The sequence below is a fragment of the Nannobrachium achirus genome, assembly GCF_963921795.1.
Source record: "Nannobrachium achirus genome assembly, chromosome: 9".
Taxonomy (NCBI): Eukaryota; Metazoa; Chordata; class Actinopteri; order Myctophiformes; family Myctophidae; genus Nannobrachium; species Nannobrachium achirus.
This window is the reverse complement of record NC_137818.1, coordinates 19,774,676-20,052,243: the sequence shown is the minus strand read 5'-3', so window position 1 is coordinate 20,052,243 and position 277,568 is coordinate 19,774,676. Positions and strand designations below refer to the sequence as shown.

Below are 277,568 nucleotides of genomic sequence, written 5' to 3'. Positions count from 1 at the left end.
AAAAGCCCAGTAAAGCCCAGTACATGCTCCTTACAATGTCCGAACTTTTCTTCAGAAAGGGAGGTGATTTAACTACAAATTGACGTCATTCCGAAACCATGTCCTGACTCTCCAGACTTCTAAAAGCCAGTACAAACCGGAAGATGGAGAATGTACTGGCTTTAAGAGGACCATTGGCCATTGTAAAATCCATGGCAAAACAACAGCCTGTTGCGGCTTATTGCTTTATTCATTACTCTATAGAACTTTTTATTCACAATTTTATTTCAAACATTGCATACTTGGCACATAGAAGAATAATGAATTTGCTAACTTTTGCATAATGGGCATTTCTGGGCACCCCGCCAATACACGCTCTGTGATTGGGTGATTAGTGTGAGATTATGCTTCCCAGGGCTCTAATTGGACCCCTTGTTTTCCAAAGCAGAGAAGGAAGGAGACGGGGGTTCTCTCGTCCACGCGGAGCCCCCGGATTGGCTGCTCACGTAGCCTCGGGGAGAGGTTGCCCCCGGTGACCAGTTGAGGCTGTTAGCACTTCTCTCCAATGGACTGATGGGTTTCACAGTGGAGGCATGTGCATCCATTATGGTTGTTTGTCATGATAACAAACACATGGTAAAGCTATGAGGAGGTCCCACTGTTTCACTTGGTATGGGACTATTGGGAGGATAAGGCCCATGATGTCAGACATGGTACAGTAGCATTCACATACTGTACTGTAGTGTAGACCCCAAATGATTTTTTAAATTATTATTAGTATTAGTATTATTTTTATTTTATTTTTTGGGGGGGAGGGCGACAACCTAAGGACAGTGGAGACCTTTTTAACACCTAAAAAAATAAGAAAAAATAAATGAAATGAAATGGAAAAAAGACAATTACATCATCAAGAGCATTATCAATAAACTATACAGCAAATACTATATAAAATATATATTAATATACTATAGAACCTGGTGGGCAAGATTTGTCAAATAATGAAAGAACGAGCCTAAATTGTGAAAGCAGCCGATCTACAAGCTCACAATGTCTCACAAAGATTTGCTATTTTCACAATAAGTATCTGTGGAACCGAGTCAAACTAAACGTAGCGCCTCAGTTCCAAGTGCTTGTCAGGGTGGGGGGTCCCCAGTTCAAATATAATGTTTTGCGGAGGTCGCGGCCTGAAAAGGTTGAGAACCACTGCAGTCTCTACTACAATGTAAATACGTACTGCAGCCTTGGGAACTAATGGTTCCTGAGCCAAGTGGCCCATATAGGTTCAGGAGCGTATCTCCTGTTTCTGTAGCGTGAGACAGCTTGATGTACAAGTACACCCCCTGGACATGATGCTAGTGGACCGACCCCCAATCCAACCCTTGATGCTGAGAGGCAAATATTGGTGATCCATTGGGTACCATGTGTATGGTCTTTGGTATGACATCGACTGGGGGTTGAACCCCAACCAGCCAATCTCAGGGCAGATACACTCAACCACTGAGGCCACTGAGCTGGTTAAAGGAGTAGTTCACCCAAAAAGTGATTTTTTTTTTAGTCGCATTCCTAATCCAACCAGGAACCATGACCTGTTCAAAGAATTATTGGCTCAAATCTAGCAGATCTACAAGCTCAAAAGCATTGCATTTCGAGCTTGTGGATCTGCAACTTTTGATGCCTTTGTGTGATGCTGCAGCATGATCAAGTAAGACATTAACTTACACAAAAATAAATCAGATAATGTAGCGTGACCGCGAGGCAACAAACCGGGAGGCAAACCCGGCTGCTACTACCGTCGTCCCCTCTACGTGGAAGCGCGACCACAAGCCCGAAACCGGGGGGTTCGAGCGCGACTCAGGGGGCAATGTCTTTCGACTCCTTTCACGGCACTGCCCAGCGACCGTATAGAGACTACTGCCACCAATGTAGCGTGACCGGGAGGCAACAAACTGGGAAGCGAACGCGGGCCGCTACTATAACATGTATGTTACCAGTCAGCCAAAGAGCCAGGCTCGCTAGCGAGTGGCAACGAAGCACCCTAGGAGCTTACAATAAGAAGATTCTGCCCGACAGCAACGATTACAACACATTACTTTGTTGGCTATAGTACAGGGGTGCCCAAAAGGTAGATTGTGATCTACCAGTAGATCACAAAGGCTGTGCAGGTAGATCACATGACATGCCCTAAAAATATATAATTAAAATGTAAAGAAAAATATGTCACATCTGTCACTTGAATTAAGGTGACTGATTGATTGACATAAAAAAGGGGCCTGTCAGCTCCCTTCATGGCTTCTAAAGTAAGCAAACCACCCAATGCAATGCTTTGTTTTCAAGAGTCAGTAGCATTACAAATAACCCCAAAAACATACCACTCCCATACTGAATGGGATGACCTTTTTCCCCACTATTTCCCATTTCAAGTACGTTTGTCTTATATGTAACGCCAGTGCCGCTATTCCAAAGCCACCTCAGGTCCATGTTTATTGGGGTGGGTGGGTAGATCATGTCGAGCTGGTCATTTTAAAAGTAGCCCTCAAGTCAAAAAAGTGTGGGCACCCCTGCTATAGTATATCGCCGTCCTCACCTGATGTGGTTGCTGTCCAGCCGCAGGACCTGCAGCTTCTTAAACATGGGGATGCGCGGCGGCACCGTCCTCAGGCGGTTGTTGTCCAGCAGGAGCTCGCGCAGCGAGCGGTACAGGCCCACGAAAGAGAGTTGCTCGATGCCCTCGTCGCCCAGGTCGTTGTTGGACAGCCGCAGGGCCTCCAGGCCCGGCCGCAGGTGCTGGAGCACGCTGGCCGGCACGCGGCTGATGCTGTTGTGCTGGAGGCTGAGCTGGCGCAGCGGGCGTGGCAGGTACATGGGCACGGTGGTGAAGCGGTTGAAGGACAGGTCCAAGTCTTGCAGGCGCCTGTGTGTGTGTGGGGAGAAATAGGGGGTACAAACATGATGAATCACGTTTTAGATTAATTGCACGTCACTTACATACTGTATTGATTTATATATGTTGTTTATGCTGTTTTTAGTTTTAGGACCTTTTATGTTTCTTAGTGTTTTTTATGTTGCACTGCAAGTGACCGAGGGGGAACGATATTTCATTTTCTGTATGTATGTAAGTATATGGAGAAAGTGACAAATTAAGTAATTCTGAAACATATCGTCATTGTCAGATGGAAACCTTATATGTCCAAAACAATTTGTTTTGTATTTATCATTTTAAAAATTATTTAAACTAGTGAAAATGGACGATTTACAATTTTCACTACTTTTGTGCGACACTTTAGTATGATGAAGTAGGGCTTTACTTTACAAAAGAACTTACTGTTTGAAGCTTGGAGATACAAGTTTTCTACCCGAAAAGTGACAATGAGAGGGACATCAAGTCATGACTCACTGGGATGTTAAGCCATTAAAGGGATGTAATTCACCCCCAGGATAACTTTGTTTTTCTATCGATTATGCACCGCATAGAGACTTGAATTCATGGATATTTTTTGTTGTTATTTTTGTCGCATTCCTAAGCTAATAATTTGATTACCAGCAGTGATTCCCTGTGGAGACACAAAGTGTCTCCTCAAATTATTGGCTTAGGAATGCGACAAAAACCAAAAACTATCCATGAATTCAAGTCTCCATGGGGTGAGTAATCAATAGAAATTTTTCGGGTGAATTAAACAGAGTGAGTGAGAGAGAGAGAGAGAGAGAGAGAGAGAGAGAGAGAGAGAGAGAGAGAGAGAGAGATATTACTATTACGTTGTCAAATTTGGCTATTGTCATTCAAACAAAAGGCTGTTGTTTTTCCATGCCAATTGTGCCAAGAAAGCATATTGTTGAACTGGACTGATCTAAGAGAGAGAGAGAGAGGGGGGGACACATTTTAAGTGATTTAGATGAAAAATGTCATTTTGTCCAATTTTTGTCAAAGTTTTTAATTCAAAAGGTTGGCATTATTAGTAGTTCAATTGGCGTCAATAAGGCACACTGAATCAAAAACAGACTTGTGGCCATTCAGACCCACATACAGTCAGAGACACAGAACAGACACTGTTGAGAGAGACAGGGACTTGAACTCACACACTCCAGACCCAAAGACCTGTCCACTCGCAGAAGTGCTTTACGATGCACAGGCTTAGGGTTAGAGACAGGGCCTGCCACTTTCACTCTGCCTCCAGGGCATCTGACTGATGAGGGCCTCTCTGCTTTTATAGCGCTGCCTCTGCTGGAACCCTACAGCTGGAGCCGGCATTGTTCAGGGGTGTCACACCAAATTCTGGGCCCTGGGTACAAGGGTTAACTGCGGGCCCCCCATGAATGTTCTTCATAGGGGAGGGGGTTTAGCCCATTTAGACTGGGAACGCATTGTTACACGTTATTTTGTGCTTTAACTATTGAAAAATAGCAGATATACAAGCTCACAGCGTGGCACTCAGTGCCGCGTTGTGAGCTTGTATATCTGCTATTTTTCAATAGCTAAAGTATAAAATAACGAAGGCCCCTCCACCTTGGGCCCTAGTTACTGTTCCCCACTTTTCCCCCCCTTGTGACGCCCCTGTCTGCTGGAACCCCACAGCTGGAGCCGGCATTGGCCTTGTTGGCCTGTTGGGGTGCATGGGATTTCAGAGCGCTGGGAGGCTATATGCCGAAGGGGGGGGGGGGGGGGGATATGTTCCATAGTAGGAGTAGGGGAATAGAAATAATGAACCCTGGGGGGGATACAAAGTGAGGGAATATGAGGGTTTAGGGGGGTATGGGCTAATGGGGGTAGGAGTGTTTGGTTATGCGGGCGATGCTGTGAAGGGGGGGGGGGGGGGGGCTGTGATGGAACAGATTGTTCAGAACTCATGCAGAGGTGTTATGGGGAGAATTAGGAGTTCTAGGATAAGAATCCAGAGTTGTTTTGCATGTCTGAATGTTGTATGTTTATTTAAGTTGGCTGTTCGCTAAAGGAAGTTTTTGTTTTCGGAAAATTCATAGAGAGGAGTTGCGTTGGAGGGCGATCTATCCACAACACCAGCCTGGACTATCAATATGTTTATTTATTCTGTTAGTGGTGTATCTTGTATGTACATTTTGTAAGTGTCTTGTAAGCTCGTGAGGGCTGGGCATAATGTGGTGCAGGACACTATAATAAAAATCTATCCATCCATCCATCCATCTCAGTGGTTCTCAACCTTTTCGGGCCGCGACCCCCAAAATAATCATATTTTAACTGGGGACCCCCCACCCTGACGAGCACTAAGAGTTGAGGTATTAGGTCAACATTTTGTATGACACTGTTCTATTGTGAAAATAGCAGATCTACGTGAGTATGTAGATTGGCTATTTTCACAATTTCTGCCTCTAATATTTGACAATTTGGCCAATGTTTAATTTGTAATTTTAGAGGTATTAAAAAGTCCTTAAATTGTCACTAGAAATGTACAGATACCCTCTATACACTTAAACTTTATGTTGGTTTGTTTACTGTTGAGTGATAAAAACCATATTGCACATTAAGTTAAAGGACCAGGTCACCTCTGAGACAACCAGATCTTATTTTATTGTTGTGTGGGACACGATCAACACAATCCTGAGTTATTTTTTGTGTTCAATCTGTGTTTTTAGATATTTTAGTATTTCAGCCGATTTCAGCATGCTACAACTGGTCATATGATGCAAAATGCATCATATGACCAGCTGTAGCATGCTGAAATACTAACATATCTAAAAACACAGATTGAACACAAAAAATAATTCAGGATTGTGTTGATCGTGTCCCACACAACAATAAAATAAGATCTGGTTGTCCCAGAGGTGACCTGGTCCTTTAATCATCTGGGGACCCCCCAAAAATAATTTGGGGACCCCTCTGGTTGAGAACCACTGATCTATCTAACTATCTATGGCCACAGTGGAGCAAGTGAGAAAGAATCAAGATAGCCATCCATCCATCCATCCATCCAACTATCTTTAGCCACAGTGGAAGAATCGAGATAGAATTGAAGAATCTAGATCGAATTGATCATATTCTTATCATGGTTGTTTATATCTAACCTTCACTCATAGTATCTTATGTTGTTCATCGTCGTGCCCTAATGATATATGATATGATATTTAGTAACTTGTGGGAGCCGAGATGTCTCCGCTATTAGGCCTATTGTTTTGGTTACAGCCTGTCTTGTTATGGTTCAGCTTGTCCTTGTATAGCAGATAGAGTATAACTACGGTCTGCTTGTTGGCGGTAATAATATACCGCCGAACTGAGTGTTTTTCTCCCCATGATATCACGCGCATTAAAGCATAACCACTTCGCCACCTTTGTCTCCGACACCTCAATTTCAATTCAATTCAAAAGGAGCTTTATTGGCATGAGAAAACGTATGTTTACATTGCCAAAGCAAGTGTCAAGATATAATAAAAACAAATGGGGGAAAGTATATAGCCTGATTTCAGACTCAGCTCACGCAGTCCACTCTGAGAGTGGGCGGGGTCTATGGTCTGGAACCAGGCAAGAAAGTATATACAGTTGGAGGGAGCACAGCATTGTGTTAAACAGAGCTATTTCGAATCAAGTAATTATATACATTATATAGTTATATATCGTTGTTGTCAGGTGGAAACCTTGTATATCCAAAACATACATAAAATAGCTGATCTACAAGCACACAACACCTTGCGGTGCGAGTCGTGTGCTTGTAGATCTGCTATTTTGTGCAATAGTTTTATATTATGAGGCAGGGATTTACGAAAAAAACATGCAAATTTGAAACTTGGAGATCCAGGTTTCTGCCAGACACCTACAATATACAGGGCATAAAGCTTTTTGAAACATATAGCAGCAATCTTTTGCAGTCACTTTTGGGGCAACTGGCAGCATATTTTCCTCAGAATTATTTAAAATAGTGTACAAAATAGTGTAGTGAGGCAAACATCTTGCCTCATAAATTGCTGAGTCATACAGAAATCCTTGACACAAGGTGGTAACAATGGTGTATTTTTTAAAGGTTGTGGGGGGGGGGGGGGGGGGGTAACAGATCCAATGCAGCTGTTGTACATTTACAGGGGGCAGGCGTGCTCTCAACAGGACAGAAAGCTCATTTCCTGTTCCTGAGGCACCCACTTATTAGTTATTACAGACCATAAATCGTGGAACGACCAATGCAGATCGAACGGACGCCGTCTGATAACGGGCGGGCCGGGGGCCAATGGCTGCGGAGCACTGCCAGAGGGGGGACCAAAAAGGTGTCAGAGGTGGGAAAAGTACTCACATTTTGTCTGTAAGTAAAGTTATCAATTCTGCGATGTAGGAATACTCTGTCGCAAGTTAAAGTCCAGAATTGAAAATGTACTTGAGTAAAGGTGCGAAAGTATTGGTATGAATATGTACCAAAAGTAGAAAGTATGCAGAATGTCCCGTTTCTACAAGTTTTAAAAATGTACAAATTGTATAGAAGTCTGCTAGATCTAAAAATAGCAGATCTACAAGCTCACAATGCGTTGCATCAGTATGTGTATAGGGCGGAAGTGGTATAATGTATGTTTTGTAATGATAATCAAAATCTACAACGTAACTAGAGTTTTCAAATAATTGTAGTGGAGTAAGTACAATATTCGCCTCTGAGATGTACTGGAGTTAGAAGTAAAAGTACAGAAAATTGCAAATACTCCAGTAAAGTAAAGAAAGAAATACCTCAAAATTCTACATAAGCCCTCACAAGTAAATGTACTTGTGAGTGAGGAGAGAGAGGGTGGGGCATACGTGCGCGTGGACACCGTGGATGCTGACATAGACACATCACCAGCGAGCACTTCCCGGCACTCGTAAAACATGTCTGAATCAATCAACCGCGACCCCTCGATGTGCACAAAAGACCCCACGACTCTCCTCCGAATCGCTTTGAAGCTCATGGGAGCTCATAGATGAGTCACGTTTCTTTTTGTTGTGGGCTTCTTCATATAGACAGGACTTACAGGATGCACGTAAAGCGCCAAGGAGTTGTTAGTAGTGGTCCATATTCGATTAAAACCAACATCTGTGGTGAAATGGAAAACAGCAATCAAATCAGTTATTGGGTGCAGAGTGGGGCCCCGGAAAGGGTTCCATTTGTACACTCTCAGAGTTAAAATTTACATTCTGGACTTTAAAAGTGTTGATGTATGATTGAGCTGAACACGGAGTGCAGTTGACTGTAGGAATCCTGGCCTCGGTCATAACAGGCTTTTCTGTTTAACAAGGGTGTCATAAAACATCACATTAATATAACCATAAAGATTTTACAGAAACAGAGGTGGGGACATGCGGGGGGAATGAGAACACAATGACACGTTTTTAAATAAAAACACGCCGACGACATTGAGCAAGGCGCAAACACGCACGCACGCACATACAAACACAAAAAGACATACGAATAACATATGTACAGTACACGACGTATGGCTTATGCATCTGTATTTCACTGGTTCCTGGCCAAAGTTCAGTTCCTAGAAAATAACTCTACTGAACTGGTTCAGTGTGGCATGTGGATCAGCGCTCTGAATCCCTGCCAGTTCAGACCAGTTTGCAGTTGGTATCAGAAGTACTGGGCCTACTCCAATTGTGTTAATTAAAGGGGTACAGTACTGTCACCTAAAGGGGTACTGTCACTTTAAAAATCATCTTAAAATATGAGTTAATATTTTTACGATGTCATTGTGGGAGTGCGCAAATATAGGGGTGGCATAGCTCAGGGGTAGAGAAAACGACATTAGAGCACGAAGGGTTCCCGGAGCGAGGGGCAGATTACACTGTGACGATGAGTTTCAGACTATTTCAGACCGTTTTCAGCTGCCTTTAAGTAAAAGTAGCAGTACTACAACATAGAATATGAAGCTTTAGCGTTAGTTTATGCAGGACACAAGAGTCTCAGTCAGCTCCTTTCCTATTCCTCATTAAACAGATCTGCTGGTCATAAATACATCATGCTGTCATACTCCAATCAGAGCTCACGCTCAGTAAGGGAGGATCTATAAGCTCTGATCTGCTACTTTTGATTTCCACCCTAGGAGACACTGGGAGAACATGCAAACCCCACACAGAAAGGCCCTTTTGCCAACCCCACCCTAGGGTATGGACACTGATGACGCAGAGGAGAGAACACGCCCCCAGCGCCCACAGCGTCCCCAGTGGGAATCAAACCCGGGACCTTCTAGCTTTGAGGCGGCAGCGATATCGACTGCGCCACCGTACCAGTACCCCCATACCCCTGGTGCAGAAGACCGTGTCTTTTGCACTAGGCAAGATCATCATATAGGGTTCACATATAGGGTACACTCAAACATGTACAGGTATGAAGATAAACACATACAGACTCAGAGACAAAAGACTTCTTTCTCTGTGTGTCGCTCTCTGTCTCTCTAGGCCTATAGGGTTGCATGATTACTTCATTATTATTTCATTACTAAAAGGTTTTGAAAGCAACGCTCGCATTAACTGAGAGGAAAGCTATGTTTTCCGGGGGAATTGTGGTTTCGAGAAAAGTTCTCCGAAGGCTAGGGATGTTTCTCCCCCTTGTCAAGCAGTCGGGGTGTGTGTGTGTGTGTGTGTGTGTGTGTGTGTGTGTGGGTGTGCACTGTGCACGCACGCATGCAAGCAACACACGGCCAACTGTAATCAATCTGATGGTCCATTCCTCTTCGAGGAGCTGGAATCTATTAAGAGTCAGGAGAAGATTCCACACACACACACACACACACACACACACACACACACACACACACACACACACACACACACACACACACACACACACACACACACACACACACACACACACACACACACACACACACACACACACACACACACACACACAGACAGAGCCCCCCCCCCCCCCCCCGAGTTCCTCCGTGCCAGTGTTAACACAAGCATGCTTGCGCACGTTGGCGCACTAAGTGAGCACAGCCATGCCAGGCAGGCAGGCAGCCGGTGATGTGCCAAGCAGTGCCAGCCCAAGCGAGACCGGACCTAACCAACTGGCCAAATGACACGTCAACGTGATGGATGGCGCTCGCGACAGAAGGCACCAGCCATGCATATCCTGATTTATGCTTCGCCCGGCGGAGATAGCCGACCTACAAGCTCACAGCTCTTGACGGATGCGATGCGCTGTGAGCTTGTAGGTCGGCTATCTCCGTGGAACGGTTATCTCCGGGTACGGGACACTGTAGTATGGGCGAAGTATAAATCATAGGCTTGTGTCTGGATATTATTCTTCAGGATATTATAAACTGATTTGTCGTCGGCTGATATAAGGGAACATCACGGCCCATTTGTCAAGCTGATGGAGGGCGGCTAGGCACACCGCGCACACAAAATATGATTTTAATAATTTACTTGGGCAAGAGGAGGAGATCTGACTGAATGTTTGTGTGAACGTGTGTGTGTGTTTGTTTATATTATAGTGTTGGTGCGACTGTATGGCAACAGGTAGACCTATTGCTTGTCAGAAATCTTTACTTGTTGAGGTGAATAACAATGCATGTTGCAACAATTTGGGAATTAAACATTGGTCCCCATGTTATGGGGACCTTTTAAGGATTTTGCAAACACATTTGCACGCACGCACACAGGCACGCAGCTTCAGCTTGGGTGTGAAGATGATGAGAAACCTGTTTCCATGTGGCCAGTCTGAGTCCAGAGCTATAAAACACCTACGGTAGAAACATAAAATGTATGGACAGAAAACTGTCTCTCTCTCTCTCTCTCTTTCCCTCTTTGTTTCTCTCTCAGTCTCTCTCTCTCCCTCTCTGTCTCTCCCTCACCCCTCTTTCTTTTTGTCCACCCCAACCTCTCTGTCCATCACACGTTTCCCTTCAGGCAGAAAACTTTAATATCTCGTATTAAAACAAACTTTGGCAACAGTCATCAAGTTGTTGAAACATTTCCAACGTTGTGTTTATAACTGCTTTGCAGAACAGCACACAGTATCGTCCAAAATGTAAACAATTAGTCTGCAACAATTTTTCAGATAAAAATATATTTGCAAGCACGGCACATTTAAAAACATATTACCCATGGAACTCCCTCCCAATAAATGCAATTATTGTGCTTATGTAGATTTAAGTTGTTGGATGTAAACTAAGACACGCCGAGCTGTGTGCCAGTGGATGAATTGAATACATGAGACCACAATGAAAACAACGTCCCCAGGACTTTTTTTGTGTTATCCTTTTAGCCTGAATGTCTGAATGAACCTCATGCTCGTACGTCATTTATATTCTTGACTAATAAAGTATTCAATCAAAAAAGACATGCTACTCCTGGCTGCCGGTTCATCCGGGAAAGGATGATTTTTAGCCCTTTTTTCTTCCAATTTAGTTTTTCCTCCCCGCACATTTCGGTGTTGCCACCGATATATTGGTAGTTGGTTGGTACCCACTCCTTCCCATTGAACACTCCCCACTGCCAGGTGCCGCCCCAGCCCGTATAGGAGTAGGCCAATGTGCAGCGACAAATATCAGCCTCACCACCCGAGGCCCACCTGAGGATCTTACTATGTAGCGGAGTGCAGACGTGATCTGCATAAGTTATGACAGACGGTTGGTGGAGAGACGACATGGCGGAGAGGACGCAGCAAATTGGAATTGACGGGTTCATGCACTGCCAGGAGATGAAAGAAAATGTGTGTGTGTGTGTGTGTGTGTGTGTGTGTGTGTGTGTGTGTGTGTGTGTGTGTGTGTGTGTGTGTGTGTGTGTGTGTGTGTGTGTGTTTTTTAAAGGTAAAAGTAAGCAAGCAAGCTAGTCATGCCCCGAGGAAGAGCAGCTAATTTCACAGCTCTCAAGTACGCCGTGATTTATGCTCAGATAATTGTACAGTCTGGTTCTATGACACACACATATACTGTACCTGGACGGACACACACACACACACACACACACACACACACACACACACACACACACACACACACACACACACACACACACACACACACACACACACACACACACACACACACACACACACACACACACACACACACACACACACACACACACCCAATTGCTGAATTTGCGCGTATACTCTGCACATTTAAAGCGTACATAATCATATGCACACATTCACAGCCGACAGAGACGGGATAGGCCGCTCCTGTCCAAATACAGCAGCAGCCACCCAGACGTGTCTGAGGCAAGTCTGCAGAATGTGACGATTAAGCGTAATACAGCATATATCCTCTTTCTATCCCTTAAGCTCAGCCACGGCCGAATTAGAAAACTATTATTACCGCATAAACGTATGTGTGTACTGCACACACATACCGCTATGTCCTTATGAAAACATACAAATGAACAGACACATACACACACACACACACACACACACACACACACCCACACACCCACACACACACACACACACACACACACACACACACACACACACACACACTTGTGAGGACAGAGATTTCATGAATGCCATTTAACTTTAACACTAAAGTGGAAAATAGCCCATCTACAAGCTCCCAATTAAATCCTTCCCTCACAGCTTGGAGAGCTTGTAGATCTAACACATTTTTGTGGGGACATTTGGCCTTCACAAGTAGTAAACTATGATGATATCACTATATGAATAAAATGATTATTAGGAGGATGGCAGAGTCACAAATAGCAGAGGCCCGTTCATTCAGCCAGATATACAGGGCTCAGATCCGAGCTGTATTCCCCTGCTTACCTTTAACCAGTGGTGTAAAGTAACTAAGTACCTTTACCCAAGCACTGCACTCTGCTTTGCAAATATTGATACTTTTACATAAGTTTAACATGTGAGAACTTCTTCCGCCACTGCTTACCTTTAACCATCCACACCCCCTCCACCCCTCCACCCCAGCCCCTCACCCATCCACCCCTCACTTAGGGATGGGACGATATGAACATTTCATATCACCATTATTGTGACAAAAGAAATCGGGATTTACGATATTATTGCGATAATAAAAATCCATTATCCTGGGGCGGAACATTTGCCAATAGCAGTTGTGAGCTTGTAGATCAGCTATTTTTTGGCAAAGACATTTATAGAGTGAAAAAAAGACGTATATTATTAGTATACCTTTTACCAATTAAGGGTTTAAGCGGTACCAGATAACGGATATGCAGCTGGCAAATAAAAGGTGAATTGATCCCAGTGCATGACGAAGGACGATATCACGATAAATTAAATCTCCACGATACGATTTATCGTGAGTGTTTTTTATCACGATAGACGATATCGTCCCATCCCTACCCTCACTGTCCCCCCCAGCCCCCTCACCCCTCCACCCTCCCTCACTGTTCCCCCATCAGACCCTCACCCCCGTCCCCCCACCCCCCCACCCCCCCTCACCCCCCCCTGCCTGGCAGGAGGTTGCAACAACACTGGCTCTGTCTGTCAGATCCAAACCTCACTAACCAGAACCAGCATGCTCCGGTTCATTCTCATTTCTCTCCCTTTCTCTGCTGCTTAATGTCCTGTTTATTTAGGATCTCGGTCTCTGAGCCTGTCTGTCACAATTAAACACGCATGCACAATGTGTGGTAAGTAATGGGCCATGAGTGAATACTGTCAATAAATGAAGCCCATTCATTTGCATTCATGAATTTCAAATCTCTCTCTCTCCGTCTCTCACTCTCTCTTGCAGTCCCTGTCTGTCAATCTCTGGGAACACATGAAGAACAATATGCAGAACACATGGGCATGGTTTTCTCTGAATCCACAAGTGGTTCAACATGGCATGGATTATGTCTCGTCACACATTATACATTTCTGACATCTAATCTGTCTGTTTGGACGTCATTTATTTTTGTGTGCTTGTGTTTGTGCCACCCTTTATGGTGACACTTGCCCTATTTCGGTGCCAGCCACTGTGTTTCAAGTGCGATGGATTTAACCACTTGAACCCTAGTGAGGTCTTCTGACTTGAGGTCCCTGGACTGGACATCCCTCCCGGCAATAAGAGGAACTTCGATGATAGAGTTTTCAGTGTGGAAACCCCTGCCCTCTGGAACTCTTTCCCCATGGTGATTCGCCAGACCCCAACACTGGACTCTTTCAAGTCTGCACTGAAGAGACACTTGTTTACTCAGGCTTTTGTAAAACTTGACCTCAGGCTCTGTCCTTGGTCTGCTCTTTTTTGTCTATTTTTGGCAAATCATGGAGTTCCTTTCATACAAAGATTTTAACTCTGAGGACTCCCAGTTGAAGACCCATGGTTTAAGTCAGGGGTCTTCAACAGGATGTCCGGAACCCAAATCTTTGTATGATAGTTACATTTTATTACATTAACCACTTGAACCCTAGCATCCCGATTCTGAGTAGAACTATAGCCAAAGATAGCAAAGAGGTTTGGTGTAGAGCAGTGGTCCTCAACCTTTTCAGTCCTCGACCCCCAAAATAATCATGTTTTAGCTGGGGACCCCCCACCTTGCACAAGCACTTGGAATTGCAGGAGTTGGCATTACATTTAGTTTGACTCGATCTATTCGCGAGGCGTTGTGAGCATGTAGATCGGCTATTTTCACAATTCTGGCCTCTAATATTTGACCAGTGTTTGACCAGAGGTACTAAAATTGTCTTTAAAGTCCTTAAATTGTAACTTACCATGTATACACTGTAATACACTATTATACTGTACTAGAAGTTTGCGGCCCGAAGTTCAGGCCGCTGCGCGGCCTTCAGCGCCATGTTGCGGCAGTGTGGTGTGTGTAATGGCCAAATATGGGTAATTCTTTTTTTGAGAAAAAAAAGTTTTTTGAGGAAAAAAAAGTTTTTTGAGAAAAAAGTTTTTTGAGAAAAAAAAAGTTTTTTGAAAAAAAAAAGTTTTTTGAAAAAAAAAAGTTTAAAAAAAAAAGTTTCACACACACACACACACACACACACACACACACACACACACACACACACACACACACACACACACACACACACACACACACACACACACACACACACACACACACACACACACACACACACCCCCCCCTCTGTTGTAATTCGATACTCTACTCTGCTCAGCTCCTCTCCCCCCTCCCTCCCCCTCCCTCCCTCTGTAACTTGATACCCTGATGATCATTTTGAGGTTTCAGCACTGGCCAGAATGTTCAAAATACCATGTCAGGACTGGCTGCTCTGCGTGAGGCGAGATGTTGTTAAATTGAAATAAATGCGGTTCAAAGAGTGGCATGTTTAAAATGTGGACAGTTGTAAATTTTCACGTTTGTTCGACGTGGTGGCTATGTTTGTGAGAGGTGTTTGTGAGAATATGTAGCTAAACATTCTGGTTTAGGTTTGCCACCAATTGCTCCAGTATAGATGCTTGATGTTGGTCCGTTTACTGTTGAGTGTGAAAACAATGTTTTTGACTTTTAGCTACATTTAGCTAATCATCTGGGGACCCTTAAAAATAATTTGGAGACCCCCCACTGGGGGTCCCGACCCACAGGTTGAGAACCACTGGTGTAGAGAGGAAAATAGAGCACAGAGTGAAAGGTTAAGATTACTACTAAGTATTGACAATTTTATACAACACGTAGTGGGGGTCCCTGCTTCATCTCTCTCTCAGCTAAGGGGTCCCTGGGCTGAAGAAAATGTAAGAGCCATGCTTTAAGTGGTTAAACGTCTAGGCTGGTCTTAAGTTAAGGTTCAGTGATCTATGTTCCGTTCTCAAGACAGCTTTCTAAAATAGCGGACAGGCTAATGAGCAGCCCACTGCTCTAATGAGGCCATGGGTCAAGGGTCAAATGAGAAAGAGTCAAGGGTCAAAAGAGCGCACACTGCTGCCTGGCTTATGGGCTTTAAGGTTTTCATGAGGACTCCATTATGCCTGCGCTCTAAATTCTGGGTTCTACTTTTTTTACCAGCTGTTGTGGTTCCCTTTCTCCACGTTTGATCGATTATAGTCCTAATGTCTTCCTTCTTTGTTTTGTTTTATCTCTAGTGTGTCACTTTCAGACCTTCGTTCTTGCAAGTGCTGGCTTTTTCTAGAGAGAACAAAACAATCACTTCTTTTTTTGCATTTCTCTCTCTCTCTCTCTCTCTCTCTGTTTCCCTGAAGCTCCCACTGTGGTTCACAAGGAACCCAGGGAGCAAAGAGAAAAACCCACTGGAATTCACTATATTTAAACGACACACACACATGCACACACACAAACACACATGCGTGCGCGCAGCCGCGCACACACAGACACACACACACACACACACACACACACACACTCTCTCTCTCTCTCTCATTCTCAAACTCTCACGAACACTCATCAAAATGCTCAAGGTCAGCTGTCAAAACTTCCAAGATATGTGTCCATGCTTGCATGTGTGCACGCGCGCATGCATGCATGTCCATGCATGCGGCTGTTTGTTTCTTTGTTTGTGTGTCTGTCTGTGTCTCATATTTATTTATAGGCATATTGATGCATTGTATTTGTTTTTATTTATAATTTAACCTTTATTTAACCAGCTAGGCCATACAGGGCAAAGATCAAGAACAAAATGATTCTAATTTACGACTGCGGCATGGCAAAAGACAAGGCCTCTTGAGGGAGTGCAGGGAAATGAAGGACAGGCACGCGAAACAAGAAAGAGAACTAATCTCACATTGAATCTATTATCATAAATCTAGTTATTATCACTTAATCCACTGAGAACAGACGTCTTTGTGTAAATGTGTCTCTGTTTTAGCAGCGAGCAGTGGTGGGAAAAGTAGGCTATGTGCGTGTTTTACTTAAGTAAAAGTATCAATACTGCAATGTAGAAATACTGCAGTGGCAGTGGTTCTTAACCTCTGCAGGTCTGCGACCCCCAAAACAATCATATTTTAACTGGGGACCCCGACTAGCACTAAGGGTTGAGGCGTTACATTTTGTAGAACACGATGCTATCGTGAAAATAGCCGATCTACATGCTCACAACACCTCGCAACGCGAGGCATTGTGAGCATGCTATTTTCACAATTTCTGCCTCTAATTTCTGCCTCTAAATACATTTTATTATGTTTTATTTGTATTCAAAAGTAAAAAAAAAAGTTAAATTGTCACTATAAATGTGCACATACCCTCTATACACTTAAACTTTAGGTTTGGTTTCTTTACTGTTAAGGAAAAAAACAATGTTACACATTAAGTTAACTGTGTTAGGGTACGGTCACGCCAAAGTATGGCTGCCAGCTGATAAACTATTTTTGTGCGCCGCTGACTAAAAACGCAGAGAGAGCATTTTTGTCCCAAAGCCTGTGACGCACCTGTCACTCACTTCCAGGATCCTCCCAATCCCGTATCCAGCAAGGGGGAAACCAGCAACTATGTGGAGAATTCATCTGCTCCAGCATAAACGCAACGCAGAAAGCTGCACAAGACCATAAATCCATGCTATTCTCATTTAAATGCATTGGCAGAATCCACTCTCACAGGTAGAAATAATATTATTCCGGTGTGACCGTATAGCTTACAAGTGAAAGTTTGTTATTCAAAATGTAGTAGTAAAAGTACAAAAATATTGGCATCAAAATATACTGGAAAAGTAAAAGTACTCAAAGGATGTCCCAGTTCACAAGTTATGTCTAAATGTATGAAACATATTTTAAAATAGCTACAAGCGCACAACGTTGTGAGCTTGTGGTTATGTCTGTTTTGTAATAATAATCGAAATCTATCAAGTAACTATAGGTTTTCAAATAAATGTAGTGAAGTAAAAGTACAATATTTGTGGAGTAGAACATTTGTACTATTGAACATTGTAAACACCCAAGTAAAGTAAAAGAAAAACTCAACATTTTACTTTAAGTACAGTACTTGAGTAAATATACTAATTTACTTTATACTACTGGTTTAGGGCCAAAGGGGATAAAAAGAACGTCAAGGGCACCCTCTTGTGGTTGACAGGGAGGACTACAGCGTATTAGTTTTGTGTGGAGGAGGCATCTCCATTCTGACAACTATGAATGAGGGCCAGACCAATATGACCATTTCGATGGCATGTGGAAAATACAGTTTTATTGTGGCCGCAAGTGACGACCAGTCGACCACTGTTATGCCCTATAAGTTAAATGTTAAATAGAAACTTTAATTAAATCATTATAATATAATTAAATACGTTTTTCAAATTCAGAAAAGTTTTACTGAACATAGGTCAAACATCATTAAGTGGTGATCTATACTAGGACTCAGGGTTGGGCTCTAATATGAAAGGACAGATGAATAGATGGGTGAGTGGGGAGGGATGGGTGGGTGGCTTACGTGAGATGGCCCCAGGCCCCGGTAGCGAGGCTGTACTCATGTAGAACGTTGTGACTCAGGTCCAGCTGTCTCAGATGGACACACCTGCTCAGACTCTCTTCAGACAACGCCTCGATCCCATTGTTGTTCATCTTTAGCTCCTGCATGCATGCAGAAGACACACGCAAAGGGAAGTCACAAAAAGGAAATGTAGAAACAGCTTACTCAACTGAAGTCTTGTTCAGCAATCTGTATTGTTGTTGAGTAGATTTTAGGAGAGGAGGGCAAGCTTCCTTGTGTGTCACAGAAACGATAGTTTGGTAGGCCCTGTGTGATCATTGTAGGCCAATCAGAGGCAGGTGGGGCGGGTCTTTTCGTAAACCCAGGGTGCATTCCAATATGCTGGTCGTTCGTTTATTGGTCGTTCGTTTATTCGAATGCACCCTAGATTCTGACAAGTCCCGGAAAAGACGTACTGTGATTGGCCAGTAGTCACTTTGAGTGGCCTTCTGCACTTCCCGATGTCCGCCCTCCTGTTTTTTACAGGTTGATCCAATGAACTGCAGTGGCACATTTTATATCTACTAGTGCAGTGCCCGGGGGGTGTGCACAGTATATGAGGGATTGAATGTGGGAGTCTCAGAAGTAATGTTGGAGAACCCAGAATGGTGCCTGTTTAGGCATAGTTTCAGCATGTGGCTGTTACCATGGTGGAGACACTGTTTAGTATCAGTGATGTCAGCATGCAGACAGATGGCGGAGATCATCTCCAAATTTGGACATCGTTTCAGCCTGCGGCTGTTACCAACCATGGTGGAGACACTGTTTAGTATAGTGATGTTAGCATGCTCATCTCCAAATTTAGGCATTGTTTCAGCAAGCGGCTGTTTCCATGGTGGCGACACTGTGTAGTATCAGTGATGTCAGCATGCAGACAGACGGTCAGACGGCGGACGGACAGACAGACAGACAGACATTTGGTAAATTAATAGTTAGATGTAGCTCAGCGGTCTTCAAAGTTTTCAGGCCAAGGACCCCTTAGGTGAGAGGGAGATGAAGCAGGGACCCCCTCTACATGTTGTATAAAATTGTGTTGCAGATTTTCATCAAGTTCATAGATAGATTCTTAGACATGTTTTTTCAGACATTTAATCCCTTAAATTATCGATATTTTGTAAACTTGACCTTTCACAATGTAGGCCTACTTGGTCTGCTCTTTTTTACCTCTACACCAAACCTATTTGCCGAAAATAGCTGATCTACAAGTTGCGAGGCGTTGAGAGCTTGTAGATCGACTATTTTTGGCTAAAGTTCTCCTCAGAATTGGGATGCGAGGCCGGTTCAAGTTGTTCATTTTAAAATAATTATCGATTTGGTGGCCCCCCCTGTAGTAACTCTGAGGACCCCCTAGGGGTCCCGGACCCCCTGTTGAAGACCCCTGATGTAGCTGATCATCAAACTGACCTTTAAGGAAGAAGGAATGCTCTCGGGGAGGAAGCGGAAGCGGTTGTCACCCAGTCTCAAGTGCAGGAGTTTCTGCAGAGGTTTGAAGGTCAAGGGCGACACGAGGCCTTCATAGAGACCACTGTCCTCCAGCTCCAGAGTCAACAGGCTGGACAAACCTGCAAAAAAAAGTACTCATGTTTTTACTTAAGCAAAAGTATCAATACTGCAAGGTAGACAATGTACTCAGTCCGGAATTCACAATTACAAAGGTATTGGTAGCTAAATGTACTTAATGTACCAAAAGTAGAAGGTGCTCGTTATGCAGAAGGTCCCATTTCACAATTCAAATGCATAAAATGTATACAAATCTTTTGAAATTAGCTGATCTACTAGCTCACAATGCGTAAAAGTACAATATTTGCCTCTGGAGTGGAAGTAAAATTACTAAAAACCATGACAATACTCTGATGAAGTAAAAAACACCTTAACATTGTACAGTACTTGAGTAAATGTACTTAGTTACTAGTGATGGACAGACACATTGGTCATTCTGCCTCCCCCTCTCTGTCAAACACACGCATTGCATGCACTCTCGTGCGCGCACTCCTGCTATACTTGCGAGGACATGAAAATATTTTCAGTTCACAACACCTGTTTTCAACTAAGAATAAATCAACCATAACTCCAACCCTAACCACTAAAACCTAACCTCTAAATATCAAATTCTAACCCTAACCCTTTCCTAATTGTAAGTCTGCTAACTCTTAAAATACCATAAGAAAACAACAATTTATCTTGTGAGGACCAGGAAAATGGTCCTCACAATGTTTACTTCTCAAATTTTACTGTATCCACCTGTTTCTGTGGGAATTTACTGTCGAATTATGTGTGGGACACATCCGGTAAGCGTGTAGAAAACAGCTGAGAACAGTTGAGCTGACATACAAGCTCACGCCGCATCGCAGATGCGACCGTTGTGAGCTTGTAGATCACACTCGACTCGGCTCGGCGGCCGCGACGTCGGAACAGCTGCCCAACCTCTGTGCTTGGGTATGTGGTCAGGTTTAGGCTTGGCTCAGGGAAGAGGACGCCCCTATAGCTGCCTTGCATAGAACCAAATGTTTCTATGTACTACGTTTTTTTTTCTTTTTTCTATGGTATATACTGTAAATGTGTATTTAGTTATTTAATTGCGATCTTATTTTTGCTTGTCATTTTTAATTCCTGTATTACTGTACTGTGAAATTATTGTAATTTTGTAATTTGACGACAGGAAGATTAGTCACTGCTGATTCAGTGTCGAATAGGGATCTTAAATTAAAAAAAAAACAATAAACAATGCACGATGGGACGCTGTAAACTTGTGGATACTTACAAGTACACGCATGTCCACGCACGCACGCACGCACGCACGCGCACACACACACACACACACACACACACACACACACACACACACACACACACACACACACACACACACACACACACACACACACACACACACACACACACACACACACACACACACACACACCTGTGAAGCTTTGAGGGGTGAGTGTGAGTGAGAGCCTGTTCTTGTTCAGCTTGAGCTCCTGCAGAGAGGGGGGCAGCAGTGGGATCTTGTACAGCTGGTTGTTGTCCAAGTTCAACTTCTTCAGCCGCCTCAGAACCTACAACAACAGCACAGAGACCAGAGGCTCAGAACCTACAACAACAGCACAGAGACCAGAGGCTCAGAACCTACAACAACAGCACAGAGACCAGAGGCTCAGAACCTACAACAACAGCACAGAGAGCAGAGGCTGGTTGTGAGAGCAGGGGACACTTGGGACAGAGACAAACAATAGAAAGACTGAAAACCTGGTGCCGTGGCTGAGTCTCATCTGCCGAAATATCAAAGTTGAACACTAGAAGCGTTCCAAAATGAGCAGTTGGTGGACAAAGTACAGTATTCGACTACTTGAGTCAAAGTATAGATACTTCTGGTCATACATTACTCCACTACAATTGAAAGTTGGCCATGCATTGCTGTATTCAAATTTTGACACTTTCCTATACAAAATTCAAAGATTTTACAGACATTTTCTATCATAATTATAGTGAAAATTGCAGATGTACCATTTTGAAATAGGGCTTGTGAAATAATTATTCTCTTCATACATTTTCCCTTCATGTAGTTGAGCCAAAAGTATAATAATATATTTTGTCGGGTGCCCGCTGGTCCAGGGGCATACAGGCATTGCCACATGGATGCCTGGCGGCGTGGCCGGTTTGATTCCCGATCCGGACGACCTTTGCGGCTTTGGAGCATGTCACTCCCCATCTCTCCTCCCATTTCCAGTCAGTCTACTGTCCTATCCAATAAAGGCAAAAAGCCCAAAAAACAAATCTTTAAAGTGGAGTGACCTATCCAAAAATATAAATAGACTCAAGTACAGATACTCAACATTCTTCATTTAAGCCCGGTACTCAAGTAAATTGGACCTTAACTGTCCGCCACTGGCAGCCAGTCACAGAGCTGTGCTTGGAAATGAGAGAACAGTGTCTCCCGTCTGCCGTCCATCATGTACGTATTTTGGGTTTAAATGTTATTCTATGTGGCTCTTCATTGAGCGCTTGGCGTGGTTGTGTGTGTGTGTGTGTGTGTGTGTGTGTGTGTGTGTGTGTGTGTGTGTGTGTGTGTGTGTGTGTGTGTGTGTGTGTGAGTGCGCGCGTGCGCGCGCGAGCGAGTGTGTCTAGTGAAACAAGTGGACCGTGTCTTTCCCAGTGTCCCTCCAGTCAGTCCACCCATCCACCACCACTCTGTCATTACTGGGAAATGGAGAAAAAAAAAGAAAGAAGAATTTCTTCTTCTGAAAATAATTTCCTTTTCATCGTCCACGTCATTGGCTACAGCTGTTTCCCCACCCCCAAAAAATGGACGGACCTTTGGTGACTTGCGGCCTATTGGTCGTAATGTGGTACAGTGGTCTCTGTGTGGTCAAGCGTACGGATTTGGTCTGTGGTCAGCCAGTGACCAGAGACTATTCTCAGCTGGGATTAACTAATGTAGCTTCTGTGCTTCCCAGAATAAGGGAGTAAATCACGCATGGAATTATGATCACAGTACTCACAACACTGATTAAACACGTTTTGTTCTACCCATATACTACTGCCGTAAACTCCCGATCTCCATTGTTTATCCCCCAAAGTCACAAAGGCTAATTTGACCTTTGGGATACACAAATGTCCAAAAACATACATACTTTGGCTCTGTACATTTACTACAAGTTAACATTGAACCACTGGTGAACACTGAACAGGTCAGATACTTGCGAGTCCACTCAAGTGAAACCACCTGGATTTCAACCAGGGGCCGTCAATTATTGATGTCCCAGCAGAGGATGGCAAATGTCACCCCCTGGCATTCAATCCACATCCATTTTCCACATAATGTGTCACATAGGCTACACGTAGATGTTATAGACACATTTATTCGTCTTTGACCACACATTAATTAATAAGCAGTTCCAACCAGGCGTCTGGATTTTTCTGAAATGATGCCTCTGATTTGAACTTGGTTTAACTGTATGTGAAAATCAAGCATCTAGGTCCAGTCAAAGAGGAATAATCCCCCTAGTGGCAAAGAAAGGTTTAGGGTTTCTGGCAGTGCTGGAAAATACTAATAGTAATACTCCAGTCATTTTATTGGTATGAGTAGGCCCCTATGTTCAATTCTCATTACTTTTACTTCTACTCCACTACATCTCACAGGCGATCTCTATCTATACTGTACATTTCGGCCTTTTGAAAATAGACGATCTAGAAGCTCACAATGCGTCATGTCGCAACACATTGTGAGAATAGATTGATCAATTGATTTTATACAGAGCACTTTCCAACATGCAGTCAATGCATCACAGAGGATAATTATGGTCCTAAACCATAAATTACGGTCATCCAAACATGACTTTACCAAAACAAACAGCCTATCTCTAAACAACGTACAATCAACTTTGTTTTAATTTTATTCTTATACGGTAGGTGCAGCATCCACACAACCCACATTTAGCTAAAGTGCGAATTATGTCTGCACTGCCAATATACAATGAACAGTTCATTCACAGACTCACAGTTTCAAATACTTTGCCATATACAGTTTCAAATAGTGCATAAAAGGGATACATCAACCAAATAAACCATTTTGGTGACTAGTAGGAGAAGGGCAAGGGAATGGTTGTAAAGTGACCAAGAGAATACAAATAATTTGTAACTAGAAAGATGCAATTCTGGGAAATTGCAAGTATGGCTGCCGTTTTTGCATTTTCTCCTTTCAAGTCAATGGGGTTACTTTATAGAGTTACTTTTAGCCAATGAGGAAGCAGCAACAACTTTATAGAGTAACTTTTAGCCAGAGAGGAAGCAGCAAAAAAAGTTATGTGAAGCTTGACCAATCTTCTGGAGTTTATAGACTAACATTTAGCCAATGAGGAAGCAGTAAAAACTGCTTTTAGCTAATGAGGAAGCTGCATAAATTAAAATGTGACGTTATGAGAATGCTGCTTCCTCGTTGGCTAAATGTTACTCAATAAACTTGTTCCGAGAACAATAGTGTCGCCCTTCAGGTAACCACACTAATAATTTAAAAACTCACACGCCTGTGAAGTGAGGTGATGATGATGATGATGATGATGATGATAGACCCACATGACATCACATGTGAGGGGTCAAATATGTGGGGGGTCAAATGTGTATTGGTACAATGGAAAAACACTTGCACTGCAAAAGCTTAAAGGAGCTATAGTCAACTTTTTCATTGTAGGGCCGACACTTTGTTTACATCCTAGTCTATAGACTAGAATGTAAACAAAGTGTCGGTCTGACAATGGCCAAAATGATTATTTTATCATTATTTTACACTTTTTGTGGTCATTTTTGAATAGAAACACATATATGAAGCTTATTTTTTTATAAAATATTTTCGAAACATTATTTTTATTTTAGCATCCGTTTTTCAAGAAAAAGTTGACTATAGCTCCTTTAATTTTGCAGCCATCCTTTAAGGGCTGTTTTTGCTTAGAGAGGAACTTGTTTTTGTTTCCTTTGGCAAATAATTCCATTGCAATGTTGCTCTGTACCTGCATTTATTTTTACCCATGTTGCTGCTAAATCTATATAGAACAAGGTCTACTTCACTGCCCCGGGTGGAGTACCTGCATGTGAGTCTCACCCACCGCTTGGAAGTAGTCAACCAAGTACTCTTGGAACCATTTCTTAGACTATTTTGAATGTGAGCAGCATTTTCATATAAACCGCTCGCTTCTCTGCAGTTACTGTAACAAGTAACACCCTAAGGTCAAGTAGTGCATGACTATTTAGACTTACCTAAGATTAAAAAAAATGCAAAAAAGAAACAAGTAAACATATATATATATATATACATATGCATATGAGACATGGTGGGGGCGGACATTAATTGATGATAAATATTGCGTGCAGGTGAGCATAATTGCATGTAAACTTACAAGCGCCACCTTCAGGCCGATTTTTAAAACACATTTTTGGACACTGCTCCTACAGTTTTTGCCCTAAAATCACGCAACTCGCTACACAGTATGTCTACACTCATCCCATCAACATGAATCTGTCCCATATAGCGCCACCTTCAGGCCGATTTTTAAAAACACATTTTTGGACACTGCTCCTACAGATTTTGCCCTAAAATCACGAAAATCACTACACAGCATGTCTACACTCATGTCATCAACATGGATCAGGAAGATTTTGGAAAAACACATTTTTGCCCTATTTGTGGAGATAAGCGCTTATCTCCCGATTAGGGAGTCTTAGGGTCGTTTCATACCGTTATAAGGACCCTAACTAATTTCGGTTCGGGAGTGCTCCCCCACCCGAAATTATTTAGGTTCGGGGGGAGTTCATCCATACTTTCTTAACGGCTATAGTGCCGAAGTCGCTTAAATATTGGAGGTCCGTGGCATGACAACGTTTGTGGCCGATGAATGAGCATTGCAGGGCGGATACATATTTGACTTGCCCTGGCGCTGCTGCACGTTGAATGACTTGAAGTCCAGTGAGTAGCAGCAGGCAGCTCCAGCAGGCAGCAGCACCAGTGACGGGGACACGGGGTCTCTTCCATAGGTCTCTTTCTCTCTCTCACTCACTCTCACAAACGTCGAAAACATTTAATCTACAAGCTCACATTATAGACGTGCCGCGGCCGCCTCTCTTGCTGCATGCATATCATCACGCAGTCACAACTCGTCGTGGACAACACGGAACATTAGCAAAGTTGTGTCTATGCTTTTCTTTTCTCTTTAAAACGGTCGGCGAGTAGCACTAGCAAGACATGCACCAAAGCTGTGTGTGTGTGTGTGTGTGTGTGTGTGTGTGTGTGTGTGTGTGTGTGTGTGTGTGTGTCGCGCGCGCGCCTCCCAGTCCACCACTCGTCTCCAGAGCGAGAGGCAGCTGTATGTATCCGCTCTGCGATGCCCAACACACGGCCACACAAGCATTTGGAAGTCGGCGTGTCTCCCTCCCAAACGACCGCTGTTTCCTTGGATTTACAGCCGAGAATATGCACTTGAAGCCGGGCTGAATGAATTAGAAGACACCGCTGAGTACCGAAATTAAGTCGGGAGGTCACAACATTTCGTCAGCACCGTAGAGCCGAATTTAGTCGGTTGACGCCCCCCCGAACCGGGAGATGCGAACCATATTTGGGTTCGCCTAGTGCCGAACCGAACTTTGTTAGGCTCCTTATAACGGTATGGATCGACCCTTACTGGTATAATTGTGTTGCAGATGAAACATTTTCATAGCTTTCTTAGACAGCTTAGACTTGATTGACAGCACTATCATCAATGTATGTTGGATTAATGTGTATTTTCAGACGTTCAACCACTTGTCAACTGTCAAAAGTCTGCTCTTCTTTTCCCTCTACAAACATCTTTGCCAATAATAGCTGATCTACAAGCTCCACAACGCCTTGCGCTGCAAGGCGTTGTGGATCTGCTATTTTTTGGCTAACGTTCCATAGGAATAGGGATGCTAGGGTTCAAGTGGTTAATGTAAAAAACATGATCCTATCACACAAAGATTTGGTGGCCCCCTAGTAACTCTGAGGACCCCCTAGGGGTCCCGGAGCCCCTGAAGATCACTGGCCTGCCCTAGATGATGACTCGAATTAATTGTTTTTTTGAGAAGGGCGTAGAGTAGGGTGTCAACAAAACAAAAAGTTACAATAATGGAGAATGGAGATATGGGGTTTATTTTCCAAAGAGAGACATGGCGGGCTGCGAGCTCGTAGATCTGCTATTTTTGAATAGCCAACGTATTAATGGATAGTGGTTAAAATGATGGTGATGCTACATTAACAAATTCAGCTGGGGACCCCCTGGTCCCCGAAGCCCGCTTTGAGAACCAATAAAGGTCATTTTTTAGAATGTATACTATGTACACAAAACGGTGGTACTTACTGACAGGAGGTTTAGGCTCAGTGAATCGTCGTTCAGTTCGTTCTTGCTCAGATCCAACTCTTCCAAGTTGGGAAGACCAGAAAATGCCCTCTGGGCGATGCGGCTGATGTAGTTCTCTGAAAAACAATACCAAACACGTGTCATTTACAATTTTACAATGTAGGCATTTAATGTAAGCTCTTTATCCAGAGCGACTTACAGTACATCAAATGCAGAGGGACAGTGTAGTGTTTCAATAAACTAGGATCACAGGTAAACCAAGAACCTATAGCAGCATCAGTCTAAACAATATACAATCTATACCAGACAGATCTGGAAGCTTTCATACAAGTAGCGACCTACGGTCGCAATAATAATCTGTATGTTAGAAAAATAAGATAGGAGGTAGAAATTGCACCTAGCATCTGTCTAAATAACACACTGCCCCCAGAGCAGCAATTTAACATTGGTCTATGCATATCATTCATGCTGCTCTGGAAGCAGCATTGTCAAAGTGCCACCCAGTGGGGGCACAAATTGTGTGATCATTGTTTTCTTACATTAACCACTTGAACCCTATAGCATCTCTATTCTAAGGACAACTTAGCCTGAAATAGACGATCTACAAGCTCACAAAGCCTCGCAGTGCGAGGCCTTGTGATTGAAAGGTCAAGTTTACTAAGTATTGACGGTGGTTAAACACACACTAACACAAATCCAACGTCTACGAAACGCTTTAAAAATTGCAACACAATTTTATGCGATATATAGTGGGGGTCCCGGCTTCACCTCTCTCTCAGAGAGGGGGTCTTTGGGCTAAAATAGTTGAAGACCCTGCATTAGAGTTTACCACAGTCCCCTGGCGGTCCCCCCCACCCCACACACACACACGCATGGCACACGCACCTGCCAGGTCCAGCTTTGTGACCGTGGAATCTGGGGTGATGATTGGCAGGTGAGTCATGCCGACACTCCTGCAGCTGACGTGTGCGTGTTCCCTCCAGCACGTCTGGGGCAGCGACTCTGTGACGTCATCAGGGAGCAACTGACCGGTGGGGGGAGACGCTGTACCCTTCTCTTCTCCTCCTTCTGTTTCTTCTCCTCCTCCTGTTTCTGTTTCCTCTCCTCCTTCTGCCTCGGCTTCTTCACCTCCTTCTGCCTCTGCTTCTTCACCTCCTTCTCCTCCTTCTGTTTCTTCTTTCTCCTCCTCCTCTTTGCCGTTTTCTCCTTCTGCTCCGGCTTCTTCTTCCTCCTCTTCTTCCTCTTCTTCTCCCGCTTTTCCTCCTTCCTATCAAAGAACAGAATCACAAAACAAACGTACTGACCTGCTTGAAGCGCTTTGTGCTCCCACCAGCTCCCAGCATCCACCTGTTCTATACAATTATATGCCTACTATTTAATTCCCTGTAAGATCTATTTGGTACTGTAGATCAGAGGTTCTCAAATCGGGGTACATAACGTGTACCCTAGGGGTAGGCCTACGCAGAGGTACATGAGAGAAAGTGGAAAGGAAAAACAAGCTCAAAACGCAACACGTTTTGAGCTTGACACTGTTGAGGTTGACACTGTAGTATGGCAAAGAAGGGCATTAGTCTACCAAAAAAAAGGTAAAATATGGAGATATTTTAGGAAAAGGGGAAAAGGGGGTACTGAAGCCAAACAAGTGTGAGAACCACTAGCTGCTATAGATCATTAATTTCATGCTTACAGGGAACGAATGAAACAAGGTAGAAGACTCAATTGATCTCCTACGGAGCTGCCACAAGGTCATCGAATGATTGGCTTAGGAATACGACAAAAACTAAGAAATGGGGTGTGTAACTGAGACCATAATTAAGCCGAACCTTCTCTTCCTCTTCTTCTTCTTCTTCCTCCTCCTCCTCCTCCTCGTCGGTGTCTTCATCGGTATCATCATCCTCGTCTCCTGTGGTCTTCCATTTGATGTATTCGTCCATCAGCTGCAGTTTGTCAGCGTGCAGAGCTTTGAGGATGCTCCCCAGAAGGCCTTCAGCGACCTGTCTCCCCCAGCCTGGCAGAGGGCGCCCTAGCCCTGCCTATTAGGGAGACACACAAACAGTGTTGCCATGTCTGCTTATTATAAGTAAACTTGGGCTTGTTTCTTCTGTAAAGAAAGTCGTAAATTGTTGTTGTAAATATTGGTAGTCGACTTGTTTTTTGAAGTTTAGTTATTAGGGCTCACTTCCATTTTTTATTTGATTTTGATTTTTGATTATTGTTTAAACCGGTTTTCAAACATTTGCAAATCTTTGTGTGATAGGATCATTGTTTTCTTACATTAACCACTTGAACCCTATATCCCTATTCTAAGGACAACTTTGTCTGGAAATAGACGATCTACAAGCTCACAACACCTCGCAGCGGAAGGGCCTTGTGAGCTTGTAGAGCTGCTCACACAGACTTGAAAGGTCAAGTTTACTAAGTGTTGACGGTGGTTAAATGTCTAAAAATACATATTAACCTAAATCCAACATCTATGAAACGCTTTAATCTGCAACACAATTTTATGCGATATATATATATAGTGGGGGTCTGGGCTTCACCTCTTTCTCAGAGAGGGGTTCTCTGGGCTGAAAATCTTTTAAGACCCCTGCATTAGAGTTTAACTGCGGGCTTGTAGATCTGCTATTTTTGAAAAGTTGTGTGTTCTTTGATGTATTTTTAAGTGAACATTTGTAACTCATGTACATGCTGCATGTATCGAATCAAAACGGGCCGTGCGTGTGAGAGACGTGACATTGGTCAGAAAAGATACGGGACCGCGTGTACACGCGTCACCAGACCAATACTGGCTATGTTCAAATATAGGTTTAAATGCACATGTGGCCTGGTCGCTTCTTTCGGGCGTTTTTTCATAGACGTGGCTACTTATTTCTCTCACAAAAGCTGGCAAAAAATCACTAGAAATCTAGGGCGTCTACACGTGGACCAGTGTTGCCAAGTCCACTGATTATAAGCGACGTTGAGCTTGTTTTCCTGTAAAGTCGCTTGTTAAATGGTAGTTGCGGTTGCGGGTTATGTTATTTTGGGCTTGTCTCTAAAGTGCAGTTGCTTATTTTAGCTTTAATGCTGTTTAAACCTATGGTTCTCAAACATTTTCATGTCAAGGACTCCCCAAATGAATATGCAATTTTTCACATTCTTTTGGGCTTGATTTCGTGGACCCACCTGACCGCTTGTTTCTCTTGCAAAATCTGGCAACAATTGGACCCAATAGCTTTCAGCCCCTGAAATGGACTCAGAGCATGATAAATGTTCACATATATTATGTGAACACTCCAAAATAACTCTGAACTGAACTCAGGTGGTCTGAGTGAGTTCGGTTCACTTCAACGGGTCTGAGTTCTATTGGAGTGTTCACTTTAACCTGCATGTCGTTCTCTAGGTTCACTTTGCCCTTGCCCTTTTGCCATTGTAATTTAGCCCGGCCTCTAGGCTTGCCATAGACAGATGGCCTGCTGTGAAAGAGGACCATAAGAGCTGAAGTTGACCGGAAAGAGAATCGAGTTTCAAATTAACTTGTGCAATGTGCACAAAAAGAACCCTTTTCTGTGCTCCATTTCTTGTTCCACTTGAATATGACTCACCTGGTTGCTTTAAAAAGGACTATATGGAAAAGCCTGCTCTGGTGTAGGGTAAAACGTAGAAATAAAGCTTGTAGATCAACTATTTTTCTGCAAAGATATTTAGTGGTGAGTGACAACAGGAAAGGGCGTAGTATAGACCCCTGGGGGGACTCCGGTCACCAGAGTATATAGGGTTGGCAAGAAACACCTCAAGGAAACGCACACACAATTAGAGTTGCTAAATTCAGCTGTGTCTACCTCAAATGCTGTATATTTACAGACAAAAATAGATGGATCCAAACAACTTAAGAAAGAGTAATGCAGCGCAGGAGGGTATTACTCCTGAGTTGTAAGATTTAAGACTAGATATTTATGCATCTACACAGGACAGCAGATTATGTTGAGTGTAGAGCCCGACTGACCGGCCCGACTGACCGATGTCAGATCTTTGGACCATCAATTACCGTTTTATTACTGATATTTTGTAACAAAAAATAAAAAAGAAAAGAAAAAGCTATTTGAAAAAGTTAGCATTAAAGCGGCAATGTGTAACTTTTTTTATGAATACGTTTTCATTTTGTCCAATCTCTATGGTAGAGTATAGAGTATGTTAATTGTGACGGTAGGTCTGTAGGTCACAGACAGAACCGTCACAGCTTGTCCGTATACGTCTGTCCGGACGTGTACACTTTTGTAAGGTCTATGGGGTTGCCGCTCTGACATCATGCTCTGACGTCACTGTGATGTCAGGGGAACCACTCCAACAGAATGGGTTTGCCGCTCTGACATCATGCTCTGACGTCTCTGTGATGTCAGGGGAACCACTCTAACAGAATGGGTTTGCCGCTTTGACATCATGCTCTGACGTCTCTGTGATGTCAGGGGAACCACTCTAACAGAATGGGTTTGCTGCTCTGACATCATGCTCTGACTTCACCGTGATCTCAGGGGAACCACACTAACAGAATCGATATGGAGTTCCCTGATGTCATCAATATTAAGCCCATATCTAACAGGAATGGATATGGAGGCCACATCGGCCACATACCACACTAACAGAATCCATATATGGCCAAGACAGATGGCCAAGACAGCTCATACCTGTGTGGCTGGTTCTATCTACAGACATCTCCATGTATGGGCCTAAAAGGGATTGTATGTATGATGTCAGATGTAATAGACATCATAGGACTTTCACATAACAAATAACTGAGTAAGCATGTTTGGTTTCTCACAGGCTCACAGCATATATCTCCATATACAGTACATGGATCTCCATATATGGGTACCAGGGGTCTCCATATATGGGTAACTAGTCCGATATACATCACTGGCCAGATGGCCAAGACTAAAGGGTGAGGTAGTTTGTCGCCCTGAGGTGTCTTACCAGTACAATATAACTTATAGAGGAGGTTGTATTTTGTCTACCTGATTTTATTTTTTTTAAAGATTATTTTTTGGGGGTTTTATGCCTTTATTTGATAGGACAGTAGACCGACAGGAAATGGGGAGGGAGATGGGGAATTACATGTGGCAAAGGTCGTCCGGATCAGGAATCGAACCGGCGACGCCAGCAGGCATCACGGCCTAGTATGTGGCATGCACCCCGACCACCAGGCGCCCCTCTACCTGATTTTCTATTGAGACATTTAGATCCTGTGTGAGACATGACCTTTGACGAAATCCTGGGTGCGTCCACACAGTACAAGTTGTAAAGAGTGGAACTCTGCTGTGTACAGAATGATGCAATTCCTGCCGTAGCTTTGAACTTTGGCACTTGAGCGGCTAATGGGAGGGTCAACAAAGTGCCTTTCTTCCTATGTTTAGGTACGGGATGACAGTTCAGCACTGCTGAACCATGAACCTGTAGGCCTATTCATCCTTTGTGCACGCGACCCCACAGCGGCACAATGGCAAATCGGTCGTCGTCCTAACGCCACTTCCGGGTTATTCCCTTAACATGGGAGTGGATGGGGGTTATGCTGCTTAGCTCGTACTGTGTGGATGCACCCTTTCTGGAGGTGAACTATCCCTTTTCAGCCCTATACAAATGTGTCCAAAATAGCCAAGCTCACAATGACGTGTTTTGAGCTATTTTAGGAGATTTTACAAGGTTTTCAACATTTCCGCCTATGAAATGCCCAAATTAGGGACGTCGGGTTTAAACTGAGTAAAAATCAGGACACATGAGCAGCATAATTGCCGACACCGATTTCGTAAAAGAAGTTGTCAAATAATGGCAGATATATCGACCAAACCGATGTATCGGTCTAGCTCTAATTGCCAGGGGTCTTCAACAATTTCAGGCCAAGGACCCCTTAGTTGAGAGAGAGATGAAGCAGGGACCCCCACAACCTTATCATAGATTCCATATAGTTTCATCAGTGTATTTTTGATTCATGTCAATTTGTGTTTTCAGATTGAATCGTCAAAACTTAATAAACTTGACCTTTCACTCGGTACTTAGTCTGCTCTTTTCCCCCTCTACACCAAAGTTCTTTGCCAAAAATAGCCAATCTACAAGCTCACAAGCTTGTAGATCTGCTATTTTTGGCTAAAGTTCTCAGAATATGGATGCTAGGGTTCAAGTGGTTAATTTAAAAAAGGAGAAAAAAGTTTCTATCACTTTGGAGGACCCCCTGTAGTAACTCTGATGACCCCCTAGGGGTCCCGGACCCCCTGTTGAAGACCCCTGCTCTAATTGTGCGTTCATTCACCAGTCTGTAAGCGGTGGCCTCCACCGTTTCGGCATGTTTCCTCCTTCCTCCCCACGGACCCCACCATGCTGCTCTCCTCCCCCTGTGAGACGCCCGCTCCGTGACGCTTGTGTTCTGCAGTTCCAGCTCTTCCTCCAGGGGGGCGTCACTCTGTGGCCTGGCATCTTCACCCTTTTCTTCATCCAGAGAGGGAACGAGAATCAGGGAGTTAGTGAGGAAAACCTAAGTAAGCATGCCCAACACGAGGCCCAAAGGTCAGGAGCCTAACTGCCGTTTCCTTAACCTTGAGGCAGCTTGATGTACAAGTTGGACATGATGCTAGCTTGTCACATGATATAAAAGTTCACCTCTTGGACATGACGCTAGTATGTCACATGATATCGTCGCTGTCGGGCAGAAACCTTCTCCAAGTTTCAAATGTGTAAGTTATTTTGTGAAGTAAAGCCCTGCTTCATCATACAAGACTGTCGCACAAAACTAGTGAAAATAGCAGATCTACAAGCACACCACGCCTCATGCCGCGAGGCGTTGTGTGTGAGGCATTGTGTTCTTGTAGATCTGCTATTTTCACTAGTTTAAATCAGTCTTGAAATGATAAATACAAAACGAACGGTTTGTTTCCACCCGACAGTGACAATATACAAGTTCACCCCCTGGTCATGATGCTAGTATTTCACATGATCTACAAGTACATCCCTGTGGACATGATGCTATGTTGCAGGGACCTACCCCCCAATCCAACCCTTGATGGAGAGTGCAAGCAGGGAAACCAAAGGTGACGGTTATTTGAATCACTAAAATAACCTGTTACAATAACTCCTCATTTACTACTTAACCAAGTATACATCTGCCGTCACAAAGAGAGAGGACACAGATAACATTGTAAAGACATAAACTCACCAGCAAGAAGACGTGCTGCCGGTGCATCCGTCCTTGTCTTTGCCGTCTTTGCTATTCCGGTTCTTGGTACGCGAACGGCAGCTGATTCCAGCTCAGGTGTCCCAGCTGCCATGGTCATTGACTCTGCCAGTTTGTCTGGATCCATGGGTCCCTTCAGGCTTTGTCCTGGTAAAACCAGAGCACTCAGGCAAACGCACACAATCCATGTCCTGAGCACAGCTGGCATCGTAGCTGCAGAGAAGCGGGAGCTCGCTTGAAGCCTACGGTTAAATTATATGGCTGAATAATAGAGTATAAAGCCACTGGGAGGGAACCTCGAGGCCGAGGGCTGGTTCACTCCGGGAGAGGATGGGACAAGTCCACAAAAAGCTGACTTTACTGTACACACAAGATGCTGTCCAGATGTAGAATGCAAATCCAGTCCAACATGTGATGGTGTGCTGAAATCCGTAGAATGACCTGGGAAAAGACAGCAGGGCCACCCTATAGCAATAAATGAACAATAAGAAAAGATAGATTAGATATGGAGTAAGTAATATGGTGGCTCTACTTCAGTCTGCAGTGATACAGGACAGCACCTGCCTATGACTGAATGCTTGTGATGAGACTCGGAGCAGAGCAGAAAGAGGGAGAGGAATAGGGGAGGAGGCGGAGAGGTCAAAAAATATATCCTGGCATTAACAAAGGCCCTCGTTCACGGAGCAACAAAATACACAGACCGTCCCACTTCTTCCCCCCCACCCCACATGTCCTATTACTAATACTAACACCATGAATATGAGAGAGAGAGGGAGGGAGAGAGAGAGATGGAGGGAAAGAGAAAGGGAGTAGAATAAATGAGTAAATGAGAAACAGAGAAAATTTAGAAATTGTCTGGAACACAATAGTGAGTCAGCATTATCAGTGCATTTGACACGCAGGTGTGGGTGATCCACTGACCGGCAGCTCTGTGTGTCTCACCTGAGTGTGTGTGTGTGTGTGTGTGTGTGTGTGTGTGTGTGTGTGTGTGTGTGTGTGTGTGTGTGTGTGTGTGGACAGCGGGAGCCCGTCCTCGGTCTCTGCCAACCTTATAGAGTAGACAAAGGCTGGCAGACGGGAAGGGCTCGGGTTGGAGTCGCCCTCGCTTGGCCAGTCTCCACTGGCATCTACGTACGAACAGAAATAAGACGTGCCGCGAGCAATGAATGATGACACTGTCTATAGGTACAGTAGCCTACATGTACAGTACACACAGCCAGACACGTAGTACAGGTATGCCTAATGCTACTCATGTGTATGGGTGTACATATTGCACACACACACACACACACACACACACACACACACACACACACACACACGCACACACACTCTCTCAACAACATGGCCAAGCAGGTGCCACTGGCTGGTTATTGAGGCTACCTGGGATTCTCAATATAGGGTAAAACTTGCTGATGGCCCTCCTTTATTTGCACATAGCCATGCACACACACACACACACACACACACACACACACACACACACACACACACACACACACACACACACACACACACACACACACACAGTGATCATATAACATAGCAACCACGTCCACAATGGTTTACAGTTTCAAATTTGAGGTATTATTTATCACACAATTCCTTGTCAATATGCTAGCTTGGCGTGTGGTGGAGAATAGCCGGTGAGACACACAGACAGTGAGACATCGACCAGAAACCCAGACATGCTCCAAATGGTCCCACTTTAACAGTGTTTTACACTAAACACTGAAAGGGCTCGTCGTGTCCTGAACTCCTGATACGGCCGTCCAAGACAAACAGGGACCGCCCCAGGAGGACACAAGTCATTCAGGTCCAGGACAGTCGGGAACAACGAAGCAATCTGCCCTGACCACCTTAAACGCAGTCCAGCCGCCTGGATTAGAGAAGTCTGTTTCCACTGCAGCAGACATAGTGTGTGAGGTCCGGGATGCTTTCAAACATAAATATACCAGCCAACGCAAATTGCTGGGTGCCCTTCAAAATAGTATAGGCTAGGCCTGCTTTTAAATGCCATGCTCCCTTCCAGTTCCAGGTGAAATGAAGTACTCTCGAATTCAATATAGATTCTTTGAAGACATGGAAAAGCGGTTGGGAACTTGGCCTGTTGCGCACTCAACAAGTGGTTAAGGACATGAACCCTAGCGTCGTCCCTATTTTGGGGCTAACAAACATGCGGCAGATCTACAGTACAAGCTCGCAAAGGGTTTTTTGGCTCACATTGTGAGCTTGTACTGCAGATTGGCTATTTTGAGGAAAGAGGTTTAGTGTAGACCAAGGGTGGGTAACCATTTCCACGCTCACTCCAGGGGGTCACATTGAATATATACTGTAGAGCAGACGCTTCTTATCGTAATTTAACTTTCTTCACAATTAATGCCCTACTTCATTCCATGTCACACAAAAGTAGCTGCTCTACAAGCTCAAATGCATGAACTTCTAGATCTACTAATTTCGCCGTTTTTTCAATAGACTCTATGCATATACGCCATTTTGTTCTACTTCCGGGTGTCTTTCGACTTCCTTCACAGGTGTTACTGATGATACTAATGAAGGGTCTGTTTGATTTATTGTACAGTGCTTCTTTAATTTCAAGGACCCCCATAACTCTGTACAAATGGAATCAACAAATGGACCCTTGCGGGTCCATTTGCTTCCATTTGTACACTGTCAGAGTTACACACCTGTATGGGGACATTTGGAACCCACTCAAGGACACTTTGAGACTCACTGGTATAGCAGAGTGTTTCCAGTGAGCCAACATGCACAATATCAGCACCCTGACTCTGTTTGACCGGAATGGAACAGAACCTTCATTAGTATCATCGGTAACACCTGTGAAGGAAGTCGAAAGACACCCGGAAGTAGAACAAAATGGCGTATATGCATAGAGCCTATTGGAATCCTAAATATTTTATTTTTGAAATGGTGAAAGTTAAATTTGTATTTAATGTCAAATGTTAACTTTATGAACTTAAATACAAATACAGCGGACATACTATTTTAATACTAGTCATTAAGCTAATAATATAGACTGAAGTAAAGCAGGTCATGTTTGGAATTGTAACACCTGAAATCAATAATATATCAGTATTCTGATATTAACCTGCAGGCCACGTTAAGTGAAGGTGGGACCGGATGTGGCCCCCGGGCCGCCAGTTGCCCATGTATTGTGTACACAGTAGACTGAGGGAGAAAAAGGTGAGGACCAAATATAGACCTCTGGGGGACCCCGGTTGTACAGTCTAAAAAGTCAATTTGAAATAAAAATACATACAAGGATGCTTGACCATTCCTTCTTCCAGTCTTGGTTTTATTTTTTAACTCATCTTCTAGAGCAGTGGTTTCCACACGTTTTGGCTCAATACCAAAAAGAGAAATTGTGTTTGCCCAGGACCCAAACTAGTGAAAATAGATTGTAGATGGGCCATTTTCACTTCTTAAAAAAGTAAAATTTGTCATTTTAAATTGTTCACATTTTGTTCATGAAATTAAAGGAGCTATAGTCAACTTTTTCATTGTAGGGCCGACACTTTGTTTACATCCTAGTCTATAGATTAGAAAGTAAACAAAGTGTCGGTCTGACAATGGCCAAAATGATTATTTTATCATTATTTTACGCTTTTTGTGGTCATTTTTGAATAGAAACACATATATGAAGCTTATTTTTTTATAAAATATTTTCGAAACATTTTTATTTTAGCATCCGTTCTTCAAGAAAAAGTTGACTATAGCTCCTTTAAGGAAAAGATCTTACCATTTAATGTATTGAAAAAAATGTACTAAAGGTCCACAACCCAAAAATAGGTACTGCCCTGCTGTTTGGGAAACTGTTCTAGAGATCCCCCCCCCCCCCCCCCCCCTTTTAGTAATAAATATACTTGTGTTACTGTGTACACACACACCCTTCTACCCTCACCCTCCAGGGTGAATGTGGCTTTAGACAGTCTGACCACTGCCAGTCCTATAGGATGTAAGACACCTATGTGTAAATACCACTCACCAAGCAAACACTTCTACACAGCAGTGAGAACATAAAGTCCATTTCATGCTCCATCACATTGGCTTAACTCAAACAAATAAGGTCATAACGCTTTAAAAATGTAAAAAAAAAAAAAAAAATAGACCCAACACCGTGTTATATTAACACATGGTTCAAATTTAAATAAAACTCACAAGTCAGTTCAGTGTTGCAGGGTCACGTTTGTTGTTTTATTTCGGAACTCCACAGCAAAGCACATGGGGTCGATACAGGTTGACCAGGCAGCTCACTCACTACATCAGCATCAGTAACACTTGCAGACATCAGCACATTTTTCATCAACGCGCTGCTGGTTCAATTTCAAGTTAATGCAAAACAGACGCTTTAAACCACAGCTCTAGTGTTGAACAAAAAAGGCAATTTTTAGAGCGCCAAGAACAGTTTAACCACAATACTATCCTGATAGCCAGAACCAGTGTAACAGAGCTTTAAAAAAGGGAATGCAGGTGGCATTGGTCATGTAATGAGAACATGGGCTGAGATTTGGTGGAATGTATAGGAAGTGGTGGGCCCAAGCCGGACGGACTCACTGTTTGCGTCACAATACTAGGTTTAAACCAAATCACCGCTCCAACATGCCATTGATTTATACTAGGGTTGCGTACCATAAACAGACCCATTTTACAAGCTCACGACGCGTCGCACTGCAACGCGTTTGCGAGCTTGTAAATTATACGCTACTGGCAACGCAACAAAGTATAAATCACTTTAGATGACCAATATAACACGCCTTTGCTACATGGCTATCCCAGCTGACACCTTTAAAAATACATTACAATGGGAAACAAACTCGTTAAACAAGGATGGGACCAAATTACTGGGGGCAGAAGTTGCTAGAAGGTGCAAACAAGAGGAGAATTACAGGGAACAGTATGAGTTCTATGAGGTTAGATACTTGTACAAATACACACGCACACAAAAAACGTGTTCCATTTCTCTCCCTCTCCAATAGTCAAGCTAGCAACTCCTACAGTGACCACCAGAGTGCACTAAAGAGCTTAAGACTCACAAGATGACACTACAGCATAACTTAGTCTTCACACAGTGGTTCCCAAACTTTGACATTTCATGGACCCCCTTTAACTCTGACAATATACAAATGGAACCTAATGGACCCATTAGGTTCCATTTGTACATCGTCAGAGTTAAAGACTTGTAAGGGTCAACTTAGAACCCCCTCAATGAACCCCGAGAGTCCCTGGTCCCCAGTTTGAGAACCACTGGTCTAACAAACAGGAATGCGTTGATGTTTGGTTCCGCTGTAGCTTTACAAAGTCATGTAGGGAAGAGGGAAATTCAAGCTTTATGAGTGGGGGAGGGAAGGGGAGGGCGGGCAGCAGGGAGAGCCCCGTTCCTCCTCAGTTTGCGAAGGTCTGGCGCACAGCGTTGACGATGTGCTTGGCGCTGATGCCATACTTGTCCAGCAGCTCCTGGGGCTTCCCGCTGCGGGGCACCTCGTTCACCGCCAGGCGCGTCACCACGATGCCGGGCTCCTCGCCCACCGCGGACAGCACGGCCTCGCCGAGACCACCTGGAAGCAAGGGGGAAAGACGGGCCCGTGAGTGTGTTGTTGTTGGGACAACATTTTTCTCCTCATTTCTATTGCTGAAAAAAGCCACTTTAGTGTAAACAATTTTGGGAATATTATGCGAATTGTGCCGATTGGGTCCAATATTTAGTTCAGTGACCATGGATGGAGCTAAAGTATAGTTCAGGAGCTGTGTTCCCGTTCACTCTCCCATTGGAAATGAATAGACTCCAAACCTGCTTCCGCCTCCTAAAAGGTGTCCAACTACGTCACGCGGATGCGGGAAGTAAACCGGAGACGCTGTGTCTTGCCATTTTCATCTTGGAGCACGCGTCAGCATGCGTCACAGAAGGGGATGGTCGGTAGGCCAATCAGAGGCGGGACTCCGACTTTCCCAGAGGCACTTGCTTTGGCAATGTAAACGTTTGTTTGGCTGTGTGTACATTTGTTTGTGATTGGCCAGTAGTCACTTTGAGTCCCTTTTTTTAACAGGTCGCTCCAATGAACTGCAGCGGTGGAAGAGGGATCTAGGTTTTTATACACCATGTTTCACAGCAACTCCCGGGATTCGAACAGCGGTCTCCCACGTGAAAAGTCAACATAACCGTATTTTAAATAAGACTAAACTGATTATTCGAATGAACTATATAGTCTAGTCTTGATTAACCACTTAAGCCTTACTTCTTTTTTTCATAGTCAATTAGCTGTTGCACTCCTATAATGAACAAAGAGAAAACAGCCTACCCTCTTTGTAGTGGTCTTCCACTGTGATGATCTTTCCCCTCGTGGCTCTGGCAGCGGTCAAGATGGTGGCAGCATCCAGGGGCTTGATGGTGAATGGGTCGATGACTCTGATGTTCTTTCCTGCAAGAAGACATTTGGAAATACATTTTTAAAATATGTTTATCATCTACTTCGGCACTTCAAATAGTTTTTTTCTTCTTTTTTTCCTCCCCAGTTAATAAGCATTGCTAAAAAGGAGCCCGGCTAATAAACCTTATATGCCTCAATGCATTATAATTGCCCTCTAGAACTCGAAACACAGTAAATATTTCATTTATTTCAGAAATGGTTCATCTTTCACTCAATAGGGAAAACTCCTATCACAAGTTGATGATGTCATTTGTCCAAATTTTTCATTTTAGTTATTTAAGGCAATTATATTTGAAGGCATATTAGCCATGCAGGGATCCTTTTAAAGCATTATAACCATTAACACTGTTGTATCAGTATCCATCCACTAGAGGGCACACTAAGCTCACCCTCTTTGGCCAGAATGTCAGCAGCAGCCAGAGCTTCATGCAGAGTCACACCAGCTCCAATCACTGTCACCGTGTCACTGTCAGACTGACGCACCACCTAGGAACAGACGAACACCAACTCCATGATTAATGTGTGGTCAATTTTCCATCCCTTAACTAGTTCTACAGGTTTGATATAAACCTCATTACAGGTACGCCTCTCACAACTAAAACATTATCGCCAAAGTCAGCGTTTCCATTCATACATTTTCAAAAATACCATCCTTGTAGATTTTCATTCACACGATTTCATTTATTTTATTTAAGTTATTGTCATGTCTGCCCTGTAGAATTTCTTTATCATTTACAAAGCCTAAAATAAAAGGTAGACAGATATGCATTTTCCCCATTGTCCAATGCCAGGTGGTCCTTACCTTGGCCAAGCCCAGTTCGAACTTCTCCTCTGGGGGGTAGAGGACCGCCATCTCTGGTCTGCTGGTACGGATGAAACAGATTCCCTGGAATCAAAAGAGCAGCGATAGACACATGAGAACCCAGTCTGTGGAATGTTCCCAGCCATCTACCAGACACAGGCAGCCAGACATGGAGCACTGACCTTGGTGTTTGCCGACAGCTCCACGGCTCTCTCCAAGGACACGGCGTCGCTGGGATAAAACACGGTGCATGTTGGGATGGCACGGAACATGGCCAGGTCCTCCAGAGCCATCTGGGAGGGACCGTCCTCACCTAAGAAGGACAAGAGTGACAGTTTTTTATAGTGGATACAGTCCTCTCATTTATAGCCTTAGGCCAGTCATAGTGATTACATCGCCTGATCACAAGTGTTTTGCGTAATAGTTTCAATTCATCTCTAAAAAACACCTTGATGAAAATCTCAAAATGACCATTTCCATGACGATGTCCATGCATCGCAAAGTTACCTCTACAGCTTGTAGATTGGCCATTTATCAAAAGTTTTTAAGCAGTATTGGCCAAGTACTGTACACCATAATTAGAAAAAACATTGTTACACAAATATATTTCAGTAATGACATAATTGTCTTTTTACAAAGCATAAAAAAGGCAAAACAAATGCAATTCTTAGGTCTAGGTAAACGCCAAAAAAACTAACCAACTGACCTGGCATGTCAAAATGTCATGATTGTGACAGCAGCCCCAATGATCTTTCCACAGAATTAAATGAAGCAGTCAGAGAGCTTACCAATGGAGACTCCACAGTGAGAGCCCACCAGGTTGACATTGGACTGAGAGATGGCTCCCATTCTGATCTGGTCGTAGGCTCTGGAGAAGAACGCAGAGAACGTGCTGGCGAATGAGACCGTTCGGTCACGGCATGCACAGCCGATGGCCACGCTCACCTGCAGGGGAAGAGGTGAAACTTTAAGTCGGGTGGCAGTAGCTGAAGTTGCCGTGCTCACACGAACAAACAACTTCATGCTCATAAAAACACACATTCAAATGTTGGAGCAAGAGGCACCACTCAAAAAAGGGTATTGCATCTACATTTCAAACCCACTCATTTATGAAAATGTTCCGTTACTGATTGTAGGCAACAATGCCGCCCTTGCATTTCTTCTGGCCTACAAACAATTATGACTGAAGGCTAAAAATTTACCCATCTGATTTCACACTGGTGTGCATCAATTGTGAATGACATTTCAGAGAAATCAGTTTGATTCTAAGCATCAGTAACAATAATAATCCCAATTTAAATAAGTAATCTGCAAAGGTTTCCCTAAGCTTGGGCAAGGCAGATATTGCACTTAAAGCTTCCCGTAACACTTGTCAACAGGTAATGGTCCTACCCGACAACAGGCTATAATATTCTTAATGGAACAGAAAGGAGACCACCTCCCATCACTGCAGATGTGCTAGCTATAATGTTTAAACGTAACTATCATACAGATTGGAGGAAAGGGTTTCTTCACACACAAATTGCCAGATTGCAGCTTTAAGAACAGTTGGGTAAAAGACAAGTGTGCAGGGATTGGGATTACGATGACAGACTGAATAGTAACAGATTAAGCAGCTTAAGGTGGTAAACAGAAGGTCTATACAGGGACGTGGGGGCCAGAAACAGATCAGCTCTTCTCCATAAGGGTTATTATTAGAGGTGTAAACCACAAGCTTCCTCGGGCAGATTCGTTGTCTTGCAAAACTACCGGACAAAACTCTTGGTTCATAACATTCGACCAAGTATAAAAGTGATGCTTGAGTTAACGCCAAATGAACACCATGAGAAAACGTAGCTTGAGAGCTTGTTAAAAACAGTATGCAGTCTTTACCATGTTCTGTTCAGCGATGAAGCACTCAATGTAGCGGTCGGGGAAGGCTTTCTTGAAGGTCTCGGAGAAGGTTGAGTTCTTGGTGTCTCCGTCCATGGCCACCACCCTCTGGCTCGCCTTGCCCAGCTTGGCCAGGGCAATGCCATATGCTTTCCTTGTTGCCATCTGACAGGACAGAGGAAGAAAGAGAGCATGGTGGGTTTTAATAAAGAATCCTGAAAATGTAGTTTTGGACATGAGGTTTCCACCCAACATGTGTTGTCTGTCACTCTTCTTTTTGGATGCAGTTTTTCCATAGGATTTAGAATGGGCCTGGTCTAAATGGGTTAAAAATGTGTCATCTAATCTCAGGTGCTGGTAACTGTCAGTAGGAGAAGGGACCCTGCCTATTTAACCCAACACAAACTTTTTTGCTCCTAAAAACATGACCGGGTACACAAACAGCCCAGTGATCTTTAACCCACGATTGATTATTGACCATGGATTATGTGGATGGCGCTGTGGCTTCAGGCCGTTACAAATGTTTTACCTTTTAAGCCCCAATTACACACTTCACCGTAAACTGAAATGACAAAATAGCCTATATACACAAGTTCACAAAGCATTGCAAGATCTGCAATTTGTGAAAAAAATGTACGGTGCAGCTATATTTTAGTTAAAGTTAAATAGCTCAATATTCAGATCGTAATCATTCTGCGATTGAGTGTTTGTTCAGTAACAGGGGTCCGTCTCTACTTCATTTTGGAGGTCAGGATCCCAATTTTAAGCAATCAATGAGAGAGAACTCACAGGTAAACAAGTGAAATTGGAAGTCATGAATGAATGAGCCAACAGTTTTAACTGGAAGACTATAAAAGCTCAAAAATAGGTTCCCACTTCCGAAATTGGCAACACTTGGAACTATTTGAAAATGTATTTTCTGTTCATTTAACCCTTTTTGTGCCTATCCCGAACAAGTTCGGCTTTATTTCAATCCAATACAATATTTTATTTGCTATTTTACTTACCCCGAGCTGCTTGGAGCAACTTGGGTGGTCCTTGCTCGTCCATCGCTTACCAACGAGAGACGCTAGATGGTCCGACGATTTATTCCATTGAAAATGGTTTAAAATAAAGTTTAGAGCCCCCCAAAAAAACCTCAATCTGAATACGCCGGCGGTGCGACGTATTCAGGGGTGCCTATCCCGAAGTAGTCCGGGATATTTAATAAAATGAATTATTTAATCGGAGGCCTCAACGAAGCCCCGGTCTAAACGTCCATCCATGGTCCGGGCCAACACTCGTCCATACACGGGCCGTAGTCGCGCTAACGGCCGCATCGCGCCGCCCACTCCAATAATAAATCACATCTTTAGACAGGATTTTCTCCGGATTGTGTTCCCAGACCCAAAGAAAAAGTTTTTTGCGACTGAAATAGCTTTAGATCGGGCTTCTAAAGGGGTTAGCATTTTGGCTACGTGTCAGCTAGCTTCCTCCTCTCATCCCACATAGCATTGGCTGGAGTGAAATCCCAAGGCACTTGGGACAGTGTCGACGGAAGCTAGAGCGAAGGTCTATAGAGAGATTTCTGGCACTCTACGGCCACTTGTGGCCCAGGGCACTGTATGAGTTAAGAGTTACACATATTTTGCCTACACAATACCAAGGCCAAAGTAGGGATGCCAGGTTGAAAGTAGTTGCTTTTGCTCCATTACAACATATTGGTCCATTGAGATGTTACGGAGTGTACAGTACCATGTCTCCTAATTTGTAGGCTGGGGGTTCAGGCAGACTGATGCGGGAGAGGTCTGCGGCGGCTGTGTCCTCGTTGGGCAGCTCAGGGGTGAGGATCTTGTTTGGGACCTGGATCCGAGACTGCAGCTCATTCAGCAGGTCATCCATGCGGTCTTTGGGGATGGGTTTCCCATGCCAGTTGTCCAAGTCCTCAATGTCTGGGAGTAAAAAACAAACAAATGTGAATTACATTCAAATCACCTCAGTTATGATGGATTCTAGGGCTGCAAGTATTTCTCATTTCCTTATGAATTATTCTACAGATTACTCCAATGAATCTAGAGATTACTTCAATCTAGAAGATCTTTTTTAAGATAATATTTTGTGTGTTCTAAAAGCTCACAATGTGTCGTGAGCTTGTATAGCTGCTATATTTGAAAATCTATTTCTCAAATTGTTTTTTTCTTTTCTTCTTAAAATAAGTTTACATCAATTAACTTCTGAACCCCAAATGGATTCACTCACTTGTCAGGCCTTTGCCCTTGAATGTCTTGGCAACAATGCAGGTAGGCTTGTCCTTGACCTGCTGGGCCTGCCAGAAAGCCTTGCACAGCTCCTCGACGTCATGGCCATCCACAACATACGTGTTCCACCTACACACAAACACACAGTGTTACACAAACACAAGTCACGACCCAGTATAAGAAATATGAACTCAAAGAGCCGACGCCACAAAAAGAAAAACTCTGCAGAATGTCAAGTCCTGACAACTAGCCAAGCATTAACTTGGTGAAGGGGAACAACAAAGAGGGAAAGGAGGCTTGTTGGGGTCTAGAAGATTACAGAAGAGGAAACTTAAAAAGATGAGGTTGAAGAAGAGGAAGGAAGATGCGAGATCATCTTTGATGTGGAAAGATAATGTGCCAAGAATTTATGTGATTCAATGGTTAAAGAGTTGGGACACTGACCCGAAGCCTTCGCAGCGCTTGCGGTAGGTTTCCACGTCGTGCTGCAGGGGTGCAGCCTCGCTCTGGCCCAGCCGGTTGACGTCTATGATGGCCACCAGGTTGTCCAGCTTGTAGTAGGAGGCAAAGGCCATGGCCTCCCACACAGAGCCTTCCGAGCATTCTCCATCACCCATCATGCAGTACACGCGGTAGCTACAATTAACAACATGGAGAGCATTTTAGCATTCGTGTTTTTTTGCCAGCATCCCCAACAGGGATGTCACAATTACAAATTTAAATTGAAGATTAATTGTCTCATATAATTGCGATTAACGAGTGATTGTGTTTTTGGAATTGAACATTTGGAACATGAATAAATAGCTTCTGTTTTGACTTTAAGGCTTTGTGATTAAAACAATGCATGCAGCAGATAACTTAAATATACAATGAAATTACTGACATTTAATCATTTTATAGATAAAAAAAAATCAAAATAGCTGATCTACAAGCTTACAAGTCGTTGTAAGCTTGATTTCTGGAAAATGTATGAACATTTTTCAACAGAAACGGTTTTGAAGATTATGCAAAATAATTTCGATTATCTCAAATAATTGCGATTAGGCAATTATGTAATACTTTGGACAGGCCTATATCCCAAGAAACACAGTAGTCATTGCCAGACAAACAAGGAAATCGTGGCATAATGGATTAAATTAACCAACTACAAAGAGGAGACGACAAAGACGCAAAGGATCGGCATCACGCAGTCAAGCTAGCTCAACTAGCTCTGGAGGCCTGGATTACAGCAGAGCCTAGCCAGGGACAGGTTTAATTAAATTACTTCCAACAAATTGACCAATGAACTACTTCAGAGAGCATCAGCGGCGGATACAGAACGGATATGTGCATGTACTGTATATGCTCTTAGTCGATAAAGAAGTCAATTAATAAAAAAAGTCCCATTACTAGGCCTGGAAAAGTTATAAGCTTAGATTATAATGACGGGTGAATAAATGTCAATATGACAATCTACTGTATTAGGCTGCTTTTTAGCAGAGTGACGGGACACATCTGGTGGAAGTGACTAGGGTGGCCGCCACACTAGGCATGGACACGGTAAATACCTAGGTTTTGTTCTAATGGTTCTGCCTTTATTTCCATGAATATTGACCGCTTTTCACCTGGATTTGTCAAAGTGCTTCCCAGTGTACGCCATTCCACATGAAGCTCCTAGGCCCTGGCCCAGGGAGCCTGTAGCCACATCCGTAAAGGCCAGTTTCTGCCAGACAGAGGAACAGAATAATTATTATTATACCCCATCGGCTAAACACACAGGGCACATGTTAATAAGTGGCTACGCCATGAGGTTCCATAGAAGAGGAATTGAACGTCTGTGACTCACGGGTGTTGGGTGTCCCTCCAGGTCAGAGTCGAGCTTGCGCAGGTTGAGCAGGTCAGACTCTTTCACATACCCTGCCTCGGCCCAGGCAGCGTAGAGGACCGGTGCAGCATGTCCCTGAACACACACATCATTAACCACATTAACTCTGGCGTCCCCATTTGACAAATCTTCAAACATTTTCAAACGTAAAAATATTATTTTAAATTGCTGATTTGGCACAACATGGAATAGGAGTGCACACCAGTGTTGTTTTTGACAGCAGATTTTGATTTAGTTTTAGTCATAGTCTTTTGAATAAAATGTAATTTAGTTTTAGTCATAATTTAGTCAACTGAAAAGTTTTAGCTTTAGTCTAATTTTAGTCGACTACAGTTGATTTAGTCAATTGAAAATGTATTTTGGCAGCCCTTGATGGCATCGTAATGACTGATTTTACACTTAGATGTGTGCTGAAAGCTCGCAGCGCGACGCGCTGTGAGCTTGTACATCTGCTATTTTCAGCACGCAACACCTGAGAGCAACCAAACATAAAATGACTTTCTTCTCCACTAGTCCCTAACATTTTAGTCTAGTTTTTATTTTGTTGACGAAATTGTCAATATATTTAGTCTTAGTTTTAGTCATCACAGCTTAGTTTTTTTGTGTTTTTATTTTGTTTTCGTCAGTGAAAAAAACACAGTCGACAAACATTTTTTGTCATAGTTTTAGTTGACAAAATCAACACTGGTGCACACACCAGTACTAAGGAGGCGCTGACCAAGGGAAACTGTAGTCACAATGAAATAACTTTTTTAAAATGATTTAAGACGGCATCACGTCAATGTCCCCGACAAAGTAGGTCTTCAGGGTATCAGCAGAAATAGCTGATTTAGATCTACAAGACAACATGTTGGGAGTTGCTCTGGCCTCTAAAAGACAAAATAGTCCAACAGATAAGCATGATGTGTGTGTCCCAACCTTTGACAAGACGAAGCGGTCGTTACACTGGTTCCTAGGGTCACTGGGTTTGTACTTCATGGTGTGGAAGAACAGCACAGACATGAGCTCTGCAGCGCTGCAACATGAGGTGGGGTGACTGCAGGGGGGAAGAGACAGGCCGTTAGTGACATGTTCATGATGACAACCAGCTACTGTTAGGGACACAATCCACACGCATGCATGTGTTGCCATAATATCTAGTTTATTAATTTTAAGCTAACCCTTATCAAATAACGGCCCAGGCTCAGTCCATTATCATTGCAGCCGTACATAATCGATTCATAGAAACATGTTGGTATCCATCAAGTGAAACTCTCCTTTAAAGTTAGATACCTTAGTTATACTGTTCTAGCAAGTCTACAGTACTTCTAAGGTAAGGGATGCATTAAAACAAGACAAGCAAGAAATGTGTTTTGTTGACATGGCCTTTTCCACTATGAGGAATCAGAGACGGTAGGGTACAGCCATGTCAAATGAGAATTTATGTACCGTTATCATCCAAATAGAACATACGTTTTCAGGTAAAGGTGTGTTACGTCACTTCAGAGCACTTAAACTACCGTATTTACATTCAACCCCAAAAGAGATAAGAAAAGGCAATCTTGTGAAACAGTTAGTTACTGAACATTGGTCAGTAAGTCTTGAAATCGGGCAGGTTTGGAAATCCCACATGCATTAGCCAATATCAGTTCAGCTTCCCTATGTGGGTTAATCTAGAAAATGTCAACATCTCAATGGGGACACACCGGGTTATTTTAGTCAGACCAGCTTTGGCCAGTGTACAAATTGTGCATTCCACAAAAACAACAGAAATCGTTCAAATCTAGTGATCAATTTACCCATGGTTCTTCCTTTGAGAGAAATCCTGCTAAGAAACAATTTGGTGTAAAACAACAAAGTCATTCAGACGAAGGCATGTATCAAACCAGAAAGGTGTATATATCCATTTCATTCAGTGAATGAACAGCAGCAGCCATTGAATGCAAGGTGTCAGATGGGAACGTGCTGTATAATGGAGAGAATGAAGCAGGTGACAGAGACCATTCCTGAGGTACAGTAGACCTCTGTATGACACAACTAGGCATTCATTCATTTCCTTGTACGGCACTAGAAGGAAGTGATCAAAAACTGGTTTGTTGGCAAGGTTGTATCTCATGGAAGTTGCATTTACTTTAAAATGATGAAACGTACCGTAAAGGTAGGATTATTTTGAGGAAGTGTGATGTGGATGTGCTGAAATGTGCCTGTCACAAACATCGCAAAGAATGCGGTAATTACTGATATTGGATAGTGTGAACTTGATATTGGATGGATAGTGTGACCTTAGGCTACAAGTATTGAGGTAGTCTCATCAAAAGATTATGCTGCACAAAACCATAAAAAGTTAAAAACATTTTTTCCATACAATGTTAAGTCCTTGAACTTCCCGGTCTCTCTCCCTATGTTCTCATTGTTCCATCAGTTCAACTGTTCTATTATAGGCTACTGTAACTTTACTACTCCCATATGGGACACATATGTGTGTGTGTGTGTGATTGAGTCTGCAGTCTCAACTTTGATCAAGAGTGGAGAATAGGGGGCTCCAGGAATAAAAAAGGTACAACTGCTGTTAAAAGTCACTGAAGGGTGCAATGCTAACCAATGCAAGGGGAAATGTGACAAACTGATTTACCATTTTGCAATGGAACTTCAAATAGCAAAGTAAACAGATGGATATTTAAAGATAAGGTAACCGTCTGTGAGCTGCAGCTTCAAGCCTGTGACTTTAAATCAGAGCGTCAAGCCAACCACGAGACCTGCTCTCTCCAATGAATGGCCATGTGACTTCGGTTATAAAATAGGCTCTATTTTAACTTTTATTTATACACGTTACAGTTTGCCGTTTGAATTAAAGTTGTGGCGGTAATTGACCATTTATTCCATTTCATAAACGGACCGGTTCTTATAGTCTGAGCAGTCGTCCCATTTCAGGGCCATTTAACTTGCTGCGCCATCAACAAAAGACACGCAGTCACACACCCACACACTATAGTATGGAGCTAGTGTTAGCTCAGAGCTGATAACATAGAATTACTGCGCTGCAATACTAGCCGCACTAGGTTGCATAAAGAAAGATGAAAGTTACAACAGTAATGTCTTGACATAGGCCAGGTTAAACTGTTGACTTTGTGTCGGCCATAACGTTTGCTCGATGCACGGCGTGCGCTGGGAGGAGATAATCCGCACGTGTGGGCCATAAGGTGGCCACACGTCTCTACCAGGCCGGTGCAGTGCACAGAGCTCCATGCACCGGCCTGGAGAGTCTACACCAGGCCGGTGCACAGAGCTCTATGCCGGGCCGCTGTTCTCCACCAGGCCGGTGCAAGAGCACTATGCACCGGCCTGGGGAGACTGTCGAGGCCGGCGCAAAGAGCTCTTGTGGACCAGTGTCACTTTGGTGTCACTTTTTGAGTATCCAGGCCAGTGTCTGCTTGTCAAAAAAAAAAGAACATCGCGTTCACTCGCACAACCTGCTTAATACAGATCTGTTCTTCAGAGCAACACGATTATGCAAATTAGCCTTCACTTGCAGTTGCAGTAATCCATCTTCAACAATATTTCTAGTTTAGTGACTTTTTCGCAACTCACCCGGAGTTTGAGGCGCATGTCGCCTTGATGGAGTTGATCCGCAGCTTGTTGGCGACGTCTTTCAGTCCCTGCAGGGTTTTCTCGTCGGGTTTGTGGTAGCTCGCCATGGTGTTTCTTCGAGATGATTAATTAAATAACAATTAAGTTAATTCAATCGTTCGGGGGTCCGGGGGAAGATGATATGTGTGAGAGCTGCGCCACTGAAGAGGAGGAGGTGGAGAGAGGGAAGCAGTGGAGCTTTATGATGTCTTGTCTCCTGGTCACTCCTCCCACCCCATCCACTCATTGGACGGATCAGTAGTGGCGCAAGATGCGCAGGGAAGGGGATGCTAATGTGTACCACTCTAACTGATCTGAGGTCAGTTTATATGTCCATAAAAATATATTAACCTATAAAGCATAAAGTAACATAATCCGGACTGTCGAGGAAAAACAGTGCCTAGTTTTTGATTGATTGAATATTTTATTAGACCAAAATTAAAAACAGTATAAGTATAGTCAATACAAAAAAAGTAGTACAGTACAAGATAAGTAGCCCTACAGTTAAACACCCTGTCTTAAAAGGAACACCCAAAATAAGTCTTGTTTATGTCAGAGGTCCTTGGTATAAAATTCATGGATAGTGAAATGCATCGCAGACTGCAAACGTTATTATTTGTATTATTAGTCTCTTGCAGTTGTGAAGTGAATAATGCCACAAAAATACTCAGATGACTGATATCACTCATATGTATCAGAGCACGTTTTAATATTTTCCTTAGGGGGGAAAAAGTTAAAATATTATGAATAGCATCTGTATATTTTTGGCAGGTAGGCCTACAAAGATTTGATTTGCGGGAGGTATTTATTTCCATAATCACAGACACTGTTACTTTAAGTCGCCGCGTCACTCAGTGCTGGACTGCAGCCAACAGGGAACTAATCTGCCCTGCATTCTGCGTTCTCATTCTTACTCAGGGAAATAAGAGGTTAGTTAGTCAGTGGTGGACGAAGTAGGCCTAGGTCACATAGGCCTACATTATTAATAAGTATCAATTAAATAACAATGTAGAAATACTCAGTTACAAGTAAAAGTTTGGTATTCACATTTTATTTGATTATATACAAAAACAAAAGTATTGACATCCAAATATACTTACAGTACAAAAGTAAAAAAGTACTCATTACACAGAATGTCCCATTTTACAAGTTCTCGAATGTAATGTATACAAATCCTTTGGAAATAGCAGATGTAGGTTGTAGATCGGCAATTTTCAAATAGCGAAGTATATACAGGGCAAAAGGGGTTCATGTAATTTATGTTTTTAAATATTAATCAACATCTAGAAAGTATGTAACTAAAGTTTTCAAATAATTGTATCTACTGTAAATAATAGTAAAAGAAAGTATTGAAAATTGGAAATACTCAAGTAAAGTTAAGTAGACCCAGCACTTAACACACAAAATCTTGCGTAATATTAGGTATAAGTCTGCTATCTTACAACCCCCACGCTCTTTCTCATACCTACCTACCTACCCAACCCATCAACACCAGACCAATACTGGAAGGAAGTTAGGTGTGCTGACATCTTCCTACACAGTTACACAACTCATCTTTTCATCCAGGCATTATTGTAAGTCTTCTGATGCACGCATTTCCTCTTCCTGAAGGGCCTAAAAAGTGACAAACACAGCATTAGAGCAGCTGCTTCCACCTGGCCAAGACAAGAGCATACTTCCAGTGAGGTTGATGTGTGTCTAAGGGTCGATTCACACTCTAATAAGGAGCCTAACTAATTTCGGTTCGGCAATGTCCAGACCCAAATATGGGTTTCCCCTCCCGGTTCGGTAGAGCATCAACCGACTAAACTAAACTCGGCTCCTCGGTGCTGCCGAAATGTTGACTTAATTTCGGTGCTCAGCGGTGTCTTCTCATTCATTCAGCCCGGCTCCAAGTTCATATTTTCGTCTGTGAAGCCAAGGAAACAGCCGGTCGTTTGGGAGGGAGACACGCCGACTTCCAATGCTTGCGTGGCCGTGTATTGAGCGCCGCAGAGCGGATACATTGTTAGCTGGTTCTCGCTCTGGCTGGAGACGAGAGTGATGGACTGGGAGGACACACACACACACACACACACACACACACACACACACACACACACACACACACACACACACACACACACACACACACACACACACACACACACACACACACACACACAGCTTTGCTGCGTGTCTCGCTAGTCGCAGACCGTTTTAAAGAGAAGAGCTTAAACACAACTTCGCTAGTGTTCCATGTTGATAGGTTTTCCACGACGAGTTGTGACTGTGTGATGACATGCATGCAGCAAGAGAGGCGGCACGTCTATAATGTGAGCTTGTAGATTAAATGTTTTCGACAGGGCTCGAGCGTTTGTTAGAGTGAGTGAGAGAGAGAGAAGAGACCCCGTCACTGGTGCTGCTGCCTGCTGGAGCTGCTACTCACTGGACCTCCAGTCATTCAGCGTGCAGCGCGAGGGCCAGTCAGATATGTATCCGCCCTGCAATGCTCATTTATCGGCCACAAACGTTGTCATGCCATGGACCTCCAATATTTACAAGCGACTTCGGCACTAGCCGTTAAGAAAGTATGAATGGACTCCCCCCGAACTTAAATAATTTCGGGTCGGGGAGCCCTCCCGAACCGAAATTAGTTAGGCTCCTTATTAGAGTGTGAATCGTCCCTAATACTGCAATGTAGAAATACTCTGTTAGTGCACTGTCACACCGCCCTTATTTTTAGGGCGGATTCTGCCAATGCTTTTCAATAGGAATGGAGCGGTTTGCTGCCATTTGCGGATTTCAGCAAAAAGAAAAAAAAGCTCCATTTCCATTGAAATGCATGGCAGAATGTAGAATAAAAGTGCGGTGAGACCGTGCCAGGTAAAAGTCTGGAATTAAACATTTACTTGAGTAAAAGTACAAAAATATTGGTATCAAAATGTACTTAAAGTACCAAAAGTAGAAAGTACTCATTGTGCAGAAAGTCCCATTTCAGTTTTTCACAGCTATTTTCAAATGGCTAATAAAGCCGGGCGGGGAATAGAAGGTGATATTTGTCATTGCATGGCTCCTACAGGCTGGGACGGCACCTGTCAGCAGTGAGTGTTGGGCGAGAGGAGTAGGATGAAGGTTCTATGTCCTCTCGGTGGGGGCTCCTCACATTTAGCAGGTGAGTCAGTAGGATGCAACAGCAGTGACCACACAGAAATGCGTGTGGGGAGGAATTCATTGGAATAACGACTAAACTCTGGAGAAAAAGGGGGGTACAAATGTATTGGCTACTCTAAATTTAGAAAGAAAATACATAATGATAATCTACAAAGTAACTATTAATGAAAGTAAAAATATAATATTTGCCTCTGAGATGTAGTGGAGTATAAGTAAAAGTATAGACAATTGGAAGCACTCCAGTAAAGTGAAAATCCCTCAAAAGTGTACTTAGTGTAAGTGCAGCACTTGAGTAAATGTACTTGTGTTACCTTAATCCTTTCCTCCGCTTCCTCCCTCTCCTCGGAGGAGACGGGGTCCTTGTCGAGCTGCTTCAGACGAGGAAGGTACTGGAGCACAGACAGCCGGTAGTCCTCAGTCTCGGCCAGAGGGTTCTCGGAAAGAACCAGAGTCCGCAGAGTATTCGACACCGGCACCAGGTTCTGCAGGGTATTTGGAATAACAATTCCATTACCTCTAAGTGTAGGAGAGAGAGAGAGAGAGAGAGAGAGAGAGAGAGGGAGAGACCACGAGATACTATGAACAAAGTGTTTCAGAGTTCTGTGTGACTTGACAATAACATTCTTGTTCTCTGATTCGTTTCTTTTTGTGCACTGTAATCAAGGTTTGACCTATATGTTGAGTTAAAGCACTTTGTGAGATCTCTGTGAGAAGTGCTATATCATTACTTTATATAGCACTACTTTACGACACTTTAACGGACGTTGAGGTAATGTAAATGCTTAATGTTGAGTTAAAACACTGTACACAACACTTATGTACTGTATACTTCATGTCAGGGTAAAATACTGTCTATACCTGGGGTCTTCAACGTTTTCAGGCCGGGGAGCCCTTAGTTCAGAGAGAGACGAGACCCCCTACAACCTTCTCAGAGATTCCATACTGTATACCGTAGTTTCATCGTTTGACAGCACAATCATCACAATTTGTGTTTTCAGATATTTAACCACTTGAACCGTCAATACTTAATAAACCTGACCTTTCACTCTGTACTTAATCACCTCTTTTTCCCCTCTACACCAAAGCTATTTGCCAAAAATCAATCTATAAGCTCATCTATAAGCTCACAACGCCTCGATGCGTTGTGAGCTTGTAGATTGGCTATTTTTGTCCAGAGTTCTCCAAATATGGACGCTAGGGTTCAAGTGGTTAATATAAATAAGGAGGAAACAAAGTTTCTATCACACAAAGATTTGGAGGACCCCTTGTAGTAACTCTGAGGACCCCCTAGGGGTACCAGACCCCCTGTTGAAGACCCCTGGTCTATACTATAGTACTCTGTACCTGACATTGAGGTACTGTAGATACTTCACATAAGAGTATATATAGTACTATACATTACAGTCCCACTTCATATTAGGGTAAAACATTGTGCCTGACATTGAGATACTGTGGTAAAGACACTTCATATAATGGGTAAAACATTGTTACCTGACATTAAGGTACTGTAGAGACCTCATGTTGGGGCTGATGCCATCCAAAGACTCCAGCTGGTTGTCTCGGAGGTGGAGAGTGGTGAGGCGCTCCAACCTCTCCAAGCCCTCCAGGCGCTTAATGGCATTCTGTGCCTGAACAGAAAGCAGGTGGAAGAGTTACAGCTCTGGACGGAGCAATGCTTTCAGTGTTGGTGATGATGGGACAGCCGAGGACCAGCATTTATCTAGGGTATTGTCAGGGATGGATTAAGGCCCTGGACTGCAACAGCCTGCGGCTCGAGTCGGCACTGCGAGTTTGTTTCTAAAAGAACATGTTCTAAACATGTATGCTATTCTATCTGTATATTGTCTGTATATCGTTTTTGATCATATAACCTATTCCTATCCTGCTTTTAATTTTCCCCCTCTCCTGCTTAATTCCATCCTCTCTTTTCTCAGGGAAACCTGAGATGTGACAATAAAGTGAGTTGTAAGGCATGTGTGGGAAACGCCTCGCAGCGTGAGGCGTTGTGAGCTTGTAGATTGGCTATTTCTGGCAAAGAGGTTTGGTAGAGGGGAAAAAGAGCAGACTAAGTACAGAGTGAATGGTTAAGTTTATTAAGTATTGACGGTTCAAGTGGTTAAATATCTGAAAACACAAATTGACAGGAATCCAAAATACACGGGTGATTGTGCTGTCAAATAATGGGTAATAGGTTGTGGGGGTTCCTGCTTCATCTCTCTCTCAACTAAGGGGTCATTGGCCTGAAAAATAAAAGACCCCTGTTTTAGTAAATTGCTGATTTTCCTCACAGCCAAGGGCCCCATGGCAATCACGGCCAAGAGACCCTGGTCGCCCCATTGGCCCAGTCCATAACCTGTCCATGGTTATGGTATTACCAGATATAGCCGCCGCAGGTTGGGAAGGTAGATGCCATCGGTGGTTTCCAGGCGGTTTCCTCTCAGCTCCAGAGTCACCAGATTGGTTAAACGGCCATAGTTCAGACCGCTCACTCTCTGGATATTGTTGCCTATGGAAGAGATCACACAACACATTACCATTTACAGTGGTCATAATATTAAGGTTAAACAATAAATTCAGGGGGCATCGCCATGATGGCTTGTGGCAGACATTTTTGTCAATATCAGATTTTTGTCTCAGACATACAAAATAGCCCTGAATGACCATAACAGGTCTGTAACTCAGAGTGTACAAATGGAACCAAATGGATGCGTAAGGGTCCCTCAGAGTTATTGAGATCATACAAAATATTTTATTATAATGGTGTAAAACAGAAAATCTAAAATTTGCCACGGACATATTTGTCTGTGTACGGACACATTGATGACCCCTGGATACAGAAAAGAAAAAAGAACAAACTAAATCCAATCCCACCTATGAGATTGAGGCTCTCAAGCGCAGGCCCACCAAGCCCCGCCAGGTCTTTCAACTTATTCACGGCCACGCTCAGCCACTGCAGGTAAGGCAGCCGATCCAAGGGCTGCCCTTTGAAACTGCTCAGCGAGTTGTTATCAAGCTACAGGTAGAGAGACAGTTGAATTCAGGTTAAACGATTGTGATGGTGAATGAATGATATTAATGTCAGATCTTGAGATGTACAGTAAATGTCCAAGTGAGCAGAGAACTGCCTTGCCTTCAGCCAAAGCAGTTGGTTCAATGATGCCAAAGGGGAAAGGTCAGTCAAGTGGTTGTTGGATGCATCCAGGAAACGCAGGTGAATAAAGTTGCTAATGGCAGCTATGTCTGTCAGCCCTCTGCAGAAGAGCACAGATGATAAATGGGGTATGCACAGTTTCGGCTCAAAGTTAAGAGGCCATGGGACAAAAGATTAATCTTGTACCGTGTCTCTTACTTGTCTTTAAGGTTCAGCTTGACAAAGGCATGAGCTAGTCCGTTTCCTGTACGGCACAGTAATGACAGTCCCTGAGCGATGGTTTCTTTGGTCAAAGGACATTCCTGTGGCTGTGGATCATGAGGGGAATAAGACATCAGTGGCTCATCAAAACCCAAATCTGCTACACATCTCATTTACTGATGCATGTCATTTTTGCCTCCCCACTTATGTTGAAAACATATCCATTAGCTTTATACCTTGTCCTCGTTGTCCTCCTCTCCATGTCCTTCTTGGACTCCTTCCTGTCCCTCAGGCTCTAATGGGACAACATCTTCGTCCATCTCAGAGTCAGACATAATTGTTACAATTTTTTTTACTCCAGAGGTTTCACCTAAATTAAATCGCTCATAAATCGAGGTGGTTGGTTGAACAGTAATTCCTGTTGTTTAATGTTTTGTTCTATGGCTTTGGCAAGTAAAAAAGCTAACAGTCAAAAGGTTGGATTTGACAGAAGCAACATTAACCATGGCCTAGCCTATGACAAATTACAATCTGCCAGCGTTATCCAATTTAGTATTGGTTAAATCCTTATACTAAACAGTTAAGATTCTAACTTACCCAAGTAGCAGGTTACCGTATTGGTATGGTTAGTGTGCCATAGGGTTAATTAATTGTCTCAAGTTAACACCATAGCTTAGCTTGCTAGTGCTGCAGCAGGGACTGGCTGTGCAACGTTTGTTGTGGTTACCATGGAGATAAAGGATCACTTCAGTTCAGCAGCAACCTGCAGTGCAGCAATACGGTGGTGCAACTTCTGCTGTCTTTGAGGTTGTTGGAAACGGCCAAAGAACAAAAAATAAGAACTACAATACTTCTTAGGTATTTACTTATTCCCCCTTTTGACCACTTCTCTTGCAAATCCACCGTAGGAAATTGCATATAGTGTAGCAATGTTAGCCAATCATTACAAGGCATAATAAACAGGCCAGTAGACAGTGGACACATCATTCTGAGTTTGTATTGTCATAGATGAAATAAGAATGAACTACAAATAATAATGATTCAATAAATTCAGACATTAAAAAAAAAATGTTTTCAAGAGACAAATATGCATTTAAGTGTACATACACATCCAAAACACTATAATATTACATACAGAGGTACAATTCATACACACTACTGTTAGTGTCCAGTCCATAGGAGGCCGTATTCTCTTCTTTCCCCACTATTGAGGAGTTTAGGGGGTATAAAAGTGCTCATTCTAAAATTTGCACAGTCCAGATCAGTCATTCATTGAATGACAAGGCATATCTTTAAATCAAACAATCTATGCTGCATAGATATTAACATTACAATATACATTTTTCTTTCCGATGCCAGAGATCTGCATTGGGTTTTAATCATCCTTTGATTTCATCTTCCAACAGCAGTCTCCCAATGTAAAGCTTTGCTCATGAAGCAAAAGCTTTGAAGAAAGGTGAAAAAAGCTTAATCTGAATGTTTATCATTCAAGAGAAAAGGTGCGTTCTGTTCAATATCCCCACTGCTATAAGTTCAGTTCATTGGACTCTTAATTCAACGGATGAGGTAAATTCCATGTCAAGCTCAGGTCCATGTTTTTATTTTTCTAACTATACTGTCTATGTCTAGGTAACGGTAATGGCGGAGTGTTGTATGCAGGGCTTTGCACCAGTCCTATCTGGATCAGGAAGTTGAGATCTGAAGAAAAAAAAAAGACTCAGTCCACTTGCATGTTGCGCAGTAAAAACCCTTTCTTCATGCCTCCTTGCAGCATCCTAGCACCAAGACTGGTGCCGCTGATTCCATCACTATGGAAAGAAAGAGAAAAAGAAAGTGATATAAACATGCTGCGTGTGCCATATCAACGTGCAACGTTGCAAATGCACCATGCACGACTGGCTTTGCACACTTCAATCTGTCTGCCGGCCGCCCTGTTCAAACAACGGCACGGCAGACAATGCATTCCAGTTATGTTGCAAAGCAGCCCTTTGGCCTACTTGGTTAGAATTACAAGTCTGCTAACGACAAGCAGACAAGCCCTTATCACAACCCACGTGACCGTGTGTGACACGTCTAATGCTTTTACTTTCTCCCTTTTTTTGGGGGCTTTTTCAGCTTTTATTATGGATAGAACAGTAGGCTAACAGGAAATTAGAGCAAGAGACAGGGAGTGACGCAGCAAAGGCACATCAGGATCGGAACTCGAACCCGCGACACGCTGCCAAGCCACACCGCACACCGCAGCCCAGGCCGACATTTCTAATGCTTACATGGGGCTGAACCTTCTCTTCTTGGGGTCAGGAGGCTCAGATCTGTCGGCCATTCTCTGTCGCTGAAAAAACAACAACAAAGAAACAAGTCACGCAGACACGCACACAAGTTAACCAACAACAACACACAACACACCATTTCTTTTCAACATGTGCATTAATATTTTCAGAGTGACCAACCTCTGCAGACGTGGGGTCTGGCTGGCCTCGTCTCTGCTCCAGGTTTTGCTGAGGGCAGACAAGTAAGGAGGAGAAAATTGAGAAGCAAATAGTGGGGGGCTGTATGATTTTGTGTGTGAAACTTTCAAGGCCACAATTAAATTGTGAAGTAAAAACAATAGTGTAATAAAACATATTAAATATTCTCTAGACAGCCAGAGCCAGCTGGCACCAAGCCATCAATTAGATCAGCACTTGGAATTGTAGGAGTTGAGGCGTTACATTTAGTTTGACTCGGTTCCACAGATAAATATTGTGAAAATAGCAAATAAATAGGCGTTGTGAGCTTGTCAATCAGTTATTTTCACAATGTTTACCTCTTTCTTATATTGTTTGACAATTTGTCCAATGTTTGACCAGTTTTATAGAACTTAAGTCACTTCACTGTCATGTCATCTGGCACAAAATGTCGGTCCCGACCCACAGGTTGAGAACCACTGTGTATATCATCATCCCTGTGCATCTCTGCGTGTCATAAGCACCTTATGTAGCTCAGACAGCTGCTGGTGCCTGATGAGGGCTTCCTTGCTGGGGAACTGCCTCCTGCACAGCAGGCAGGCCAGTTTGACCCAGTCGGTCATTCTGCCCTCCTTCTCGTCTCGGTCTCCTCCCTCCTCATCGCTGTCCGTCTCTCCGCTGTAGGCCGGGACCAGGCCTTGCTGCTGAGGCGGGGAGCGCTGCAAAAGGAAGCAAAAGGATTAAGTAAAAATCTACACCCAGCGGGAGTGAGCGGTGCCTTAGGCTGCACACCAACGCTGTTGCAGCGGTTGAGGTTGTACTCATATATACAGTAAGGATGGACAGACATAAACACACGGTCAGTTGTTGGAGCAGGCTGGCACAGCTCAAAAATCTCACGACTGGAAATCTTTAACACACACACACACACACACACACACACACGCTCTGTTTACTAAACAATTAGCACAATATTATGTACAAATGACATCCTAATGACTGAAACAAGTCATGGCTACTGATCATTTTAATCCATACAAACAGACATCATCTGTTAATGAAAATACTGTAAGGTGTAAAACACACTGTAATGTATTACAGATGGTTTCAACTGAACGTTCTATCCCATAATATTCCATTTCCTGGAACCCACATAATAGCCCATAACCGCCTATTTTGTTGGTCAGCTGTTTTGCTAGCTGTAAAGTCTAAATTGTAGGCTTCCTTCTGCCAAACCTCCTTCACTGTTAGATAATGTTACGCTACGCTGGTTATAACGTACAATATTAATATTAACTGAACAACAGCCAGCCTAGTTAGATTCAAGGATTTAGTCTAGTCTCCTTGTCACATGAGTTTCTGGCTAAAATCGTATGTACAATTGACTGGGGCAGTACCTTGAATAAATGTATATTTAATTGACACTAGTATGGGGGGTATACACACACACAGTATATAAGGGATTGAATGTAGGAGTCTCAGAAATAATGTTGGAGAACCCAGACCGGTGCCCATTGGGCAGAACAACCACTGATGTCCAGTTGTGCAATACCCGTTGTATCAGTCTGTGATGTCAGTACTATGACGTCAGCATGCAGACAGACAGCCATGGTGCCGACACTGTATATTATCAGAGATGTCAGCATGCAGACAGACAGCGGAAATCATCTCCAAATTTGGGCATTTTTTTCAGCATGCAGCTAGCCTGTTACCATGGCGGGGACACTGTTTAGTATCAGTGATGTCAGCATGCAGACAGACGGCGGACGGACAGAAATTTGCTAAATGAATACTTTGAGGTTTAAAAGCACATACAAAACAGAAAAAGCCAAATGGATTAAAATCACATAAAAAGGCGTAGTTTCCATTGTAGCCCCTACCTCTCTGTCTGCTGTGTGTCTGATCTGGTCCAGGAGGAGCTGGGGCCGTTCAGACAGTGCCCCCTGCAGGACAAAAACACCACACAGCGTTTATTCAGGACTGTTCATGTGGGCACACACACGGTAAGTTATGGCTTACTCGGTGTGTGTGTGTGTGTGTGTGTGTGTGTGTGTGTGTGTGTGTGTGTGTGTGTACTTGTATTAGGTACAATACAGTGTGTGTGTGTGTGTGTGTGTGTGTGTGTGTGTGTGTGTGTGTGTGTGTGTGTGTGTGTGTGTGTGTGTGCGCAGCCTGGGATTCAGTCTGCTTGCTGCGTTCGCCGGTTTGTTTTCTCAGTATAATTTAGGCATTTAGCAGACGCTCTTAATCCAGAGCGATTTACAATAAGCAAGATAATACATCGATACATCAACGTCAAAACATCAAATGCATAGAAATATCAATCTAGACAAAATAACCTAGGTAGACTGAGCACCTAATCAGTGAAAAGCTTTATATAAAAGAGCTTTCATGTATGGTCATTGGTCATTGGTCATTGGGGTAGGCGAGTGCTACGGTAAGTGCTATGGACTTAGGTGGAGTCTGAAGAGGTGAGTCTTCAGGCCACGGCGGAAGCTAGGGACTGAGTCTGTTGTTTTAAGTGCAAAAGGGAGTTTATTCCTCTGTTTGGGGGCCAAGTGGGCAAATTGTCTAGGACGAGTGGATTTATGTCCTGGGGTTTTTTAGGGCACGGAGATGGGTCTGCTAAGCCTCCTATCTCCGTGCCCAAACAAGGGAAAAGGACTCGTGGCTTCCGATTGGTCTGTGGAGGGGGGCGGGACCAGTGTTGTCCAATGTAAAACTCGAGTCACTTCCTGATGTGCCTACGAAATGAAAATGCGATTGACCCTGGCCAGACCAAGAAGTGAAGTGAGAAAAAGTCAAATGTAGCGAACCAGGCTGGATCCCAGGCTAGTGTGTGTGTGTGTGTGTGTGTGTGTGTGTGTGTGTGTGTGTGTGTTACAAACCTTTTTCTCCAGGACGGCGTAGCCTGCGTCGGCGCTCGCCGACTCCCGGCGGTCGTCGAGGCGGGCGGCTGCCCTGCTGTAGCCGGCGGGCAGCGCCGTGGAGCCCATGGCCGGGGAGGCCGAGACGGAGCGCACGTTCTCCTTCTGCCGGTTCAGGCTCTTCGCCCAGCGCTCCATGTCTTTGGCGATCTGTCAATAGATAGATGGATAGATACAGTAACAGTAGATAGATACCTTTATTATCCCAAGAGGGAAGATCAGTCACCCAGAGGCAGCACAGCAGTTTTAAGGTTTACAAAGTTACATAGAAGTATGAAAAAGAAAAAAGTACTGTTGTGTACAGTAAAAAGGAGCAAGGCACAATAAAAAGAAGAATATATACAGTACATAAAGTGTCAAAAACAGTCAACGCTCATAAGTGTCACTTGACCACACCACAGTGTCACACAAAAGCATCAAAAGTAGCAGATCCACAAGCTCGAATGGCGGCGCGAAGCGATGTGTTTTAAGCTCGAGGTTCTGCTACTTTTGAATTCTAATCCCGAAAAGTAACAGTTTTGGACAGTGTTGGACTCCTAGAAAGGAGCGACATTGTGCAATTACTGTACAACATCTTTTATGCTTTTTTTTATGTTTCCACGTTGCCTCTCATATCATATTTGAACTTTTTATTTAATTTTATCAATTTAAATCAATGCCCCACATCGTCATCCAACAGTGTCACACAAAAGTAGCAAAAACAGCCGATCTACAAGCTTATACTTCACATATTTTTTACTTTGAATCCTGAAAAGTTACAGTTTTGGACGTACAAGGTTTCCACCCCGACAGCAGCGCTAATGGGATGTGATGGCAAATAACTTTTAATCTTGAGTAATTGGACTTTAACGCATCGTTCATGCGCATCTCTTTGCCAACAGGATAACCGGTTGCGTACCTGTTGGGCAGTCTTGCTCTTGGGCTTTTCCTTCTTCTCTTTGCCACCAGCGGCGCCTCCGGACAGCGGATCCGAAGAGGCAGGGTTTTCGCCGGCGTTGGCAGCGTCTTCAGAGGCGGCAGGAATGTATGTCTGTTTCTCGCCGTCCCAGTACATGTACTGCTGCGTGTGGGCGTTGAAGTAATACTGATCACAGAGGAGAAAAGATAGAGACATGCATGGTGAACACACACAGAACGGTCATTTCGAAAACATATGTTTACTTGACATTTTGAAGATCATTCACAAGAGTTGTGCGCGATTTACCTGCGAGTTTGGGTCGTAGTAGAGTCCGGTCAGTGGGTCGTAATAGTAGCCAGAGCTTTCGTCATAATGGTATGTGGACACGTCTGGCACAGCTGCAGAGACACAGGTGATTCACCTCAGGGTTAGAGGATAGATTATAGAAGCATACAAAGTAGAGTAATCCAGTTATGTCACACATACACACAGCCTTACGGTATTGCTGGTACTCGTGCTCAGTGCCAGGGGTGGCCGGGTGGCTTGCAGTGACCGGCTGAGGTTTCCCTACGATCTCCACCTGCTGAGACCCCGGGGCCTGGACAGGAGAGGAAACAACACGGACAGCACAGATGAGGATGTGGGGTGGGAGGAGCATATTATGAACTAAGCAATGTATAACAACTGCGGTCTGCACTTCAGGCTCATTTATACATGCACAGATTAAAGCAAAGTTAAAGGAGCTATAGTCAACTTTTTCTTTGTCGGGCCGACACTTTGTTTACATCCTAGTCCTAGTCTAGAATGTAAACAAAGTGTCGGCCCGACAATGGCCAAAATGATTATTTTATCATTATTTTGTGCTTTTTGTGGTCATTGTTGAATTGAAACACATATATGAAGCTTATTTTTTTATAAAATATGTTCGAAACAACATTTTTATTTTAGCATCCGTTTTTCAAGAAAAAGTTGACTATAGCTCCTTTAAATCTCATGACTGAAAGATTGTGTCCTAATGTGCGATCTGGGAAACTGTGTGAAAGGAGCCCCCAAACACTAGTGTTGTTTTTCTTGTTGCTGTTGTAACATATTGATAGTTTGACCACTTCTAATCGTAAAGTAATAACTGAAAGCAGTCTACTGTATGTACAAGCTCTCGGTGCGTCGCAGCTTTTGCTGGATGAATGGATGTATGACTCTACCTGGCTGGATGATGTGCTGGTCGCCATGGTGAGCAGACCACCCACCGATGATGTCACCGCCTCAGATGAGGTCACTGCTGTGTGCACATGCGCACACACACACACACACACACACACACACACACACACACACACACACACACACACACACACACACACACACACACACACACACACACACACACACACACACACACACACACACACACACACACACACACACACACACACACACACACACACAGCTTGCACTTATTAAAATGTCTTTACAGGAGATTTTCTTTTATCAATCGCATCCAATCAGAAGAGAGAACCCATTTATCAGCTTCTAGTTTCTTCGCTTCCAATTTCACTTGTTTCTTCTCTTGAGTTCTCTTTACTGATTGGATGAAATCTCTAAACAAACCTGAAAATGTATTTGCTGTTTACTAGAGAGCTGGAGAGACTAAAAGCACAATCTATAGCAATGATTGCTATCAGAATATAGAAGCTATTTAACACTCATTTCTCTAGTTTAAAGTGATAGTTCACCTATTTTTGACATAAAGCTGTGTGAAATACTTGCCATTAAAACAGTGGTTAAAAATGTATTAATTGATTACCAGAGTCCCGTGGTCAGAGTTCTGGTCAGTTTCTAATGAATATTAAGTAGTTCCAATGGGGTGGGGGCCATTTGGCGTGGCCCAATCATTGAAAATAGATTAATCCACAAAACTAGCGTCATTTGTATTGTTGGCCTATTTCTACCACATAGAGCGAGGTTTCGTTCTGATCAGCTGACTGCAAAGCACCTTGTTTTGGGGAAATACGTTGCAGCGGCGTAGTGATACTGGACACAAAAAATAGTACCATGTGACAGAGGGGTCAAAGTTGAACGAAAGTTGGTCTATTTGCTACCGTAGGTCGCATTTACTACCAAAACCTCCACGGGCTGTCTGTCTGTCTGTCAGTGAGTGAGTGAGTCCGTCACACTTTTGCCCTGCTCATATCTCCACAACCGTTGCCCCCATCCATGCCAAATTTTGCACACACACTCCTTGACTGCCAAACTACAACCTCAAAGGACCCCCGGAGCCCCAGGGACCCCCAGGTCCCTGGGGGACCCCCAGATGTAAAAAATTACCAAATGTGCTCACACGTCACACGTCACACTTTTTCCCTGCTTATATCTCCGCACCCGTTGACCCGATCCATGCCAGATTTTACACACACACACACACACACACACACACACACACACACACACACACACACACACACACACACACACACACACACACACACACACACACACACACACACACACACACACACACACACTCCTTGCCTGCCAAACTACAACCTCCAAGGACCCCCTGGGGGACCCCCAGATGTAAAAAATGACCAAATGTGCAAAAATGACCAAATGACCACCCCAACGGGGCTGCTCACGGGGAATTCCCGGGGACCACCGACTCCTGGTGCTCCAGAACGGATGCAAAAGTGGTGGCGCCCCCAGTGGAGGACCCCCTGCCACTGCAGCGCACATAAAATGCCGTAACTCGGGCTAGGAGCGCCCGGGAGAGCCGGGGCCGGTACCTATTCGTCCGCCAAGGCAACGCGGAGACCCCACCCCTCATTTCTCACATGGCCCTATTCTAGCGCCACCTTCAGGCCGATTTTTAAAACACATTTTTGGACACTGCTCCTACAGTTTTTGCCCTAAAATCACGAATATCACTACACAGCATGTCTACACTCATGTCATCAACATGGATCAGGAAGATTTTGGAAAAACAAATTTTTGCCCTATTTGTGGAGATAAGCCACCTACGGTCGCTTATCTCCCGATTAGGGAGTCTTACTGGTTGGTAGAAATAGGTCAACAATACAAATGACGCTAGTTTTGTGGATTCATCTATTTTTAATGATTGGGCCATGAGCCCCTGCCAAATTACCGGAACTACTTTATATTCATCTAAAACTGACCAGAACTCTGACCACGGGACTCTGGTAATGGATTAATACATTTGTAACCACTATTTTAATGGCAAGTATTTCACACAGCTTCATGTCAAAAATAGGTGAACTGTCACTTTAAATAATAATAATAATAATATACAAGAGTTCCTTCTGTGCTTCTCACCCAAGCCCCCAGAACTGCAGAGAATTATTGAAAACTCAGAAGCATGGAGGCAAAATCTGGTATTGCAGGACAATAGCCCAATAAAGATGGGCTATTGTGGTGATGATTATCTTTTTTTTTTTTTATGCAGGTCGTGGGACGGGCGGATCTGTTGATTTGTATATTGTTCTTTGGGGCGGTGCGGGCAGGTTAGGTTCCGTGGTTATGCAAAAATACTTGACCCGCACATCACTAGTGCCTGCTCTACAGGCTCCAAAATTGGAGCCAATCCAGGAAGTAGAGATACTTCTGGGTGCTTAATGCGCTTGTGACCAACTGTCATTGAAAGGAATAGGTCGGGAATAGGTCGGGGGGGGGGGGGGGGGGGGGGGGGCAATCCGGCCTCTAGATATATTATAACTCTCTGTTCTCACCTGGGGCTGCAGCTCCTGTGTACGGCCCCATCAGGCCTGTTCCTGCACCGGGTAGAGCCTGGGCCTTGAGGGCTGCACGGTCAGGCCCCACCATGTACTCCTGTCCTTCCAGGTTGTAGGGAACAGCTGCCCCCTGCTGGTACACTGCCACATCTACATCTCCACCAGCTTCATTCTGAACAGTCTGGCGGAGAGGAGATGGGGGAGTGGGAAAACAGACGTGAGGCTTAAGTGGTTAACTCTTATGCAAATGTCTTTAAATAAAAGTACCAGATGTTGGTTTACCTGTGTGACGGCCCACTGGGCTGCAGCTATGGCTGTGCTGGCCACCGTGGCAGCACTCACTCTGCTGCCATCCGTCAGGAACACATCACTGACATCCAGGACATATAGAGAACACTTGTTAGGAAATGCAGCGGCTTTGAAACGTTCCTTCCTCATGGCCTACTTGGGCAGTGGTTCTCAACCTGTCGTAAAAGGTTGAGAACCACTGTACTTGTGTACAAGGCGCAAGTTGGCACCTCCACAGAGTGCAGTTCTAGATTATTTTTGCAGTCAGGTGTGGACGTGCGAGTGTTTGTTTACCGCTTGGAGCCCTTGGCAAACTCCACGGCGATGGCCTTTCCATCGATGGTGAGAGCTGGCTGAAGAGCCTGCAGGATCTGTAGCAGCTGGGATGCTTCCTGGAGACACAAGAAATGGTTTATAGTTATAGGAAAGGATTCAAGTTAGGATTAGACATTCAGAAGTTTAGTTTTATAATAAATAATTATTTTATAATAAAGTAATAATAATAAACTTTATTTGTATAGGACCTTTTAAGAGCAGAGTCACAGACAGTCAAGTGTTAAAAACACAGTACAATAAATACATTCATAAACACAACAATAGATAAAAACAAAAGAGGGATTAGAGATAGATTTTTGGCTGATTTAAACTTAGTTGCACGCTGGTGTTGTGCACCAAAGGGATAGCCGATCTACAAGCTCACAACTGCTATATTTTTGGCTTTTAGGCTAAAAATAGCATTCATTAAATCGCATAGAATTACTCACCACTATCGTAGAAAGCTGGAGGAAGGCAAAGCCTCTGTTGAGGTGGGTGTGCTTGTCCTTGATGAGGCGAACATTGGAGGCGGCCAGCGTGGCGAATGGAGACAGCGCTGACAGGATGGCCTCCACTGAAGTGTGAGGGCCGAGGTTCCTCAGGATCAGAGCTAGTGAGCAAGAGCATGGGAGAAGATCAGATTTGTCGAAACACGGCATTTTTTTTAATAATTAAAAAAAAAAAGACGTCCAGAAGACGTCTGGCAGGGAGGTCCATAGTTAAAAAGACATTTTATTATAGAAAACGTCTTTTTTGGCAGGGTATGAGTTAACGGATAATCAAAATATGCTTAAAACTTAAAATTCCACTTTTGTAAACCACTTTGAACCTCAGCATCCCTATTCTGGGGGGAACATTCACCAAAAATAGCAGATCTACAAGCTCAAAACGCATTCTTTAAAGTCCTGTTTTGATCAACTATAGAGGGTTTAAGTCAGGCTTGTCAAACTCATTTTGGGGTGAGGGCCGCATTGGACGAAAGGTGACTTGATGAGGGCCGCAATGGTATAACCAGCCGCGGATCGGATGGCATGCACACTCGCGCTCTGTTTTTTTTTTGTTTTGTTTTTTCCTGTCGTCTCAGTCACTGCTATAGCTAGCAGTATAGCAGTAAATCATTTTCCAAATCGTGTTCATTATTAAGTAAAATAGCTACTTTCATTATTGGTGTTACAGTTGCAGGTTGCAGCCTACAAGAAATTTCGTCCGAGAAATGCTATTTGTTTAAGTGCCAATTAGAATAAATCATTTGATAATAGAATAATTATTTTTATTTTATTTTATTTTGAGTAATGAACAATAATGGAATATTCAGAAAATATCAGTGAATAATAAAACTTAATATTATTATTTTTCAAAGTTTTGAAAAATAAGTTATTTTCTTAACAACATTAATTTTCATGCCTAATGTGTGTAATCTTTGAGTAGAGTTCGGATATTGCAGGTATGTTCAGGTATATTCATAGCCAGACCCACCTTCCCCCCATTCCTAGCAATGCTGTCATCTTCAGAGAGAGAGATTGCTGATCACTTAACATTCCAATCAATCAACTCAATTGCCAGCACCTGGTGGCTGATTGAGGGGAGAGAAAGCTAGACTGCAGAGAGCATTAGTTGGTTACTTCTTTTAAAAAATCATAACTCTTGACAGGAATGTGCTAGAGACTTACTTTTTTTCCCTAAATGCTCAGAAATTTATGCTCTACAAGCCTGGGGCCGGATTGAATCATCTCGCGGGCCGGATCCGGGCGTATGTTTGACATCCCTGGTTTAAGTGGTACTGAATTTGCAGCTCAACAAAAGCCAATTCATCCTTTTGTATGACGGAGGACAATATCACGATACATTTTACATCACCACAATACGATTATTGTGAGCTTTTCTTTCACAATAAACAATCATCTTCCCATACCTAACTGTCACGAACACAAAAAGAAAAGTACTTAGTAAGGGACTTACTGTCGTTGGCCACCTCTGCCTGCTGTGGCTGCTGCCCGGAGCTGACAGCAGGGCCTGCAGAGTGGTAGGGAGCTGGCAGAGGCAGTAGGCCCTGCGTTCCCTCCTTGTTGGGTCCCAAGGACAAGTCCCTCTGCAGCTGGGGCAACTTCAGCTCAGCCTCTGACAAAAGCGCGCAACATTTTTTGGAAATGTTTATACTGAAGTGTATGGAGTTAACTAGGACTAACATTGGCACAGGGGAAGCGTGATCACTGGCACAATGGCAGAAGTGTGAGAGAGTAATTTGCAGCAAATTACATCCTGCACATAATTCTACATTCATTAAAATTCTGGACTTTGACTGGGGAGGGAGTCGGGGAGATAGTCTAGAGCAGGGGTCTTCAACAGGGGGTCCGGGACCCCTAGGGGGTCCTCAGAGTTACAACAGGGGGTCCTCCAAATCTTTGAGTGATAGAAAGTTTTTTTTCTACTTTTTTATATTAACCACTTGAACCCTAGTGTGTCAATATTCTGAGAACTTTAGCCAACAATAGCAGATCTACAAGCCATCTAGAAAATAAAAACATTGAACTTCATTTCAAAAGGCTGCTGACCCCTGCTCTACATGTTCTAAAGGGATTTGCCGTCGGATTCCTCCTCTGAGTTCATATATTGGCCAGCCCTAGCGCAATGAGCAGTCAGTGAGCTGACTGCTGCCGGGGTGATAACCATGTTTACCTGATTTGGGCACGCTGCACTTGAAGCACTTCTCTCTCCTTTTGAAGTTCTGTACACCACACTGTGGGAAAGTTGATGAAATAGCCAATGAGCCTCTGAAGTCGCTTTATATACATTTACAAAACGTACATTTGCATGCACATGGAAACATGGCAGACAATCAGAAAATGCAATTAACAAACGTTTTCATAGCTCCATAATCGATTAATCGGCTGATGGGATTAAATCGGAGATACATTTTAGACCATAGAATTACAGTAAAATGTAGTAGTAGATTAATGTTCATCAGCAGAACCAAAACAGACAAACAAAATATAACTTTTAATGTAATAATATGGAACAAAGTGGAGCATTGACATTTGAGTAAACAGCACATATTAAAAATCTGTACATCATTAAAATTAAAATAAATATATGTTGATTGATTCATTGTGAACGCTAGCCCCAAAAGACACTCAGCCTGGGTCAAATCCAGCGACCTCGGAATGGACGCCACCAGGTATTCCTAAACGCAACCTCAGTAAAACTATGCCTAAACCTAACCTTATCCCACAGTAAAACTATGCCTAAAACTAACCTTAACCCTCAGTAAAATAAATACGAAGAATACAAGAACTGCTGGGGGTGCGCGGTCCGCAAAAGAAATGGGGGCGAGTGTGTTTTGGGGCAAGCCTTCCGGTTGCCCCTCAGACAATACCTTGTTGCAGAGCCAGTCCTCGTTGGCACGGGGTTTGGGGTCGCTGAAGTGCATGGACACTCTCTGTCCCAGAATCGACAGCACTCTCTGGGGGTGGAAAAAAGAAATAAAAAGTGGGAGGAGGGGGGGATGACAAAGAATGATTATCAGGGATAAGTAGGCCACACATGCTAGAGAGAGGCCTCATCTCACCAGAGATGAGAGAGAGAGAGAAACAGGGGGAGAAAGAGAGAGAATATAGAATTGAGGTTGAAAGTAAAGAGGACAAGAGAGAAATGCAACCTTCAGCTTTAGAGAAAATTGGGACGGACTGTGATGGTGTATGTGTGTTGCCCAGACCTGTGTCGTTACAATGTGTTGGATCTTATGAAACCCCCCCCTTAAGGGGAAACCTTTTTTCAGCTTGACCATCCCACCCATCCAACCCGTCGCGAGCCTTCAGCCTCATCGCGGCTCCAAAAAGACCGATCGAGATACGAAAAGAGAGCATGGAGATATTAGACTCAACTGAAGAAAAAAAAAGACATGGAATTAGATTCCATGTCAAATAATGATAGTCTGGCTGTCACACTACCCAAGACCTGGTGGTACTGTGGTGTCAGGACATATTTGGGGGAAGGGAGAAGAGGGAGAGGGAGAAAGGGAACATTTTGGGGAAATAGGAACCTCTGTGTCCAAATGTAAAACAAAATACAAATAAAAAAAAATAACAAATGTGACTGGTAGGTTCCAATTGGTGAAATCGCACATCAACGCCCAGACAAGACATCAACATGAACCTAATGGGGAATGTGCCTGCTTGTGGATTTCACTGTCTTTGTGTACAGAGCGAGAGAGGAATTTGCCCCGAAAGTATGAAATCCCCACCTACCTCAGGCACAAACATGGACGTGGCCAATCTCTTGTGTACTTCTTACTGGACTGTTAGGACAGTGGTTCTCGACCTTCTCAGGCCGCGGCCCGCCAAAATGATATTTGAACTGGGAGGGACCCTCCCCCACCCTGACAAGCACTTAAGAATTCTAGGAGTCGAGGCGTTACATTTAGTTTGACTACGTTCCACAGATTAATATTGTGAAAATAGCAGATATACAAGCAATTGTGATTTTCAAAATATTTTCATTTTCTATGTAATTTTTTTGCAATTTGCCCAATGTTTGACCAGTTTTTATAGTATAGTTTGACGATTACTTTTGATGCAGTAATGCTATTTTTTGTTGAGGTATTAAAAAGTCTTAAGTCCTTAATATTGTCCCCTCCCCCCAAATAAAAAAGAAAACAAATAAAATAATGTGGGGAACAGGTCAGCCGTGACCCACAGGTGGAGAACCACTGTGTTAGGAGTGCTTATGTCATGCCTAGGCTGTGATGGTGTAACTGTGCGTGTATGTGTATGTGTGTCTGTGTAGGGGAGAGTGACCTGGTTGGTCTCCATCCATCCGCTGGCCTCCTGTATGTGATTAAACTCGACGAAGGCGAATCCTCGGCTCTGGCCTGGACACCGCCCAGCGCCATGGTAACCAAACAACAACAACAACATAACAACGCATTGAGGGGTTAGTGCTTCATGTACAGAGAGAGAGAGAGAGAGAGAGAGAGAGAGAGACCCTGTATCAGTACTGATTCAATCACTGGTTCTCAAAGTGGGGTTCGGGGACCCCCCAGTGGTTCTTGAGGGGTACCACCAGGAGGGGGTCCCCAGCAAAATGAGGAACAGTTCAAACACTTAAGCCACCCGTTTTCTTTTCTTTTTTCGGCGAACAAATGTTGAAAGATCTTGAAGTGTTGACGAATATTCTCTTTGTGGGGGTCCCTGGCCCCCCGTGGAGAAATGCACCCAAATCAATTGGAAAGACATTCAAGATATTGTGACAGCTTTGCATCGGCGGTTTCTGTGCGTTAATCACGCCATTTACTGTATAACCATGTGCCAAAATGCAGTTTTAAAGTTTATTGATAGAACCGAATGCAGCATTCTACTAACAAACTGATGGTTCTCTCTAATTATTGACCCCCATTCTATAAATGGTGGGGATTAAAGCTCAGACTATATGTTTTTCAGAAAAGATAAAGAAAATATCTGTCACAGATATTTTATTATCTGTATCTTACCATCCACTTGAATGGAGAAAGATATTATTGTATCCGTTTATCTGGCCCAGTGGGAATGGGCCTTTATCTATTACAGGCAGTGACAACATAGTGACTATTCATTACATAAGATGTACTTCTGGGAGAAAAGCAATGTCAAAGTATTTCAACAGGGTCACGGGAAGGGGAGACTGACAAGAGTCCTACCCACTTCACACATTGGATCTGAGGCTCTTTTAGTATTGAAATATGAAGCATCCAAGTAGGCCTACTAAAGGGAAACACAAACTCACGCAAAATGTCTTCTATTCTGAAGGTCGAGGTGTCTTATGTATTTAGCACTCTGGTGCAAGGTGGCCAGTATCGCAGTGTGTGCGTGTGTGTGTGTGTGTGTGTGTGTGTGTGTGTGTGTGTGTGTGTGTGTGTGCGTGTGCGTGTGGAGCCTAGTGTAGAATTGTGGAAGAGCCTAGCCTACACTATTGCTACATAGCCACACATTCAACAATGCATTTAGACTTATTACAGCGACTCTTTTAAATCAAGAGCATCCTAAAAAGAAGAAAAAAAGAAACAACAACACCACACACTTACTACCGTGTACTCCGAGGTACAGAGTGTGTGAGAGAAAGAGGAGAGACTTGTGGCGCGACTGTTAAGTGTGAACGGGTGACAACCTTACAGAAAACCCAGTGGGCTAACAAGGGAGCATGTGACATGTAGGCTAGACCATAGAAACAAGAGTAACTTCACAGTTTAGAGGGTTGTGAAGAACTATCACGTTAGCTGAGAGGCACACTCTTATTCTAAGCCAGTGGAAGCACAGAGGAAGTGGATACACACACACACACACACACACACATAAAACAATGACACGCATAAACGCAGTCTTCTTCCGCCGGGTGGGAATTCTCTCTCAACTGACTGAGTATTTCAGCGTTGATGAGTGATCGAGGGATCAGAGACACATCTGCCAAAGGTGGAATAGGCGACAGCATGAATGAAAGGGGGAGGAGAAGGAGGGAAGGTGGGGACATGGTATGGAGAAAATACCTAAGGCTTAACCTGGAAACCGTTCTGTGTCGTTTTAGAAACATTTATTTTCCAGTGTTTAGAAGGCATTACGTCGGTGTCGGGCAGAAACTGCTTATCTCCATATTCCAACTTGTTTTTACGTAAATTAATTAATGCCCTACTTGATCATACTATACTACAGTGTCACACAGAAGTAAGTACCACTAACAGTTTTGGACTTATGAGGTTTCCACCCGACAGGCGATTTGTCAAATCAGCCTCAGGTCTAAATGGGTTATTATGGCAACCTAACATTCAGGCATTGCTGTTAGTGTTGAGAGGTATTAGGAATACACTATGAATTGAGTTTGCCTTTGCTGGGGTGTGTGTGTGTGTGTGTGTGTGTGTGATGGGCTTGTTGTCCCGAGTCATGCACATCACAATCCAAAAGTATAGAATTAACAGTGTGTGTTCAGTCACTAACTACAGTATTACTACTACTAGTTCCAGGGGGAAATACTGAACGATGAAGGGTGGATGGTAAGAGAGGTAGAGGAGAGAAGGGGTGTCAGGAAGTAAATGGAACGTTATGGAAGAGTCAAGCAGTTAAAGAGCAAGATATAATGGAAGAGGAGAGAGAGGAAACATGGAAACAAGGAACCCCCGACAAAAATAACATATATATAATAAATAAAATAAAATAAAATAAAATAAAAATCACTCCAGTGGACCAATCCTCACCTGAAGATTTGTTCCTCATCAGGCGAACCTCTCTGGGCTGAATCCCCTGTTCCTGCAGCTGGGCCCGGATCTGAGGACACAAGCACACATTGTATAAACATCAGGCTGGCACAGGGATCCAAAAATTTAATAAATAGGCCTAGAATTATTGAATGCTTTAACCAGTGAAAAATTCTTCTTTTCTGGGTGGTCCCTGGAACTAAATATTTTGCGATGCGGGTCCGTGGCCAAATACATATAATTTTGCGGGTCCTTCACATGAAAAGGTTTGAGAACCATTGACATAGTAGTCTCTCAAGAACAGACTAACAGAACTCCAGTTAAGTGAAAAGGACCTTTTCTTTGACGATGGCTAAGCCAGATTGCTGAGATATAAACATCGGTTTTTCAAAAAATCTTAGAAGGATTCAAAAGACACTTATAGAATCGGGTCAAAATTCAAATTTTCATGATTTTTCAAAAATAGCAGATCTACAAGCTTGCAGCGCGGCACTCGGTGCCGCGCTGTGAGCTTGTATATCTGCTATTTTTCAATAGTTAAAGCATAAAATAATGATACACAATAATGTGTACCCGTTCTAAATGGATTAAATCACAATTAAATCGTTAATTGCAATTATTAGTGTGACAACGTCAACAGTCACGTGCGCGCATGCACACACACACACCTCGACACACACCTCGTTGGCAGTGGCGCTGGGCGGCAACATGCGCAGCATGATGATGTTGCTGTGCCTCTCGTTGTGGTCAGGGTCGGCCCGATAGTCCTGGTCCCTCTGTTCCAGCTCCTCCAGGGACATGCGGTCCAGGAGGCCTGGCCCCGCCGGACCCCCTCGGTCCTCTGCCCCTGCGGGGAAACCCTGTACACATGCACACAGGACTAGGGTTGGGATTCCGGAACCGGAGGAATCGTGAGGAACCGGATCCAATATTGAGGAACCGGTACATTTCTTTTTTTTTTTATATCACACTGATGGAGTTGGTGGACTTCCCGTCTGCTATATACTTACAATATCGGATGTTCTCAAACATTTACATTTCAAGGACCACCATTACTCCCGAGTGTGTACAAATGGAACCAAATGGACCCTAACATTGTAACATACGGAACAAAATAAAATGTCCGTTTGCATTTCTTTACTTTAGGGATGGGCCGAAAGCAAAATTCTTGGCCGAAACCGAATACCGAATACTGGAAACATTCCACCGAATACCGAATACCGAATAGCCGAATAATACATGTATATAATTTATTTTGTATAATAAATGTTTGTACCATTGCTGTACCTTTGTTGTAAAGCTACCTGATTATGGCAAACCCTAACTTAAATAATAATCACCATATGGTTCCATAAAACATTTATTTCTCACTTTTGAATGCACACATAACAAAATAAAATATTTTCTCTTTGCAATGTTAGCATAAAACAAAGTCAAAATAGTGCAACTATTTCTGTAGTATCCTACAGAGATAAAAGTGCATCAGAACAAGGTGCTTAAAACTGCAGAATGATCTAGGCCTACTACAACAAAATATTATTGTAAACACAAGGGCTGTAACAGCCAGGCCTTCAACAACAAATGCACATACTGTATGTTGCAAAATGATCTAGGGCCCAGGGGTCCTCAAATACAAATCTTGAAGGTCCAGAAATATTTTTTTGAAACAGGTCCAGGTCCGAAAAAAAGGCGAAGGCGAAATAAGGCGGATACATTTATACAGTATGTACTGTATGTATGTATGTTTATTATAATCATTAGAATTGTTTATTTTAATTATTATTATTATTATTTGGAACTTTGGAAATCTCAGTTGGAACTGTTACCCCTGCTACCTGATGCTGGATAAGCGGTTGAAGATGGATGGATGGATGAATGGATAATTATTTATGCATGCAAAACACTGGCTTATAGTTTAATTATTGGAAACTAAAGAGCATAAATGCAATATTAGGCTTGTCGTTCAGAATGGAAAATAAAGTGGAACTTAGCGTGAGGGGGAGAGGATTACTTGACATTCAGTTAGTTGACACACGTACTGCACAAGCCAGACTGACTGTGCTGATTGACTGTCAAATGACCAGTCAAATCAGGGTCAACGAGTCATAGTTATTAACCTAACACAGCCTAGGATAGCTGGCAATAATATGCGACGACACATCACATTGTTAAAGACGCATGATCACGCATCGCGAGTTTCGCGACCATTTCTCGTCTAATGCAAGCAGTTGGAGCCTTACATCGTGGATATTAATGTGTTGCTGTTGTCCTCTCCAATTGAACAGCCAAAGGTAGAAGATCTCTAAGTTATTAATCCAGTGGGAGCAATGGTTTCCAAGAGGTTTTAGCAACTTTTTTAAGGCAGCGAGCAGCATGAGTGTGTGGAGAGGAGAGGAGAGGGGAGGGGGGGGGGAGCAGCATGGAGAGCAGACTGCGTCGGAGACTCGGAGGGAAGGAAAACCTTTGATCTACAAGCCCACAGCACGTTGCACCCGCGACGCTTTGTGGGCTTGCAAATTGGCGTAGGGGTGTGTCTTGTGAGCCTGTGTATGTGTTTGAGCGAATGAGCACAATCAGCACATACACACCCACGCACACACAAACACACATCACACACAGTCAGTCCGATCGTCAGATACAACTGTGCGGAGATTTCTCAGAAATGTGCCGCGGTCCGGACATGGACTGCGGTCCGCCTATTGAGGACCCCTGACCCTGTCCTTCACACTATTCGGTGCTCAACTATTCGGTTTTAAAAGCTATCCAGCCGAAAACCGAAAATGCATTTTTAGCCATTTTCGGCCGAAAATTTTCGGTGCCGAATATTCGGCCTCATCCCTACTTTACTTACATATTTAATTATTTATATATTTTTTTAATAGTGGAAATCGTGATGCATTGTAAGCTTGTATATCTGCTTTTTCCCCTTTATTTTTTTACATTTTGATGATTATGAAAATTATCGATTGCGATTAGTTGATCATGTAATAATTGTGACAGGCCTACACATAAGAGTCCCCAAGAGTACACAACCAACACGTCATCAGCGAGGAAGTTTAACATTGTGATGGTTGAGTGGACAAAAGCATGAGTGTAAAGTAAAGTGACGGTTGAGGGGATTTAGTGCCAAATCGTGTGATGCCATATTGTTCATAACAGAAGGTGTGGGTGTGTGGTAATTACACATTAGAAAGTGGTCCCCTATCCTGGGGGGAACGTTGGCCAAAAATAGTCGATTTCACACACGTTGTAGATCTGCTATTTTTGGCGAATCGATTTGTGTGGAGTGAAATAAGAGCGTACCGAATCAGTTTTATCAAGTTATGGAGGGTTTAAGTGGTACTGAATTTTGCAACTCAACAAAAGCCAATTATTTAGAGCATTCTTTTATCAAGATCGGCAGAGAGACTAGCTTCAGCTTACCCTCCTCTTCCCTGGCCCGCGGGGGAACCTCTCTTCCTCTCCGTGTCTCGCCGGACTGCATTCAAACTGCTCAGACTGGACTCCGGCTTCGCCCCGGCCCCAGTCGCCCTCTCGGGGCCCAGAGTGATGGGGGCTCCGGTTCTCGGGGTGAAAGCCTCTTCCGCCTTGGCCCCCCTGGCCCCTTCCCTGCGAGCCAGCCCTGAAACTCTGGAAGTCCCTCCTGGATCCCTCCTCGTCTTTCTGGAGCCTGGGGAAGGCTACGTCGGTCTGGGCCTGGGGCCGAGAGGGACCTAGGTGGCCTTTCCCCCTGCGCCCTCCGTCCTCTCCTCGCCCCTCTCCTCTCTGTGGAAACCCAGAGCGGTCCTGCTGGAAGCGACCCGGGGAGAAGTCTCGAATGCCGGCCGACTGCTGCTCGTCGCGGCCATATTGTCTTCTCTCCATCTCCACGCCGTCGTATCCCATCCCCGAGTCTTCGTCCTCTTGGCCGTAGCCGCGGTAGTCCATGTCACGGAAGTTGTGATCGTTAGGGGCGTTGTTGCCTTAGCGACCCGTGCGGTCTCCGCGCCCACCCCTACTGCCAGGGCCAAAACGAGAGAGATTCACAGAAAGTTACAATTATTTAGAAGCATTAGGTGACAGAGGTCTAACGACACTGGCACTGTAGTCTTACGTGGCGAGACAACTATTCCACCTTCTCCCTATGCTATACAGAGTCTGTAACTATACACCTCCCAAAAGCCAAGAAAGGAAGCTTTCATCTGTTTGTCATTCCATTCACCAAAATGTATCTTAAATAACTTTACATTTTATTTTTTGATGATTCATTTCTGATAAGCAGCAAGCTATATAGCTATATAAATATATGGGCTTCGGTTATTTTGATTCATATTAGGACAAATCTGCACGGCTGTAAAGACGAAACGGAAGCGGGTACTGGGGAACAGGCGTCACATCCGCTTTCTCTTTCAAATGCATCCGTATATGATTTGAAAATTGCCCCTTCAGGGCGATGTCGCATGTCGCCCTGAGGCGTCTTACTAGTTAGGCCTACTCACCGTCTATCATAGTCCATACTGGTCCACTGACTCAGTTTTGGGGGTGTTTGCTTTGCTTTGTCCTTCCTCTCAGTTACCGCATTAGGCGCCCTTGAAAAACAGCAATCGTTCATTTGAATGTGAAGCTTTATAATGGAGAATGTTGCACTGTACACCAGAGCTGGCACCAGACAGACAAACAAACAAAGGCGAGAGCTCCTAGATACTACTAAAGAATTAAAGCCTTGATACGCAGTCCCCTAGGCCTAGACCAGTGGTTACCAGTAAGGCTCCCTAATCGGGAGATAAGCGACCGTAGGTCACTTATCTCCACAAATAGGGCAAAAATGTGTTTTGCCAAAATCTTCCTGATCCATGTTGATGACATGAGTGTAGACATACTGTGTAGTGATTTTCGTGATTTTAGGGCAAAATCTGTAGGAGCAGTGTCCAAAAATGTGTTTTTAAAAATCGGCCTGGAGGTGGCGCTATATGGGAGAGATTCATGTTGATGGGATTAGTGTAGACATACTGTGTACCGATGTGCGTGATTTTAGGGCAAAATATGTAGGAGCAGTGTGCAAAAATGTGTTTTGCAAGAATCGGCCTCATGGTGGCGCTAGAAGAGGGGCATGTGAGAAATGAGGGGTGGGGTCTCCGCGTTGCATTGACGGACGAATAGGTACCGGCCCCGGCTCTCCCGGAGGCTCCTAGCCGGAGTTACGGCATTTTATGTGAGCTGCAGTGGAGGAGGTCCTCCACTGGGGGCGCCACCACTTTTGCATCCGTTCTGGAGCACCAGGAGTGGGTGGTCCCCGGGAATTCCCCGTGAGCAGCCCCGTTGGGGTGGTCATTTGGTCATGTTTGCACATTTGGTGATGTTTTACATCTGGGGGTCCCCCAGGGACCTGGGGGTCCCTGGAGCTGCGGGGGTCCTTGGAGGTTGTAGTTTGGCAGGCGAGGAACGTGTGTGCAAAATGTGGCATGGATCGGGGCAGCCTTGATACGCAGTCCCCTAGGCCTAGACCAGTGGTTATCAACCTGTGGGTCGGGACCCCCAGGGGGTCAAAATAGTAGAAGGGGCAAAAATGGTGGCGTTGTGAGATTGTAGATCGGCTATTTTCACAATATTCATCTGTGGAACCGAGTCAAACTAAATGCAATGCCTCAACTCCTACAATTGCAAGTGCTTGGTCAAGGTGGGGGTGTCCCAGGGTGGGCGGTCCCACCCTGACCAAGATTATTTTGAGGGGGACCCAGTAAAAATATGGTTATTTTGGGGGTCCCCAGTTCAAATATGATTGTTTTGGAGTGTTGCGACATGAGAAGGGCAACCACTGGGCAAACACTTCTGAGGGTCACACAGGAATGTCATGTGCTGCATTGATGACAATGTCAACAATGCATACAAAAGGCGAAGGTAAAAGATTGTGGCTACACTGAACCACTAACCTCGCATCACCTGATCACCCGCAGACTTTTTAACCCCCCCAAGGGTCTGCAAGGACTCCCATTTCTGACTTCTTCGCCGAAAATAGCAGCTCTATTTCTAGATCTAGAAATGGCAGATATGCCATTTTCGCCAATTAATTGAGGGTGCCCAATTCTTTAATATTCCCCAGGAATAAGAACTGTTATTCCCCAGGAATAAGAATCGGTCACCCTCATGATTTCGCTCTACAGAGATCTTAACCGAATAGAGGCTATAGAAGCTTTGTAGATGGCATGCTATTTTCACCGATCGTTCGCTCCTAGAATAGAATAGGGATGCTAATTTTAACTTAAAAGCTACAATCACACCAAAGGGGTCTTGTGGTGTGATACGTTGCATCCCAGAAGATGTCATCTAAACAATAGTTGCAACATGACGTGCATTGTGCACGAGGACACACACACACACACACACACACACACACACACACACACACACACACACACACACACACACACACACACACACACACACACACACACACACACACACACACACACACACACACACACACACACACACACACACAATCCAGCAACCAACATAGGTTAGCAGCAATGCTACATGTAAGCAGAGAGAGAGGGCATGGCTTTAACAACCGTCTCTTGTTTTGGGATCGTCAGCCGCGGTGCACACACGAAGGTTACATTCACTGATCGAATTGAAATAAATAATAGGGGGAAAACTTACTTGTGTCGCGTTTAATCTGCACCAGTGCCAGAAGGGACATTTAGGAAGGCTGCCGGCTGAGGAAAATGTGTGATTTTCTCAAGAGAACGGAGTGTAAGAATGTAAAATGGCTACAGACTACAGTACACAGTCACAGAGTGGACTGTGAGAGCAATAAGGGAGGGACTTGATACTCCATTCCAGAGGTGGGACGTTCGCGAACGAATCAAGCCTTTTGAACGGCTCTTTGAAATGAACGATGGGATCCGGTTCGCAGTAGGGAGCCGTTCCTTTCTAATGACCGCAAGTACCGCAATGTAGAACTACTCTGCCATAAGAAGTTCGGAATTAAAATGTACTTGAGTAAAACTATAAAGTAGACTACTATTGGTATCAAAATGTTCTTAAAGAACCAAAGTAGGCCTACTCATTGTGCAAAGTGTCCCACTCCCATTTCACAAGTTTTCCAATGAATAAAATGTATCCTCCAGAAAGCCTGGTGAGGCGAGGTTAAATAAAATGTAGGAAAAAAAGAAGAAAAAAACAAAAATTTGAAAATAGCAGATCTACAAGCTCACAATGCGTCGCGACACATTGTAGATCGGCTATTTTCAAATGGCGGAAATGTATATGGCCAAAATGTATATAGGGTTGAACTGATTTGTAATTATAATCAAAATCTGCAAATTAACTAAATAACTAAAATGAGTCTTTTGAACGGCTCTTTGAAAGGAACGGATCCCAGAGATCGGGCTCACTTCAAAGAGCCATAAATCTCATCTCTACTCCATTCGACCGTTTGATTGGTGCTTGGAGCCAGTGGTGTAAAGTAACTAAGTACATTTACTCGACTACTGTATTTAATTTTGAGGTACTTTATTTACTGGAGTATTTCCAACCTTCATTTATTTGAAAACTTTAGTTACTAGTTAAATATGTGTACTTCAGTACCTGGTGCTTTTTACATTTGTCTAATAAAGTCAATCGATCAATTAATCGATCCATCAAAGCTCTTACAGCAGCAATGGAAACAAGCTGTTAATAGTAATAGACTAAAGACCATATTATTACCTCCCCTTTTCCACTGTAAATATCTTCTTTATGACTGCTCCCCCCCCCCCCTTTGTTATATATGCATAGGTACTGTTATATATCCATCTGTCTTTCAATGTTATGAGTCAGTACATAAAGGGTTCCTGTGTAAATAAGCAGAAAAGCTTACTAGTATCTCCTTTTGGTTGACCTTGTACCAGTGATTTGTAGGCCTACTGTCGTGAAACTGTACTTTTTCCTATGCAACCTTCTAAAAAAAATCTTCAATCAATTAATCCTTTTGATTATGGTGGGTCAGATGTTTGTGTGACATGTTTTATTTCATGATCAATAAAGATATCAATCAAGATAATACAGTATGAACATATGCACACACAATAAAGTTGAACATTGCTTTGGCTCTCAAGAAACCATAGAAAGTACTGTATGTTTTTGAACCCATAACATGTGCTGTATGTTAATATTCTTTTCAATGCCAAAATCATAGATTTCACACACAAACACTATAGGTTATAGGCATAAATACACCAGAAAACCCTAATACCAGCTTTATTTGAAAAAAACTCCAGAAATCCCAAGATGTCACAGTACAAAAGGTAACAGCCCCCAGTATCCCACCCCCCCCTCCCCAAACCTTCCAACATTTCGCCCTAAACGTGACCTTCAATTAACAATGTACAATACTATGGTTACAATGTATCATTCAAATGACATAAGCTGATCATAACAGCAGGATTAAAGAAAATGGTTAAAAAATACTATGAAAAATTAGCGACATCAACAATAAAAGTGATAATACAATGATGACAATATCAATAAAAAAGGGGGTTGGGGCGGGGAGTTGAGAGAGGCAAAAATGGAAACATGTCGTGAACATGTCCTTACAAGGCCTTGTAAGACATACAGTACACAAATGGATACTATAGTAATAGGATAGCCTACCTTCTCCTATTCAAAAGCAAAGTCAACTTATCAAATATACCACGCTTGATTAAATACACTGATTAACACAATCAATTGCATCTCTTGTATACGCGTGCGCACACACAAACAAAAGGTCCTAATAACTAAACGGTTTGATTGTGCCTCTTATCTAGGGTACAAAGTCTTCCAGTAAAGTAACGTGGAAAAAATATCTTATGTCACTCTGAGTAGCTGTTGATTCCATTACCCGTTTACACCATAACAAGTGGCCGTCAGGGGTAACTTTGGCATGGGGACATGGTTCAAGTGACATGAAAAAGGCCTTTACGTATGCATACAGTACATCAACATCGAAAAATGTAACACGAGACACAAATATACAGACAGTCACTGCATGCAGCCCTGCAGTGGCGTGCACACGCACGCACGCACACACTCATTCACACGAATACGTTCGTCAGGTAAGCAATTCAATATGGGCAAACATCTCATACAATCTCGTTTAGGAATACCCCTGCATAGCGCCTGAGTCAGAACATGGGCCCGAAGTAGCCAAGCCAATGATAGGGACAAAGCTTTCACAAAGGTGGAACACGGATAATACATTGGAAAAACAAATAAAAAAACAACCCTGCCTGGGTTTTAAATCCCCCCCACCCCTCCACTCAAACTCTTCCTGACCACTGCTCTCAAGGCACTGTATGTAGGCGATACTGTGTAAGATCCACTTTAGATGTGGCCTTTATTCTAACTTTCCTTATATACTTTTTGTGATTATCTCCGTTTCGCTTGTCTTCATTGTCTTTGGCCTGGTAAGGACCTTTTTTTAAACTCTGTCCATCCATTCCTATCATGGCACAGTTCATCTCTTCTTTCCATCTGCCCAATTCCAAATCATCCCATACAACCTAACTCTATACACAGCTCTCTAGATCTGAAAGGGCTTGACAGGTGCATTGCAATATGGCACATCATCGAACATGCAGAGTAAAGGCCATAGTGTGTTTAGACGCCCATCAAAACATTTAAGATATGCCGGAATGTGCAGAGAGTGCCTGGATGATTAGAAATTAGGCATACCCAGGACTTTTCCTTGCCCTCCCCAAATACCCTCCCCTACCTCAAGTGTCAATGAAAGGGACAAAGACAAAAACTGCCCTCTATCTGTGTGATTGAGGCCAGTGCAGTTATTCTCAGTCAGCCTATAACAGGAGGCAGGGATTTTTTCTTTGCTTCTTGGCCTGCAGCGCCGCCCTGGTGGCCATCTCAAACACCTCCCTGACACCATCTTTGGATTTGGCAGAGCACTCTTGGTAGCCGAAGGCACTGATGCGGTTCGCCATGTCTCTGCCCTCTTCATGTTTCACTGGCTCCTACAGACACAAGTCCAAGAAGATGTTTTTGCAAGGTTCATAGTGAACACACACACACACACACACACACACACACACACACACACACACACACACACACACACACACACACACACACACACACACACACACACACACACACACACACACACACACACACACACACACACACACACAGGGTCAAGGAAACCCCAGCTAAATGACTGATAGCTAGGAACCACATGGACTTTGAAAGTTTGAGTGTACTGTATACTGTATATACATGGAACCAAATGGACCCCTTACAGCTAGAGATGTACCAATTAGGGATGGCCAACGGTTAACCGTTACCGTTTAACCGATTGGTTACCGGTAAACACTACAGAGTAGTAGCCTAGGCTATGCGAAAATAACAAGTCGCAATGATCGCTGCATCAACACACACAAAACACGGTTAACTGATGTTTCAACCATTCCAAAAGTCATACGATTGTAAGTTATTGCTCTACACAACAAACACAGAGGAGAGGGGGAAGTGCGAAGGGATTGAGCGGACCCAGTCAGTGTGAAGTAAGTGCGAGCGTCTCGCTTCTGCTACAGCCAGGGACGTGCAGAGAATGTTAGAGAGGCAGGGGCTGACATTTCTAAAAGGGCCTTTTGGTGGACAATAATTCTCTTGAATGCAGCCTTCAGTTATGGTATGGAAAGGGGAAATTTGCATTTCTTTAACCATAGTAAAAAAAATGCATTTGTGGTCTGAAGAGGGCATTTTTTACAGACTGATAAAAGGGCATGGGCTCAAGCCCCCTTTGTCTAATGTGTGCACGTCCCTGGTGACAGCACATCTGGCGACAGCGCATCACACTCACATTACAGACTTTTTATTTCAATCCCACTGTTTCTTTGCAAAAAACAAATTTCTTTTAGAAAACATTTGTATTCTTGTTTCTCCTAGTTTTATTGTTTTTAATGTGTAAATATGGCACTTTATTATGGGGAAAAACTTTTTTAAATCGCTAAAACAGCGCATTTTTGAACACATGTCCTTAACTCATACTCTGCGATCCCCGTCGAAACCGGAGATTTCCCGCTGTACCTCTCTGCGATGCCCGTCGTTCCCGGAAATTTTATTAGCTTTAATCATTATGAAACGATTAAAAGTATGATCGCTGTATATAGCCGTTTCGGAGACTTTAGGCCCGCCCCCTAACTGTATCCGGTCGTATTTCCCGTTTGGACCGGATCTAGGTTTCCATATCCGGTCTGACGTCCAGTCGCAGCTCCGTTCGCATAGCTTTTCATTGTAAACAAGTGAGCTGACTGCATGGCCATAGAATGGTATTTTTTCACGCGTTTTTATTTTATTTTGTAGCCGTTTGATTCCTCTACCCGCCTGGCATATGATCTGCGCACATATCGTCTGCTATGTGCGCGAACGTGTCCACGTGTTACCATAGCGCACAGCTAGCTTTTTTCAATGTTTTTTCATGTAAACACTGGCGGATAAGCAGGGATACAGCGTGGCAACAGATATGTCTATTTCAATGGGGTTTTTTTTATTCGAAAGCTGTCACCGAGTCTACACGTCTACTAGCTGAGTCGCGCACAGATTGTGCACGATGCGTGCGCGTGCCCACGTTAAAAGGTAAGGACAATTTGGAAGCTGCTTACTACAGCTATGTTTAAAATGGCAGCAAAATTGTTAACGGTTAACAGTTAATTAACCTATTAGGCCTTACGGTCATCAGTTAAGAAAAATTCTCCATTTGGCCATCCCTAGTACTAATACGATTTTTTCCCTTCCCAATACCGATTCCAATACCCATAATTTAAGTATCGTTCAATACCGAGTATCAATCCGATACCAGTGTGTAACATAAAATAAAATAGGACCGTGGGGCCCAGGGACTGTCTGGGTTCCTTGAGGGGGTTCCAAATTGGACCCAAATGGAGAGTGTACAAATGGAACCAAATGGACCCAGAGTTATGGGGGTCCTTGAAATTGGGAATGGCATAGACTGGCATACTCGCAGGCACCGATAATAGCATTTCAGGCAGTATCTGCAGCTTTTCCAATACTGCTATTGGATCGGAACAACTCTACTTACAGGTCCATTTGGTTCCATGTATACACACTGAACTAAATTGAGATACAGAGATATTACAAATCCTCATCCTCAATCAAATAGTGGTCTGTGGCCTAATGCATATCAATCTGGGGGTCCGTGAAATGGAAAAAATGTTGAATCACTACTCTATACCCACCTGTTTCATTTTGGCGAGCTCTCGTCTAGTGTGGTCGTCGTTACGCAGGTCCTTTTTATTACCCACAAGGATGATGGGAACATTTGGACAGAAGTGTTTAACTTCTGGGGTCCATTTTTCTGGAATATTCTCTACAGGGGCAGAAGGAAAAAGAATGAGTCTACACCGCATTCACAAATAGTCACTCTTCACAGGAACAAAGCAAGGTGTTGGGGTCAATGGTTACTCATACAGATATGTAATCGTTGCAAAAACCAATGGAATGTTTTTGGTTTAAATCAAATTAAGGTAGGCTACAAGAGAAATGTGACATGGGGGGAGTGTTACACTATGGACAAGAATCCATGCAGTTTTTACATCGCGTTTTCGTTGGTCGACACTCGTTGTAGACAGTTTGCCTTCACTATCACATGAATCGCCCATTTCAGCTTGACCCGTTATCATTTTGAATCAATTAAAGTTACATTTCTAATACAAAGCAACTGCAAGTCTAATGCCTGCCGACTCCGAGGCACTGTGTGTCTACTCTGTCTGCGATCAGTGAGATGTTACAGGCAGCCAAGTAGCAGCTGGTTTATTCCTGTCCCATGGCAAACCACGGCTAATCTACAAGCCTACAACGCATTGTAGACTTGTAGATCGGCTCCCGTTTGCATGGGGCACTGTCAAAGCTTTGAGGGGAGACTTCTGCCTTGCGTTACATGCGTGAGTCCTGCGAGAACTGCAGCAGAATTTTTTACATTGTTTTTATAAAACCATACATTTTTAGTCGAATGTTCTTTTATTTTTAATATTCAAAGGAATACTCTGATATGGAATATCCTTTGGCAGCTCTAGCACGCATGCACGCATGCACGCACGCACGCGCACGCACACGCACACACACACACACACACACACACACACACACACACACACACACACACACACACACACACACACACAAATAGTATGTCATTGTGTGTTGCAAATACCTAAACTGTCAGGGCTGTCTACAGAGAAACACATGAGAATGACATCCGTGTCAGGGTAGGAAAGAGGCCTCAGTCTGTCATAGTCCTCCTGACCAGCTGTGTCCCATAGTGCAAGCTCCACCTGAGAGATAGAGACAAAAGTCATGATAATGTCATTATAATAATCGTGTCCCCTTTGTATTCTGATACCCATAACGTGCGTTTCGGTTGATACTGAGTACCGAACCGATAACAGTTTGTAATAAAAAATAAATAAATAAAAGATCTAGACCAGTGGTTCTCAAAGTGGTGTGTTCCGGGATCTCTCAGGGTTCCTTGAGGGGGTTCCAAATGGACCAGGTCTGTAACTCTGAGAGTGTACAAATGGAATTGGTTCCATTTGTACACTCTCAGAGGTCCTTGAAATTAACAGGTTTGAGAACCACTGATCTGGAATAAATACAAATGACAAAATATACATGTAAAACCGTAGCATTCAACTGAAGCATTCAAAATACAAAATCATTTATTACTGTAAATGACATATCATGAGATACATTACATAGTATTTGATCAGCATGGACTGGCATACCCACCTATGCCAGTATTTTAGGCAGTATCTGCAGCTTTTACGAATACTGGTATTAGAACGACTCAATTTCTTCTGTCAAGTAAATGTGCACACATACCTGAAAAATCAACCTCTGCGTTTACCCATCCTAACTAGGAGCAGTGGACAACTATTTTAACAACACCCAGCAGTTATCACTTTGATACATATACTGGGCAAGCAGAGGGTGAAGGAGATCATTTGAGCATTTAAATGATAGCACACGGATTACCCCAAAGGTTACCCTAGATAGATATACTACATATTAGGCTAATCCCTACCGTCTATGGTTAAACACTATTTGATACCGTTGACAGATAGCTATGTGCCAAATCTAAAATGTTAGCAGATATCTCATTGTGATAACTTTTAGTGCCCTTGATTGTCTTTTTTTTTTTTTTGGGACCATCATCTTGTAGACCAGAGGATGGACCCCTTAGTTGAGACAGAGAGATGAAGCAGGGACCACTACAGTACATATTGGATTCATGTTAATGTGTTTTTTCATACATTTAACGACTTAAGCCAAGAGCCCTCAATACTTTGCAAACTTGACCAATGGCTCGATACGTTGTCTGCTCTTTTTTCCCTGTAAGTGTACACCAAACCTCTCTATCGAAAATAGACAATCTACAAGCTTGTTTAAGTGGTTAATGTAAAAGAAAATATATAATAAAGTCCCTATCAGACCCATGTTGAAAACCCCTGAAAGCTGTCGGCCTTTCTCACTTTCCTACTTGCACATTTTTCTATTTCACTGATGCAGCCTCACCTGTTTCCCATCCACCTCGATGTCTGCCACATAGTTCTCGAACACGGTGGGGACGTAGACCTCGGGGAACTGGTCCTTACTGAAGACGATGAGCAGACAGGTCTTTCCGCAGGCACCATCCCCTACTATCACTAGTTTCTTCCTGATGGCTGCCATCTATGGAAGAAATGGGAATATGTGTTACCGTTACACCAGACAACAAGAGGTCACTGTGATGTGCCACCATTTCAGAGATGTACCGATTACAGGTACCAGTTCTTCCTTCCCCATACGGATACTCATAACTTGCGTATCGGTTGATATCGAGTACCTATCCGATACCAGTGTGTAATTTCCTTGAGGGGGTTCCAAATGGAACCTTAACAGGGTCTGTAACTCTGAGTGTACTTAATGGAACCAAATGGACCCATAAGGCTCCATTTGGTTCCATTTGTACACTCTCAAGAGTTATGGTGGGTCCTTGAAATTAAATAATTTGAATTTACTGTAAATTAAATATCATCATGAGATAAATTACATAGTCTGGGAATGGCATAGACCGGCATACTCGCCGACACCAGCATTTCAGGCAGTATCGTATCGTCAGCCTTTCCGAAAACTGGCATCAATATCAGAACAACTCTAAAGACAACAGTTCAGAGTTTATAAAAGAATGACTGATTATATATTTTAGACAGACAGACCTACAAATCAATGCAATCAGTAAAAAAACACGTCTGCTTCTCAGAAGACCATTTCACTCACAGCTTATATATTACACCCAAAAACAGTACATTCCAGAAACAAGCACAAACAAGAAGTAAAAAGGAAAGAAGTTACCACCAGCCCATCCCTTTGACCTAAGTGTCATCTGAGATAATGGGTCTGGCCGAACCCTGATCAGTCCAGGTCAGGTCCCAACGCTACAGCTGTACCACAGCTGTACTGGTCAGCACTAAAGGTTGGGAACCGGAACCCGAAGAATCGGAGGAACCAGATCCAATGTTGAGGAACCGAAATCGGTTCCATCACATTTGGACCCGTTTCCGAAAACCGGTTCCATCACACTGTCAGAGCTGTTGTGGACTTCATGTCTGCTATACAACTGCAATTCCGGTGGTTCTCATTTTTTTAATGTCAAGGACCACCATAAGAGTTACATACAGTACATACAGTGTTAGCCCTGAAACATGCATCCACCTCAGCCTGGTTTCGAGCAGTTTAGCCCTTTTGCGACGTACTTCTACACAAACGTTCAGATTTCAAAAATAAAAGTGCTTATATTGGTTAAAGGTTGTGAATCACGGAACATTTTACAATAAACACAACATAACAAATAACATAACATCTACAGACACACACACACACACACACACACACACACACACACACACACACACACACACACACACACAGAGAGAGAGTATACATGATGTGAAATCCACTGGGTCTCAAAGCGATCATTGGGGGGTCCAAGATCATGGCCAAATACATAGGCTAATCAATGTTGGGGGGGGGGGGGGGTCCTTGAGTTCTTGACATCAACATACTTTGAGAACCACTGGTGAAATCAATGCCACTTCAGTGGCTGGCGTAAAGAATTTAAGAACATTTACCTAATGAACTGTACAATTTTGAGGTGTTTGTACTTTACTGGAGTATTTCCAATTACCAATACTTTTACTTCTATCTAGTATACTACCAATACTTTTACTTACAATGCGTTGCATCGCATTGTGAGCTAGTAGATCAGCTATTTTCTAAAGATTTGTGTAGATTTCAAAATGGGATATTCATTCTGCATAACGAGTAGTTTTACTTTTGGCACTTCCCAAATAAGAAAATTTGGATACCAACACTTTTGTACATTTACTCAAGTACATTTAGAATTCCAGACTTTGACTTGTAACAGAGTATTTCTACATTTCAGTATTGATATTTTTAATTATGTAAAAGAATGTGAGCACTTTTCCCACCACTGCTAAAAACACTGTAAACATGGAACATTCCGTGCTGGCTCCAGTACAGTTCACTGGCAGACAGTCTGCATGGGGCCTGCACTGTCAAACCCAGGCTAACGTTAGCTATATAGCAGAAGAAAGCAGTGTCGATGTATTTTATATTTTATGCTTTTAGGTCACACTCGTGTAAAAGTCGCGTGGCTTGCGAAACGTAACTACGAGCAGCAATGAACTGACGTGGCTGTTCTCCTGCCTGTCGTCTAAAACCCGATTTAAAGTATTTTTTAAGGCTCTCAAAGCCAAAGTGTTATTACCGTCTGGTGTCTCTGTGTCCGCCTTTCTCTCCTCTTCCTGGCCGACTACTGCAAAGCTCCGCCCACTGCTCTTACCCTTATGTCTTTACGCGTTTTACGCAATGACGACATGATCAACCACACAAGGAGGAAAGAAAAATCATCAATGGAAAAAAAATCTTTCAATTATGAACCACTAGAAAGACAGTGAAGTGACCATTTAAGGACTTTTAAGAACCTTTTAAAGGAGTAGTTCACCCTCAAAAAAGACAAAAAAATGTATTGTAAATTTACCCCCATTGATTATGGATGGGGATCCAAATGCATGGGCCTGGATGGGGACCCAAATACAAGGCCCTGGATGGGTATGCATTTGGGTCAGAATCAATTGGGGTAAATTTCGACACCCGACTCTAACCCTAACCTCCGTGGAGTGAGTCGTTAACCCTCCAGTGGAAATGATGGTCGTTCGAAAGAGCGCGATTTTCCCAAATTTACTTGATTGATTGATTGATTGATTGAAGGCTTTATTAGAAGTTTGCATAGGAAAATGTACAGATTCATGACGGTACAGTTCACTGGTACAAGGTCTACTAAAAGGAGATCCATGAAAAGACTAAGCTTATTTCAACAGGAAACCATTGAAGTATCTCATATAACATTGAATGACAGACAAATAGAACACAGTACTATGCAGTAGATATGTAAAGAAAAAAAGAAAACAGTAGGTCTATACAATCAGTAAGTACAGTATATACAATATATACAAGGAAGGGGCAGGTAACAGTAAGTCTAAACAATCAGTATGTACAGTATATACAAGGAAGGGGCAGGGAGGGTAGGGTTGGGCTAGGTTTTTACCAGTTGTGAACGGCTGCTGCCTGTAAGTGGTTTTTTAGGGCAATTTTAAAGGATGCTAGTGATCCACACTCCTTTATGGCCTTTGGTAAGGCATTCCACATTTTTGTGGTGTAGCAGAAGAACGAGTTCGACCCTTTCTTTGAGTTGACTCTGGGTTGAACGTGATCTGTGGCACTGCCTCTGGTGTTGTAATTATGGACATCCTTAACGTTTATAAAGTATTTTGACAGGTACTTGGGTATCATAGTGGTGTAGTGTATCTTGTACACCAGGCCCATTGCAAGTTGCTGTACTCTGTCATCTACTCTGAGCCACCCCACTCTTAACTGGTGAGTAGCGGTGAGGTGAGTCTGATTGGGAAGGTTAAGCAGGACCCTAATTAGTTTATTTTGGGCTGTTTGGAGTTTAGTTTTTAGGGCTTGTGGGGCGTCACGATACCATACGTGGACTCCATAGTCAAAGAGGGGCTGGATTATTGCACCAGCTATGGTCTTCAGTGTGTTGAAGTTGACCATTGGGGCGATCCTCTGTAGGAAACGAGTTCGTTGGTTGATTTTTTGTATTACTTTTGAAGTCATCTTTTCGCTGGAAAGATTAGCTTCAAGGATACATCCTAAGTAGGAGATTTCGTTTTTTCGTGTTATGACCTTGTCACCCACTTTGATTGTGAAGTTCTCTACCTTTTTGAGGTTATGATTTGATCCAAAGAGGATGGACTCGGTTTTGCCCAGGTGAATTGATAATTTGTTGTCGTTAAGCCATGTGCAGATCTTACTCAGTTCAGAGTTAAGTGTCTTTTCAACCTGCAAGTGGTCCTTGCCCGAGACTAAGACTTGACCCTAAATGTACCTGTACCCCCATTGATTCTGACCCAAATGCATCCCCATTCAGAAGCGTTGTGAGCTGGTAGATCAGCTCTTTCCGAATTTATCTGTGGAATGATCGAGTCAAGAGCCAAGCCGCAAACAAGAACACATTTGGCTACAGTATCTCTGTAGCCATTAAACGAAACGGGTTTCTTACATTGATGCTCCTACATCATGCAAGCACCAGTTAAAGTTACTTTCCATCCTTCATATACTGTGTGCACCCCATAACCCACACACTGCACATCATTTTGGAGCTCATATCTTTGAACGGGTAAGGCACACATCCCATAACCCACACACTGCACATCATTTCGGACGAAACGGGTTTCTTACATTGATGCTCCTACATATTATCATGCAAGCACCAGTTAAAGTTACTTTCCATCCCTCATATACTGTATGCACAGTGCACATCCCATAACCCACACACTGCACATCATTTTGGAGCTCATATCTTTGAACGGGTAAGGGCTATAATAGAAACAGTAAGGGCCCTAGTATGCTTCCTTGTGGAATGCCACAGCTCACGGGGATGGGGGACAGGGTTCTGTTCACCTCCACCATCTGTTCTCTCAGTAAGGTTATAAGATTGCATCCAGCTCCAGCTCACTGATGATGTGTCATCAAAACTGATTGCTTTTAGCTTATCTATCAAAATAATGTGATTTATGGTGTCAAATAAATCAAACATTATGTTCGATGGAGTCGTTCAAATAGAGTAGGCATGAGTCAGTGGTATGGGATGATCTGAAGCCAGATTGGAATTCGTATAGGCCTATACGTTTTTGGAGCTGTGTGGAACACAAGCTCCCTATACGTGGCCGTGTGTGTAGGTATGTGGGTGGGTATGTGGGTGGGTCTGTGGGTCTGTATGTAGCCTGTATGTAGTAACCCTGGGTGACCAGAGAGGTGCTGTTGAGTCTAGCCTGCCCTGAGCATCAACTGCAATACACACACACACACACACACACACACACACACACACACACACACACACACACACACACACACACACACACACACACACACAGCTCCACTTCGAACAGAGGTTCGATTTTTCTCTTCCAGGCACTTTGCAACCTTCTTCATGGACTATTTTTTCCATGACTTTCGAGATGAATAGAGATAGGGCGGTAATTGCCCAGCTCTAATTTGCTGACTTTTTTGTACAGGGGGGTCACTGTTGCTAGTTTCAAATCTTGGGGGACGTGACCCCTGTTTGACTGAGAGGTTTATCATGTGGGTAATGATTGGAGCAATGGAGGCAGCTGAATCTTTGAGAGATTTGGAACTCCCACAATTCTAAGTGCTTGTCAGGGTGGGGGGGTCCCCAGTTCAAATGTGGAACATGACATGAACAGTTGAGAACTACAGCACTAATAGACCAGTGAGCCTTTTTCACTGCAAGGACCCCCAGTTTAATTTGCATTATACAATTCCTTATACCGTGACCCCAGATTGTACAAATGGAACCAAATGGACCCGTAGTAGACTCTTTGGTTCCATGTTGTACCACTACAACCTCAAGAGTTACATCCTTCTCTTAATTGTCACAACAACTCACAAATCTTGCTGCTGTGTTTGCACATGGTTATACTTCACCCAATAGATAGTCATTGTACTGATCACACTGCACACTTGATAGTATGATTCAACAATCTGATAAACACCTTTCTCCAAACATGACACTGGAGACGTTTGTAGTCAACAGGTTAAGCCAGGTTAACTGGCTTTCAAAGGGGTGAAACAACAAAAGTATACAAGACAGTGCTTAAATTCTTGCTTCATAAACATAAATGCAATAATGTTGACAGCTTGAATCATTCGCTACACAGACAATCTACACATAAATCAACAACACCAGATACACAGTGTACAGTGAAGCAATATACACAGTGTACAGTGAAGCAATCACATGTTGGTTGGCAAGTCCGCTGAGTGGGTGTTGGAATGACCCACACTAGCGTACCCTGTAGATGTATAGCGCAGTTGTAACAACAGCAACAGGCAAGGCATGGGGACCATCATCTGCAACCAAGTGACATAATTCGGTCACTGCCCGACGGGAGAGGCGCTGCCATTCTCGTCCTGTGGAAAATAAAGCTTTTATTGCCAGACAATGACTCCATCACTATGAAAGCGGGCTAAATGTATTGATCCAAAATACAATCAACATAATACCTGAAATGCAGATGTAGCCGGTGCGCTGGTGGTATACGCGTTCTGGGCGTTGATTTTGACCATCAAGCCTATTTTATTTCTGCCATTTCCTCATATCAGGAGTAGGCGGAAGATGGAGCTGCATGTGCGCATCCTCGTGTCAAAGTGGATGCCCATTGAAGCCGCTTGGGTGCTCTCTTGTAAAGACCAAATGGATAGTGGGTGGTTTTAGGATCTGCTATGTGCTTTCCCAAACCTGTGTGGCCAAAATAGCAATTTTAAAGGAAAGCGCAACTCCATGCACAAATAACGGAGTCGGCATAATGTATAGCGGGTATAGCGGCCCCACAATACCATTTAGGGACAGACAGCACAATCTGCCTTACCCGCAATTCGCTTGTAGAGGGTAAGAACTGTAGTTAAGGCAGTGACACAAATAGGGCCCTTAATCCCTTATCAGAACAGAAGTAAAATCCTCAGCATTCATATAGATCCATTTGTCACTGCCTATAAGTAAACCAAATTAAGCTTAGTGAACATGTGAGGTTTGAATGGCATTGAAATGTTAATACACATTAGTAGACAATGGAATCCCCGCTGCTGCAGGGGAAGAGGTGTGAGAGCTTGTGGGGCCATGAAGGGAGACAGACAGACAGTGGTCAATAACATCACAGGAAAAAACAAAACGGAAGGTTTAAGGTGGCCTTACACTAGCAGATATTGATAACCGTTAGTGCCGTCATGTGAGTGTTAAAGGGCCATACAGTCAAGTGTTATATGATGCTATTGTATGAAGAGGGGGCCCGTTTAGATACATTGGAGTAGATAACATAATGACAGTCATCTACCACGATGTAGAACATCTAATGTTGTTTTGCACTTGCTTTTTGGATCCCTCCCTCTTAAGTTGTATGGATAAACTGAGGGGTTAAACACTTACAGTAACATGTATCATGGTGGTTTATGGCTTTTGGGGTTATTTTATTGATGTGAATGAATAAGCCCATTGTCTGACAAAAGACACAAAGTTAAGAACAGTGACCCGGTTGTTAGGTATGATTTATGATACATAATGTATGATTTGTGTATGAGGCTCATATGACCATAAAGGTTATATTATGAACTACTGTCTGAACTTACAGTATAGGTCCTTGTTACCCTGACTATGTTTTGGTTGTACTGAAGGTTCAGGCTAGTGGAAATATACAGAGCCACCCTACGTGTCTCTGTCTTCTTGTTATGATAATGGGAACGAATCAATGAGTCCCACGATCTAACTGTCATAATCTGTATTCCTTATATACTGTATGTTAACTTCCATCTTTGGAAGAGAGAATTCACCCTTTGTTAGCCTCCTGGTTGGTCCCTGACTGACCAACCAGCAGGCTCTATCTGCCTTGTCCCGCCCTGGTTCCGCCTTTTTTATGTTGAATTAGCTAAAACATAATTTTTGGAGAAATAAAAACATTTAAAAACATGCTGATTCACTATGCTGCCACTGAGCAGCTCCAATTGACTGAAACAAAGTTTGAAATTAGAATTGAGCACACAGAATAACAATATGAAGCAACTGAATTAACATGGCAGTGGATGGAATGTCCCACTGAATGTCCCTCCAAGTCAAAGCAACCAATGGGTGTGGAGAGGGGCAGGACAATGGGCGGGACTTGACAAAGGGTGAATTAGCAGGCTGCCGCATGTATGCTCACTGTTTTGTCTCTTTGTCTGACTCTCTTCAATACAGCAATTTATTGATTGTCCTTTGGCTCGTCTCTGTCTTATTTTGGTTATGGATTTATCCATATCCATATTTATTTAAGTTATTATTTACTCTTATCCATCAGCGGTCACGTGGAGGCTCAAGCTCAGGGGCCTGGGCCCACTAGGCCCTGTTGGGTAATCCTCCCGAATACCAGAAAAGTCGCCCTCTTTCAAAGTTGCCCCAGACTCGTTTCCCAACTGGTCTGTGGCCTTAAGCTAGATGCAGATTAGACTAAAATCATATCTGTGCTTCTGGGGGTCCCTGGAACAAAAATGTTTGCAATAGGGGTCCATCCGTGGAACAAAATATTTTAAGATGGGGGTCCACGGCCAAAAACACATTTTTGGGGTCCTTAACCACTGATAGGCACGTTCTACCCAATGTCTTCTAGATCATAACAATTTTCTGAAAAAAACTTATGTTGCCATCAGTGTTTCTCAAACGTTGTCATGTGAAGGACCCCCAGAATGATATGTATTTGGCTACGGACCCCCATCACAAAATATTTTGTTCCAGGGACCCCCAGAAGCAAATATTTGATTTTAGTCTATTCTGCATCTAGCTTAAGGCCACAGACCCGTTGGGAAACGAGTTTGGGGGCGACTTTGAAAGAGGGCGACTTATCTGGCTACCATCCTCCCACTGAGGCCTTGGCTTTTTGAAAGGGATCTATTAATAAGGTCACCTCCACAGACCTGTGTGCAATGGGCTGTCATCTCTGTAGATTGAGTGGACTCCTCCTGCTCCCCTCCATTCTCTGAAGAGGACTCCCCGTCCTGCTGTGAAGAGGACTCTGTTTCTTCGCTCCAAGGTGCTGGTCCTGGGTGGAGAGCAGATGCATGTCTCTCACTAACGCATTCACTGCATTCAATGCTGGACTGACATTCCATGTCATGTGATGCATTGCCAGCTAGAGACGCGGCTGTGTTTCCTTTGTTGAACATAACACTATCTTGGCCATGCCTCTGATGCTGGTTTATGTTTGAGGTAGGAAATGGGTTCTGAAACGTATGTTTAGTGGGTGAATGAGAGGAATGCTGGTAGACATTTGCAGAAGGAGAGCAGTCTTCAGTTTTGAGGTGTTGGGAGTGTACAGAGTGAAGTGGTCGTCTCTTCACTCCGACCTCGTCTTTAAGGACTGGGTCAGTTTTCAGAACTACATGTCTGTGTTCGTATCCTTTGGTCTGCTCCCTAACAAAGTCTATTGTTCGCTGTACAGGGTTGAGTGAAGTTAGCTGGTGCTTCAGGATGTGTTGCTCTTCAATGACATAAGCTGCTGCCTCTAAGGCCTCTGCCTCGGCTATTGCTGCAGCTGCTACCTTCTGAACGTTTAGCCTTTCTATAGAAGCATCAATTTCAGCTTTCTTTATTTTCATCTTCATCTCCTCCTCAGCGAAACACAGTCGTGCTTTAGCAGCTTCTGCTTTAGCTCGGGCCTTTGCAGCGGCATAGCTTATAGATGATCTGCTTGTTTCTAGAGTGGTGGTTGAGGTAGATTTCGCCTTCGTCTCAGTTGGAACTGTTACCCCCGCGACCCGATTCCGGATAAGCGGTTGAAGATGGATGGATGAATGGATTGACATGTTTGAAGTGAATCGTAGATGGCTGTATACTGTAGTAGCTATAATGCACTGTCTTGATGCTGATATAAGATGCCAGCTTCAGTGGATAGTACGATCGTCGATTCAACAGTCAAATAAACACCTATCTTCAACCACGACTCCTGGGACGTTGTTTGTAGTCAACAGCTGGCATTCAAAAGGTTGAAACTACAACAAAAGACAGTGCTTAAATTCTTGCTTCATAAACATAAATGCAATAAGAATGCTGACAGCTAGAATCATTCATTACACAGACAATCTACACAATCAACTGCAACTACACAGATACACAGCACAGTTGAATTAAAGTTTAACAACAGATAATTCACACCTAATATTAGTGAAGATATCTACAAACAAAAGTATCAAACATACCGACAATGCTCTTGGAAAGAAGAGTAGTACACTTGGAGGACTTCTGACATGTAGCTGTGCACTCAGCACTCTCTGACTCTGACTGACCTCTGTGTTCTAACTTCTGAAATGTAGCTGTGTTTGTGTCTGAGTGTTCATGAGGAACGCCTGATCTTGGTTGAGTTGATTACTTCGATTACTTGATTACTTCAAGAGGACACTGAAAATACAACATCAAAATAAAGGCTCACAGCTCTTAGCCCTTGTAAGTTTACATCAGCCACCATGGGCTTCAAATGGAAACACACTTACAAACTCAAACCATTACTACAAAAAACCTAAGTTGCAGTAGGCTACATCTGTAAGAGAACAGTCATGTTTTCAAACTCTCCTTGGGTGATTGTAATCCGTCTCAGTTTCTACCTCGTTTTGTGTGCAGTAGAGTAGGTCACAGTTTCACTGTAAGGAGTAGGCTTCTTGGGAGCCAGGTCTGCCTATGGCGGCCTTTCTCGATCGCAAGACTGTATCTAGTCAATGTTTTCCTTAGTTTTGGATCAGTCAAAGTCACACTAACACAATTAATATTGGTAATAATACCAATATTAATCTAGTAATACATAAGAATCTTTCCTGAGTTCTATAGGAAATTGTTGAACCAGGATCATTACAATCCATTGCCATCTATACTATAATTTTGCGAATGTCTGAGTGAGTGAGTGAGTGAGTGAGTGAGTGAGTGAGTGAGTGAGTGTCTGTCTGTCTGGGGGGGGTTCTGGCCCTGTTACAGATGTTGTCCAAAAATCATGCAGATCGGTACACAGTATCTCTGTAGCCGTTAAATGGAACGGGTATTTCTTACATTGATGCTCCTACATATTAGCATGCAAGCACCAGTTAAAGTTACTTTCCATCCCTCATATACTGTGTGCACAGTGCACATCCCATAACCCACACACTGCACATCATTTCGGAGCTCATATCTTTGAACGGGTAAGGGCTAGTTAACATAAATGGTGGAAAGTAATTAAGTACAAGTGAAATTAAGAACTTGTGAAATGGGACCCTCTGCACAATGAGTACTTTTACTTTTGGTACCTTAATTAGGCCTATTATTGAATACTTCTATTTGTAACAGAGTACTTCTACATTGTGTATTGATACGTTTTTTTAAGTGAAAAAAGAATACCTTTTCCTCCACTGCAATGGGCCTGGTGTACAAGATACACTACACCTCCAAAGATACCCATGTACCTGACAAACTACTTCCTAAAGGTCAAGGATGTCCATGATTATACCAGAGACAGCTCCACTAATCATGTTCAACCTAGATTTAACACTATAAAAGGCTCTAATTCGTTCTCCAGCTATACCACCAACAAGCCTTAAAGGAGTGCAAATCCCTAGCCTCCTTCGAAATTGGTATGAAAAGTCACCTTCAGGCGGCTGCTACTCGAGACTTGTAAATAGACTAAGCCCCCATGTTTCCACCCTCACTTTTTTCTCCCCTTTTCTGCTTTTGTAATTAATGTTATCCTATAAGTGCTATGTTCTATCCATCTGTCTTTCAGTGTTATATGAGATACATAAATTGGTTCCTGTTTAAATAAGCCGTAAAGCTTACTAGGATCTCCTTTTAGTTGACCTTGTACCAGTGATTTGTGCTGTCATGAAACTGTACCTTTTTCTATTGCAAACTGCTAATAAACTCTTCAATCAATCAATCAATCAATCAATCAACCAACCAATCAATCAATCAATCAATCAATCAACCAATCAATCAATCAATCAATCAATCAATCAATCAATCAATCAATCAATCAATCAATCAATCAATCAAACAAACAAACAAACAAACAAACAAACAAACAAACAAACAAACAAACAAACAAACAAACAAACTGCTTAACAAAACACCATGAGGGGGCCAGGCTACCTTAGTTAGACAGTAAGACACAAAGTGCACAAGCTTTTGGCGCCCTCTACTGTTGACAATGGCCTCTTTTCTGGATTCACAAGAAGCAAATGTTTAACTGACTCAGTCACTCACTGTATTAGAGTGACTGTAATAACATTTTCCAATTTCTGATTCCGCAATCAGGGATCTCCATATGATTGCCACTGCCAGAACAGGCTGCCTTGGTCATATAAGCTATGGAGCGTGACCACGACAGTCAACAATGTGATGTTGCACCACCACATATTGGATAGTGCACTTGCTCCCATCATGACCAAACATGTCTCTATTTCCTCAGGAGTTGCTGTTCAGTTCAAGGCTGATTGGCCATCTCAGCCAGCTTGGAGATAAATGCACATGTGAAATAATTTCCAATATAACCAATATGCTGTGCAAATACTTAAAATCAAGTGGAGCTGTGTGTGTGTGTGTGTGTGTGTGTGTGTGTGTGTGTGTGTGTGTGTGTGTGTGTGTGTGTGTGTGTGTGTGTGTGTGGATCATGTGTACCGATTTTTGTGACATTTGAAGAAAATATGTAGGAAAAGGAGCAAAAAGTGTGTTTTGGAGAAAATTCAAGATGGCGGACAATCTATCATGGCGCAAATGGGCGTGGCCTATATGGGGAGATGCGTCATGGCCCAAGGAATCCAGGGAAAAAATATTTTTAATTTTCCGACCTACGGTTCAAGAGTTACAGGCCAAAACGTAAAGTGGGGTGTTATGGCGCCACCATGCGGCCAAATGACACAATTATTTTTCATTTAATCCTTGAAATCATTATGAACCTCCTCTCCAAGTCTTGAAACTCTAGCCCCTATGGTTTGCGAGAGACAAATAATTGAATGTGAGTTTTTGCGATTCCCATTATAAGTCAATGGGGAAAATTAATTCACTAATAAATTAATATCAATTAAACTATAGAACCTTTCTCTTAGAAAAGTAATAGCCCACGATTCCCGAGTAAGCCGGTCGATTTGACATATGGCGCGAGTGTGTGGTGGCAAAACTGTGGGACTAGTGGCGTGCCGAAGTTTAGGAAGTTCAGGCTACATACACACACACACACACACAGACACACAGACCCACACAGCCACGTATAGGGAGCCTGTGCTTCACACAGCTCCAAAAATTGCAAATAGGCTTTGCAAATATATAAATAATTAAACCAACTCTGGTATACATCAGACTATATGTGCAAAATAAGCACAAATGTGCAAAGATCAGTCAAGCCTTTTAACCCTCACAAGACCCACACAAGTAAAAGATTTGCCAATATTGTTTTCACATTTCAAATGTCATATAGGAAGAATGTCTGAAGACCTTAATTGACTAGAGTCCTACAGCTACAGGAACGATTTTATTGATAATATAAACATGTATATCATCTTATTTTTAATTTTTCATTCTTTCTGGGTTTTTTTTTACTCCTTTTTTGACAAAACACATTACAAACACACACAAATGGGAATAGGACCAGGGGAAACCTTTTAACAAAAATCTTCTGTTAAATGTAACATTAATCTTCCACATTGCTTAAATGTCTACATTTATGATTATGAATATGAAACAGTTGTTTGTTGTCTACGCGTGGTACTACGCACCCAGTAGACGTCAGTCAGCTGGGGTGGGTGGGGTCACAAAGAGCCAAGATGGCTGACTTTGAGGAGCCGCTGTCAGAGGATGAGAAGGTCTGTAACATTATAATTCCTCACTGAATGCAGTCAGTTTGCTGTGTTGTTACACTTTCACCGCCTCGAATGCGTTCCTTGGAGTGCACGACGGAGTTTTGTCGTGACAGTGACAACATTAGGTCACGTATCGACGTGACAAACTTGTGTTCTGTTTTTTTGTGTGTGTGTGTGTCTGTGTCGTTAGCTATAGCCAGCAGCTAATGTTGCAGCTAAATGCTTGTAGGGAGCCAAGGAAGTAAAGAACCCATACGTTCATACGCCTCAAGTACATTTACTTGGTACTGTAGTAGCCTACTGTACTTTAGTACATTTTTTTGGTATTTGTACTTTGCTTGAGTGTTTCCAATTTCCAACATTTTTACTTGTATATTCCACTATCTCAGAGGCAAATAGCCTATTGTACTTTTGTAATATTGTACAAAATATTGTACAATTATTATTTAAATTATTATTATTATTATTACAAAACATACATTAGCTACTTCAACCCTATATAAATGAAAATAGACGATCTACAAGTGTGGCCATCTGAACTTGTAGATCTGCTATTTACAAAATATATTTATACATTTGAAGCATTCTGCATAATGAGAACTTTTATTTTTGGTACTTTTAAGTACATTTTGATGCCAACACCTTTGTACTAAAGTAGTAAAATTGTAATTACGTTTTTTTTACTTAAATTTTACTTTAACACTAACAGAGTATAATGCAGTCTTGATACTTTTACTCAAGTAAAACATTTGAGTACTTATTGCACCACTGCGTTAAAAGCTTGAATACTGAAACATTTAGCCAGGCGTGTAGTTGCTTAATTGGAAGTAATAGTGTTTCCTTCCCACTAACTCGTCTTGCTACATGATAGTAGTCGTCAAGCGTTGCAGCAGCCCATAGCCATGGTCAGCAGCTACATTGCATTGCATTGGCTTTTTTCTGGGTCAAACAGATTCAGTTGCAGCTCAAATACGTGTTAGCCAGCCACACATGGCCTGAGGGCAGGGCATGGGGTGAACCTGATAGCGATACCATAGCCTCTCTACCAGCCACTGGGAGCAGGGTGGCACTAAACCCCAGTAGAGGCAAAGCACCGACAACTCGAATGATCATCAAGACCTTTCACTGTTGTAGGACTACAGAATAATCAGCTTTATTGTCACATCACATGTTTCTGTGTGTCAACCTTTAGGTTACAGGAAGGGTTGGAATAAGTGAAGAGAGTAGATGGAACAAAAAAGAACAGTAGGAGGGCACAGACATACAGTACACACTACACTATACACACACACATACACCAGTAAAACGCTGTAAAGGCGAGAAGCGACCTCGCCCTAAAGGGCACATAGGTGCGTGCACGCATCCGCCTGGGTGACAGCAGACTGCTGGGCGAGCACTGGCGCTTTGGCGTGGGATGAACTTTGACCCAAAAAAATGCACTGACCTGGTTGGTTGTTTAAGTTGGACAAAATGTGGCCACATTTTCCCATACATGGAGACAACTGACGTCTGACATTATGAGCTTAATATTGATGACATCAAGGATCTCCATATATGGGTATGAAAGGGACAAGGACAAAATTAATTTGCAAGTGTGACTCACTTTGCGGTTGGTTGTTTAAGTTGGACAAAATGTGGTCATATTTTCCTAAATATGGATACGACTGACCTCTGAGATGTCTGACGTCATAGACCCCGTCCCCATGACTTCATTGTGATGTCAGAACAGGTCAGCGGTGAGACAGACAGACGGACATGAGCAGCAGGTTATCATACTAAATAGCAACCTACGGTCACAATAAGGTCCATGATTAGAAAGATGCAATGGATTCATTGGTGGCACTGGTATCCACTCCAGAATAGAGATATAGCAGCAGCAAGAATAAAATGAGGGAGTCTAAAGATGTCTTGTGAAGCGTAGTGTGTTTCTTATAATTTGCATAGTGCATAAAGCATATTTCTTTAGACCTGTGTGGATTGGAATGAACGAATGTTTCCACTTGTCTTGTGCCTTTGAGCCATTGCGAGGTGTCAGTTTTCAGGAAATGGGCTAATGTTTAAATATCTACTTGCAACAGACTAAGACCTTCACAACGTATAGACATGTAAATGATGTAACAGTAGTGTGTTTAGTTCAAGTACAGTCTTGTCTTGCGATTCACTCCGTTGTGCTGAGTAACATGGTTCCATCAGTTTGACTTATTTAAACCGAAAAAGCTAGCTATAAAAAAATATACATTTTAGAAAAACCTTTAAAAATATGTGCAAATCTTTCAATATATTTTTAAGAATATGTGCAAATCTTTCAATATATATTTAAATGAACATTTTTCCTAAAGTTTTTGCTTCTGGGCAAGTGGTTATCCCTGGAACACCTTTTTTAGATGGGGGGTGTCGGCTGCCAAATACATTACATTTTGGGGGACCGCTTTGTGACACATTTGAGAACCACTGATATAGCAAAAAAACCTGATATTTTCCGAAAAGGTTTAGGATTTAGAAGACATTTTTAGAATCGGCCTCAGGTTTAAACCATGATCACATGAGCTAAACCATAAAAAGATGGGCAGCTACGTCATGGTTACAAAATGGCTTTGAAAATATGAAATGGAGCATTGCTATTATTCTTTTTAGATTGCATGGCAAGACTGTCTGTATCCTCATATTTAAGCCTTATGTGGATTAGCTCCATTGTTAACTCAAGTTTTGCATAAAGAGCTGGCTGAATAGCAGCAGCTCAACCTAACCATCAATTAGCTGAGTTGTAACTGGTTCCTTTTGACAGTGACCACGTTGTTCCTTTACCATTTTACATCTCTAGCAAGTTGAAATTGTATAAGAATGTAATTATTGATTTCATTTCTCTGCATGAGTCTGCCCCTCAACATATTTTTATGACATGTATATGCATTTTTGTCAATAAAACGTAATTCAATCAATCACTTGCACAGTACTGCAAAACACATGAGATAAACCTTTTATTATCAATCTTTTGAATCTGCAGGTACGCATAGCGGCCAACTTTGTAACCCATGCACCCCCAGGAGAGTTTAACGAAGTCTTCAATGGTAAGTGTCAAGTTCTTAATTTATACTCTTTTGTAGGGAAAATATAATCGACAATCGATTAGTCTGATTAACCACTTAACGCTATATTATACTTTGTACAGTGGTGGCATACACTAGGGATGTGCGCGTGTACACGGTTATCCGTGTACACGGTTTGTAAACCACTATTCGTTTTGAAAACACAATTCGATTATTCTATTAAATATATTTTTAATTATTGAGATATTAACTTTATTAAACATTTAAACTCTGCGCCCATATTACTGTCTTGTCTTAATAAAATGTTACTTTTTAACAAGCAAATTAAGCAATCCCTTGGTTGATTTGCGGAGCATGACTGTCTGTGTCAGTCTGACTGACTGTTGCGCGCTGCACTGGTCGCGCTGACATGCAGTGAGTGTGCGTGGCAGCCACACACCAGGCAGGCTGTCCGCTGCGCAAGTAAATTAATGGCAATTAAGCGACGTGTATCTTAAACATACTGGATGTGAATCACTCGCCTGCACGCTGCATCTGTGATCCGGTCCATGAATTAATCCATATTTTGAGGTGAGAACAAGCCAAGGAGAATGCTTAATCATACATTGGCTGAGTATTGCTCAGTTACTATAGCGACTCCAGTCAGACAGACATCAGCTGTTGTAGCGACCCAGCTGAGACTGATGCGCTAATTATTACTGACCCAGATTCACGCAATGACATAATTGATAAATTTGAGCAAGATTTCAATATTATATAAAATTTTAAAAGGCTTTTATATACTCTTGATACTTTTTTCAAACGAGGTTTGCCCTAATAGATCGAAGTGCTCAGTTTTGGCTATTTTCTGTTCTGAAATTACAATAAAAAAAAAAATAACAATTAATTTTCGACTAGTCGAGTATTCGTTTACAAAATTGTCGTGTACACGTCAGTGAAATTAGTCGCTAGGAACATCCCTAGCATACACCATTGTAGAAATGCCATTTTCACTATAAAAAAGTGTTAAATCGTTCACGATTTGAAGTCATAATGCCGCGCACTACTCTGCTGCATGGTATTTTCAGAGAGAGTGATATGCGTATAAATCAAGTTGAAGAGCCAGTGTGTTTCTCTTCTCAGCTGTCACCCCCATGGCAGTGTTCTAGTTGGGGTGTTGTAATGACTCAAACACATTGTGGTAAACGCTGGATTTATGTGTTTTCCTTTTGTGTTTTTAGATGTGCGGCTCCTCCTCAATAATGACAACCTCCTCAGGGAAGGGGCGTCACAGTGAGTATAACTAGACTACCGTTGACACTCAGTGGTTCCCAGCCCTTTTCTGGATCAGGGGCCCACTTGAAAGTGTTTGCGGGCCCACAGCCCACCCATCTGACCACTTAGCATGGTAGCCATGGCTGCCATGTTAAATGGTCAGACATGCGGGCCGCGTTCATTTTCAGAGCACGTTTATTTTATTCTGGCTAGGCTCGATGGAACCATAGTCATCTTTTTGTGCATTATGTCTTTAAAGTAACATTAAGTCATTCACTTCCCAGAATACCAGCCACCAGCCACTGCAAGTTATCTTTTGTTTTTCCTTACCTTTTCAAGTAGTCATAGAATATTTTTCTATTTTCCGATTCTAGTACTAGTAAATGGTTATGTTGTTCTACATCATTCAATGCCTCCGTATCGGTAGCATGATTGCAATAAATATAGACATTGTCCTATGTACCTTTTGTGTTTGTATGAGCTCCCATATATTATGTATCTGTGTTTGTCCTCATTCTTTCAGTTCATTTGCCCAGTATAACATGGATCAGTTCACCCCTGCCAAACTAGAGGGCTACGATGAACCGGCAAGTTTATATATATATTTTTAATATTACTTTTTGAGCTTGTAGATTGACTACTTCCTCTACTTTTGCCTACTTGTCTACTTAAAGGTGATACACCATGCATTTAAAAAGTATTTATGTCATATTGTTTATGTCCCAAAAACGTTTTTCAAAAGGCTAAATTACCACTCCTGAATAGAGAGCCTCTCTCATTTTTGAATGGCTCTCAGAGCATTTTTAGCTGCAGTACCACCTTTGGCCTGAACTGCGCCCCCCCCCAATAATAATAATCTTCAAAAACGGGCGATGATGACGTCATCATCGGCAGCAAATCTGGATAGCCTGTTTTGAGAACCTGTGGGATACTTTTAACCTTCGCCTTCTCAAAACCAGAGAAAGACACAATGGTCAGAAATGGGACTTTGTGAGGATAGAAGGTGCTAGTGGGACCCCAAAAAAAGGTTTTAAAATAGGAAAAGTGAAATTTCATGGTGTATCACCTTTAAAAAAAGATGAAACGCAGAGAATGCAAGTTTTCTGCCCGACCACAACGATATAGACTATCTTTAGCTCTTTTTATAACTTTTATATTGGCCTCTTTAGGTTCTCATCACGGAGCACGGTGACTTGGGCCAGGGGCGTTTCCTGGACCCGCGGAACCGCGTGTCCTTCCGCTTCGACCACCTCAGGAAAGAGGTGAGCGACGTGCAGCCCTGTGAAGGAGAGACCGCTCTCAGAACCTGGAGAGATGCCTGCGACACTGCCCTGACTGCCTACGTCAAAGAGCACTACCCTAGTGGAGTCAACACGGTAGGGTATTCACCAAATATTCGAATATTCGCTTTTTATTTTTTATTTTTTATTGTTTTCTCTTTAACTCATTCGTAGTTTACGGCCGTAGAGCCCGGCGATTTCTCTATGTCTTTCACTGCCGGCTTCTCCTACCTGTTAACGTGGGCGCTCATCCAGTTCCCATCGTGCGTGATCGGACACTGCTATGCATCGTGTGTTCGCGTATTCCATCAGCTTCTCAAATCCGTTGAAATTTTTTCAATTGATCAATCCGTTCTCCATCTGTAAGCCGCGGAGTTTATACAGAAAGCTAACGGGCCAAAATAGACGACGGACCATCCGCTTCCGGTTCATGGCCTCAATGATAAGTGGTCCGCTCAATAATGTGTCCGTGTAGAAACCGATCACGGAGCATTAGTTCCGGCCTATTTTAGTTCCGCTTCGATAACATTTTTTTTTTTTTAATTAAAGCTTATTAAATCTCCGGGTTCTACGGGCAAGTCGGGCATGGCAGAGAAGGGGTACAAAGGGGTATTTTTCTGGCAGCAAAATTGTTAAAAATATATATTTTATAAAGCTTGGCTAGATAGGAAGTCATAAGAATGAGTTGTCAATGCCCCTGGTGGATGAATTTGTTAATGCTCTATACCAGGGGTTCTCAAACCTTTTTAGGCTGTGACCCCCAAAATAAACATATTTGAACTGGGGACCCCCACCCTGACAAGCACTTAGAATTGTAGGGTTGTAGGTATTACATTTAATGTGACTCGGTTCCGCAGATAAATATTGTGAAAATAGCAGATCTACATGCTCACAACGCGTTGTGAGGCGTTGTGAGCATGTAGATCGGCGTTGTGAGCATGTAGATCGACTATTAGATCAAATATTCGACTATTCGAATACTTTGAGGTCAAATAATTCGAATACTAAAAAATCATGTGAATGCCCTACAACACGGTAACATTACACTGTTTGAAAAAATAGTTAAAATATTCTATAAGCCTCATTGTAGTCATTCCTCTGCAGGTCTACGGGAAAACCGTTGACGGACAGCAAACCATCATTGCCTGCATTGAGGGACACCAGTTTCAACCCAAAAACTTCTGGTACGTTCACATTGTCCCTCTGTTGATTTGAAAGCGCAAATAGCATAGATCGATATCGATGAATTTAAACACGTTCCACCGGCTGTATATCAACATAAGTTCTAATTATGTTCTGACTCAAATGTCTTTCAGGAACGGTCGCTGTAGGTCAGAGTGGAAGCTCACCATTGGCCAGTCCACTGCTCAGGTGGTGGGGGTGTTGAAAATCCAGGTGAATGGTTGTCAATGTGCTTAGCCTCATAGACTAGGAGGCATCTACCTTGTCTGAAGGTAGATGCCTCCTCCGGTTCTGGGGTGTTGGTAAAAGAGGACTGGCATTTTTTAAGGCAAGCTTCCTGAATTCTGAAAGACGCTTCCTTGTGTGTCACAGAAGGGGTCGTTCGGTAGGCCAATCAGAGGCAGGACTCCCTCTTTCCCAGAGGCACTTGCTTTGGCAATGTAAACGTTTGTTGAATTTAAATCCCGGAAAAGACTGTGGCTGTAATTGGCCAGTAGTCACTTTGAGTGGCAGTGTGCCTTCCACACTTCCGCGAGTCCTGTTTTACCAGTCACGCCAATGAACTGCAGCGGCAGATGAGGTATCTAGCTTTTTATATCTGTACTTAGCCCTATAGGGTGATTAATATTTTCCAGGGCACGGCATGCAACTAGCGATGGGACGATAATCCTCCTTATGGCGACAGAAAATGCTCTCAATAATCGTTTGGTGAAGTTGAAATTTATCCTCCATCATACACTGGAGTTTGAATTTACTTTTGCAGAGCTGCATATCCGGTGCCACTATAGTAAAACGGATGTAAAGAGTCTACTTGGTGCAATCTTTTTTCACTCTACACCAAATCTCTTTTGGTGTAGAAGCTCAAACATGTTTTTGGTGAATGTTCCCCTCAGACCAGGGATGCTGGGGTTCAAGTGGTTAAAGGAATACTTCACCTGAAATCCCATGAAGGGCTTTTTGTTTTTGTCACATTCCTGTTTTTGTTTTATTCAATGTATATAATGTATAAACTAAAAAAAAAAAAAAAAAAATGCCACTGTGTAATCACTGATGAACCTACTGACTATCCAGGTTCAAAGATAATGTTTTAATATAGTTTTGCTTTTGTTAAGATTGTCTCTTATTAACTCATTTTGGGTTATTGGTTCGGGAATTTATTATACCTTTTATTGAAAGGATAACCCCTTGAGATGTATCATCTCCTTTTCGAGAGGGTCTTTATGAATGCGACGAAAACAAAGATATCCCTAATCCCTAATATCCCTAAACCTAACCCAAGGCTTCATGGGGTGAGTCATTGTTAGGAAGTATTCCTTTTAACAAAAGTGACATTTTAAGGATATTTAATCCCTATTATTTTAGCCACAAGTGATCATAACTACTATGGCATTTTCACATCGTCCCATCCCTACATGCAACCTCATCAGCTGTAAAGGAATACCAATCTCAGGCCGAATTTCCCTCCAGGATTGCCATGACACCAATTCAGCATTGAAATCATTTCTTTTTTCTTTCAAGGTGCATTACTATGAAGATGGCAATGTACAGCTGGTCAGCCACAAGGAAGTGGAAGAATCAATACCAGTGACTGTGAGTAGACATGTATTTCTAGTGACTTGTGACACAGAAGCACATTCTCAAAGGTTGTACATCCGTAATGCCATGCTGTCAAGCAGGTATCAGACTGGTTGTGTCAGTGCCAGTGACAAAGAGGTGATTATCCTTTTGTGTGTGTTTTGGAACAGAATGAAAGCCAGACAGCCAAGGAATTCGTTGATATCATTGAGAACGCTGAAAATGATTACCAGGTAAGTTGCCTCTCTTGACACCACACTTTACAATCAGAGAAAATAATTTGTAGATTTCTTTTTTCTTCTTCTTTTTTTTTTTACCGCATCCTCCAAAGCGTACACTTTCTGGGGCAAACATTCAGCAATATGATTCAACATGTTGTGAGCTTGTAGACTGGCATTTTATGGTATAGAGGGGGGGAAAAGGAGGGGAGCATTACAAGCATAGACCCCTGGGGGAGCACTGGATTAAAGGGGGGGGGGGGGGGGGGGGGGGGGAGGAGTCGCCTCACATACAAAACAAAGTGCATATCCACCTGTTTCTGCAAACATTTACTGGAGCATTATGTGTAGGACACTTCCGGTAAACAGCAGACATACAAGCTCACGTCGTGTCGCAGATGCAACCGTTGTGAGCAAAGTTGTAATTGCTCAAATGTAAGAGGAAGATGTCAGACCAGTCTGTTAGATTTACTATTGTCCAATCACATTGATTGTCAACCTCTCCCCAGACTGCCATCAGTGAGAACTACCAGACCATGTCTGACACCACCTTCAAGGCCCTGCGTCGCCAGCTGCCCGTCACGCGCACCAAGATCGACTGGAACAAGATCCTCAGCTACAAGATTGGCAAGGAGATGCAAAACGCCTAAGGACAGCGAAGATGGGGGACTGGCCAGAGAGACGCGCTCTCCACTGAGCCATACAACCCACTTAGACGCACCCAAAAGGACTAACCAAAGCAAATCTATATCAGTATGGGGCATGGAATTATTACGGGGGAAAAACAAAACGATAATACAAAGCGCAAGGCTGAAGATTACGCAGACTGTTTAGACGATTTTTTGTTTGTTTGTCAAATGCCTGGGTCATATGGCAAAAGTGATTTTGTTTTATGTAAAAAAATGTTTACTTTCTGTCATAAGACCGGTTGTTCAAGTGAAAATTGGCAATTTTAGGCACAGGTTCTTAGGAAGGTGTTGGAGAAGATTGAGGTCCTTCTGGACCCATGTTACAGGAGAGATGCATGGGGGTCATCTTCTATCGTGCAGGGCTTTGCTCAGGACTGCTACATTAGAGCAGTGGTTCTCAAAGTTGAGGTTCCTTGAAAAGGGTTCCAGGGGGTCCCCAGCTTAAACGATTGATGGTAAGGAACCCGAACAGGGGTCTTTGAAATTAAAAGATTTGAGAACCACTGCATTAGTGGGACGGCTCTTTCTTTGGCCCTTGAAGGCATCGCTGATCTTGTCAAAAGTTTCTTATCCTTCAGATCCTCGATCACCTCAAGGCAGAGATTTGGACGGGTTCATGCAGGTTTTAGACGGAAATCTGGATCTTACAGGGCAGCTTTTAAAAGCGATTTATAAGCACACTGACGCATAACCAGAGGATGGTTTTGAGAAAGGTTAAATGTGTCATGGAAATATGAATGTCATTGACATACGGTATCTGAATACCGTTGACAGATACAATGCACATCTACAACAGAATTTCACAAAAATGTACAACAATAAAAGCTACCGCAGCGATGGGGAAAATGTGCAACATCAACCATTTACTGGACAAATCTTCCTGTATAACGTTAGACCTGACTTTAGGCGTTGTTCAGACTGCAGGCAAAATTTGCGTTGTTACATCTGATCTTGATTTACGACCGACTGTCCACCCTGGCATTTTGCAAGCGAGATTAACATTTGAAAACCCACCTGTCAGTCTGAACATAGCCATAGGTGAAACTTGCTCCTACTTAACTATTTAAATTGACAGTACTGTTAAATACCTTCAGTAGCATGGTCCCTGGCATTGCTCTGTTGCTGCACTGTAGGCCTATATGTTTGTCTTTGTCAGGGCTGAGGGAATGTTTGTTTTCTGTTGTACTGTATGTACTGTGTCCTCCCATCTATCTACCCATGAAAGCTATGACTGAAATACTTTATAACGGGGGTTCTCAAAGTGCGGTCCAGGGACTCTCAGGTTTCCTTGAGGGGCATCCAAATGGACCGGAAGTCTATAACTCTGAGAGTGTACAAATTCAATTACATTTCCGTTTGGTTCCATTTGTACACTCAAAGAGTTATGGTGTTAAAATTATAATCAAAACATTTTGAGAATCTCTACACTATAAAGCTCCAGTGCTTCTGACGTCAATTATTATTTGTTCTCTTTTGTACTGTACCTTGGTAGCGCCGTCATTTGCTGTATACCTTTTCCATTGCGGAAGGAAAACATTACTCAAGTTAACCAAGATTTGTTTGCCAAAATCTCTTTCCTATGGTAAAGAATTCCATACTCCCAACACATGTATGCAAATCTATATTTTAATATGCTGGTTTCTTTGTTTTCGTTGGAGTCTTAAGGTTATCACACTCAGTTGTAACAAACGGTCTTGTATATTAGTCGATGCCAAGTGAACACAACATAGCAGATTTGCCATGTAAGGTGGAGCCCAGACTCTGTTACGCCGCTGCTCAATAGGCTGATTCAAGATCAGTTACATGTTAGCTCTATGTGCCGTGTTCAACCCTCACAACGTACTAAAACTGTGCCGATCAGTTAACAAAGTTTAGGACTGTACTGCCCCATTCTGTTGTACCAATAAATGGATCTGTCATCTTCTTTCACCAAGTCTCTCTTCATGTCCTTGGATGTACTGAAAATAACTTTCCTCTTCTACCAGGGATTTGAACCTGGTTTTCTGCCCAAGTGCTGAATTTGTTTTACCATTGAGCTAATAGAGCCTGTCTGCTTGCTCAGGGGATAAATTGAATCTGACCATCAGTTCAAAGTTTGTGTATCTTCTAGAAGCACAGGGAGACAATACAACCACCCCAATTTTATAATTTCTATTCTATTAACATACCATTACTATCAGACAAAATTACATTTTGCACACGAGAAAAGTTTTAAGTAAAAGATATGCCACACAATATAGAAATACTTCAAAGTAAAAGGCCTGTATTCGATGCAATAAGAGTGCAGACTGTTATAGCCAACAGCCTGACAAACATCAGGGTCTTGAGCTCTGCACTGTTAGCTCCACTTTCACACTGCAGTAGGCTATATCTAATGTAGGTGGTGTGCATATTTCCTTGACTGGCTTTGCCCTGTGGCTGTGTTGACTCCCAAAAGGCCTGTATTCAAAATATGACTTGAGTAAAAGTACAAAAGTATAGGCATCAAAATATACATTTGCAGTACCAAAGTGAAAGTAGGTAAGATTTTCAAATAGCCAAAGTATAAAATAGGGCTTAATTGGTTAATGTGTGTTTTGTATTATTTGTATTATTATCTAAATCTGCCAAGTAACTAGCTAAAGTGTTCAAATAATTAGTAAATTAAATATTTGACATTGACATTTTGACAATGACAAATCCAAAAAAAAGGGACACTAGATTGAGAGTGGTTAAACAGGCACAATTATCTTATGAATTGATTTGGAATTTCTTAAACTATATATTTATGTAGGCCTATTACTTTTCCCCTCTCCTTTGTAATTGCACCCCCTGGTGCCCCCCCTGGGGACTGCGTCCTCCACTTTCAAAACCTGTGGATTCAAATAATCAACTGAATAGTTTAGTCCATTATAAAACGTTAGGCATGATGAGACATTTATTCAGTAATATCACACATGAGATGCATAGTTGCCACAAACAGCTGGGTGAAGCAAGTTACATGGCCAAGCCAGTGGGAGGCATTAGCAAAACAATAATAATAAAAAAAAAAAACATTTATTAATGATTATGTGGTTGTGAGTTCAAAATGAAAATGTAATCGCTTGTGAGTTTCACTATTTGGTTGGTCAAATAGTGAAAATAGCTGCAGTTCTTGCATAATGTTCGCCAAATATTCAACAGTATTTCTGCCAAATGTTCATATTATGTCCATGTTAGGCTACATGTGGTTAATGGCAAGAACAATAGAAAGCCTGATATGGTGAAACTAATTAGCCTAAACATTTGATTGAAACTAGATCAATAAATGACTACAGTAGGACAACTACAATCTTAAAGCACTAGTTCAACCCAAACATTACTTATTTTCTATCAATTACACCACAAAGCCCTGAATTCATGGGGATTAGTTTAGTTTTTGTCGCATTCCTAAGCCAATAATTTGATGACCGGGACATCGGTCAGCACTTTGAATCTCCTACTGAGCATCTACCTTACTCTTTGAGTCTCCAGTGGTCAATAAATTATTGGATTAGGAAAGCGAGGGAAAAAAACAACTAAACAATCTCCACAAATTCACAGCATTCAAGTCATCTTTTGGGTGAACTACTCCTTTAAATCCCCATTCTGTTATTTAAATGGAACAATCGTTGTGTGTTATAATAAGACACACAGATGTCCCAAATTGATTTTAATAAACTGTACAGTTGGTCCCTTTTGGTTTGAACAAAGACATGCAATTTCCCTGGGAAAAAAAAGAAAAGAAAAAGTGACATAGGCCTAGTACTGAGAAATCCTATAAAGGTGTTGTGAGTTGTTGTTTTTTCTTTTGTTAAAATAAGGGATATATAGCTTTATATCCCACAGTTTGTTAATTAACAGGGGTCTCTCGCCATCTGTCCAGCTCTTTAGTAAAACATTATATACATTTTCAGGTTGGATACCAATTTTCATCTGAACAAGACAGAGACCTCATACAGGATAAACGTGAAATTGGAAGTAATTAAACAAAACCTTTTTTGTTTTAACAAAGAAATATCACTTGCAGCACCTTTAACGTATGTAGTGCAAGGTAGACTCTCCCTTCTCAATACAAGATTCAGTGTATTAATGACTATTGTAGTACAAATCATATATATATATAAAAAACATGCATGAAATGGTATCATGCAGTCATATGCTTAAACTGGCACTCTTTTGTAAAGACTATGATTTCAGCTATACAGTAAAATCCTCAGTGTTAATCTATCCTTTTGTAACTGTGTACAAAATGTGGATTTTTACTGTGTATTTTACAGCACAATGTATTGGTCAATGGTCATGTTACTCATGTTCATTTTTTCATTTACCATCCATAAAGAAAATGTGCAAGGTTTCACCGTTAAAATATCCAAACTTTCAGAGCTATCGACTACTTTGTAATAATGTTGGACTACACCTACATTTGCTAGACTGTTAAATTACTATTGTGCTTAATTCATACTCTGTCGAAAGACGGTTCGCACAACAGAAACTGCAGTTCGACTAGCCAGTGGTGGAAAGTAACTAAATCAAGTACTGTACTTACTGTACCATTTTGATTTCTTTTTTAACTTAATGGAGTATTTCCTGGCGGCTGATCAGGGACGTGCAGAGAATGTTAGAGGCAGGGGCTGAAATGACTAAAAGGGCCTTTTGGTGAAAATATAGAAAATAGCAGACCTCCAAGCTCACTACGCGTCGCACTGCGACACGTTGTGAGCTTGGAGGTCAGCTATTTTCAGTGTGTGAAGCCACACTGAACTAAGCATAATCAAGTCAATACTGGAAATGTGACTTAACGACATGGATTTCTACACAGAGAGGGCAATACTTTCAACATAAGATGCTGCATTCAAGTTCAGGAGAGTTTGGACAAGGCAATTCTCTTGAACGCTGCCTTCAGGTATGGCATGGAAAGAGGGCATTTGCATTTCTTTCACCATAGTAAAAATGGCATTCATGGTCTGGAGAGAGGGTACTTTTTACAGTCGGATAAAAGGGTATGGGCTCAAGCCCCCTTTGATGTCTATGTGTACACGTGCCTGCGGCTTATAAACTCTTTTTGTGCTCAGCTGACATTACTCAGCTTTTAGTAGCCAGCGGATTCTCCCAATAACCAATGACAACCAACCACTTGTCACTTCCTGGGAACGTCCGCCTTCGATTCCCCCGATTGGACAGAAGGGAAAAACAGTGGTTCAATCATAAACGCAAGGTGCACAAGATCATAATTCCACTCCATTGAAATGCATTGGTGGAATCCACTCTGTGTGACCATAACCTAACAGAGTATTTCTACATTGTGGTATTCATAGTTTTACTTGTGTAAAAAATGTGATTAGTTTTTTCCACCACTGCTACTGCTGCTTGTAGATTGCCTATTTCAGCAATTTACGTTCTCACTTGTATTTATTGTACAACAGCTTGGCTTCTTACTGGAGTATTGGTGTAGTCTCTGTACATATCTAACTGTAGGAAGAATAATTTCGAAATAGAAGAATTGAGACTGCGCACTGCATCACGCTCCCTAAAGTGTCTTTTTAACAGACTACTACCTGGGTGATGTTTCAAGTGTCTCAGTCTTCCTCAGATCAAGAGCGAGACCCTTAAAACATCACCTGCGTGGTCATCTATTAAGAAAGACTCTTAGTAAGCATCAAGGGAACAGAAAATAACATGTTTCTTTTTTAAGAAACCAACTTACATTCACTGTGAATCCTAAAGGCCTTTGTGTTGTGACCACATATTCTGTGATGGTTCTGTCGACATCATTGACAGTAACAATCTTGACAGTAACTGAGATAAATAGAAAACAAAGATGTTTAAAAAATACAAGATACAAAAGACTAAACAAATAAATCAAAGCAAACAAATCGTTTAAGTTCCAATAAAAGAATCCAGAATATTATACTATACTTTATGTCAGTGTTCTTCTCCAATCCATTGCTAGGTAGTGGCATAGAGTTTAGGTACTTAAATAGGCCTGTTTAGGACAATATACAGTCGTAAATATGGCTAGGCTTTAACATACGCTTGTAAATGCATTGTTTGAAGCAATGCGGCTTTGAGACATTTGCCTGTCAGTCCGATGTATACTATCGAACAAAAGTTGCGCGTTTAAAATAGCCAATTGAGGGCTAGCCAATCAATAATATGACAGCAGGAGTCAATTAGAGCAGTCTTTCTTAAAGTGGATTCTAGGGACCGTCTGGGTTCCATTAGGGGGGTCTAAATTGACCCTTACAAGTCTGTAACTCTGACAGTACCCGTCAGGGTCCATTTGGTTCCATTTGTGTATACTGTCAGAGTTAAGGGAGAGCTTGGGGAGAACCATTGAATTAGGCACTGCTAAAGGGGAGTGCAAGTCAGACACACAACTCATGTGGGACCAGATATCCCAGTGATTCTCAACCTTTTGAATGTCAATGCCCGCCCCCCAGTTTGATATGCATTAGGCCACGGACCCCCATTTGATACCATTTGTTATCTCTGGGACCCCCAATCTACACTGTGAAATCCTCAAGTGTTCATTTAACTCAGAGAGCATACGAATGGAACCAAAAATGTGTCAACAATTTGTTACAAGGGTCCATCTGTACTCTCTCATAGTCACAGACCCGTAAAGGGTCGACGTTGAGAGCCAGTAGCTTTAGCCCTTATAGCTACTAACTAGGAGGACAACAGCAGATCGGGCTCTTTGGCGCCGCCCTCCTGCCCGTTGCTGTTAACGTGCCCGCAGCTCCCGCCGCCGCCGGTCAGCTCCGGGAAACGCGACGACGCGCCGCCCGGACCCGGCGAGCCCGGCGTCGGACTCATCCCCGGCTTCTTGGGCGGGATCGGCGGAGCCGTGTGACCCTGGCTCCGCTCCGAGCGAGGCGTGAGCGGGGAGCGGATGCCGGCCAGGCCGGGCGAGAGCGGTCCCCCCGAAGGGGAGCGCCCCCCGGGGGGAGGGGGCGACGCTACGTTGCGGTAGTCTGTGCCGAACGGCGAGCTGCTGACGGGGGAGAGCTGCTTGACGCCCGCCTGCTGGCTGGTGAAGCGCGAGAGCACCTGGGTGACGGTGTTGCGCGCCAGCTGCTTGGCGGCGGTGTTCTCCGGCGGCGGGGCGGCGGCGGGAGGGGGGACGGGCGTGGCGGTCGGGGAGAGGTCCCTGGGGGAGAGCGGCGCCCCCTGCTGCTCCAGCTCTGCCTGCGTCTGGAACTTGTGTCGGGCGGCGTGGAAGCGCTGGTTGATGCCCGCCTGGAGGAGGGAGGAATCTTTATTATTACCTTTTTACCTTTTGGTAATTACCTTTATTACCAAACCTTTTCATGTCAAGGACCCCCAAAATGATATGTATTTGACTGCCGACTCCCATCTCAAACTACTTTGTTCCAGGGACACCCCAGAAGCAATGATTTGAGTTAAAAATGTTTTTTAATGCAAATATTTTCTTTTATTTATTATAGATTTAATCCATAATCCATTCGTTTGAAATAGTAATAATAAAAAACTGAATGTAGGAAACCAAGAATATAAATAACCCAGTGTTTGGGAACCAGTGCAACATGCATTTTGGGGGAGCGGGACGGTGTTGTAGAGGCCTACCTGGTAGGAGGACAGGGGGCTGCCCAGACGCTTGGCCAGGACCGGGGAGGAGATGGGGGAGGACGACAGGGAGGAAGAGGCCGTGCTGGAGGGAGAGTGAGGATGAGGAGGGTGAGGGTGGTGTAGAGGTGAATGCGGCAAAGTTGCCGCCGCTCCCCCTCCATTCTCCACCACCGCTGCCGACACGACGGCTGCGCTTCCGTTCTCCGCTCCTCTCCCCTCGTGCGGGAGGGGCTCCGCGTCTTTATGCGCCGCGTGGTGGCCGTTGACCTTTGGCGCGTGGACGGTCTTGGGGGCGGTGACGGCAGCGTTCAACGCCTTGCCGCCGGGCTCGGTCTTGACGGGGCCGGTCGACGTGGCTGGAGCCATCTTGGCAGGCGACTCTTTCACCTCCTTCTAGGGATATAAATTATCGATTAATTCATTAATTGAAAGTTGATAACCTTATTGATCGATCAATGAATTGATAAGCTGTGTTTTTTTGGACCAAAAGGAAAATTCTTGTCCAAAACCAAAACTGAGTGCAAAAACATAACTGCCTTGATGTATATAACATTAACGAGTGTCAACAAGCTTCAGCTGTACACGCACGCATGCACGCACGCACGCACGCACGCACGCACGCACGCACGCACGCACGCACACACACACACACACACACACACACACACACACACACACACACACACACACACACACACACACACACACACACACACACACACACACACAGACACCTCCCCTCTGCAGTGCTATAAGGACCGTTTCATTTCTCTCCAAAGGCCCTTGAATGTGATGGAATATATAATATATTATATATATTATATAATAATATATATGAGCGGTGTTCGTTGGGCACTGGCCTACTCTGGAACGAGGCAAGTGGGAAATGAATGCCCCACCCAGTTATGCAATACCCGTTGTAACCGTCTGTTTGTGTCCCTTTCTGTCAGGCATGCCCAAATATGGATTCATATGTTTAATTTAATCGAATAATTTCTTAACAGCAGATACATTAATTGTTAACATCACTAGATTCCCTACCTCCTTCGCGGTCTCCTTCACCCCTTCCTTCGCTCCTCCTACTCCCCCTCCCTCTAGCCTCCTCCTCAGCTCCTCCACGTGTCTCTCCAGCTCGCGGCTCCTCTCCTGCTCCTTGCGGAGGCGCACCTTCATCTGCTCGCGCTCCGTGTCCAACTCGGCCAGCTGCCGCTCCGCCCGCGCCTCCAGCTGCGCGGCGCGGCCCCGCTCGCCCTCCAGCACCCCCCGGAGGCCCTCCAGGGCGTCGCTCTCCTCCTGGAGCCGGGCGCGGAGCTGGGAGGCGCGCTGGGCCTCCTCCAGCGCCTGGGCCGTGGCCTTCTGCAGCTCCAGCTGCAGCGCCGAGGAGAGCTGCTGCTGCTGCGAGAGCGACTCCTCCGCCCGGCCCGCCACCGCAGCCTGCTCCTGCTCCAGCCTCCGCACTGCCGCCCGCTCCAACTCCAGCTAGAGAGAGAGAGAGAGCAGAAAAAGAGTAAAGCAGTGGTTCTTAAAACGGTTTTGGGCTTTGCACACAGGCCTGTTGCGTTTTTTCAGTTTGCTGCATGATTAAAACGCATTGGATTTGGTGTGCAACGTAGTGCGGAATCCTTACTGCGGATCCGAAAAGGAGTCATAAAAGGAGTCAATGAGTTTTTACCGCATGCAAAAAGACGCACAAATCGATCTGGTTTTGATCGGGAAAAAACACACTGCCGCAGCCACTTGCCGCACGGCAAATTCGGAGCAGGTGTGCATGCGGTCATAGAGAATCATTGGTTTTTAAAGAAAATGAAATTGTCCGTTTCTTTCGTGCGCAAAATCACGCCTGTCTGCAAAGCCCTTAACTTGGGTCCATTTGGCTCGGGTCCATTTCGCCAATATTTGCATACTGGGCCGAGCTTTTTGAATAACATAATGAGATTAGTATTATATATTTTTTTTTACTTTACCACAATTATTATTATTACCCGTATAGGTTAGCATGTGACAGGGACTTGGCCAGACACAGGGGAAAACCTTGGATAGCCACAATGAAAAAGATAGTCAATCCCTAGTGGTCTTTTGCTAGCATTTGTTTTTGACCACTAGGGGGCAAAAGAGTGCTATTTTCCACAGCAGTGTCTGACTAAACATAAAATATCTTCACACAATGAGAACACATCTATTTGAGTCCCATAGCATATTTCTTACATTGTGCTTCTCTCTCTCTTTGTGTGTGTGTGTGTGTGTGTGTGTGTGTGTGTGTGTGTGTGTGTGTGTGTGTGTGTGTGTGTGTGCGCGCGTGCGTGCGTACGTGCTGTGTTACAGCATCCTTTGTGGGTGTAGGCTATGCTTGAGTTGCCGGGGTGTGGCATAAAAACACATACAATACAGTAATACCCCCCCCCCCCCCCCCCCCGCCCCAACTCCATGATACAGCATTTATGACCCCATACCTCGCCCATATAACTAACTCTCTGTCGAACACCAACAGGACACACACACACACACACACACACACACACACACACACACACACACACAAGCCTGGGAGAATATGATCTTAAGCCTGCTTTTAAAGATGACACGCAGAAGGCGAGTCACACAGACAGACAGTCTCTCTCTCTCACACACACACACACACACAACACGCACGCACGCACGCACGCACGCACGCACGCACGCACACAGACACACACACACACACACACACACACACACACACACACACACAGACTCGATAGACCAGAGAGAACAGTCATTTTAAGCCTGCTTTTGTGGTGGTGGCAGATCTCAGGTCATAAGGCTTACAATATGAAAAAGAAATATGTGGAGACAAACATGCATTTGATTAACTCTGAACTTTCCACTCCCTTCCCTTTATTCCTCTTTTGTGCCTGACTCTTCTGAAAGTAAAAGTCCGGAATTCAAAAGGACTGAGAGCTGTATCTTTCCTAGGGTTACTATTTCCGTTGGCTAATCATCAGTGCAAGCTCAAGTTCCACCACGTAAACTCACTACGTCAAACACGATGCAAGCAGGTGGTTTGGTGGAATTCACAGCTAGGAGATATTGGAGTTTATCCAGGTGCAAAGGTACCAAATCTGTATTGCATTTTATTTTACAAAATGGCTGCTTAATGTCGAGGCCATTAAAGCCGTTTGTGGTTTCGGCAAACTTGTGACTTTGTACAGTACCATAACTGCCACAAAATATCCCATAACCTGTGGCAAAGATGCTAAAAACATGTTGGGAAAAGGTCCAAATCAGCTTCAATCAATTTCAGATCAACCCACAATGAAGAAGACTGCATGAGAACGGCAAGAAGATGCAGTATATGTATATAAGTTCTAGTCACTGTAGCAAACGGCGCGCTACTGCGGTTGCTGCCGACAACTGATGTCTGTTTTTATAATTCCCTGCGCTTTATTGACCACAATACACCTACATGTTGGCACAGTTGCACATTAAGACAATATACACCTACATGTTGGCACATCAAGTCTATGTATGCAACGTGCAGCCAAGCCTTTGCTGGGTGTGCTGCTTGCCATGCGTTTAAATCAAAGTCCTTTATTACTTTGCACAGCTGAGTCAGCTCTCAGTGCTGCTGTGGTGTTGTATGTGTGCCCTGAGCACAGCTACATCATGCTATTATAAAGAGGAGAGCCCATAATTTAGCTAATTGGAAACACCTGCCAATCAATTAACCATAGCACACCCCCCCCCCATCTCCACCCAGTCTTAAGTGAGTGAGAGTTCACAGAAATGGAAATAAACAGCTTAAATTTGGCAAAAGTGAATAATCGGTTGCCTTACTCCCTGCATATGCCACCAGGTCAATGTCGAACAACAGTTGCTCTATTTCAACTTGCAAACCATCAAATGGGCTTTTGAAAAACGTACAGTACCTGTCCTTTACCCACATGTTAGTGTGACTTTAGGATTACCAGTAAGACGCCTAAGGGTGACAAGCGACAAAGGGCGAGGTCGCGCCATGTCTTGGCTATCTGGCCAGTGATGTATATCGGACCAGTTACCCATATATGGAGACCCCTGGCACTCATATATGGAGATCCATGTACTGTATATGGAGATAGCCCAAACATGCTTACTCAGTTCTTCGTTAAGTGAAAGTCCTATGACATCTATCACATCTGACATCATACATACAATCCCTTTTATGCCCATATATGGAGATCCCTGTATGTAGAACCAGCCACACAGATATATGGGCTGTCTTGGCCATATATGGATTCTGTTAGTGTGGTATGTGGCCGATGTGTCCTCCAAATATGGGCATTCTCATACGAAGTCCTGATATGGGTTTAATATTGATGACATCAGGGATCTTCATATATGGGCAAAAAGGGATTATGTTAGTGTGATTCCCCTGATATCACAGTGATTCATTCCCTATTTACATTGTTCCCGAGTTGGCCAGGTCGCCGACTAGACGCTCAATTTGGGGGTCCTCGGCATGAAAAAGGTTGAGAAGCACTGTACTGGAGGACCACACTCCTTTTAAAAAGCTTTTGATGAGTAATAAAAGGAACCGCTCTCTGATGAGGTATTGTATGAGTTCACTTGTACCCAAAACAACAGAGGCAGGAAGGCCAGAGGAGCCGGGGGGGGGGACGCCTCAGGAAGCCTTCCTTACGTAAGGCCCCCGTTAGAACGAAGTGTGTGTGTGTGTGTGTGTGTGTGTGTGTGTGTGTGTGTGTGTGTGCGCGAGCTCGCGCACGCATATGTGCATGCAGGGGCGTAACACCAAATTCTGGGCCCTGGGTACAAGGATTCACTGCGGGCCCCCCATGCGTAGCAGATATACAAGCTCACAGCGCGGCACCGAGTGCCGCGCTGCGAGCTTGTAGATCTGCTATTTTTGAAAAATTGTAAAAATGTGCGTAAGACACCTACATATATGTTTCTATGTCAGTGGTGCTCAAACCTTTTCATGTCAAGGACCCCCAAGATGATATGTATTTGGCCTAGGATCCCCATCTCAAAACATTTAGTTCCAGGGACCACCCAGAAGCAAAATTTGAGTTACACATGTTCGCTTAAAAAACACATACAGTATATTCAAAGATTTGCACACATTTTCACAACTTTTCAAAAATAGCAGATCTACAAGCTTGCTCGGTGCCACGCTGTGAGCTTGTAGATCTGCTATTTTTCAATAGCTTAAGTTACTAGGTAGGGCCCCTCCACCTTGGGCCCTAGTAACTCAGTCCCACTCCCCCCCCCCTCCCTGGTGACGCCCCTGTGTGCGTGTGCTGACCTATGGTTAAGTCAGGGACGGTCATTATCTCGGGCTTTCCTGTGCCCATAAAGCCACATGGCGGCCGGTCATTTGAACAATGGTGGTTTCCTGCGCTGCTTCCTATGGTACGGTTGGCGGTGCGCACGTGGTGCGTGCCTGTGTGTGTGTGTGTGTGCACGCGTGGCTGCGCATGTGTATGTGCACGTCGTGTGCAGCAATATATTTTTGTACTGTACGTTTCGGTCCCAAGAGTTCCTTCCTGGACATGTAGCGGAGCCAAAAGTACAATATTTCTATTTGGAATGCAGTGGAGTTAACCCATTAAAACTGGGAAAGCATTATGTGTGATTTTTGATTTTGGCATTTAAAAAATAGCAGATGTACAAGCTTGAAGCACGGCACGAAGTGACGCGCTGCGAGCTTGTACATCTGCCATTTTTTTTATATATTTGAAAAATCTTGATTTGGAAGGCATTTTTAGTATCGGCCATAGATCTTAATATTAATAGCTTAAAATCTTAGAAAAATAAATTATAATAATACTCAAAAAATTTACTTAGGTACAGTGCTCAAGTAAATGTACTCAGTTGCCGTCCACCACTGCAATGTGTGAGTGTGTGCGTGTGTTTGTGTGTGTGTGTCTACAATGAATGCAGAGAGGCCGAGCCCACTCCACCCTACTGTGTTATACAATGGAGCTCGGTGACGCTGGTGCACTCAGTCTTAAATCAAAGCGCGCACTGCGGAGCGGAAACCCAGGGGTGTGTGTGTGTGTGTGTGTGTGTGTGTGTGTGTGTGTGTGTGTGTGTGTGTGTGTGTGTGTGTGTGTGTGAGAAGGAAGGGAAGAGGGGGAAGTCTGCTCCACACAGATGTGCCTGTCATTCAGCAGCCCGGACATTTTGCAGACTTTGCTATCTTTAACCACTATTACACCCTGTGGTAGACGTCATCGCACAGCGGTGCCGTGGGGCCGAAGAGACAGACAGACAGACAGACAGACAGACAGACAGACAGACACAGTGTCTACAATAGGGATGGGACGATAAGCGCTATTATCGTTTACCGTGTTAAAAAACACTCACGATAATCGTATTGTGGAGATTTAATTTAATCGTGATATCGTCCTCCGTCAATTCACCTTTTATTTGCGGAGCTGCATATCCGGTACCACTTAAACCCTCTATAATTGTGGGCTCGCCTGGAAGGCGAGCACACGTATGTTATCTTCATTATTTATAGTCAGTCAGTCAGTATCTCCTCAAAACTTTGGCGCGATTCATCTCTTAAACGCTTACACCTTTCAACACCATTCAAATTTTTATGTGTTCAGCTTACTGAGGACACGTGTGCTTGTACTTTTGGTTTTGAAATGTTTTGTAGTATAAATATAAAAAAATAAAAATGTTTAACTTTAAGCACCCAATGCATTTCCAATGGGTTTAGTGAGTCCCCAGAGTGGAGAGAAGGATAATAGACCCATGTTTATGTTAAGGCGCTGTGGCTGCAGTGTTCACACTTCAGATATGCTATCTATATCATTGCGTTCACACAGGTCTGCTCTCTGATTTGATCCAAATATCTAAGCTGTGTGATGTATATGTTCTGAGTTAAAACTACAAATATCTATAAATGTCCCTCTCCACTCTACTGATTGAGACAGCTGTGATTAAAGGCCTGTCTGTCATTGGCTGTTCTGTGGTGCTGCAAAGTAACCAAGTACATTTACTCAAGTATATACAAGTACTTGTACCTACAGTACAATTTTGAGATACTTTAACTCTACTTTCCATTTTTGTTACATATACTCTACTATAAATACAGCATTTGACAGCCTCAGTTACTTGTTACTTTGCAGATTTTATTATTAATAAAAAACATAGATGGACCACTTAATACTGCTATGAAGTTGATCTACAATGTGCGCACGCACGCACGCACGCACGCACGCACGCACGCACGCACGCACGCACACACACACACACACACACACACACACACACACACACACAAACAACTGTTACTGTGTTACTGTGGAGACGTTTGCTTGTATTTGTCTTTGAGACATGTTTTGTAGTGTTTTAGAAATTTTACTTAAAAAGAATAAGGTTTTAGGATCCCGGGCAATGGGATTTACAGTATATATATCCTAGAACCCGCAGGGACAATCAGCCGTATTAGTGGTTGTTGTTGGTTGTCAGGGAGATATCACAACCAATGCATTTTCAAATCAGATCCACAAACACAATAAAAGTCATGCTCCACTCCTCAGTCTGGAGTGGCCACATAGAAGAACGCCTTGGTTATAGACATAGTGGAGGACAGATGTGATCTGGGATTGTTAACCTACAGTATATGCACTCAATATACACCTCTAGAACACATAGAATATGTACAGTAAGGTTCAGTAGAGTACAGTAAAAGTACAGTAAGGTTCAGTAGAGTACAGTAAAGTACAGAAAGGTACAGTACAGTAAGGTATAGTAGAGTACAGTAAAGTACAGTAAGGTACAGAAAGGTACAGTACAGTAAGGTATAGTAGAGTACAGTACAGTAAGGTACAGTAAAGTACAAAACAATACAGTAAGGTACAGTAGAGTACAGTAAAGTACAGTAAAGTACAGTAGAGTACAGTAAAGTACAATAAAGTACAATAAAGTACAGTGGAGTACAGTAGAGTACAGTAAAGTACAGTAGAGTACAGTAAAGTACAGTAGAGTACAGTAAGGTACAGTACGGTACAGCAGAGTACAGTATAGTATAGTACAGTAAGGTACAGTAGAGTACAGTAAGGTACAGTAGAGTACAGTAAAGTACAGTACAGTAAGTTACAGTAGAGTACAGTAAAGTACAGTAAGGTACAGTACAGTGGAGTACAGTAAAGTACAGTAGAGTACAGTAAAGTACAGTAGAGTACAGTAAGGTACAGTACGGTACAGCAGAGTACAGTATAGTATAGTACAGTAAGGTACAGTAAGGTGCAGTACAGTATAGTAAGGTACAGTACAATACTGTAAGTTACTGTACCTTACAGTACCTTAAAGTATCCTATTTGTTGGGTTGGAAGCGAGCCCACACTGTTTCGAAGGAACAGTATTTCTAGTTGGTAAAAGGTATTTATAATATACGTACTTGATACAGTCTTTTTCCTCTATCAAATGTCTTTGCAAAAAAATAGCCGATCTACATAGATCTTCTATTTTTTGGCAAATGTTCCGCCCCAGGATAATGGATGTTGGGGATGTTTTGATTATTGCGATAATATCGTAAATCGCAATTTCTTTGGGCACAATAATCGTGATATGAAATGTTCATATCGTCCCATCCCTAATCTACAAACCTGGTAGCATACCACATACCGGTACATACACCACCCTGTTCTTCCACCCGAAATCATGCATACCTGCTGCAGCAGTTTCTCTCTCTCGCTCTGCAACATGCAGGTGATGTCATCCCCCTGCGCAATGTCCTGCGCTCGCCGCCTCTTCTCCTCCTCCAGATCGGCGATCACCTGTTGGCGCCGACGCCAAAGAGAACCGGTCAGGTCACATTGCACCAGATTACTGCCAACAACCACCACCGTCCATCCATGCAGAATATGACTTTTGGTGTTTGTTTGGAACTGAAACTAGGGCCGTTTGAGAACCGGAAGGTTCCCGGTTCGATCCCTGGCCCGGCTCCCCCTGGGTTAGTGTTGAAGTGTCCTTGAGCAAGACATTGAACTGAACCCCTGCTCATCGGGAGCAGTTTGATGCCTTGCATGGTTTCCTACACCGTCAGTCTGTGTGTTAATGTAATGCACGTTATAAAGCACTTTGGATAAAGGCTCCATTTACCGTTGTATTTGATTAACAGAAGACAGAGCCCTTTATGTTTCCCGTAACAAGAGTGAACCCGTCCTGCTTACATTACATATCGTCACCGTCGGGCAGAAACCTTGCATCTCCAAGTTTCACATTTGTGCGTTTTCTCGTAAAGCAAAGCCCTGCTTCACCACACAAGACTGTCGCACAAAACTAGTGAAAACAGCAGACCTACAAGCACACAACGCCTCGCGGTGCGAGGCGTTGTGTGCTTGTAGATCGGCTGTTTTTACTAGTTTAAATCATTTTTAAAATGATAAAACTGTTTTGGACATACAAGGTTTCCACCCTACAAAAACGATATGAGTCATTAGTGCTTACTAAGGAGCTGTGATAAGTCATATCCTCTCTCTCCAGGAGGCCAGCAGTGCAGACTGCTTTAAGAGTCCCACAGGCCTCCGGTTGAACTCTGATAAGGCTGCATAAATATCCACTCTTTTAAGCCCTGGGTGTGGCTACGATGTCTGCCTGCCTCATTACCCTTCATCCACTTCAACAGTGTCTGAAGCATGATGGCACACATGCATGAACATGCATGCGTGCATGCACGCACACACACAAACCCACCCAGGGGGGCGTGCTGAGGGAATTTGAACTTCAGCATAGTAAATGCTGCATCCATGGTTTGGAGAGGGCACGTTTTAGCGACAGGCAAAAGGGTAGGTATGTAGGTAGCCCTCTTTGATATCTGTGTGTGCACATGCCTGCACCCACCCATACACCCACCAATGCAAGCATGCACAGAGACACGCGGCTATATTGTGTCGACGTGAGCCCCAGTGTGAAACGTAGGCTAGGCACAGTCGCAAGGAGGATTTTACAGGGTAGGGGTCAAATTGCTCTTTTTGCACTCTCTTTCTTTTCCTTAAATCTTTTCATTCTGCTGTTATTATACAGTTCATGCTGCTGCATTGTCTGAAGGAAGGATGTACTGTACACAAGATGTAACAATAAAGTACAACCTTGAACCCTTGAACCTTGGTGAGTGCCTGTATGTAGGGCTGTCACGGTTATGACATTTACATGACGATTAATTGTCACTCAAATAATTTCGATTTAATTGTGTTTTTGACGTTGACAATTGCATTTCTGATTGGCTTGTCGGCTTTGAAGTTGCACGAGGCAGATATGACACGTAACCTAATAGTCCAGTCATTTTAGGCCAAAATTTGTCCAAACCTAGAACAAATTGCAATAGTAGCAAACTCAACTGATTTTGTATCCTCAATATGTCCTTAGTGAGGGAAAAAAAGTCCCAAGGAATCCCACCGGGGCAAAGTTTTGAAAACGACCTATCTACCTTCACTTACTATACACTACAATATAAAGGAAAAAATGACTGAAAAAAAATCTGCTTTAAGTGGGATGTGAGGGGTCAAACTAGGGGTTTGTCATCATGCTGAATCCATTGCAGGCATTTGTTTTGCACAAAAAACATTCTGTGGGCTAGAAATGGCCTTAGAAAACAATACACGTATGGGTGCGTTTTCATGTTAGTCGGAGGCCTTAGGGTTTTTTTTTCTCGTGCTAATCAGTCTAAAAGTTCAAAATTTTGCACAGATGTAGCTCAGGGCATGTAACGGACCCATAGTGGGGGTTTTCTAGGCTTTTTATTTTGAAGGGGTTTTCTGTGCAAATGTCAGATTCAAAGACTTATTTTGAAGCCTGCAGGAACTCAGCAGCCAACAAGTGTGCTGATTAAGGGAATTGAGTTCACCTGGTGCCAGTTTGTGGGCGCATGGCAGCAAACCTACAAAATGGCCTCTGTGGTAGAGGGGCGAGGAATGGCAGTCAGATTAAACTGTTTTGATACAGACTACGGCACAGACGGTCCTGGAAGGATGGACAAATGCACAAGGCCTTTTAAATACCATGAACATTGAGACGGACACGGTCACTCAATAGCGCCTAGCTGGAAGGGTCACAAGGTATATTTGCATACATGTTTTGTTTTCTTTGTTGCTGTTAACTGTGGATGCTCTTATTGGGTTTTATTGTTATGATGGGCTGTTAATGTGATTTGGGATGTATGGTAGTTTTATTGGTAATGGAAATGTAGTCATGTATTGGAAATGTTTTTATTCATGATATGTAGGCCTATGAGAAATGTATCTTTATGATTATTTGGAATTTATATGAAATTTGCAAATATGTACAAGTGAAGTGATGCTTATTGATTGACGTTTGGTTTATGTATTGTTTTTCAGTTTTCACGTTGGTTTAATAAAGAACTCAAATCATCAGTCGAGCTTCAACTCTTTCATGTCCAGCTGGGTCCGCTACAGTGAAAACTTCACCCATCTTCACCCATCTCCTCCACATCTCAACTCAGTCTTCTACTCAAACAACGGATAACGGAACATTATATATACGGTCGGTCATTGAAGGTTATATTTAGACATATGCAAAATGGCAGATAAGGAGGAAAAAGTAAAAGAGCTGCTCTGCCTGTTTGAAGAATGGAAGGTTCTGGTAAGAGCAGCAAAGAAACTGTTTAAGTTTAACATTGCTGAGTGTAACCCAAGACTAATCATTGACATGTTTGAGAAGAGTAATGACATTTACAAACTCTATTCTCAGATCCAAACATGCATCACAGTAGATACGATTGTGCGGATAAAAATGGATGCATGTAAATCTATCTCAAGAGATCTTTTTGAAATTGCTAATAATAGCCTAGTAGATGGAAGGTTTTATGGAATAGAAGTGCAAGATTTTCATGAACCTTTTAGCTGTGATCCTTCTCACTTCAAACCCTCACCGGAGACGGCAGCAGAGCTTGCTGCAAGGGAGGCAGAAGAGAAGGCAGAGATGGAGGAACAGGAAAGGAAAGAGAAACTACGGGAGCAGGAAGAGCAAAGGAAAGCTCTGGACGCTCAACAACGTGAGACGGAGAGACGTGAGACGGAGAAACGTGAGACGGAGAGACGTGAGATGGAGAGATGTGAGACGGAGAGACGTGAGCAAGAGGAGCAGCAGAAGAGGCTCCTGGACCAGAGGGAGAAACTCCTGGTTGTCATGGAGCAACACAGGGAGATCCACCAGAAACTGCCAGGCCTGGGTGCTCCGGAAGGCAAGAAGGAAAGGGCCATCAACACACATTTGGAGGTGATGGAGGGAGCAGCAGCAGGTGTGGAGCTCAAAGACCCAACCCAGCAGGGTGCAGCTGCCCTGGGCCCAGAACCAAGGGCACCTGGGGATCCAGTTGGAGATGGCGCTCTACAGGTCGGAGGGGCTGAGCCTGATGCTGTCCCACAGAATCGAGACCAGGTTTTCAGGAGTCCAAAGGACCAGGCCCCTAAAGCATTGGCTCCAGTGGCTCACCAGGAAGACACCCCGGTTGCTTCAGTAGAGATGGAACGTGGTGCTGGAGGAGTGCCACAGCGACAAGGGCACCCTGAGAAAGCATTGGTATCCCTGCCCAAACACCAGGAGGGAAACCTGATTAAGGTGGGAGGAGGACTCAAGGTGGGAGAACGATGGTACAGGTCTTTGCTACCCAGTTTGAGAGTTTTGAATGTGTCTGGGGTTACGTGACTTTTTATGTAAAATCATTGTAATTTTAGGTAAATGATTTTTAAAATCACTATGATTTGGTGGGAGTGTAACGGACCCATAGTGGGGGTTTTCTAGGCTTTTTATTTTGAAGGGGTTTTCTGTGCAAATGTCAGATTCAAAGACTTATTTTGAAGCCTGCAGGAACTCAGCAGCCAACAAGTGTGCTGATTAAGGGAATTGAGTTCACCTGGTGCCAGTTTGTGGGTGCATGGCAGCAAACCTACAAAATGGCCTCTGTGGTAGAGGGGCGAGGAATGGCAGTCAGATTAAACTGTTTTGATACAGACTACGGCACAGACGGTCCTGGAAGGATGGACAAATGCACAAGGCCTTTTAAATACCATGAACATTGAGACGGACACGGTCACTCAATAGCGCCTAGCTGGAAGGGTCACAAGGTATATTTGCATACATGTTTTGTTTTCTTTGTTGCTGTTAACTGTGGATGCTCTTATTGGGTTTTATTGTTATGATGGGCTGTTAATGTGATTTGGGATGTATGGTAGTTTTATTGGTAATGGAAATGTAGTCATGTATTGGAAATGTTTTTATTCATGATATGTAGGCCTATGAGAAATGTATCTTTATGATTATTTGGAATTTATATGAAATTTGCAAATATGTACAAGTGAAGTGATGCTTATTGATTGACGTTTGGTTTATGTATTGTTTTTCAGTTTTCACGTTGGTTTAATAAAGAACTCAAATCATCAGTCGAGCTTCAACTCTTTCATGTCCAGCTGGGTCCGCTACAGGGCATGCTCTAATGATTTAGCTAGGGCGCCCGAGTCTGCGACCTTCGGGGTCGCCACAGCACCAACAAAACTCTGAAAAGTGATGACTCATCACTTTTCATCACTAAAGTCGATGGGAGCCCAACTTGATTTGGCCGCTGTGGCGACCCCGAATGTTGCAGACTCGGGCGCCCTAGCTAAATCATTAGAGCATGCCCTGAGCTACATCTGTGCAAAATTTTGAACTTTTAGACTGATTAGCACGAGAAAAAAAAAACCCTAAGGCCTCCGACTAACATGAAAACGCACCCATACGTGTATTGTTTTCTAAGGCCATTTCTAGCCCACAGAATGTTTTTTGTGCAAAACAAATGCCTGCAATGGATTCAGCATGATGACAAACCCCTAGTTAGACCCCTCACATCCCACTTAAAGCAGATTTTCTTTCAGTAATTTTTTCCTTTATATTGTAGTGTATAGTAAGTGAAGGTAGATAGGTCGTTTTCAAAACTTTGCCCCGGTGGGATTCCTTGGGACTTTTTTTCCCTCACTAAGGACATAATGAGGATACAAAATCAGTTGAGTTTGCTACTATTGCAATTTGTTCTAGGTCTAACCCTAAAATGACTGGACTATAAATATACAAAGAAATGACTGACATATTTGACAACAACATTGATAGTGGAACATTGATAGTGGAAATAGCCGATCTACAAGCTCGTAGATCTAGATTTCCAATTTTTTTTTAAATGTTTGAAAATATACGTATTTCAAATTTTGATGATTATGATGATTATGACAAAACAATTGCGATTATGTAAAACAATTGCGATTAAGTAAAATAATTGCGATTTAGACGATTATGTAATAATTGTGACAGGCCTACTGTATGTACGTGCGCGGTCTCCCTACCCTCCTGTGTCTGCTCTCGGAGGCCGCTAGCTGTCCCATCATCCTCTCCTGCATCCTCTTGCAGTGGGCCATGACCAGCTTGAGCACGGCCAGAGGGTTGGGCCCCTGCGCTCCGCGGCCCCCCGGCTGCCCCCCGGGGTGGTGTGTGTGCTGCTGCTGCTGCTGCTCATGGCGCTCCTCTCCCTCGCTGTCACGCTGCAGCGCCAGGAAGGGATCGCTCAGGTCGTACTGGCCGTAGCGCTCCTGGATGAAAGAGTCCCTGTGCTGAGCCTGAGAGAGACACACACATACACACAGGGAGACACACACACAGTAGTGTTACAATCAGGGTTCCCACACATCTTTACCAATTAATTTCCAAAGACTTTTCCAGAATATTTTACCCGATTTCCAGGACTATATAACAATAATTCAGCTCAATAACGAGTCGCTTACTCCTATGCGCAAATAATCATATTTCAACTGGGGACCCCGGCACCCTGACGAGCACTAAGAGTAGAGGAATTTTGTATAACACGGTTTTATTGTGAAAATATCCGATCGAGGCGTTGTGGGCATGTAGATCGGCTATTTTCACAATTTCTGCCTCTAATATGAGACAATTTGGCCAATGTTTAATATGTCATTTCAGAGGTATTAACAAAATCAATAACCAAAGACAATGCATAGCTATTTTTTCCAGGACCTTCCAGGACCCTTGATCATTTCCAAAACTTTTCCAATACTGGAAAAATATTTTTCTAATTTCAAAATATTTCCAGGAATTTCATGACCGTGGGAACCCTGTAGTACAATACTGAAGAACAGGCACGGACCGCTACCGGACCGCTATCGGACCGCTACTGGGCCTCTACCGGGCGGCAGTGGCTCAGGGGTAGAGAAACCCCCCCCCCCCCGTCATTAGAACACAGAGGGTGCTCGAAGGGTGCCCAGTTCGATCCTGGGCTCCCCCAGAGTTAGTGTCGAAGAGTCCTTGAGCAAGACTCTGAACCCCTAGTTGCTCCCGGTGAGCAGGTTGGTGCCTTGCATGGTTTCCTCCGCAATCGGTGTATGAATGTGTGGGTGAATGTAATGCACAATCATCTCTGTAAAGCGCCTTGGATAAAGGACGCTATATAAATGCACCATTTACCATTTATTTAACACCTAGACTCGGGTTCGAGTCCCGATCCCGACAGCCTTTGCTGCGTGTCACTAAATAATACTGACATATGAGTTCAGTATGGAACTCTGGAACTACCCTTACAGGAGTTTCAGTCCAGTAAGACAATGGTTCTCAAACTTATAAGGCTGTGACTACAACAAAATTATCATATCTGAACTGGGGACCCCAGGCCCCCACCCACCCTGATAAGCACTTGGAACTGAGTTGAGGCATTCCATTTTGTTTGACTCGGTTTCCGCAGATAAATATTGTGAAAATCTAGAAGCTCAAACGTGAGGCATTTTCTTTTTCTTTTCTAATATTATTTGACAATTTGGTCAATGTTTGATCAGTTTTTATATTATATTATTTGGCAATTTGGCCAATGTTTGACCAGTTTTTAATAACAGAATAGTTTGCTATGACTTTTGATGGTCTTTTTTCTTTCTTTTTCTTTTCTTAAAAGTCCTTAAATTGTCACTTCACGGTCATCTTGGGACCCCCCCCCCCCCCAAAAAAAAAGAAACAAAAAAACAAAACAACAACAACCCAACAACAACAACAACCATATGGCGACTCCCCTAGGGGTCTAGACCCACAGGTTGAGAACCACTACCGTGGTCCCCAGAACCCGACCTTAAGAACCAGTGCTTTAACCCCCATCATGCATGCATTCTAACCTAAACCGCTACACATCAGAAGCCCCCTCGGTGTGAAGCGGCGGTCAGCGGTCACATCTCCCCTCTCACACCCGTCACCCTGCCCCCAGGGGAGGGGTTAACATCTGCCCCTAGCAGGGGACCAGCCAGTCCTCCCTCTCCCTCCTCGCCCCTTTGTGTTTGGGTGGGGGGGGGACCATCTGCTCTTTGCATAAACATGGTACTTAGAACATCAATTCACACATTAGACACGCAGACATGATAGCAGCTGGGCCGAACACATGAAGCACATGAAGATGCTTCGAACAACAGCTATATCTTCCAGTACAAATCTCTGTGTGTGTGTGTGTGTGTGTGTGTGTGTGTGTGTGTGTGTGTGTGTGTGTGTGTGTGTGTGTGTGTGTGTGTGTGTGTGTGTGTGTGTGTGTGTGTGTGTGTGTGTGTGTGTGTGTGTGTGTGTGTGTGTTACTATACTGATGCCGGTTATCAAAAGTTGCACTGCACGCCGGTCCTTGTGAAGTGCCAGTGAATGGATTAAACACTAAATAATAAATAAGAGTATAGCCGCACAGTCACAGCTGCTGGTTCAAGTTCTATTGTGGACACGCCAAAAGACCAACGTTTCGGACGCCTACTGAGGGGCTAGGGTTTTTTATTCTGGCCTTGACAGCCCATACATCCAAACAGAAAAGTCCTATCTGATTGCATTAAATGAAGAATTAAACAACGTTGAACAACATTAAACTCACTTGATTGCCACTCGATTTGCCATTCACTTTATGCATGTGCATAGCCTCTATACCGAGTAGTTTATATACTGTACTGAAAATGTTGTCTTAAATGACTTAAATCACTGCAAAGTGGTGTGTTATTCTTGGCACGCTATCTTCTCCCCACGCTACTTCCTGTGCTGCTGCAGGCAGGGTATACAAAGGAGACCCCCTCTCGTCCAATGACACAGCACACACACACACACATGCATGCACACGCATGCACACACACACACACACACGCACGCATGCACACACACACTCAAGCACAAGCACACACACGCACACGCACGCACGCACGCAGGCAGGCACGCACGCACGCACGCACACACACACACACACACACACACACACACACACACACACACACACACACACGTAAATATATTTACATCAGTTGTGGGGACATTACATAGACTTCCATTCATTTTTATGCAAGTCCTGTGGCCTTACCCTAACCTCTATCCCTAAACCTAACCCCTAACCCTAACCCTAACCCTAACCCTAAACCTAACCGTTGTGGGGACCTACTATTTTGTCCCCACACTGTCAGAGGTCCCCTGCAGGTGACTGTGTGAACATGCGTTTAGTCCCCATAAGTATAGCTCGACACACACACACACACACACACACACACACACACACACACACACACACACACACACACACACACACACACACACACACACACACACACACACACACACACACACACACACACACACACACACTATACTGTATGACTGACCCAACGGTGTCATTGAACATGCACAACTGTATATGATTCTCCCTTGTTCTTTGTGTAGTCCACAGCTGAGAGCATCAATAGCCCATGGCAAGGTTTCAGCTCACACCTGCTCCATTCACTAGCCATGACCTGGCCTATTACCTTTGTGATCTAATAACTAATGAACTGCATGTCAACACCGTGTTTATATAACGTTAGCCTAGTTTGTTATAGGTGCAAATAGTTGCTATTGCTCGTCTCTTGTAAATCGGTGAAGGTATTTGGGGTGAAGAGAAGGCATGTGAGACAGACTGACAGACACTGTATATGGCTGGTGGACAGACACTGGCATTGAGAAGCGGTGGATTCATGTTTTCCATAGAGATTTATATATGTTATTGTAAGCCAAAGTCGCTGAGACTCCCATCCACTCCCGTGTTAAAAGAATGACCCGGAAGAGTGCTTTCATCTGCGATCGAAGAGCCCACAGGCTCTGTGACGTCATGAACTCTCCGGGTTCATGGTTCAGCACTGCTGTACTCTCACCCGGTAGAGATACGCACTAAACCAATGGGACAGAACGTCCTGTGAAGCCGGTTTTTCGCTTGTAGTTTTCTTTCAGTCATCCAGCTCTCCAAATACAGAGTAAAACGGACCCACATTTCTTATTTCTATAAACACCAATTCTTTACCAAAAATAGACGATCTACAAGCTCACAACTTGTTGCAGCTCGACACATTGTGAGCTTGTAGATCGGCAATTCTTTGGCTTACCCCCCCTCCCAGAATATGCATAGCTGGGGTTCATGTGGTTATTTATTTTCATATTTGGTGCTGCACTAATGTTTTCATATTGCTGGATAATGTGTAATTCATATTTTAAATTGCACGTGCATATGTTTCATGTCGAGTAGTGTGCATTCCTTTTTATTGATTGAAAAATGTATTAGAGTTTGCACAGGAAAAAGTACAGTTTTATGTCAACTAAAAGTAGATCCTAGTAAGCTTTACGGCTTATTTACACAGGAACCACTTTATGTATCTCATATAACATTGAAAGACGGATAGAACACAGTACTTTGCATAGGGAATTGTCAGTAACAAAAGGGGAGAAAATAAAAAAGCAGTCATAAAAACAATGGAAAAATAAATATAATTAAGAATTCACTTCAATTTCAATAATCTGAAACAGGACATACACACGATTGATATAATTGTCTAAATTACAAGCTTTCACCAAGCTGTGTTACACCCACTTCACCAACAGAGAACTAAAGAAAGAACTACACACGATTAAATAGACTTCCGTGAGCTTATCTCCCGGGACCGCCCAAATACCCCGGATGATGTCTATACGTCATCGGTATGGTCGTTGAAAGAAGATCCGTAGGTCTCTGCAGTCGTCCAATATGTGACTTCACCCTCAGAGTCTTCCAATTCTCCATCGGTCATGGCTTCCAGTTCCCATCTGATGTCGTGTGGGAGTCCTGACTGATCCAGACCGTACTGAATAACTGCTAGCTTGCATAGCGTCTTAAGACTAGGACTCAAGTCTAGGATGTACAGGTGTACATTGTTGGGTTTGAAGAATTCTTTAAAACCTCCTGAGATGAAGACACGACTTCCCACCAAGCAACAGCAGCCCTGTGTTCTCCAAAATGAGTCATTCACCTTGGGCATAACCTCCTTCCAGAAGAAGGTCTCTGGAGTGAATTTCCACATGTCTTTGCAGAGGCAAAACCGAGCACCATCGTCATTCTCACTCCAGTGCTCACCACCCAATATGTACAGCTCTCCATTGTAGGCAAAGGCTGAATGACCCACACGTACTTCTGGAAGGAGCTGTGCAGAAGGCGTGTTCAGCCAGCAGTTGGTCTCTGTGTCCAACACTCTGATGTTGGTGTAGTCCTCGTGGTCCCATGTGCCCCCAAATACAAACATTTTTGTCCCGATGATGGTGGCAGAGTGATCTGTTGAAGCAGCAGGAGGCAGATTGCCTCTGGTGTTAATTAAGGACCAGACCATTGTGTTGGTGTCCAGCTTGTCGATGTCATTAGATTGTCCATCCTCCTGGGTCCATCCTCCATAGACATACATGACCTTCCCCAAGACACAGGCTGAGTGAGCTGACCTCCCCTCCGGAACGGTCCCAGAAACCCTAGTCATGATCCATCTGTGGGCGTCGACATCAAATGCATAAAGCATGTTGCAAATCTCATACGTATTATTATGACTTCCTCCCCAGAAGTAGACAATGTCTTCAATGAGCACAGCTGTGTGGCCATGGCGACTACAGGGAACCTCAGGGGGTCGTTCTCCTGTTGTAGTCGTCACTGGGGGCAACGTCCTCCTTCTCAGAGACACTGTGTTGAAGACGTACACGTTGATCTGATCTTCTATAGGGTTTCTTAAATCGTAACCTCCAAATTCGTACACTTTGTGTCCCATCAATACAGCAGCTGCACCATCGTTGTAATGTGGGGCTCCTCGCAGCTTCACTGTACAGTACATTATTTGACAGACCATCAGCAACAATACCGTCTGAAACTAGAAATACTGTTCCTAGTGAGGGCTCGCTCGTGACTATATTCTGCAGCGTGCTAATTGTCATGTGAAGCTCAACCAATACTCCAGCTAACACCACTCCCAGATGTTTTTCCGCACCTCAATTGCAACTCATTGGCTAAGGGCCCTGCCTTCCCTGAAATCTGTGTTCTAGATCTATACATTCTGTCTTCTAGATCTATACTTTCTATGTGCTTTAGTTCTATATTTCTATGAATTCTGAATTCTGAATGATTTTGTCCTCAATTGGTCAAGCATGCACAGGACATGTACGGGACAGACAAAATCGACCAAACAGATGGGGGGGGGGGGGGGACATGTACGGGACAGACAAAGCCACACCTTGGAAGCGGCTTTCACCGCTTCAATAATAATATTTTTTTAACCCAAATATATCACTTTACAGCACCTGCAACTTGCAGTGTGAGACAGGGCGGAATGGAGTGAAAGGTGATAGGCGCTGGGTGACCTCGCCCGCGGCTGATCTGTCATCAGCTAGATGTCATTAGCATATGGACGCGCAGGCTGGAGGAATGTGATTCAGCTGACTCTGTGTCTGTGCATGCCCACCACCACCATGATGATGATGATGGTCAGGGGCGTCACACTGGGGGGGAAAGTGGGACTGAGTTACTAGGGCCCAAGGTGGAGGGGCCCTAGTAACTTTAGCTATTGAAAAATAGCAGATCTACAAGCTCACAGCGCGGCACGAGCTTGTAGATCTGCTATTTTTTTTAAAGTTGTGAAAATGTGTGAAAAACATTGTAACTCAAATTTTGCTTCTCGGGGGGGGGGGGGGGGGGGGGATCCCTGGAACTAAATATTTTGAGATGGGGGTCTGTGGCCAAATACATCACATCTTGGGGGTCCTTGACATGAAAAAGTTTGAGCACCACTGACATGGAAACATATAGGTTTCTTGCACACATTTTCATGATTTTTTCAAAAATAGCAGATCTACTAGCTCGCAGCGCGGCACTCGGTGCCGCGCTGTGAGCTTGTATATCTGCTATTTTTCAATAGTTAACATTCATGGGGGGCCTGCAGTGAATCCTTGTACCCAGGGCCCAGAATTTGGTGTGACACCCCTGATGATGGTGATGAAAGACGTTCCAGTGACGTAACCACACCGCCACACACATGCACTCATTCCTGAGTTATACGCTGCTGTGTGCTGCTGCGTCGTGCACCAAGCTCCACAAAGCGTCACAGCAGTGACAAGCCCTAGGCTTTGTGAGTTTGTAGATCGACTATTCTGCCCCAGGCATTGTGAGCTTTAGATCGACTATTCTGCCCTAGGCATTGTGAGCTTGTAGATCGACTATTCTGCCCCAGGCATTGTGAGCTTTAGATCGACTATTCTTCCCTAGGCATTGTGAGCTTGTAAATCGGCTATTCTGCCCTAGGCATTGTGAGCTTGTAGATCGACTATTCTGCCCTAGGCATTGTGAGCTTGTAGATCGGCTATTCTGCCCTAGGCATTGTGAGCTTGTAGATCAGCTATTCTGCCCTAGGCATTGTGAGCTTGTAGATCGACTATTCTGCCCCAGGCATTGTGAGCTTTAGATCGACTATTCTGCCCTAGGCATTGTGAGCTTGTAGATCGACTATTCTGCCCTAGGCATTGTGAGCTTGTAGATCGACTATTCTGCCCCAGGCATTGTGAGCTTTAGATCGACTATTCTGCCCCAGGCATTGTGAGCTTGTAGATCGACTATTCTGCCCCAGGCATTGTGAGCTTTAGATCGACTATTCTGCCCCAGGCATTGTGAGCTTGTAGATCGGCTATTCTGCCCTACAAAAGCCAAAGTGCAGTAACGACGAGTAAGAAAGAAATCACTGATAAATGGGTTTAAAAGTGTTTCAACTGGTCGGCCAAATGAGATATCGGCGTATAAGTGATATTTCACTTGTATGTCTGTTCTTGAGGTAATTGTTTATCCCCCCAAAATCACGAAGGTTAATTTGAGCGTTGGGAAACACAAAGAAGTCGCTGTGTCCAAAAATGTAGGTTACTGCACTTTGGCTTTGTAGGGCAAAAAAAGGAGGTCAAATGTTTCAAAAAAATAAAATAAAATCTTCACAGTACTGTTAAACATAACTAGTACTAGTGTGTATTTATAGGTGCCCACTGCCCAGTCTCTTTACCCTGCAATTTGGATTCAGGTCCCGGAATTTTGATACCAAACCCTAACTTGTTGCATGGGGTTCGCACACCGTTGCGCGACCCCCTGAGTACAACTCTGGGAGGCTTTGGGGGCAACCCCGCTGTGTCCCGCGCAGCCTCTTCTAACTCATCCACACGTGGCACCACATTCCTCTGTGGGTACATCACTGTCATTCCACAGAGAACGTCTCTCTCTCTTCCTCTTTCATCCTCCCTCCGTCTCACTTTCCTTTCCGTTTATCTCATCACACAGTCTAGCACACCGGTCTTCAACACAGGGTCTGGGACCCCTAGGGGGTCCTCAGTGTTACTACAGGGGGTCCTCCAAATCTTCGAGTGATAGAAAGTTTTTTTTCTCCTTTTTTATATGAACAACTTGAACCATATTCTGAGAACTTTAGCCAAAAATAGCCGATCTACAATCTACAAGATCGGCTATTTTCGGCAAAGAGGTTTGGTGTAGAGGGGAAAAGGAGCAGACTAAGTACATAGTGAAAGGTCAAGTTTATTAAGTATGGTTAAATATCTGAAAACACAAATTGCCATAAATCAAAAATACACTGTTTTCCCAAACAGTGGGTCGGGACCCATTTGTGGGCCAGCAAACACGTTTTTTATGGGTCGCGAGTGAATGTCCCTTTATTTTTTTAGTTTCCCATACTTTGTTTTTGAGTTTGTTGATCTGCCGTTTTCACTAGTTCGAGTGCTGGGACAAACATCTGATTTATCTTTTGGGTCTAGGGCAAAAAGGTTTGGGGACCACTGGCCTAGTGGCATGCACACATTGCACAGGAACACACGCGCGCGCAGTGTGCAATCCAGGCAAACCGACACCCACACATCGCACAAGCGCACCAGGAAGGAGGCCATATTTGAGGCTCTTTTCCCCTTGTTTGACAAACAAAGAATGTGACCCTCTCTGGTCTCTGCGAGGCGAGGAGATTACAGGACTCGCACAAAGACACTGTCTCAATACCTTAGGCCTCTCGCATTGTCTGCATGGCTGACCCACTGGTCTTCAGTCTGTGAGAGCCAGTTCAAAACCTGAGTGTGTGTGTGTGTGTGTGTGTGTGTGTGTGTGTGTGTGTGTGTGTGTGTGTGTGTGTGTGTGTGTGTGTGTGTGTGTGTGTGTGTGTGTGTGTGCGGGTGTATAGTAGCACAAATTCCTTTGTGCCTATATATGTGAGGAAGAAAAGTATGTGTGTGTGTGTGTGTGTGTGTGTGTGTGTGTGTGTGTGTGTGTGTGTGTGTGTGTGTGTGTGTGTGTGTGTGCGCGTGTGCGTTTCTATGTGGGTGTGTTCATGTGTGTTTGTGTTTTTTTTTTAGTGCCGGTCTCTGGGGTGAGGGTACTTTTGTCTTGCAGGAGGAGGAAACAAAATGGCAGTTTCCTGAGTTTAATAAATGTTTAAAACTGGCCATAATGGGGCTGGCTGAGCCAGACAGAAGAATATGCTGTGTGTGTGTGTGTGTGTGTGTGTGTGTGTGTGTGTGTGTGTGTGTGTGTGTGTGTGTGTGTGTGTGTGTGTGTGTGTGTGTGTGTGTGTGTGTGTGTGTGCGCGCCCGCGTGCTCTTATGTGTGTGTGCGCGCGCGCGCGTGTGTGTGTGTGTCCATGTGTGCGTGTGTGCGCTTGTAGATCTGATATTTCCAGATCTACAAGCTGATATTAATTCGTTCATTTCATTCATTACACATAATGATAACTTGTGAATTTTGATGCCGGTATACTTTTTTGTACCTTTCACTTTCAGGCACTTTCACCACCACTGGTTTGCGTGGAAGACGTCAAAAACATGCAGCTCTTCTAATCCTGACCTGTCAACATTGTGCATTTCCTCCAGAGCCCATAAGTCCTCCTAAATTGTGTTCCCTGCAGCTGTGGTTGAGGCGTGGTACACAAAGCCCTGGTGGTTTTCACCTGGTAAATCCCCCTCTCTGTAAATTAGTTAGCTACAGGCCCGCAGGCACAATCGTGTCCCTGTGCGCGCTGAAAAGAGACAGGGACTCCAGTTTCCTTCAGCGTGGCCCCGTAATGACTGTCTACACAATGCGCTCAGCAGCTGTGGCACGGAGAGGACACCATTACGGCACAGCGCAGCACTGAACAGCACCTACTGTAGGCTCCTGTTACAAGGCCAGGAAGAGGCTAAGCACACAGGTTATAGTCTATGATGGCAGTGGTTCTCAAACTTTCAAATTCCAAGGTCTCCCCTTAACTCATTTGGTTTCATTTGTACACAGAGTTACAGACTTGCATGGGTCAATTCGACTCCCTAAAGCAGGGGTCTTCAACAGGGGGTCCATGACCCCTAGGGGGTCCTCAGAGTTACTACAGGGGGTCCTCCAAATCCTTGTGTGATATGATAATTATTTTCGATTAAAACCCTTGAACCCTCACATCCCTATTCTGAGGAGAACTTTAACCAAAAATAGCAGATCGGCTATTTTCAGCAAAGAGGTTTGGTGTAGAGGTCAAAAAGAGCAGACCAAGTACGGAGTGAAAGGTCAAGTTTACTATGTAGAGGGGGTCCCTGCTTCATCTCTCTCTCAGTTAAGGGGTCCTTCCTTGGCCTTAAAACCTTGGCCTTAGAACCCACAGAGTCGCTGGAATCCACTTTGAGAACCACTGGTCTATGGCAGTGGTGGAATGAAAGTGTACACGTTGTTTTACTTGTTAGTAAGAGTGTCAATACTGCAATGTGGAAGTATTCTGTAAAAGTCCGGAATTAAGAATGTACAAACCATTCTATTAAACAGAATAACAACAACAGCATTCGATAAAGCAGTGGGTTGCAGTCGCCATCTCAGACTTCCTCAATCACTGTTTATCTGCAGTGGGCAAACAGTGTCATTCTCTGAGCAAACAGGAGACTAGGTGCAGTACACACGTCTTGGCCACAATGCAGCACCATCTTCTAGAGTCAACAAATCAGGATAAAGAGAAGCAACCTTAAGCCTACAGTAATTCATACTCTGCAGTACGATGTGTTGCTCGCTGATCTTCAACAAGATGCATCGTTAGCTCGAAGAGCAGGTGTTTCAGCTATGAATCGGGTATTTTAAGCTTTAAGGTAGTGTTTCTCAAACGTTCTGTGCCCGAGCCACAACAAACGGGGAAGTGAAAGAATTATGCCAGAATGTCCCTTTTCCAAATATTTCCACCTTTTACCATGTATTCCTAGATCAGTGGTTCTCAAATCTTTTTTTGGAACGACACTAGGGATGGGACGATAATGGGACGATAATCACTCACTCACAATAATTGTAACGTGGAGATTTAAATGTATCTTGAAATTATCCTCCGTCTTGCACTGGGATCAATTCACCTTTTATTTGCCGAGCCGCATATCCGGTACCATTTAAACCTTCTATAATTTGGTAAAACGGACCTGTAAATAACGTACTTGATAAGTCTTTTTTTCTACCAAACCTCTTTGCCAAAATATCCACAACCTCATGTCTGATTGCACCTCATGCGGTTCACATTTCTGTCTAATAAAGTATTCAATCCCTCGTTATTCAGAGATAAATGAATTCAACAGTCGCTCTCAATCCCAGGAGACCAGGACAGAGCAGTTGCATTGCGCCCCGGGCCTGGCGCCCAAGACACTTTCACCGTGTCCCTGCCTCACCTTTGACCCCTGCTGAGAAAGTGGGACTTATGGAAGACATGCACCCATAATCCTTAGCAGTGCGGCGGTAGCCCCTGTTAATCCTCCTGTCGTGTGATGGAGTCTGTGCCACAAAAATAGCCCAACTACCAGTGTTAATTTTGACAGTGAATTTAAATATAGTTGTCATGGTCTTTTGAATATAATTTCATTTAGTTTTAATTATATTTTAGTCATAATCTGAAAAGTTTTAGTCAACTAAATATCATAAGATTTTAGTCGACTAATTCTACAGGTGACTTTGTCGCCAAAAATGTATTTTGGCGGGCCTTGATGGCATCGTAATGGCTCATTTGGCAAACGAACATAAAATGACTTGTCTTTTAGTTCTACTGGATCTCTTCTCCACTGGTCCCTCCCAAACATTTAGTCTAGTTTTTGTTTGAAGAAATTGTCAAATATTTATTCTTAGTTTGTCATCATAGCTTAGTAGTCAGGGACCCACAAGCCTAAAAGCTCAAGGAATAGGGTTGAACCAGTGGTGTCATGCCGTACCTTTTATTTCTGTTTTATCTATTAGTTTGTTCATTAAGGTCCACAGACCTTAATGAACAAACTAAGGTCCATTTGCATATTCACTGTCCCATCGACTTCACTATACAGAAAAAGAAAAATATTGAAAAAAGAAGATCTGCTTTAAGTAGCATGTGAGGGTTCAAACTAGGGGTTCTTCATGATTCTGAATGCATTGCAAGCATTTGTTTTGCATGAAAAACATTCCTTGGGCTAAATTTCAGCCTCACAAAACTGTGAAAGTGATGAGTCATCAAAAGAACTAATCTTTTAATATTTGTCTTTTCCTGTATAGTGAAGTCGATGGGACAGTGAATATGCAAATGGCCATAACCTTTTTTCGCGATGTTTCCGGCAGAGCAGGCCTCTCATTCTGTGGACCTTAAAAGTACGGCATGACATCACAGGTCATCTCACATTCTGGGTGACTGGGTCCCTGGCTATGGTATTTGTTACTTTTTATTTAGTTCTCGTCCGTGAAAAAAAGATAGTAGACCAAAATGCCTTGTCATAATTTTTAGTAGACAAAATTTACACACGTCCATAACAACTCCCTTGTACGACAAAGCACAAATCACCTCATACTTAGTAGGGTGTCAAGACGTGAGAGACAGACAGCGCTCCAGCTTGTCTGGCGGTGTGGATAAATCGGCCCTGGCAGAGCTAGAGGTATCACTCCACCGGCTGTCACGTCCCATTGAGCCCATGCCGTCCAGGCTGCAGAGCAACTCACGCGGACAGAAGGAGCTTTGAGCCGCTGAGGTGTGCGAGGAGGGGTCCAATCCTTGAAGAGTTTGGAACCCGGCAAACCCGCCCTCGCCTGGCTTAACGCATAAGCGATTTGAGTCTGACAGAAAGGCAACACAACAATGGAGGAGGAATGGAGAGAGACATTTTAATGAGAGGGAGGGTCACGCTCCTCTGATACCACCCCTCCCAATGCACGCACACACACACACACACACACACACACACACACACACACACACACACACACACACACACACACACACACACACACACACACACACACACACACACGCACGCACCACAAAATGTAGGTCATTTTCCTATCCATCAAGTCTTCAGAATTCCATTCATCCATCTAGCTGGCAGCTCTCTCTCTCTCTCTCTCTGCGAGACAAGCTCTGCGGGTTGACCAATGACCATCCCTATCTGAGTCGGTGCCCAAAGAGGGAACAAGATATAAGACATACCGAGCCATCAAACCCGCTGATTTATCTGTTCATCCACTCTATATACCAGCACCGGCGGCAGCACATCTTGCATTGAGGACTATTTGAGGATAACCTTTTACACAGGTTTGGTTGTCCTCTCATGCGATGCATGCTTGCGTGCGTGTGGAAATGGGGAGGTGGAGCTGCATACCACCTGAGCAGCGTACGTGTCAATGTGAGACTCAGTGGAGTGAAGTAACAAAGTAAATGTACACAAGTACTGTGCTTGAGTACAATTTTGAGGTACTTTTACTTTACTGGAGTATTCCCAATTTTCTGTACTTTTACTTCTACTCTCGGATCCAAATATTTCACTTTTACTCCACTACAATTATTTGAAATCTTTAGCTACAGTAGTTATTTTGCAGATATAAATTATAATATTATAAAACATACATTAACCACTTTAGCCCTATTGTATACCTAAGGCTATTTGAAAATAGCCGATCTACAAGCTCACAACGCATCGCATTGCAACTTTTTCCACCACTGGTGAGACTGGTATACAAAAGAACAGCACATACTAGTGTGTCCCCTCACACAAGACATCAGAGGGAAATACGTATGGACATGCGTTTTCTGACAGAGGAACTTGGCCTCCATGCCTGCCTGGCATGTAGCATACGCTTCTGTTGCTCACTTTTGGAGCAACAGAAAGCTCCAGTTGTATGAGTAAAGGGATTTTGTGTTGTGTATTGTATTGTATTTCAATGTATTGTACCTTTTTAATGTTTTTATTCATGGGTTTTCGATTGTTGCTTGGACCCAATGTTTTATACAATTCCAACAGTAACCCGACTACTAACTCTGTTATTTTTCCCTCCTTTCTCTCACTCTCACCAACTGGGCAGAACTGTTGAAATACCGCCGAAATTACCATTTTGGAATAATAGCAGTAGCATCAGTCCCCCATCCCAGCAATTAGTCTGCGTGCCTAAGCCCAGCTGAGCACGAGGTATGGAATTTAGCGTGACCGTTTAGTTTAGTCTGCTGCTCCCCTGGGGTTGCTGAGGACTGTAATGAACATAATGGCTAGCTAGCTGGGCTTTAGAAAAGCATAATCATTAGCCATAATGCACGGTGACACGGGATGAAACACTGCTGTGTCGACATAATACGGGTCAGTGTCTTCTTACCTACTGTGTGAAACTCAACCGACACTTCTTGTTTTGTTTTCAGCTATTCGTTTTCTTCTATACGCGTATCAATATCAACAAGCAATGTCATTTTTCAATGTTGGTATTTCACTTCAGTTTTTCAGCTGTTGCCCTGTGTGCGTCTGACCTGATGTTGATCATTGATGTTTAGGTTGTCTGCTGGAGTTGCAGATTTGTTGTGAGCTTGTAGATTTGATGAGATTAACTCAGGTCCATTTGACTAAGAACAGGGGATTTTACCTTGAGGCTGATGTTCAAAAATGACTACAAATGCCTTCTAAATCAGTGGTTCTGGTTTTCGTCGTCACACTTTAACAATCTTTCAAAAATGTTCAAAAATAGCAGATGTACAAGCTCGTATAACTGCTGTTTTTGAAGAGCCGACGCAAAAATCTAAAATTACACGGGTGTTGGTTAAGGGGTTAATAGGCAGACTTCAGACGGAGTTAAGCAGTGGATTTCTTCCCCCGCAAACATTTTGCAACCGTTCCACTGGCATTAATGTCAGGCTGCCTGGCTTTTACATGTGATTTATCTCCCTTTGTTTTCTCACCAGTTATTGTTCCTGACAGCCCAGTGTACGGTACAGTGTAATCACACGTACAGAAGCAGACAACACTTGGCACATCAAGTTATTACACTTCACAGGCCAAGATTGTCTGGAATGTTCTCAGGAGTTATAGCTTACTCATAATAAAATGTGCCATAGGTGATATACCTGAATACTGTCATGTCATGTGGCGTAGCCTCATGACGTTGCTATGTGGAAGAATTCAGCTCGCTTTAATGTGAAACAGGTTTGTGCGTGTGTGTGTGTGTGTGTGTGTGTGTGTGTGTGTGTGTGTGTGTGTGTGTGTGTGTGTGTGTGTGACTGTGTGTGTGACTGTGTGTGTGTGATGTCATTGCTGCAGTCCTGCTGCTAAATCTATACCACTTTTGTATCCCTCCGTACGCTTTTAAGAAGATGCAAATAATGATAATCAAGTTAGTTTATTTAAAAATGCATGGATATTGACTCTCCTTTAGAGAATGTATGCAGAACCATGCATTAGTCATAAGCAAAACATTAGCTAGACTTCATTGTATTCATGGAGAGAGCACTCAGCCAAAGACAACAGAATAACAGAGAGAGAGAGAGAGAGCGAGAGAGAGAGAGAGAGAGAGATTAGGTATTAGTCAGTGGTATAAAGCAGGGGTCTTCAACGTTTTCATGCCAAGGACCCCTTAGTTGAGAGAGAGATGAAGCCGGGACCCCTAGTTTCATAGCACAATCGTCAGTGTATTTTGGAATCATTTTGTGTTTTCAGATATTTAACCACTTGAATTTTTTGGCAAAGACATTTGATAGAGAGTGAAAAAAGACAGCATTTTACCAATTATAGAGAGTTTAAGTGGTACCGGATATGCAACTCAGCATATAAAAGGTGAATTGATCCCAGTGCATGACAGAGGACGATATCACAATATTAAATCTCCACGATACGATTATCGTGATTGTTTTTTATCACGATAAACGATAATATCGCTTATCATCCCATCCCTAGTGTGTGTGTGTGTGTGTGTGTGTGTGTGTGTGTGTGTGTGTGTGTGTAGTGTGCAGTGCGCGCAAAGGAGGGGCAGAGTAGACTAGTAGGTGTGTGTTTTTAACAGTGTCCTGACTCCTGATCTCTCCTCCCTCCCACACACTAACCACACATAGGCCACAGATAAGCAAGAAGACACCAAACAAAACGTGCTTTTACTTAAACACCATCCACTGACACCACTTCTAAGTAATGTTTAACTAGACTAGAATGCACAGGGAAAACAAAGTGCCCTTGCTGGTTTCAGAGGAGGCGCAAAAGGGATTTCTTCAGCTATTTTAGCTCACACGACATCATCGCAGGACAAAATAACAAAATAGGACCTAAGGGGTTGGGGCCATGGTTGCCAAGCCAAGAACATAAATGTTCGGCCAGTGCATTTTTTCAAACCCCATAATTAGCTGTTGTTGTGCTTTGATTAGGCTTAAAATGCACCCGCCCATGCAGACACAAACCTCATAGTATATGGGTTTGATAAACCAGTGAGTTACAGTCGCTATCTCATACCGACGTCTCGGTTTCGGCCGACTTCCTCAATCACGGTTTATCTGCCGTGGGCAAACAGTGTCATTCTCTGAGCAAACAGGAGACTAGGTGCAGTACACACACACACACGCGCGCGCGCGTGCACGCACACGCACACACACAGTGCAGCATCATCTTCTAGTTCAGTGGTGCAAACCTTTTAGCTCAAGGCCCAAGTCTGCCTTGAGCTAAAGGCCCAAACTATAGTGGAAATAACAGACCTACACACTCTCAGCCTGTGTGAGCCTGTAGACCGGCTATCTTCACTACTAGACATTTCCATTTCATCAAATACTTTTGAAAGCCTAATTTGTACGATGTGTTGCTTACAGACAATAATTGATCATCAACGAGACACTTGGTAGCCTGAAGAGCAGGTGTTTAAGCTATAAATCAGGTATATTTGGCCGCGGACCCCCATCTGAAAATGCTTTGTGCCAGGGACCCCCTGAGAGAAGATTACTGTTTTCAAACGCTTTCAAGACTTTTCAAGAATGTTCAAAAATAGCAGATGTACCAGCTGGTATTATGTGCTATTTTTGAGAACCACTGCTCTGAATCCTATGAGCTTACCTACACCCGCTACTATATAGCTCAAATCTAAACTGACACAGATGCTTTCCAGGAGTGGATTTCAAACTTTGCGTGGCACACAGAGGGTGAAAATCTCACGGCACACCTGTATTAATTACGTTGTGTACTGTGTGTGTGTGTGCGCGCGCATGTGCGTGTATATAAACATCAGGGTACTTTTAGGGCACATTTCCAGGTCAGGGAGTTCTCATCTCTCAGGCTGCTGAACATGACAGCACAGGAAAACTACAACTATGACATCATCGCAGCTCTAGCGTGCATTACTGCATATCATTAGATAGATCAGCCGGCTTTTCATGGCCACTCTCCATGTCATTCCTACAAAATTACCTTATGGGTTGTTTTCTGATCCATGCCATGCTACAAAAGATGCCCATATTGGGTAATAATGTGCTACAGTAACAGAACAGATGCTGTTTTTTCTCCCCCTGGTACTACAGGCCAGTGAGCCTCGGTTGTTTATGCAGTCGGGGATATAAATGCCAGCCCATAAAAATAGACAAAAGCATTTTAAAGATTACAGGACGTGAAATCAGATGGAAAACTAAACGGGCGGAACGGACACAGCCACCGTGCTCAAACCGCCGCATGGAGGCCAACAAAAACATTGGTGTCCACAATTAAAATGCAATCCATAAACTGCCTTTCAGTTGCAAATGTCTCCCTTGTCTTCTACTTGACGAATGCTTGGAGTTAGAAGTTCTTATCCCCCGGACCGGGTACTGCAGCCTGTGACAGCATGTCGCGGGTTCGAATCCCGATCCCGACAACCTTTGCTGCATGGTCTCCCTCTCCCCATTTCCTGTCAAGATACTGTAGTGCAGACTAAGCTTTTCACTATATTCTTCTTGTCTTTCTCGAAGGGAGCAAAAACAAAGTGGAAAACTATCAATCATTTAGCCTAAGGGGACCCCCTGGAACCCCATCAAGTCCCCCTCACATTGAGAACCAGTGATATAAAATTAGAATTCACCGTTTCTCTACATCGGGTCCAGGGACCCCCTGGGGTAACGTTCTTACTTGGCTCTTCCTGGGGTCCCCAGCAAAATGAGTGACCAAACGGACTCTGAGAGTGTATAAATGGAACTAAATGGACCGTCCTGTAAGGGTCCATTTGGTTCTATTTGTACACTCTCTGAATAGAATTGGTGTCCCAAAGATTATTATTATTATATATTTTTAGCTTTTTTTTCTTTTCAAAAGGTTTAGAATCACTGATACAAACGATCCTCAAGTTGAGAGATAAGTCACGCCCTGTTAGAATGCAGTATCTGTACTGTACTGTATATACAGTAACGGTTAACAGTATCATATGTCATGTAGCCAGGAATGTTGCCTCCAGTGATGTGTCTAATCTGTCTCATTCAAGAGATGGGAAACGAAGCAACGGCAAAACAGTGTGGGGGGAAAGGTGTACAGACATGTTCCGCGCAGGTACGACCGCAGAATTGTATGAAAACGGAAGCCAAACAAATATTATATACAGTTCACAAGTTTTTCTGTGGTGAGAAAGTGGGCCAATTGGGCCAATTCACCCCCCCTCTGGTCGGGAAAGTGTGTCAGGAAAACATGGCGGAACGGGTTTGTGAAAGGATGAGGAAACATATCCACACACACACACTGGAACTAGAAAAGCTGCCTTTGAATGGGGGGTCGCCCCCGGCAACCTGCTGGCATCCCCAGTTTGTTTGCCCTTCGAGGAGGAGGAGGAGGGAAAATATTTGGAAGTTGAGGAGGAGGAGGAGAGGTCTTTCGAGAAACTTAAAATCCCTTTTCCCTTCCTTTTCCTCTTCCAACCCTCACGGACACAGCCGAAACATAAAGTACACATTATTAACCCATTTAGGCCTTAAAGGGGAAGACCACCCATTTTCAATATTGAACTATGTCATTAATATAGCTTAGAGGAGTTGTGTGGAAATTAAAAAAAAGTTCCCCCTCTTCTGTGTTGCCTAGAACTGGAGGATTGATTTTGGGGTTTGTATTGTAAAGTACAACTTGATGACATCACACATTGTACTTTACAATACAACCCCCAAAATCAAACTTCCAGTTCTAGGCAACACAGAAGGGGGGGAACTTTTTTTTCTATTTCCACACAACTCCTCTAAGTTATATTAATGACATAGTTCAATATTGAAAATGGGTGGTCTTCCCCTTTAAGTTTTCTGAAAAACATAAAATATTTATTAAAAAGATTGCTACATACTGTTGGTTCCCAATCTCTGGGTCGGCACTCATTTGTGGGTCGTGGACACATTTTTATGGGTCCCTTAATTTTTGGTTTCCTACATTTCTTTTTTAAATATAGGCCTATTATTTCAAAAATATTTTCATGAATAAAAGAAAAATGCAATGATTTTTCAAAGTAATTTCATTAATAAATAAAAGAAAAATCAAAGAAATTCCATAAATTAGAAAACAAATATTTAAGAAGTAGTCAAAATAGCCGATCTACAAGCGTGCAAGCTTGTAGATGTGCTGTTTTCACTCGTTTTGGTCCCGGGCAAACGTCTAATTTCTCTTTTGGGTCTCGAGCTGAAAGGTTTGGGAACCACTGCTGTATACAGTAGCATAGCAGTACATAGCAGTCTTGAAAGGTAAAAACCCCAAAAGGGTTTCCCGTCCTTCTCCTAAATAGGTTAACACACACATGTGCGCGCGTACACACACGCACTGTGGTTTGCCACTGTGGTATGTTGTAGCTCTTGTTGATAACAGGATTGATTGGATAACTGAAATAGTTGCGATGCTACTGTACGCGTTGCAAGCTTGTAGATCTGCCAATTTTTTTTACAACTTTTGAATCGTTTGATGAATGCATAAAAAGGGTGGAATACCACGGCACCAACGAGCAAAAATGGCAGCAAGAAAGTAAGAATGTCTGAGTAACAGTGGTGGAGTACATTTACTTAAGTAAATGTACAGTACTCCACCACTTAGGTACAGGTACTTTTACTGTACTTTTTTATACTCCACTACATCTCAGACACAACTATATTACTCCGCTACAGGTATTAGAAAACTTTAGTTACTAGTTAATTTGTAGATTTTGATTATTTAAAGCTATACTGTGTAAGTTGCTCAACTTGTGGTCAGTAGCTCTATAGCAAACCTCGGTCGCGTCTGCGTCTTTCGGCCGCTTTTCGGTTCTCACACCCCCGCGTCTGCCTCCACCTCGCCGAGATCTATCTTTTGAGGGGTCCCTGGTTCCTGTGCGTTCAGCCATTCCGGAGATACACTCCTTCACCCATGCTTTGCACCCGAGTATAGAGACACACGGCCGGGAGACTACAAATATGGCCGCCCTAGCGACCCCACTCCAAGATGCGCTGTGATTGGCCGGCAGTGTATAACCCTCGCTGTGATTGGCCCGGTAGTATGATGACGTCATTTTGCCGCGAAATTCTCCCCCCCTCACGGCTCATAGAGAACATATAAAGAGAAGGCTTTTGAAGCTGAAAATAACGGAGTGGGGGTTCTAAAACTTTAGCGACAGTTAGGACCATTTTAACATTTGTTTTATAAAAAAAGTTACATGGTATAACTTTAAAACCTGAACCACTTCAGCCTTATTTAAGCTATTTGCTTAAACTTGTCACGCGTTGTGAGCAAAGATCACCACATTTTAAAAAGATATGATTCGATACAAAGCCAAAACGGTACGATATTTTGCTTTTGCAAACGATATAGTAGATCATTGCAAATTAAAACCGATTTCTCGATTCAGTTCATCAATTTTCAAAAGATTTGTATACATTTGAAACCTGTGAAATGGGACATTCTGCAAAATGGGTACTTTTACTTTTCGTACTTTAAGTATATTTGTCTACGTTTGCAGTATTGATACTTTTATTTAAAAAAATAAAAAAATAAAAAAAGTACTTTTATCACCACTGGTGAGTATAAGCCAAAGGAGAGCAGATACAGTCTTTCTTGGCTGGCACTCTTGAATGCCCAGAAATGGAACTGGGCAGAGTGGCCTGCCCTGCCCTGGCATCTCTCCCTTACCCTCCTAGAACACTGCCCTCCATAGCCGGTCTCCTGCACAGCACAGACAGCCCTAACATGGACAAAGTGAATGGAACCGCTGTGCAGCCAGGGACCCCCACTCCTCCCTCCGGCACCGAAACAAGGGAAGTCAGTGATTGAGGCTCTGCGGTTCTCTGCAACTTCCTACCCACTGTAAACACTGTTGGCCACTGACTGCTGGTCATCACACTGAAGACCACCGGAGTGTCTGACTTGTGGGGGCGGACTGGTCGGGGATGGGGGTCGTGATCTGACACGCAAAGACCCCCGGTAATGTGTGTGGACTATGAGGACTACGCCTTACTGGGGGGGCCCCTAAACACGCTAAAGTCTCAGCAGACCACGAGATCAGCAGAGATAGGGGAAGGGGGGGGGGGGGGGGGAGCAGCGAAGCCAGAGGAGCGGAAAGAACAGAGAAACTGTACAATTGTCCTGAGGGGACGCGCATGCATGCGTGCGCGCACGTGTGTGCGGCTGCGTGCGCGTGTGTGCGTGTGTGTAGAATTTCGGGTCAGGCTCTGCATGCGTCAGATCTGGACGCGTGCCATTCTCGAATGCGTCTGAGCTTGGCGGTGGTTTAGAACCGTTTGCCCCCCGGGCTCCTCCAGCTCATGAACTTCTCTGCTGTGCTGTAGAACTGTGCTGTCATTCATTTGTGAGAAATACACTCGACTTCACTGCAATGGGCTCAGTGTGAGGAATGGTACATAACAAGAGATAAGACAGTTCAATTTTTGGTGGGTGATTCATTTTCCAGTGGGAGATAAAACGTGATCATGTCTCTTTAGAGCAGTGTTTCTCAAACTTTAAAATGTCAAGGTCTCCCCTTAACTCTGAGAGTGTACAAATGGAACCAAATGGACCCATTAGTTACAGACTTGTATGGGTCCATTTAGACCCCCCTAAAGGAACCCACAGAGTCCCTGGAATCCACTTTGAGAACCACTGTCCTATAGAGTATTGCTTTAGAATAATGTATGTCTCTATCATTGCTCACTGTCACTGCATTCTGCTTTCCATCATCAACCCAAACGCCATGAGTCAAACGTCAGGGGCCAGCTTCAGCTAAGCAGGGGGCGAAAAACGTAGCTCACAATCCGTCGCATTGAACGTTTTGTGAGCTTGTAGATCGGCTATCGCCATTCGGCAAAGACATTTTGTGTTGAGGGGAAAACGGAGTGGACAAACATAAAGCCTTGGGGGACCCCGGTCTACTAAGTACATCAGGGTCTTCAATAGAGGTACGGGACCCCTAGAAGGTCCAAGAAATCTTTGTGTGATAGGACTTTCTTCCTTTTTTTTTTTTTTCTTTTTTACATTAACCACTTAGGACCCTGGCATTCCTATACTGAGAAGAACTTTACAACAACGACTCACTCAGCGTTATGAGCTTGTAGATCTACTATATTTCAGCAAAGTGATTTGGTGTAGAGGAAAAGGGAGCAGACCTGGGGTCTGAATGGTAAAACAGAGTCAGGCAGTAGGAGTCCTACGGTGGTAATCTGGCAGAGGACTTGGTCTGGTGGTGAGTGGTGATGTAAGTGCCATAGGCTGAACATTAACAGGCCCGTCAGAGCCGGAAGGGTTGCTGTGCCATTGTCTTTGCTAGCTCTACTTCCTTGCTTTCCTGTTTACACATTTCTGCCCAGATAGCTGAAGTTCTTTTTGTGTTTGTAATGCCATAATAAGAGACTAATTTTAGCCTCCCCGGAGGCTTTCACATCAGAAGAGTTGAAAGACGGGAGGCATGGGCGCCTTGATGGCTCACACACCAAGATCACACGTCAAAAAAAAAGAAACACGCATTTTAAGATGGTCAGAGACAGATCAGAGACAACTGCTGTCCGGGAGAAAAACCAGGCAGGAAGATAGTTTATAAAGATGAATGCATGTACATGTACATGGAAAGCTATAGGCCCCACTCCAAACCCGTAGAATGTAATGTTAGTGTTGCTACCACTTGAAGTGAATATCTTCATTAATTTCAACTTCCAGCTGAAGCAATGAAATCAACATTATGAAAGATGTGCGCCGCAGACCCTATGATTGCTCATTATTCCGAAGAATGTGTTCTATTAAACTGACGATGCAACATTCTGAGAAATCATTACGCACCAACATTGCACATGCTATACATCATTGTATTGTGGTGTGTTGGGTAAAGCAGTGTGCTGTTGTGTGTGTGTGTGTGTGTGTGTGTGTGTGTGTGTGTGTGTGTGTGTGTGTGTGTGTGTGTGTGTGTGTGTGTGTGTGTGTGTGTTCGTGTGTGTAGGTTGGGATCCGGAAACGGAGGAACAGCAGGACTCGAATCCAACATTGAGGAACTGCAATTGGTTCCATCACATTTGGAACCATTTCTAGAACAGGTTATCTCACACTGTCAGAGCTGTTATGTGGACTTCACGTCTGCTATACAATTACAATACCAGTGGTTCTCAAACTCAAAATTGTTAAGGAACCGGAATCGTTAAAATCCTGAAGGATCCCAACCCTATGTGTGTGTCAGGTGAAGAGGTGTGACGCAGTGTGTGGGCGCGTCCAAACAGTCAGAGGCAGATGCATTGACTCCCATCCACTCCCATGTTAACTTTTTAGCCGCCGTTGACGGTGAGGATTGTCATTGAAAGGGTTAATACCATGGCGCCGTTGACGGTGAGGACTGTGAATCTTACTGTATATACAGTAAAGATATTATTACTTACTTAATGTCGCTCCGGTCCCGCTCACATCGGTAATGTCGGCGATTTGTTTACAACGCACGTTGGGCGTGCACGCGAAGTGAAGCTCCTCAATGTTAAGTCAATGGAGAGGCCCATAAAGAAACTTCATTTAAACAAAATAGCCATTTTGAGACATTTTGCAGCAGATCTAAATGTAAACAAGGCAAAAGGCAGGGCGCAGCCATCTTCATCTTCTTGTCGCACACTGTCATGTGACTAGATGACGTAATCGTTGCCGTCAAGTGATAATCCAAAAAAACAAAAACAACCCCCTTCCGGCCCTTCAAAATAATAGCGGCGGCCGACGGAGGAAACGACGTGGCGCCGAGGCACCAAGCAACCTTCAGATTAAGAGGCAGTAGATGTGTTAAGGGAATAACCCAGAAGAGGCGTTGGGTGTCTGAACGAAGACGCATTATGCCTTTGCGGAGTCACGAGCTCAAAGGTTCAATACAGGTTCAGCACCGCTGTACACTCACCTGGCAGTAATACACACTAACCAATGGGACAGACCAAACACAGGAAGAAAGTATTTTTGTTAACACTCACATTAGCTGCTCAAGTGTGAAAGTGTCAAGTTAAAGGTGATACACCATGCATTTAAAAAGTATTTATGTCATATTGTTTATGTCCCAAAAACGTTTTTCAAAAGGTTTGAGGCTAAATTACCACTCCTGAATAGAGAGCCTCTCTCATTTTTGAGTGGCTCTCAGAGCATTTCAGCTGCAGTACCACCTTTGGCCTGAACTGCGCCACCCCCCCAAAAATCTTTTTGAAAAAAAAATTCTGTTGAAAAAAAAAAAAAAAAACGGCCGATGATGACGTCACAATCGGCAGCAAATCTGGACAGCCTGTTTTAAGAACCCATGGGATACTTTTAACCTTTGCCTTCTCAAAACCAGAGAAAGACACAACGGTCAGAAATGGGACTTTGTGAGGATAGAAGGTGCTAGTGGGACCCCAAAAAAAGGTTTTAAAATAGAAAAAGTGACATTTCATGGTGTATCACCTTTAAGGGAGTAATGCTGCTATTATAGGCAGGGGCATTTCGCAGCCTTATGAGCCTTCATGTGTGGACGACGCGCCCATTGTGTGTATGTGGGGTGCAGAGCAGCGGGGGACTCACTCACCCTCAGAGTGTGTATGACCACATCCTGTGCCTCCAGCTCTCCTTCCAGGATGCTGAGGAGAGTCAACAGCTCTGCTCTGCTCAGAGCCTCCACATTCATCGTCTCCTACAGAACACACATAGGATAGGATAGGATAGGATAGGATAGGATATCAATTAGGATAGGAATCAGTTGTCGTTACTTAGAAATAGGGGTGGGCGATATAGTGATAATTATCGTTAGGGCTGTCACGATAATGACATTTTACATGACGATTATTTGTCACTCAAATAATTGCGATCAACGATTTAATTGTGTATTTGTCGTTGACAATTACATTTCTGTTTGGCTTTTAGGCTTTGAAGTTGCACGGTAGATATGACACATAACCTAAATATACAAATAAATTACTGACATATTTGACAACTTTATGCTTAAAAAAGAACATTGATAGTGGAAATAGCCGATCAACAAGCTCACAACGCGTCGTTGTGAGCTTGTAGATCTGCTATTTCCACTATTTTTGACTTTTTTTTTAAATATATGAACATTTTTCAACATGGAACGATTATGACGATTATGAAAAATAATCACGATTATTTCAAAAAATCACGATTAGACGATTATGTAATAATTGTGACAGCCCTAATTATCGTTGAGACGATACAATGTCTCCACGATGTGCCTTTTCAGAGGTATCGTATATATCGTGATACAATTGAGGGAGCCTTGTAAAAAATCCTGTTTAATCGTTAATACAGAGATGCATTGCAGAATTCAATTTAAACCTGCATTTTGGTCTAAATCAGTAGTTCTCAAACTTTAAAATGTCAAGGTCTCCACTTAACTCTGACAGTATACAAATGAAACCAAATGGAGCCGTAAGGGTCCATTTGGTTTCATTTGTATACTGTCAGAGTTACATACTTGTAAAGTTCAATTTAGACCTCCCAAAAGGAACCCAGAGAGTCTAGTTTTTGTCAAGTAACTTGAAAAATAACCCAAAACACATACAGCTTGGGAAAATATTGTGATATTGTATTTTTCCATATCGCCCACCCCTACTTACAAAAGCAGCCAAAAAGCAGTCAGTTCTGCAATACTGTGCTAACGGCAACATAACAACAATAATAAAAGGCAGAGACATAATAATTCATATAATAAGATAAAGATAAAGACAAACAGTAAAAAGATAATTCCCTGGGTTGAACTTGATAGATGTTAGTATTAGAAGCACACGTGTCTGAATTTACAACTGGCCATTACCGGTTGCTATAAATCAAAACAAGTATTAATCTAACAACTGCCACAGTGTCATCTTATCATGCCAGATACACCGTGACGCCTGTGGGGTGTGTTTGCAATGCACAGCAACCAGCCAACCACTGTGGTGAAGCAATACAAGCGTTATTTTTAACCGACAGCAAACACAACTGTGGCGTTGTAGTTGGTCTATACCTGCTCTTCTGTTGACACATGTGGATCATGACAACATCTTGACAAAAGGTACCTGTTTGAATGCCAGATCTATGAGCACACTGGCTTTCAAAAGCAGAGATGTTGGTGCTTGTGCCGTGGGAACCCGGGTTCAAAGCCCAGGAAGGACAGAGAAGTGCCAATTTGCAGCTTCAAAGGTGCAAAAGTAAAGTAACTAAGTATATTATTTACTCAGGTACAATTAGGTACTTTTACTTCTACTCCACTACATCTCAGAGGCAAATATTGTACTTTTACTCCACTACAATTATTTGAAAACTTTAGTTACTAGTTACTTTTTAGATTTTGATTGTTATTACAAAATATACTTCAGCCCTACATACATTTCGGAAAAATAGCCCATCTACAATCGGCTTGCAATGTGCCGCGATACGACACATTGTGAGCTTGTAGATCGGCTATTACAGATATTTTTATACATTTGAAAACTTGTGAAATGGGACAGTCTGCATAATGAGAACCTTCTACTTTTGTACTTTAAGTACATTTTGATACCAATACTTTAACTTTTACTGAAGTAGATTTTTAATTATGGACAGCATTTCTGCATTTCAGTATTGATACTTTTACTTAGTTTTTTTCCACCACTGTTCACTTGTAATCTGGGGTATCTCCAGGGGTAGGGCCCAACTAGCTTAGTGCTTCTCCCTATTCCTTTAATCGGACACTTGGACAAATTGGCAATTAACAAAATATATTCCACTACTGTACGTTATGTGTCAAATAACCGAAAATAAAAACTACCTGAACTGAGACTGAGAATGTGTAAAAAAAGAAAATGGTCAAATGAACACTGAAGATTTGTTACTTTTGGGACGGTATAGGACAGAGCTGGCCTCGGGTCCACTCTGTGGTCCGGGCAGAGGGTTGTGCTCAGGGTTATAAACAGGACTCCATTAGCATATCCGCATGTTTAAGCTCTCTGCGAAGCACTGAGGAACGGTTGTCTGCTCCTCCTCGACTTGTGCAATGTACAGGACTGTGCTCCAGAATACTAAACACTGTGTGTCTCTGTCTGTGTGTTTAACACACGTCTTATCTGGCTCTCACACCACAGCAATGTAGCTCATCTCCAACTCATCCCATCTCTATCTCTGTCTCTGTGTGTCTCCCCCCTGGCCTGTGAATCATAATAGTCCTACTGTAAAGGCCTGGTCATGGCCAGACAAAACACACGCCGCCTCACACAGCTGACTTCATCTCTAGTCCTGGGGACTTGTCTCCATTGTGGTCCTATGCTTACAATTCATCAACATAGCATAAAAACAACACCAAAAATAAAATAGCATCAACAAATATAAAACACTTTCTCTGAGCTATATATTGTCGTCCGTGACTTACCCCTTATCCCTAAACTTCTATTCCTTTTTTTACTATTTTGAAAAACGTTTTAAAATAGTTTAACTAGTCGATCTACATTGACATGTTGTGAGCTTGTAGATAGGCTATTTGAAGTATTTCAAAATGTTTTTTCATATCAGTAAGAAAAGGCAAATAAGTTCAGTGATAAGGGGTATGGCATCATGGCCGAAAATAGGGCCCTATATGTACAAAGTAGAAAAGGGGGAAAAACGCAAAAGAAAACTGTGTCATTGAATGCCATCACCTTTCTAAGAGAAGGGTGAGTTTAGCTCCACTTGTGGTCTCCTGAAAGATGGATTTTCAGGCCTGTTTTGAAATAAGACAGTGATCCACATTATTGAGAATTTACCCATATTTGTTCTATAGGTGGGTGGTACCAGATTGTCCTTTTTTCTCTCTTTGTCGAAAATAGCCGATCTATTTTGGTGAATGTTCCCCGCAGAATAAGGTTCAAAATGGTTCAAATTCAAATCAAATCATACCGCAAACACTCAGCCTCATGATCCCTCCCTACTACCATCCCTATTCCGGAGCAAAGACGATCTGTCAAAAATAGCAGATCTACAGTATACTGTAAGAGATTTGGTGAAAAAAAGGAGCAGCTCTGGGGGAACAAACTAAATATAGGGTTTTAAAGGAGTAGTTACACAGCCCATGAAGCTTTGAATTCATGGAGATTGTTTTTGTCACATTCCTAAGCCAATAATGTGATGACCGGCAGAGTCCCCGGTAGGAGACTACTGAGTCTCCTATTGACCGATCAAATTATTGGCTTAGGAATGCGACAGAAACTAGGCTTCATGGGGTGTGTAACTGATAGAAAATAAGGTAATTTTTAATGTCTTTATAAGTTAAATGGTGCATTTATATAGCACCTTTATCCAAGGCGCTTTACAGAGATTGTGCATTAGATTCACCCATTCATACACCGATGGCGGAGGAAACCATGCATGCAAGGCACCAACCTGCTCACCGGGAGCAACTAGTGGTTCAGTCTTGCTCAAGGACTCTTCAACACTAACTCTGGGGGAGCCCGGGATCGAACTGGGAAGTGGGAAACCTTTGTGTTCTAAGACGGCAACTCTACCCCTGAGCCACTCCCGCCCCAGTTGTTAAGATGTTTTATGTGCGGCAACTGTGCAGCACTGTGTGTCTGTGCCCAAGACAAATGCTCCCTCGTGGACAATAAAGTTGAACCTTGAATCCTGAATTTATATGCCATGTAAACAGTACAATGTTGACATGACATTTCATATTCCTTTCCACATAGCAAAATACCACAAAGTTGGCTGCTATTGCAAGCTACGTGGATAGTCGAGATGACATTTCTTATGACAACTCCTCTCTTACATTGTTTTCCTTCCTGTATCTGCTGCTGCTGCGCTCCACAACATTCTTCCTCCCATCATCATCATCACCACACAAACCTCACTGCATTCTGTGGGTCGCCACTCAATCACAACACAACACTTGGGGACAAATGTATGGTTAGCTACTTTACTTGGTACTTGAATATGAGAGGGTAGGGTATCCACCTACACACAGACGCACGAACGCACACGGCACGCACGTACGCACGCACGCACGCACGCACGCACGCACGCACGCACGCACGCACGCACGCACGCACGCACGCACGCACGCACGCACGCACGCACGCACGCACGCACGCACGCACGCACGCACGCACGCACGCACGCACGCACACACACACACACACACACACACACACACACACACACACACACACACACACACACACACACACACACACACACACACACACACACACACACACACACACACCTTTTAATTTCTTTATTTGGGTTTTCAATTTAAGACATGAATCATGTCAAAATCTATCAAAATGCAATGCAAGATCATGGTCAAAATTGTCTGTACAATATTTGACTAATCGCTTTGCCCTTCTTTTAGCCGGTCCAACAATTTGTAGTCCTCGCTCGCACACACATCTTAAGGCCAAATATCAAAGAAACTGTTTTGCAGTTACACATGCGTGCAAGCGCACACACGCACGCACGCGCGTGCACAGTTAAGTGTTAGTAATTGCCTAGTCTTGGCTGAGCTGTCAGGTAAGCTGCCACTTAAGCCCTATTTTCGCTTATTTTTGAAAGAATGTTTACCTACTATGGCCAGGTTGAAAGCTGTTAAGCTAAACTCTGTAGCGGTATGTGTTGATAGACTCTGTATAAACTGATATCTGATTAAGTAAGATTACACTGGTTAATTACCGTCACAGCCAAAACGCATAAAAGCCCTAAACAGCTGGTTCTCAATGTATGGTCCGGGGACCCCATGGCTTTCCCTGAGAGGGTTACAGAGCGGCTAAATGATTGATAGATACGAACCAAATGATCCCTTAATAAAGGACTGTAACACAGAGAGTATAGAAATGGAACCCATTGGTTGCATTTTGTATACTCCCTGAGTTAAATTAACTTTTTCTTTATTAAATTGGGGTGCCAGCCTGCCAGGGATAAAAGTCCTACATAATGGGGGTCCGTGGCCTAATGAATATCAGAGCGGGGGTCCTTGAAATGAAAACAGTTGAGAATCGGCAGGACGGCGCTCCTAAACTAAAGCAACAGTATAGCACATGCTTCCCAACCTTCCTCCATGGAAAACCATATTAGCACCACATTCCTGGGATGCCCTCGCCATGGGAATTGTCACACAAAGGTAATCCCTGAATCCCACTCATCATGGCCAACGGGTCTCAACTAACATGTGGCCGTCAGCGTTGCCACGTCAGCTTATTATAAGCGACTTATGGGCTTGTTTTCTTCTGCAAAGTCACTTGTAAATATTGGTGGTATGGGTTTCGTTTTTCTTTTCTCCTCTGCTTGTTTCTAAAGTGTATAGTTGATTATTTGGGGCATGTTTCCTAAAGTTGTTTAAACCAGTGGTTCTCAAACATTTTCATGTCAAGCCCCCCCAAAATGAATATGTAATTGTCCACATATCCCCATCTGAAAATATTTTGTACCAGGGACCCCCGCACAAGACTTTTGTTGTTGAAAATGTTTCAAAGGATATTTTACATTTTCACTTTTTTCCCCCAAGGTTTGTTTGAAAATAGCCGATGTGTACAGAGGTTTAAAGTGAACATGTGTTAGTCGCTTCTTTTGGGCTTGTTTTCATAGAACTTGATGCTTATTTAATATTCCTGCTTCTACCTGGCAACAGTGGCGGCCCTCTGCAGCCTCAGTTAGTGTTCAGTGCAGCAGAGGACTGTCAGCTTTATAGCAGCAGAGGTTCAATCCCTCTGTCCTCTCACCAAACCTTTGATTTCTGATTTTTTTTTGTTACTTGGAGTTAGTTAAATCCGTTGATTCACTGTGTAGTTCTGTGAGTGTGTATATATTTACAACATTTCTGTAATCAGACCCCCTTTTGTGGCAACAAATGTAAATATTCCCTTTTAAATCAGTTGTCATTGTGCATTTTATGTTGCGGTCCCCAACCCTAGACTGGTGGCCGTAACAGCCCCATACCACACTAACAGAATCCATATACTGTATGGCCAAGACAGCCCATATATCTGTGTGGCTGGATCTACATACAGGGATCTCCATATATGGGCATAAAAGGGATTGTATACGATGTCAGATGTCATAGGACTTTCACATAACGAATAACTGAGTAAGCATGTTTGGGCTCTCACAGCATAACAGTACATGGATCTCCATATATGGGTACCAGGGGTCTCCATATTATGGGTAACTGGTCAGATATACATCACTGGCCAGGTGGCCAAGACATGGCGTGACCTCGCCTTTTAGGGCGACCTCGAAAGGGCGAGGTCGCTTGTCGCCCTTAGGGGTCTTACTGGTAACTATATTAACCATGTTAAACACTTTAAACCCTCTTCAGGTGTTACTCGGCTGGGGTCCCTGCACTGCTGTTTTCACTAACCATCATCAGTGAATATCAACCTTTTTTCAATAACAATTCAATTTCAATTCAAAGGAGCTTTACAAGCTTTATATAATAACAAAGAAAATAACAAGGATTTGAGTTCTTCTTCCACCACTGGTATTTAATGTATGGGCTGGCTCTCGTACCAATGTTCTGCATTCACTGAGATTTCTCAGAAAGGAAAAACAGATGGATTTACAACTCAATAGAAACACAATCACGCCCATTAAGACAAACACTGATCTGTGTGTGCCAAAAGGAAACTCTAGTGTGTAGTGTACCCTCCCTGTGGTGTGTGTGTGTGTGTGTGTGTGTGTGTGTGTGTGTGTGTGTGTGTGTGTGTGTGTGTGTGTGTGTGTGTGTGTGTGTGTGTCAGTGGTGAACAAACTACTCACATATCAGTAAAAGTATCAATACTGCAAAGTAGAAACACTCTGTTACAAGTAAAAGTCCAAGTGGAGTAGAAGTAAAAGTAGGCCTACTGACAATTGAAAATATTCCAGTATAAAAGTAATAAATACCTAAAAGAATTACCCAAGTGCAGTACTTGGGTAAATGTACTTAGTTACTTTTTACACCACTATGTGTGTGTGTGTGTGTGTGTGTGTGTGTGTGTGTGTGTGTGTGTGTGTGTGCGCGCGCGCGCGTGTGTTTTGTGCGCGCGCGCGCGCGTGCACGAGTGTGCATTCTGTTCTGTTAGCCAGCCTTTAACTTCATTGTTTTCTGCACCTCAGTGATTTCTTCCCTGTCTCTCTGCATTTCTCACCAGCAGCAGCAAATACATCCTGAAATAATGATGCCTGCCAGACAGACAGAGAGCTCCTCATCCAACAGAAAGCAGCGGAGACAGAGAGACAGACAGACAGAGACTGCCACAACAAGGGGAGATAAGATAGCACAAATTGTTCAACACAAGAACTGCCTCCCAGTATCTGAGGAGGATCCACCTGCCGGCTGGCTGCATGGAACCCCTTTGTCTCACATGAGAGACAAAAATCACTACATTTTCAGTCTCTGCTATAATATATCTCTGAATGGAAAGTCTTAATAGTGCCCAAAAAGGCATACACCGCCCTGCCTGGACGTGTAATGGCAAAATTAATACCGCATCAATATCAATTAGGTTACTGTATCAGTATCACGCACACCCTTTATCCTGGATAATAGGCTCAACGGGAAACAATTGATTCTCACTGTCAGCTGGCTGACAGATAATAGGCTAACTGTAACTAATATATATTTTACGATTGCTTAAAAATAGACCTTTATTAAACAAAGTCCTTTAGGCTACAGAGCATCATTCTGGCAGCAGTTAGAAGTTTCACCCTGCCTACACGCATACATGACCCCAGGCAAGCCCATGCTGGTTGCCAAAATGTTCAAGATGAGACAGAAGACCCTATGTCTTTAGACACTTATCTCTTGCATGTTATGCTTTCTTGTAATAAAATATGAAACGGTTGGAAACAACATAGTCATTTGTTAGCTCAGTTCACGAAATAAACCCCTTTACCTTCATGCGCTCCGTGCCGGCTGCATCAAGTTTCTCCCAATCCCAAAATAAGCCTTCTCCTCCAGACCACACCATGAATCAAGGCACTGAAGGCAGAGCCCACCCCGGCTATCAGCGCCTGGGACTCGGACGGACTCGGAGGCAGCGTGTGAAGCACTACTAACAGCGGCTTCAGTGACAGGACAGCCAGCCTATGGATGGAGGCAGCAGCCAGCGGGGCTGGCCAATGCGCGCAGCTTTACGCATGGGGGTAGCGGCGTTGCCAGATTGGTGCGAGAGAAATAACTAAGCAACCAGGTCTGTGAAAACAGATGTACACGAGCACTAACTAAGCATCAGGTTCAGAGCAGTGTTGGGCAATGGGCAGTAACTAGTTAGTAGAGTAGTTACTAGTAATAGCCTATATTACTGTATTATATACTTTACCCAATAACAAGTAGTGTAAGGGATTACTTTGTAAAAGTACATGGTTTTGTCGGCTAATACGGCTATCTTTTGAAGACGTTGTTTAAAAGGTCAAGAGAGATTGCAATATTTTAAAAACATTTTGGCATTGGTGACATTGGTGAAAAACGACCCGGTGTCTATTATCTAATGTAATCCTGGGCACCAACCTGGGGAGAGCAATGGACTCACCTCATGCTTCCTTCTATGCATGAGGAGGCCAAGCTGCTTCTTTCCACCTGACAGGGGGGAGTTTACCCGGTTGGACGTAACGTGTGGAAGGAACACCTTATTCCAACCAGTTCATTTCCCCTCCATCAGGTGCCCCGGCTGGCCATGGGGAGGCACTATAGAGACCAGGATTATTTTTTTGAGGATAGGTACCTACCCTATGGCTAGGGGACACAGGGAGAACATGCAAACTCCACACAGTGGGTACGGTCACACATCAGGCTCGTAATAACGCTGGCGCTGCCTATATAGCTGCATTTCCTGCCGTTCCTTTGAACTTTGACACTTGTTACTTGGTCACTTGAGCAGCTGATGGGAGTGTTCTTCTGGCATTTAGGTCAGTCCCATTGGTTAGTGAGTAACCAATGGTTAGTGGGTAGTGTTTTTTTTTTTTTTTTTACTGATATTGTTTTTCTAGATTCCCTGCTAGAAAAACCAGCACAGACCAGCACAATTTTCATGCTGGTCTGTGCTGGTCTATGCTGGTTTATGCTGGTTCATGCTGGTCTGTGCTGGTGCTGGTGCTGGTCTATGCTGGTCTGTGCTGGTCCCATGCTGGTCCACCAGCACAGACCAGCACCAGCACCAGCACAGACCAGCATGAACCAGCATAAACCAGCATAGACCAGCACAGACCAGTACAGACCAGCACCAGCACAAACCAGCACATGTTGTGTTTTACTGCTGGTCTGTGCTGGTGCTGGTGCTGGTCCAGCATAGACCAGCACCAGCACCAGCACAGACCAGCATGAACCAGCATAAACCAGCATAGACCAGCACAGACCAGCACCAGCACAAACCAGCACATGTTGTGTTTTACTGCTGGTCTGTGCTGGTGCTGGTCTGTGCTGGTGCTGGTCTGTGCTGGTCTGTGCTGGTCTAAGCTGGTCATATACAAATAGGGACAAACACCCATTTTAACTAACAGGTTCCAGTGGCGCAGAGGATCAGTATCGGACTCAAGATCCAGAGGTAGTAAGTTCGAATCCCACTCACAATGTCAATAATAATGTCACAATCTAATATGGTCAAATACCCATGGAGCAGAGCATCAGAACAGGAATCAAGCACCAGAGCAAAGAGCAAATTAGCTAAACCTAAACCTAATTAGCTAAACCTAAACCAGCTAATAATACCAGCACCAGCACAGACCAGCAGTAAAACACAACATGTGCTGGTGCTGGTCTGTGCTGGTTCATGCTGGTTTAGATGGTGGGACCAGCACAGACCAGCAGTAAAACACAACATGCGCTGGTTTGTGCTGGTGCTGGTCTTACTGCTGGTCTTGTGCTGGTTTTTCTAGCAGGGTTGATATTATTCATTTGCATTTGTTATGTTGTTGATGTTCTGACATAGGCCTATTATCTTGTTTATTATAGTGATGTATTATCTGCTTATTGTAAGTCGCTTTGGATTAAAAGCGTCTGCTAAATGCCTAAACTGTAAACTGTAAACACTACTACTGGGTGACAGTTGAGCAGTGCTGAACGAACCCCATGCATTGAATACGATCTTGGTGCACAGCCTGGGTGCATAGGCGATTTTAAGGGGTGTCCTAGGGTGCACGTGCAACCCCTGGCCGCCAGGCGGCCATTTTGATTTTTTTTTTTTTGTAATGTAACTTTACATCCACTCAGACCGAATACAACAACACCCCCTAGTGGTAGTGATAGAGGCTGGCAGCTCCAGGCAGCCCCCCCCTCCCCTCCTGATGTGATGTCATATCCACGCGCCAGTATTGAAATTGAAAACAACATCTGTTAAAAATAAAGCATGGAGTTCGAGCTCTTCACTACTATGGACGTGACTACCGGTAGATATTATAATATAGCTGCTTGCCCTGAAACATCACATGGAGAGGATCATTTTGTACCTGACTTTCCTCTACAAAACACAGACCTCAGGCTCTATCAGCCAGGACTCTTGTCTCACTGTGCGTGACTGAACCATTTCCTCCTGACCAGCCCAAGGTAAGACTAAGACAGTCAGATCATGCTTTTATAAACCCTATTATATTAAGCCCAAAATGGTTCTGCCGCCGTGTAGAACCGAACCGATTTTAACTTGAAAAAATGCATAATTTGCCCGCAAATAACCGATAACCGCAAGTAACTTATTTTTACATTTGGGTACAAAATTAACTGCAGAAATCCGCTAAAACAACATTACAAAACCGCTAATATCCGCAATTTTTTTCGCGCGCGCAATGAGGTAATAGAGGTCGTGCACCCCTTGCTGGAAGAGGCTAGAGTCGCCTATGCCTGGGTGTACAACAAACTTTGAGCCTTTTGTGCCAAGATGTAGGCCAGATGTAGGCCACACTTCAGTTTACTTAATCCACAGACATTTTTTAACACGTTTTTCCCCACCAGTTTTTGACCGGACAAAGCCAGATGTTGGAGCATCTCCTGTTCCAGGAACACTGGAACAGGAGAAAAAAAACAAGCCCAAAGTGGCTTATAATAAGCAGACATGGCAATCCTGCATGGAGGCGTTCCCGTTCTGCTGCGCTGTATGAGGACTTTGAGGAGGATAAACCTCTTTGTTTGATCCCAGTCCAGTTTCGGTCTCCAGCAGCAGCGTGTGAGCTGCAGCCACAATGGATTGAAGAATATAAAAGGACACATTTGGACTCATGCCATGGCATGTCCATCGGTTTTTGTCAAATTATAAGTTCCCGAGTATGTTGTTCGACGATATTTCAGTCACAGTGAGGCTAGAAATTGTTTTGAAATTTACAGAGCGCCAAGGGGAAGAATACTTTGTCATTGCTTCACTACATTAGGGCAAATGTATCAAGTTGAACCTTTATGCTAGTAGCATAAGTCCATTGACTACACTGAGTAAGCCTGGCTACGCGAGGTTACTTATTACATAACTAACTACTAAAAACAAAATGCCTCTTGAAATAAATAGTAGTCGTCTTGGCCCGGAGTCCCGGACACATTCACACATAGCATCTCGCGGGACTCTAGCTCCCCGTAGTGGCCAAAAGACAATATTACAACAACTAGCTCGCACTTGCCACCTCCTGATGTCTACACAGACACAACCCTGCAAAAATCTGCCCTAGAGCCTTGCTCAAACTTGGTGAGTCAACCACTTTGTGAAAGAAAAGAATGTGTACGTTTGTGCGTACACATTATTTACCTATTCACCTGGCTTGAGGTGCCAGCCTGGTAAAATTCACATTAGGCCTAGGCTAGTACTAGTCTTACTACATATTTCCATCCATTACAAGCACTGTCATGTTTGATTGATTGAAGACTTTATTAGAAGTTTGTATAGGAAAAGGTACAGTTTCATGACGGTACAGTTCACTGGTACAAGGTCTACTAAAAGGAGATCCATGAAAAGACTAAGCTTATTTCCACTGGAAACCATTGAAGTATCTCATATAACATTGAATGACAGACAAATAGAACACAGTACTATGCAGTAGATATGTAAAGAAAAACAAAAAAGAAAACAGTAAGTCTAAACAAACAGTATACAAAGAAGGGGCAGGGGAGGGTAGGGTTGGGCTAGGTTCATTTTTTACCAGTTGCGAACGGCTGCTGCCTGTAAGTGGTTTTTCAGGGCAATTTTAAAGGATGCTAGTGATCCACACTCCTTTATGGCCTTCGGTAAGGCTTTCCACATCTTGGTGGTATAGCAGAAAAACGAGTTTGACCCTTTGTTGGTTTTGACTCTGGGTTGGAAGTGATCTGTGGCGCTGCCTCTGGTGTTGTAGTTATGGACATCCTTAATGTTTATAAAGTATTTTGACAGGTACTTGGGTATCATAGTGGTGTAGTGTATCTTGTACACCAGGCCCATTGCAAGTTGCTGTACTCTGTCATCTACTCTGAGCCACCCCACTCTTAACTGGTGAGTAGCGGTGAGGTGAGTCTGATAGGGAAGGGTAAGCAGGACCCTAATTAGTTTATTTTGGGCTGTTTGGAGTTTAGTCTTCATGTATCCAGTGGGCCTCTTGAGTATGTTGGTGTGAGGTGATGTTGTAACATACTTTCTGGACAAAGAGTGTTAAAACAACGAGGGGATACATATACTGCAGTTAGTTAGCTGCATTAAGCATAGTAGGCTTAGGCCCCGGCTACACGGAGCTGGATTGTTGATATCCAGATAGATTGTTGATATCCAGATAGAAAACTATCTAGGTCCACACGGAGCTGGATATCTAGGTCTAAAATATGAGTCCCCAGACCTCCACTAGAGGGAGGCATGGAGGGAGGTCTATAATTATAGGCTCCAACAAGCATGCCAGGCCAGTAGGTGGCGCCGTGGTGGTAAGGGATAAGTAATACCCAGAGTGCTCTACCATAGAAGAATAGGCTCAGCATCTCAGCATGCGCAGTACTAAGCCGGAACACCGGCAGTGAATCAAAAACAAAAACAAACAGCTACTGAAAACACGTGAGTGAAGTCATGGAGAGCAAGAAGAAAAAAGATAAAAGTGAAAAAAGTGATACAATTTTTATATGGACCGACGATGAGGTTGAGTTGCTGCTTAATATCGCCGTACAATACAAGGCCATGAGAGCACAAGAGAGTGTTGACTGGGATTCGTGTTACATGCCAAAAGAATCAATGGGCATGCGCGAAGATTACGGTGATGTCATTGTCTTCAGAAATATCCGCCTATCTTGACTACACGGATCCAGTGAAGCGGATAGTTTTCAGTGTCTCCACTTATTTATCCGGATTGAAAACTATCCAGATTCACTGCCAAACTATCCAGCTTCGTGTGGCTACATGCCCCAACAGCACAAAAAAGTGTCTAGATATCAACAATCCAGCAACAATCCAGCTCCGTGTAGCCGGGGCCTTAGGCTATAGTCTGGTTAGCCAGGCTAGGATTGATCCACCTAACCTAACCTCAGCTCACTCAGCTCACTCAGCTCATCACCAAGCCAACTAGGGTTACAGATAACTCTCAAACCACCATAGATCTCATTGTAACCACAGACAAATCTAAAGTCTCCGCGAGTGGGACTATTGAATGTGGTGGTCTAAGCGACCATGATATCATTTACTGCACCCGCAAAATACATAAGTCCAAAGCTGACGGCCACAAAACAGTTGAAGCTAGAAACCTCAAAACCTACTCTAGCGAAGCCTTTAACCATAAACTGGAGAAATCTGACTGGTCCCCAGTACTAGCTAGCACTCAGGTCGATGAAGCCTGGCTAGGCTTTAAATCCATTTTCAACACTACCCTAGACGAAGTGGCTCCTTTGCGTAGGGTCAGGGTTAAAGCCCGCTCACAGCCATGGTGGAATTCGGAAATCTGTGAATCAATGAAACTCAGAGACAAAAAATACTCTGAGAAACGCAAATATAATCACAAACTCAAAAAAGGCCCCAATAAACACCTTAAAGCCAAATTAGAAATAGTCAGTTTAGAGGCTAATAAACTGAGAAATCGGACAACCTCCTTAATCCTTTCTGCCAAAAAAAACTACTTGGATGAGAAAGTTGAGGAAAACATCCACAAACCACGAGACCTATGGAAGCTATTTAAAACCCAGCTAGGCTGTGGTGCTAAACTCAGATCCATAGCCAACAACATATCCATCCAAACTCCCATAACCCTCCTCACGGATAGTCTTGATGTAGCCAAAAATCTCAACATCTACTTCACCTCCATGGCCAAAAATCTGGTCAATAAACTGCCCGCTCCATCTGGGCTGTTTGGTGTTAGGCACATCTTGAAATTCTACAGGAACCTTGGGGTATGCAAAGACAACTTTAAACTTGCCACGGTGTCAACTGATGAAGTGTTTAAAAAACTGCGCACCCTACCTCAATTCAAGGCCGCTGGCCATGATAAAATTGCCCCCAAATTTCTCATAGACTCAGCTGCCACCATTGCCCCAATCATTACCCATATTATTAATCTATCTATCAAGCAGGGTTATGTCCCCCAGGACTTCAAATTAGCCAAGGTAACCCCCCTGCACAAAAAAGGCAGTAAACTTGACCCTGGCAACTACAGGCCAATCTCAATCCTTAGTTCCATCTCTAAGGTAATGGAAACAATTGTCTATGAACAGGTGGCTAAATATCTTGAAGAGAATAAACTGATCTACGAGTTCCAGTCTGGCTTCAGAGAGTCCCATTCCACAGATACATGCCTCATCTATTTGAATGATTACATCAAACGTGAAATTCACGATGGCAAATATTGTGGCATGGTCATGCTGGACCTCCAGAAGGCATTTGACACCGTCGATCATTCTATTCTGATCGAAAAACTCAAAGCTATTGGTCTTGATAGCACAGCAGTGAGATGGATGCACTCTTACTTGGTGGGGAGGGAACAGATGGTGGAAGTCAACGGAACCCTGTCCCCCCCCCTCCCAGTAAACTGTGGAGTACCTCAAGGGAGTATACTAGGACCACTGTTGTTCTTAATATACGTAAACGACATGTCATCTGCTTGTGACTGCAATCTGTTTCTGTTCGCGGATGACTCGGCTCTCCTAGTCTCAGGCAGAGACATTTTGCAGGTTGAAAAGGCCCTTAACTGTGAACTTAACAAGATCTGCACCTGGCTCAATGACAACAGACTCTCAATTCACCTAGGCAAAACTGAATGTATCCTCTTTGGATCTAGTCAGAAACTTAGCCTAGTTGAGAACTTCACAATTAAAGTAGGTGACACTGTGATAGAAAGAAAAAACCACATCTGCTACCTGGGTTGCATCCTGGAGGCTAACCTATCCAGTGAAAAAATGACCACCAAGGTAATCAATAAAGTCAATCAACGAATTCGCTTCTTGCAAAGAGTTGCCCCACTGATCAATATTAAATCCCGAAAGACACTAGGAGGTGCTCTTATTGGGCCCCTCATTGATTACGGAGTCCTTGTCTGGTATCGCGACGCCCCAGCTGCCTTAAAGCTAAAGCTCCAAACAGCCCAAAACAAACTAATTAGGGTTGTGCTTGGTCTCCCTCCTCTGACCCACCTTACCGAGCATCACCACGAAAGCGTGGGGTGGCTCAAAGTAGCTGACAGAGTACAGCATCTTGCAATGGGCCTGGTGTACAAGATACACTACACCTCCAAGATTCCCATGTACCTGACAAACTACTTCTTAAAGGTCAAGGATGTTCACGATCATAACACCAGAGGCAGCTCCACTAATCATCATCAGCGTAGATTTAACACTAAACAAGGCGCTAACTCGTTCTCCTGCTATACCATCAACATGTGGAACGCCCTTCCACAAGCCCTAAAGGAGAGCAAATCCCTAGCCTCCTTCAAAATTGGTATGAAAAGTCACCTTCAGACAGCAGCTACCCGTGACTTGTAAATAGACTAAGCCCCCATGCTCCCCCCCCCCTTTTTCTTTGTATTCTGCCTTTTGTATTTGATGTTATGCTTTTGAAACTGATATTATCCTAGATAAAGTACTATGTTCTATCCGTCTGTCTTTCAATGTTATATGAGATACTTAAAGTGTGGTTCCTGTGGAAATAAGCCTCGGCTTTCTAGGATCTCCTTTTAGTTGACCTTGTACCAGTGATTTGTACTGTCATGAAACTGTACTTTTTTCTATTGCAAACTTCTAATAAATTCTTCAATCAATCAATCAAAAAAAAACCTAGCCTGGCATGGTCTCACGTCTCATTGCAATGCTCCAGCCTTCCACTAGAGGTCAGACTTTCACAATGTTGAGTAGGTTTTTGGAGCGGTGTGTGAAACACAGCAGCTCCGCTATAGGCAGAAATATGTGTCCAGTCTCACAAGTGAGAACTGTCCCGTTGAGTTTGAACAGGATCTGCGCATGTGCGCACAGCAGTTACACAACATTTCGGTACCTATAGATAGGCAGAAATGTGTGTCCAGTCTCACAAGTGAGAAGTGTCCCGTTGAGTTTGAACAGGATCTGCGCATGTGCGCACAGCAGTTACACAACATTTCGGTACCTATCGAATTGAGTTCCCCTCCGCCCTGATGCATGGAGAATGATGGGATTTTTTTGTTTCGTTCAGTTCGAACAGGATCTACGCATGCGCGCGCGCGCCACGCACGCACGCACGCACGCACGCACGCACGCACACACACACACACACACACACACACACACACACCACGTCGCGATAAAAACAAAGGTTAACGGCAGCGAGAGGGAGACGGGGGGAGAGGAGGGAGAGAGAGAGAGAGAGAGAATCGTATTTCAGAGAGAGAGAGAGAGAGAGAGAGAGAGAGAGAGAGAGCTGCAAGCTCACAACGCCTCGCGCAAGACGCACATCGAGGTGTTGTCTGCGTGAAGATCAGCTGTTGTGTGTGTGTGTGTAGTCCGTTAATAACAACTAACAAGCATGGTATGTTGGCGTATCTCGAGTCGACCCCCTCTGCTGTCTGCGTCTGCCCGTGATAGCCGTTAGAGTGGAGGCTCACGAAGCATGCAGCCACCGTAGCGAGCCACGGGCAATCAAGAATTGACACATGTCAATATATAAAATAGGTGAAAAAAGTCAGGGACTTTGAACAGTCTATCCAAAATATCTCTGTTCCATCTATTCAGCATGCAGCCACCGTAGCGAGCCACGGGCAATCAAGAATTGACACATGTCAATATATAAATAGGTGAATATATTTATATATTTTATATATTTACCTGGAACTGCTCAAATTCACCGCTCCACTTCGAACCGAGGTTTGATTTTTTTTTAAACTATCATTTATTAACAAAAAAGAGGGGAGCTTGTTTATGTAGTACTGTGGGTGTGTACTGTGTGCAGAGACTCCACTAATCATCATCAACGTAGATTTAACACTAAACAAGGCTCTAACTCGTTCTCCTGCTACACCATCAACATGTGGAACGCCCTTCCTCAAGCCCTAAAGGAGAGCAAATCCCTAGCCTCCTTCAAAATTGGTATGAAAAGTCACCTTCAGACAGCTGCTACCCGTGACTTGTAAATAGACTAAGCCCCCATGCCCCCCCCCCCTTTTTATTATTCTTTTTTTCTGCCTTTGTATTTGATGTTATGCTTTTGAAACTGATATTATCCTAGATAAAGTACTATGTTCTATCCGTCTGTCTTTCAATGTTATATGAGATACTTAAAGTGTGGTTCCTGTGGAAATAAGCCTCGGCTTTCTAGGATCTCCTTTTAGTTGACCTTGTACCAGTGATTTGTACTGTCATGAAACTGTACTTTTTTCTATTGCAAACTTCTAATAAATTCTTCAATCAATCAATCAATCAATGGAAAGTGAGATAGCAGTGGGAGTGCTCCCCCTTGAAACAATATCCAAACATTTTAAAGGAGGCCATCTATTCAGTGCAGTAGAAAACATGAGGCCTAGCAGTGAAAACCTGTTTTGAATTTGCGCTCTCGTTTTCTTTATGTGCATGAGTGATAGCTATGAGCTAATGGTTATATACACTGTTGTTGGAACAGGGACGTGCTGTACCCCTGATTCAGCCTGGGAAAAAGAGTTGGAGATGCCCTCATTGCGCGCTATAGAGAGAGATCTCTCTCTATAGCGCTGCTGCTACTCAAAGATTTGCCATTTCAGATCATGACAAGTGACAAGCCAGTGGGCCAATTACATGAGTTATATTTCGTTGTTGTTGGGTGGAAACTTTGTATGTCCAAAACCCTTTTTTGTTTCATCATTTGAAAAATGATTTAAACTAGTGAAAATACAAGCACACAGCGCCTTGCACCGCGAGGCGTTGTGTGCTTGTAGATCTGCTGTTTTCACTACTTTTGGGCGATGGCCTTGTATGATGAAGCAGGGCCTTGCTTTGCGGAAAAATGCACACATTTGAAACTTGGAGATACAAGGTTTCTGCCCGACGGTGACGATTTACTTTGTTGGCCGCCCAGCCCCCCAAAATGGAACGAAGGCCTGGACCGGCCGGGAATGAACCGGCCATTGGGGAGTTGTCCCGCTTTTCCCAATGGCCAGCACGTCCCTGTGTTGGAATGCAGTGGCTGAAACCTGTTGGGTGTTATCTTTCTTAGACAGAGAGAGGGCTATCATCTGTGCTTTCATCTATCAAGCAGTCATTGTTGAACTCTGCACAGAGAAGTGCAGTAAAATCTCCTGGATTAACTTGCTCTGTACACAAAGCTCATGTAACAGATGAAGCGGATAAGGCTACTTATTCACACTATATTTCTAGTAGGCCTATGTCTTTCTAAAGGTTGTATTCAGTATTTTGTAGCTATCAATCTCATACAGTAAATTTAGCACTTTCTGGAATGTATTCCTATACTTATTAAAATAAATTCCATAATTCAAATATTTCTATTTAGGCCTAGGTGGTCAACTTAATAATCACGCTATAATATGATATAATCACTTTATTATATACAAAAAATGGTTACAGATGACATGAGAATAGAAATACAGTCATATGCAGTTGATTGTTGTTGAGGCACATTTTCAAACTGCTCAAAATATGACATGAATCAAGCACTGGAAATGGGAAGAATTGGCAGGCTAGAGTTGAAGCTGATTTATACTTTATACTGTACTATATGCCTTTTCAACAAATGGCGCTCGACAAAAGTGAGATATTGAACTAAGTGTCAAAGAAGTGTTGAGTGACATGGGTATATTTAGCATTTAGCAGGTTAAGCAGCCACATGTGCTCTTGGAATCAACTTGAGTTTGATGGGTTCCTTAGGTGTTGTGAAGCCATCAATTCCTAGCTCCATTGGAATCTGGAGAAACATAAGTAACATCACAGATCATTAAAAGTTATTTTTCTTTTTTCTTTTGAAGACATTGGAATTGGAACAGTGATGAAATGAGTTCTCTCTCCTGATTGGATGAAAGGTATTTCCCACCTGGAAATGTATTTTCCGTACTTACTAAAGAGCAGGAGAGCTTTAACTTTTTAACAAAATACTTTTTGTTTTAACCAAAACATATCACTTACAGCACCTTTTTAAATAACCACAAAATGAACAACCACAATTATCAGCAAAGTCCAGAGTACTTTCCGGGTTAGATTCACACTCTGGATTTTACCGGTTATCACCATGCTGGTACATGTATACTTTACATTCAGTATAAGACAAGGCCTAGTCTTTGCCACGGATATATTTGTCTGCGTATGGACACGTTGATGACCCACTTGTGTACTTGTGTAGAAGAATGTCTACTCACCACAGTCTCCTTGCAGGTGACGATGGTGAAGTTCTGAATGAGCTCCACCACGGCTAACTTCATGGACAGGATGGCAAACCTCATGCCAATACAGTTCCTTGGCCCTGCGCCGAAAGGTATGTAGGCATACGGGTCTATGTTGTCCTTATTCTCCTTGCTGAACCTAGAAATAGAGAATAGGGGTTTTGAAAGTGTGGTTTGTATGAGTTAAGGTTAAGGCTCCGCCTCAGTGAAACCGAACAGAGTGTCTTGGGGTGGCAGTGGCTCAGGAGGTAGCCAAGAGTGGAAGAAACGGAAGGTCCCTGATTCGATACTCAGCTCTCCCTATGTTGGTGTCAAAGTGTCCTTGAGCAAGACACTCAACCTCTGCTCCCGATGAGCAGGTTGGTGGCTTGCATGGTTTCCTCCACCATCAAGGTATGGGTGAATGTAACGCACATTGTAAAGTGCCTTGGATAAAGTTGTTATATAAATGCACCATTTGCCTAAGTTCTCATGCTTAGTGCTTACCCTATCTAAAACCTGCAGCATGGTCTAACCTAGTGCTTCCCAACATGTGGGCCGCAAGAGTATTGCAAGCTATATCCTAACTATATCGTTCACCATTGTATGTTTTTTAATAGCCGACGTGAACTCTGCCATCCACTTGGACTTGATGATTTTTAAAACTATACTTTTATAGTTATAGTTATAGTGCTCAGTGTGAATGACCCTTTAGACATGGTATTCTTTCTATAAAACGTTGCAGACAGGAACGTTAAGTATACTACGTTAGTTCCACTGATCCAAGCCGGAACACAATGGATTGACTTAACCACTTAACTCGGCTGCTGTTTGGATGCCGTGTTACAGCATAAAATGGGTGGGCCGCTAACGCTTTCAAGATTTTCAACTTGACCCTTATCCAGAAAAGGTTTGGCAGATCTACAAGCTCAGAATGAGTCACTTCGTGCCGCGTTGTGAGCTTGTAGATCTGTTATTTTCACTAGTCTGGTTCCGTGGTTCCCAGGCTTTTTGGCACGAGACCCAAACGAGAAATTTTATGTTCTCTAAGCAACAACTAAAATGTTTTCCAACGTTGGTTTGAAGCGCTGGCGTTTCGTGTAACAACAACACAGTTACCTTTCGGGCTTGAAGGCTTCGGGCTCGGGCCAGAGGGAGGGGTCGCGGTGGAGAGCGTACACGGGCACGGCGACGCAGGTTCCTTTGGGGATGGTCACGCCGTTGATCTCCACCGAGCTCTTGGCGATTCTCTCCAAGCGGTTGGCGATGGGGTACAGCCTCTGGGACTCGTTCAGACACATGTCCAGGTACTCCATCTGCGACAGGCCTTCGTACGTCGGTTTAGCCTGGTGGTTGATGGAAACAAAACAAAACACTATAGTGATGCCACTGCTTCTACATAAAACTACAACAATATAGTTTGTTTTGAATTGTGAATTGTGTTTGAATAAAATACAGTAAAAATATAAATATCAAAATAAACACAAATATTTAGACAGGACTTTTGGATAATCTTTTTACCTGCTGCTTTTTGACAGATACAATCTTTTACTTTTTTCTTTTTTTTATTACCTGGCTGTTTTACATGCTTTGATACTAGACCTTGGGTGTTTTGAAAGGCACTTTAACTGTCATGTTTTATTAGCGTGGTTGCCATAACAGGGCAACCAGACTATATTATACTTGTTTGTATTATTATTATTATTATTATTATTATTAGATAGTAGTAGTAGTGGTAGTACAAATAACCAGAGCCGGCATCATAAGGAGGCGAAGCACCATCTCGCCCCCTCAGTCAAGAATGGCAGTTAAAAAAAAAGAAACCTTCTGGTACATTTTAATTAACAGGGTTTCGGCATCAAGCCTTCCTCAGCGTGTTAAGAAAGTGGTCAGTGGTGTTGCGTGTACCAGGACAGACAGACAGACAGACAGACAGACATGACAAGGACTTCAGCTTGTACTTAATCATCGTTGTCGGCTAGCGCCGGCTCTGCAAAGAACAGTCAGAAGTGAGAGAAAGGGAAGAGGAACATTACCTTGTTTGGGAAGGCCTCGTCGACCTCCTCCTGTAAGATCTTCTGGATGTCAGGGTTGATGGCCAGATTGTAAGCTAAGAAGCAGAGTGTACTGCTGCTGGTCTCGTAGCCGGCAAAGATGAAGATCATAGCCTGGGAGAGGATCTCGTGATCTGACAGCCCTGTCAGAAGAACAAACCACAAGGCCTCAACCATTACAACAAGGGTCTTCAACAGGGGGTCCGGGACACCTAGGGGGTCCTCAGAGTTACTACAGGGGGTCCTCCAAATTTTGGTGTGATAGAAACTTTTTTTCTTTTTTTATATTAGCCATTTGAACCCTAGTGTCCATATCCTGAGAACCTAAGCCAAAAATAGCAGATCTACAAACTCACAATGCCTCGCGCTGCAAGGCGTTGTGAGCTTGTAGATTGGCTATTTTCGGCAAAGATGTTTATAGAGGAGAAAAGGAGCAGACTATTTTCGGCAAAGATGTTTATAGAGGAGAAAAGGAGCAGACTAAGTACAGAGTGAAAGGTCAAGTTTATTAAGTATCGACGGTTCAAGTACCGGTAGTTAAATATCTGACAACACAAATTGACATGAATCCAAAATACACTGATGATTGTGCCATCAAACGATAAAACTATGGGGCTTTTAAGCCGTGACATCATTTTGTAGTCAGACCTCCAAGCAGATTTATTGTCAATATCTGTCCCTCGCTATTTCAACAGATCCGAGACAAAAATAACGACTAAAGTATAATTCTACCACTTTCCTTTCAACAACAAAGAGAAGAAAAATTTGTAAATAGTAAAAATAGTAAAAAGATTCGCTTTTTTGGGGGGCAAAAGTTCTCCTCTGCCTACAAAATGATGTCAGACTTAACAGCCCCATATGGTATCTATGGGTTGTGGGGGTCCCTGCTTCATCTCTCTCTCGACTAAGGGGTCCTTGGCCTGAAAACATTGAAGACCCCTGCATTACAAGATCACATATCTCATTGTGGCAAGGTTAACTATCAGCGTAGCTGAGCATCGTGGGTATTCATTTTCTTTGTGTGGTTTCATCAGTGGTGTAAAGTAACTAAGCACAGTACACATACTCAAGTATTGTACTTAAGTATACTTTTCTTCCCCCTCCAATTTTCAATACTTTTACTTCTATTCCACTACATCTAAGAGGTAAATATTGTACTGTATAAAGTGTATACTGTATATTTACAGTATAAAGTTTCAAAGTTATTTGAAACTTTAGTTGCTAGTTACTTTGTAGATTTAGATTAATATTACAAAACATGCATTAACCACTTCAGCCCAATGCATACTTGGGCTATTGGAAAATTATTTTTTTATATACATATGAAAAGATTGTGAAATGGGACATTCTCTATAATGAGCACTTTTACTTTTGGTAGCCTACTTTAAGTATATTATGATTCCAATACCTTTGTTCTTTTAACCAAGTAAATTACGAATACAGAACTTCAAACTGGTACTTGTAACAGTGTATCTCTACTGTAGGGCATTGCTACTTTTACTTAAGTAAAACATGCAAGTACTTCTTCCGTCACTGGCTTTCGTACCTTTGTACTGCTTATCATCTTTGTTGTTCTCAGAACCCTGAGAGTCCACCATCAACTGCATGAAGTCCACTCGATTCTGCCAGGTCAAACACACATTTAGATACTGGCTCACAGCCTCACACTGATACATACAGTATGTGTACATTATATTATTGGTTAAAGCAAAATAGTTAAAGCTCTATTCTGATAGTAATCCTTGCTCTCGAGCAGGAAGGCCATCAAATAAAACAAAGATTTTAGTCAAATGAAAGAATTTGTAGTATTTCAGGGTTTGGGATGATAACCTAATCTGCACTTCTGCAGTGAAATGGATAAATGATGGTATTTACAATCTGATCCATGCTCAGCCATGCACCAATCAAAGTCACTAGATTGGCTTAAAGATGGGGAGTCAGGGGAGTTAAGATTTCAGAATCAACAGAAGACACTGGTGTCTACATGACAAAAAGAGACACTGGTGTCTACTGTCTACATATTGACAAGAAAGAGACAGGAGAAACTGGTACAGTCAGCTGGGGCATTAAGGCCACTGTGGCCTCAGGTCATGCCATTGGTTTGAGGGGCACAAGGCCAAACTGAGGGGCAACGGCGGCCATGGCCTCCATGAAATTCCTGCCCTGCTCTCGAGTGCTCATTCAGTAACAGGAGTCTCCCTGCACGTCTCTTCAGCTTTTAAATGAACTGAAAATACATTTTCAGGTTGTTTGCCAAATTCATCAAATCAGGAGAGAGAATTTATCAGGTTTTATTTTATCGTGTTCCAGTTCCAATTTTGTCTGCTAATTATTTGTTCCATCACTTCCAATTTCACTTGTTTATTGTGTATGAGTTCTCTCTCCTGACTGGATATAATTGGTATCCCGAGTGACCCTAAGATGTATTCTGTTTAACTTTTCTGTCTAACTAGCTGGAGAGACAGGGTGAGACCTGTTTCCGAACAAACACTGTCTCAATGATTGCTATCAGAATATAGAGCTATTCGACACAACACTTTGTGACAATTACATTGTGGTCATTTATACTCCGCTCAGCTTTAATCTTCTCCAGGAAGGTGTAGAAGAATTGCGACACGTCAGCAGGGAAGAACGACACCTCCATTTTGTCAAAGATTTTTGACAGGAATGGAAACAGAACTGAATTGGAACGAAAAGACAGAATGTGCATCGTAAGTTCAAGTCTTAGCAGGAAAACATCACAGACAGTGCTGGTTAAGAACAGTGGTGTAAAGTAACTAAGTACATTTACTCAGGTACTGTACTTAAGTACAATTTGGGTTTTCTTTTTTTTTTTTTACAATTTACAATTTGAAATCAGAGGCAATTGTACTTTTTACTCCACTACAATTATTTGAAAACATTAAAGCTCTAAAAAGTTAGTAGTTACTTTGTATATTTTGATTATTATTACAAATCACACTAACCACTTCAGCCCTATATATATTTCAGCCATTTGAAAATAGCAGATCTACGAGCTCATTAAGCGACACATTGTGAGCTTCTAGATCGGCCGTCTTCAAATTGTATATGTTTTTTGAACTTGTGAAATACGACATTCCTATACTTTTGTACTTTTACTCAAGTACACTTTGAGTACGGGAGTATATATTTACATTGAGTATTAATGCTTTTTTACTTAAAGGACAACCTTTTTACAACAAGGGTTCAAAAGAAAAAGTGAGTGTTAAAATGTTTTCATTTGCTTCGTTCTATTGTTTTATCACGTTTACCGTGCTAAAATGTGGGGCATGTGTACGCATGGGGGCATGCGTACAAGTGGCTAAATATGTCTTTTTAGACACAATAAGCCAGCAGTTTCTTTATTGCTATTTACAGTAACACTTCTAGCCCCCACAAGTCACATCCAACCATGAAAGGTTGCGTTGTATCTTGGGAATGGGCTTATTCTGTGTAAAATGTCATATTTAGCCACTTGTACGCATGGCCCCAACCACTGAAATAAGAATCTCTAAAACAATAGAAAGAAGTAAATGAAATCAATTTAACACTTATCTTTTATATTATTTAATTACAATCTAAAATATGAACCCTTGATGTAAAAAACTAAAGTTGTCCTGTAAGTACACAATGTGAGTACGTCTTCCACCACTGCTCGACACACATACCGACAAGCACCAGCAGGGGATTGAGGAAGTTGAATGTGACCATCTTCTTGATGTTGCTCACAAACGGATCTCCAGGGTTGTTGATGGAATCAATGTCCACACTGAAGGCAGTGCTGGTCACAGTATCCATACTGTATGGTCCAAATACACTATGGGAGCAACACGTTCAACATGTTCAACTTGGGCTGGGCAACGTGTGAATGTGAATTATCTCAATATCGTGATATGAGACAACATCATCTGAGATTTTGGATGTCATCATAATATAGCATAAGTGTTGTTTTTTCCTGGTTTTAATAATTTACGCCTTATGTCAACTTCCCCAAATTATATATACTAGCCCTTACCCGTTCAAAGCTCTGAAATGATGTGCAGTGTGTGGGTTATGGGATGTGAGGGATGGGGTGGGTTATGGGATATGAGGGATGGAAAGTAACTTTAACTGGTGCTTGCATGATAATATGTAGGAGCATCAATGTAAGAAATACCCGTTTCGTTTACTGTGTACCGATCTGCATGATTTTTGGACAACATACCCCCCCCCCCCCCCCCCCACCCCCCGCCCGCCCGCCCGCCCGCGCACACACACACACACACACACACACACACACACACACACACACACACACACACACACACACACACACACACACACACACACAGAGCTGGTTAAACATGTTGCCTCATGCTAGATGCAGAATAGATATGCCTCAAGCTAGATGCAGAATAGATATAGATACACCATACAAATGCTAATATACAGCATATGATTTGTGAAAGTGACAAACAGGCTTCACAGTTATGTTAGGTGTGTTCATATGCTAATGGTGATGCGATTTCAGATCAATTGCTCCAGCCACTGAGGAGAAACGCTGTGACAGACACTCACTCAGACAGACAGACAGACAGACACTCAGACAGACAGACAGACATTTGGAAAATTATATGTTTGATATATATATTTTACAGTGTTTTTGAAACTCAGTTAGATTGAGACCAGGAGTGCTCGTTTTCTAGTGCAGCTAGTCCCTTTGAGTCGCAGTCGGCCGCAGAAGCAGTCGCCACAACAATATTTACTATACCGACACCTTTCTATTTTCTATTGTTGTGTTGTTAAGACAACTCATTTAAAACTTTTTGTAATTGATAAGACATTTAGATTAGAATAAGATGTAATCATCATAGCTCTTGTACTCACTCTTTGACTTCTATGGCCTCCCCGGCTTCTGCTCTCCTGTGAAGGTCCTTTATCATGTTGCTGGAATGGCGCATCATGATTTTATACATCTGTATAAAATAAATAGGAGAGAACAAATGGGTTCCCAGTGATCGAATGATCTCATGTGCTTGACCTTCATCTTATAAAGGCTTCATAAAGTTTATGTGACACGTACGGTACTGTCATATTCCTGCTCAGATCGAGTTCTAATAAAAGATGGACATTTTGGCATGTTTCCAAAGAAACAAATCGAATCTTAAAATTGGCTACTGGGAGGGCCAACCGGCAGATCACAGCCACGTCACTCTGACTCAGACTTAACTATAAACAAACCCAATACGCCCATATACTGTATAGGCTGTACGATATGGAGATCCGATTGTCCAGATCCACAGATCTGACCGCTACAGTATATATGCCCATGTATGTTCATGTGCATATATGGGACTGACCGACTTCAAACTCCGTGTGTGCATCGACAAAGACTTTGAGGAGTGCTGTTTACCAATAGGTGCAACACAGGCATGGTGGATGGTTATCCCATCTGATTTTGCATCTCTTGTCCTTACCTCTTTGAGTCGACCACTGGTGAAAGATGGCGAGAGCACACTACGAATCCTCTTCCATGCATCGTCTTCTACGACTGACACTGCATCAGCCAGGGGTCCATTTAGCCCAAGGTCCTGAACCACACACACACACACACACACAGACACATAAACATAAGAATTATATATGATGGCTAACTTACAAATACACCTTGCATTATGTGCGTGAGTGCACCATGCCCAATCCGACATTTGAGTTGCATCGCGATGCATCGTCGAATCGAATCGTTACCTGGTGAATCGCAACCAAATCTCCAAAAAGTCGTGAACTTTGGCACCACCACAAGTTGGGCCAACACCCTGGTTATGCAGACACTGTCCTACTAGCCTCGGAAACCCAGACTTTTATTTTACTGTCCTACAGTAGATGATGGTGGTCAGAATGACGCAGTGACTAATAAGTGACATGCTGTGAAGTGTCCTACTCCTTACCCGCCTGTTTGTGAAGACCGAGTAGCATTCCTTCACCAGGATGGCTTTGATCATGGCCGTGTCCATCACGCCCATCATTGGCTGCCTGCCATCGAAGAACCTGCACCAACAATGTACTAATCAGCTGCAAAGTTGCATGACTGAAAGGTGCAGGAATGACCAGAATAATCTTTTTATGATTATTGGATTCTCTGATTAAGATTAATCAATTTAATCGAGATTAATAAAACAGAAGCGTCAACAGAGGAAAATGCCATTTATATGAATTTGTTCTTATTCTTGTACACGTTATCCTTGTATATAGTAAGCCAGGCTATTTCATATGGATTCTTATCCCCAGGAACGATTATTTGATTATGACACAATGTTCATTTAACTTTGAAAGGTTACACATTATCTTTTATAAGCAACAAAATATAGCAAAAAATATTACAATGCACACATTCACTCCAACATGCTCTCAAACTTACGTCCACAATTTACCATACTTCTGGAAGCACTGCATGTCAAAGTTATGGACACCCTACAAAATGAAATCAGGAGTCTTTGTAAGTTTCAGCGAAACATCTCAAATCTTTGCAATAATATTGTAACAGAAGGAGGCAACTCACAATTCTGTAATCCAAGAAGGTCCCAATAAAGGGCCACGGCTTTGGTCCTTTAAGGCCGGAGTTCTTGAAGAATCCATACGGTGCATATCCATACCTGATGATAATGTAGAGACAATTATGTCATATTATTATATCTTTTTTTTAATCACCAGTCACTAGTAATTTCTCATAAATAAGTGTGGGAATATGTATTGCTATCACAACTGTTCTTTTAATCCATTAAGACCGTGAAAGCACATTTAAGATATTCAGTGCTGGCTAATACAAAATAGTAGAGGCGCAAGCTCACCATCAGTTTGTGCTGCGCGGAGAGCTTGTATATCTGCTATTTTTGAACATTTTTGAAACAATCTTGAAAGTGTTTGAAAATTAAAACACAAAATTAATCATTCCTTCTGGGAGGCCATGGCCAAATACATATTATTTTGGGGTCTTGGCACAAAAAGGTTTGAGAACTATTGATGTAGACAAGAAAAAATAACTTGGGTGGAGAATATTATGCATAAAATAACAATAATAATAAGGTTAAATTAGAACACTGCAGTGGTCACTGGAAAAAGTCATCTGCTCTGTGTGTGGGACCTGTGTGGGATCTGACTAGTGAAGCTCCAGCCGTTTATTGTCAAACTAACACTAAGGGGGACATACTTTTTTTCTTCCTTTTTTCCCCATCCATCAGTGGACATTCTTGTATTGCATAACCAATACAGGCTTGGGGAGGAGGAACGGGGACAATAACATACTGTAGATACGTTGGGTGTGAGCCAGCCCTGCTTTACACTCATATATCGGCATTTATCTGCATTTTACAGCTAGCATAATTGCTTATTAACAGTAGCACTCCCATCATTATTACTCTGATACAAGTGTTATCGTGTCTCCAAGTCCATGTGAGACTGAAGAACTGTGCAGAAGGGCAAACAATAATATTATCAGTAAAACATCAGCAAGCCACATGACATCTAAAGGAAATCTGTCATGTGATGTGACCATGACATTATGCCATTGCATAATGAGGTACAGTAAGCTGACCAAAATCTGACACCCCCCAACTCAAATTAAACGACTGAATACATTCAGGTCTGCATTCAGACATGGAATTAGTCATGTTTTCCACCTGCCTAAGAAGCATTTCTGTCATGAAATCTATCCATTGAAAACACTTTATATTAATAGGCCTATTGGACTAATACTGTATATTTGGATTTGTCTGTGCCTTCCTGTTATAACTTGTTCTTTTCTATTCTCTTCTCTCATCACAATTACACCTGTAATGTGATGTGACAACAAAGCTGATTCTGTCATTTAGTTGTAATTTGTTGAAAAATGTATTACAAAGACAAAACTTGGCTGCTGATAATTTAGCCCTATTATTATTTGTGTTGTTACATAACCATTATGTCTACATGAATGTGGAAACATTTAGCTCCACCTTAAGTGGAGAAAAGGTTAACATTTTGTTGAGGAGGTCTCACAGGTCAGCAACTTACATAACAGCTCAGTTCAAAACAGTTCAGTGCAGGCTAGGAGAAAGTTATAGTTAAAAAAGTATACTTTTTCCCCAAGTGAACTTGAACAGCATATACAACATTACACTTGTTTTAAAACAGCCTTGGGCTATACTCAATATCCAAACTCAATATTTGACAGCTTCAACTCTGTTTGAAAAGCTTTATGCCTACTTACAGCACGAAGAGAGAGATGGCGATCGCTATGAGAGTCCAGGTCTCGATCGAGAAGTCTGGAACAAACCACATGATGAGTGCAGTGTCCTGGTCTGAGCTCCTCAGCCCTGCAGAGTTGAACAACAACTGCTGCAAGTTTGTCCTGTTCTGCCTCAAATCCCTGCAGATTAGAGGGGCGGGCCCACATGCCCAAATATGGAAACATTACGTGCGCGCTTCCCCCACTGGTGTACTGTAACTGAGACAATGATGTTGTGATAACCACACATTGTTATTGCAGTAGACTATGTACAGTAGGCTACTGACAGTAAATTATGAAGTATTTTGCATTTGTGCTTGCTCATTTCCAAATGAAGAGGCACATTCCATACCTAAATGAAGCTATTTAACCCTGTAAATAGCCCTAGGACATTTCAGAGTGTTGTGTTGTGTGCGCAAATGCCACTACAATAACCAACTCAAGGGCCAATGCTCAGATATACTTTCAACCTTTGATCCGAATAGTCATTCTTATATATTCTGTTAAAACATTTTTATGTCAAGGACCCCCAAACAGACCCCATTTATTTATATAGGCCTATTTATTTATTAATTTCAGGGACCCTCATAAGAGAAGATTTGCATTCTTCAAGATTATTCAACATGTTTCAAATTAAACATTTTCCAATTGTTTTAATTTAATTTTTTGCTTTAATAGCATAGCAAGTATAACATGAAGTGGTTAAACTGATTCTGATGCTATATTAACTCATTTAGCTGGGGACCCACTGAATCACCCCTGGTGGTCCCTTGACGCCACTGTGAGAACCACTGCTTTACAGTAGTTCAAGAAATCCCCAACTGTTACTGATAGAAGGCCTACTCAGGGTATCAGGGTACAGGCATCTACAGCAGTGGTTCTCAAAGTGACCCCCAGGGGCCCTAGAGGATGAAGAAATGAAGGAGATGTATTTCTCTTTGAAGAGCCAAGTATCACTCTGTTTGTAGCATGTATGCATTATAGCAAATGCTGCCTCTGGTAAGTGGAACAAACTATTGTAAACATTGGCAGCATAAATAAATAAAACAACAGAAACCTTGTATGGGGGTCTGTGTCCAAATACATATTAATGTGGGGGTCTTTGAAATGAAACATTTTGAGAGCCTCTGATCTACAGAAGGTAACACACAACACGAGTGTACACAGTACACATTGTCACATCACATCATCACAAATTTGTCAAGTCATGCTACTAGGTTTAGTCTTCATAAAGGTTATAACACTTACAGTAGTAAAAATGCAAGTTAATCAACAACCAGTCTGTCGCTGCCATTAATAGAGGTGTGTGTGTGTGTGTGTGTGTGTGTGTGTGTGTGTGTGTGTGTGTGTGTGTGTGTGTGTGTGTGTGTGTGTGTGTGTGTGTGTGTGTGTGTGTGTGTGTGTGCGCGCGCGCGAGATCTTAGTTTTCCATAGTTTAAGTATAGTTCATCTCCTTCTGTGTTCTGTCTTATATTCAATATATTGAACATCATTTGGATGCAGCAAGTGATGGAAATGATGTGCTTTGAAGCACTTTATTCCTTGTGCCGCTGTTGTTTGATGAAAGGATGTCCCGTTGTTTAAGCCAGAAGTAACCTGTGGGTCGTGAGGGTATTGCGAGTCGGAGTCGGTTCCCAAACAATTGGCAAATCACTACAATTTTTTGGGGGGATTTTTTTTTATTCAGGATTTACACCACTACTGTTTCATAAACACAGCATCAAGTCGATTTGATGCTGAGTTTATGAAACAGGGTATTGCTTAAATAAATGTATGAAATAGATCCAATTCATAAATGATAATGTATGCATGAGCAACAGCCTTCGGGGATTCTCTGAATTAGGGCTGGTTAATATATGTGACAATGCATAGCATAAGAGTTGTCTTTTCCTGGTTTTAAGCCCTATTTATAACTGTTTATAAATGTTTGTTGTCAAATGTAAAGGAACATTATGCTGTATTGTCATAATGCAGTATTGTCACAATATAGATATTGAGGTACCGGTATTTGGTCAAAATATGATGATTTGACAAATATTTACTGGGCAAGGGCATGGTTTGATTGAAGAGAGACTTGGACAGGGTGTCATGATGGAGTGAGTCGAGTGACAGCGTCGCAACTTGGCATTGTGTTGTCTGAGATCCAAGATTGATTCCTGTCATGTTTTGTCATCAACATCAGACATCTACGGATGGCACATCATGGCATTGGCAGCATTCAATACTGTTTTGTCAAAGTGAGAAAAATAGTTATGCCACTCTGTGTGCACGTGCGTGTGTGAGTGTGAGGAAGAGAGAGAACTAATAATCAAAGTTAAATTAGTTTTTAGAATATTTAATAGAATTATAGTTTATTTTTTAATCGGTTAGTGGTATATGATCAAAACTGGCATCTAAAGGGTACATTTTCATTGTGGTTAATTAAATCACGATATAATTTAAACAAGAACTCCTTCATGAAAGAAATGAAAAAATAATAATTGGGGAAAAGTATTGATCTTTCATAATTGTATTGCAGTTTAAAGTTCTAAATACACATCTTAGTTAACACTCCCAACATAACGTTTTTGTTTTAGCACGGCATACATACAGGTTAAAATTATGAAATTCCAGGCCTGGGGCAGAAATATACTCTTGCTTGCGTGCGAGCGACTACAAGCAAGCAGTGGGCTAACGGTAAGCCGTTCCTTATCAACATAGATTAGTCCATATAGACTGCACCTGACCTTCATCATTATCTTTCAACTGTCACCTGCACACTATAGGGACAGTCACAGGATGTCATGACTCACTGTCTTTGAGTGAGACATGTTCAGACAATGATTCGATTTCAGTGTGACCACTCCAGTGGTGGGAAAAGTACTCACATTTATGTCCGAAATTCAAAATGTACTTGAGTGAAAGTATAAAATGATTGGTGTACTTGGTACTTAAAGTAAGTATAATTTGATTACAATAAATGTACCCCCATTGATTCCATATGCATTTGGGTCCCCGTCCGGAATCAATGGGGGTAAATTTACTATTCTCACATTTTTGTCTTAGGAATGCGAAAGTAACTAAGTTCATTTACTCAAGAACTGCACTTAAGTACAATTTTGTGGCGCTTTTACTTTACTGGAGACTGAGAGTACAGTATGTCCAATATTCGATACGTTTACATCTACTCCATTACATCAAATATTCTACTTTTACTCCACTATACAGGTAATTGATTGAAAACTTAGTTACTAGTTTGTATATTACTAGAAGTTTGCGGCCCTTTGGGCCGCAAAAGTCTAGAGTTCAGGCCGCTGCACGGCCCTCACCGCCATGTTGCGGCAGCGTGGTGTGTAATGGTCAAATATGGCAAAAAATAAAAAAGTTGTGAAAAAAGAAAGTTTTTTGAAAAAAAAAAAGTTTTGAAAAAAAAAAAATTGAAAAAAAAAAGTTTGAAAAAAAAAAGTTTTTTGAAAAAAAAAAGTTTTTTGAAAAAAAAAGTTTTTAAAAAAAATTTTTTGGAAAAAAAAAAAAAAAGGTATTGGTGATGCGATGACGGACGCTCAGCTCCCCGGGCCCTTCCCCGTCTTTCTCTCTCTCTCTCTCTCTCTCTCTCTCTCTCTCCTCTGCTCAGCTCCCCTCCCCCCCCCCTCCTCTGTAACTCTGGTGACCAGTTTTACGTATGAGCACTGTCAAGATACTCCTTCAGGACTGGCTGCTCTGCGTGAGGCGAAAGGCGAAACTTTGTTAAATTGAAATAAATGCCGTTCAAAGAGTGGCATGTTTAAAATGTGGACAGTGCAAAATTTTCACGCTTGTTCGACGTGGTGGCTATGTTTGTGAGAGGTGTAGCGAGACAATGGAGCTAAACATTCTGCTTCTAAATTGCCACCACTTTGTGCTTTACTAGAAGCTGGGCCGCCCTTCGGGCGGCCCAGCTTCTAGTCGGCGACCTGGCCAACTCGGAACAATGTAAATAGGGAATGAATGCCCCGCCCTTTAATGCAAACCCCATTATACCTGTTTTCATAGGACCCGTTTTGACCATCTGTCTGCCTGTGTCCATTTATGCCCATATATGGAGATATCTGTATCTGTCTGTCTGTCTGTCGGCGTCCATTTTATGTCCATATATGGAGATCACTGCAGTTATAGTTCTGGGTCCATTTTATGCCCATATATGGAGATATCTGTCTATCTGCGTCCATTTTATGCCCATATATGGAGTATCTGTCTGTGCCTCCAACTGTGTTGCAGACACAGTGCCAGTTCCCCCTTTAATGCAAAACTCATTATACCTGTTGTCATAGGACCCGTTTTGAACATCTGTTTGCCTGTGTCCATTTATGCCCATATATGGAGATATCTGTATCTGTCTGTCTGCGTCCATTTTATGCCCATATATGGAGATCTTTGACCATCTGTTTGCCTCTGTCCATTTATGTCCATATATGGAGATATCTGTATCTGTCTGTCTGCAATCCATTTTATGCCCATATATGGGGGCATTCATTTTATGCCCATATATGGAGAACGCGCGTGCCCGTGGGACGAACGGTTCTCGAGATACGCGGATTACATACATACATACACACTCACAGAGATTTTTTGTTGACTCATGTGGCGTACGTCATTTTATGCCCATATATGGAGAACGCGCGTGCCCGTGGGACTAACGATTCTCGAGATACGCGGATTACATACATACATACACACTCACTCAGATCTTTTGTTGACTCATGTGGCGTACGTGATGTCAGAGCCTTTTATGAAGTGATGTCACAATGAGTCAGAGCTTTCGCCGATTTCCTCCGGAACAGCCTGATGTCAACAATCAACCCCGCATAAGGAGATTCCGAACGTTTCGCGCCGGTTCGGGAAAACCGTGCGTCGGGTCGGGTCGAGACCCGGCACTGCACTCCGTGCCGCGGCGGGGAACGCGCGTGCCGAATCTGAAGCCGGTGGGACGAACGGTTCTCGAGATACGCGGATTACAGACACACAGAGACTTCTCGCATTTATAGATAGATTAGAATGACACGAACATACGTCAGTGCTGCGTGCTTCCAAATTACGCCGAACCCCAATATACCTGTTGTCATAGGACCCGTTTTGACCATCTGTTTGCCTTCTGTTAGCCTTTGTCCCCACCCTTTAATGCAAACCCCAATATACCTGTTGTCATGTTGTCATAGGACCCGTTTTGACCATCTGTTTGCCTTCTGTTAGCCTTTGTCCCCACCCTTTAATGCAAACCCCAATATATGGAGATCTCTGCACACACAGTACCGGTTGCGGAAAACTCTGATGTCAGACATCAGCTCCGCATTCGGGGATTCATTTTATGCCCATATCTGGAGAACGCGCGTGCCGGTGGGAAGAACGGTTCTCGAGATTCACATACATACATACACATTCACAGAGATTTTTTGTTGACTCCTGGCGTACGTGATGTCAGAGCCTTTTATGAAGTGATGTCACAATGAGTCAGCGATTGTGCCGATTTCCTCAGGAACAGCCTGATGTTAACAATCAGCTCCGCGTAAGGAGATTCCGAACGTTTCGCGCCGCTTCGGGAAAACCGCATGCCGAGTCGGGCCGAGGCCCGGCACTGCACTCCGCGCCGCAGCGGGGAACGCGCGTGCCGAATCTGAAGCCGGTGGGACGAACGGTTCTCGAGATACGCGGATTACAAACAAACAAACAAACAAACAAACAGACAGAGATTTGTCGCATTTATAGATAGATTAGATGACTGTTATTACAAAACATACATTTGCCACCTCAGTCCAATTTATACTTTGGCCTTCTTTTTTTTTTAGAAAATAAAGATAACTTGTGAAATGGGACATTCTGCATAACAAGTGTTTTTTCTTCTGCTTGAGCTTTAAGTATATTTTGATTATTTGATTATTGTACTTATTTTTGTCTTTTTTGTCGTACTTAATCTGTACTTTTACGTACACTTTAAGGACATTTTGAATACCAGACTTTTACTTGTAGAGTATTACGGTCTTGATTCTTCTACTTAAGTAAAATATTACGGTCTTGATTCTTCTTCTTAAGTAAAACGTTTGAGTACGTTTTCCACCACTGCCTCTCTGTCCAAGCCTCATCTCCTGCACACTTCCTTTCTTTAGTACGACCCCATCATCATCATCATCATCGCCATTTTCCACATGACTACGGGAAGAAAAACACGCTGTCACATAAAAGACAACACCTGCCAGCTTATAAACTGGATCGCTGGAGAAATCACTCCATTGTAACGTGAGAAGCAGCAGCATTAGGTCGTGGCCAGGTCAGTTGGGAATGAATAGAGTTGTTTTTCTCATTTCTTCTTTTGTGTACCCATGTGGACATATCCAGTGTCAAAAGTAAGTGTGTGTGTGTGTGTGTGTGTGTGTGTGTGTGTGTGTGTGTGTGTGTGTGTGTGTGTGTGTGTGTGTGTGTGTGTGTGTGATCCAAATGTTTTTTGTACTTACTCAGACCTACCCTCTTGCCTGAGGCATACTGTATCTCAGAACGGCATTAGTGCTGCTGTAGCTGTAAGTTTTGACAAGCTGAGTTTGAGGAGTTTATGGAAATCATCATTCTGGTTTCTTTCAAAGGATTCAGTCATTGCAATTACTCAGGAACTGTACTTAGTTAGAACTGCACGGTCTGCATGTCATTTTCCTCTACTACCCCAGATTTGGACCCGGTTTCCTGAGCGTGCTGACATCTTTGGCATCGCGATATGGGAAAATAAGACGAGATATATGATTTTTTCTGCAGCCAGGATGAACACAACCTGTGGACGTCTTAGGCATCCCATGTGTTAACATACTCTACCACACAGATTGGACAAAATGACATTTTGTTCATTTAAAAAAAAAAAAGTTACATATTGCTGCTTTAAGTACAATTTTGTGGTGATTTTCAGAATCAGTATTCTTAATCTTCTACTTCACTATATCTCAGAGACAAATGTACTTTTTACTACTCCTTTACTACAGTTATTTGAAAACTTTAGTTGGTGTGATTGCCCGAAATGGCAACAAAGTATAGTACTTGTGCGACTTTATTGTCACGTAAACCCTCAAATCGACCGGCTTCATCGGGAATCTGGTGCTTACATTTTGCTATGGGATATATCATATAGTTTAATTTATATTAATTTATTTGTGAATTAATTTGTCCTAACATTATAGTACCTGTGCAACTTTATTGTTGCATAAATCCTAAAGTTTGGCGCGCTACTCCCCACAGTTTTGTGGCTTCAGCGGGAATCGTGTGCTTCCATTCCAAGTAGCCTACCGACAATTAAGCTTAGTGATGTTTTTAGAGATAGAAAAAAAATGCTTGACATTGTACATTAATTGCAACAGAGATTCTTTAGCTGAGTATCTAAACCACACCATGGGACCTGTGGAGAGGAGACTTAAAAACAAAACATTCTTAACTGCATTTGATGTGTCGGTGCTCATTTGTGTTGTGGCGCGGACACGATGCGAAGCTGGGAGGGAGTCATTTTCGCCGCAGATTTGGCCGGCGTACCTGTTGAGGAGGCCGAGGACGTCCAGGACATGGCAGGACGGCAGCCGGCCGGACCAGCGTGTCCAGATGTTGTCTGAGAAACGTTAATGACGTCTGGCTTCCAGACGGTCAGCGTAGTCTGAGCCTCACAGAGACGACCTTTGCGTTCGCCATTGACGGGGACAACGTGTCTTTCAAAACCAATTATTTAACCAATTTCTCCTTGGAGACGCCTATTTTGGGAATGTCGTAGTAGCCGAACATTTTTCAAAAATGTTCAAAATGTTTAAAAAATACGGGTATAGTGAAGTAAAAATACCCGATCTACAAGCTCTCAACACCCAATTTTCACTATTCATTGTACGCCCTCCGGGGTTGAATTAACTTTGAGGTTTGTACTGTGTAGACGCCAGAAATCTTAACACACAATGCAGCTGACGTGCACGCACACACACACACACACACACACACACACACACACACACACACACACACACACACACACACACACACACACACACACACACACGTGTGCACACATGATTGAGTGGATATTCAAATTTAACACGCATTGTCCCAAATGTCTGTCAATCTGAAATTCCAAGGCTGCTTTCATTTATTCCTGAAAAGCTGCCATTTCGATACAATAGCAGTGATAAAGTGCGCACAGACACGCACACACACACACACACACACACACACACACACACACACACACACACACACACACACACACACACACACACACACACACACACGGCCGTCAGGAGGTACCCAAAATTAATTGCGCCCTTGTGCGGTCAACTGCGGCCACCCTGCCTGGCGGGTCTGGCGGACAGCCTGGTGAATGTCACCTTTCACAACCAGTGTGTCTCTACATTACCCTCCTCTCTCTCTCTCTCTCTCTCTCGCTCTCTCTCTCTCTCTCGCTCTCTCTCTCGCTCTCTCTCTCGCTCTCGCTCTCGCTCTCTCTCTCTCTCTCTCTCTCTCTCTCTCTCTCTCTCTCTCTGTGTACTTGTTGAGTCATGCTGGGAATGTATCTGCTCACTGCTGCTGCTTGGTCAGTAAACAACGCCAGTAAAAATACTCAGTGTTAATTTTAACTCCCAGAGCGTAAACATGGAATCCACCCACATGGACCATGTGGTCCTTCATGCTGTGTAGGAAGACTGAGTGACGAGGGCGATTAAAGAGGGAACAAAATACAAATAAAATTAGAGCATGATAGTATTCAAGTGTCTAGTCCAAAAAGAGGCCCAGATTTAGACGTGTGTCGCATGCCAAAAATAGCAGATCTACAAGTAGATCTGCTTTTTTCTGTGATTTGTACTCACATCACAGTCAGTGTACATCACCCTAGACCAGGGGTCTTTAACATTTTCAGGCCAAGGACCCCTTAGTTGAGAGAGAGATGAAGCGGGGACCCCCACAACCTGTTCATAGATTCTATTAGCCCCATATAGAACCTCACCCGTCGAATGCAGCGACGGTTGGGGCTACCGTTCGACCAGAGGAGGCGCTAATGCTGCCATTCCGGCTGCAACTTCCAGGCTTGTAAACATTACCGGCTGACAAAACTAGCGATTTTAAGGGGTTGTTTCATGCCGCGGTTCATGTTTTATGTACCGAGGTGAGGTTTTCACAGTCTGGGAGCTCGGAACTGCCGTTACTTTTTGGACAAAATTTCGTTTTGTGTGTTTTCCAACTGTGATGTGGAGGCTGTCGCACGATTCCAGCGGCCATGTTTCTAGAACCTCATCTCGGAGCACAACAGTATGCAGCGATGGGTGAGGTTCTATATGGGGCTAAGATTCCATATAGTTTCATCGTTTGACAGCACAATCATCAGTGTATTTTGGATTCAGATATTTAACCACTTGAACCGTCAATACTTATAAAACTTGACCTTTCACTCTGTACTTAGTCTGCTCTTTTCCCCCTCTAAACCAAACCTCTTTGCCAAAAATAATCTACAAGCTCACAACGCCTCACGCTGCGAGCTTGTAGATCTGCTATTTTCGGCTAAATTTCTCAGAATAAGGACACTAGTGTTCACGTGGTTAATATAAAAAAAGGAAAAAAAAGGTTTCTATCACACAAAGATTTGGAAGACCCCCTGTAGTAACTCTGAGGACCCCCTAGGGGTCCCGGATCCCCTGTTGAAGACCCCTGCCCTAGACGAATACATTCTACTGCACTATTCACCCAGTGTACGAATGTGATTAAAGTATAGATAATGCTATAAAACAGGATAAAAAAAGAAGAAGAATTAGAATGGACTTTATTTGCCATTTGCACAAATGCATAGGAACTCTTGCTCAGCTCCCAGGGTCGGCTTTTAAAATTACAGAAAGTACAGACAAGACAGAACGAACATACCTCCTACTGTACTACATAAACACAGATTTCCCAAGTAGCTTACCGGGGAAAAAAGGGTGTGTTAATGTGTGCTTAACCTCCTCCACACAGCTGATTCAATTCTCTTAACAAAGCACCATGTAATCACCATGCAGAGATTCAGGTGTCACAGGTCACAGCAGCAACAGCAACCAGTCAGAATGAAGCAGCTAAGACAAAGTGATGCCCAACTTTTACGCAAGGAATCATGGGATACAGGAAACTTGTGGATATCCTACAATACTATAAAAAAGCTAGTATGCATATAAAAGCATGTTCTGTTGTGATAAAACAGTTTCACATTGATCATGACAAATTAAGAGACCATGGAACACTTGCCTGTGTGCTCCAGCAGGTGGCAGTGCAGGGTAACATTTTGTGACAGCCCAGCATCATTGGATGCAAGTGAAAATTTTCTCTCTTGCTTTCCAAAGGTCATTGCTACACCACACACGTCTTATTAAATTCACAAATCGTTTGCCGACTTTATCGCATTCAGCCGTAGATTAAAAACAATGAGCCCTCTCACACTGTCTTTCTAATCGGCCGTCCTTTGGCTTTCCCTGCTAGAAAAACCAGCACAGACCAGCACAATTTTCATGCTGGTCTGTGCTGGTCTATGCTGGTTTATGCTGGTTCATGCTGGTCTGTGCTGGTGCTGGTGCTGGTCTGTGCTGGTCCCATGCTGGTCCACCAGCACAGACCAGCACCAGCACCAGCACAGACCAGCATGAACCAGCATAAACCAGCATAGACCAGCACAGACCAGTACAGACCAGCACCAGCACAAACCAGCACATGTTGTGTTTTACCGCTGGTCTGTGCTGGTGCTGGTGCTGGTCCAGCATAGACCAGCACCAGCACCAGCACAGACCAGCATGAACCAGCATAGACCAGCACAGACCAGCACCAGCACAAACCAGCACATGTTGTGTTTTACTGCTGGTCTGTGCTGGTGCTGGTGCTGGTCCAGCACAGACCAGCATGAACCAGCATAGACCAGCACAGACCAGCACCAGCACAAACCAGCACATGTTGTGTTTTACTGCTGGTCTGTGCTGGTGCTGGTCCAGCACAGACCAGCATGAACCAGCATAGACCAGCACAGACCAGCACCAGCACAAACCAGCACATGTTGTGTTTTACTGCTGGTCTGTGCTGGTGCTGGTGCTGGTCCAGCACAGACCAGCATGAACCAGCATAGACCAGCACAGACCAGCACCAGCACAAACCAGCACATGTTGTGTTTTACTGCTGGTCTGTGCTGGTGCTGGTCCAGCACAGACCAGCATGAACCAGCATAAACCAGCACAGACCAGCACCAGCACAAACCAGCACATGTTGTGTTTTACTGCTGGTCTGTGCTGGTGCTGGTCTGTGCTGGTGCTGGTCTGTGCTGGTCTGTGCTGGTCTAAGCTGGTCATATACAAAGGACTGAAGTGCCAGAGGTAGTAAGTTCGAATCCCACTCACACCCACAATGTCAAAAATAATGTCACAATCTAATATGGTCAAATACAGAACAGGATTCAAGCACCAGAGCAAAGAGCAAATTAAACCAGCAAAGACCTGGTCCACTTCTCAGGGGGGTCCCCCGGGGGTCCCTGACCACACCAGCACAGACCAGCACAGACCAGCACCAGCACAGACCAGCAGTAAGCGCTGGTTTGTGCTGGTGCTGGTCTGTGCTGGTTCATGCTGGTTTAGATGGTGGGACCAGCACAAACCAGCACCAGCACAGACCAGCACGAAAACACAACATGCGCTGGTTTGTGCTGGTGCTGGTGCTGGTCTTGTGCTGGTTTTTCTAGCAGGGTTGCCTTTCTGTAGTGGGCTCAGGGTCGTTGCTGTGCGTGTCTCTGTGGGCTTTGTCAGTGTGTATAGGCTACCTATACCTATATGGCACCTTTGTCTTTTTTGTCCATTAAGTTTAAATGCTCTGAGCAAGCAGTATGGGAACATGACCCCTAGCATTCTCTCACAGGGGCTCATATAGTCACACACAGATGGCCGTGTGGACGCTTGATGCAGTACCAGCGGAGGACAGTATTGTTTTGTTGTGTTATAATTTTTATTGCAAGCACCTGACTTTTCAAATAGAAATACCATATGGTACTTTTGACTCCACTAGTTTTCTAGGACGGGATCGATTGGGTCCCAAACTTACTGAAATGTGAGACGCTTTGTGAGATTTCAGAAAAAAACATTCCTGGCTTATTTACATATTTTAAAAAAAATACAATACATTTACTTTTACTTTATTTATGTATTTACTTGAGTATAGTCTGTCCAACACCATTGCGCAGTACCGCCGCGTGGCAGCAGGTGCACCAGGGAGCAGACTCCAGGGAGCTGACTAACATTGTGTGTGTGTGTGTGTGTGTGTGTGTGTGTGTGTGTGTGTGTGTGTGTGTGTGTGTGTGTCCCATCCTGGCTGCTGCAATGTCACACACCTGCATCTGGACAGACACACACACGAGCACACACACCCACTGCAGAGTTCTGTAACTACTATAGGCTACATCAGGCTTTAGGATGCCCCCTGCCTCACCATGGGAGGGAAATGTGCTTGGTCATGTTTGTGTTACTGGCATGGAGTGTCAGAGAGAGGACAGAGTAGGTGTGTGTTGAAATAAGACATTTCAACACACACCTACTTTTCGTGTCTTTTTATGCCTTTATTGATAGTGTAGTGAAGTAGTTGGACAGTAAACAGGGACAGAGAGATGGCGAGTGACACGCAGCAAAGGCCTCTGGGTTCGGGACTCTCGATCTGCTTTGCCATTTTATTTTTAACTTGAATGCTGAAAAGTAACAGTTCTGGACAACATAATGAGTTTTCCACCCCGCGTCGGAGACGGAATTGTGACAGCCCTGGGTAGTGCAAGAAATCCATAATCGTGTACTGTAATGGCAGTGTATGTGTGTGTTGGGGAGAGGAGGGGGACAGAGAGAGAGAGAGAGAGAGTGAGCTATTTGTGTTTGTGTGTGTGAGCTTGTGTTTACTCGAGCGATGCCAACAGTGGTGCCTCCGATCCGTCCCGTTAATTTGGACAGGAAACCATGTCCTCTGTCTTGCTGCAGCCGGATTCCTCTTGAGTTATGGGGGCTCGTCCAAGCAGCGAGCGCTTTGGAGGAGTGTTGCCGTGATTAAACAGCAGTGCTGGGGGGGGGGGGGGAAAGCATGCACGAAACAACACATGTGCGCAAGCAGACAACACACACACACACACACGGACACGCACACATGGGCACGCACACACATGGACACGCACGCGCACACACAGAACACAGCGACAGGATGATTTAGTGTCTTTTAATCATTCTCAAATGGCCCGTCCGTCTTACCTCTCAGCAACCCTTGATTAAACACACTGGTAGTGCACTATGAAACATGAAGCCATGTGAGTGTGTGTGTTGGTGCGTGTGCGCGCATGAGAGCGTGTACATGCACGCGTTCATGTAAGCGTGCGTGCGTGCGTGCGTGCGTGTTACCTGAATGTCTCACAGTGTGTTCCTGGAGAAAGTGCAGTGTGTGCACCAGTGCAGGACAGGTCAGTGATAGCCTGGCTCCAACCCATTGACCCGCCCACTCTCTGAGCGGACAGCTGAGTCTGAAATCAGGCTAGGTCAGTGAGACAGACTTCCACAGATCTCCACATCAAGGAGCAGCAGGAGCCGTGAGGACCACAGCCTTCATCACTGGCATCAGCACTCTGGCCTTCAAACCGCTGAATGCACCAAACATACATCTGGCTGACTTTACAACATTTCTATACTATGTGTTATTTTCCCCCTTTTCTTTTCGTAGATCTGCTATTTGCTATATCAGTGGTTTTTAAAGTGGGGGTCCTTGAAGAGTTGGAGTTGCTATAGCATCACAATCAGTTTGACCACTTTAACCCTATAATACTGTATTGGCTATTTGGAAATAGCTTATTTGCACCATCATGACGTTGTGAGCTTGTAGAGCTGCTATTTAAAAAAGCAATCCAGAAAAAGAAATTGATTAAAGAAATGATAATAACAACACAAATGTTTTATGACGGTGTCTGGGACAAAATATTTTCAGATGGTGGCTGCTGTGGCCTGGGGGCCAAATACATATTGATTTGGGTGTACTTTATATGCATAAAAGTTTGAGAACCACTGCTATATATGCCTGAGGATACACAGCTTAAGTGCGCAAACAAAAATACATTGCAGCAGTGCAGTGGCCTCCATAAAGCAGCCGTCTTCCTCTGTGTTCTACGGAATCATCTGCACTCTGGTGATAAATCCCCAGTGTTAAGCTCTGACTGACAGTGTAAACATTCACCTTTATTCTGAGCGACGGGGTCAACTGATTATCATGAACATGGTAAACTTAAAACAATTATATTAAACTATACATTTATATAAACCCAGCTGCTGTCCGTCTACATTTACATCCTGCCACTGCGGCTGCCGATCATTTCCAGTCTCGGCTCACACTCAGTATTCCAGCGACGTTTGACAATTGGATCATTAGTTTGAAAAGTGGACAGAACAGAGAACTTCAGGCTGCGTACACCACCTGGTGGGGTTCTATCGACCATGAATTATTCAGTCGTGTTGAAATATAATTGAATGTTATTGCATTGCAGTGGTCAAAGAGATGACTGACATTATCTCCATTTAAAAGCACTTTGTGCACCATCTCCGTGCTCGTTGACTGGCAATGCAGCAGCATCTGGCTGGTTTCTTTTACATCAGCAGAGTTCTGCAGGCTGCTCCCATTGACTTTATATTTTCACAGATTTATGTTAGATTTCATGAATAAAAAACATGTGAATTCTGTTTTGAGGACGAGCTCCCAATCAAGCAAGGGCGTTAAAGGAAAGAAAATGTACTTACAAAACAACATTTGCTAGTTGATGCTCTTTTGTGAATACCAAGAGGCATACAGCATGTGCAGAGAGCTCCGTAATGAAAACAGTGAATTACAAATGTGTTGGGTGGTTGCATGGCTTTTAACGTTTTTTTTTTTTTTTGGGCAGACATTAAATATGTGGCGGCCATGGATGCTAGACCCTTGTCTATCTGTCTGTTTTAGCCCATCAGTGAACTGTCACCGGCTTCGACTGCTCTCTTCGCATTCAATCCGACTTTTTCACCATTTCTCAGACGTTTGAATGCAGAGAATATGCACTGGGTATCCACGGAGGAGTATCCACGGTATCCTGTTCACCGTGCACTTTGAAGTACGCATGCGCCGATATCTGTCGCCTGGAATATTATTCCCCTCAGGGGAATCGAACCCAAACCGTGGGATTGTTGCATCCGTGCTCTACTGACTGAGCTAATGAACGGATGAAGTGACTCCTTTTTTGTGCATTTATCTATGACGTGGATAGTGGGGTAGATGTTGATAGTGAGGGACTGAATATTTACTATTCTGTCCATAACGGCACATAACTCGGTAACGCGGCTGAGTGGGATTGGGCGCCGTTCCCACCGTTCGTCGCGGCAACTCGGCTCGCTAGCGCTCGCCTCGGTGGCGACTCACGGGGGTCATCGGCGCCCAATACCGCGCCGCTCCGTCGGGGTCTGTGGCGTGGGGCGTTACACCGGGGAACAGAGCATACTTGGCATCTTGGCATCTGGTTCGAGGCTGGGAATCACCTCAGGTTTTATTTTTGCGCTCCTCTGAGGTTGACCACTAGATGTCGACATTTTACTACTAATATCTCTGCATTGGCATACTGGATATCCAAGTATCCTGGATACTTTCTGCATTGAAGAGTCTGAAAGCACGTGAATATTTCGCATTAAGTGCGTTGATATCATTAGAAGCAGGTGGAACTGTACTGTCACAAAACTGCACTTTCCCTATGCAAACTTCTAATAAATACTTCAATCAATCAATCATATCTACACACACTACCTGGAAAACACTGTACGCAATTCATACAGACAGATGTCTGTCTTCTTTCTCTCTCTCTCTCTCTCTCTCTCTCTCTCTCTCTCTCTCTCTCTCTCGCTCTCTCTTGCACGCACACCCGCAATACACATGTGCACGTGTGTAGATACACACCATACTACTAGAATGTATAATGTCTGAATGAACTTGGCAGTGTTGTTGAGGTGACACCTTGTTTGGACTGAGAACGTAGAGAGAGGATCTCAGGCGAAGGATTAGGAAGATGTGTTTTTTGCTGTGAATGAACTACATGACCAGTGGTGGAAGAAGTACGCAGATGTTTTACTTAAATAAAAGTATAAATACAATCTAAAAACACTCTGTTACAACTAAGGCCTGTGTTCAAAATGTTACTTGAGTAAAAAAGTATTGGCATCAAAATATACTTAAAGTACCAAAAATGAAAGTACTAAAATGATGGAAAATAGATATACAAACTCACAACACGTCTTGAGCTTATAGATCTTGTAGATTTATGAAATACTTGAGTAAATTTACTTAGTTACTTAAAGTGATAGTTCACCTATTTTTAGACATGAAGCTGTGTGAAATACTTGCCATTAAAATAGTGGTTACAAATGTATTAATCCATTACCAGAGTCCCGTGGTCAGAGTTCTGGTCAGTTTTAGATGAATATAAAGTAGTTCCGGTGATTTGGCAGGGGCTCACGGCCCAATCATTAAAAATAGATGAATCCACAAAACTAGCGTCATTTGTATTGTTGACCTATTTCTACCAAATAGACCAACTTTCGTTCAACTTTGACCCCTCTGTCACATGGTACTATTTTTTGTGTCCAGTATCACTACGCCGCTGCAACGTATTTCCCCAAAACAAGGTGCTTTGCAGTCAGCTGATCAGAACGAAACCTCGCTCTATATGGTAGAAATAGGCCAACAATACAAATGACGCTAGTTTTGTGGATTAATCTATTTTCAATGATTGGGCCACGCCAAATGGCCCCCACCCCATTGGAACTACTTAATATTCTTCTAAAACTGACCAGAACTCTGACCACGGGACTCTGGTAATCAATTAATACATTTTAACCACTGTTTTAATGGCAAGTATTTCACACAGCTTTATGTCAAAAATAGGTGAACTATCACTTTAACACAAGGGTCTTCAACAGGGGGTCCGGGACCCCTAGGGGGTCCTCAGAGTTACTAGGGGGTCCTCCAAAACTTTGTTCTCCTTTTTTATATTAACCATGTGAACCCTAGCTTTGATTGATTGATTGAAGACTTTATTAGAAGTTTGCATAGGAAAAGGTACAGTTTCATGACGGTACAGTTCACTGGTACAAGGTCTACTAAAAGGAGATCCATGAAAAGACTAAGCTTATTTCCACAGGAAACCATTTAAGTATCTCATATAACATTGAATGACAGACGAATAGAACACAGTACTATGCAGTAGATATGTAAAGAAAAGAAAAATGAGAGAACAAAAAAAAAAGAGTCTAAAACAGTAAGTAAGTAAGTATATACAAAGAAGGGGCATGGGAGGGTAGGGTTGGGCTAGGTTAGTTATTTTTACCAGTTGCGAACGGCTGCTGCCTGTAAGTGGTTTTTCAGGGCAATTTTAAAGGATGCTAGTGATCCACACTCCTTTATGGCCTTCGGTAAGGCTTTCCACATTTTGGTGGTATAGCAGAAAAAAGAGTTTGACCCTTTGTTGGTTTTGACTCTGGGTTGAACTTGGCTATTTTTGGCGAGGTTTGGTGTAGAGGGGGAAAAAAGCAGACTAAGTACATAGAGAAAGGTCAACTTTAATAAGTATTGACAGTTGAAGTGGTTAAATATCTGAAAAGACAAATTGACATGAATCCAAAATACACTGATGATTGTGCTGTCAAACAATGAAACTATATAGAATCTATGAACATGTTGTGGGGGGTCCCTGCTTCATCTCTCTCTCAACTAAGGGGTCCTCGGCCTGAAAACGTTGAAGACTCCTGAAATAAAGAAACCATGACGGAAGGACAAGGAAGAGGATGGAAAAAAAGAACGAACTGTAGAGTGAAAAAAAGTGAGACGTTTCTGTATAGCTTCACAACACGTGTGTGTGCGACTATAGAAGGCAGCACACTGCAGAATATTCAGCTCCACAGCAGAGATGACAAAAGGCCATTTCCAAGGATGCAAAGCGCAGACCTGCATCCTTGGAAAGAATGTTCTCGCAGAGTTAACTTGGAGACCTTGGCTTGCAGAGAACACATATCTTTATAGTTTGAGACTAGGGCTGGTACACGGGTATCAATTATTAGTGTGGTTGCCTTGCAGAGGCAGACTATAGTATTTGTCCGACTTTATTCCATCCATCTTGCATCACCTCCTAAATAAACCTTTCTTTGCTGCGTTACTCCCCCCACAGTTTTGGTGGCACACACTTGGGCCATATGTCAAATCGACCGGCTTCATCGGGAATCGATTCCTTGCATTTTGCTAAGACACACGTCATTAAATAGTAATTTGTATACATTTATAAGTTAATTATTTTTCTCCATTGACTTTAATTAAAAATCTAACTTTTCCCAAATATGGAGATGACTGACATCATAGATGTCTGACATCATAAACCACATAGGGACTGACACCGTATGTCCATATATGGGCATTCCAAGATATGGGCTTGATATTGATTGACAGTCAACTCCATATATGGGTATGAAAGGGACGAGGGCTGACACAGAGATATGGCCATTAATGTATTAGTGAATTACATTTCCCCATTGACTTGAATGGGGAAAATTCAAATGGTAAGACGGAAATCATTTGCAAGTGTGACCCGCGCCACGGCAACCACACTTGCAATTTCCAATTGCATCTTTCTAATTTTCTCAGCAATTATTCGACTGATTACTCTTTGGATTAATCCCAAAATAGGGATCAGTTATTAATACATTATTTTATTAAATTATCCATTATTTTGTATAATACATTAAACAAGATTAGCTTGAATAACTATTGCACCCCTGTTCGAGACAGACATGTAGGGACACATGATCAGCTCTCGAATCAGCAGTCAGAATAAAATAAATACAGTACAAAATTATTTATGAAATCTATAAACTGTTTTGACTACTACTGCCAGACAGATGAACCCTAAGCGTCCCTATTCTGGGCATGTCAACATTTGGCGTAAATATGAGATATACAAGCTCACAAATCTGGCGAAGAGATTTGCTGTAGAGGTGAAAACGGAGGTGGCCAAGTAATAGACCCTTAGGAGAACGCAGTAAGAGGTTAATATTGCCAGCTCATATTATGATAGATATCAGGATGAACATGTGAATGAATAATGTTAGCTGTTATAGTAACAAATGAAAATAAAACTGGTGCAATCCAGCTTGGTGTGGGGTTTCCAAATCACTTACTGTCATCCCTAATTTGTAATAGATAGGAATGACGGATGCTCCTGTGACTGAATGAAAGCACATTGGATGTGTTTTGGATGAAATATCACATACTTTTTTACAAAGATTAATGTGACCCATGGGAACAGCGCCGCACTGGGATGCATTGGAATACAGTGGTGTAAAGTACATTTAAGTGCTGTACTTAAGTACAGATTTGAGGATTTTTCTTTTTACTTTATTGGGGTATTTAAACATTTCAGTAGGCTTTGACTTCGACTCCATTCCTAAGAGGCAAATATTGTACATTTTACTCCACATCAATTATTTAAAAACGTACTATTTACTTTGTCGATTACAAAACATCCATTAACCAATTCATCCCTATAAACATTGGCTATTTGAAAATAGCTTGTAGATCGGCTATTATTATTACTTAAAGATTTGTATACATTTTGGACACTTGTTAAATGGGACATGATTCAAATATTTGTTGTACAAAGTACAATATTTGTCTCTCAGATGTAGTGTAGAAGTAAAAGTGCTGAAATTGGTAATACTGCAGTTGTCAAAATACCTCAAAATTGTACTGAAGTTTATTACTTGAGTAAATAGTACTTAGTAGTGGTGTAAAGTTCCTTTCCACCACTGCTAATTAGTTGAGTAAAGTCAACAAGCCTTATTGCGTATTAACTTACCGCTTTTTTAAAGCGATATCGAGTATTAGCTTACCATTGAGCTGCAAAATCTATCTCACCAACAAACTCTGCGAAAAGTTATGTTTTTGTTGTTAACCATACATTTCTTGGACCAACTTGACCACCAGATCTCACCTGTAAATAATGGAAACCATCATTCTGACCAGACGAGGTGTTTGCTTCCAACCTATTGATCTTAAGTGCTTTCTTCCCGGAGTTCTTGACTCAGTCAGAGACCTGCGTGTTCATGAGGCCTGCCCTTGTGGTCCAGCCATAAGGCGGCAGAGGAAAACAAACAAGGCTAACAAGAAACAACCGATGCCTGGAAGGGTCATAAATGTTAATGAGTTCTCAGTTCAGCAGTATAGTATCGAAGACTGACAGCTTTATGGCCCCTGGGGCCTTAGCTAGGTGACAGCTTACTACTCATTATCTCAGTCTCTCTGTTTCTCTTTGTTTTTCTTTCTTTTTCCTCCTTTCTGTACTCTGAATGGATACCTCAGGCAGAGAGAGAGAGTTTTTCAAATGGTTTCTCTCCCTCTCTCTTTCTTTCTCTCTTTATCTCTCCCTCTCTCTGTCTGACTGTATCTCTGCCATTTTGTCACAGTCTGTCTGTTTTCGTATCTTTCTCTCATTCTTTCCCTCTCGGTCTCTCCCTCTCTTTCTGTCTGTCTCTTGTATCTCCCTCTTTTTTTCATAGCGTGCACGCACGTGCGCACGTGCGCACGCCAGGACAACCAAAGAGACGAGCTCTTGCGGGCGATATGTTCGATCCGGGATCTCGCGGCGCGTCTCTAGAGGAAACCCCAACGTGGCGCGGAGTCACTAATGACTAAAACCTAATAGTCCTTTCTCCTCAGCCCCCTGACCTGACCTCCTGACCAGACGGCGTTTAACTCCTCAGGAGTCGAGCCGCATGGTCCCGACCGCTGAAGCCTTACCCCCCTCGTTAAGCTGCAGGTGCTAAAAGAGTCCATTACCTCATCCAGTGTAAACGAGCACTGTTCAAAAAAGAAAAAAAGAAGGTCCCCTTTAAAGCCTTGCCGCCACCAGGACCCTGTTAATGAGCCGACGCGGCGCTCACCTGAGCTATTCAGCCTCTTAAAGCAGTGCTTCTCAACCATGTTTAATTTCAAGGAACCCCAGTTTGATATGAATTTTAGGCCCTCGGAAACCTTCTAGCTGTATTTCAACATTTCAACATTTAAACATTATTAATATTATTGGTAAATTAATGCCCTACTTTATCATACTCGAGTGTCACTCAAAAGTTGTGAAAATGGCCGATCTACGTGCTGACAACGCGTAACGACGCGGTGTGGCGCATTTGAAATAAACAATAAAATAAATGATAATGAAAATAAGTTTAAAATAAACGATAATAATGGACAGACCCAAAAGGGTACATTTTGTACTGTACCCCGCATGGTCCCTGGGCCCCACATTGAGAAAGTGCCTTAAACGTTTTTAATAAACCACAGATTGATTTTTCTCAGGAGTCTGGCGCGCCTTTTGTGCTCAAGTGCTTTGAACTGCTTTCCCCCCCATACCAATCTCCCTTATGGTCGTAACATGGAAGCAGTATGTAATGGGAAACTGCGTAGCTGTATAATATACATGGACGTTTTCCATGACAAATGGCCAGAAGGAGGGGAGGTGTGTGTGTGTGTGTGTGTGTTCTATTAAAACCCATTTAGGCCTGAACACAATATGACGCAATATTTTATGCTTTAAATATATAAAAAATAGCAGATGAGGGGAGGTGTGTGTCTGTGTGTGTGTGTGTTCTATTAAAACCCATTTAGGCCTGAACACAATATGACGCAATATTTTATGCTTTAAATATATAAAAAATAGCAGATATACAAGCTCACAGCGCGGCACCGAGTGCCGCGCTGCGAGCTTGCAGATCTGCTATTTTTGAAAAATCGTGAAAATTAGAATTTTGACCCGATTCTATAAGTGTCTTTTGAATCCTTCTAAGTCATCTTTCTAGGTCAGCAATCTGGCCAGCCATCGTCAAAGAAAAGGTCCTTTTCACTTAACTGGAGCTCAGTTAGTCTGTTCTTGAGAGACTACTATGTCAGTGGTTCTCAAACCTTTTCATGTGAAGGACCCCAAAAATGTATTTATTTATTTCACTTTTGAAAATGCATATATTCAAAGATTTGCACACATTTTCACGACTTTTTTCAAAAATAGCAGATCTACAAGCTCGCAGCGCGGCACTCGGTGCCGCGCTGTGAGCTTGTATATCTGCTATTTTTCAATAGTTAAAGCATAAAATAATGAAACACAAAATGTGTACCCGTTCTGAATGGGTTAATCAAACTGCGGCCTGGGCTGCCAGTGTGGCGATGGACTCACACCACTCATGGATCGCACAGCCTCCAAAGCTGACCCGACATCCATCATCGCTGTTTGCCACACTGCGGGACGGGTGCGCCGCACTGTGTTACAACACATGGGCGAACGGCGTCGACGTCGGCGTCGGCGTCGGCCTCCAAAGCTGACCCGACATCCATCATCGCTGTTTGCCCCACTGCGGGACGGGTGTGCGCCGCACTGTGTTACAACACATGGGCGAACGGCGTCGGCAGTGGTGGAAAAATGACTACATTACTTCTACTTGAGTAAAAGTATATCAATGCTGCAATGTAGAAACGCTCCGTCACAAGTAAAAGTCCGGAATTACACATTTACTTGAGTAAAATTGCAAAAAGTATTGGTATCAAAATCAGCGATGGCTCCAGAGAATTGTGACTGGGGCGGGGGGGGGGGGGGGGGGCTGGCTTTTTTAGAGCGGGGCTAATGAATTTTGTCAACAAACAATAATAAATAATATTAATACGATAAACAAGATTCTCTCGCTTAGGGTATTGATAACTGAACAGATCAGATCATTGGCAGATTCTAGGTCCAAATCTGTGGACAGTAGGGTTTTTGTGCTTTCCAGCATAAAAAGTATGATTTTATCAGGGGCATAGTTCCGCCGATTTAAAATGATTCCAATACGGAACTAAAACTTCCTATGATTGGCCGCTAGTTGCGCTGTTTTCCCCCCCTGGCCGATCGCAAAAAGAATTGTTCTCCATTGGACCCCATTCATTTTCCCCATTCGTTTTCTAACCTTAATTAACATTTTCATAAATACTTTATGGTTCCTATCGCTAGTTAAAAATTGCCTTTCAATCATGATGATATGCGTTTTGTGAAAATAAGGTCCCATTTATGTTCAAATTGATGATAAAGTTGCGGGGGGCGTGGCCAACTAAACTGATACCAGCTCTCTGTGTTCTTCTTCGTGTGCTGTATTTCGGGAGGCTCCGACCACATTCTCCCATGTATCTCTGCGGTTGCGCGTGACCGTTGGCAGCAAATAGCATCCTCTGGTGCTTTTACAATCTATGATGGCGACACCCATGCCAAGGACCCAAAATGCGTCATTTGCGCTGCATAGAAACCAATGGCTTCGCTTTGTCCATATATTTTACAGTCTATGGATTTTATAGTATGGTTTAAATAGAAGTCAGTCAATTGTCTTTCACATATTCATATATATTTTATTTATTTATTCCTTAAATAATTTTCATCACAATTGGGTTTGTGGGGAGGGGGGGCTTCACAAAGCCCCCTCTTGCCCCCCCTGGAGCCGTCCCTGATCAAAATGTATATTGCCAAACCCAGGTTTCCTGCCTTTTATACAGGCATGCACACATGTGTGCGTGTGCGTGCATGCGCACACGCACACACATACAGACAGAATTCCCACATGATAAGTTCCTAGGTTCTGGCACCCATCCAGTCCGAAGAAAGAGAAAACATAACAGGACAAGACAAAGAAGGCCAGACTAGGACAACAAGAACTCAACACTGTCAGTCAGTCACAACAGGAGGGAGTAGAAACCGCATGCACGCACAGTCTGGGTCACAGACCAATTATTATGGGTCACGTAAAAAAAATCCCATTTTCTTTTCCTACAAAAAATATGTATATATATTTCAAAAGATGGAAAAGGTTCACTTTGTTTTGTGTAGAGAGAGAGAGAGAGAGAGAGAGAGAGTGTGTGTGTGTGTGTGTGTGTGTGCGCGCACAATTGCACATTATCTGAGTGTTAGCCCTGGGGTTCCCATACTTTTCCATACCACGGACCCCCCAATGAGCCGTAGCCTTCTAGGCTTCTGCCCCCCTACTGCGAAACGGCTGCACCCCCCACTTTGAAGTCCTGTGTGTTATAACCTACCCTACAGCACCTACTCTGCAGCGGTGTAAAGCAGTGGTTCTCAACCTGTGGGTCGGGACAAATTATTTTTGGGGGATCCCCAGATGATTAACTTAATGTGCAACATTGTTTTCCCGCTCAACAGTAAACAAACCGACTTAAAGATTAAGTGTATAGAGCAGGGGTCAGCAACCTTTTTGAAATGAAGTGCCATGTTTTTATTTTCTAGATAGTCAGTGTTCCATGTCACTGTCAACATACATTTTAATGACACCCCATCAAACATTCAGATATATTTTGACTGTCAGGACATTGTTATAATGATCATTAGACTCAGAGCAATAACCCACTATCTCCCCGATTCCCGCCCCATGTCAAAGTTCAGAATTTTAATGAATGTAGAATTATATGCAGGATGTAATTTGCTGCAAATTAGGTGACATAGGGCACGTTCTCACCCAAAGTCCGCTTAGAAGGTCCGGATCAGGGACCAAATGTTTACATTTGTTGCATTTTGAATTTGGTCCGGTTAGCGTTCACACAGGACTTTTGTTAAAAGAACCAAATATGTAAACAACTGACACGTGGTCATACAGGCGGCTGTTGATCTATTGACAGAATAGGCTATTCCTATGGAAAATTACTTCACTGCCAATTAATTTTGTGTTATTAATCACAGCCGCTTCCTATATCTCTTTTTTAAAAAGAAGCGAAACTCACGCATTTCAGGCAGTAATTAGCGATGGATGGGTGGAGGAATCTCTCTCTCTCTCTCTCTCTCTCTCTCTCTCTCTCTCAAAACATAGCCTGTATAAAGCCTTCTCCTTGATTCATTTAACAATAAATAGCGCAAGAACGCGAGAACATAATATATAAGCATCCCCGTTACCACATCAAATCTCTCTCTGTCTTGTCTCTTTCTTTCTTTACAAGCAAGTGAAGCAACGGGTCCATAATGATATTTCCTATCCTTATCAGGTTGGAAATGTGAAGCTAAATGAATAAATAACCTAAATAAAAACAATAAAATAATGTATAATCCCAAATGTTGAATTTATATGCGTGTGAGCCATAACTTTATATGCGGTGGCGCATGCTTAAAAAGAACATATTAATGTAAGGGGATGCTGGCTAGCAGATCTGTTCTTTTTAACCACATGATTCATTTAGTCATGAAACATAACAGCCGTGCATCGGACACTCGGACAGTGTTGTAAGCTTTTAAATCCGTTATTTTTGTGCACCGCACCCGAGGACATACTGCCGTCCCAGCAACAACGTGAAGAGTTTGACTCGTGCACGCCTGTCCTCAGGGAACAGCGAGAGAGCGAAAATCCTAATGCCTCGAAAGAAAAGCCAAGTTTGACTTTATTCTGTGTTGTGGTCGTTTGGATGGAGGTTGTGCGCGCAGCGCGCCCGCCGCGCCGCCTCCTCCTCCTGTGTTATACACAAGATGGTGACCTTACTTTTATTTGTGACTGTATTTGTGTCAAAACAAACAATGATCACCGTGTTCGGAGAGCGACCCCTGGAGTCACCGCACACGATGGGTCACCAGTTTCCATGTAGGCCTAGCTAACAAGACACCGCAGCGCCTGCTCACAGGGACACAGGGAGAGGAGATGATACAATTATTAACGTGTAGCCTACTGCAGGTCATGAAGACATATCAGCGGTCGGGTCATATCAATAATGATTCCCGTAAGAAATTCATGCTTTTAGAACTAATTATTAATCCAGCTTCACAACTGCAACAAAGATTGATGAGTGTAGTCTCTTGTAGCCGAAGTTACAATTGCTTCACGAGTAGTCGTTTATTATTTTTTCCATATTGTTTTTCAATGAACAACACACAATGCAGAATGTAGTAGGCTGATCAGACATAAGTTTGGTCCTCTATAAAGTCCGGCTCCGTTCACACCAGCAGAGGACCGGACCATGGTCCGTTTGGAAGGGGACCGAGTCCTGCCTTTTCAAGAGGACCATGGTCCGGACCAAACAAAGGGACCATGGTCCCTTTGCACGTTCACACCAGCGGACCCAAAGGAGAAAGAGGACCATGGTCCCTTTTAAGCGGACCAAATAACCCTGGTGTGAACGCCCCCTTAATTTAGTTGGCCACGATTAAAACAATATTTGATTTTAAAATAAAAATCCTCTCTCTCACACTGCTGCCAGTGTGCCAGTGATCGCCTAAGGTTGCCTACCCCTGGTATAGAGGGTATCTGCACATTTCTAAAGTGACAATTTAAGGACTTTTTAATACCTCTAAAATGACAAATTAAACATTGGCCAAATTGTCAAATATTAGAGGCGGAAACTTTGAAAATAGCCGATCTACATGCTCATTTGAGCATGTAGATCTGCTATTTTCACAATAGAACCATTATACAAAATGTAATGCCTCAACTTTTAGTGCTTGTAAGGGGGGGTTAAAATATGATTATTTTGGGTGTTGCGACCTGAAAAGTTTGAGAACCACTGGTGTAAAGTAACAAAATTAATTACAATTTAGAGTTTTTTTTTTTACTTTATAGTATTTCCAAGTGTCTGTACTTTTACTGCCACTGCATCCATCAACATCTAGCCCTAAGGGCGAATTCGTGCACAGGTAACTTACAGGTTGTCTCCATGTATGGCCCAAGAGGGAATGGCACAAGGTGGCAATAGACCGTTTGTCAGCCTTCTGATTGGTCCCTGAGACTCCCTGACTGGCCAACCAGAAAAAAACATTCACTTTTTGCTATCGGGGGTGGAGTTTGTGCAGTGGAGAATGTTGCTTCAGGCTTTCAAAAACTGTCCGCAGTGCGCGACACGGAGATCGGCCGGTACGGTGATAGCGACGGCAAGCGTCAAGCGATCTCGCTCATCATAACGAATAAGCTTCAACAAACTAGTTCACATGTACCTTATCAATGGTCTAAGAGTCACGATTGGGTACATATAATTTAAATGGGCAGAATTACGAAAAGCCAGCCTATTATGTGAGGAGAAACATTCTCTCTGTCCTCTTCCTAGTACCCAAGATGCAATGCGCTTCTCTTTCTATCTCTGATCCAGAGGATTAAACTAATTAAAACATTTATTTTTCGGGGGAAAACTACTGTTTTGCTATGTAATTACTGTACCCTTTTCTTCCCTTTTTATTAATATCACGTAGATGTGTTTTTTGTGGTACTTTATATAGCTGTAATGAGGCTATGAAGGGGAAAAAAATCCCATCCACTTCCACTATAAAAGAATCTGCAAAGAGGATTCTGTCCCACTGGGATTAAACACATTAAAACATATATTTTCGGGTAAACCCCCTGTTTTGCAATGTAACTACTGTACCTTTGTCTTCCCTTTTTATTAATATCACCTAGGTGTTTTTCCTTTGGTACTTTATATAGCTGTAATGAGGCTATGAAGGGGAAAAAAATCCCATCCACTTCCACTATAAAAACAATCTGCCCAGGGTTAATGTCCCATCATAGTAACAGGGCAGAATGGGGCGGGATTTACAAAAGGGTTTATTCCGGTTTACTTCCCGTATCCGTGTGACGTAGGTGGATACCTTTTTAGGAGGCGGAAGCATGTTTGGAGTCTATTCATTTCCAATGAGAGAGCTAACGTGAACACAGCTTCTGAACTATTATTTTGCTCCATGGTCACTGAACTAAATATTAGACCCGATCGTCACAAGCCACATAATATTAACAACATTTTCATACTAAAGTGTCCTTTTTCAGCTACACAAAAAAGGAGAAAATCAACGTTATTATCGCCCTTTATCTGTCCCAGCAACACTCTCGCAGGACCTAGTACCAGTAAACAGGATGTTCACAAGATTTGCCTTCAGAGCCGGTGTCCACTTAGGAGGCTATTTGTAGGATTTGTGTACAATGTCGCACTCTAGTGGATCCAATGAGGTTTCCCTATCTTGTATATTAAAGATCTTTGGTATGGCTATTCAGGTTTTGATGAGGTCAGTGTTGTGATCTTCATATATGGAGATCCAGGTGATGATAGTCAGCTCCACTTACGGAGATCCATGTGTTGTACCAACTCTCTGTCTTGACCATATACCTGTATGGAGCGTGACTGACACATGTGACTGACGCACGGGAGATGCATGCTTTCATAGTAAATGCGACCTATACAGTACGGTCGCAATTAACCACTTCAGTGCTATATACATGTTGGCCATTTGAATATAGCCGATCTACAAGCTCACATAGCCGATCTGCAAGCTCATGATCTACAAGCTTGTAGATCTGCTATTTTCAAAAGATTTGTATACATTGTATACGTTTAGAAAACGGTACATTCTGCATAATGAGTGCTTTCTACTTTTGGTACTTCAAGTACATTTTGATGCCAGTACTTTTGTATTTTTTTTTTACTCAAGTACATTTTGAATTCTCGACTTTGACTTGTAACGGAGAACTTTTACATTGCAGTATTGATTCACTTAAAGGGGCACTCCACCACTTTTTTTTCTTTTTTTCTTTTTTTCCATTACATTTTTTTTTTAGAAAATGATGATGTCACAAGAGGATGGATTCTGAACTTCCCACAGCTCTCCTGGGAGACTTGGACTGAGTAGAATTTTTTTTTGATATTTTATCATGAACATTAGTGAGGACCTATTATATGGAGACAGGTTGAAAAGTGGTGAACTACTCCTTTAAGTAAAAATTTGAATATTTTCTACTGTACGACTGCTTGTTTCTTGCACGGTGAGACGTGGGCCATATAATTCCACCCATGTTCTCAGACGAGCGATCATTTCTCTGGCATGTTGTCCTTGCTTACTGCACGGTGACACATGTCCCTGTGTGTGTGTGTGTGTGTGTGTGTGTGTGTGTGTGTGTGTGTGTGTGTGTGTGTGTGTGTGTGTGTGTGTGTGTGTGTGTGTGTGTGTGTGTGTGTGTGTGTGTGTGTGTGTGTGTGTGTGTGTGTGTGTGTGTGTGTTGGTGAGCATGCTGCAGAGCACAGTGGCACATGTCTGTGTGTGTGTGGTCTGTGTGTGTGTGTGCAATGTCGAGCACATGTCAGAGTGTGTGTGTGTGTGTGTGTGTGTGTGTGTTGTCAGATATAAGGCCACGTTGATGACTTATTCATGTCTCTCTGACACTGCTCTTCTGCCTGTCAGAACGACCGAGGTGTGAGAGAACACGCACATAAATATTTGACTACTGCAACACTAGACGCGCGCACACACACACGCACACACGCTGGGAGCCGGACTCTAATTAGTCTAATTTGTGCTTTGTCTCACTATGATGTCGCTCACCACAAAAGCATGAATTATAGGCTTCAGTCTTACGAGCCTGCATGAGGAGAATCAAAGCTGCATGCGTGTGCACGTGGCTGTGTGTGTGTGTGCATGTGTGTAAACATGGAAATACACCACGTAGAACAGTGTCTTGTGTAGGCAGACAGCAGACACACACACACACACACACACACACACACACACACACACACACACACACACACACACACACACACACACACACACACACACACACACACCATGTTGCTGTCAACTAAAATCTAATAAGGATGTTTTGTGAGTTCAGTGAACTTGCTGGCTCACCATGCTGGCTTTTTATATATTTTTTTGCCACAGACATACAAATGAGCGGACAATAATATATTACCAGAAACATATAAAGAGCAAGTCCTATAAGACTGTGTATAATGCAGTGGTCAAGGGACCTTCAGGTTTGGGGTTCCTTGAAGGTGGTCTGTAACTCTGAGAGTGTACCAGTGGAACCAAATGGACCCCTGGTTCCATTGGTAATGGGGGTCCTTGTAATGTCTAAAAAAAGTTCTGTGGACCACAATGGAAATATAAGTCGTGAGACTTTGCTGTGTTTGTATCCTTGACGCTTCTCCAATGAACATCATGTAAACTTGTTTTTTCCTGTATGACGTCCAATGAAATGAAATCAAACCAAACACTCATGGGCTCCCCCAAAAAGACTGCTCGCGCATACGTGTCCTTTAGTGGGGTTTGTGCACGGCCCTGACCTTTCATAAAGCACAGCCCTAGCTGTCCCTCACACACCCAGCACGTCTGAATTTAAGCATCTTTGAAAGATGGGAAGTCATACTGGATGGCTCTCTTTACTTCATAACAGCACTTCATGAGTGCTGTTATGTGGAGGCAATCCCAACTGAATTGTGCTTGGTTCGAAATAAGCCTAGGGTGAGTCATTCTGTCTGTCTGTCTGTCTGTCTGTCTGTCTGTCTGTCTGTCTGTCTGTCTGTCTGTCTGTGTCTGTCTGTCAAACAGTTTCATTTGATCTACAGTGAGTGAGGGATTAAGGACATAATTATGTTTGGCTTTAAGCCAAATCAAATTTCACTAAAAGTGAAAATGTATGCATTTCTTTTGTTACCGGCATAGACATCTCTTGACTTTCTGTACATTTAAATGACCGTGGCTACCTTTAAAAGAAGACCAAAGATTATTCATTTAGTTTGAAATATTATCGATCAAATTCTTATTGGCAAATGAATCGACAGCCAGTTAACTATTGACCTCCCTGAGTCAGAACTGTGAGTCATAAATTAAGCCCCCTTGCCTCTCAGAGAGGAGTTCCTGAGGGGAAAGCCATATCTTCATCCATATCTTTACTCTTACCCTTCTATAATTAACAACTACACTGCCTTTCTATCCAATTATCTTTTCTCAAACCCATGAGCATCTCTGCAGTGTGATTAAAAGCGGCGATGCACTCCGCGTGCAGTTGGTAAAGCTGAAGATGTTTGCAGTGTGACTGTTTATGTAGTCCAGGAGCACCGCGTCAAAGGTTGCTCTCTGCACTCCTCTGTTGCATCACTTCACACAGTTCTCCACAGGCGCACACACACACACACACACACACGCGCGCACACGCACACGCACACAACCACACACACCTACATGCAACATAGAGGGGAATTGTTATTAATTACTCTACCCTTCAGCTTAATAAACTGCCCTATTACTCAAACACATACACTAGTCGTTTTCTCTCTCTCTCTCTCTCTCACACACACACACACACACACACACACACGCACGCACGCACGCTCACACTGGCTCTAGGCTCTCAGCAGGTGGTTGGCAGCGCCACTGCAAAAAAAGTTTTATGTCCCGAATATTCCATTCTATAATGCGGCCTAGTTTTCAGAGTTCATCCTTGGCTGTCCATCAAGGAGATCAATGGCCAAAAACAGGGCCTCACCTGCGTGTCTCTCTGGTGGCCGTAAGTGCGGAAATGGGCATCGGATGACGCAAAGCTGCACTCTGTGGACAACGTGGGGGCTCGGTTCCAACAGAGCAACGCACAAGGTGTGTGGCAGGGCCCAAGAGCAATCACAGATTACAAGGGCAAGCCAGGTGGATTGTGAAAGCTGATGCCACCCTGGCCAAAGACCTGAGTACTTTCAACAGCCTGATGGTAGCCGGGTGGAAGCGGTTCAGAAGTCTGATAATAGTATACAGCTTTGGGTCCCACACTCAACTGAAGTCAACTGAGGTCAACTGAACTCGCCTCAAATGAACTCACTTCACCTCAATTCAGCTCAATTCACCTCCTAAATTAAAGTCAAGTGAAGTCAACTGACGTCAAGTCAAGTCACTTAAACTCAAGCCAAGTCAAGTTAAGTAAAGTTAAGTCAAGTCAACTCACTTCAACTCACTTCACCTCACTCCAACTCAACTCAACTCAAAAGCCAAAACTAGAGTGATGTGGCAGGCAGCGGCATTTTGAACGAGCTGCAGGCACCTAAGCAACAACCGATCACTGCTGACGTACAGGGCACTACAATAATCTGAGTCTAGACGAGATGCAATCATGGATAACCCTCTCGAGGTCTCTTGGGGAGACGGGCCTTGATCTTAGTTAAGTCTAAACTACAGAGAGATAACCTGTTTGAAGGCAATTTGAAGGCAACCTCAACAGCGTTGTTCTTCCTTTTGTTTCGTTTTTTCTTTTATACATTTGAAAACTTGAGCAATGGGACATACTGCATAAAGAGTGCTTTCTTCTTTTGGTACTTTAAGTACATTTTGATACCAATACGTTTGTGCTTCTAATCAAGTACATGTTTAATTCCGATATTTTACTTGTTAACAGACTATTTCTGAGACATCTCATCATCCCGTGCATTAGTTATCAGATCAAAACAAAATAACCTTGACACTTAACACTGAAAGTGGTGTCTAACATTAAAATGTAATTTTATATTGATATCAATCAATCCTTATCTATCAGCAGTATTGATACTTTTACTTTTAAGTGAGTACTTTTTCCACCACTGACAAGCACCATGCTGAATCACATCAGAGGAGGGAGCGAGGGGGGGCAGAGCTACAGAGAGAGAGAGAGAGAGAGAGAGAGAGAGAGAGAGAGAGAGAGAGAGAGAGAGAGAGAGAGAGAGAGAGAGAGAGAGAGAGAGAGAGAGAGAGAGAGAGAGAGAGAGAGAGAGAGAGAGAGAGATAAAGAGAGTAGGAAAGATGCCCATTGAAGAGCTCTTTGCAACTGCAGCTTTCCTATGTCATCTGTTGCTGCATGGGATGTTCTTTCCTCACCATTGTTCTGTCCCTTTTCTGTGAGGAGCGCACACACACACGCACGCACACACACACACACACACACACACACACACACACACACACACACACACACACACACACACACACACACACACACACACACACACACACACACACACACACACACAGAGAGAGAGAGAGAGAAATGGTATATACAGTAGTATTATTCACTGTCGCTCTGCGCTCTCTACTCCGTGATCGAAAACCATCTAGCTCTTCAAATGAGCCTGGAGAAAAGCTTTTAGCCTGAGTTTGAGGACGCGCGGCACGGAAGACAATTGTGGCACGGTATGGAAGGTCATGCAACAATGTGTCATTGTGGGATCTACAATGTTTTTCATTTTCTATCTTTCTGCCCGTTCATCTGGAGCTGGCCCCTCCAGCTCTCCCTCCCCATCAACCATAAGGCTGTGTACTGTTGGCCTATAGGGTACTGAGACATGGGTATACCGCATTCCACGCTAACTTGGTCCATAAATCTTGCCACGTGGCGTCTAAATGATAGATGATCTAAAAGGCCGGGTCGTACGTCACCTTAAATTACGTACACAGTCTGGGGGCCTGTTTTAATGCGCTTGAGAGTTTCGCTTTCGGTGCATAAAAATCCAAAGAGCACAGAAGTGTGGACAGTCAAATAGTAAAAGCAGCTTTGTGTGCTGCTGCCCACATTTGGGGAAAATAGAATGATTTTACCCTCCTGAGGGAGTATAAGTTTGTTTGAACATACATATCCCGCTCTCAAAAGCTCAAAATAATAGGTGCTCTCTCCTTCTCTCTCTGTCTCTGTCTCTGTCTCTCACTCACTCACTCTTGTGCCATAATCTGGACACCATCTTCTTTTAAAATATAAAGGGAAATGACAACAACATTGCACATATTGTAAATATGTGTGTAGTGCTGTTGCTCAGTCAGTTCAGTCAGTTCTGTTGCTCAGAACTGACTGTTTTATTATCATACAGAGATATTTTAGAGCACACAGACCCTGTTTCAAAGTTCTGCTGCATAGAGTGAGAGGAATTGCAATATTAAGGGTTAGGGTCACAACGTCAGGAATGTATCCACATGCAACAGTTTCTTAACCTTTTACAGACCCTATATACTTCTTTGTACGACAAATATATGAAGCATAGTATGCAGGACACATGAGTCTCACCCGCCTCAGCTGTAATCAGCTGTCAGTCAGATCCTTTCCTCATTCACAGATCTGCTAATAATTACATCTGTCATAATCCAATCAGAGCTCTCGCTCAGTAAGGGAGGCTCCTTTAAATACGGCTTGCATTCACTATAGCTCTGCTTGTCTATGATCCGAAGCCACGGATCCGCTGCTGCTTAGCTACCTCCTCCACCCCAGCCTCCACCTTTTGATCAGACTAGTCTGGCATAGGCTCAAATACAGAACTTTCCCACCCCACACGCCCACAGACAAATCAGAATCCTTGGCTCCCTGGTGTCCGGGCGGAACCGGTCCTTTAACATAAGAATACTGCCAGACGGAAAACCGATGTGAAAGAAACAAAACAAAACAAAACAAAAAACGCTGAACGAGTGCCCACATCTGGATTCCCCGCTAACATGTACAGTAGGCCTAAGCCACTTTTCCAGACATGGAGTTTCAGTTCCATTTGCATGCTCTACAGGTGCACCTTTAGCTTAGCATTTACATACCGACTGTACGACCTTATCGTCACAGACAAGGAAATGAAACACGCATAACATGCCCCCATATGCATATATTGTTGCCGTCAGGCAGAAAACCTCTATACTCTTAACTTTTTGTGTTTTTTCGTAAACGTATGCCCTATTTGATCATAATACGACGTTCCACAAAAGTAGCAGATCCGCAAGCTGGAACGTTTCGACCTTTTCGATCTGCTACTTTTGCTATTTACGAATTTGAATTCCTGAACAGTTTTGGACATATAGGTTTCCACCCGAGAGACGATAATATGCATATGTGCTCTCCCACACACGGTGCTCTCACTCTCTCTCTCTCTCTCACACACACACACACACACACACACACACACACACACACACACACACACACACACACACACACACACACACACACACACACACGCTCACGCAATGCATGTAATTTACACCGGTGGTATAGGAAGAGGTGGAACTCGAGGGAAATCACAGCAGCAGGACAGCAGAGGTAAACTCATTCAGAGCGATTCAAAGAAAAGCAATCAGCTGAGTGTGTGGAGACGCTGCGTGTGGACTGAGCTGTATTGAACATAACAGCCCCTAACTCTCTCTCTCAAGGTCTCGTTATAGAAACAAGAGAAAGAGAGTGGCATAAGGATCATGGCAGCAAATAACATTTGGCTTTCCATTTCGCTCAAACTAATTCCAATACAACGCGATATGATTACGTTTCGTTTTTGAATACGTTTTTAGTACCCGGGTCGAGTTCAACGTGAATAAATTCAGTTACGTGAGGATTCCATTTCTGTGAAACGGGGTGTGATTAAATGACAAAAGTGGGTCTCAACGTGGGGTCCAGGGACCCCCAGCGGCCCTGTAGGAGATTCCATGGGGTTCCCATGCTTAATGATTGATTGATAGTTGATTAATAATAGGTAATAGGTTACTGGTCCAAATGGACCATTAGTAGATTGTAGAAAGAGAACAACAATGTACAGTATCTATATATTTATAACATATCCGTCCAAACATTGTTGCCCCGATTTAAAATGAAGCAACACGGAACTGAAAGTTCCTATGATTGGCCGCTAGTTGCGCTGTTCTGGCACCAGGAGAAACATGTTCTCCATAGGATTCCATCCATTTCCCCCAAACTTTTACATTTGATTTTCTTAACTCTTATTCTGCCAGATGTTGTTATTTATTATTGGGTTTTGTGCCAGCAAAAGCACCTTACCTTTGCAATGATATAGACAAAGGTGTATTATTATTATTTTTTAAATGTTCTCTTAAAGAGTGTGCCGTGGCTCTACCAGCAGTAGGGGGCAGCCTCATGCAAGAATTAATGTGAAAATGGTCTCAGCTCGACGCTTGCTTGTCAAGGCTGTTCAAGGCTGATGAGTCGCTACAGAGCAATAGATCCAGAGAAAAACACATGGAACAGTGTTGTGACTCCATTGATGTTAACGTCCAGTTGGATTTTAAGAGTACTTTTATGGGAGCTGTTTCAACGGTAGACACCCGCGCGACACCTCAACAGGTTACAGACATCAAACCAAGGTACAAAAGAACGAGCCAAAGAACGTACAATTGGCATTATCGGGCCGTCAAAAATGGGGCGAACGGGAACGTTCAAAGCAGTATAAGAGTTAATAAACATTGTCATAAATACTTTATGGTTCCTGTTGCTAGTTTAAAGCCTAGTTTCAATCACCATGATATGCGTTTTCTGAAAATATGGTCCAATTTATGTTATATTTGATGTTATAGCAGGGTATGCTGTAGGAGGGGCTTGTGATCATAGGCTTATGATGGTTCTTCTTCGTGTGCTTTATTTTCGGCAAGCTCAAGACAATGTCCCATTTATCCCTTTGGTTGCACGTGACCGTTGGTAGCCAATAGCAAACGTCTGTGTCCAAATGTCAACATCCCTATACCGTTTCTGACTGACAGGGGAGAAGGTAGAGAATACGTTGTCTATGCATTCTAATCATTGGCAAGACAGAATAACAGCAGTGCCGGTGTGGAATCCATCTTTTCAGATAATTCACTATTATACAATAAAATAAATATCCTTTGCTGCTCTACTCCACCTCGATGTCCCACTCTCCCTACAAAGTATTTCTATCCATTATTCTCTCTCTCTCTCTCTCTCTCTCTCTCTCTCTCTCTCTCTCTCTCTCTCTCTGTCACTCAAACTCTTGCAGTACGCCCTATAGTTCTATCGTCTAGTCTGTTCACGTCTTTTTTTTTTTTGCAGGTCCAATTATTACTTCCCAAGCCACAGCCATTACATCACATCACAGTGGATGTTATCTGAACAAACTCCATGCAGCACCATAGTGACAGACAGCCGTGCTGGCGGTGCCACATTAGCCAACACCACTAACCAAACATGTCATGATGTCCAGGTTTGGCACTTTGTGGGACGGATGTGAAATAAACTAACATTATACTGCAATGCAGAACCACCCTGTTACAAACAAAAGTCCGGTTATCAAAATTGACTTGAGTAAAAGGAAAAACATATTGACCTCAAAATATACCTTTATAGTATACCAAAAGTAAATGTACCCATTATGCAGAATGTCCCATTTCCCAAGTGTTCAAAAATATATACAAATCCTTTGAAAATAGCAGATCTGCAACCTCTGTTGATCGGCTATTTTCGTCTCGTGGGGCTGTTAAGCTCATTATATGGAAGGTATTGTGCATTTTATGACAGAAGCATGAAACTTTCTACAGTATTTCTATATACTATGAAGTTTGTTTTCAGACGTGGAACCACTTCTGAATTGACCTCTACGGCCCCCGAAATCCAAGACGTCCGTCCAGAAAAGTGTTTTTACCTTTATAACTCCAAATGCATTGATTTTAAGACCCATAAATGTATTAAAGTTGAATATGAAATCATTTTGGTACCAGGTACGTGTCTGTATCCATTTCAGTTCTTGAGATACAGCATATAGGTACACCTGAGTCTGTAAAAGTACCTATATGTTTTATCTCAAAAACTGTAATAGATACAGACACATAACTGGTACCAAAATATCCGCAATGCCCAAATTTATATTCAACTATAATACGTTTATGGGTCTTAAAACCAATGCTTTTGGAGTTATAAAGGAAAAAACACTTTTCTGGACTGACATCTTGGATTTCGGGGGCCGCCATCTTTGATTTTCACGTGGCTCGGCTTCTTAAATCAAAGAGTGGCCTCCAAAGATGATGTGTACCAATTTTCATGCTTGTATCACCGAGTGAACGATTGCTCTTATTATTTCCTGTACTATGAGGCAAGACTCCTGATCAAGATCTAATTCTTCATTGTCAGTTTCTTCATTGTCAAATTAGTTTTTGTACCAAGCTGCACAGGCACATCCATATGCTCCACTTCAGTAAAACCCTCTTTTATGACAGAGACAATGCCCTACCTATACTGCACTGGTTTACACTTGCCTGTAAGTGGAAACCAGTGCACAAACTGTTCCAAGCATCTGGCCTGAAGAGGTTCTTAATTTTAAAGCTGGGGGACCAACCTGCCTTCTACCATGTGTCAGCCACAATTCATTGGCGAGGGCTTTGGATACCCTTGTTGATAGTGGGTCCTCACTGTATACTTAAAAGTGGTAAAATCAGATTTTGCTGCTATAATGTTGAGTGAATTTCCAAACGTATTACTGCTAATGTAGTAAAGCAAATATTAGTTGATGCTGGCAAAAGTGATAATGAATATAATTGTCTTTGGGTGTGATGGAGGATATGGCTGATGCTGTGTGTGCAGTCATACCTGGTTGTCAGGGGGCCAAAGCTTCTCACAAATCAGTACTGACCATTTATTTTAAATTTGCTGCAATAATGTTGAGCAAAGTTACATAATTATGTAAATGTACTGCTAATGTGGTAATGTAATGAAAATGCAGGTAGCAATGCTAATATTAGTTGATGCTGGCAAGAGTAATGGTGAATATTATTTCAAGAGCATGATGCACTGGTTTGCTGCTTATGATCACAGACATGAGACAGCTATAAACCGTTGGTCCATCACCTACAATGAATGTGTTTGTGCAACCTTGGCAGAGGATACCAGATCATGTTTTGGACTGACACATGATGATGAAGACACCAAGAATCAAAAGACATTACATCTTCCAATAGGAGAATGTTTATGTGATGTTGATTCAGAAGATACACTGAAGGACCTTGGAAATGCTGCAGTCTGGCAAGAATATTATCACTTAATTTGTTGGGAACCAACTGGTCACAAAGAATAAAGACTTCCACGACAGCCTCTCCAAAAACATCCTCAAGCCTCTACAGTGCAGAGTGCTCTCACTGCCAGTTCACTATAGGAAAAAAGAGAGCCTGGAAATTGTTCCAGCCCTCAACTTCTCCATAACTTTGGTGAGGATGAAGTACCAAGTACAGCTACTATCTCATTGGCAGTTTGTATGCACACTCTATGACCCCAACTCAACAGCAAATCAATTCATGCCGTTTCTGTGGTCCGTTTTGAAAACTGAAAGCCAATATTGATACAATGCCGCCAAGAAGTGATGCCCTGACTCTGCACATCATGAGGACCCACTATCAACAAGGGTATCCAAAGCCCTCACCAATGAATTGTGGCTGGCACATGGTAGAAGGCAGGTTGGTCCCCCAGCTTTAAACTTAAGAACCTCTTCAGGCCAGATGCTTGGAACAGTTTGTGCACTGGTTTCCACTTACAGGCAAGTGTAAACCAGTGCAGTATAGGGCATTGTCTCTGTCATAAAAGAGGGCTTTACTGAAGTGGAGCATATGGATGTGTCTGTGCAGCTTGGTACAAAAACTAATTTGACAATGAAGAAACTGACAATGAAGAATTAGATCTTGATCAGGAGTCTTGCCTCATAGTACAGGAAATAATAAAAGCAATCGTTCACTCGGTGATACACGCATGAAAATTGGTACACATCATCTTTGGAGGCTACTCTTTGATTTAAGAAGCCGAGCCATGTGAAAATCAAAGATGGCGGCCCCCAAAATCCAAGATGTCCGTCCAAAAAAGTGTTTTTTCCTTTATAACTCCAAAAGCATTGGTTTTAAGACCCATAAACATATTATAGTTGAATATAAAGTTGGGCATTGCGGATATTTTGGTACCAAGTATGTGTCTGTATCTATTACAGTTTTTGAGATACAACATATAGGTACTTTTACAGACTCGGGTGTACCTATATGCTGTATCTCAAGAACTGAAATGGATACAGACACGTACTTGTCAAAATGTCCGCAATGCCTGATTTCATATTCAACTTTAATACATTTATGGGTCTTAAAATCAATGCATTTGGAGTTATAAAGGTAAAAACACTTTTTTGGACGGACATCTTGGATTTCGGGGGCCGCAGAGGTCAATTCAGAAGTGGTTCCACGTCTGAAAACAAACTTCATAGTATATAGAAACACTGTAGAAAGTTTCATGCTTCTGTCATAAAATGCACAATTGGTTTGGTTAACCGCCCCACTAATAAGGATAAAGTGGTTAATGCATGTTTTGTAATAATAATCAAAATCCATAAAGTAACAAATAACTCAAGTTTCAAATAATTAGTGGAGTAGAACGTACAATATTATTGTACGAAACTTTTAAATACTCCAGTAAATCCTCAAATTTGTACTACAGTACAGTACTTGAGTACATAATGTACTTAGTTACTTTACACTACTGCCTTCTGCTACCTTCTTCGTCTTCTCATGCCTTCAGGATGTGGAGAGGATTGGAGAGAAGAGAAAATGCAACGCTTGGCTTTAGCCCTACATCGGTAATCATTTCTGTTTACATTGTACAGACATTGAACCCTAGTGTCCCTATTCTGGGCATGAGTCATAATTAGCAAAAACAAACAAAAAAAAACATCCAGTGAAAATAGCAGCAGCAAAAATCTGTTATGCGCTCATGTTGTTATTACATTATTATCTGATTATTACATTATGGGCTTTTATTACATTATGAGTTGCTACAAGGTGCTATATATCACCAAGAAACAAACACCTCTGAAATGGTGCTATATATCACCAAGATACAAACACCTCATGATTGCCAACAGCAGACTTATCTATCATTTTTCTATTGTTTGCTGCTGGAAAACATCACATTTATAAGCATGCCGGCTGTGTCTCTGTAAATGGTAAAGGGGCGGTCAGAACGCAGTATTAATGAGCAATGAGCTTTTCTCAGTGCCACGCCACGTTATATTTAATCAAACACGTTTATGTTGTGTATGAGACGTGGCTTTAGAATTCCACGGCACTCTCCGTCTGTCGCGTCCCGTGATATAACCAAACCAAACTTCCATTCATGCTGAGAATCGTCCAGAAGAGATGGGCGCGCTGCACGAATCAAAGAGGCAATGCAAATCAGAGAGATTAAATTGGTGTTGGACTTTAGCAGGATTGGGGTAAATATTTTTCCTGTTAAAAAAGAACTAAGAGTGGCAGCCGGTCTGCTGTTTATATGATATTTGCTTCAGCGCAGCGTGGTAGTAATTTACAAACATGATTTCTAGTCTCATAACATGGCCGGTCATTCCACTTTCTGTGATCTTGTCCGGAAACTGTAGTCGCACAGTTTTCACCGGCACCACGGCCACCGATAGGACTCTGATCATTGTTTGGTTCTCCGGCGTTCCAATTTGTGTAGCTCATTGTGGACCCATCGGTCCACCTCCAGTCACCCTCCTTACGACTGTCACTCAGTCCAATCCAGATTTCATCTCGTTTTGGGTCATTGTCCCAAATCAGCAGTCGGACAAAGTTGTGCTCATCTAAGCTGTGGATGGACACCAGGTGGGCGTCTTTAGACACACAGTGTTGCTCTGCCATTTCCCAGTTTGACTGTCCAGCGACGTGCTTGTAGCAGTGGCCACGGTAGGATGACCAGGTCTGGTCTGGACAGGTGCACCTCCCTGCAAAGTGAAATGCATACATTACGCACCCACAAACAGAAACACACACACACACACACACACACACACACACACACACACACACACACACACGCACACACGCACACATACACACGCACACATAGAATGACTATGCACGCACAGACGCAAAACACGGCTGCTCACCTCCTCACTGGCACAGAATAGGGGCTTGGCCCCTTTATATACTTGTCTTGTCTATAGACTACTTTTGGAGCCCTACGCCACACTGAGGTCAGCCAGGTCTTACAGTTTCCCAAAACCGGGCTGAGTAGTTAGTAAAAAGAATACATTGTGAGCTCCTCACCCATTTACCCACCCAGCTATACCTTTAGGCTGGAAGAAGGAGGAGGAGAAGAAAGAGAAGGAGAAGAAGAATCCTAAAAGATAAAATAGCATCCTAAGAACCTGGAGGATTATGAAAGTTCAAGAGATAAGGTTAGTAATGGGGAGAGTCGGATGAACGCAACTTTAGAGTAGTGAGACGTCAGAACAACGCTACGCACCCGTTCCTGGTGGCTGTCCGTGGATGGCTTGAATCAGAATGCAGAGCCACAGCACTGTGAGGAAGAACCGTCTACAGGAGAACCAGAACACCCTGTCCCACGAAGAGCCCATGTTCCCAGTGCTAATGCCAGCGGTCAAATAACATGTAACGTAAAAAGAACAACAAGACAGTGTTGCCTTCCACTCCTCAATGCAACAAGGAATTGTAGCGTTTCTGTTATTTATTACCTCAAGTCAATTTTGACCTTTGAACCTGTGTGTGTGTGCATGCGTGCGTGCGTCTGTGCGTGCATGAGTGATCCAACTGATATGGCCATATATGGAGGTCTGTATCTGTCAGTCCTTACACACTGTCGGAGAAACATATTAAGCAGAGGCAATCTGTTTCAAAGGAGAGAGAGTAGGCTACTGTGAATTATTGTGTGGAACTGTTGGAAAATATATTGCTTGAATGATCAGGTATGGATTTCGGTATAAACAATGTTATCAGTTGTTCCCTCGTCATTACCCTCAATTAATACTTTGACGTTGCTGGCCCTCTTTCCCCTGGAGAAAGCTGTCTAGACTTGGCCATGAGCAAACACAGGCTGATGCAAGTAGATGCCAACCTGTTCATTCTCTTGGCCCTGACCTTTATTGTGAAGGGAAGCTCATCACTTCTATCATGATGAGGTATCCTTGGGAGGAATAGTTTTTCACCCCTGTTTGTGCCTACTGCAATCTCACGCTCAATGACTTTGTCCATCTTCTGCATTACCACCATTCACTCATTTTTGAGTGGTCAGGACCGGCTTGCAGGTTTCTAAGTAGCATGACTGGTGCTCCTAGTTTCAACCACAGGTTATGATCTGGGAATGTCAGTGAATTGAGGAGTTCCATAGGCATGGAGTCCTTGAGATTGTCCTCCTGAATGGAGTCAGCTGAAAAGTACTCTCTCTCTTCTCCAGGGAAGTCAGCCAAGCAGCGGTTGTTGATTTCTCAGATGATGTTGTTCAGAGGAGTGTATACAGTGTTCAGGGACGTGTTAACTGGTTACCATGGTTTCGCGGCTGGTGAGCGAAAAAACGTCATATCCCATGATGCAACTCGGCCCCATCATCGGGAAGCGTGTAATCTCCAGTAAAGGGAGAGTTTTTTGCAGGTCTTCAGTCCGATAGTATCAAAAAAGCAACTGGGTTATGGCGAAAGTCAGGGGGACGGAGATACACCTAAACCTAACCTCAACCCTAACCCCAGTAAAACTTAACGCTGGTGAATGCTAACCTGGTGAATGCTAACCTGCCGACACTGGTGAATGCTAAACTGGTGAATGTTAAACTGGTCGGACCAACGGTGCTTAACCCAGTTGCTTTTTGGAGCTGTGTGAAGCACAGGCTCCCTATACGTGGCTGTGTGGGTCTGTGTGTGTGTGTGTGTGTGTGTCTGTGTGTGTGTGTGTCTGTGTGTATGTAGCCTGAACTTCCTAAACTTCGGCACGCTACTAGTCCCACAGTTTTGCCACCACACACTCGCGCCATATGTCAAATCGACCGGCTTACTCGGGAATCTTGGGCTAGTAACTTGCTAAGAGAAAGGTTCAATAGTTTAATTGATATTAATTTATTAGTGAATTAATTTTCCCCATTGACTTATAATGGGAATCGCAAAAACTCACATTCAATTATTTGTCTCTCGCAAACCATAGGGGCTAGAGTTTCAAGACTTGGAGAGGAGGTTCATAATGATTTCAAGGATTAAATAAAAAATAATTGTGTCATTTGACCGCATGGTGGCGCCATAACACCCCACTTTACGTTTTGGCCTGTAACTCTTGAACCGTAGGTCGGAAAATTAAAAATATTTTTTCCCTGGATTCCTTGGGTCATGACGCATCTCCCCATATAGGCCACGCCCATTTGCGCCATGATAGATTTTCCGCCATCTTGAATTTTCTCCAAAACACACTTTTTGCTCCTTTTCCTACATATTTTCTTCAAATGTCACAAAAATCGGTACACATGATCCACACACACACACACACACACACACACACACACACACACACACACACACACACACACACACACACACACACACACACACACACACAGCTCCACTTCACACGGGTGTGATTTTTTGATACACTCAGACTTAAAGACCTGCAAAAGATACTCTCCCCTACAGTAAACACTCCGGTCAACATCCGGGTTTATTGAATTTCCACAACATGGACATGATCGTGGCTTCTGGGGCTCTTCAAAATAAAGCGCATTACAAAGATAATGGCATCCCAAGTTACCAGTTTCGAGTGGCAGCCGCCTGTACTGTAAGTGGTTTTAGAGGAAGTTAGGGATTTACACTCCTTAAAAACTCATTTACTGCCTATGACTAGTTTGACGAGTTATATAAGTGTGTCCACTCTGCCTATGACTAGTATGACGAGTTTGTAAAAAAAAAATATATATATATTTTTGGACCCCATCAAATCTAGTAAGCATGATTTCAATCGCGATTTTGCATGTTCAACCCCCATACAACCCCATCTTTCAAACAGGGCGGCCATTTTTGATTACATAACATGTAAAACATAATGGCTATTATCTCAAGAATGCCTGAACGGATTTCCAATCGGATTTTTTTGTTTGAAAGCTGTGAACAAACTGCACAAACATGGTGCATCATCTGTGCATGGGCGTGCATGATCCGTGCACTATAAATTACATTGAAGTCTATGGAGGCTTCTGGCGGGGAGCCCTGATGGGAGCTGTTTCAAAATGGCCTTCGGTAGGGTGTTCCACATTTAAGTGGTATAGCAGAAAAACACATTTTACCCTTTATTTGAGTCAACTCTGGGTTGAACATGGTCTGTGGGGCTGCCTGGGGGGTGCCTGGTGTTGTAATTGTGGACATCCTTGATGTTTTTGAAGTATTTTGTCAGGTACATGGTTATCTTAGTGGTGTAGCGTATCTTGTACAAAAAAGGTTTTGTCCATCATTGATAAGAACAGCTGAATGGACCTCCAAGCTCACAATGAGGCTGGAGTTAGCAAAACCAGCTAACTCCACCCCCTTTGGTGGAGTTAGCTGGTTTATTATTGTTTTAACCAACACACAGACCTAAAAGGTGTTCAATAGCAATGATTTATTAAAAAAAAGAAGAAAAAAAATCCCATGATACATTTGCATTTAATAATGCAAAATTGTCTTGTTATTGACCCCTCTGCTGCCTGTCACCCCCAGTGACCATGATGAGAAGTAGACCTTTGTAATGGTGTACTGTATACAGAACCTGTAGAGAGTGACAAAGAGAGACATATTGGTGAGTTTTCTACTGAAGCGTTATAAGTGGCTAAAATAGATGTATACAAATATGTCTATTTTAGCCACATATGATATCATCACCCGAGATAGGCTTTGCCTAAACCTGCACAACACTCGCATAACCATGACATCCGTACGGACATTATCATATTTACAGCGAGCCATTAGTTTTGCCCATGAAGCGAAGGAAGGACAAAACAGACGATAAAACTGTCACTGGACCCGAGTAGCATTGACAGAAAGAACCTGTTAATTGCTTCACTGGCGTTTGCAGCAGCGCGTAGTCTGACAGCCCTGGCTTGCACCCTAATGACCTGTCTCTTTTAATCCAAAAGTCCTTCCACCCTCTGCTGCTGGTATAATATTTGTTAACTGTTAGATAGATGCCTGCGAGATGATCATTACATGTCAATTTCCCCCTTATTTGCCATGTCTGAAGGAACCCTGGCTCCCGTTCATGCTCATTTGCAATGCCATGCTGTGTCCGTGCGTGCCTCGGTGATGGAAGAAGTGCTCACCTCAAGTACAAGTATCAAATACTTCAATACGAGTATACTGTTACAAGTAGAAGTCCAGCATCCATTTCATACGTTTGAAATACATTGCATTGCATCCCTCTTGCGAGCTTTAGATCGGATATTTTCAAATAGCCAAAGTTTAAATAGGGCTGAAGTAGTTAATGTTGTAATTCAAATCTACAAAGTAACTAGCAAGGTTTTCAAAAATAATTGTAGTGGAGTAAAAGTATAATATTTGCCTCTGAGATGTAGTGGGGTAGAAGTAAAAACATAGAAAATAGTAAATACTGAAGAAAGTAAAAATAATGTGTGTGTGTGTGTGTGTGTGTGTGTGTGTGTGTGTGTGTGTGTGTGTGTGTGTGCGCGTGTGCGTGAGTGCGTCCGTGCGTGTGGATCAAAAGCTCTGACATTAAAGGACCACACAGGCATCAGTATTCACATTCTTGCCCACATAACTTAACATAAACCATTCTCCCGCTAATGGCTTTATTTTTAGATGTTGCATTTATTTACTTTTTAATGATTTCTTTTTTTTGCCAAAGTCATTAAAACATTGTCAAACTTGTTGAGTCAACGCTGGCTTTGAATTTTGTTTGTTAAGTCAATCTCTCTAAAGGGAATACTTTCAGCTAGACTTTTTAAATCACACCACAAATTAAAATGCCTTAAAATGCAACAGCATCATAACTTTGAAAAAAAGAAAAAACATAAAAGTGCAATAAGGTTCTCTGTGTTGGCTTATGAAGTTTCCTAGCCTGTTTTCAGACTCGGTTGAAGCTTTAGTCTGACATTGGCCCCTGTCTGTGTGAGGGACTTTGACTTCTCCTAAAACCAATCACTAGAGATCAGCGGATCCGCCTACTTGTAACGTATTTTTCACCCAACACAGTGCTTCTCCCTTCTCCTTCATCCGTGCGCGCCACACAACATTGCTGGCCATTAGGACACACATTGGCAACAAACATCGCGTGTCTGTGTCTGTGTGCGAGCGCCGAGCAGTCTTGCGCGCGCGCGTGTGTCTGTCTGTGCGAGCGAGCGACGGCTGCCTTCCACACAGAACTCCAAGCTGATTACATGCGATAGTGAAATCAGTGTGTGTGTGTGTGCTCTTCTTGAAATGTACCATTTCAACTGCTTGGCGCGGATTGGTTATTCGTTAGACCCACCCCCTGCGCTCATTGGAGCAATGCCATTTCGGATGGGATAAACTGCAGATTTTGAACACAACTCCAGACCAGAGAAGCAGTCCGCTCAGAGAGTGGGTGGTTCTATGGGCTGGAGTCAGGCTAGAAGTTTCCACCATTCTCGCTCTCATTATCATCTCGTAAATATAGGTAGAACACCATTGTGTTACACATAAATCTAACATAATACGTAACACAATACTTAAGTAAGTAAAATGACAATAAATGAACACATTGTGTTCTCTTTGTTTGGTAAAATTGAACAAACAAAGTCTTTCTCTTGTATCCCCCCAAATAATGTTGTATGAAACCTCCTTAACTTTTTACCAATGATTATTTAATTGAAATTGTTATTTCAAAGCATACCCGGCCTAGACAGATTCCTAGCCTCATTGACTGCCTGGCAATTAGTCATGTTCAGTGACTGTACCTGGCTCTGGAATATTGTTATTTGTTGTGACAGGATATAGTAGCCTATAATGTATACTAGGCTGTATGTTGTGACAGGATACATTATAGTAGATCTAGGCTGTGTATGTTGTGCTGTGGCTACTGTTGAAGGTAGTGAGTTGTTGTGACAGCCACAGGGCACATTGTACATGTAAATGTGACTCTTGGTCATCTTTCTTTCTTTCTTTCTTTCTTTCTTTCTTTCTTTCTTTCTTTCTTTCTTTCCCACCTCAGGGTTCCTTGAAGCGGCTCCAAATGGACCCTTACAGGTCTGTAACTCTGAGAGTGTGCAAATAGAACCAAATGGACCCTTAAAAGTTAACATTAACACATGTCAAAGCGCAGCTCCAAGTTACTAAAATAATAATGTAAATAGTACAGTAAGAGTATGAAACAGTAATGCAACATCAACTGAAGCAATCAAAATATTACTGTAATTAAAATATCATTTGATACATTATGTGGTATCGGATTGGCATAAACTGGGTAGCTTTTCCGATACTGGTATCAGTACTGGAACAACTCTACTGATCAGGATGCCTCCCTGCGTGGGTGCCTTCCTTAAGGGGGTTTCCACTTTCCAGGCTGGTAGGAGACACCGGGGTAGACCCAGAACTCACTGGAGGGATTTTACTACATCTCTTCTGGCTTGGGAACAGCGCCCCAGGAGGAGCTGGAAAGTGTTACCGGGGAGAGGGACGACATCAGGTGGGAACTGGCAGCCGCCATAGGCTCTATGTGCAGCAGCCGTATGCATGATAGCGATTTGGAGCCGCATTTCGACAAACCCCACCCTGCCAGCATGTGATTGGCTGAAGTTCCTCTGAGCCGCATTCGGATGTGGAAGCAGTCCCTTGGTCAATATTTACTACATCTTTTCGACAACCAAACCTAACACAAACCCTAACCCTAACCTCCGTGGGATGTAGTGAGATACATGTCATCTTTTCGACAACCAAACCAAACCTAACCCAAACCCTAACCCTAACCTCCGTGGGGTGTAGCGAGATTCCCCCTCGCACGGTTGTCATTCCAAGCGACACCAGCCATCACAGCGCGTATTTTCCGGGACTAGGCAGAATGCGTCTCTCATTCACTTTCATGCCAGCCTTTTGTTACCAGTGTTACCAGTGCTAGCCTACTAATGAAGGCTGCATTCTGGTCAAACAGAGTCAGGGTGCTGATATTGTGCATGGTGACTCACTGGAAACACTCTGCTATTCTGGCCCCTTTTCCACTGGCCCCACTCCACACCACTCCACACCACACTGCCCACTTGTGCCAGGTTTTCCACTACAAGGACCTGGGTAGAGTGGTGTGAAAGTGGTACTAAACGTGGTACTAAAAAGTATCCAATCTAGAGTAGGTCTGAGCTTGGCCAAACAGGGCCAAACACTTCATAATGACTGATCCCTCACTGACTTTTCATTTACACAACACCAGGATATAGTTGTAATTAGGGCTGGGACTTTAACTGATTAATTACGATTAATTAATAACCGACAATTAACGCAATTAAAACAATTAACGCATTTTAATCGCACTTAGTTTTTGCACCACAGAACCTTCAGTTTCGGGCATACCGATCATAGCGATGCACCAACCAAGAAGAGACAACAAACGCAAAGGGAGAAGTAGCCGATCAGAGCGCTTTGTTCGACTGTATCTCCTACATCCTAGCTCCTACAGGAAGTAGAATTTGTTCTGCCATTTCCTCGTGTCAAGTGCCCCTCCAGCTGACAATAGAACGCCCCTACAAGGGAGGGGGCCTATATCACCTTTGATGTTGTCATCAGAAATGGACATCACAGTCACACGACAAGACACTTCAGAGGAATTGACGTCCCACTTTTGTAAACAAATGTTCATCTCTTTCCTCTGTGGGAGGGACTAACATACAAGGAAAGGATGCAAGTGTAGGAAATAGGATTTCATTTAAGGACCTGAGACGCAGCCAAGGAAGTAAGGAAGAGGCCCAATTCATTTCCAATATGCTGCGGTGCTGCGCGTAGAGCAGGGGTCTTCAATGTTTTCAGGCCAAGGACCCTTTAGTTGAGAGAGAGATGAAGCAGGGACCCCCACAACCTGTTCATAGATATAGTTTCATTGTTTGACAGCACATTCAAGTGTATTTTCGATTCATGTTAATGTGTGTTTTCAGATATTTAACCGCTTGAACCGTCAATACTTTATAAACTTGACCTTTCACTGTACTTAGTCTGCTATTTTCCCCCTCCAAAGCTCTTTGCCAAAAATAGCCGATCTACAAGCTCACAGCGCCTCACAGCGCGAGGCGTTGTGAGAATCTTATCACACAAAGAGGACCCCCTGTAGTGACTCTGAGGACACCCTAGGGGTCCCTGCGTAGAGCCTATTACCAGCAACAGATGCCCCACGCAACAGATGCCCCACGGCAGAGAACAAGTTTCCAGGCCATGGAACAGAATAAAGAGAGGACCGCAATGCTGGAGCGCTCGATCCTTTGCGTCATCCAAGTACTAGACGGCCACCAGAGAGACCCGCAGGTGAGGCCCTGTTTTTTTTGGCCATTGATCTCCTTGATGTACAGCCAAGGATGAACTCCAAAAACTAGGCCGCCTGATGGAATATTGGGACATGAAACTTTTATTTACTTCCTGCCAAACACCTGCTGCTGAGAACTAAATTACTGTTTTTGCATGCGTGTGTGCATGTGTGTTTGTGCGTGCGTGTTTTTAGCAAAATAATTATATGGGTTGTTTTCTTTTTAAGGTTTGTTCTTGGGCTTTTGCCTTCATTGGATAGGACAGTAGACTGACAGGAAATGGGGGGAGAGATGGGGAGTGACATGCGGCAAAGGTCGTCTGGATCGGGAATCGAACCGGCGACGCCTACAGGCATCCATGCCTATGTGGCAATGCCCAAGTGGTATGCGCCCGGACCAGTAGGCCAGCGGGCACCCACTATAAGGATTGTTTAAGTGGTGATGATATCATGGGGAGAAGTACAACAATAACACTCAGGACGGAGGTAGATCTGCCAACGAGCACGGGTCTCAGATCGTGGTTATACTGTAGCTGCTTCAAGGACAAGCTGAACCATGACAAGATAGAACATAAACAATGGCTATCAGATCTTGGCTCTTACAAGCTACCAAACATCATAATGTATTGTGGAAGTATTAAAAGTGATGGTAGAATATCGTCGTTGTCGGGTGGAAACCTGGTATGTCCACAACCTTCCTTTTTTGTGATTATTAAAAAAAAAACAATTTAAAATAGTGAAAATAGCTGATCTACAAGCACACACAACGCCTCGCACCGTGATGCGTTGTGTGCTTGTAGATCTGCTATTTTCACTACTTTTGTGCGACAGCCTTATATGATGAGGCCGGGCTTTACAGTACTTTACGAAAAAACGTGCACATTTGAAACTTGGAGATACGAGGTTTCTGCTGGACAGTGACGATATAAAGGTTAGATATAAGCAACCATAATAACAACAGTATAATGAATAATTCTTCTGCAATGTCCAGCCCAAGGCATACAAGCTACAAAAAAAAGGTTTTTTATCCAAATGAGACGTCCTTCAAGCTCCACAACCAGAGACAACAAACTTGTAGTCAATGCAGTTGAAGCCGTTCGTTCGTTCACTCAGTAGTTTTTTTATTTTATTTTATTATTTGCAGTTTGGTAAAGTTAGAAATATATTCACCTGTCAAAACTTCTCTGATCAATAGCTCATGAGTAAAACATTGCTAAAGCACTAATTTTCATCTTAATGAGCAGTCCATGGAGCTAGAAAAATAACATTGATCTCTGTGCGCATAGAGCCAGACAGCTGTGAAACGATTGTGTCTGAAATGGAAATTAGGTTGTAGCTCATTGTGTACCTCAGTGGTTCCCAAACCTTTTTAGCTCAAAGACCCAAACGAGAAATTAGAAAATAGCTCAGATCCACAAGCTCACAACGCGTCGCTTCACGCCGTGTTGTAATCTTGGCGTATTGTGATCTTGCCACTTGCTTGCCATGAATTCACATGCTCTGTTCACCCAGGGACGTGCAGAGAATGGTAGAGAACCAACGGCTGAAACTTCTAAAAGGGCCTTAGGTGAAAATATTGAAAATAGCAGACGTGCCTGCTGTTCACACATTGAGCGACTGATCTACTACTGATCAGTGGTGGAAGTAAGTTTTCAGATTGTTTTACTTGGTTGAGTAAATGTATCAATTCCACAATGTAGAAATAAATAAAAGTAAAAGTCTGGTATTCAAAAGGCTGTATGTTGTGACAGGATACATTATATGTACTGTATATCTAGGCTGTGTATGTTGTGCTGTGGCTACTGTTGAAGGTGAGTTGTTGTGTCAGGGCACATTGTACATGTAAATGTGACTCTTGGTCACATGAGTAAAAGTACCAAAGTAAAGTATCTTTTGAAAATAGCAAATCTACAAGCTCACACCACGTGATGCATCGCAACGCGTTGTGAGCTTGTAGATTGGCTATTTTCATGTAGCCAAAATGTAGGGCTGAAGTGGTTAATGCATGTTTTATAAATCTAAGTAAGATTTCAGAGTAAAAATTACAATATTTGCCTCTGAGATTAGTAGAAGTAAATGTAAAGAAATTTGGAATTACTCCAATAAAGTAAAAGTACCTCAACATTGTACTTAAGTACAGTTAGCTACATGAGTAAATATAGCTACTTAGTTACTTTACACCACTGGATTGTTTTACATTAGTAATGGAGAAATACTATAACCAAGTAAAAGGCCTGTTCACATTATTGTATACGGTATTCAAATATACGTGTATCACGTCTGCACTTGCTGTGAATATGAAATCCCATTAGTTATTAATACATCACCTCAGATCCCTTATGTGTATGGAGACGCCACATGCAGAGACTGCTGAATATTCAGACGCTGTCATGTTTACTTTACGTCTGGTCCACTGATAGTGCCTCCGTTGCGGACATTTGCATCTTCTCTGCTGTTATTTGTTGACAAGACGCGGTCTGTGGCCCCATTGCATATTCATGGAAATCAGGCCTATTGTCATCTACAGTTTGCTCACGTGTTTGTTTGTGTGTGTGTGTGTGTCTGTCTGTTTATTTGTTTGTTTGTTTGCATGTATGTGTTCATGGGTCAGAGACAATGGTGGAAAGTAACTACCTGTAAAGTACCTTTACTCAAGTACTGTACGTACAGTATTTCTTCTAAAGTTTTATCACACGATTTTGTAACCCATTTTTCATCTGGTGCCAATTGCCTAAGCTGCAATCCTGGGCGCTGCGCTCCATCTGCCAACCTGAGGAGAGCCCCGAACTGAGCTCATGCTTCCTTCAGTGCATGAGGAGTGAGCAGGCCACTTCTTATCACCTGACAGGGGTGGAGCTTCCCCGGTTGGCCGTAGTGCGTGGAAGGAACACGTTATTCCCACCAGTTCCTTTCCCCTGCATCAGGTGCCCCTAGCTGGCCAGGGGGAGGCATTATAGAGACCAGGATTACTGTATGTTTTTGTGAGGGTAACTACCCTATAGGAGACACGGGGAGAACAAGCAAACTCCACACAGAAAGGCCCTTTCGAAACGGCACATCTGTAAGTACGATTTTGAGGTACCTTTGCTTGAGTGCAGTATGTCCATTTTTGAATACTTCATCCTTGTACTCCACAAAAAGGCTAAAAGCCTCTCAGTCTAAATTGTCCACCACTTTATGGTAGGCAAACTCCACCCCATGGTGTGCTGCCATTAGTCCTTCCAGAGAGAGAGGATAAGAGCCAGAGAGAGAGAGCGAGAGACACAGACAGAGAGTTATGACTTGCATACACCTGCAGTAGAATTTGTGATTGCTGTGCGCCGTAATGCGGGCTGTTGGAATGTACTGTACTTACGTGTGTCTAGTTCTGCCGCTCGTCTAAATGATTCATAAAGCTGATGGATGTCTACAGGATAGGAGGGTGAAGGCTGCTACATCTTAATAAGAGCACGTTGACGCAACGCACGCACGCACAGGCAGGTGCTTTGTATTACTGTACTTGTGAGGACGTCTACATTTAGGATGGCGTGGATAATAGTCGAAATAAACAAAGCGAGATAGCAGAAAGACAGCAGATCTACAAGCTGACGTCGTGTCGCAGCGGGACCATTTGAAATGTGCTGGTGTGTGACACTGGCATGCAGCTAAGTGTAAATCATTTGTAACTCTAAACACTGAGCCCTAAACCTGACCTCTAGTCTAAAGGCCTATAACAATAACCCCAAACTGAAGCTTTTCCTCATTGTAAATCTAACTCCCCAAATATGCTTTTAACCATAAAACAAAACATTTATTTTGGGTGGACCTGGTAAAATTGTCCCTCACATAAATGTCTATTTCTCAATGTTTATGGGGACATTTACAGTAGCCCTCACTTCTAGGCTATAGCCTAGTGATATTAAGTACACACACACACGCACGCACGCACGCACGCACGCACGCGCACACACACACACACACACACACACACACACACACACACACACACACACACACACACACACACACACACACACACACATTATTTTCCTGTTGCGTGACACCCACACGCAACTAAGTACAATGAGATGAAGACATGATGCAATGCAACCCATGGATGGATGGCGTGATAATGATCCGTTGCATCTGCCTCTTTCCAGTTGTGTTCGCCGAACTTCACGAATACATCTGCTTGTTAATGGTCTCTCCAGCACCCCCCCCCCCTCCCCCCCATCAGTCATCATCTCATTCCCTTCCCTCTCATTCCTCTGTCTCTCTCGCTCTGTCATGCGGCGTCTCTGAGCCGAGGGGAAGCGCGTGGGACGTGTCAACGGCACTAACTTGTCAGTCTAGTAGTGTGTCGGAAAGAGACAGGGATAGCAGATGTGTGTGTGTGCATGTGTGTGTGTGAGAAGGGTGGGTGGCAGAAAGCCCTGTTCTTTATCCAGTGTTCTTTGTCTATAACAGGGGTCTTCAACAGAGGTCTGGGACCCCTAGGGGGTCCTCAGAGTTACTACGACTTACTACTACTCACAATGCCTCGTGCTGCAAGGCGTTGTGAGCTTGTAGATCGGCTATTTCCGGCAAAGAGGTTTGGTGTATAGAGGGGGAAAAAAGAGCAGACTAAGTACAGAGTGAAAGGTCAAGTTTAGTACGTATTGATGGCTCAAGTGGTTACATATCTGATAACACAAATTGACATGAATCCAAAATACACTGATGATTGTGCTGTCAAACGATGAAACTATATGGAATCTGGGGGTCCCTGCTTCATCTCTCTCTCAGCTAACTAGTGTCTGTGTATTACCATATTATATACATGTAAATTATGCTGTACATATTTATACCGTAAACAACTGTGTCACATTGCTGGTTTACAGGTGTGAAGAAATGGGTGAAATTAGTTTTTGCGTATAAGCGCCATAATTTTGTTTTTCAGAAGAGGAGAAGACGAAAAGGTAGGGGGCAGGGAGAGCATGGGAGAACAAAAATCAAACATGCATGTCAAAGACAACTTAAAAGCATCAAGGTTAAGCATGATGGTGCCAACGTGGTATCACGTTGGTAGGTCCACATGATGGCTGGTGTGTGCAAAATTTGAAAAACAACACATTGGTTCACAGTCAGCGTTGAATTAGTCTTGGTTTGCGCGCTCCCGCCGCCCCATATCTTTTCTGAGCAGGGGTCTCGCCTCTCACGCAAACGGACATGCATTGATGCGAAAACACCCCAAGTTCACACCTCGCCAACGCTTTAGTGTCCCAACAGGGTGTTTAAACAAAGAAAAAATCCTATATGCATATCAATAGACCTGTATAGTAGGTGTTGAGCGACGTGTGCGGGACGTCTCTAGATAAGCAACCCCCCAAACATTGAATCACCAATGCACCACTGTTCACAGTGGTTCCCAAACTTCTTAGCTCAAGACCCAAAAGGAATATTTTATCCACTTGCTTGCCAGGACCAGGACCAAAACTAGTGAAAATAGCAGATGCGGATCCTGACAAGATGAACCTATAGCTATAATTTCAAAAATAGTCAGCAGTAAATGTACGTTTAGTCTACATTACCTGCCAATCCTGAAAGCACCAATACACTCTGAACAGTGCAGCCAGTCAGCCAGTGTCCATTGCCTTTGTGGTTCTAATTGGAAACACATACTGTGTGACCTTTCAGCAACACGTGTGTTGATGGCGTGTTCGTGTCAACACATGGTGACTCAGCATGCTTTGTTTTTGCGCTTGCTGGGTGGCTAAAGCAGCAACCCACAACGTCAAGTCAGAGAAATATACCAGTAAATCATTATGACCGTGACGGCATTGTCCCCCAACAACTTTTTTTTAAAGTGGGCCACATTAGAAAATATTAAAACATCCAAGAGTCGACTATATTTCCTGTCAAAATCTGCTTTCGGTCGGACAATAACAAAGTCATATACGTCATTAATATAATGTCACTGGTCACCTTTTGTCAGGTGTGCACTCTGAACAAAACAAAAATTACTCACATTACCAAATGTAACCAGACGTGGAAGATAAAGAATACAACAAAATAGCCTTTCTTTGACCCCTTCAGAATGAGACAACAGGGAACAAGAAATCCTGACAAATTATACTATAAAATATTCTTGTTTCTATACGTTAATCGGATTAACGTATAGATCAGGAGTGGGCAACTGGCGGTCCGGGGACAACAAATGATATTTTTCAGGATTCCAATTCAAAATGAGCAAAAATAGACGATTTACAATTGAGTTCAAAACGCAACAATTTTTTAAATTTTGTGTGACATAAAATGACGAAGTATAGGGCACTAATTTACAAACAAAGTTATAATATGGAGATAAGAAGTTTCTGCCCGAGAGTAACAATATGCAATGTGTTCCGCAGTGAGTGTGGATATATAGTGGCCCTCTGCATCATCAAAGTTGCCCTCCACAAAGCCAGATGCATCGTGGGCGATTCAAACCCTAACCCTGACTCCGCTGTGGTGATCAGGTACTTTACCACTGCCAACGCCCCCATGTGTATATTTTTTTACTTGATATACGTTTGACCTCAAGACAGCCAAAGTTAGGAGTTTCACATTAGACCCATTCAGAGCAGGTACACTATATTGTGTATCATTATTTTATGCTTTAACTATTGAAAAATAGAAGATCTTCAAGCTCACAGCGCGGCACCGAGTGCTGCGCTGCGAGCTTGTAGATCTTCTATTTTAGAAAAATCATGAAAATTAGAATTTTTACCCGATTCTATAAGTGTCTTTTGAATCCTTCAAAGGTTTTTTGAAAAACCTATGTTTCTATGTCAGCAATCTGGCCAGCCATCGTCAAAGAAAAGGCCCTTTTCACTTAACTGGAGCTCAGTTAGTCTGTTCTTGAGAGACTACTATGTCAGTGGTTCTCAAACTTTTTCATGTGAAGGACCCCCAAACTGATATTTATTTGGCCACGGACCCCCATCTGAAAATATCTAGTTCCAGTGACCACCCAGAAGCAAAATTTGAGTTGCAAACGTTCGCTTTAAAAATACATATATTCAAAGATTTGCACACATTTTCACGACTTTTTCAAAAATAGCAGATCTACAAGCTTGCAGCGCGGCACTCGGTGCCGCGCTGTGAGCTTGTATATCTGCTATTTTTCAATAGTTAAAGCATCCAATAATTTTAGGCCTAAATGGATTAAATAAATATAATACGGCATTGATTTAACATTTCATATAGCTCCCACATGCATGGCCCCCTCGAAATGAATCACATCAAATTAACTTTATCCATTATTCAACAGCAGAGCCATTTATCGCAGAAAACTTTCATTTCCTGATGTTAATGGGCGACACTGGAGGCTTAGTGTCAGCTACTCGAGAGATTCATCGTGAGCCATCATTTAATTTGCCTATACTTTAATAATATCTCAATAAGAATCTATAATGACGTGAATTTCCTCTTCGACCTTTCATGGGGTGAGATTCAGGATGTGAGGCAGAATAAGACATCAAAACAGGGAGCCATGAAGGCAGCGTGAGCATGACGATAAGAAGCACTCCCATTGCTTTTAATATTTAAAGTAACAATGCCTCAATATAAAGTTCCTCTGCTACAAGTAAAAGTCCTGTATTCTGAATTTTACTTGAGTATGTACTTCCAGCACCAAAGCAAACACAATCACATTTTTAAAATAGTGCTCAAGTGTTAACTATAATAATAATAATAATCAAAATCTGTAACTACAGAAGTCACAACATTGTAGTAGAGTAAAACACATTTGCAATATATTTAGCATTATTTGTATCTGAAACATACTGAAGTAGAAGTGTAACGTCTTGGAAAAGTACCTAAAAAAAAGTAAAGTACCTCAAAGTTGTACTTATGTGCTGTACGTGAGTAAAACTAGTTACTGTCCACCCCTGTAATTGCAGTGGTGTAAAGTAACTAAGTACATTTACTCAAATACTGTACATAAGTACATTTTTAATTTTAATTTTTTTTACTTTACAGGAGTATCTCTATTTTCAATATTTCTGCTTCTACTCCACTACATCTCGGAGGCAAGTATTGTATTGTTGTGACAAAACATACATCAACCACTTCAGCCCTATATATACAGTACCCACTTAGGCTACTTGAAAATAGCAGATCTACAAGGTCACAACGTGCCTGACGGGAGCATAAAACTTCTATACATTTTTGAACACTTGTGAAATGGGACATTCAGCTTAGTGAGTACTTTTACTTTTGGTACTGTAAGTACATGTTGATGCCATTACATTTGTGCTTTTACTCAAGTACATTTTTAATATCGAACTACTAACTTGTATGTAACAGTATTTTTTACATTGCCGTATTGATCCTTTTACTTAAGTAAAACATGTGTGAGTAATATCTTTCCACCACGCACTGTGTAATTGTGCGCTGCTGCTATTCTTAATCAGACAGCAAGCTTGTGATCAGACAGACATCTCCGTCAATCCAGTCCTCAGGATAAATCAAAGGCGTTTCTATATTTAGCTCCCGACATAGAATTAGTGAGACATCCTGTAGTAGCACGCAATAGGCTGACCGTTACCTAGGCGACTGCTGCTAGGCAACCTTGTTGGTAAGCATCGATTGTGCTTTTTTTGTGAGGGGAGGGAAGGAGGAGGAGGGGGGGGGGGGGGGAGATGGATGGTGGGTGAGAGGGAGTCTCTTCAAAGGCTAAATAAAAAACAGAACTCCTTTACTATTTTGAATAATCGCGTGCATGTTGGAGGATGCTTTTCATGGAAATTTTAGCAAATATGTGTTGATTTCTTTTTATTGTTGTTGTCGGGTGGAAACCATAGTATATCTAAAACCGTTCATTTGTATTTATCATTTTAAAAATGATTTAAATTAGTGAAAATAGCCGATCTACAAGCACGCAACGCCTCGCTGCTATTATCACTAGTTTTGTGCGACAGTCTTGTATGATGAAGCAGGGCTTTACTTTACGAAAAAAAGTGTACCTCGCATAGCCAGGCTTACTCATCTGCGAAGAGAAAAGCCTGGTTACAACCATAGGCTGAAACTGCATGAAACGGAGCTACTTCCGCAGGGAGAATTTCACCGGAAGACTGCAACGCATGACGTAACTTCCGTTAACTGCGGCATTTCCGGTCTGTGGTCTGTAGATTCATGCCATTTACATTGCCTATTGTGGCCAGGGTGACAACAGACTGGATGGCGAGTTCTCAAAATAGCCGCTCCAGTCAGGCGTGTACACACACACACACACGCACACACACACACACACACACACACACGCGCACACCCACACGCACACGCACGCCACACACACACACACACACACACACACACACACACACACACACACACACACACACACACACACACACACACACACACACACACACACACACACACACACACACACATGCACACGCACGCCACACACACACACACACACACACACACATGCACACGCACGCCACACACACACACACAAACACACGACTTGTTGTGTTTACTGAGCGAAGTAGGCATCTTCGCCACCACAGAGAAGTGATGTAATTAACAGTCTGCATTGTCTCACGCCATCCAAACGGCTGCCTCTTGTAATGACATTTCTTTATCATCCTCGCCGGAACTGATAACGTTATCAATTACCAAACTCGTTGCTTAAGTGGAGATTGGAAATCTTTTGCATGCTAATGAGAACAGGGAGAGTGAGGCTTTGATCTGGAGCCAAGGGCATGTTCTGTGCGTGTGCGTGTGCATGTGTGCGTTAGTGTATGTGTAGTGTATTACCATACGAGGGCCAAAATGTCCCAACAAGTGTAGCAGCATTTGAGAATAGACCAATTATGAGGAAAGAATTTCTGGTCCTCAACAAGTGATTGTTTGCTATGTTATGAGATGTGTTATGAGTATATGCACATTGAGCATGATTAATGAAGCGACGCAATTATTGTGTATTGAGAAGAGGTCAATTTTTTAGCGCAAATAATCAACTTGCATGATGGCATCACCAAAATAAAAGTATGTGAAATAATCACGCTAAGACTGATTTATACCATGTTGCGTGCCAGTGTCACACCAAAAATAGCCGGTCCACACGTTCACGCGAGCTTGTAGATCGGCTATATTCGGCTGTAGGGTCGGGGTTAAAAATGGCAAGGGCTTGTGCAAATGCCATCCTAAAATCAGAGGTGTACGTTACTTGAGTATTTCCAATTTCCAATAGTTTTACATCTAGTCCACTAGGCCTACATCTTGGATCCAAATATTGTACTTTTATCCCAGTACATTTATTTGAAAACTTTAGTTACTAGTTAGTTTTGTAGATTGATTATTATTACAAAGCATAGGCCTACATATGTATACATTTCGGCCATTTGAAAATAGCCTCACAATTCGTCGCGATAGGACGCATTGTGAGCTTGTAGATCTGCTATTTTCAAATATTTGTATACATTTGAAAACTTGTGTACTTTTACTCGAGTACATTTTGAATTTCCGGACTTTTACTTGAGTATTTCTATATTGCAGTATAGATACTTTTACTTACAGTAAGTAATACATGTGAGTACTTTGTCCACCACTGCTAAAATTGCCGTCCTGTAATGCGGATGTCTTCACAAGTATAGTAAGATAAAAATGTGTGCGTGTGCGTGCGTGTGTGCGTGCGTGTGTGCGTGTGTGTGCGTGCACGTGCACGTGCACGTGCGCATGCTTCCGTGCGCGTCTGTGTTGAATAAAGCTGTGAGCCGCTCCAACCATTGATCTGCGTGAGTTGTGACACTGACTGATGAGCAGCTCGCTGAATGAGCATCTCTCTCTCCTCCCCCTGTCTCTCTCCGTCTCTCTCTCTCCCTCTAACATCAGCCAGCTCGGCCCGTCAATACATGTCATCGTCTGTTCACAGCTCCAGCTACATTTTGTCCTTTTAATAGGCCATTTTTCTTCTAATGGCTTTATATTTCCCATTTCACTTCATTAAATTTACTCCCAAAGTCATTAGAATGTTACCGAGCTTAGCTGAATAATTGAGTTAGTGTGGGCTAAACATCGCTTGCATGGTTAATAAGTCACCACAGACGTTTGGATTTCAATCGGCGAATCAATCTTTCGTCCAGGGACTTGTCGAATCCATCTTCAAAATGTATTAAACTCAAGTTAATAGTATAACTTTGACCAAAAACACTAAATAAGCATGCAGGAGTGGGGCAGCAGGGGCTCAGGAGGTAGAGCGGCCGTTTGGAAATCTGGAGCTTCCCGGTTCGATCCCAGGCTCGCCTGTGTTGACGCCGAAGTGTCCATGAGCAAGACACGCTAACCCCTAACTGCTCCTCATGAGCTGTTGGTGCATGGTTTCTTCCACTACAGGCTCACTTAGGATAAAGGCGCACCGTTTACACACGTTTACCATGCAATGAAATGTTGTGCTATATCTCAAGCAAGTTTCCAACTCTCTACAAGTAGATTTTGAATGGAATACAATGGCTAACGATGGCTAATGATGGCTAACAAACTACTGTATACGTTGATCAGCTCAGTGGCCTAGTGATTACATTGTGGTTATGTTTTTTTATTTCTATCTTCTGTGAATGGCCACCAATTACCCCTCCCCCCAAACACCACTGAAGCGCCTTTGAGCAAGGCACCAATTCCCCCAACAGTATACATTTGTTGTGAGGGGCCTGCAGATTGCAGGAATGCCCAAGTCGAGAGCTATAGGCATTGGCAAAATTCTGCTCGGTGTCTGTGATAATTGGCTGTTGCCACATACAGTATGTAGGAGACGATGCTTCCTGTATCCGTGATCTGAAACATGTATTTTTGAGTTTCCCAAGTTTGAGCGTCTAGTATTGTTTGTGTTAAAGAATTTCTTGTTAAATGTGAACATAAATAAAGATGGTGCGTGTGCGTGTGTGTTTGTGTGTGTGTGTGTGTGTGTGTGTGTGCGTGCGTGCGTGCGTGCATGTCTGCCATCAATGTTTTATCTTCTTCCTCTGTGTATTAATGAGCATGTGCGGCAGTTGTATCTGTTTTGGTAATGTGACCTTCTTCTGATCAGTGTTTGCAGTATACAGTGTTTGCAGTATACATTTGTGTGCAGATCCAAATAAAGCAATTCAAATGTGTGTCTGTATGAGGGTGAAGCTAGGGTGTTGCTGAAAAAGGGCACTTGTGCTCAGCATCCCTACCCTGGGTTATTAACAGTAAAAAAAAAGACGCACATGGGCACAACGTGGGTCCTCTGCCTTGTTCCTCCTAGATTCGGTATACACATTTTGAGCGATTCCCAGGGGTCATCGCCATGTTGGCTTGTGGATGGCATTTTTGTAATTTTTTGTTGTCACAAACGTACAAAATGAGCGTACAATGATATTATAAATAGACATAAATAAGAACATTATAATTGTGTGTAAATCAAACTTTTGCCAAAGTTTTGTGTACGACATATTGATGACCCCTGGCGATTCCGTTGCACAGACCGTACGGCAGAAGCATTTTGAAATATAGTGAGCCAACAGGCCGTCTGGAGAGACTAGACTTCATATCGTATTGTGTGCTTTTGCTTGAGACCAACGAACATTTTGTGATTGCAAATGGAGAGCGCACAGCTAGCGCTCAACTACCCCACAAATGTATTCCAGCATTCTGTCAACAGAGAGAGTTATCAAAGCTCTCTGTCTTCTAGCTTCACAAGAAAGAAATCCTTTTGCTCAACAGAAAGAACTGACCCAGCTGTCCAGGACCCCAGGAATAACATATGGACGTTCTCGCACTGCAGTGTTCGCCTTCAAGCGAGAGAACAAAGAAAACACAACGCGAGGCCTCATGTTAGATGAGGCAATTTTCTGTCCAAGTTGGTGAATGAAGCCTCAACTTGCCATTAAAGCCATTAGAGATGTCGACTCTAACACTAACCTAAAAGAATGGATGAACTTAAAACACAACCAGGCTTAGTAGAATACCTTTGAACACCTTGGTAGTAGCATCCTGTCCTTTGCTGCTACAGAGCTTTTAGGCTATTGTATTGTTTAGTATTTTGATTGGCTTTTTTGCCGAAGTCCGGTTTTCTGATATTGTCCAACCTAAACTAATTGTCAAGTAACAACATCACATAATATACCAGTAAGACGTCCTAAGGGCGAAAAGCGACCTCGCCCTGTTCATGACGGAATTCAAGTGTGATTCGAGTTGTGGTTGGTCAAAATTGGAAGTTGGACAAAATGTGAACAAAATATTTTCCCAAATAGGAATCTCCGGGCAGGTCAGCTAGAAACATTGAGGCATTTGTAAATTAATTCTGCCTTGGCCATTTATGGAGCGTCCATATATGGGCATTGCCAAATATGGGTCAACAATGTGATGTCACAACAGGTCAGCTATAGACATTCAGGCGTTACTGACTGACTCACGGACAGGATCTGCCGGGTTCGCAACTACGGTCGCAATAATAAAATAAAATAAATATAAATATCAATATTATATCTCACATAATTATTGAATAATGCTAATATAATAGCCTGCATAAAAAAATGAAAATGTATTCTAATATCTGCCGATAATATCGGGAGATCGGACATCCCTTTATAGTATATGTATTGTATGTCTTACTGATGAATTGACGCTACTGTACCGTACAGTTAATAACCTTATTAATAAAGTATTCAATCAAACAAACAAACAAACACACATACGTGTACTTGGTCTTATGACAGAGCCACTCACCCCAATCGACAATCTCACAATCCATTATGCGATGCTTGTAGATCGGCTATTTGGGAGTACGGACTACAAATTGAGTTTGAGTACACTGCTGCTGAAAATACAACGTTGTCCGAGGAAAAAACATTAAATATGTTCATGAATAATACACAACGTTAGCACACAAACTGACAGGTCGATTGTGTTCTTATTAAAAATGAACACGTCTGTCAGGCTGTCATTATGCATGTTGGGGCCTATACTGGTTGTGACAGGGCCACTGTGAACCGTATAGTGGTTGGCCGCTGGAACTCAGCTGCAGGAACAACAGAGATTGCTGAAGAAAAACTGATTAGCGCACACGGGCATACACAGCACACACACACACACGCACACACGCACACACGCACACACACACCGTCCGAGCTTTCCAAATGCTACAAACACTCCATTTTGAAAACATACTAAATCCATCCACCGTTAGCATGGTATTACAGCGGTAACAGGCTTCTTGATGTCTCTCAGACAGACTGGATATTCCATCATTTACTGTTTATGACGCATGATGCTGCCCATGCCCACTGCTGCCAAATGAGTAGTGCCCACCGCGCTGCCAACAGGATGCCACCTGTTCCATCACCAACAGATGCCTGGGCTGCTCCGCCTCGGTTTGGGAGGGTCTGGATGTCACATGTAATTAATACCGCTCTCCATTCATCAGGTGGAAGAGAGAGGGGGGAGGGGGAGGGGGGAGAGCACAGTGGCAACGTGGAGAGAAAGCAGAAAGGGGGGAAAATAGAGAAAGAAGGGGAGAGAGAGACAGGCAAAGGGAGGAGAGGTGGAGAAAGATAAACTAATTGATTGAAGAACAATAGAGAATAATAATGAGTAAGAGTAATACGAGTGATAAGAGTGTATAATTATCTATCTGATGGAGGGGAAAGGAACTGGTTGGAATAACGTGTTCCTTCCACGCGCTACGTCCATCCCAGGGAAATCCCCCCTGTCAGGTGAAAAGAAACAACTTGGACTACCCATGCATTGAAGGAAGCATGAGGTCAGTCCGTTGTCTCCCCAGGCGCGGCAGAGGGCGAGCAGAGACCAGGATTACATAGGCAATTAGCACTGGGTGAAAATGGGTTACAAAATCGTGGGATAAAAATTATTAAAAAAATAAATAAGAGTGTATAATTATCTATTTCGGTGGATCATGTTTTTGTTATTATTATTAAGCTTGTTTTCTCGTGACCGCAATGCAAATGTAATAATGTAATGTTAAACAGATGCTCGGTTCATTGTTTACCTGCTATCCTATAGTTTCAATGTGCTATTATTGTGATATACCGCAGTTAGACTATACAGTAGTTTTTTAGTTTACCTGTGATCCTATTTTATTGAGACACTAAACTGTCTCTCTGCATTTGATGTGTGTGATTACCTTGTTTACTGCAAGTCACTGCAGGATAAGAGCGCCTAAATTGTAATTGTAGAATAACAGAGGGAAGCAATCATCAAGGGGCAGTGAATGTCTCCGCTTGATTTATTAATGACCTTCACATATGAAGGTTGTGATGTCTGTGAGTGGAGTGCACTGCGAACGCGCACACGCACGCGCACACGCACGCGCGCACACACAACACACACACACACACACACACACACACACACACACACACACACACACACACACACACACACACACACACACACACACACACACACACACAGTCACAAAACTGAAATACAATCTTTGTGTATTAAGTATGGTGAGTGTAGTGGTCTACCGGGGAATATTCATCACAGTCAGATTAGTCTCTCATCCGTGGGGAAATATTTCAAGTGTGTGATTGCAGACACAAAAACACTGATTTAAGAGGTGAATGCTCTGCCTCCAGCTTCATAAACAGATCACACAGGTCAATGTCACATGCACACACAAAGCACGCGCACTGTGTGAGACATTGACCCCTGATCTGTTTATTACAGTGGAGGCAGACTGGCACAGAGTCCTCACCTCCCTAAATCAATGTTTTTGTACTAGCAATCATGATTGAAGACAGCCTGTGTGTGTGTGTGTGTGTGTGTGTGTGTGTGTGTGTGTGTGTGTGTGTGTGTGTGTGTGTGTGTGTGTGTGTGTGTGTGTGTGTGTGTGTGTGTGTGTGTGTGTGTGTGTTAGGGATGGGACGATATGAAGATTTCATATCATGATTATTGTGACAAAAGAAATCGCGATTTCCGATATTATCGCGATAATCAAAATCCATTATCCTGGAGTGGAACATTTGCCAACAAATAGCAGATCTACAAGCTTGCGACGCGTTGTGAGCTTGTAGATCGGCTATTTTTTGGCAAAGACATTTGATAGAGACTGTATCAAGTACGTACCTGTATATTATAAGTACCTTTTACCAATTATAGAGGGTTTAAGTGGTACCGGATATGCAGCTCGGCAAATAAAAGGTTAACTGATCCCAGTGCATGACGGAGGACGATATCACAATATATTAAATCTCCACAATACGATTATCGTGAGTGTTTTTATCACGATAAACGATAATATCGCGTATCATCCCATCCCTAGTGTGTGTGTGTGTGTGTGTGTGCTTGTGTGTGTGTATGTGTGTGTGTGTGTCTGTGTGTCCGTCTGTTGGTCATTCTGTGTGTGTGTGTGTGTGTGTGTGTGTGTGTGTGTGTCCCCGTCCGTCCGTCCGTCCGTGTGTGTGTGTGTGTGTGTGTGTGTGTGTGTGTGTGTGTGTGTGTGTGTGTGTGTGTGTGTGTGTGTGTGTGTGTGCGTGTGCGTGTGTCCGTCTGTCTGTGTGTGTGTGTGTTTGAGTTTCTATGGTTTCAGGCAGGTAGGGCCTGTAGAGTGTAATTGCTGTTATTGCTATCTAAGTGAGTGTTGCCGCATGGGAAACGACTACGCAGTCTCAAAGCTACTGGCAAAAGACTGCAAAAAAGGCTTCTTTCCGCATACAATCAGGCACATGAACAAACTGTCAAAACACTACCCCCCCACCCACCCATACGTCCCTTTTCTTGCTGCTAGATTTTCTGAAGGAAGCCAAACTAAAATACGTAACAATAAAGTAAAACCTTGAACCTTCTATCTATTTTGCATCCATGGTAGTTAATGTTGTGCTTCTTTATGACACTACCAACTAGCACAAGGCTAGGCTCAAGAGTGTGGACCCTAAGATCGTTAATTGAGGTCACATGATGTGATTTTGAGCTGAGGTCACCCAGGGTAACACTAACACATAAAAATGGGTTCCAGGCAGTTGGGCTCACAACAAGGTAAGGCTGGGAACATAGAGGTCTACTAGTCTGTCAATGAAGATGTCATGACCTACAGACAGTACTTCAAAAATGTTCAGGCCAAAGACCCCTAGCTGAGAGTTCATAGGCTTGTTTTTGACATACATCATCTTTGATATTAAAATGTTGGATTCACGCTAATGTGTATTTCTCTGTACTTGGTCTGCTCTTTTTCCCTCTACACCAACTCTCAGAAAACCGCCGATCCACAAGTTCTGCGAGGCGTTGTGAGCTTGTGGATCGGTTATTTTCTCGGCTAATGTTCCCCCATGACACAGATATTTGGCGGACCCTCTGTAGTTACTCTTATGGGACCCCCTGGGGACCTATGCTTTACTGTATCAAAATCATAGATCCAGAAAGGCAAAAAATATGGAGGGATTTTAGTTCATTCTAAAGTTATGGTTCTCAAACCTTGATATTTTAAAGTCTCCCCTTAACTTTAACTGTACAAATGGAACCAAATGGACCCGTTCCATTTGTACAGTTAAAGTTATAGACTTGTCTGGGTCCATTTAGATGCCCTAAAAGGAACCCACAGAGTCCCTGGAATCCACTTTGAGAAACAGTATTCTAAAGTCATCTCGACCTTGACAAATGCAGGATGTTTATGTCTATGACGGGAGCGAAAGCCAGGTTGGAACGTATCAAAGGTACATTTAGCATCCAAGAAATAGTTTGAACACAATTTATTTTTCAGAATTCTGTCTAAAATTGCTAGTTACCAAAGAGTCTAACAAATGGCACCGCAGACACTAACTGCTGCTGCTTCTCAAAGCACCTGCAACCAATTTGACAACTTATTACCCTCCCACATGGCCAGACAACTCTACACAGTTAATAGATTTGTATTTATTTATTTATTCATTGATTTGCACGACAAGAATTTGGAAAGCGATGGAGGAGGAGAAAAAAAGTGTTGTGCAGGTGAGGTAAGTAGGGCTTATAAGAGAACATTATCTTATACGTTACACCTAACATAGTCTCGCGTAGCCAGACAACTATTCCACAATCTCCGAATGCTATATAGAGTCTGGAAGAGCAGCTCCCGAACGGCGAGTATCGGAAGTAGCCACTGCTGCACTGAACTGTAGTCCCATTGGAAACATAACAGAAACACAATAGCTCAGACAAAGTCATTCGAGCTGCCTATTATTGTTATGAGTGTATAGTTTAAGAAACGTTTGAAAACATCATGAAGGTGACACCAATAACACCAGAGAAAGACAAAATAAAGCCCCCAGAAATGTTGAAAGGAGACATAACGCTTCCAGTAGGACATGTTATTGCTACTGCACCAAGGGAGCGGTTGCGTCACATCCGCTTTATCTCGCACTCACCGTTTCTATTTCCGTCTGCCAGACTGTATGCCGGGAGCATTTGACCAAATCGCGGAGGCAACAGTCTGGCCACGCGAGACTACACCTAACATAATACACATTTCTGTCTGTCAGGCAGAATTAACCTCATATGTCCATAATTTCACTTCTATCTCAATCTCTATTTCAATCTCTCTCTCTCTCTCTCTCTCTCTCTCTCTCTCTCTCTCTCTCTCTCTCTCTTAACTCTTCCCACGCTTTGAACGTTAACGTTCGCCCCATTTTTTACAGAACCTCGATGCCAATACGGCGCTCGTTCGGTTCGTTCGTCTGATGACTGTAAGCTGATGAGGGGTCGCGCGGCCGTCTACTGTAAACACATTTTCCGCGGTGATGGTGTAAAAAATCCATTATGTGTTAGATCAACGGAGAACAATTCACTTCCTTGTTGATTTCCTCCGGCTGTAAGGCTCTGTGGCCAGTGACTGGTCTTCTTCTTCTTCAACACATAACAGGCAAATTCACATTCATTCTCGCATGACGCCGCCCTCTGCTGCCTGGCAGACCAAAGTGCACTATTGCACAACCAAAAAAAATAAAAATAAATAAATAAATGTCTGTCTGTCTATCTACTATAACGTCGCCAAGGTAAGCCGCTTTTTGATGGCGCCAGACCCAATAAATAAATAAATAATCTGGCAGTAGGAGAGTTAATGCCTAAACCAAACAAACAAAACACACTGATCCCTACTTTTGGCATATAGACTTGCTAGACCCGTTGCCACCCCGTTTTTTCAATAAAATAGTCGAGCTCACAACACGTCGCGTTGTGCGGTTGATTGTAGATCGTAACTTTTTGGCTAATGTTCCTCTCAGAATATGGATGATGGGGTTCAACTGGTTAATAATTGTGACCGTCAGGTCGCAAGTTACTATGAAAAGCTCCACCGGCTGTCTGTCTGTCCGTCCATCCGCCTGTCTGTCTGTCTGTCTGTCTGTCCGTCACGTCACACTTTTGCCCTACTCTTATCACTGGCACCGTTGCCCCTATCGATGCCAAACTTTGCACACACACTCCTTGGATGGCAACTCACAACCTCCACCCCTCATTTCTCACATGGTCCTCTTCTAGCGCCACCATGAGGCAGATTTTTGCTAAACACATTTCTGGACACTGCTCCTACAGATTTTGGCCTAAAATCACGCATAGTGGTACACAGTATCTCTAAAGTCTTGTCATCAACATGGATCTGTCCCATTTCCCATATTCCCTCCTGATTGGCTACGATTGCCTTCTAAAGTTTGTGTATGCGACCTGACGGTCGATTATCTCCCGATTAGGGAGTCTTACTGGTATAATATGTAATACAATTTTACTGAGCGTCCTTTATTTTTCACGGCCGTCTGTCCCTTTATTTGAATTTCAGGGTGCTTGGCGAGCCTAGACAAAGCAGCAAAGGTGAAGAAAAGCACTGAAGCTGTTTATGCCATTTTTGATTAAATGTGAAAAGTACAAGGAGACTTGTCTGACGTTTGGGTGTCACTGCATACTCATCAGAGTCAGAGCACTGACAATGATGACTACTTTGAACCTTTAATAAAAAAGGCATTAAACAGTCTACCGCTCCAGTGCTTTCTTCACCTTTGTAAGGACTTTAGCATCAGACCAGTGGTGTAAAGTAACTATTTTACTCAAACTCAAGTACTGTATTTTTACTTTACTGGAGTATTTCAAATTTTCAGTACTTTTACTCACTACTGTACATCTCAGTAAGTAAAAGTTACTGAAAAACGACTGAGTTCGAAAAACGACTGAGTTAAAAGGCATTTGTCGAATCGGCTTCAGATCTTAATAGTATGTGTATACTGTTTGTGTACAGTTCAAAAGCTACAAGCATTGAACCACAGATAGATAGCTCAGCATAAAAATAAAACATACTTTCTCACTATCTGACTCTTTTCTCCCCCCGTTTGTTAAACTAATGTCAATGTGTTTATATTGGTATTCCTCAGCCAGTCCATACAATTTATTTCTTCCCATATCGAGATTCATAAAGCTGCTTGTTTGTGTTCCTGACAGGACGTTGTTGTGCAGCTAAATTGAGTGCTATCCATCCTCATCAACGCTGTGGGAAAGAACAGCTACATCTGTGGTGAGAGAAAGCTGACACACGCCATTCTTCTCTGTTCTGTTTGCCCGGTCCAATTTATATATATGACGTACGACTTGTCAGCATAGCGTATCCATACAATCAGCGATTCTCAACACGCGGGGCTGGGGCCTCGCTGGTCGGCCGTGGGGATATTGCAAGTGGGCCTCCAAATAATTGGCTATAACATTGATTTTACTAAATGAATGTGGGAAATAAATCACATATAGAAACGTTACGTTAGTTCCATTAACACAATCGATTATCAAATAAACGTGCTTCTGAAAATGCACAAAGCCAGGGGCGTCACAAGGGGTGGAAAAGTGGGACTGAGTTACTACAGTTTACAGTTTACAGTTTAGGCATTTAGCAGACGCTTTTAATCCAAAGCGACTTACAATAAGCAAATAACATCACAATAATAAACAAGATAATATGTCAGTACATCATCAACAATATAACAAATGCAAATGGATCTATCTAGAGAAAAACACAATATAATCAAAGTTCTAAAAACCTAAAAACAAAAACAAATGCTAACTAGCTTCATGTATGGTCAATGATTTTTCTGTAGTGCTAAGGGTTTAGGTGGAGTCTGAAAAAGTGAGTCTTCAGTCCACGGCGAAAGCTAGCGAGTGAGTCCGTTGTTCTAAGTGCGAGAGGGAGTTTATTCCACAACTTGGGAGCCAGGAGGACAAACTGTCTCGGACGAGTGGATTTTTGCCCTGGAGTTTTTAGCGAGGGTTCTGTCAGCATCCCTGTGTTGGCTGATCTAAGTGAACGGGTGGGGGTGTAGGGGTTGATCAGGTTTTGGAGGTACGGAGGAGCCATACCTTTGGCTGCTTTGAAGGTCAGCATCATTGTTTTGTATTCAGTGCGGGCCGCAACCGGGAGCCAGTGGAGGCTGCGGAGAAGGGGAGAGACATGTGAGAACTTAGGCTGGTTGAAGACCAGTCGTGCCGCGGCATTTTGGATCAGTTGGAGAGGTTTAACTCATACAGTGCCATCCGGCCACAAGGGGTGCTAGAGTGCCAGAAATTTCTCCATTGACCTTCTTTATAGCTTTCGTCGACCCTCTCCCAACTGGCCTGTGTTTTCACTCCGGTCAATCCTATGGGTGTCCAGAGGAGGAAGCTAGCTGACACGTAGCCAAAATGCTAACCCATTGAGAAGCCCGATCTAAAGCTATTTCAGCCGCAAAAAACTTTCTCATTGGGTCTGGGGACACAATCCGGAGAAAATCCTGTCTAAAGATGTGATTTATTATTGGAGTGGGCGGAGCGATTCGGCCGTTAGCGCGAATACGGCCCGTGGATGGCCGAGTCTAAGTCCCGGCCAAGGATGGACGTCTAGACCGGGGCTTCGTTGAGGCCTCCGATAAAATAATTCATTTTATTAAATATCCCGGACTAGTTCGAGATAGGCACCCTGGAATACGTCGCGCCGCCTACAATGAACATTTGGTGAACATTGGGGGGGGGGGTCTAAACTTTATTTTAAACCATTTTCAATGGAATAAATCGTCGGAGCATCTAGCGTCTCTCGTTGGTGAGCGCTGGGCGAGCCGGGACCACCCACGTTGCTCCAAGCAGCTCGGGGTAAGTAAAATAGCAAATAAAAAATTGTTTTTGATCCCGAATATCCCGAACTAGTTCGGGATAGGCACTAAAAGGGTTAAGTGCACATGCCGGGAGACCAGTGAGGAGAGAGTTACAATAGTCAAGCTTTGATATGACAGATGTCTGAATGAGGAGCTGCGCTGCCTCCTGGGTGAGGAACGGTCTGATTTCACGGATGTTATAGAGTGTGAACCTACAGGACCGGGTGACTGATGCAATGTGTGCCTTGAATGATAGCTGGCTGTCCAGGACCACACCAAGGTTTCTAGCAGTAGGAACTGAAGTCACCAATGCATTATCTATGGAAATAGTGAGATCTTGCACGGGGCAAGACTTAGCTGGGAAGAAGAGTAGCTCCGTCTTGTCCGGGTTCAGCTTAAGGTGGTGGGCTGACATCCACTGAGAGATGTCGGCCAGACATGCAGCAATGCGTTCTTCCACCTGTGTGGCAGAAGGGGGGAAGGACAAAAACAGTTGAGTGTCATCAGCATAGCAGTGATAGGATAGATTGTGAGCAGAGATTACAGCACCAAGGGATTTGGTGTACAGGGAGAAAAGCAGAGGGCCAAGTACAGATCCCTGGGGGACTCCCTTTTGGAGGGTTCGGGGGGATGAAAGCAAACCTTTCCATGAGACCTGGTAGGTCCGGTCCGACAGGTAGGAGGAGAACCATTCTAGTGCCGTCCCGGTGATGCCTAGGTCAGCAAGGGTGTCCAGGAGCAGCTGGTGATTCACTGTGTCGATACTAGGGCCCAAGGTGGAGGGGCCTTAATTATTTTATATACTTTAGCTATTGAAAAATAGCAGATCTACAAGCTCACTGCACGGCACCGAGTGCCGCGTTGTGAGCTTGTAGATCTGCTATTATTGAAAAGTTGTGAAAACGTTTTGCTTCTGGGGGGTCCCTGGAACTAAATATTTTGAGATGGGGTCCATGGCCAAATACATGTCATTTTGGGGGTCCTTGACATGAAAAAGTTGAGCACCACTTTCAAAAAACCTTTAAATGCCTTAATACATTATAATTGTCCTCTATAATTACAATGTAAAATTAAAAACACCTTAAATATTTTATTTCTTCTAGAAATAGCTAATCTTTCACTCAATAGGGGAAATGCCTGTCGCAAGTTGATGATGTCATAAATGTAATTTGTGATCTATCCCTATGGAATTTATGGAATGCATGTGCAAATAAAAACAAACATAATACTTCCTATGGTTAATATGAGCATCAAATCAATATTTCAAATGTGTTTGTGGTTTATTTTGCACATGCATGCCATAAATTAGACCACACATAACATTTATGACATCATCAACTTGCGACAGGCATTTCCCCTATTGACTGAACGATTAGCTATTTCTAGAAGAAATAAAATATTTGAGATGTTTTTAATTTTACATTGTAGTTAAAGAGGACAATTATAATGTATTAAGGCATATTTGTCGTATTAGCCAGGGATCACTTTAAAGACTTTTTTCAAGATTTTTCAAAAATAGCAGTTCTACAAGCTCGCAGCTGGCACAGTTGTGAGCTTGTATATCTGCTATTTTTCAATAGTTAAAGCACAAAATAACGCAGTGAATCCTTGAACCCAGGGCCCAGAATTTGGTGTGACACCCCTGTGTATAAATCAAGCTTTAGTACTGCACGCACGCACACACATGCACAAACAAACAAACACACATACTAGCTCAATTTGTTATCAACCAGTGGAAAGAAAATCTAAAAGGGAAATTATCTGAATGCAAATTGAGGCTTGGCCAGACACCATTCTTTCTCTCCCTCTCTCTCTCTCTCTCTCTCTAGCTCTCACACGCACGTGCGCATGCACGCACGCACGCACATGTTTATTTTACTATACTTGTGAAGTTGTGAGGCATCAACACTTAAGCCAGAAAATAGACGGCGGCATAGCTCAGGGGTAGAGAAACTGGTATTAGAGCACGAAGGGTATAAATCCCGAAGGGTTCCCAGTTCGAATCCGGGCTCCCCCTGAGTTAATGTCGAAGGGTCCTTGGGCAAGACTCTGAACCCCTAATTGCCTCCGGTGAGTAGGTTGGTGCCTTGCATGGCTTCCTCCGCCACCGGTGTATGAATGTGTGTGTGAATGGGTGAATGTAATGCACAATCTATGTAAAGCGCTTTGGATTAAAAGCGCTATATAAATGCACCATTTACCATTTATAGACAATCTACAAGCTCACAACGTATTGCTCGGTTCAGGCATAACACCAAGCCCCTAAAACCTAAATGCATAATCCTATCCTAACCCCAACCCCAAACTGAATCTGACTTATCGTAAGACTATAAGTCCCCGAATCACTTTTAACCATAGAAAAAACGGGGAAAAAAAAACAAAAAAAAAACATCCATTTATTTTGTGAGGACCAGGGCAATTGCATTCACTATGTCTATTTCTCAAACTGTGCACGCACGCACCCACACATTTCCTTTCCTATATTTGTAAAAATCCATGGACAAATAAAAGTTGGTCGTGGCCGTGTGTGGGAGGATTACTGTGGCTCTGTTAGCCTGGAATCTAATGAATGCCAATCGGCCCTGACATTGTGAATGGAATAGACAGACAGATGAGGTGGGATTACCGAAGTGTAACATAACCGACCACACACACTAACCACACAGGCACACATGACACACACACGCGTGCGCATGCACACGCGCACACACACACACACACAATGTAAGTCTAGAGCCCCTTTCCCACTTGCACGTAGAGCCATTAATCCACTAGTAATGCTCCATATTGGCGTCATGTGGGGACAGGAGCTGGTGTCGATTTCCATTTTATTTCCCTGCGTCAATCTCTCCCCACTCTCTACCTTGTATCGTTTACGTAACTCTTCACCCACGGCTGACACGGGGAATGAAAGTGTCAGATTTGGTTTCATTTAATTGGAACAGTATAAAGAAATGTACGAGTAGCCCTACGTTGATGAAAGATTAATAGCACAGAAAGGGGAAGGAAGCATGTGGCGTCTTTCCCTTGTTAAACAAGCAAACAAATAAATAAGTATGTTACTCCTCTAGAACAAAACACATCACACGCACAACAGGTATGAGGTTGTTATTTGAACAAAACTGGACTTGGCTGCAGTATGGATTTGTGTGCTCTATGGGCTAGTTGAGGGCCAACGTCACATTTTAGCTTGATATATTTTGATAAGGAGACAATACAATCATGGCTGGTACAGCACATGAAAGTAGACTTCCCAAGGAATATGCAGATCTACATGTGAGCTTGTAGATCTGCTATTTTTGAAAAACCTGTTTCTGTCAGTGATGCTCACATTTCATGTGAAGGACCCCCAAAATGATATGTACTGTATTTGGCCACGGACCCCCATCTCAGAATATTTAGTTCCAGGGACCCCCCCCCCCCCAGAAGCAAAATTTGAATTACAAATGTTTGCTTAAAAATACATATATTCAAAGATTTGCCCACATTTTCACGACTTTTCAAAAATAGCAGATCTACAAGCTTGTAGCGTGGCTTGTATATCTGCTATTTTTCAATAGCTAAAGTATAAAATAATTAAGGCCCCTCCACCTTTGGCCCTAGTAACTCAGTCCCACTTTTTTCCCACATGACACCCCTGGGTGGTGCTATCATTCCATTACATCCCCCACCTCCTCCCCCCCAGAGGATAGTGACTAGATGTCATCTATCAAGTGTTGACATGGCATGGCTTGAGTTTTTATTTGAAGGGTTTCACCCGTCTAACAGATCATTGGAGTATTGATCCACAAAGCAAACTAGATTAACTTAGAGCGCCCTAGGAGCAAAGGGTCTTTATTTTTTTCGTACCCCAGGAAAGGCTCATTATACCCAGGCTGTGTCAACGATCTATATCTAAAAATGCATTGGAATCTGTGTGTGTGTGTGTGTGTGTGTGTGTGTGTGTGTATGTCTGTTAGACTGTCTTGCGCATTGCTCGAAGACCGCCCCTATATATAGGGGCGATCGTCTTCAAGGTCAAACCGGGAGTTTGAATCGCAGAGGCCCGAAGGTGTGTTTCCGATGATTGGGGATTGAGAGCCAAACAATCTAAATACAGTATATCTGTCTGTCTGTCTGTGTGTCTGTCTCTCTTTGTCACACACACACACGCACGCACGCACGCACGCACGCACGCACGCACGCACGCACGCACGCACGCACGCACGCAGGCACGTATACTTTATCACTGTCTGTCTCTCTGGCTGGCTGGCTGGCTTTGTCCCTTAATATGTATGGAGTCAACATATTCTACTAAAGTGTCATTGGCAGTGGCAGTGCTAGTCTGATGTTTGTCACTGCTGGAGTGAGGACTTTTAAAGCACTGTTAAGAAATGTAATTCATGCAGCAGCTGGATGTATCTATTAACGGCACTTGTGGCGCTTTCAAGCCCTATTATGAGCAGTTCACGCTATACATCCAGACTAAGGGTACACTGGCTAAAATGCCTTGTATTTTTTACTGTGGGTTAAGTTATGTACTATTTATTTTCTTAATTTTATTGCCTGTCGTGTTTCTTATATGTCTATTTCTTGTACAGTACCTTGTTTTATGGACCTGAGTCCGCTAATAAAAGAAACAATATTCCAAATTCTTCCACATTTTGTCAATGTCAACTATTGTTCTAGGGCAGGGAACCACTGTCTGGTCATCAAATTATTGGCTTAGGAATGCGACAAAAACAAAAAAATATCCATGAATTCAAGTCTCCATGGGTGAGTAATCGATAGGAGAAAAAAACGTTATTTGGGGGGTGAACTCTCCCTTTAAGAACACAGAAGATTGATTATATCATCAAAATGTTACTATTTTATAAGGCCTTAAGACGGCTAATAGCTTTGATAATATCCCATAATGACTTTGACTTTCACAGCCGCAATCATTTAGTCAGAGGAGGTATCACAGAGATCTCATTTTGGAGTAAAACTCCTCTTGTTACCCTCTGCTCTGCATCGTCTATAATTATATCTCCTTTTCCCATTTCCCACTCACAGCCACGCACGCATGCACACAAATAAATATATGACACTGTTTTTCTCCATCTCTCTCCAGTATAAATTAGTGCAGCGTACTGGTTCTCATTGTGGGGTCCAGGGAAATCAATCTGTAACTCAGAGAGTGCAGCCAATGCTTAATTAACACTTTTACAGTGAGATCCCAGAGATCTACAAGCACTACAAGCTCTCTACGCCTTGCGTTGTGACGTTGTAGATCGTCTATTTTTGTATTATTTGACAATTTGACAGTAAAAGGCTTTAATATCAATAGCCGCTTTGTACCATGCATAAGGACACACTCACGCGCAATAGTTTGTTGATTACTTTTGATGCAGTAATGTTTTTTTTCCATTTCATTTCATTTCATTTCATCTCATACGTATAATTTTTAGGTATCAAAAAGGTCTTAAAAGTTTGTCACGTCACTGTCACCTGTGGGGTGACAGTGAAATGTCACCCACAGATGTCCCGACCCACAGATTGAGAACCACTGGTATAGAGAGAACATATTTGTATGTAGTGTGTTCTTTTAATTATGCCATAATAATCATACCATACGCGGTGAACTCCTGCTACGCTGGGGTGGTCCCTGAGAGCATTACCGTGTGTTTTCATCAACATTATTATGCAAAATATGCATATTTACCATAACCCTCACCCAGCACATGTAAAGGGAGTAAACAACACTGTCTATCACCCAACCTTCAGTCTCCAGAGAATTCAGCCGCTAGTCCTTCATTCCACATGCCAATGCTTGACTGGAAACTCGCCAGAGGCCTGTTTTCGACACACTGAAAGACCTCGGTGGCGATTTAACTCTCATCGAGGGTATGAAAACAGACCCAAACGGGGCTGGGTGTGTCTATTTTTAGACCTGGGAGACACACTGAGGATTTTACTGTGCGCTTGACATTTAATTACTCTTTGAGTGACGGCGAATAAACATGCCAGTCCTCGCCGATGCGCCGCATAGCGCTGATGGTGCTGTGTGATGCCAGGGACGTTTTGTCCATTTCCTTAATTTGTGGAGTCATTATTGGACAGCTGCTTCGCATTAGGCTTAAATGTGTTTTACCTGTCTTGTCGAGCGCTGTGCAGTGATCCCCGCAATCTTTATTGCCTTCATGACCCGGTATTTCTACCTGAAATTAATCTCTGTCAGCAGGAGAAAGGTCTGGTAAACACGCAAGGTCAGAAGTCTCGAGGCTTCTTGTGCAGGAGGTGGTTTGTTTGGGGGGCGATGACTTCGCTGTCCCGATCCTCTCACTGCAGAGGAATAATGATTAGTTGAAATATTCCTCTTCTTTTTCAGAGGTGGGGGACTGACAGGAAAAGTGGTAGGAGAGTGCAAGGGTGACACGCAGTAAACGTTCCCAGGTTGTGTTTGAACCAGCTCAGCCGTGAAAAGGCCTGTTGCCTTATTTATTATATAGCGTGCACTCTCACCCACACGCACACACGCCCTCCCCTCCTGCTTTTGCCTTGGCTGAGCTGTTACTGTTATTGTCATTGTCTTCTTCCATGTCTCTCTCTGTCTCTCCCTGTCAGTTTTCAATTCGGTTCAGCTCAAAGGGGCGTGATGTTTACGTTGCCAAAGCAAAAGTTGAACAAAACGGCAACAAAACAAAACAAAACGTATGTAATCAAAAGGGAAAAAAGAAATGTGTATAGAGCTGTGCTCTATACAATATACAGTATGTATTAACAATTTCTGACAGAAAATACACAATTCTTATAGTTTTGTGAGCTTATTTTGCCAAAGTTGCGATGCAGAAGCTGTGCTGCATTGCAACTTTGGCAAACTAAGCTCACAAAACTATAAGAATTGTGTATTTTCTGTCATAAATAGTTAATACACGTATACAGGTAGGTAAGGTTAGCTTGGGATAAACGATTGACAAATGTTTTTCTCTCTCCTCTGGCCATTCAAACCATGCCAAATGCTTTCCACTGAATTGCCAGCTTTATGTTCAAATTGAGTGTGTGTGTGTGTGTGTGTGTGTGTGTGTGTGTGTGTGTGTGTGTGTGTGTGTGTGTGTGTGTGTGTGTGTGTGTGTGTGTGTGTGTGTGTGTGTGTGTGTGTGTGTGCGCGCGTGTGTGCGTGTGTGTGTGCGCGTGCGGTGTACACCAAAGCAGTGTGAGGACACCAGCTGAGAGACCGAAGAGGAATCACTGGACGTAGCATGTTTAGAGATTCTCAGTGACTCTTCAAGCTGCTTCAATTTAACGTCCGTTGTCAGCGGCAATCCCATCAGGCCCTGATCCAATACCTTCTACTGGATCAGGGCCAGTACGTCTCAAAAGCATTCGCGGCCCACCCATCTGACCACTTAAACTGTTAGAAAGGATGATCAGGATTGTCAGAGTATGCTTTCATTCCGATTCATCAGCCTCACAATGCAAACTTATTTTTCAAGGTTTTAAAGAAATAAAACAATTTAATTACGATTCATCAGCCTCACAATGAAAACGTATTTTTCAAGGTTTAAATAAATGAAGCAATTTAATTACCATTCATCAGCCTCACAATGAAAATGTATTTTTCAAGGCTTTAAGGAAACAATAAGATTTAAGACTTACATTTATTTTATATGAATGTTACAAAAATGATTCATCAGCCTCACAATGAAAAATCTTTTTTCAAGGTTTTAAAGAAATAAAACAATTTAATTACGATTCATCAGCCTCACAATGAAAACTCATTTTTCAAGGCTTTAAGGAAATAAAAAGATTTAAGACTTACATTTATTTTTACATGAATGTTACTAAAGATCTTTGTGTTTTTGTCCAAAATAGTGGACTATAGGGCTTAAGGAGTGGTTTTGTATCCCTATAGGTATATCCAGTGAAAAATAAATGGAAGGAAAAACTGATGCAAGTGGTGAACGCAGTGTTTATTTTACAAAGCGAGAGTGTGCTGACAGAGTACACAAAATGTGCTAAGCCAAACAAAAAAAAAAAAGAACAGGGAAAGGGAGTAAGGGACCGATGTTGGCAAAGCCAAGCGTGAAAACCAAATACCTGCTAACTAAATAAAGTATGAATACTGCCCTGTAAATGAAACAAACAGAAACCTTTCCACTCTAACTATCAAACACAAACTACAGTTACACTTACCTCTAATCCATTATTCTTTTATTTTTTAGTTGTGCTATAAATCGGGCGGTGAGGTTGAGTTTAATGGGTGGTGCTTTTAGAGATGATATGCCCTGGATGGGGCGACAGAGGGAAAGTAGTACAGGAGGACTGGGGTCAACACAGACAACACAAGTGTGAATTCTCACTGCACATTTTTATAACGTTTTAGTCATAGTCTTTTTGAATAGAAATGTTTTTAGTTATGTTTTTTCATCTGACATTTTTTAGTTTTAGTCTAGTTTTAGTCGATTAAACATTGTAAGATTTTAGTCGACCAAATCTACAGTGGACAACAAAAGATGTAAAGAAACTTTGACCCTCGAAACCTTAAGCAGAATAAACCAATCTAAATCTGATGCTTTCATTCCCATGTCAGCTGTGGGTTGAAGAGTTACGTAAACGATACTGGTAGAGAGTGGTAAGATTGACGTAAGGAACCGACACCAGCTCCTGTCCCCACATGACGCCAAAATAGAACATTACCAGTGGATTAATGGCGCTACGTGCAAGTGGTAAAGGGTTCTCTAGACTTACATTGTTGTGTGTGTGTGTGTGTGTGTGTGTGTGTGTGTGTGTGTGTGTGTGTGTGTGTGTGTGTGTGTGTGTGTGTGTGTGTGTGTGTGTGTGTGTGTGTGTGTGTGTGTGTGTGTGTGTGTGTGTGTGTGTGTACGTGTACGTGCGCGTGTATGTGTGAGAGTGTTTTACACAATAGGGTATGTTTGGGAGTTACACCTAATTGTGCTCACCTTGTCAACTTTGTCCTGAGTTTTGGCCCCGAATCCACAGAGCTCTGCTGTGTAGTTGTAGTGTTGCGGTGCGAAGCGGTGCTGCATCGCAGTTATGATTGGTGCTCCATGGATGTGTCTATAGCAGATTTTCTCTTTTGCTGAGAATACTTCCCAGCAAGCACGGTCAGGACCTGGACCAATCAGTAACGTCTCGATTGGGGCCAGATCAAGTCAAACCATGACTAGTCAGATCTGGCCTAGAATATCACCTGATTTCAACCAACATAAATCCTGCCCACGAAAACGGACGTCCTGGATTAATCAGGGAGGGTCCAATGTAGGCCAGATAAATATCATAACTAGTCCCAGAATATAACCTTATGCCGGTATGCTCATATTTCAACTAACATTACAAACAATAACAATAGTAGTTCTGAATGTCACCGGAATCACTGGAGGACGTCATCATAACGTCATCATGACCACCATTTACCACTTTAACCATTATTTTATGCTTTAACTATTAAAAAATAGCAGACATACAAGCTCACAGCGCGGCACCGAGTGCCACACTGCGAGCTTGTAGATCTGCTATTTTTGAAAAATCTTGAAAATGTGTGCACGTCTTTGAATTTTTTGACCCGATTCTATAAATGTCTTCTAAATCCTTCTAAGGTTTTTGAAAAACCTATGTTTCCATGATCAGAGGTTCTCAAACATTTTCATGTCAAGGACATGTATTTGCCCACAGACCCCCATCTAAAAATATTTGGGTTACTCTGTGCCGCGCTGTGAGCTTGTATGCTATTTTTTAATTGTAACAGTAAAGCATTAAATAATTCTAGGTGTGTTCTTTTTCGATCCCATAATTCTAATCCCATTCCAGCTGTACCTTGTCCACTGAGGGTATCTGTTTACCCATATCTACCCGCAGTGTTTGTGGGCTCCCTGTCAAAGGTTCCAGCATTCAGTTTGTCTGTGCAGTGTACCTGAATATTAGTTTCTGGTTTCATGCCAGCCTCAACTCCAATAGAAGGACCCAGATCTGTGACTGTGCCAAGGTCTTTTTGCACTTGGGTCCAGCTGTCTTGCTAACCGTGGCAGACGTTCTGTGCTGTTGTGGTGAGGAGTCCAGACACCCCAACCTATAGAGACATACATTTCAGGGAGGCTGAGCGGCTGACCTGACAACAGTAAGCTGATGTGTCCTCTGCAATAGAAACCTTTATTAAGGAAATAACTATATTGATCAAAAAAATTAAGGGAACATTGTGTTCCCTTAATTTCTTTGAGCAGTATATTAAAAAAGGAGGAAGAAAAGAGAAAAAAGAACATCAATTACAAAGCAATAATTAAAAGGGGATTTATTATGTGGGGAATGCAAGTCTGAACTCAGAAGTACAGCCATTTAAAAACTTCACACGTCCTGCCATTGGCAAGACAGTAGATTTTCAGTGGATTGGTAGAACATTGACAGTGACAAAGGAGGACATTTTACAAGGTGTTTTATGCTAATTCCCTTCAGAATCCCCCCGATTAGAGTGGTGGGTTCTGAGGGTTTAAATTGTGAAAAATAACAGCTTTGGACACGTAAGTTTTCCACCCGACAGTGATGAAATAACACTGAATGGATATCAACAATGAGCTTTATGCCGGTTGCTGGGACTCCATGCTGTGCTGTGCTGCTGCCTTTTCAAACAACTTGAAAAACACTGCAGTCTCCCCCTCTGACAAGCCTTTTCAGGGTTATGATGTAACAACTTGAAATGGAGTGCACTGAGTTGTGCATTTTTGACAAGTGTGGAGCATTTTTAAAATGTAAAAAACAACAACTTGACGCGCAATGTTATTGAAGGGAAACAATTGAAAAAATAGGAATATTTTTTTGTCTTTACAATCTCTTAAACACAATGCCACAGCCTTTGGCTTAACCACTTAAAGTCATATTGTGTAACTTTTGAAAGTTACTGTTGATATATTCTTTCACTGGTGTACAGTACTTGTCAAAATAACCATTCCACATAATGTGAGTTTTTTTTTTTATACTACTACTGTAGTCGCGAGTGTCTGCCCCCGACACTCGCACCAAAATGACACAGGCACTGGAACTGTACCGGAAATATATTATTTTAATGTCAATACATACCCTGCAGCATTGATTTTGGAGAGTTACTTCTAGGGTTATGTTTCACACTGAATTCTGGAAATGGCTGTTCAACAGTAGCCTGATAAATCAGTCCGCACATCACCACCCCTGAAATGTGTGATAGAGTCTGACGCTTGCAGTCAGGCTAGTTCAACAGACCATACTCTGTAACAGAGCTACCGCAGGTGTCGCCAAAAAGAGTACTAAATTGAATGTTGAACACAGTATGACTTTTAAACTCTATTATATGTATATTATATTATCCTGGAAATAGCTGTAGCAAAGTACCGGTAAATATAGGTTCTAGCTCTGCCATTTCACATGTTCACCCAACGATCACCTGTTTTTGCCAAATGTTCGCCTATTGCGACATGCCCAGAATAGGGATGCCCATTTTCAACCTATCTTCATATAATTGGGCCTCACTAATGCTCTTTAGCCTATAATATTGTACAATTTTTGTCCATTTTGTCCACTCTGTGTCTCTGAGGAGGGCAGTGGACAGTTCAGAAACCCGCCTATAGTGACATCATCGATGGGGAATCCAAGCTAATAGGAACTTCAGGCTTTCTAAAGATTAGTTCTTTGGGCTTGTAATGCCTTTAATAGATAGTAGACTGACAGGAAATGGGGGGAGAGATGGGGAGCAACATGTGGCAAATGTCGTCCGGATTGGGAATCGAACCGCCAGGCATCCTTGCCTATGTGGCAAATGCCTAAGTCGTATGCGCCTGGACCAGTAGGCCAGCGGGCGCCCTGAACTTCAGGCTTTTTATTCTTGGAGCATGTTAGTTAGCAAGATATAATGGAAGCCATATTGTCGCGTTACTAAAAATCAAAATACAAAATGTGAAATCTTTTTTTTTGTTCTTTTTTTGAGGAGGACCAATTATATGAAGAAGGGTGAAGTCATTCTTTGACAAATGCATGTTGTACAATCAAAGTGGGCAACTGAAGTGGAGTCAACATCCCCTTCCACTGGCTGAGCAACCTGTTGGTTTATTCTTGGAACTGTCAATCCCCGCTGCAACACCTGTCAGAATATACCGAACGGCATGGCGACCGATGCCACCATATAGCCATCAACAGACCGACTGTATCTCTGTCAGGGGTGTCGCACCAAATTCTGGGCCCTGGGTACTTTATATTGATAAATAGCAGATATACAAGCTCACGAGCTGCGAGATTGTATATCTGTTTCTATATCAGTGGTGCTCAAACCTTTTCATGTGAAGGACCCCCAAAATGATATGTAGCCTATTCGGCCACGGACCCCCATCTCAAAGTAGGCCTATTTAGTTCCAGGGACCCCCCAGAAGCAACATTTGAGTTACAAATGTGTGCTTAAAAAATACATACTGTATATTCAAAGATTTGCACACATTTTCACAACTTATCTGCTATTTTTCAATTGCTAATGGATAAAATAATTAAGGCCCCTCCACCTTGGGCCCTAGTAACTCAGTCCCACTTCCCCCCCCCCCCCCCCTTGTGACACCCCTGGAGCAACCTGTTGGTTTATTCTTGAACTGTCAGTCCCCGGTGCAACACCTGTCAGAATATGCACGGCGACCGGTGCCACCATAGCCATCAACAGACCTATACTGTATCTCTGTTGGCACACCAGGCAGACTGGCTTGTCAGAGCTGATCTGCAACATGCAGTGTAACCCCTACCACTCACTCACTGTCTCTCTCTCTCTCTCTCTCTCTCTCTCTCTCTCTCTCTCTCTCTCTCTCTCTCTCTCTCTCTCGCTCTCTCTCTCTCTCTCTCTCAGTTTAATGGTAATGCCATCCCGGCTGCAGCCTGTGCTTATCACTGAGGTGTCACAATACATTTCCGTTGATTGTCGCAGCGCACACTCAAAAAGTTCCCTCACTCCACTTTTTAAGAAAGGGGAAGAGCAAGGATGTCTACAGAAATGTTACGAGAAATGTGTACGTGTTCGGGAGGAAGAGAAATGCCATTGTATAGATCCGTTGAAAATTTGCTGAAACACGTTTTGTAATATGGCGCGCAGCTATACTGTCTAACACCAATTCGTCGATGATTTAAACGACTTACAAGATGTGAGCAGACAGTTTAAAATGCAGAGACACTGAATTCTTGTAGCTAAAAATGGCTCCACCGTTGGAACCGGCTTGGCACTTAGAATCTTGGCATTGCTTGACGAATCGTTAATTTACAAAACGACCCCCTCGGCGCCTGTCATCTCACTGCATCTGAAGAGATTGGAGCTTATTGGCTTTGCAGAGGTGGTGGAAAGTAACTTAACGTCTACTCTTACTCGAGGTACTTTTACTTTACTTATTTAAAAAGTTTCCATATGCAATACTTACTCCCCTACGGGACCGTACCTATGTTCCCCAGGTTCTATGTTCCCCAGGTTCTCCCTCAAAAAAAGGTTCTATGTTCCCCGCTCAACTTAAAAAAGGTTCTATGTTCCCCACTCATCCATTAATTTCTACGAATTACGAATACTAGTGGGATAGGGAGCACTAGGGACATCTGGACACCATACTTTTGTTATGACTGGGCATCTGGTGGGCATTTGGATGAGTGGGCACATAGACGAGTGGATACTTAGGGGTGGAGACACCTGGGCAACTGGGCACCTAAATTAGGATTGCCCACATGTTCTTAGTGCCCAGATGTCCCACCATTTCCTGCATTTGAGTTGGGAACATATACTCTTTTTTGGTGGGGAAGATACAGTAGATCCTTTTTTTGGTTGAGAGGGGAACATAACACCTTTTGTGGGGAGGGTGGGTGGGGAACATAGAACCTGGGGAACATAGAACCTGGGGAACATAGGGTGGACCCCTTGTGGTGCTACTTTTCTTAAACCCAATATACTTCAGTGACCCATGGGTCCATACTTGGTCCTCTCCTTTTTCCCCTCTACAACAAATGTCTTCCCTAACAACAACAAAAAACTAGTTTCAAGTTCACAATAATGCATCGCTTGCTCAAGTATCGTAGCTCGCTTGAGCTTGTAGAACGGCTCTAGTATTTTGTAATAGAACACAAGCTTCTCGCTCTATAATTTACGCCACACATTCGTGTTTAGTACTCAATATGTTACATTTCACACAGATAGATTTAATGTAATTCTGCTTTTGTCCCCGTCCTAACAGCCTCTGAAATATCATCTCTGTGGGGTGGAAAACTCATATGTCCAAAACTGTTACTTTCCAAAGCGTGTCGCTTCGCACAGTATTTTCGAGCTTGCAGATCTGCTACCTTTGATGCTTTTGTGTGACGCTGCAGTGTGTATAAAGTAGGGTATTCATCTTACGGGAAAATAAAACTAAAAGTTAAGATATGGAGATGAGAGGTTCCTTCCCGACAGCGATGATACGTTTATCCAATGAGAAATGACAGCCTTTTATCATTAAAATGATGCCAAAACATCAAAGCATCCAGCCCAGGCCCCTGAGCTATCTTGGGATTGTGCGTCAGCCAGTCTCATTTTGACTCGGTAGAAAGAGATCGGGGTCACGTCAGGATCACAGAAATCCAATGGCAGCGATTGTCTTGTTCTCATTATAGACAATCACCCACTTGAACTTATTTTGATCATTATCCGCAGACAATTATAATGGATTTCATTTTTAGGAATGGGATTAAAGGAGGCACATCGATCGTTGTGAATAAATAAATAAATAAACGTTCAAAAATCTAAATGATCTAAAAGCGCACAACGTTTAGCATCACAATTCTTTTGTACCTGATCTACACCTGTAGATCTGCTACTTGCTATTTGGCATAGTTACAACAAAGTAAGTAGTCTATGAAGCTTAAAGGGCAAGTTCACCTCTGGGACAACCCGATCTTATTTTATTGTTGTTTGGGACATTTTGCATCATCATTCATGCTGAAATACTAAAATATCTCAAAACACAGATTGAACACAAAAAATAACTCAGGATCGTGTTGATCTTATCCCAAACAACAATAAAATAAGATCTGGTTGTCCCAGAGGTGAACTGGGCCTTTAAGTGGTTTAGAAACTGATATACCGGTATACACACGCGCGCGCGCGCATGCTCGTGCACACACGCTTGAATCCAAGTAAGTTCCCCCTTTCCCTGACTACATTTTGCTTTGAAAACTGCAAGAGAGAACCATTGCTATAGCATAAGATAACCCACCTTTTGAAGAATATACCATTACAAATCTGAAATGTAGTGAAAGAGTTGGTCAAAATAGCCAAATAACATGCAAATAAGTATTGTTTTCTTAATAATAACATTGTTTATTTGTTTTGTTTTGTTTTAATTTGTGTAACATTTACAGATCAGCAGCCTTGCAGTTTGTCAATGTTTGATTGTTAAACATGCTGTAACAATAAAATGTATTTCCTCCAGTAAAATAAGTTCTCT

The 277,568-nt window shown here is 43.0% G+C and overlaps 7 protein-coding genes and 1 long non-coding RNA gene across 10 annotated transcripts; 1 reads left to right on the top strand and 7 right to left on the bottom strand.

The window, feature by feature from the left end:
• Positions 1–38,499: 38,499 nt before the first annotated feature.
• Positions 38,500–51,322, bottom strand: tktb (transketolase b). The gene is made up of 14 exons (XM_080732426.1): positions 51,095–51,322; positions 48,446–48,563; positions 47,489–47,602; positions 47,268–47,365; positions 46,108–46,299; positions 45,665–45,792; positions 45,161–45,357; positions 43,427–43,591; positions 42,343–42,499; positions 41,737–41,867; positions 41,555–41,638; positions 41,142–41,238; positions 40,624–40,743; positions 38,500–39,882 (listed from the first exon to the last, which is right to left on the bottom strand). The coding sequence occupies exons 1-14, from the start codon at positions 51,199–51,201 to the stop codon at positions 39,710–39,712; spliced, it is 1,881 nt and encodes a 626-aa protein (XP_080588552.1). The 5' UTR covers positions 51,202–51,322; the 3' UTR covers positions 38,500–39,709.
• A 2,852-nt stretch (positions 51,323–54,174) lies between these two features.
• Positions 54,175–57,973, bottom strand: lrrc23 (leucine rich repeat containing 23; the record flags this gene model as incomplete). The annotated part of the gene is made up of 8 exons (XM_080733879.1): positions 54,175–54,207; positions 54,598–54,802; positions 55,778–55,914; positions 56,662–56,792; positions 57,158–57,299; positions 57,417–57,537; positions 57,636–57,745; positions 57,875–57,973. The coding sequence occupies 8 exons, from the start codon at positions 57,971–57,973 to the stop codon at positions 54,175–54,177; spliced, it is 978 nt and encodes a 325-aa protein (XP_080590005.1).
• Positions 57,974–58,650: 677 nt separating this feature from the next.
• Positions 58,651–82,150, bottom strand: rbm10 (RNA binding motif protein 10). 2 transcript variants are annotated; one of them, XM_080733393.1, is made up of 23 exons: positions 82,112–82,150; positions 79,951–80,040; positions 78,896–79,469; positions 76,141–76,332; positions 75,473–75,542; positions 73,050–73,123; positions 71,630–71,716; positions 70,933–70,993; positions 70,216–70,374; positions 68,706–68,866; positions 68,236–68,333; positions 67,936–68,023; positions 67,651–67,834; positions 65,113–65,189; positions 64,409–64,508; positions 64,217–64,308; positions 63,911–64,096; positions 62,974–63,162; positions 61,966–62,028; positions 60,610–60,804; positions 60,089–60,136; positions 59,909–59,970; positions 58,651–59,446 (listed from the first exon to the last, which is right to left on the bottom strand). In XM_080733393.1, exons 3-23 carry the CDS (start codon positions 79,397–79,399, stop codon positions 59,356–59,358), a joined length of 2,781 nt encoding a protein of 926 aa, XP_080589519.1. In that variant the 5' UTR covers positions 79,400–79,469; positions 79,951–80,040; positions 82,112–82,150; the 3' UTR covers positions 58,651–59,355. The 2 variants fall into 2 exon arrangements, with proteins under 2 accessions (XP_080589519.1, XP_080589520.1); XM_080733394.1 differs by lacking the exon at positions 82,112–82,150 and having other exon boundaries at positions 78,896–79,466; positions 79,951–80,023.
• A 1,356-nt stretch (positions 82,151–83,506) lies between these two features.
• On the bottom strand, positions 83,507–92,313 carry LOC308291507 (transforming protein RhoA-like). Its single transcript, XM_080733534.1, has 5 exons — positions 92,274–92,313; positions 90,020–90,175; positions 88,659–88,779; positions 87,685–87,815; positions 83,507–85,440 (listed from the first exon to the last, which is right to left on the bottom strand). Exons 2-5 carry the CDS (start codon positions 90,173–90,175, stop codon positions 85,270–85,272), a joined length of 579 nt encoding a protein of 192 aa, XP_080589660.1. The 5' UTR covers positions 92,274–92,313; the 3' UTR covers positions 83,507–85,269.
• An 11,143-nt stretch (positions 92,314–103,456) lies between these two features.
• Positions 103,457–114,672, top strand: capza1b (capping actin protein of muscle Z-line subunit alpha 1b). The gene is made up of 10 exons (XM_080732513.1): positions 103,457–103,501; positions 106,503–106,566; positions 107,766–107,817; positions 108,323–108,386; positions 108,969–109,175; positions 110,184–110,263; positions 110,396–110,474; positions 111,780–111,851; positions 112,007–112,069; positions 112,564–114,672. Exons 1-10 carry the CDS (start codon positions 103,463–103,465, stop codon positions 112,702–112,704), a joined length of 861 nt encoding a protein of 286 aa, XP_080588639.1. The 5' UTR covers positions 103,457–103,462; the 3' UTR covers positions 112,705–114,672.
• Positions 114,673–118,020: 3,348 nt separating this feature from the next.
• cttnbp2nlb (CTTNBP2 N-terminal like b) lies at positions 118,021–168,257 on the bottom strand. Its single transcript, XM_080734025.1, has 7 exons — positions 168,141–168,257; positions 159,851–159,955; positions 134,658–134,927; positions 128,994–129,101; positions 121,375–121,812; positions 120,331–120,726; positions 118,021–119,982 (listed from the first exon to the last, which is right to left on the bottom strand). The coding sequence occupies exons 1-7, from the start codon at positions 168,213–168,215 to the stop codon at positions 119,413–119,415; spliced, it is 1,962 nt and encodes a 653-aa protein (XP_080590151.1). The 5' UTR covers positions 168,216–168,257; the 3' UTR covers positions 118,021–119,412.
• Positions 168,258–179,132: 10,875 nt separating this feature from the next.
• On the bottom strand, positions 179,133–190,541 carry LOC308290551 (cytochrome P450 3A30-like). Its single transcript, XM_080732448.1, has 13 exons — positions 190,240–190,541; positions 188,554–188,647; positions 188,413–188,465; positions 187,943–188,042; positions 187,472–187,585; positions 186,882–186,970; positions 185,684–185,832; positions 184,567–184,694; positions 183,562–183,637; positions 181,998–182,158; positions 181,081–181,307; positions 179,959–180,121; positions 179,133–179,510 (listed from the first exon to the last, which is right to left on the bottom strand). Exons 1-13 carry the CDS (start codon positions 190,308–190,310, stop codon positions 179,421–179,423), a joined length of 1,515 nt encoding a protein of 504 aa, XP_080588574.1. The 5' UTR covers positions 190,311–190,541; the 3' UTR covers positions 179,133–179,420.
• Positions 190,542–227,152: 36,611 nt separating this feature from the next.
• On the bottom strand, positions 227,153–232,314 carry LOC308291395. Of its 2 annotated transcripts, XR_013962333.1 has the most exons (3): positions 232,098–232,313; positions 230,126–231,573; positions 227,153–227,295 (listed from the first exon to the last, which is right to left on the bottom strand). It is a non-coding gene; the product is annotated as an uncharacterized lncRNA (long non-coding RNA). The 2 variants fall into 2 exon arrangements; XR_013962332.1 differs by having other exon boundaries at positions 227,153–231,573; positions 232,098–232,314.
• Positions 232,315–277,568: the final 45,254 nt, after the last annotated feature.

What these genes read in the sequence shown, in the direction of transcription:
- capza1b (XM_080732513.1), top strand. Translation starts at nt 103,463, where the DNA reads ATGGCTGACTTTGAGGAGCCGCTGTCAGAGGATGAGAAG. An exon ending in GTTTAACGAAGTCTTCAATG is followed by an intron (nt 106,567 to 107,765) that starts GTAAGTGTCAAG and finishes TTGTGTTTTTAG; the next exon opens with ATGTGCGGCTCCTCCTCAAT. An exon ending in AAGAATCAATACCAGTGACT is followed by an intron (nt 111,852 to 112,006) that starts GTGAGTAGACAT and finishes GTTTTGGAACAG; the next exon opens with AATGAAAGCCAGACAGCCAA.
- LOC308291507 (XM_080733534.1), bottom strand. Translation starts at nt 90,175, where the DNA reads ATGGCAGCCATCAGGAAGAAACTAGTGATAGTAGGGGATGGTGCCTGC. An exon ending in TCGAGGTGGATGGGAAACAG is followed by an intron (nt 88,780 to 90,019) that starts GTGAGGCTGCAT and finishes TCTATCTCTCAG; the next exon opens with GTGGAGCTTGCACTATGGGA. An exon ending in AGACAGCCCTGACAGTTTAG is followed by an intron (nt 87,816 to 88,658) that starts GTATTTGCAACA and finishes CTGCCCCTGTAG; the next exon opens with AGAATATTCCAGAAAAATGG.
- cttnbp2nlb (XM_080734025.1), bottom strand. Translation starts at nt 168,215, where the DNA reads ATGGTGTGGTCTGGAGGAGAAGGCTTATTTTGGGATTGGGAGAAACTT. An exon ending in CCGGCACGGAGCGCATGAAG is followed by an intron (nt 159,956 to 168,140) that starts GTAAAGGGGTTT and finishes TGTGTTCTGTAG; the next exon opens with GAGACGATGAATGTGGAGGC. An exon ending in TGGTCATACACACTCTGAGG is followed by an intron (nt 134,928 to 159,850) that starts GTGAGTGAGTCC and finishes TGTCTCTCTCAG; the next exon opens with GCTCAGCACAGGGACTCTTT.
- tktb (XM_080732426.1), bottom strand. Translation starts at nt 51,201, where the DNA reads ATGGCGAGCTACCACAAACCCGACGAGAAAACCCTGCAGGGACTGAAA. An exon ending in ACATGCGCCTCAAACTCCGG is followed by an intron (nt 48,564 to 51,094) that starts GTGAGTTGCGAA and finishes TCCCCCCTGCAG; the next exon opens with TCACCCCACCTCATGTTGCA. An exon ending in TCATCGCTGAACAGAACATG is followed by an intron (nt 42,500 to 43,426) that starts GTAAAGACTGCA and finishes CTTCCCCTGCAG; the next exon opens with GTGAGCGTGGCCATCGGCTG.
- LOC308290551 (XM_080732448.1), bottom strand. Translation starts at nt 190,310, where the DNA reads ATGTGGTTTGTTCCAGACTTCTCGATCGAGACCTGGACTCTCATAGCG. An exon ending in AGATGATAAGCAGTACAAAG is followed by an intron (nt 182,159 to 183,561) that starts GTACGAAAGCCA and finishes TTCTTCTGACAG; the next exon opens with GGCTGTCAGATCACGAGATC. An exon ending in TCACCTGCAAGGAGACTGTG is followed by an intron (nt 179,511 to 179,958) that starts GTGAGTAGACAT and finishes ATGTTTCTCCAG; the next exon opens with ATTCCAATGGAGCTAGGAAT.
- rbm10 (XM_080733393.1), bottom strand. Translation starts at nt 79,399, where the DNA reads ATGGACTACCGCGGCTACGGCCAAGAGGACGAAGACTCGGGGATGGGA. An exon ending in GATGGATGGAGACCAACCAG is followed by an intron (nt 71,717 to 73,049) that starts GTCACTCTCCCC and finishes TTCCACCCCCAG; the next exon opens with AGAGTGCTGTCGATTCTGGG. An exon ending in TTTGCCAAGGGCTCCAAGCG is followed by an intron (nt 68,024 to 68,235) that starts GTAAACAAACAC and finishes CCTGGATGTCAG; the next exon opens with TGATGTGTTCCTGACGGATG.